This window comes from Sarcophilus harrisii, chromosome 6 (genome assembly GCF_902635505.1).
Source record: "Sarcophilus harrisii chromosome 6, mSarHar1.11, whole genome shotgun sequence".
In the NCBI taxonomy this organism is placed as follows: Eukaryota; Metazoa; Chordata; class Mammalia; order Dasyuromorphia; family Dasyuridae; genus Sarcophilus; species Sarcophilus harrisii.
In genome coordinates this window covers 230,447,911-230,736,268 of record NC_045431.1, presented here as the reverse complement: position 1 = coordinate 230,736,268, position 288,358 = coordinate 230,447,911, and the positions used below count along the sequence as shown (strand labels likewise).

At 43.7% G+C, this 288,358-nt stretch overlaps 2 protein-coding genes across 5 annotated transcripts; one reads left to right on the top strand and one right to left on the bottom strand.

The window, feature by feature from the left end:
• The first annotated feature begins 20,221 nt into the window (after positions 1–20,221).
• Positions 20,222–44,814, top strand: TP53I11 (tumor protein p53 inducible protein 11). 2 transcript variants are annotated; one of them, XM_031944258.1, is made up of 7 exons: positions 20,222–20,433; positions 35,178–35,343; positions 37,966–38,024; positions 38,409–38,457; positions 39,106–39,202; positions 41,109–41,210; positions 42,730–44,814. In XM_031944258.1, the coding sequence occupies exons 1-7, from the start codon at positions 20,393–20,395 to the stop codon at positions 42,861–42,863; spliced, it is 648 nt and encodes a 215-aa protein (XP_031800118.1). In that variant the 5' UTR covers positions 20,222–20,392; the 3' UTR covers positions 42,864–44,814. The 2 variants fall into 2 exon arrangements, with proteins under 2 accessions (XP_031800118.1, XP_012408061.2); XM_012552607.3 differs by lacking the exon at positions 20,222–20,433 and adding an exon at positions 21,007–21,597.
• A 2,817-nt stretch (positions 44,815–47,631) lies between these two features.
• TSPAN18 (tetraspanin 18) lies at positions 47,632–269,371 on the bottom strand. Of its 3 annotated transcripts, none has more exons than XM_031942007.1 (11): positions 269,295–269,371; positions 222,080–222,192; positions 124,577–124,696; positions 79,828–79,907; positions 72,835–72,910; positions 69,617–69,811; positions 65,153–65,227; positions 60,071–60,169; positions 58,512–58,694; positions 52,997–53,080; positions 47,632–49,939 (listed from the first exon to the last, which is right to left on the bottom strand). In XM_031942007.1, exons 5-11 carry the CDS (start codon positions 72,895–72,897, stop codon positions 49,892–49,894), a joined length of 747 nt encoding a protein of 248 aa, XP_031797867.1. In that variant the 5' UTR covers positions 72,898–72,910; positions 79,828–79,907; positions 124,577–124,696; positions 222,080–222,192; positions 269,295–269,371; the 3' UTR covers positions 47,632–49,891. The 3 variants fall into 3 exon arrangements, with proteins under 3 accessions (XP_031797867.1, XP_031797868.1, XP_031797870.1); XM_031942008.1 differs by having other exon boundaries at positions 222,080–222,195; positions 269,295–269,353; XM_031942010.1 differs by lacking the exons at positions 222,080–222,192; positions 269,295–269,371 and adding an exon at positions 131,605–131,725.
• Positions 269,372–288,358: the final 18,987 nt, after the last annotated feature.

Genomic DNA, 288,358 nt, shown 5'->3' with positions numbered 1-288,358 from the left:
AGGGCATAGTTATTCCTATAGCTAGCATAGATATAGCATTTGAAGATATCATCACAACAACACTGGGAGGTGGATGCTACTATTATCTCCATCTTACAGATGGGAAAAACTGAGGTAAGAAAAACTGAGGACATGGTCCTATTCCAAATCTAGCACTTCATTCATATACCTTGGTGAATCTCCCACAACTCCCTACATTTGTAAGGCTCAAGTAATTCTAGTTGATTTACTCTGCCCACTGTTTTGGTTAGAAGGCTGGGTTCAGAGCTTGCCTCTGATATCACTTATTTGATCTCATTAATTAGTTTTACTCTACTTTATGTTGTGTGGTTGCCATCAGAATCTTGCTCAGAAGAAGAAGAACTGGAGGTCGGTCATGAAATTTGGTGTGCAATCTTGGCCAAGGAGCCAGTGGGACAGAGGGACCATTCTCGCTCTAAATTAGTATCCCTGCTAATGGTAATGGTATTGTGGGAATTGTGGTAGATCTAGGCCATCCATATGGCCTGAGGTCCCATTCAGCTCAAAAATTTTATGCTTTATGATCCAGAGTCTCTAAGCTCTAAAATTCTATATTCTGAGGTCCCTTTTCAACTAAAATAGTCAATCAGTCAACAAGCATTTATTAAACACTTGTTGTTATATGCAAGCACTAAGGCTTGGGACTGGAAACACCAGACAATAACAATGAATCCTCACAGGAAACAATCCCTCCTCACAGGAACATAGTCTTTATTTATGTGTTCCTTCCAGCTCAGACTATTTATGTTCTACTCTTCCAGCTCTGACATTCTAAGTCCTAAATTTCCTCCTCAATCTTTGACATTTCATATTCTAAGGGCCCCTTCCAACTCTCTCATTCTAGGTTCTAAAGTCACTTCCAGCTCTGACATTCTATGTTCTTATGCCCCTTCCAGCTTTGGCATTCTGTTCTAAGGACTCTCTCAGCTCTGACATTCTAGGTTCTAAAATAATTTCCAACCCTGAGATTCTGTGTTCTAAAGTTCCTCTCATCTTTGACATTCTATATTCTAACATTCCTGCCAATTCTGATATTCTATGTTCTAAAGTCTCTCCTGGCTCTGGTATTCCATGTTCTAAGGACCCTTCCATTTCTAAGACTGTATATATTCAAAGGTCCTAGAAGGGACTCTGAGCTAGAAAGCTCTGATATTTTATATTCTAAAGCCTTTCGAACTTGAACAGCCTATCTTCTAAGATCCATTCTAACTACCAGTCTATGTTCTTAGGTTCTAAGGTCTCTTCCATCCTTGATATTCTAAGATTCTTGGTCCCTTCAATCTTTGAACTTCTGTGTTTTAAAAATATCTTCTAGTTCTGGCATTCAGTGATTTTTGTAATCAGTCCCAGTTGGATAAAAGATACTACCATTGGCAAGTCAGCCTTCTCAGGTGTACCATCTGGACCTTCTGTGATCAGAAACTGTTGTCTGCTATCTGTGGGCCAGTCTGGAGAGATGTATACTTTCCACCTTGAGTTGAAGGGAGATACTGTCTGAGCTCCCCAAGATATTAGAGGCCAGACAGAGTTGGTCCTCTGTTTATCAAGGAGGGAACAGAAACAAGTTGTCAACAATTGGCAAAAAACCCAAACCAAAAAACCCACAAAACCTACCCCGAAGCTAGAATGCAGCATGTTAAATTGGCTCATATGGTTGGTGCCCTTTTTCTTAATATAAGCATATCAAATGCAGTTTTATTTATAAATATGGAAGAAAATGAGAACAATCCCTTCTGCCCAGACTGCTGGGCCCTTCTTCTGTGGAGCAAAGTATTCTTCCTCCCCCCCTTCTGCTCTCTAGTGGCTATAGAGTCAAAAATACCATACAGAAATAAAAGAGTTACACTCAGAAGTGGGAGGGAATTCAAGTTTATTTAGTTCAGCTCTCTCCTGGGAGTAGGTGAAGACAAGGATTCCCAGAGAGGGTAAGTTACTTGTAAGTAACAGGGCCAAAATTTGGAACAAAGTTCTTGCGTGAGGCAGCTGAGTGCTTCGGTGAAGAGGGCGCTGGACCCAAAGACAGGAAGATCCGAATCCAGATCTAGATCCAGATTCTTATTAGCTAAATGACCTTGGTAAGCAAGTCACCTAACCTCAGTTTCCTCACTGGCAAAATTCAGACAATTTTAAAAGCACTTAGTGCTCTGAAGTGTTGCGAAAATTAAATGAGATAGCATTTGCAAAGTGTTTCATGAGCTTTACATTGCTATATCAATTCATCTTCCCCCTGTTCTTTTTCCTTCTGTTCCTCCTCTTCCCTTTCCTCCTGCTCTTTTTCCTTTTCCTCCTTCTTTTCTTCCTTTATTCTCTCCCTTTTTTCTTCTTTTGACACCATACTTCTAAAGACAATAAGGGGCAAGTAGATGGTGCAGTGGATAGAGTGCTGAGCCTGGAGTCAGGAAGACTCATCATCCTGAGTTCAAATCTAGCTTCAGATTCACTAGCTATGTGACTCTGAGCAAGTTACTTAACTTTGCTTGCCTCAGTTTCCTCATCTGTAAACTGAGCCACAGAAAGAAACAGCAAGCCACTCTAACATCTTTGCCAAGAAAACCCCAAATGGGATCTAAAAGAGTCCAAAATGACCGAACAAGGAGAAATAATGCAGAAATGAATGTATTTGGGAGTGAGGAGGGAAGCTTCCTTTTCAGAGAAAGCTGCTTATTGTCCATTGTCATAATTTTTGACTGCCTTGAAGGTCAGCTGTGACTATTTTAAAAGTCATTTATGTTTGTGATGGGATTCTCCATGCACAAAGCATCAACGTTAGCTGGAACATTCTATAAGATACCAATGGATAGTGTGGGATGCTGGATTCAGGAGTGGGACTTTAAATCCACCTGACACTTCTTAGCTGAGTAATTCTGGGTAAGTCACTAACTTCTCTGGACTTTCTTCTCATCTGTAAACAGAATTGATAATATCTGTGGTATCTTTATCTTCCTATGGTTATAAAGAATCTCAAATGAGATAATGTTCTTAAAAGTCAGATTACATATTTAAATTACTTTAAACTAGTGATTGTTTTTATTAAAAATGTTTTTTTTTTATTAAAGTTAGGGCATATTCCAAAGGAAAGATGTCTGCTTTTATCAAAGTATTGACAATACACCAGACTATTCTCCCACTACTCATCTTTTGCCCAAGTTACACTCAAATAAAGTCCCTTTGCTTCCTACTTTCCTGTTGATTCATCCTGTAGATTTTCTGCTACAGTTTCTTTGTCCAGACTGCATGATGCCTTTTCAGATCTAGAACCTCCTCTTAGAATCATCCTTTGAGAACTCTGTGTAGTCTCCCTCTCTCTGGAGTCAAATGTCTCTTTATCTCCAAGCAATAACTACAATTCTGTTATTTTTTTCCTAGGTTCTCTTCTCCTGATTCTTCTTTGAACTTTCTTTTCACTAGGTCAGTATATCCTGGCCCCAAGTAACTCATAATCCCTGTAATGTTTACCATATTCCCCACCAAGCAAAGAGTGAGGAGAAAATGGAAGGAGGTATTATATTCTTATTTTGAGTTTCTCTTCTGTACACTGGACATCTCCTGCATATTGTACCACCTCTCCAGTCCTGTACGCTGGACATCTCCTGCACATTGTACCACATCTCTGGTTCTATACACTGGACATTGACATCTGAATTGCTCTGAAGGCATTTCAAATTCAGCATATCTCAAATAGGACTTGCTAATTTCTTCCCAAATTCACCTTTTTCCTATTAAAGACATCTTCACAGACCTGGAATCATTCTTGACCCTTCTCTCTCTTGCTCCTCATCCAGGTCCTGCTGATCCTGCCTTTTTAATAACTTTTACCATCCATTCACATCTCTTTACTTACTCAACCTTTGTCCTGGTTCAAGCCCTCCTTACCTTTCTTCAACTATTACAATAATCTCTTAGTGACCTTGTTCCCATTCTCTTTCCACTCCAATTCATCTTCTGCAAGATTGCCAGATTGATTGCCTTAAAATAGATATTATATATACATACATATTTATGCATGTATATATATATATATATATATATATATCATCCTTCTTGTCTCCAAGAAAAAACAAAAATACAAAATCCTGTGCTCTGAACAAATTGGTTTCCATCTATCTCATCAGTTATATTTCCTATTGCTTCCCCTCGTGCTCCATAGTGACATTCCATCTTTTAACTTTGAAGTCTTTGCACAGATGGGCCTCATGTCTATAATGTACATATTTCTTTCCTCCTCCTCATAGATTTCCTAGTTTTCATCAACATGTTAACATCTCATTCGTGAGGTCTTTCTGGATTTCCTTCCATTCATTATTATCTTTTCCCTCTTGAAGTCAGTCAACAATTATTTTAATCACCTATTTTGTGTCAGATGTGGGAGTAGGCATTAGCCATAAAAAGACAAAAATTAAATAATTCCTTCCCTCAGGGACTATCAAAGACTATTATATACTATCAAGGGTAACTTAAATTTTTATAACTCTATATAGGCTTTATGTTTACTTTTCTGGATCCATGTGAATTTATAGATCTACCCCCATTAGAATGTAAACTCTTTGAAAGTAAGGACTCATTTCTGTCCTTATATCTTTCATATCTAGGCCAGTGCCTGACCAGTATTTAATAAATCTTCCTTAAATTGCATTGAATCAGATGTTATATCCTGGGCGATGAGCTAGTTCTTGCTCAGACCTACTTTATTCATCAAACCAATTTAACTCCTTGGCCACCATAAGACACTATGAAATAATATATTCAACTCTCTGGGTTCTCCTCTGGGTCCATGGCCTGAGTTTTAGCTCTCTTGCTTATTAGTTCAATTCAATAGGCATTTAGTAAACACTTACTCTGTGTCAGACACTGTTCTGAGAATATAGAAACAAAAGCAAAACCAATTTAGAACTGATATTTGAAGAAGCAGAAGAAAGCTCATTCTGGCTAAATTTCTGAGAAAGACTCATTTGGGAGTGAGAAGGAGCAGAATCCTTGGCCCTCTGGGGTATTTCTTTTTCCTGTTCTCAAGGATTTTACATTCTCTTGAGAAAAGTAAGAACAACATGTACCTAAAAATTAAATACATACTCACATTAATTACTAGGAAGGAGGAGAAAAAAAGGCCCAGGTTTAACAGGAAGGGCTCTATAAGGCATCACCCCCAGTTTCCTCAGCCAATATGACATTCTTCCTATGTAACACCATCCAATCAAGGGCTTTTATACTAAAAAACCTGAGAATTGATTGGTTGATTGAGAAATGTTTTCACCTGAGTACAACATGGGGAATGAGATTTTATCAGTTACTTTAAGTAGGCTAGGAGTACTTGGTTGATGTATTAGGTCAACTCCTACTCAACACAATAAAGTGACCACACTGTTTCTACAATTTGACCTAGAAATTTCATTGTTAGGGTTAGACCCAAGAACCCAATGGCAAAAAGAAAGGTCCCATATAAGCCAAAACGATTACGAAAATACGTTGTTTCTGGGTTCTTGCTACTATTAAAAAATGAATGTAGCTGAACAAACTGTGGAACCAAAATGTAACAGAATATCAACTGTGTTCTAATAAATAATGACGATAAATAATACAGAAAAGCATGGAAAGACATATGTAACTGAAGCAGAGTGAAGGGGCTGAATCCGGAAAAATAAAAAATGACTACAATATTGTAAAAGGAAACAATAACAAAAAATCATTAAAACCGAATTATAATGACCAAGTCTGGTGCTGAAGAAGTTAGATGAGAAGGCAGTTCCTCTTTTTTGCAAAGACAGGAGACTAGAATAGGAGACACAGCAGGTAATATCCATCTTTTATGATATATTGGTTAGTTTTGCTAATTTTCCATATCCTTTGTTATAAAGAATAGCTCCCTGAGAAGGGAAAGGAATCCTTTGAGAAATAAAGCCAATCTAAAAAGAAAAGATATCAATAAAAATGTATTTTTTTTTAAAAAAAGATTGCTTGCATGTCAGGATTGATTGGTAGAAGTTCCAAGGCTCTAAGAAATAGGTCTCAAGCTTTAGTTTCTTAGTCTATACAATGGGGATAATAATCCTGGTACTTCTTTCACTGGGCTTAGATAAAGATGAAAGGAAATAATGTATGTAAAGCACTTCATAAACCTTAATGCTCTATTTGCACATTAGTTAATATCACCATCATCATCCCTGTCATATTGAATTCAGGTCAATCATGAATTAAATGGACTTGAAGGGACCCTAATATCCCTTGGCACTGGAAAGTCTATTGGGAAATATCCGCTCCAGGAGGATGATTCTTCTCCACTTGGGCTTCCTCTATCACTCTCTAGGAATCATTATCTGAAATCCTACAGTTCCTGGGCTCAGGGAAGAATTCATCAGCGAGAGCTACAGGGCCTCCCTCCTTCGTCATCTCTTCCTCCATCCTGGGTGTGCTGTTGCTGTCTGCGTTTGACAGGTACCATCTCCCCTGCCTAGTTCTTTGAGCAATTATATAATGATGCATCTTGCAATCACCCCCAGCAGATTGCTTTTGTTATTCTAATATGGCATTGCAATGGTGTATACCCCTATTAATAAATCTATCACTGTAAATGCCAGGCTCGGTTTTATTTATTGATATCTGGGATATGCTGCCACCCTGGGTAAAATCAACACATCCCCTTACTAGTACATAAGAGAGGAGGGGGAGGGTGACTTCTTCATTCAGCAGTTTCATCATGGAGCTTGGCTTATGTGGGGACCCAGAAACAGAGCTGGATAGTGCCCACATGTCCAGGATCAGAAAGAGGACAGAATTTGGAGTGGGGGAAGGAGAGCGGGAACAAGCACTTATTTAGCAGCAGCTTAATATGTCCCTGGTATTGTGCTATATACTTTACAAATATTGTCTCTTTTGGGGACTTGGATTTGAATCCAGAATTAGCAATTCCTTTGGTCTTCCTGAATATCAAATTTCTGTAAATAGGATTTGGACTGGATTGGTGTTTGTTAGTGAAACTCTTGAAAAGGAAGCAATTATTATAAAGATTCTGCACGAATCATAGATTTAGGTCAAGAAGTGACCTCCTTACTGACTATGGAGTTGAACCCCCTCATTTTTAAAGAAGAGGAACTGGGAGTAAGAGAGGTTAATCACTTGGCCAAAGTCACACAGGTGGTAAGTGACAGAAGGTAGAAAAGTAGCAGATGTGGACTCCTGTACTATCCTGCCCTGGTTAGTCTGGGATGATTGTTCTTGAGAGACTAGAATCCAGGTCTTCTGGTGGCAAATCCAATGCTCTCTCTGCTTTAGTGTTTTGCTATCCAAATCTCAGTTTCTTTGACTGTGAAATGGGAATGATAATCCCTGACCAGTTCAGCCTCCCATGTGGTTCTGTCACAAGTGGCACCCGAGATAATATATTTGGGGCTTTTATGGTTAACCTAGGATTTCCAACTCCCAGCCCAGGATCCCTACTCCCAGGGCCTAGCAGTGAAGGCCCAGGGTGGTTACCCTCTTTGAGACAATTGGAGACAGAGATTCTAGGATTATTCCCTCACCGGGGAACATGCAAAAGGGACAGATGTTCCCTTCAAAGGGAATCCTTTATATTGTGAGTCAGGTTTGGAGGCTAGAGTAAAATTCCTTCTGTGCTTTTCTCCTCCTTCTCTCCCTCCCCAGGGCCAGTGACTTTCATGTCTGAGGTGTGAGATTTTGCTCACTTAGGGATTAGGCTTTGATAGAAACATTATCTCCCTTTGGTAGGAGCTGAGTTCTTTAGAACAGCTATTGACCTCCTAGGATTGTCAGAGAGAGGCCCCTGGGTGCCCCCTCCCCCTTAGCCATTCAGAAGCTCATTTCCTGAAGTCTGTTTACTCATCTCCCTGCACTCATTTGCACATGGAGAGATCTGGGGGGTGGGGAAGCCAGCAGATACAGTGATTTAAATGAGAAGGGAAGAGGAAGTTCACCAGAGATACTCACAGTTGGCTGGCAGGATGTGCCAGAGATGGAGAGAAGGGAGGCAAAGAAGTGGGCTCTTGGAAGATCCTGATGGGGTGGTATGGGACAGGGATACTAGGATCTGCATTCCACATCTGATGTTGATCCTCCATAGCTAGGCCATTTCAATGCTCCAAATTCTCTAAACTGTCACATATTTAGAGGAAGAAACCTTAGAGATCATTGAGAGGGAGCTTGGGGGTGCAATGGACAGAGTCTTGAATTTGTAATCATAAAATTGTGAGGTCAAATCCAGCCCTAGACATTTCTTAGTTGTGTGATCCTGGGCAAGTCACTTACCTGCTTCAGATCTCAGTTCTCTCATCTATAAAACTAGGATCATAACACTTACCTCCCAAGGCTGCTGTGAGGATGTGCTATATAAATAATAGCTATTATTATCGCAGATGAAGAAACCAAGACTCTTTTCAGATCCTCTGAAATTGATATTTCTGATTCCTCTTTAAAATAAGCAACTGAAACTCCAAGGAGGAAAATGACTTGTCCAAAATCATACAGGTAATAAGCAGAAGAGACCAGATTGGAACTTAAATCTGACTCTGAATCGAATGGTTTTTTTTTTTCCATTATAGACATCCCAATTTTCAATTTCTCAAATCTTCAGTTTCCTCATGTGTTACAAGGTCGTTGTGAGTAAACAACCACTTTTATTGATTTTTTTTTTTAACATTACAAATATTACTTTCAGTTTTCCTCTCGTGCTCTCTCCAAGATATATATCCTGAATAGTAAATAAAATATTTTTAAAGATTAAAAAAGTGGGGGAAAGACCTTGAATGACAGGGAAAAAATCAACAAAGCAGATCAATATATTAAAAAAAATAGAAACTACATGCAGAATATCACAGCCATGGAACATGGAAAAATCTTTATCTCTTCTTGGGTGGCCAGGCTTATTCTTTGTGATTTTGCTACATTTATTTTGGAATGTCTCATAGTTATTCTTCCCATTTACATTGTTATAGTCACTGCCTACTTTTTGGATTTGCTTACTTCCCTCTGAATTTTCCTATTATGAAGCTCCATTTCCTCACCTATAAACTGGGGTACTTGAAGAAGACTGTCTGTAAGATCTAATTATCCCTAAATGTGGGGCAAGAAATGCATAGACGTGCGAGTACTGTAAGGTACCCACAAAATGCACAGAGCCCCAGAGAAAGGCCTTTATTATGTTGAATAGATCACTTGAAGAGGAGCTGTGGGAGGATATGGTTAAGAATCATATAAGAAGAAAAATGGGCAGACATTGTTCTGCACACACGGAGGGAAAGTGCACTTAAGGAAATCATGAATCCATAAGAGGTAAATGAAAAGAAAGAATTTTCATCATCTTCTTTTGTATTCCTTTGGGCAAATGTTGATGTCTCTTTCTGGGAATAATTTCCTAGTGCTGGGTGAAGCACGAAGAGGGGACCATGCGTCCAAAGGCCTGGGACAGCATCTTCCAAATCACTTGGGGTGTGGTCCTCCCCTCTCATATAGGGCCACTCTCACTTCCAAGTTGGAAGTCTCAGTTGACAGGTCATTGACCCACTACAGAGGACGTGAGACATTAATGGTCAGACATCAAAGATGCCGAGGTTATCTACTGCATCCCAGGCCACTGCCAGTTGTCCCGGTCTTTGCCTTGCTACTGGACTTTGATGACTCTGGAGGAGAAAATGAGGCTGAAGACTTTGTGCTACTCTGTCTAACTTAAATTCAGTTCACACACAAGTCAAGATGTCACCTGGTCATGTCATTGGTCCTCTTCAAAAACAAAAGACAAATAACAAGAACAAGAGTGTTTAGAGTTGACATCCCTTTCTCCAAAAACCCATAGTTAAACCTCCAATGATTTGGGAGGCAAATTGGGGGCTAGCTGGATATGGCCAGAAAGAAGAAAAAAAAAAAAAGAGAGATTTCTTTTGAGTTTGGTTCAGTAATCATGCATTATGTCCTTACTGTATTTAAGACTTCCTAGGATGATATTCTCCCCCCCCACCACCACCATAACCACATCCATTTTCCTTTTCTTTTTTCACCTATCTGGGAAACTGAGATACAGAGTAACAAATTATTCAAGAGTAACAGATCAAGAAGCAACATGATACAGTGAGTATATAATATATTGGACTTAGACTTCAAGAAGATTTGACTTTAAATCTTACTTCTAACACTTAGTACTTCTGCAACAACCATGAGTAAATCACAATCTTCCAGAACCTCTGTTTCCTTATCTGTTAAATGAGGGGAGTGGACTCAGCGAGCTCCAGGAGCTCCTCCAGCTATAACTTGGGTTCAAATTTGCCTCTGATGCTTATTATCTTTTTGGCTCTAAGCAAGTTGTTCCTGAGACTCATTTTTCCCCCTTTAAAATGAAGGTATGGAACTAAATGGTTTTGCCATCCCTTTCAACTCTTGATCTATCGTTAGGACTCAAAATTTGGTTCTATTCCTACTCCCTTAAATAAGTCATTTAACCAGAATTTTCAGTAGGAAAAGGGCTGGATTTGGAGGCAGTCGATGCTGTCCTTCCCCTCTCTCACCTCCCTGACTAGCTGTGTGGTGCTGGCCAGGGCTTTCACCTCCTAAGTTATACTTCTTCCTCTCTAAGATGAAGGTGAGTGTGCCACGGATCCTATTAGTGGCATTTTGGTGAAATTTCTGGACCTGTCTTGAGAATAAGGTTTTTAAATGCCTTAAATCAAATGCAAAGGATTACAAAGAAAGCAAGTTGTCTTGAACTAAAAATGTAATAGTTTCCCTCTACAAATTCATGGATCTGGTGGGTCTCTGTTGACCCTAGATTAAGAACCCTTCCCTTGGGGATCTCTCTGAAAGTTTCCAGTGCTGAACCCATGGTCCTCTGATGGCCAAGGTTCTCTGCAATTCTAAATCTTTCCTGGAGTTCTCAGGAAGCTGGTGCTCAGGCTGACAGAGGAAGCTCAGCACTTCCCCTCCCCCTTCCCCCACCATCTCCCCGCTAGAGCTAGTGAGAGTTATGCTGAATTCCCCTCTCTCACACACTCACATACACTTTCTCCCTTAACCTCTCCCCCCAGGCCAGAGCTTCCTCCCTTCTTTGCAGACAGCTCTGGGAGCTCAAATCTAAAACAGTAAGAAGGGGAGGAGGCAGCAGTGGGGGCTCCCGCTTCTCTCCTTTCTCTGAACTTTCCTCCAGTTAGTTTTTAAGAGGGAAATGCCCGGCTTGGGGCTCCCTGACCTGCAGGATTCCCTTTTCTTTTCCAGCTGCTTTCTAAAGGTTTATAGGACAGGAGTTACGGAAAGGGGGAAAGGACTTCTATTGACACTACAAAGAGGGAGTGTCTGTGGGAGGTTACGTCTGGACTCTCTCCGATGCCCAGGGATTTGGAGGGAAGGGGACAGGAACTCAGGTCAAATGTCTCTCCTTCAAGGTCAACTGTGACTCACCTGGACCAACAACAAACAGGAGTGCTCCCTGGCTTGGAGAAAGAGGCAGCCTCGGAGAGCTTTAAGGTTGGGAAAGCAAAGGGATGATAAGTGAAGATGGTAAACATGGAGTCTGGGAAGAGAAAGGAACTTTGAGTCCTAGGTTTCTGGAAGGAGGAGTTAACAGACTAGAGGGGGAAAGGAGGATGGTAGGCCATGGAAGAGGATAAAACATAATCAGAGAACCAGGGGTCTAGGCACATATCTGGGAAATTGGAAGGGGGTTGGAAGAGGATAGAATGCAGACAAAGGATCTAAGGTCTGCCAGCGTGGGAGGAGGTGGGGAGACAGACTGGCAGAGACAAAAAAAAAAAAAAAAAAAAAGACAGACAGAGAATCAGAGAAACAAGAGTCAAAGATAGAGACAGAGAGGCAGGGACAAAGAGAGACAGAGAGATAGAGACATAGAAAGAGAGATGGAAAGAGGGGGAGAGAGAGAGAGAGAGAGAGAGAGAATAAGAAGCCTGTGCATACACACATAGCTCTGAGAATGACCCTGGGGGGATCTTGGAAACAATAGCTGGGAAGAAGAAGGAGAAGGAGGGGGAGGAGGAGGAGAGGAGGGCTTTGGGAGGGAAGGAGGGAAGGGGAGGGGAAGGAAGAGGAGGACAAGATCTAGCCCTGTGTCTTGGAGACTGATCTCTGTAAAGGGAAATGGAAATGAAGCAAGGACGTGTGAATAAATATATATATGAATCAGTTGCATCCCTAAAATCAGCAGCTCGATTCCCTTTGTCTGCCATATTTATCAGTATAATATCAATTGTGCTGGACCCTATCTGCTTGAGGTAGCAGTGAAAAAGCTGCATTCAGTTCTAGGAAGAGCTGGGCTAATAACACGTCCACTCATGTTTGAAATAAGAGGGTTGGATCAGATTCTTTAGGTTTCCTCTACTTTTGAGGTTCAAGGATTGGAGCAGTTTTACATATAGGTGGAATCAGTTCAAAGGGCATTTACTGAATACCGAAGGGCATGGCACTCAGGAGCAGGTACACAGGCACAAAATAAATGCATATCAGCCCTTGCTTTCAAGGAACTGACTTTCTATTGGAAATCACCAAATAAACAGAAAATATTATAAGAAAATTTATTAGAATTACAAGGAAAAAATATTAGAAGAAAGCTGGGTAAGGAGATCAGAAAATGCTTCCCAGAATAAGCTGCACCTTGAAGGAAACTAGAGATTCTAAGAGGCAGAGGGGAGCCAGCAGCAGCCCAGATGTGGAGGACTGAGCGTACAAAGCTGACACGTTCAATAGTGACTTTTTGTTAGAACTAAGAGGCCAACTCAGCTGAAAAACTGCAGGAAGGGGAATAGTAGGAAAGATAGATTGAACTCAGTGATGAGAATTCAACCCCAGGCTACGAAATGGGTATTTAACCTAGAAGCTGTAGGGAGACATTGGAGCTTCTCGAACCAGGGAGTTATGTGGGCAGACCTGTGGGTTAGGAATATTATTTTTGCAGCTGTGAGGAGGAATGGGTGACAGGGGAGAGAATGAGAGATGGGAGGGGGATCTCGATGTCCAATTGGAAGGCAGTTGTTGCAATAAACGTGGAGAGGCAATGAGGGCCCTAAATTGGCTCCATGGAACCACAACACTGAAGGGCACCTAGGTTACCCAATCCAATTCAGACCTGACTACAAATCTCCTTCATGACTGAGCTCTGCTTAAGGAACCTCAGTGAAGGGGAGCGCATTTCCCCACCTCCTTCATGAAGTATCTCATCTTACCCTCTCACTGCCCAGAAAAGCCAAAGAGTAATGAGGAAGAGAGATTTGGAAGCATCCGGTCCTTTGACACAGGACTCGATTTCCCTCCTGGACACTGGGGAAATGAAGTTTGTTTTCTACTTCAACTGGATAAATGAGCTAATCCTTACTTGCAGCCTCCCTCTGTCCCCACCCCCCAGGTGAGTGAGCTCTGTGACATTTCATTAACTTCCCTAGCAGCTCACTAAGGATGATTCACAGGCTAGACATAGCCAGCAAGTGGAGGAATGTGTGGGGGGGAGGTGGGGGGGTTGGGGGACAGGGAGTGGAAGGAAGCAATAAGGAGAGATACAGCTCCCTCTCCATCATGGCATCTCGCAGATGCTGGGGAACAGGTGCAAGCTGGGAAGGGGGAGCTGTTTCTAGAAAGAAGCACCAGATGCAGTTAGGGAACAGAATGAATAGAGCCCTGAGTTCCAATCTGACCCCAGACACTTAACTAGCTGTGATTTGGGGCAAGTCACTTAATTGCTGTTTACCTCAGTTTCCCCAACTTTAAAATGGGAGTAATAATAGCACTCACTTCGAGGGGTTGTTATGAGATCAAATGGCACACAGTAGGTGCTTATTCCAATGCTCATTCCCACCCCTATCCCCTAAAGAGTCCTCCTTGGTTCACTTGGCACAGTAGATATTGCTTTTTTCAAAGTGGGCCGGGGAGGAAAGCTGGGTGCTTACTATATAACTCTTCTTAAATCAAAAGACAGCCTGATGGAGTTGCTGTGAGGAAGAAGAGCCGCCTTTGCCAACATCGGTTTAATATTTAAAACAAGTTTTAGAGGGTTTTATTGCTTTTTATTACAGCTGAGGAAATACCCCAAGAGCAGCTAAGTGGTTTTCTCAGAGTCACACTGCTAGTAAAGTATCTGAGATGGGATTCAAATCCAGGTCTTCCTGACCTGTCTGTCTACAACACCAAAATGCCTGCTAAAAGGCAGGCTAGGGAATGGTTGACATGTATTGGGGACAGTCTGGAGGAGTCAGGGATGTCAGAAGAAATGACGACAGGATTATTTCTCCTAAACATCCCCAGGAGGACCAGGATGCTGGGAGAAAGCATCTTTGGGTCCAGCCAAAGAAGTGCTATCTTCTATTGGGCTTCCTCATACAGAGATCAGAGGCGGAAGTTCCTCCTTTCACTGTCAGTCAATTTGAATACACTGAGCTTGGAGCCAGAAACTACCAGTTTAGGTTCCAGCCAGTTTCTCTCCACCTCCATGATCCTGGACTTTTAAGTTTTCCCCCACCTCTAACGTTCTATGCGTTAAGGTCCCTCCTAGCTTTAATGTTCCAAATTTCAGCCATCAAGGTGTCCCAGTGGACAATGTTGCACTTAGAGACTAATGTTTAATAGTTGCTTAATAGTTGAATAACCCTAGGTAAGTCATTTAACAACTCTCAGCCTCAGTTTTCTCACATGAAAAATGGAGATAATAAGATCTACCTCACAGGTAGATATAGAGAATACAAGACCCCTTTAATGTTACTACCCCTTAATAAGAAATGTAAACATTATTAAATATCTCCAATATCTGATTTAATAAATTCATTAACTGAGATCCCACTTGATTTTTCTTGCACAGCATGATGAATATGGAAATATGTTTAGAAGAATTGTACATGTTTAAACTATATAGCGTTGTTTTGTATGTTGCAATGGGGACAGGGAGAATAATTTGAAACAAAAAGCTTTACAAAGGTGAATGTTGAAAACTGTATTTGTATGTATTTGAAAAAATAAAATGCCATTAATTTAAATTTTTTTTAAATGAATGTTGGAAATGACCTGTACAGATAATTGGAAAAACAAAATACTATTGAAATTTTTAAAAATAAAAAAAGTTTGAGCTGAAAAAAAATTGACATCCTGTAGCCTCGGGATATGAAAAGTGACATGATCATTTTGCTTTGGGTATCACAGAAATTGAGGACCTCAAGAGCATCTTCTCCAATTTATGGACAAAAGACATCCCTATCAGTGCTTGTACAGCCTGTGGTTGAAGACCTGGAGGGGATGGGATGCCCACCACCTCTTGAGACAGCTTTTGCCACTTTGGGAGAGCCCCATAGGGAAGATGTTTCTGCTGCTGTAATCTACTTTTTTGTTCCTCCTATCCATTGCTCCTGGTTTTGCTCATGATATGCCAGTTAAATGAGCACTAGCATCACTCCTATTGAAAAGACCACAGTCCTCCCTTGCTGTCCACAATTAGTCTGGGAGAAGACAAGACTCAGGATTTGTGATATCATCACTCCAACAATACAAATCACAATTCATATCTGCCAGCTCAACTTATTTGACTCCCCAATCGTCAAATTATCCTGACATCGGTAGACAATTAGTGAAACAAATAGGAGGTTCGCCTATCATCCCTCATCCTCAACAGTCACAATAACTCAATAGACCAGCTCCCCTTCTCTTTTCAACATACATTTCCTCGATGACAAGTCTTACTTTCTTTTGAGAAGGAACTCTAAAGAATGAGAGAACTTGGAGTGGGAGAGCATGTATATACATGTATCAGAACATGATTACTGGCTTAGGAGAGGTCTAAGAGAGAGGCCTGAGGGAGGGAGGAGGCTTCCCTTCTATTAGACAAAGGTGCTTGGAGTAGATAGAATCCATAAACTCCTCAATGATAATCATATCTATCTTGTTTATTTTCATTTATATTTACATATTTATAAATATATTTAGATATTGAATATTTTATATTTATATTGTATTTCATTTTATCATTCATCATTAATTTATAAATATTTATATTTCGTACTTGTTTATTATAAATATACAAATATGTCTATGTGCTTATAAATATGTACATAAATATTGTAATGTACTCAGGAATGTTATTTTATATATACACTTGTTATAAATATTTATATTTTATCTACTTTGATTTTCTCTTATGAACCTAGGAATGGGAGAGAGAGCTTGCTGTCATGCAAAGTATGCTGGATTTATCAGCAAGAGATTTGAGTTGAAATCCTGCCTCAGACATTAATCTAGCTGTGTGATGCTGGGCAAGTCACAACTGTCCCATCTTCAGAATCTCCAAGACTTTATAGAAAAGTACCACTGTAGAATTCATAGCTCCTCACAAGATTGTTCCAATAATCATCACTTTAAAAACGAGTTTTTCCTCAGCTGAATAAAGGGAAGAAGAGTTCTGTTCTCATTTTGATCAGGAGAGGAAAAGCAGCACCTAAGAGACCAGCGACTGGTAGCTGCTAAAGACAATAGGGGTCACTGCACCAGGGGGCTCTGCTCTGCTAGGAGAGGGCAAAGCCTCATGGGAGATGAGCTTGATTTCTCATTCTCCCTTCACTGTGGGGGTATTTCCTTGTGAGATCCATAATCAAGCCCAGAACAGATATAGGAAATGAGAAAGAAGAGCATCAGATTATTACATTAGGGGAGCTGGGAAGAGTGGGCTGGAGTAATTACAAGTATCCCTTCCACAATCCACTTTTCTCATTGCAGTTCTGACACATCGCCAGTTGGCATGAGACATTAAATGGGAATTTTGGGGGAGTTTTGCAGAAGCTTCAAAGGACATACAATGGCCAGCAGATAACACAGGAAAAGTTTAGAAACTCAGAAATGCATTATATATATATATATATATAGAGAGAGAGAGAGAGAGAGAGAGAGAGAGAGAAAGAGAGAGAGAGACAGAGAGAGAGAGACAGAGAGAGAGACAGAGAGAGAGACAGAGAGAGAGACAGAGAGAGAAAGAGAGAGAGAGACAGAGAGAGAGACAGAGAGAGAGAGAGAGAGAGAGAGAGAGTATTTTATCATGTCAATCCAAATTTTACAGTAAGATACTGTAAACATCCCATAAAAGGAAAATCAGATTTCTTTTCTGTATGAAGGGAGGGTCAAAAAATTTGTTCAGATTTTCCAGATTGCTGGGTCACCTAACCCCTCAATGTGGAAGTCTAGCTTTGACCATTTGATACCAGATTTCAGACAGTTTTTCTCTCCACTGACCCCTACCAGCCCAACATCTTTACCAGGTGAGCTGCTGAATAGAGATATCAGATAAACACGCTGACTTGTAAATAGGGCTCTAGTGGAAGAATGGGGGTGGAGGTGGGGTGAGAGGGGAGGAATTATATAGTATGTGGGGAAATCCCCCATCAGGTATGCAGGCATACCTTCCAAGCAGATCTGGGGGCAGAGTGGAGGGGCAGGAAGAAATGTTCTTGACCTCAGGCCAAAGGTACAGTGAGAAAGGAGGGATTGCTAGAGGCCAGGCTGATTTGCTGCACTTAAGAGCTGCCGGGTACCGGGACGATATCAGTTAAGTTGTCATTTACATGATCTAACTCAATGTAAAGGACATTCATTAATCCTTCCCTGAGGGAAGGCATAAACCCTAGAGTCAGACAAGGTCCCTACCCACTGGAGTCCTCACATCCAATAAATGACATCCTGCTGGACTTCCTTTACAACTTCCCTGGGGGTCCCATTGCTCCTCTCTCCCACTCACTTTCTGGGAAGGGATTCCTGGCTCTCCCCTGAGGCAACCCATTCCTTCACTGAGCAGTTTTCATTACGGGCAAGTTCCTCACTCTTCTAAGCCTAACTCTACCTCTAGTTGCACCTTCAGGGCCCAAGCAGATTTGGAAGAAAAAGCCATGCTATGGTCTTACCAGCTATGGTCTTGTCTTCTCCAACCATCCTAAGTAGGGCAGCCCCTGTTCCCCCAACAGAAACCCCAACATGATTTTCTGCCTCCCCCCTCACTCCCATCCTTGTTATCCTTCTCTGGGCACGCTGGGAGTTTGCCTGCAATACTCAGACTGACCAGATATCCAGAAATGAACATAATACACAGATATAGGCGGAACAGGGTTGAGGACATGGTACTTTGGGCTGAATGATAATGTCCTCTAATGTAGACCTTGGAGCAGCGAGGTGGCCTCAGAGGGCATAGAGTGCCCGGACTCATCTTCCTCAGTTCAAATATGGTTTCAGACACTGACTGAACAAGTCACTCCATCCTGTTTGCCTCAGTTTCTTCATCTGGAAAATGAACTGCGGAAGGAAATGGCAAACCATTCCAGTATCTTTGTTAAGAAAACCTCAAATGGGGTTAGGGAGAGTAGGATATGGCAGAAATAAGTGAACAACTATAATGTGGATGTATTGGACAGAGGCAGGACTCCCTGAGAGTCAGATAAGTCTCGGATTCAGGATGCTCAGCATATCGAGCACCTCATCTGGAAAAGAAGGAAATGGTAAACCTTTCCAGTCTCTTTGTTAAGAAAACCTCAAAGATGACTCAATGGATAGAGCACCAGCCCTGAAGTCAGGAGGACCTGAGTTCAAATCCTACCTCAGACAGTTAACACTTCCTAGCTGTGTGACCGTGGGCAGGTCAATTGTCTCAGAAAAAAAGAAAAGAAAAGAAAACCCTCAAATGGGGTTAGGGACAGTAAGATATGACAGAAACAAGTGAACAACCATAATGTGGATGTATTGGACAGAGGCAGGTGGAGAAGGAACCTTCCCCGAGAGTCAAATAAGTCTTCAATTCAAGATGCTCGATGTGCTGAGCTTCATTGGTGAAGGGAATTTCCACACTTAAGAGTCCCCCTCTACCCACGAATCTGTTCGGGGCAGAGGGACTTGTGGTTTGTTTTGTAAAACGGAGTGCTACAAAGCTGGACTCCGTCCCTTTACTTATATAATCCTTCCACTTCGCAAATGAGGTTTAGTGATAAAGGGGGGGGAGGGGGTAGGAGAGAGACTAAGAATCCCAGAATACCTAGAAATGAGCCTTCCTAGCGCCGGCAGGGTCTAAACCCACGAACCCCCCTCCTCCTCCAGGTGAAATCCGGTCAAATCTGATGAAAAAGAACACAAGCTGGGAAGGGCGTGCGGGAGGCAGCGGAGGGGGTCCCTCCTCGGCTCTGCTGTGGCTGATGGGGAGAAGATGTAGTGACAGTGTCTGTAGATGAACTTCTGTCTTCCCCCGTACACACACCCACACGTACTGTGTGGAGTCACCCAAAGCATCCTCCCACTCCCAGCTATGGTCGCCGGGACTCCTGCCAATATCCAGCAATCTTAGCTGCGCAGAAACACCTGGGGATGGGGTGGGGGGTAGAGAGATAGGGCTCGGGGACCACCGGAGCCAACTTTTATTTAGCGTGTCCAGCTCTCAGCACACAGTAGGTCAGCAAGAAATGTGGTGACTGACCTGCTTTAACCTACACCTTTCCAGCATTTGCGCTTTAAAGTTGTGTCTGGAGTGAATTGGAGGGTGGAGTGTGTGTGTGTGTGTGTGAATGTATGATTTAGCCCAGAGGAACCCGCCTGAGAACCGGGGGGGCCGGGGACACAGAAGTGAAGGTGGCAGGTAGGGAAGCTGAGGAAGGGGGGGCGAAAGGAAGGGCAAGCCAGCTTGGACCGACACGCCTCCGTTCGTCAGTCCCAGTGCCTGGGGAGCGCTTGAAGGTGCTACTGCTGACTGGGGGGAGGGGAGGCCACCGGACTGTCCCAGAACTCTCCCGAGACCAGACACGGTTTTTGTACGCCCTGGCGTACGTCCCTGCGATTCCCCTCCCCCATGTTTGAAAGTAAGGGATACCCGAGTCCGCTCTTTCTCTTTCTAGGTTTTCCCCAGGCGCCTCGTCGCCAGCTTCGCTAGGAGGTGGTGAGTGGCCCAGAAAGCTGGGAGAGCTCAGGAAGACGGCCCGGGGGACCCGGAGGCAGGTCAGCGCCCCGGGGAGATGGGGCGGGAGGGAGGAGGACAGCGAGAGAGCGGGGAGCCTCCGGGCCCCGGGCTCGGACCTGCTCCCTCGCGCTCCCTCCCTCCCTGGCCGAGCCCTGGCTCCCTAGTTCCCTCGCTAGCTCGCTCCCTTAGCGCCTGCAGACGCCTCCCGAGCCAGGCAGCCCAGCGCGTGGGAGGTGACATCTCTTAGGGAGCGCGATTGGTTTAATATGGTAATGGAGAGGAGGGACCAGCTCTGGCCGCTGGCTGGCGGCTCAGCTCCGTCACGCAGGGCTCTGCGCTCGCCGGACTCAGTTTGTTGTGCCCCGACTCCTCGGGTCCCGGCCCCGGAGCCGGCCCCGCCATGTGAGGCGGCCCCGCGCCCGCGCCCGCTCCCGCTCCCCGCTCCAGCGGCCCGCGCCGCCGCCCGCCGGAAGCCCCATGCAGCCTCTGCTCGGCCCCGCCGACGATGCCCCAGCGGGGTAAGGAGCCGCTTCTTCCGCCTCTTCTCCTTCCTCCCCGGGCTGGCCACGAACTCGGCACCCCCGGCCCATCCCCGCGTCCCCTTCCTCCTCCTCCTCCTCCTCCTCCTCCGCCCGGACAGCTGCTTCTCCGGACCCGGCTGTCTGCGTGCGGCAGCAACTCCTGCGGAAAGTACCGGGGCGCTCCAGGAGGGGGGCAGAAGGGGAGGGGGGTGGCTGCGTCTCTGCTCTCTGCCTCTGCCGCTGGAGGGGCGGGGGATGGGGATGCGAGCTGCCAGCCGGGAAGAGGAGTTCGGGACCTTCTCCCCTCCCCCTCCGTATCTAGCTCTAAGGGGTTCCGTCTCTTAAAAAGCCCTCGCTGTCAGTGGTTTCTTGTGAGATGTAACAGACTCTGGGGTCTGCTCTTTGTGCCTTCCCCGTTTCTCTTTCTGTCTCTCCCTAGTTCTTGTCTCTTTCTTGTTTTGTCTCTGCAAGTGAGTCTCTCTCTCTCTCTCTCTCTCTCTCTCTCTCTCTCTCTCTCTCTCTCTCTCCTGTCTGTCTCTTTGTCTCTGAGTCACTCTGTTTCTGTCTCTCTGTCTCCCCCTGTCTGTCTGTCTCTATCCTCCCTCCCCCTTTCGCCTCGAAACCTCAGTTTCCCCATCCATCAAACGAGGGGGCTGGACCAGAGCTCTAAGGTCCCCTCCAGCTCTGCCTCCTATGCCTTGTAGTCAGGGGACGTGATCTGGGATTAGAGTTCCAGCTCTGTCACTGACGAGCTGTGGGACTTCTGGTCTATTCCTTCTCCTCTCTCACCCCGAGCATCCTCATCTGTCAGATCAGGGGCCGGAGGAAGAGCGCTCTGGGGTCCCTCGCAGCTGCATACGCTGGGACCTTCAAGGCTGCTGAGAAAGAAGTTCTGAGGTTGGGGTTCCTCCCTTCCTTCATCCCTTCCTTCCTCCGGGTCTCACCGCTAGCTCGGGGTTGGTGGAGGAAGGGGGCCGGCTGAGGGAGTCTCTGCTGCCTACATAATTGTCCGAACCCGAGAGCCACGCAGTTTCGGGGAGGGTGATTTGGAGATTTAGTCAGGCCGGGGATGCAAGAAAATGGTCCAGACGACCCAAGAAGACCCGAGCCAGCCCTGGAGCCGGTGATTTCCCCCGAGCCTTGCGGCCCCGGGGTTCCACGGTAAGTGTCCCGGGAAGGAGACACCGGGGAGCCCTGGGGAGCCAGGAGCACTCCGACGGGCAGGCAGACGTGCGGGCCTGGAGCCCTGATAGCCGGCGACGCCGAGCGACGCTCCGGTGGGTCAGTCCGCCGTGGGCAGAGGCGGGAGCGCAGCAGCCCCCGGGAGCCGGCGGGGGCCGGCGTCCGGCTTGCCCGGGGCTCGTGCGCGGGGGCCGACGTCTGGCTTGCCCCGGGCTCGTGCGCGGGGGCGGGCGGGCAGGGGCGCTTCTGGGAGACTCCGGATCCGAGCAAGCTCGGCCTTGCTTCGGCCGCCAGCGCCGCGGTCTGCGCCTCCTCGGAGCTCCGGGAATCCCTCTGTCGGTTGTAGCAGTGGAGTAGTTGCGCAGGCAGCTTTTTGGCTGACGGGAAGAACCCACGGAGGGAGGCGGGCTTTGGTGTGTGCGCCAGGGAGCCGGGAAAGAGGGGGACCGGGGAGCACAGAGACGGAAGCGGGAGACTTGGCCAAGTGCCCCTAGCGCAGAGATGCGATCCGGGGCTCTGTCCAGCCCCAGAGCTCGGGCCCAGAGCCCCAAAGCTTCCCCCAGAGCAAACTTTTCCCGTTTCCCCCAGCCTCCTTTGGCCATCCTTTCTTTTTGTGGGGGGTCCCCGAGGAAGCGTCCAGAGAAGAGTGGCGATCTCCCCCCCCCCCGCCAGATCCTAAAATTAGGGGACCATCACCTGTCTCCCCACCTCCCCCGAGACTCTCCATCCAAGGAGTGGGGGCGGGGGGGGAGGTAGAGGGACAATGCCTCAGATGACAACAACTTGTGAGGCCGCGAACTTGGCCATTTTCTCCTTGGCCCCGAGGGGTGTCCCTGTGGCACTGAGAGGGTGGGGATGGGGGTCTCCTCTGGGGCGCCGGGAGCCCCTTTGGGAGTCGGGGGAAACCTGTGGACCCTTGTTCAAATGGCTATTTTTAAATGCACCAAATAAATTATATGGGAAGGAAAAAAGGAAACAAATTCTATTGGGAAAGTTATTTAAAAACATTTATTTTAACATGTTCATGGACATGTTAAGAACCCCTGAGGACATTCATGGTAGAGATGGTCAGCTCCCCCCTCAGGGGATCAGGATGTGTTACAGGATAAGACTTAGACCTTCCTAGGATCCGACAGTGTGGAAAAAGTAGGTGTTTAATCAGTGTTTATTGATTGACTGACTGACTGCATTTCTAGGGAGAAGGAGCATGGCATTTGCCCAGTGAACTCCTAGGGCTTTCAATGAAGGATTTATGACCGGCCAAGAAGCACCTTCCCTGTCATCCCTTTCTTTTGTCTCCATCCCATCCATCCAATCCTATTCGAAATTTACTAAGAGATAAACATTATGGTCGGTTCTGTGGATACAGACACCCTCCCCCCCCCAAAAAAAAAACAAAAAACTGTAGCCCCTGTCCTCAGGGAGCTTGTCTCTTACTAGGGAAAATACAGACTCGGAAAGAGAAAAGATATACAAACTCTTGGCAGTGTAATTGGGGGAGAAGCCATTAGCCAGGGGGCAAATCAGGTAAGGTTTCCAGCTGGAGACAGCACTTAAGTTGAACCTTAACTTCTTGGCATTTTCTCCCACTTTGTAAATAATAGCTCGGAGTCCCTGGAATATTGGAAATGGGAGCCCCACCTTCCAGGGAGCTCAGGAAGTGTCAGAGCTGAGATTTATCCCTTGTCTTCCTGACTCAGAGCCTAGCATGATTTCTGCCCTACCATATTGTCTCCAGGGTCCAGAGGCAAACTCTTCCTGGGAAATTAACCCTCCAACTCCCCCCAGTGACTCCTCAGACTTTTGGTCGGTGACGTGTCCATTAAACTAGCAGCTCTCCTTTAAAATGATGGCATTCCTGATTGTCTTGTAAAATGGAGAGAGTGAGGCAAGGAAACAGATCGCCTGCCCCAAAAGGGCTGCAGCGGGCACTTGGGGAGTGAGAACTTATCAATGACAGTCTTGAGACTAGCCCTGGGGAAAGACAAAACTTGTCATTGTAGATGGAATCCAGAGCCCTGATATACTGCCTGCGTGGGCTGGGACAAGCCTCGCCTCGCTGGGATTCCATTTCCTCATCATTCTGGGCATGGATGCCCATTTTACTCCCTACTACCCCCTTTCTCTCTCTCTCTCTCTCTCTCTCTCTCTCTCTCTCTCTCTTTCTCTCTCTCCATTTATGTCTTTCTGCATATTTCTCATTGTCTAAAGGTCCTAAGACTTTCCTGGATGCTTCTCTCTCTAGCCCCTTCCTTTCCTCTCAAAGTCCCAGGAGAGAGATGCACTTGGAAATTCCAAGGGACTTCTTTCCCTTCCCTCTCTCAAAGCAGGCAGCTCCATTCTGATGGCATCAGCTGCCCTCTAGGGGCTCGAGACTGGAATGCTCTGATTTGGGGACTGAGTGGTTGGGAGACAGTCCATTGAAAAGTAAGAATTATGAATCAGATTCAGTTCTCTTGACTCTAAAAGGAGATTGGGAGAGGGTGTTGTGGGAGTGGGAAGATAGCCTTTCCTGAAATAGTCTTGGTCAACCAGCAGTTTCATGGGAAGGCTGTATATTTAATTTCTCTCTCTCTCTCTCTCTCTCTCTCTCTCTCTCTCTCTCTCTCTCTCTCTCTCCCCACTTTCTCTCTCTGTCTCCACCTTTCTGGAGGAAAGTGATTTACCCAGGGTCATGAGGCTAGCGATTGCCCATTTTAAATAGACATCTCCTGCTCACTCTGGCTCCCTTTTCCAACCCAGAGCATTCCCATTCTAGAACTAAAGGGAACATCATAGACCAACTAGTCCAGCCTCTTTATTTTATAGATCAGGAAATTGAGTCCCACGTAGGAGAAGTGATTACCCAGAGTTATCTGGGAATAGACAGAGGCAGAATTCCAAACTAGACTTTTTGTTTCCTAAGCTAGTTTTCTTGGGATTACAGAGTTGGAGGGGGACCTCAGAAGCCTCTAGTCTGATTCAAGACCCTTAATTTTACAAATGAGAAGATTGAGGCACTATGTCTAAGGTCACAGAGGAAGTAAGTGACACAGAGGTGGGATTTGAATCCAGATTCTTGGATTCCAAAGCCAGTGACCATGACACTGTGCCATTGTCCCACTGTTTCCCTCCACAATACCTTTCTAATTCATGATCCTCTTTGTGGGGACCTAAGAGACAATCTCATTCAAACCATTAGTTTTCCAAATATAGAAACTGAGATCCAGAAAGTTTAACATCCAAACCTTTTGCTTTTCCCTCTTTATTCTCCCCTTTTGGCTCCTTTGGAGAGAGAAAGAAAACAGAAAAAGCTGACATTTAAGTCAGCTAGTTTGTCTTCTAAAAAGGACACGTATTTTTCTGGAAGAGGATTCTCCAGTGGAAGATGGATAATAGCTAGCATTTCACAGCATTTTAAATTGTGTGAAGTACTTTACAAAAAAAAGTCTCTTTTTATCCTTATGACAACTCGGAATATCCGTTTTACAGAACAGAAAGCTGACTTACCCATAGTCATACAACTATTCAGTACAAGACTATTCAATATGAGACTGGATTTGAACTCAGGTTTTCCTAACTCAGTTCTCTCTCCAACGTACTAACATATCTGTAGAATTTATCAGCCAGAAGTGAACTGGACTAGATCAGAGGGTCCTACCCTCTTTTGTGTCCTGGATCTTTTGGCACTTTGGCAAAACCTATGGATTTTTCCTCATAATCATGTTTCTAAATCATCAAATAAAATACAAAGGAGTACAGTACAAGGGACATTGATTATATTGAAATACAAATCTCTCTCTCTCTCTCTGTATGTATATATATATATACATATGCATATATCTTTAGAAGCTCACAGATCCCAAGTTAAGAATTTCTGGACTGGAGGAAAAGGGGTTCCCCAGCCCAGTCCCTCTCCTGTGTTCCCTCCTGTTTTATGGACAAGTTCCCCAGCTCAGCAAGGACTCTGCCTCTTTTCCTCTGGCCCTTTCCATTTCAGACAAGGCTTATTTATCTTGTGTATTTGGCTCAATTCCAACAACAGAGACCTTGGTAGCCTAGGGAAGGGGGAAAAGGAAAGACAGGGAATGTTTTGTTTACAGTAATTTAGACTTAACTGCCCTCAAACATAGCCCCATGGAAACTCAGTCTTGGGTTGGAGAAGGGACAGTAGTTTGTACTGCCTTGTAGTAGAAACCAGCTTCCGGGCATTTTCTCTTTGGAGTCTCATGGCAGGCAGTGCAGTGAAATGGGACCCACAGGGTTACATATCCTAGTGTGCTGCTGAAGAAACTGAGCTCTAGAGAGCCTTTCTAGAAAAATGCCAAAGGGATCTTTGGTCATCCCCTCCTACTCCATAAACTGCAGTGGTTCCCTATTACCTCGAGGGTTAAATAGATCATCCTTTCCCTGGCACTCAATGTCCCTCATTACTTGACCCTTTTCTCCCTTTCTAGTCTGCTTACATTTATCTCTTCTCTATGAACTCTGTTCTGGTAACACTGGATCCTTTGCTGTTTTTCCCATAACTCTTCATCTCTCAGCTCCATTAGTTGTCAATGATTGCCCTCCATTCCCTCTCCTCATCTGTAGAAAGGAATATATGGTTCCATGATCCTAAGTATGACCCAGTCCAGAGGGGAAAGATGAGATTTACATACAGAAAGCAATTACAGAATCATTATGACTGCATAGGAGGAGAGATCCTCATGGTACCAAGGCTAATATTTTGCTTAAGTGGAAAGGACCCTGGTTAAATGAGCCATTGTGAGAGGCAGAAATACTTAAGCTTGACTTGGAGTCATCAGTGAAAATCCTGACTCAAATACTGACTCTTAATGCAAAGTACCAAGCCTCAGTTTCCCTAAATGTTAAATGGAGTTATATCACCAAGCTGTTGTGAGGAGTGAGTGAGATAATGGACATGAAATTAACCATTCTTATCAATTACTAGATGGTCCATTTCTTAGGAACCTAAGTTCAGAGTTGGCTATTGAGTCCAAAGTCTTCATTTGAATAGAATCAAGGCAGAGAGCAGGAATCCTCAGGATTTATGCAGATGAGGCTAAATTTGAATCCAGGGCTTCTAGATTCCAAGTTCCATATCCAGTCTACTCTGTTATGCTGCCCCTCTAGCTAATAATAGTAATCTGTATAGTAATAGCTAATAATAATAATCTGATATTTAAATGGCACTTTGACATTTGCAAAGCAAATATTTCATTCTTAGAAAAGCCTGTGAGATCTCATGGATGAAAAAATGAATCTTAGAGTTTTGATTTATTCAGGTCACCCAACTAAAAAGTGTCAGAAATAGCTTTGAACCCGAGTTTTTCTTGAGTTGACTCCCTCAGCCTATCAATTCCAGGGCTCTGATCTGGGCTATTGTGATAAAGGCTGATAGTATATTGGTGTATCGGGGATCCCTCCTGGAGACAAACCTTTTAGCCCTGAGCAACAGAAGAGATTTTGGCTGGGCCGGGGTGAGGGTCGGGGTGCCCGGGAAGGATGCACTGAAATCATTGAACAGAAATGGCTGCTGCTGAGTATAGGACCTGGGTTTTTGTTACTGTCGGGTATGGGACTGATGAGTTTGGAGTTTGAGGAAATGAATATTAAAGTATCTCAATTTGGGGATTTTGGGGAGGGGGGTGTATCCCCCTATACAAACACATCCTTCAAAGCAGCTTTTTAACATATATGATGAGAAGAATCAGAGCGGTCCCCTTCCCCAAACGCACCTTCCAGCTTCTAACATCAAGAGTCTTTGGGGGAAAACACAGATCCTTTTCAGGAATTTGCCTGTTTTGGAAGGTGGGGGGAAATCCTTCTTAAATCCCTGGAAGGTGGGGAAAAATCCACCCCAAAACACCTAGACAGACAAAGGCAGTCCTGTCAGAAGCTTAGCCCTTTCCCTTGGACTACCCCCCTCCTTTTTCCTCCTTCCCTCTCTCTTTTCCTCTCTCCTTTCACTTCCCTTTCCTTCTTCCTCATTTAACTCCTGCGTTCTCCCATTTTGCCCAGCGAGGGAAGCAGAAATATGACTTGGTCGGTTACTGTGGAAACAAAGCTGGTGTCACTCAGAAGGGAAGAGATTTCTCATTGGGCAAGGGGGGAGGGAGAAAAGGGATGGGGGAGGGGAGGTGGAGACAGAAGGACTTGTGGCTTGGACACCCGGGTGTGTGTTTTCTTTTGGTATATTGTGGTAGCAAGGCTGGGATTCTTTACCTGCACTTTCCACCCTCTCATCCCCAGCTCAAAGTTATCTCCCTTCCCCAAATTCTAGACTTTTTCTTCTTAGGTTGCTAGTTGTGTGATCTTAGGCAAATCATTTTACTGCCTTTCCCCCCTCTCTCCCATACAAAGAGAGGAACAGATTTGATCACAAATTCTGAGAGTTGGAAGGGACCCAGTGGGGATCCAGTAAGAATCATTAGCTAAGGTCCATGAACTTGACTTTTGACATTTTTGGATAGCTATTTTGTTGTTCAGTCGTGTCCAACTCTTTGTGATCCCATGTAAGGTTTTCTTGACAGAGATATTGGAGTGGTCAGACACTGACTCCTCCAGCTCGTTTTGTAGATGAGAAAACCGAGGCAAAAGGAGTGAAGTGACTTGCCCAGCTAGAAAGTGTCTGAGGTCGGATTTGAACTCAGGAAGATGAGTCTTCCTGGCTACCGACTTGGTACTTTGTGTACTATGGCATCCCCTAGTGGCCCTTGGATAGCATTATTTCAATATAATTTGTTTCCTTTTGAATCTGTCTCTTTTATAGTCATTTGAAGTTATTATTCTTGGAAAGGGTCCATAGCCCACACCTCAAAAGGGGTCTGGGACACACAAAAAAGGGTAGGAACCCCTGGATAGGTCGAACATGAAAATAATCCCTATTATAAACTGCCTGATAAGTGATCTCCAACCATGTTTTCCCGGTTTATAAAAGGAGAGAATCGGAATAGATGAGCTCTAAATCCAGCTACAGATCTTTGCAAATATTTATAGTTGTGATCAGGGAGGAAGTGGGATCTATAGATAGAATGCTAACCCTAGGATCAGGAAATAAAAAAAAAAACTAGGTTCAAATACCATCTGACACACTTACTAAGATCCTATCCATCTCTAACCCTGCTGAGTCTCAGGAAACTCTTCGTGGGGGAGTCTGGACACTAAGGAGATCTGTAGGTGTTGCCTGCTTGGGGATGGGGTGGGAGCTCGGTGCAAGAAAATAAAAACAAAAATCGGTGAATGCTCCAGATGCACTCTCAATTCTGAAAGTCCCAGAGGCCGCCATTGCTCATTTCACCAGTCTTCTACCCAATGGACACTTCAGCATTCTTGGTTTATTGCTTTCCCTGTAATCTAGTCTACTTTTCCTGCTGGATTGTAAACCTGAAGGCTATGGACCCTGATTTACTCATCTTTATTTATATCCTCGAGTTTAAGACTAGAAGAGACTTTAGAGATCACCTCGTTTATTTCTCTCCATTTTTACAGGTTGGGACAATGGAGTTTAGAAAGAGTGAGATGATTTGCCCAGAGGTTGTTTTGTTTGGAAGTTGTGTGTGATCTGGACCTGAAATTTCATCACCGACATCCTCATGAGGCTAAAATGAGATAATATTTGTAAAGTACTCTGCAAATCTTAAAGATAACGACTGCTATTTCCTCTCCTCTCTTCTTTCCTTTTTTCTCCCCTCCTCTCTTCCCTCCTCCCCTTCCTTCCTTTCTCCTTCCCTCCCTCCTCTCTCTTCTCCTCTCCTCTCCTTTTCTCTCTTCCCCTCCCTACTCCCTTTCTCTCCTCTCTCCCTTTTTCATTTAACACAGGAGCAGACTTACAGTTAAGTGACCTGCCCAGGCTCAGGGCAAGTCCTTGACTCCAAATTCAGCCCTCACTCTACTTAGCCACTTTTCTTTAGAGTCCATCTAAATGAGGCTTTGATCCATTACAAGTTCAAGGTTATAGCAAGTGGCAGAGCCTGGTTTAAATCCAGAAGTGTCACGTACAGAGAGTCACTAGAGGGTGTCATAGTGCACAGGGTAAGTTCGAGTCCAGCCTCAAATGCTTCCTAGCTGTGTGATCCTGGACAAGTCACTGCAGCCTGTTTGCCTTAGTTTCCTCATCTGTAAAATGACCTGGAGAAGGAAATGGTCAACCACTCCAGTGTCTTTGCCAAATGAGGTCAAGAAGAACTGAACTGAACAACAACATCCCATCTCTAGATTTAGAAAGGACCTCTGAGGGTCTGGTCTCCCCCCATGATGCTTCCCTTCCCTAGGACAGACAGCGGGTTCCTTCAGTTGCCCCTCATAAGCCATGATCTTCCCAGTCTGAAGTCACCGGCCAGTGGCAGTCTCTAAAGCACATCTCTTCATCTTTTCTGAAGGAATACCGTGGGAGATGGTGCCAGAGGCTCTGCCCCTGTTGAATATCAGAGGTGGTAAAGGCCTTAGAAAGTAGAAGGGCAGAGCTGGAAGGGACCTAGTACATGGACTAACAGAGCTGGGGAGGACCTGGAGATACCCAATGTCAAAACAGCATGGAAAGGGATGGCAAAGACTGGGGCCAGTCCTCATCTACACTCTGCATTCTCCCACAGGCCTTAGGATGGCCACTAGTCTCTCTGCTGTCTCAGGAGCAGTCGAGGCTTTTGGGATGGAAGGGAAAACCCTTTCTGACGGCAGTTACTCCGCCATTAGGCAGAGCCAGGGCCGTGCCCTGGAGGGGTCCAAATGCTCACCAATGGCACGTGGGTCTGAATCTCAGAGGTGGGACCCCCCGCTAACAGCAGCCCACCCACCACCCAGTCACCCTGATTTATTGTGATCACTCAATCAACCAGCACTGCTGGTTCTCTGTCTCTCTGTCCCTGTGTGTGTCTCTCTCTCTGTCCCTGTCTATCTGTCTCTCTGTCTCTGTCTCTCTCTCTGTCTCTGTCTCTCTCTCTGTCTCTGTCTCTCTCTCTCTGTCCCTATCCCTGTCTGTCTGTCTGTCTCTCTCTGTCTCTCTCTATGTCTGTCTGTCTCTCTCTCTGTCCCTGTCTGTCTGTCTGTCTGTCTCTATCTCTGTCTCTGTCTCTCTCTATGTCTGTCTTTGTCTCTCTCTCTGTCCCTGTCTGTCTGTCTGTCTCTGTCTCTCTCTGACTCTGTCTCTCTCTGTCTCTGTCTCTCTCTCTGTCCCTGTCTCTCTCTCTGTCCCTGTCCCTGTCTGTCTGTCTGTCTGTCTCTGTCTCTCTCTGTCTCTGTCTCTCTCTCTGTCCCTGTCCCTGTCTGTCTGTCTGTCTGTCTCTGTCTCTCTCTGTGTCTGTCTGTCTCTCTCTCTGTCCCTGTCTATCTGTCTCTGTCTCTGTCTCTCTCTGACTCTCTCTGGCTCTCTGGTTCCTTCTGTGTCTGTCTCTCTCTCTGTCTCTCACCCCTCTCTCTCCACAACCTCAGGGTAGGGGGAAGGCTGTGAGGGAGGTGAGCCAGCTCTCGGGCCCCAGCCCTCCCTCCCCGGTGCCAGGGAGAGGACCTGTGGCTCTGGGCAGGCAGGAAATCTCCCTGCAGCTAGGCCCGCCAGCCACATTTCCACCGAGATGATGTTCCACAGACTTCCTGTGCTCTGACTCTTGAAAAGCAGAACGTGAGTCCCGGGGGAGCCTGGGCAGATCTGCTGCCCCTCCCCCGCTGCACACCTCAATGCCTCGGCTCCCGTCTCTCCCCCCTCCTCCCAGCTGATGGAGAGCTGCAGTTCTCCCCCCCAACTGGGAGTTCTCTATGTAAACATGGCTCTAGAGAGAAGGGCTGGCTCCTCCTCCGGGCCTTTCCTGCTTTCAGGAAGAGTCTTGAATCACCGGCAGGGAGAAGGGAGCACCCAGGGATTCTCTGGCCCAGGGAGGGGGCCACAAGTACATGGAGCCACAGAGAGTCAGGAGCGCCTCAGAATCCCAGAGAGTGGGAGCTGAACGTGAAGCCTGGAACGTCAGAGAGGAGAGAGAGGGGCTAGAACGTCGGAGCTGGGAGGAAGCTTGGACCACAGCTTATCAGAACTGAGAGAGAAACACCTTAGAACATAGGATGTCAGGGACCTTAGAATATGAATATAAAACCAAGAGAGATCTTAGACCTTAGAACATAGAACGTCAGAACTAAAGGGATCTTAGAATGTGGAATGTCGGTGCTGCAAAGGGCTGTTGGAGATAATCTAGCTCATCCTTTTTCTTTTCCAAACCGAGGCTCGGAGAAAAGTGAGGGACTGAATCAGGGCACTGGTTCAGCTTTGTGTGTGTGGAGAGGGAAGGGGAAGGGGACAATCACTGTAGGGGCCCAGGTGTGTTTCAGTGACAAAATGCTTCTAAATGGAGAGATTGGCTCTCTGGGCAGGACTGGAACTCGGACTCTTTGCTCTGTAGTTAGGGCTGGAGAAGAGCTTGGCAAGGCCAGTTCTGGGCCTGGGGCTGGACCACAGCTTGGCAAGGCCAGTTCTGGGCCTGGGGCTGGACCACAGCTTGGCAAGGCCAGTTCTGGGCCTGGGGCTGGGGAAGAACTTGGCAAGGCCAGTTCTGGGCCTGGGGCTCTCTTACGAAGTTCCTCCTTTCTCCCATAGCCCACTGACTTGTGGGATTAGAGTTGGGACACCCCAAAAGCCCCAAAGCCCGAGCAGAAGGAAGCGGTTGCACTCTGCAGAACACAGGAGGAGGAGGAGGAGGGGTAGAAGCTTGGATGAGGTTTCACAAAAGCCTTCCCAGACAGCATGGGCGCCTCTCCTCTCTGCTGGATCATCAGCCCCCCCCCCCAACCCCCCGTGGGCAGCTGCCATCGGGAACACCAGCAGTGGGTGGCAGGTTTAATTATAGCGTATATTTAGACCAACAGAGAAAATGAGGGTGGGTTGGTTGAAATGCTGTGACCACGTGCCCCACTGAAGGGGAGCAGGGAAGAATTTTGCTTTAAACACAGTCTCCTGGGCACGAAAGACGCCCAGGAAACCTCAAAACTAGAGAATTGGGAGCTGAGAGCGCAGCTAGCCCAGCCTCTTCTTCTCCCACAAGAAAACAGGAGCTCTGAGAAGTTAAGCCTTTTGCTTACGGTCACACAGCCAATCCATAGTAAGGTGAAGGTTCAAGCCCAGGTTTCCTACCTTCCAACCCATGAATCTTTCTACAACATCACTCCACTTTCTATGCAGGGAATAAGCTTTTTATGAGGAGGATTAAAGAACACAGGTCTAGATCTGAAAGGAAACCCAGGGGGCCAACTAGTCCAGTCCCCTTATTTTTAACACATGAGGAAACTGAGGCACAGGAAGGTTAAGTCACTTGTCCAAAGTCTACATAGAAAAGAGAGGATTTGAATACAGGTCCTCTGACCCCATATTCTCACTATGTACTCCTGGGCTCCCTACCTGAGAAGGCTTTTGGAGGTGTAGAGAAACTCACCTCTCTAGTTCTTGGACTGGGGAGTGATGCTCCACATGCCCATATCACCTGAAGTATAGTGAGGAGTTAGTTTTAGAGCTGCCCTGTAGATTTAGCCCCCTGTACCTGAAAAAAAAAACTGCTGTCTCAGTCTATATGTATTTCTATGCCAACTGAGTGATGCAGTGAGTAGAGCACGAGACTCCAAGCCAGAAAGATCTGAATTCAAATCTGGCCTCAGTAACCTCCTAGCAAATCCCGGGCAAGTAATTGCCTCAGTTTCCCTAAGTGCAAAACTAGATTAATACTAACCTCTACCTCATAGGATTGTGAGGATCAAATCGGATAGTATTTGTACCCTTCTCAGTTTCCCTAAGTGCAAAATTGGGTTAATAATAACTACTTCATAATGTTAGAGGATCAAATGAGATCGTATTTGTACCTGCCTCAGTTTCCCTAACTGCCAAATTGAATTAATAATAAAAACTACTCCATGGGGTTGTGAAGATCAAATGGGATAGTATTTGTACCTACCTCAGTTTCCCTAAGTGCAAAACTGGGTTAATGATAACTACTTCATAATGTTATGAGGATCAAATGAGACAGTATTTGTTAAGCTTAAGGCACATAGTAGGTACTTAATAAACACTTGTCCCTCTTCCCTTCTCATCTACTACGTATCTATCTTAAATGTATCTAGTTAAGCTCTCATGTTAGAGCATTAGAACAGAAGATCTTTCTTCGAATGTGAAGCATAATAAGAGTTCTTTGATAGATGCTTGTCGATAGACTTTGTGACCCTGGTCAGGGTTACTTACCCCCTTGAGTCTCAGTTTCCTCATTTCTAAGATGAGGAGGCTGAAGTAGATGGTTTCTGAATTTCCTCCTGGCAATAAATCCATGATCCTTAGTCCTCGACTGTGGAAGAAAACTGTAGAAAAAGAACTAGGAAAGAGGAGATAACTGGAAACTGGTAGACAGGAATGACTTCACCGAGGAACAGGACTTGATTGAAACCTGAGAAATGGGTGGGATTTAGCATAGACCAAAAGGAGAAGGGCGGGATGCATTTAGAAGGGGACATGAATGAACCTGGGCTTGGTTTCTCAATCCACACCAGATTCTGTTGCTCTGTTTTGGGCCTCAGTTTCTCCATTCGAACAAGGGTACCAACATCCCTGATTCTTGTAGGAGAGCTTTAGGTAGGGGTGTAAAGTAGGAATAGTGCTTGAACTCCGAGACAGAATTGAGATGAGTCAAACAGAAAGGCACGTACTTTAAATCTCTCTCCTATAAAGTGGGCATAGTGATGCTTCCAGCATGTAGCCCCCCATAGGTTGACAGGAGAAAAGTGCTTTTTTTAAACTCTCGGGTTTTACGTGGATGTGAATTTTGCTCATAGGAAGCTTACACAAATATTTATAGACTGGAATTGACTGAGACCGAATTGAATTTGTTCATGTTGTCTCTGTGGATTTGGAACGAGGGATCTTGGCTAACAGAGCCCTCACATCAGGGTGACAGAAGCTGGCTCAGCCCAGGGGAGGAGAAGCTTCTGCCAGGTGACAATCAAGCTTATTATCCCTGATCCTCCCCCCTGATCCCTGCCAGAGAGGCAGTGTGGGAGATTTCCTGGGGATGCAAGTGGGGTTTGGACTCCAAGGTGTCTGAAGTGCTTTGGGATTTTGAGATTCTGACCCCGGGAGCTCTGATTTTGTAGACAAAAGACCTGGATCCCCTCCTGGATGGTCCTTTCTTTCTGTGAGGTGTTGAGCAAAGCTCTTTATAGATCCAGGGCTCTGTTTCCTTATCCTGAAATGGCATTAAAATTACTTGCAAATGACTCTCCTTACCCCACAGTGTGGCAGTGGGAAGAGTGCTTTGGGAACTGGATGGCACTGGGAGAATGAATGTGAACTATTAATATGGTTTGGCTTCTATTCAAACTCATCTCTCCTTGGTCACCAAAGCCCTTCCCCTAAGTGTTGGCGGTGGGTGGGAACCTTGTTATTCTTGACCTTGTAGGGCAGCCAATGGGAGACGTTGCCCCGTGGCCTATGAGCTCATTGTCCAACGCCGTGGGCTGTCCTGGGAACAGTACCACTATGGGTTATGGGTCAGGTCCCGGGACAGGACCTGGGACCATCCCAGCAGGCTCGAGCTAAAGGGACCTCTCTCTCTTTACAGCTCTTCTGAAGTCAGTCCTCAGGTCCCAGTGACCAAGATGGCGGCCAAACAACCTCCACCCCTCATGAAAAAGCATAGCCAGACGGACCTGGTGAGCCGCCTGAAGACCCGAAAGATCCTTGGAGTGGGAGGAGAGGATGATGATGGAGAAGTGCACCGTTCCAAGGTGAGGAGCCTTCTTCGAGGAGCACAGGGTTTCTCTGGAACAGTCAGATTGATTGGTGGATACAAAGGAAAAGGAAAGCAAGAAGGGCAAAGAAAAAGGGAGGGAGAGGGGACCCAGTTCCAAGATTCCTTCTTATGTAGGGATTCAAGGAGACAGCTCCTCTCCATCACAGTCCCAGGGGATTGTGATCAAGGGGTCTTGATAACTGGCTGATCTTTCCCAAAGGAGAAAAAGAATTCCTCACGATGACACTCTCTCCAAATGTCACAAAGAAGTGGACATGACTGGAAAACAACTAAACATCAACCTAAATCACATGGGTGAACAGGTTGGACTGTCTAGAAAGTCACCGATAGCTTATGGTTTCCATCCTTGGAAAGAACTTCCGAATAGATGAGATTATTTGAGTATTCCACTGTTAACTTGAGTTTGAAGTCTACTAAAATCCCTGCATGGTTTTTCCAATGATCTCTTCCTCCATCTTCTATTTGTGAGGTCAATATTTTGGAAATGAAGTATAAGACTTTACCTTTATCTCTACAAAATTTCATCATATTGGTTCTGCCCATTGAGTTAGCCCATCCAGATATTTTTGGATTGGGGGCAGCCAGATGGGGCAGTGGATAGAGTGGATAAAGATAAATGTGGGTTCCCCTCTGCCAGCAAAGCTCGCTCTCCATGAGCTGTGGAGATCCATTTTATGAAACAGAATAATTGAGAGGTAACAGAGTACTGAGCACATGGCAAATAGCACTGGACCCTGGCTTACATTCCAGTTCTGCTACCATCTAGATAACATGGGGGGAAATTCCCTCTCTGGACCTCAGTTTCCTCACTGGTAAAATGGGGGACTTGGATTGGACGATCCCTTCTAGGTCCGAGTGCAGTTAGGTACGATGACTTTCTGAACAGGTTACAGGAAGCTTCAGTAGGCTCCCCATGAGGATGGAGGAAAAGGCTCATCCTCCAATTTTGTCTTCTCCAGCCTATGCTAAGGGAAAGGACGTGGGGCTCTCCCCTTTCCCCCTTTTATTATCCTCTTAAGGGACTTCATCTTGTTTGTGTTAGCTCAGTTACCCTCCATTTCCCCTCTGCTTGGATCCCCAGGAGGCCTCTGGAGAGCCTGGGATGGAGAATGGTGGGAGGAGAAGATCAGGGCGGGAGGAAAGCTGCAGGAAAGAAGATTTTTCTCTCCACAGGCTTACTGGTGGTAAAAGCTCTCCATAAAGCTTAGAGCACAATGGACACATTTGTATATTATAAGAAGGAAAGGGAATGGCGGGGGAGCTCAGCAGAGCTCGGAGAGACTTGGGGAGAATCCTGTGGCCAAGAGAGGCTCCCTTGGCAGCCAGTCCCATGGCTTAGATAGAAGCACTGTTTAAGTGAAACAGGGCAAAAGGAGGCTCTCAGACCGCCCAGGGCAGGTGACCTTGCACAGCCCCCCGATTCACTTCGGCAAACACAACAACAATCAGAAGGGCCGCTGGGGAGCCATCCAGTGCGACCCCCTGGCTTTTAGCCGGAGACCCGGGTAAGGAAACGGGATCTGCCGGAGGTCACCCAGGTGAGGCTGGCCAAGTCAGGACTGAAGCCGGGTCCCTTGGCTTCAGATCCAATGATGCCTCTCCAGAGAGAAAGCAGGGCCATAAAAGTGGGGGAGTCTCCCTGAGCCTGAGTGTCAGGGTGGGGCGCTGGGGACTGCGTCTCCCTACTCCGCCATTCCCTATTCCAATCCATTCTGCCCCGGTGGCCCCTAAGGCCCAGGCCTGCCTGTGTCTGCCTGGCACTCCAAGCCCTTCTCCCCCAGGCTTCCTGCTTCTCCAGTCCTGTTACACATCCCTGGCCTTCAAGGGCGATCCCACTGGGACCCTACGGTCCTCCCGGAGTACTCCATCCCTTGCTCTGTGCTGGCCCTTCCCCCGGCCCAGAATCATCGCTGCTTCTTGGAGTTCCTCATTTCCTTCAAGACACAGCAAAAAGTTCCATCTCCTCTCGCCTTCCCCCCAAACTGCACCCTGCCTTCTCTCTCTCTCCATATCTATGTATCTATATATACACACATATACAAACACATATATACACAAACATATATGTATACACATATGCGTGTATTTGTGTAGATATACAAAAAAGTGTGTGTATATATGTGACTCCGTGTGTCTGTGTGTAAAGAGACAGAAATAGAGAGACAGAGACAGAGACAGAGAGAAGGGGGGAAATAGAGACAGATAGAGAGACAGACAGATAGAGAGGCAGAGAGGCAGAGAGAGAGAGAGAGAGAGAGAGAGAGAGAGAGAGAGAGAGAGACAGAGAGAGAGCACACATATATCTGTGAATATATTTGCAGCTCCTGATAAAATATAAGCCTTTGAGGGCAGGAGCTATTTTATATTTGTATGATACCCAGGGTTCGGCACAGTGCCTGACACATAACAGGTACTTAATAAATGCTGGCTGATTAATGGTTTGGCTGTTCATGTGTATGGGGAGTTGGGTAGGGGGGGAGCTGCTAGTTCCTACTGGAGAGGACTAGAGCCCTCCCTACCTTGAGGGTCTCGATGGACTTTAGGGGCCCTGCATCTTCCCCCTCCCCCATTTTCACCTTCTCTTTCTCAATGGCAGATCAGCCAAGTGCTGGGAAACGAAATCAAGTTTGCTGTCCGGGAGCCTTTGGGGCTCAGGTGAGTGGAGTGGAAAGTGTCTCCTCCCTTCCCATTTCCCTGCCGATGTCCCCCAGCATGTGGAAAGAGAAAGAGAAGGGTGGGGGAGAAGGAGGAGAGCAGAGGAGGCCCCAGCCAGACAATGTCTACCCGTTCCAGCCTTGGTTTCCCTGATCTGGCCAGAGCTGGATCTTCCCCTCTGACCGCTAGTCAGACATTCTTTGACCCTTAGCTCTGTTGTTCTCTCCCATACCCTTGATTTCTCCCTCTCGGGCCTGCAGAGGAATCTTGGTGGGGAGTGGGGGATGGGGTGCTCCCTTTGCCCCTGGGGAAGAAGGACAGAGGGAGGGAGGGCAGAGGTCCAGAGGGGGCTATTCCGGGCTATAATCGACGTTTTCTCTCCAGGGTCTGGCAGTTTGTGTCAGCTGTGCTCTTTTCTGGGGTTGCCATCATGGTAAGGAAGACCACAGCTCATCCTCCCCTTCCTTGCCCTGCTCTGCCTCCCTCGGTTCTGCCAATTTGCCCAAGAGGGTTTGCTCAGCTCTCCCCCAGACCCACTCGGGGCACTCCGTGGTCTCTGCCTCACCCTACTTATAATAAACCCAGAATGGCTCCGTCAGCTGTACCTGACCACACAGAGAGGGACCCTGTTCCTACCCTCAGGGAACTTACAGAGGGCGCCCAAGGGGCCAGACCATTCTTTGCCCCATTGGGCCCCACACCCTGTTTCCTGAGTGGCAGATGGCCGTCCCTTCCCCCTCTCCCTTCATAAAACCCACCATCTCCCACTTCCCACTCGCTCCTGATGGGGAGTAGGATAAAAAATGATGAGAAACCACTGGCTCTGAAGTCAGAGGATTTAGGCTTCGGTCCTGCTTCTGACACTGTCCGATCTTGGCTGATGGCTTCCGATCCCTGCGCCTCAGTTTCCTCATCTGTAAAGTGAGGGAGCCAGCTTTAAAGATCTTCCGGCTCTGAATCCATGGTCCTTTAACGCCTTCAGCCCAGTCGCTGCTGCCTGGGTTTTGCCCTGGGAGGTCGGGTTTCTTCAGGGGGCTCTCCTAGCCTTCCCTTCGCCCAGGCCCCCCACCTCTCCTTTCAGGCCCTCGCCTTTCCCGATCAGTTGTTCGACGCTGTCTTTGATGGAGCCGAGGTGAACAGCAAAACTCCAATCCGTCTCTATGGAGGAGCGCTCCTCAGTGAGTAGGGAGAGGGCGGTTGGGGTCACCTTTTCAGGCAGGAAATAGAGGGGGAGCTCAGGGAGAAGGAATTAGAACTCCAGAGCTGGGGCAGCCCAGAGGCCGGCTCCATCCACAAGCAAAAGCCTCTCAACATAGCCAAGTTCCCGCCCTTCTGCTCGGGCTCCAGGAGAGGGGAGCTCAGTCTGGGACGGAGAGGGGACCTTCCCTTCCTGAGGGGTCACTGATCCCACCAGGGTGGGAAAGCCTCTGGATATTCCTGAGTAACAAAGGGAAGCGCCGCTGCCTGGACTGGTGCGGGTCTGCCCTGCCCCTTTGTCCTCGCTTCTTCCGGACTCGGGGCAAGTCCATCTGTGGGCACTTGGGAAGTCCCTTCCCATCTCCAGGTCTCAGTTATCCCACCTGTGGGGTGGGAGGGCGGGAACCCCAGGAAGCGGCCTGGGGCAATGGAGAAAAGGTGTTGGTTCCAGAATCAAAACACCCCAGAACATCCAGGGGACGTCACTTTCCGACTCGGTTTCCCCATCTGTAAAATAAAGGGGCTGCAGTAAATGGTCTCTAGCTGTGGATGCTGAACATAGTGGGCAAGCCCTTGAGTGGCTCCCTTGAAGCTGGGGTGCCACCTTGTGGCAAAACTGAAGATAGCAGCCCATCCTGGCATTGACCTAAATAGTATCCTCTTCTTCCTCTTCCTCCTCCTCCTTCTCCTCTTCCTCCTCCTCCTCCTCCTCTTCCTCCTCCTTTTCCTCTTCCTCCTCCTTCTCCTCTTCCTCTTCCTTCTCCTCCTCCTCCTCCTCCTCCTCTTCCTCCTCCTCTTCCTCTTCCTCCTCCTGCTCCTCTTCATCTTCCTCCTCCTCCTCCTCATCTTCATCATCTTCATCCTCATCCTCATCAGAGTCATTATTTTCCTCATTATCATCATCATTTAATGAAACTCATTTAATTTCTTGGAGTATGTTGGGGTTTACAAAGCCCTTTATAAACAGCATTCTCGTGACGTAGGGGCTGTGAGCATTCATTCATTTTACAAATGGGGAAACCGAGGCTTGCAAAAGGGAAGTGAGATGCTTTAGAAAGTCTCTGAATCTTGACCCTCCGCTATGGCTGTGGCGTCTCAGAGCCGGGGAGGCTGTGAGCTCTACATGGGGTCAAGACGACCTTATTTCCCCTTAGTTCAGACACTTATTGGATGCATGAATCTTTGCGAGTGGCTTGACATCTGTCTGCCTCAGTTTCCTCATCTAGAAAATAGAAACTCCCAAGCTTGTTGTGAGAGAATATTTCAAATCTTAAAGGACTCTACTTGACTAATTACTTTGATATACACATAAATAAATAGTCAACTATATATATATTTAATATAAATAAACTCAGTAAGTTTAAGGACCACTGAGTCCAACTCTTCATTTTAAATAAATCTGGAGTGATTTATTGCCGTCTTTCAGGAGCTTACAGCTGGTAAAGGGAAGGACCTGGAGATCATGTTCTCAGAGGAGAAAACTGAGGAATACAGAGAGGAAGAGATGTGTTTAATTAAGGTCACAAGGAAGCATTTAGAACCACTTGAGTCGGGAAGAACAGATTTGCCACCGGAGAGCAGAACCCTGGGAAAAACCCTAACAGGGAGGGTTTCAGAGCCGGGAAAGCTGGAGGACTCTGGAGGTCCCTCCCAGCTCTTAGGGACTCGGGGGCCCTGGCTCTGGGATGGATGGGGACGGGCGAGGTCCTCGGTCCCTGCAGGCTCCCCTTTATCTCCACCCTGATTATTCTTCTCATAAGTAGCTTGTGCCCGGGATGCGAGGAGGCTTAAAAGAGTTTGCGCTTTGGGGAGGACGGAGGGAAGGACAGGTTCCTGGGGAATCTGGGGTCCTCCCGGCCCACAACCTGCTCTCTCCCTGCACCTCAGGCATCTCTCTCATCATGTGGAATGCCCTCTACACGGCCGAGAAGGTCATCATCCGCTGGACCCTGCTCACCGAGGCCTGCTATTTTGGGGTGCAGTTCTTAGGTGAGTTGCTAGAGGGGAGGCCTTAGAAGACCTTTTAATCCAATATTCCCATTTGGCAGATGAGAAAGCTGAGGTCCAGAGAAGCGGTTAGTAAGGGAAAGAGGACTTGAATGCGGGGTTTTTCACTCCAAATCCAGTTTTCTCACTGACTTGATGATGGATTGTGTCCTTCTCACCCAGAACACGTGGATGGGGCGTTCCCACCATCGCTCATCCCCTCAGAACCTCTGGGGCTGGATGAGGATTCGGGGTAGAATCTTGTTTGTCCGGTCTTTATTCTCATTTGGTTAGACTTAGAGGGGGTACTTTGAGAAAGGGAGTAGGGGTATGGGTGGACCCCAATCCCTGGGTCTCTTTGGTATCAGAGGCTGGTGTCCCCAAGCCAGTCTTCACATCCCACAGATGACCCCGGGACTCCCTGATTTTTCTAACAACTCCTTGCATCCCTCTCCCATGGCCATTGGTCCTCTTCTCTCTTCATTCTTAGGGACAACTGGGTGCCAAAGTAGTTAGAACCCCAGATTTGGCATGAGGGAGACCCAATTTAAGCTTGCCCCTAATTTATACTGCCTGTGTTACCCTGGATGAGTCACTTAACTTCTCAACCTCAGTCTTCTCATCTATAAAATGGGGAAAATAATAACACAACTCATGGGGTGGTTGTGAGGATCAAATGAAATCACTTTTTTTTAATGGACAAAAATGTCTTCTTTCTTGCTCCCATTTTCCTAACCCTTCCCCTACTGTTGGGAAAAAAAGAAATAAAAACAAATCTGTAACACATAGGCAGTCAGAAAAACAGATGCTTCATTGGCCATAGCCAAAAAATAGGTCTCATTCTGCTCCTGAGTTCGAGGCGAGTAGCATTATATATAATTATCCCATTCAAGATACGCGCATATATATATAGTGTTTTATAAACAAATTTATTCACATAAATGCTGGCTATTGGTATTAATCAACAAGCATTTATTAAGCACCTGTTGTATACTGGCCACTATATTATTCACTGGGGATACAAGGACAAAAACTTAAGGACTCCAGCCTTCTATGGGGCCAAAACAGCACACGATCTGATAGACAAATATGGCAAGGAGTGATCTGAGCAGAAAGGGCAAGGAGAGCTGGGGAGGCTGAGGAAGGGCTGTATAAGGGATTGGGCTGAAAGTATTAGGGATTCCAAGGGATATGGTGGGGATGGGGCGAAGAGGATGGAAATGGGGCCAGCTGGTGAAGGGGAACAGGGCGCAAGAAGCTCTGGGAGAAGCCGGGTTGGGGGGTATTTTCTGCCAGAGGCAGATCGCTGCTGGCAGGAGTCACCAGAGCTTCTGGAAAGGACGCAGTTAGTCCTGAGCTTTAGGAAAATCTCCTCACTGTTGAGGGGCTGAGAGAGGCTCGAGGTGAGGCAGGGAAGAGGGGATGAGGGTGGGTTCGTGAGGGAGAGAAGGGGGAGCTCGGGTGCTCTGGAGGGGGGGAGCATGCCCAAGTCTCAGCCTCTTCTTCCCATTGTTTCTTTCAGTCACCACCGCCACCCTGGCAGAGAATGGGCACGTCTCCCCAGGGGCCCTGTTCCTCCTTGCCAGCCGCCTCATCTTCATCCTCGTCAGCATTTACTACTATTACCAAGTGGGCCGGAGAGCCAAGAAGGCCTAGGAGCCCCGCCGCCCCTGGGCGGAGGATGTCAGGGCTGGGGAGACCTGCCTGGGCTGCCCTGGCACAGGGGCCCATTGGGAGATTTTACTTTTTGGTTTGTCTTTTTCGTCTACTAGATGGGGAGCCCTCTCCCCGTCCCCAGAGGGCTCACTCCTGGCTCTGGCTCAGTGAGTTTTCACGTCCCAACCAGCCCCTGGCCCTAGAATCGGAGCCACCCTTGACCCCGACAGCTGGGACCACCGTGTAGCCGCCGGCTTTCCCCCTGAGAGATCTCTCTGGACACAAGTAGGTACCCGAGACTTCCCAAGAAAGGAAAGGAGCTGGTCTAGACTTTGAGGACTCAGGAGCAACAGTGATAGTGTGGGAAGAACCCTGGATTTCGAGGCAGGAGACTCTAGAGGTCAAAGCCTGGTTTTTGTCCTTACTCGTGTGACCTTGGCTCAGTCACTTGATAACCCTCAGTGTTTTTCTCATGTATAAAATGAGGAGGTTGTTCTTGATGATCTCCGAGGGCTCTCTCTGGCTCCAAATCCCATGACCCGTGTCTAGATCAGACAACTGAAGGTCCCTGGGGGTAAACAAAAGCATCTCTTCTCTTTCTACTGGGACAGACTGGACATAGGGGCGGGATGACAGGCCCACCTTCGCCCACTGGGCACCTCCAGCCTTGGGGCTTCTGCTGGTCACTGCTGCCGAATCCCCAAATCTCAGAGTCGGCTCTCCCATTCCAAGCTACACGAGGGTTGGAGACCAGCGGAGGGAGAAGGGAACAGCCCCATCCGTGGGCTCGGCAGAGATCTGGGGGCTACTCCCACATCCTTTGGAAGGAAGGATTTCCAGGGACCCAAAAGCTGCCCCGGGGATGTTCTCCCGAGCCCTCCAGAAACCTCGACCTGGGTTCAGAGCTGAGGGTTTCTCCTTGTCCTTCCATGGCCGACTATTCCAGGTCATCCAGCATCCAAGTTACCCTTAGTTTTGGGGGACACTCCATATTAGAACTCTTGTGTAGAAATCCCCTTTGCTCATGACCGTCCCTCCCCTGAAGCTGAGCTCTGGTCTCACCCAAAATGGCTTCTCAGCTACTGCCAGCCTACGGACGGGGCTTGGAGGGGGTATTCACTGACCAGTGACTGTAAACACAATACAAAAGGCAGGGCTGGGTAGTTCTATGGGTAGGAAATGTCCCTTTGGGGGTTTGCCATCCCTTCTGAAGATGGGTTGTTTCTGGGCATGAGTTAAAGACGGGAAAAGAGATATATTACCCCATTACCCCAGTGCAGAGATTCTAGGGTTTCATCCGGACCCCCAAAGGTAAATGAGACCGTGATTGGGAGAAGACAACACACCCTGTGGGGGATTCCACTTTAACAATAGCCCTCCACGCTGAGACTGCCATGTGAACATTGGGCCAAGGGCTCTCCCGGCCCCCAATCCCTGCCATTCTGAAGACCACCTCATCCTCACCCCGCCCCCCCAATAAACCTTCCTTAACTTCCCTTATCCCTGTTCCACTCCCTGGATAGGGACACTGGCGAACTCCCCCCGACTCCAGCTGTCATTGACGGGCTCCCTGGATCAGAGTTTTGTAAATAGTAGAATTAGAATATGCAAAAAAGAGGAAGACCCCCCCATCCTTTCTGCAAATTGCACCGGTCCCCTGTGTTTGCCCCCTGTGAAAGCCCCTTCCTCCTCGGCCCTCCGGCCCAGCAGGCAGTGGGGCCCAGCCTCCTGCCTCCCCTCTTGTCTCCTTTTCCAGCCTCTTTCCTCATTTTGGTTTTCATGCTTCAAAGGTGCCTTTAGAGCAGGAAATTCAGCGACTTGCGTTCTATTCCAGAAGGACTCAAATGTTGCCTGTGTATCTGTCTTTTTTTCCCCTTTGGGTGTTGCAAGACTTTGTTCTCCAAACCTGATACCTCAGTAGCAGAAATAAACAAAATCCGTTTGGTCAAAAGCCTGGCCCCTTCTTGCCCAGATTCTTCCCCAGTTAGAAGCAGCCTGGACCAGAGTGGCTCCGGCTCCTTCCCCCAAGACTCCTCCAGGGCTCTTGGCCTCTAAAGTTGAAGGCCCTGGAGGAGCAGGGGTCTCTTCTGCCGGCAGCTTTGGCTGCTGAGGTGGGTGAGGGGTTGGACATGCCACAGTCTCATTGCCTTAGTCGGCATTCCCTGGCTTTGGGAGGGGCCGGGAGGGGGGAGGCAGGAAAAGTCTGTTTTGTGGAAAGGGAAAGGGAAAAACTATGACTCTGCTTTCCCTCCAGAAGGGGAAGGGGAGGATGGTGGGCTGATGATGGAGTGGAGGAGACCTGATTTCTACCCAATACCAGGTGATCCCAGAAACATCTGTAAGAGACCTGAAGCTCTCCAACAAACTGCCACTTTATACTTTACACACACTTTCTCTCCCTCTCTCCCCTGTTTCCTTCTCTCCCTCTCTCCTTCCCTCTTTCTCCCTCTCCGTTTATTCTTCCTCCCTATCTCACCTCTTTCTCTTCCTTCCTTCCTTCCTTCCTTCCTTCCTTCCTTCCTTCCTTCCTTCCTTCCTTCCTTCCTTCCTTCCTTCTTTCTCTGTTTTTCTCTGTGTGTCTGTCTCTGTCTCTCTGTTCCCCCCTATTTCTCTCTCTCTCTCTCTCTGTTACCCAAACACACATACGCATATAACAAAGCATAGGAGTAATACCTTATCATGGAACATACATTGTCAGAGCTGAAAAGGACTTTAGAACCCAAAAAAAGTCAGAATTAAGGGCTTGTAACATCGAAGGGCAATTAGAAAAAATCTTAGAAGATAAAACATCAGAACTGGGACCTTGGAACATTAAATGAACATCAGAATTGAAAAGAAGCCTAGAACATAGAATGTTAGGCCTGGGACAGACTTTAAAACATTGAATATTATACCTGCAAGGGATCTTAATAAAGTTAATGTAGAATGACAGAGCTGAAACTTTAAGAGAGAGTGTACCAGAGCTGGAAAAAACCTCACAACACTGAATGTCTGAACTGGAAGGAACTTTAGAACCCAGAAGGTCAGAACATAGAATGTCAGACCTAGAGCAAACTTTAGTATACAGAATGTTATACCTGGACTGGGAGCTTAGAAACACAGAACATAGAATGTCTGAACTGGGACAGCTCTTAGAGAAACTAGAAGAAACCTAAAAATATGAGGAGGAAACTGAGGGACAAGAAATAAATATCAGAATCAGAGTATGAACATCACCATTACACATTTGGCTTAACTAGTTTCCAGCCCACCCCCACCTCCATTGCTTCTGCCTGGGATGTGCTGCCATTACTGCAGCCAAGGAAAAGAAGGTGGGGATCTTCAATTTCCCCATGAAACTTGGGAGATAATCTCGTCCAATGCCTTCTGTGGGAAGTGGTCTTCCCATGGCTTTGAGGGCAGTTAATTTTCTGCCCCTAACTACCTTAACCTTGGGAAAGCCAAAGTCAAGGTTTCCATGTCTCTCAAGGCAGTTTCTCGGGCCCCAGATTACTCTGCAAAATGAGGCAGTTGAACCATATTACTTTAGGGCCTTTCTATTTCTCTATGACCTTATATCATCTGCCTTAAAACACAGAACATTTTTCCAGGAAATTGAGCTACTTTGTTATGAACATTTGTGGGAACTTTTGGATGGGATCATGAGCATCTTCTGGCTTCACAGGAACTAGATGGATGACAACAATCTCAAGTGATGAGTAGAGGAAGAGGCAAATATTCCCACAGATGGATCCCTTTGCTTTCCAAACAACAAGCCTGTCCTGACCTGAAATTCTATCTTCCAATATTCCTTAAATGGATATTGGAAGATAGAGTTTCCAGGTTCCTTAAATGGTACATGTTACCTGGGACAGTAAAATTAAACTTTCTCCTTGTCCCCCCTCATTCCCAATATCATGGAATCAATTGATCACAATAGTTTCCTTCTTCCCTCAGAGCATCAAGGGAACGGGACACAGCAGCTTGAAATAAGAACATTGAAAAAAGAACGTAGGCAAGAGTCTGAGTTAATGGGACTTAGGGCAAGTCAGGTCATTTCACCATTTTTCAATTTCAATTCTCAATTTACTGAGGGCAAAATTAGGGGTTAGACTGGATGGATTTAAAAGTCTCTTCTAGGCTTTAATATTTTCTTTTCTCAAGTCCTTTCCAGCTCTACCAAAGTAGGTTCTAGGACATCCTATGTTCCATATTCCAAAGTCCTTTCCAGATCTGACATCTCATCTTGTAAAGTCTCTTTTGGTCCCAGCATTTCCATTTTCTAAGATATCACTCTAACGTTCTATGTTCTATTGTTATAAAATCCCTTACAAATTTGCACCTGCTGACTCTAACATTCTGTCTTCTAAGGTCCCTTCTAGTCGTCACATTTTGTATTCTAAGGACCATTTCAGCTTGGACATTTTATGTTCTAAGCTCCCACTCAGAAGTAACATTCATGTTCTAACCCTCTCCAATTTAGCATTCTGTGTTCTAAGGTCCCTTTCAGTTCTGACATTTTGTTCTAAAGATATTTTCCAGCTCTGGGGTGGGCTTCTAGGAAGGGGTCTCCCAGACCATTTGCCTCATTTGGCAGATGGAGAAACTGAGGCCCAGGGGGATTAAGTCTCTTGCTGGAGGAACCACAGGTTACAAGTGAGCATTAGAGTTGACATTCAGGCCCTCACCCTCACACCTTCTGTTTCTAACTTGTAGGAAACTCCCTCCCCCAACTCTATTTTCCACCACCCTCCCCCAGACTCCAAATCAAAAGCAGCCTGATTCCCAGTCACCATTTATATACGCAGTTATTTATTTATTCATTTTTTAAGAAACAGACACAAAGACCGGTGCAGAACATTCAACGCGTGTTCTGTTTTATATTACAAAAAAACTCCCCAATATAAAAAAAGCCTGATGGGAGGGAATACATGATAAATTAGCTCTGCTATCTACTCCAAGGAACATTTACAATTTTCAAAATAGACTTTAAACGTATTTCACATGGCAGGAGATTGGGCTGGGGGAGGGAAGCTGGGAGTGCCCTGGGGAGTTCAATCTCCCCCAGGGCCTCCAGTTAGATAATGACAGAGAAGGGGAAAAGGAGCAAGTGAGGGGTGGGGGGAGTGGGCCAGGGGGATGATTACAAAAAACAAGCAGCAGCAGCAACAGCAGCTCCGGGCCCTGGGTCTGGTGGGGACCCCAGAGCCCGCCCCTACCCTTCCTGCCAAACTTTTCTTCCTTTCTCCAAAGAGTCAGTAGCTTCTGAAAGGGGCACTGGTTCCTAACAAAACTGGCAGCGTAGGTTGGGATTAAGTCTCCCACCCCCCTTTTGACAGGACTGGATGATTGGGGAAAGCTGGGTGGAGAGAAGAGCCATTTGGACTGCTCCTGATTTGATCTAGATATTCTTCACCCTGTGCCCCCGAGGGAGGAGCTGTCCTGGCTCATTCTGGGGGGGTCTCTCTCCCCGTTTCCTCAAAAAAAAAGCTTTCAGTTATTCCTTTTTTTCTGGGGGAACCCTTCTGGGGGAAGAAAGGCCAGAAAGCTGAGTGAGAAGGGATTTATTTTCATTTCTGGGCCTGGATGACGAGCCTACGGGACCTTGGGTACTTCTTGTGGGCACGACCTTTTTCCCTAGCCTTAGCGGGAGGAGGGCAGGAGAATGAGCAGTCCATGAGAAAGAGGGAAACCACAGGAGGCAGGCAGAGCCCCAGTGGACATATTCACCCACAGCAGGAGGGGCGATGGACATGCTGGGCGCTGCTGTTGCTGCTAGGCCAGAGCTGAGCATGTGCTGGAGGTGAGACCCCTGCCACCACGGGAGGGATGGGCAGATCAGCGTCTGCCCCCAGGAAGGTGACGGGGTGCTTCTAAACTCCCCACTCTGACCCAAGTTTTAGCTCTGGAGGGAGGAGGTGAGAAGGGGAAGAACATCACTGATTTCCCCTCCTTTCCAAGGGCAAGGTTGATGTGGGAAGGGTGGGATGTGGGGGACTGACCAGTGGAAGGAGAACTGAAGGAGAACTTATGTCTGTAAAGGGTTCCTCAGGGACCCTGGTTGGCCAGCTATTCTGGTTTATAGTCCCCGAGAAGGGAGATGGGGGATACAGTCAGAACGGTGTGAGACAGAGCAGTCGGAGGGCATCTTGAGCAAAGCACACAGTGGTCCAGAGCATCATCAGCACAAGTTGGTCTCCAGCTCCAGACCCGTGAGCCTCTCAATTGCACTTCCCCCAGTATGTGAGAGAAGTGGGGGTGGCCAGAGGGAAGGTGGTGATTATTAACCCGGGCACTTCTTAGAGGGAATGGAGAGTGACTCCAATTCTCTTCATCCAAACATCGTCAAAAATCTTCCCTTAGGACATACCCCTCCCCCTCCATCCCTCCCCTCAGCTCCCCACTCAAGCTCTCTTCCCCAGGGGAGTTGCAAATGGAACCCAAGTTTTCCGCAGTGACAGAATATTTCCAAAACTGCCTATTTTTGTTTTTTAGTCCTCTCCCCAGAAGGGCGGACTTTTTGCTGGGCTGCTCAGTTTCCCTTGCTTTCATCGCCCCTTCCTCTTGCTGTCTCCTGGGTCCCGAAGCTTTCCTGCAGTCTCTTGGTCTGGTCAAACATGGTGGCTGAGGGGTGGTTGTGGGGTTGAGCTGCACAAGGAGAGGGAACGCTGGGACTCGCCTCCCCATCGCTCCACTGCCAATGCTCCTTTGGTCTTTAGTGCAATCCGCGCCTGGCAGGCTTCTGGGTCCGGTCCCTGGGCAGGTGCCCGCAGGGAGAAGCCCGGCGCTCACGTCCAGTGCACGGCACCTCCGATTCTGGGCTTTCTCCTTGGCCAAGTATATGTTACAACAATCTTTTTTTCCCCTTTCTTCATTTCTTCTTGTTAAAAAAAATAGTTATTTACTGCCCTCTTCCTTCTCACCTTCCCCGCCACCCGCCCCCTGCCAGCTTTGCTCAGTCCGGATCAGGCAGGCAGGTGGGGCAGAGTCTGCAAGGAGGGGAGGAGGCCGGGGTAGCAATCACCTGGAATGGGAGGGCAGGACCCTCTTTACTGGATCCCTCGGAAGAGGCACATGGCAAAGATCATGGCAAACAGCTGCAGAAAGAAAGCGGGAGACGAATCAGGCTTTGGCGGCTAAGCTGGAGCCGGAGCCCCCTCGAATCACAGCGTTGGACGACCTTTCGGATTCTCCCCTTTGTCTCCCTCACGCCTTATATTGTACTGTATGGGAACGACCCCCAGGCCCGGCCCCAGCAGACTGCAAACCTCCTTTGTGTCCCCACACTTGCCCCAAGGCTCGCACAGAAAGGTCCCTAATAAATGTCTGTGAAAGTGGATTGAGTGGGACAGACTGGAAGGAGAGAACTTCTTAAAAGTGAATTTCTCAACTGCCATACTTTGCTAGGGGCCAAGCTGCTCTCTGGGAGAGGAAGTGGTTCAAATCCTGCCTCTGATTCACTGTCTGTGTGACCTTGTACAAGTCACTGGAGGCCCCTGAATTTCAGTTTCCTCATCTGTAAAATGAGGGCATCGGACCAGATGGTTCTAGCTGTGTGATCCCATGATTCTGTGCTGCTCTCGCCTCTGGGCACTGCGCTGACCAAGAGATCTCAGGAGTGGAATAGGGGAGCTGCTACAGTTCTCCAGCATCCTTGAGCCTTAGTTGTGCTCAGGGATGAAGGGAGCTTTGGGGCAGTGGGAGCTGGCTGATTGCCTTGTTAAGGCCAGATTTTGGGGAACCTTGTCAAGTCACAACTTGGAAATGTGGGCTGGACATTGTCCCGGTACTGCCCACTAAATCTGACAGCTTTGGAGATTGGGCACCCTCTGTCCTAAAAATCCTGGAAGATATTTCTTGATTACAAAGAAATCGAGAGCAGCAGCCCTGAAGCCAGGAGGACCTGAGTCCAAATCTGGTCTCAGACACTTAACACTTCTGGCTGTGTGACCCTAGGCAAGTCACTTAACCTCAATTGCCTCAGGAAAAAAATTAAAAAGAAATTGTAATAAATTGACACAAATATTCCCATGCTTTGAGGATTTTACACTATTTCCTGAAAACACCAAAAATCCAAAGGGAGTGACCAGCAGAAGGTTGGATATCAGGGCTTTTGTTATTTGTTCTGCCTGGCTGTGGCTCTCCTGGGCCTTTGGACCTAACAAGACAATAGCTTTGCAGTGACCTGGGATTCTTTCCCTTGCCTTCCAGGCTAACAAGTTGAGAGAGAAGGAAAAGGGAGAGGGAAGGAACTCCAGATCTTTGGTATACCAACACAATAGCTCTGCAGTGATTTGTGGCTCCTTCTCTTATCTTCACGACAAGAAAGTGAGGGAGGTAGTTCCACTGATAGAGACGTCAGCCAACAGATGACATTACACACAGGCCAGATTCCCTGGGCCCTTTTGAGAGGGATATTTGACTCTGTGGCCGGGGCTTCCCTAGCTAGTCAAGAGCAAGGGCAGAGAAGTCGAGTTTTGATTGAGTGTAGAACTAGTTAACAGAATAACTTTTCCTATGGAGGAACAATATATTTAATGTCCTAATAATCCGAGCATCAAAATGGGGTAAGAATGAGAAGAAAATGTTCAGGGCAAGAGTCACAGAAACCTCCTGGAAACAGATTCAATAGGAGCGATGGCAAGCCAATGTCGGCTGGCCCAAGTCTGAGGGAGAATCTGAGTCTCAAGTACAGGCAGCGGGAAACACACCGGAATTGGGGATAAAGATCCCGGCTCTGACAGTAACTGACACATAACCTCTGAAACTTGATTAATTTATCTGTGAAATGGGGATAATGATATCATTCTACTTTGTCCGGCTATGGTAAGCACTTTGTAAACCTTAAAGTCTACATTAAAGACCATTATCCTGGGTAGAAAAAAGAAATGGTAATAAGGGCTGGGGTGATTTGAGTCAGCCACGTCTGTCAATTGATGAAGCCAAATTATAATTACAAGGAAATAGTTTCCTGTTCTGCAGCCCTGTCAGTTCTACACAGCAACCTCTCTCAGGGGCGTTAGAAAGTGCTTTTGTAAGTCTTAAGGCTCTGTAGAAATGTGAGTTGATAATATGATTAATAATGATTATTATATCAAAAACAACCATTATTAACTATCAGAAAGATGAGAAGAGGGAGATAATGTCACCCTTCAGGCTCTGTAGAAATGTGAGTTGATAATATGATTAATAATGATTATTATATCAATAACAACCATTATTAACTCCATCAGAAAAAGGGGAAGCATGAGATAATAATGCGGTGACGGCCTCAATCTGCCTCCCTTTCTACAAAAACCCTGAGAGATATTTTAGGATGGAAGAATTCTGGAGCTAAAACTGAAAGGGATCTTAGAGGTTTGGACCATCCTCTTATTGTACAGATAAAGGAACCGAGGCTTGGAGGAGGAAGGATTTGCCTAGAATTATACGGGGGACAAGTAGCAGAGTCGCTGGACTCTTATAAACTTCAAATTGAGAGCTGTTTCCACCATACTGGGAACTGAGCTCCAGAGAAGTGATGAGTTTGTAGTGAATAAAGGGAAGAAAGCTTTTGCTATCTCTAGGTCAGGAGGGTCTGGAGGAATCCCCCAGGCCAACTGAGGGCTGGTGGTAGCCGCTATCCCAGAGGACACTGGGGTCCTGGGGACCTAGAGAGAGGAGTGTCTCAGGGGCTCAACCTGAGAGTAACTGGTTCTTTTTCTATGGCATAATCTGTTTTTTTTTTTTTTTTGATGGCCCTCTCTACCAGTCAGGCCATCGAAGCTTAGGTGAGGGGAGTCAGCAATGTCCTATGACTTTGGGTCACGCCCCATATGGACCATTCTCCTTCCCAGAGGGCAATGCTGTATTTCTTGGACACAGGCTGCAACGCTCAGTCCGGGAAGCTACCTTTCCAATGTGTCCTTGATAATAAATGGTGGCTGGGCAATGGAGGGAGATGGATTAGCACTTAGCCCTTTCACCTTGCCCTGGGAGGGAGGGATGGGGCTATACCAGTTAAGTGCCACTTAGCCCTTCCATCTTGTCCCTGGTGGGAAGCACAGGATGGATGCAACAGGGTCTTGGGGAAGGAAATTATGAGGGGAAGAAGGATAAAGTTCCTATTGAGGGCCACTTGGATAGAAGGGCAAGTTGGGACTGATATCACTTACCTCAATAGCCAATACTCCAATGGCAAGTGCTCCAGCAAGATATACATACGTCTCAAAGGAATTGAGGATCACAGTGTAACAGCCCTGGAAGAAAAAGACAGCAGAGTGAGGTCGACCACAGTCCCAGAAGCCTCTGTTTTTCACGAAGAACACGACCCCAGACCAAGAAACTCTATAGACTGGAGAGACGCACTAAAGACAGATGTCCAGTCACCAGCCAATGTTGCCCATAAAGCTGCTTGTCTTTGGGAAGTTGATTTTTTGGGCCCAACTACAAGACTTTACATTGATTCCTAGCAGAATTCATGTGATTCCCTGCAGATGTGCACATACACACAAACATCTTTAGAAAAGCGGTTTATTCTTTCATTCCCATTTTCTGGGCCTTTTTTGCCAAGTGGCCCAGGTAATCGTGCATTTCCCATCCATGGAATTAACTGTAGTGTCAGCTTGTGAGCCGAGGGACACTTAAAACAAACAAAGAAGGAGCACCCTTTTCCCCCTTGTCTCCTTATCAGCAAAACCACCTGGAGTTCTGGGGCCACACACAGACAGGAGGAGCACTGAGCCTGCCTTTATTGGTGATCGCCAACTGTCGTTAGATGGGCAGAGATGGGCCCTGGGGCTGCCAGTCCCTGGGGTTCTCAAATTTCTAGAACTGGTGTGTTATGCAGTGCAGACAAGACTAAGCTGGGCTTTAGCAACATCTGGGTGTGGGGTTGCCCCCATCTATATGGCCAGCTGCTTTCCCACTGTCCTGTTCTATTCCTGAGTTCCCACCCACGTTCGTGGCTCCTGTCCAGCTCTGGGTGGTAAGCTAGAGCCACACATGGCGAACTCTTTCTTCCCCATCTTTTGCTGAAAAGGCTTTCCCCCTCTGCTAGCCGCCCAGCTCATGTGCTCTCTGTGGGCACTGGAAGGTCCAAGGCTGCTGTAGTAACTATAGTTTCCACTTCTAGAATGATCTAAAATTGTTAAACTCTTTCCTTGCAAGGACTCCCAAAATAATCCTCGTTTTACAATGACTTGGAGTAAAGTGCCTTGCACAAGTTCACACAGCCAGCAACTAGCTCCTGCTTCTAGGGTCCAGAGCTATTGAGCCCATCTAGGGTCTTTTCTACCATGCTCCGTTTGCTTCTGGCTACACAGATGGTGCCTCAGTATGGCATGGTGGAAAGAAGACTAGTTTGGGTGTCAGAATTACTGGGTTTGGGTCCCAGCTTTGTCACTTACTAGCTGTGCTACCCTGGGCAAGCCATTTGTAAAAAATGGGATTCATACTTGTACTAAAGAAAATTACTGTTATTTGTGGGGTGAGAGAGAGAGAGAGACATAGAAAGACAGAGAGAGAGAGAGAGAGAGAGAGAGAGAGAAAGAGAGAGGGCTGGAGAGGGAGGGGGAAAAGGGGAAAAAAGGGAGAGAGAGAGAGAAGGAGGGAGGGAAAGAGAGAAAAAGGGAGGGGGGACAGAGAGGGAGAGGGAGAGAGGGAAAAAGAGAGAGAGGGAGAGAGAGAGAGAGAGAGAGACAGACAGACAGACATAAATTTAGAGCTGGAAGAGATCTTGGAGGTGATTTACTTGAACTCTTTAATTTTACAGATGAAAAAATTGAGTCTCTTGCAGTCAGCAAAACCTGATACCCAGGATAAGATTGGGAAGGAAGGCAACAATAATAAGCGCCTGCTATATAATAGACCAGGCACGTCACTGTGTAAAATGCTTTACAAATATCTCATCTGATCTTTATAATATTTTACAGATGGGGAAACTGAGGCAGAGTAAGTGACTTGCCAGCGTCACACAGTTAGGAAGTATGTGAGGCCATATTTGAACTCTGATCTTTGGGTTCTCTGGGCTCCATCCATTGGGTTACGTAGCTGTCAGTGTGGCTTGATGGGTGGGGTCCTGAACTGGTTTAAAATCCCACCTCAAACACCGAGCATCTATGCAACCCTGGGCAAATTATTCCATCTCACCTTACTTCAGCTGCAAAATGAGGGGACTGGCTCCAACCCCTCTGCTGTTCCTTCAAGTTTTTAGAGTTATGGTCTAATGGTACCAGACCTGCCATGACCACAGCCTCAGACCTTCCATTCAGAGTCTCTACATTAGAGCGCATGGAGCTGGGCCCACACTGCCAGGACTAGAGGGATGAGGGGCAGGGCTAAGAAGGGCACGTGACAGCGGGCCAGCTACTGGGGCACCAAGAAGCCTCCTCTGTCTCGGCTCTTTGGATGAAAATGGCCTTCTGACGTCCAAAACAGCCGCCTTTCTACCGGAAGGGCCAGGCTTGTTAAAGAAGCCAATGAACAGCAGGCGTTGATGAGGAGAGCCGGCTGCCCTCCTCTGAAGGCCGGCAGTACCCGCTGCCTCCTCACTCCAGAGATCCACTATCTGGTCTCCTTGCTTGGCAAGAGCATCTCCCTGCCATCTCGACTCTGTTCTCGACTTCCCTTCCCAGTCTCTGCATCCTAGCGCCTTCCCTCCGAGAACTTTCCCAGTCCCTCCTGCACATAGCTTATTTGTGTGTGGCTGTTGGCCTTTGTCTCTTCTGCTAAATCTTAAGTTCCTTGAGGGCAGGGACCAAGCTTTGCCCTTTTATTTGCATCCCTGGGCCTGGCACAAAGTAGCTGCTTAATTAATAAAAGCTCATTGATTGAGTGAGACGCGACCCCCTAACCAAGGCAGCCGGGGAGAGTGACATAAGGGGTCCCCAAAGCTCTTGACGGTGGCGCAGTCTAATGGGCAGGGAAAGCTACACCAGATACTCAGGCCCCCCAACAAGACCTGGGCTAGCTGGGCCCTCTGCAGGCAAGACCGAGCTGGGCTTTAGCCACAGTTGGCTGCGGGTGACCCTGGCCAGTAGGGAGCGGGTAGACCAGCTGTTCTCCAGCTGCCGAGTTCCCACCCCCAGCTTTGTCTTCTCTCCAAGATCCCTCCCCCAACTCCCAAATCTTTTCCAATACATCTGGTTAGAAGGGTGTGGCCCTTTTTAGTGCTTTGGCAATCTAACCCCCAGTGACTGAAAAAGAAAAACAATAATCTTTTATTTTTTCTGGAGGAACACAGAGGGGCTGGGAATTTCTGGGCTACAGCTAAATGGAGAAGCTGGAGCTAGGTTGGGGGTGGGGAGAGGAGGAAAAGGAGGGGAGGATGGAAAGGGGGGAACAGGCTCAGAGCCCCCTCTTTGGGGTCTTAAGTTCTAGATTTTGAAGAGACATTAGAGCTTTCTATGGAAAGAGCTCTGGATCTGGGTGTCCAAAGACTTGGATTCAGATTCAGTGAGAGTCAAGGTGACGTTGAACAAGTCCCTTCCTCTCTGGCTGTCTGCTTTCCTCAACTGTAAAATGAACAGTTGGATTCTGGGGGGGGGGGGAGTTCTATGGGGACTTCTTTAACTGTGCTTTATAGAGCTCATCAAGGGCTGCAAAGGGTTTCCCAGCATTAACCCAATTGAGGAAGAGGACGGGGAAGAGAGAAAAGCAGAGAGACAGACATACAGAGAGAGGGAGAGAGAAAGAGAGAGAGACATACACAGAGACTCAGAGAGACAGACAAACAGAGAGACTCAGAGAGAGAGAAGGAGGGAGGGAGGGAGAGAGAGAGAGAGACAGAAAGAGACTCAGAGAGACACAGAGAGATTCAGAGAGAGAAAGAGAAGAGAGAGAGACAGGAGAGAAAGGAAGAAAGAGACAGGAGAGAGAGAGAGAGAGAGAGAGAGAGAGAGAGAGAGAGAGAGAGAGGAGACAGGAGAGAGAGAGAGAAAGAAAGGAGGGATAAAAGGAAGGAGGGAGGGAGGGAGAAAGAAAGAGAGGGGGAAGGGGGGAAGGAGGGAGAGAGATATGGGGGGAAGGAGAAAGAGATAATGAAGGAGGGAGAAAGAAAGAGAGAGAAAGAGGAAGGGGTGGAGAGAGGGAAGGAGAGGCTGACAGACAGACAGAGACAGAGAGAAACATCACAACAATTAAAACCAAAACAAGCTGGAGGGGTAGCATTGATGTGGGTGGTGAGGAGGAAAACATCACATAGAGCCTGTTTTTAAATGAAGACTAGAAATCCCCTGGTTTTTTGTTTTGTTTAGAAATGCCCAGCTGGTCCGGCCTCAGTGCCAGGTCCTGGAGCAATGCAGTTTGTCCCACAGAGCTCAGGGCTCAGCTGTCAGAAGGGTTGGGCAGGCTGGGAAGAAATGGCCACAGCTGCATTGGCTTTGAACCCAGAAGCCCTGGGTTTGAATCCTGACCGCCCTTTCTTCCCTGTGACCTTTTCCTCCCTTGGTTTTTGTTTCCTATCAGCAAATGAGAAGGGTTCAGGCGAGCTGGAGTTTTTAGCCCTTTCTTGAGTCACGAACCCCCTTCAGTCTGGGGTAGCCTGTGGACCCTTTCTCAAAACAAAGCTTTTAAATAATTGAAGTAAATACTTTCATTAGGAGATTAATGAAAATAAAGATGCTTTGTTTGTGAATCCCTTAAAATCTGTCCAGAGACCACTGTTTAAGCCCCTAAGCTAGAAGGCCTCGATGGTCCCTTCCAGTTCCCACGGTCCCTGTCAGCTCCACTATTCTGTTAGATGATCCCAAAATGGAATGGGCTTTCCTGAGAGCTGATGGTTCCCCTTTTTTGGAACCTTCAAAAAGGCTGGACGACCGCTTTCTTTTAAGAAAGAATTTCTTTTCACATATGAGTTGAACTAGATTGCTAACAAGAGTCAGACATGTCTCAACCTTCCCATTTAATTCCTAATTAATTAATCCTATTCCTAATTAATCCTAATTAATCCATGAGCTATTTTTTAATCCCCATAAAGAAACAGAGGCTGGAAGAATTAAACTGTCCTGAGAGATAAGTCACAACGCTACCAAGATTCAAAGATTCAAACTCAGGTGTTCCTGAGGGCAAGATCAGGAGTCCAAAAGGTCCTTGTTCAGGTCGGGAGTTTCCAGAATCTCTTCCAACTCTAAGGTTCTGATTTTTTGAAAATTTAAATTTTCAAGGATATTGTTTAAATCCACTGTTTCTTATGTGCAAGAACGTTTACCCCTGGGGACAACTCTTCATTTGCTCTGTGGAGAACCAGGGAATCAGCCATGATCCTCCAAGTCTGAGGTGAAAAACTTTGTTCCTTATCTAATTATTGTTTATTCAGTTCCAGGTTAGGCAAGATGGCCCCCAACGTTGGAGGTTTCAGTTACCTCTGAAATTCTGGGTGCTGTGATCAAGTAGGTGTGATTTCCCTAAGAGAAATTTCTTGTTCATTATAGATCTCATGCACCCCAGAATCTCCAGTCTCCCTCCTTTCACCCCTTTATAAACTGGAGCCCCTGCAGCCAATCAGCATCTATACTGGATGGATGCCTGTATGCACGCTTCTACATTGGGACCAATAGCTCGTTAGTCTTACCTGGTCATCGCTTCAAAATTCTTTGTCATTTAAACTTAAAGAAATCCGGTCCTGCCCCTCTTGGCCAGTCCCTCCCCAGCCTCCCATTACTCCCAGCTGTGAGAACCCATCTCCTCTACCTGTTTGTTCAAGGAGCGATCTCTTCCCAAGAGGCACTCCTCCCTGTTGACCAGAACGCCATCCCGACTTTGGGGTTCTCTTCGGCAGCATGCCTCCGGAACCTCATCCCCATTGAAGTTCAGGAAGCGGTAAACTGGGGCAGACTTAAAATCTTCGGGTCCATTGACCCCACAGCAGCCAAACTAAAAATACAGAGAACAAGGAGATAGCTCACTTAATGGAGGCTCAAGAATGGGAACAACAAAGCACCCAACATTTATTAAATGGTAACTGTCGTCAAACTCTTCCAACTATCAAGGGAGAGAGTAATAAGTCATGGAAAAGATTGGAGTTTTAAGACCTTAGTTCAAATTCTGGCCTGACTATTTATTTATACTACCTGTGTGACTTTGAGTAAAACTTTTCTCTTCTTTGTGCCTCAGTTTCCTTCTCTGTAAAATGAAAGGACTAAATGAGACAATTTCTGAGAATCCAACCGACTCTCAAGTTCACGATTTTTTTTTCTGATTTAGGGAATAAATTGAAGGATTAAAACACAAAAATTGGCATTTCTCAGGTTGTCATTTAAGCACTAAACTCCGAGAGAATGCCCATGATCTTACATGTCTGAGATCAGAGGCTTTGTTCCTTATCTCATTGTTCAGGTTGCATTTCACATAATTTCTTTGGACTTTAATTTCTTCATTTGGAAACTGAAGGTATTATACTTGGAGACCTCTTAGGTCCTTTCCAGCTCAGCTAATAATAATAGTTTGAATTTAGATAGTGCTTGAAGGTTTGCAAAGCTCTATACAAATATTACTTCATTTGATCCTCGCCATAACCCTGAGGGCCAGGTGATATTATTACCCCATTTTAAAGATAAGGAAACTGAGACATAAATGCCTTATCCAGACTCTAATGTGAGCAATTATGGAAGAAGTTAGGAAAAAACAGCATGGGTGATGGACATGGGTAGGGTGGAGTGAAGCCCTACAACAATTACCCCCAGGGAAGAGACTGGGGAAATGATGAAACAGGAATAAAATAAAGACACACTATGGATTAAGAGGACCCCAAAAGGAAATTCTAGGAGATGAAAATAATTCCATGCTAATTACAATTATAGACTAAGAAAAAAGAAGGAATCAACCCCAAGACACCCAGATGGAGTGCCAACTAGTAGAAATAAATAATTTAAAAAGGAGATTAAAAATGAAATTGGAGCTTATGAGGAAAAGCTAGGAAGACAAATCCATGGTTTAGCACAGAGGTATCAAACTCATCGGCCACAAGCCCAGCAAACTGTCCAGTGAAGGCCAACCAGATTACAGTGAAAATGGGAAATGTTTAACAAAATAAGTAAAAATAGAATGCAACATAGGTGATGTTTGGTATGTGGCTTTCTAAGTCAATATTCAGCATCCAGGGAACTATTTCTATTTGAGATTGATACCATCGGCTTGAAGGACAATCCGCAAAATTTTATTAGGAGTAGGAGATGCCCAGAGAAATCCAGTGAGATGCCCCACCGGTGCACTTCACTGTGGATGCACCCGTATCTTTCTAGGAGACTCACAGTGATCATGACTGAATTCCAGGTCACAGAGAAGACGTCTGTCTCGTTGCTTCCTTGATAATGCTTTGTCAGCTCCTTGGTGAAGAACTCTCTTGTTAGCTGAGAAACACAAGAAGGAAAACAGGACATGAAGACCCCAGACCCATAATCAACATCCTCATTGTGCCTTAGAGATATGATTTTTTTCCTGTCTTTTTCCTCGCTTCATCTCAAGCACAGGTGGACACTAAGACAGGAAATTTCTGCTCCTCTGGGCAACAGGACCGATCAATTCAATAGTCCAATATGCATTATTAAGCACCTACTGCTTGCCAGTCACTCTGCTAGGCACTGGGGATATGGAAACAAAAATGTCTGCTCTTAAAAATTTTATATTCAAGAGAATCTGAGAGACTGGGGTAAGGCTTTTTGGATCTCTTTCTAAGATGAACATTTTGGATGTTGCTACTCCAGTCCTCATAAGATCACTGTTTTAAATATGGAAGACTTAAGAGGTCATGCAGCACAACTGTCTTATTTTATAGATAAGGAAACTGAGGCCTGATTGGGTTAAACGACTGACCCAAGATCACATAACCAGGAAATATCAAAGGTGTGCTAAAAGGTATCAGGGTTCCTCTCCTGCAGAGTCAAGCCCATCTCCAGGATCCCCCAGGTCTGAAAGGAGCCAGGATGCAGAAGAGCTTGGGACCAAACCTCTCCTCAGGGATCTCACAGGGCACAGTGTCTATATGTGATCTGTACTTTCCTCACTAATGTACTTGTCACATAAAGCTGCTGTCTTTCTCTACAAGACTCCAATTCTGGTGCTTCATCATGATATTGAGGTGATCCTAGAGTACTGGAGGCTTGGCTGGGGGACACAAGATTTGGCAGGGGCTAGCAAGCCAGAAAGACTTAAAGGATATGCTAAGTTAGGGACGCTAAATCTGTATCTCCCTCCTTCCTTCCCTCCTTCTCTCCCTTCTTCCTTCCTTCTTTCCTCCCTCCCTCTCTTCCTTCCTTCCTTCCTTCCTTCCTTCCTTCCTTCCTTCCTTCCTTCCTTCCTTCCTTCCTTCCTTCCACAGGCATACAAGTGTTTGAGAATGTCTTTCAATCAATATAAACCTTAGAACTTGTGGCTTTGTCCTAGACTTTGGGTCCCATGGAGCATAAGCTCCTTGATGATCAGATACTGATTTTCCCTTGTATTTGTGTCCCCAGCATCTGGCACATTTGAGATAATAAATCAATTATTTGAAGTCTGTCACATGAAAGAGGGATTAGATTTATTCTATTTGGCCTTGGGGGACAGAAGCAGGAGTGAGCTCCAGAAATGTGAATTATACAGAACCAGGGATTGTAGTTCAACAGAACAATAGGGAGAATTACTGCTTGTGTGAAGCAGCTAATATAGGGAACTCCCAAATAAGGACACTCACTCCACCAATATATGTTTCCCACTGCTTTGCAGCATACACTTGTAGGGAGATGCCCTGTATTTAGAGGTTGTGATCTTCCTAGTGACAATGTCATTCTGTGACAGAAACAAGGCTTGAACTTGGGTTTTCTAAGCTCTGAGGATGGCTCATTGTCTCCTATAATATACACTCTCTCAAAAGCAGGAAAAACCTCCTAATAATTCACAGTCACCTTAAAGTAGATTGAGCTGCCTAGGAAAGTGGGGAGTTTCCTCTTGAAGGAAGTCTTGGAAGGAAAAAATGTGATCACTTATTATGGACATTGAAAAATTGATTTCTGTTCAGTTACAGGACTAGAGAAGAAGGAAGGGAACCTCATTTTTAAAGGGCTTACTATGTGCCAGGCACTGTCTTGGGGAATGGAAATCTTCCCAGGTCCTTCCACATCTGAAATCTTGTGGATTCTTAAAATGCTGCAGAAACCCGAGTCACTATTGCTTGGAATAACCATGGTGAGAGAAGATGATGGCTAGAGAGCCAGCTGGGCAGTTGCAAAGAAGAGGGGTCAAATGCTGGAACCTGCTGGTTAAGTGGCCACAGGTTGTCCCTTGGCCTCTTAGTGTTTCTGAGTGTCTCTTTAAGAGTAAAGTCAGAGAGGAGCTGCAATTCTACAACGGTGGGGAGTTTCTTTGCTGGGAGTTCCAGCAAAAGTTATACAGATCCAGACTCTTAAGAATTTATTCTCATTTTCTTTCTTTCTTTCTTTCTTTCTTTCTTTCTTTCTTTCTTTCTTTCTTTCTTTCTTTCTTTCTTTCTTTATCTCTTTCTTTATCTCTTTCTTTCTCTCTCTGTCTTCCTTCCTTCCTTCCTTCCTTCTCTCTCTCTTTCCTTTCTCTCTCTCTCTCTCTCTCTCTCTCTCTCTCTCTCTCTGTATATATATATATATATATATAGTATATAAAAATATGAGAGAGAGGATTTGAACTCAGGTTCCCACCTGAAAGCCCAGAATTTTTCCTACAAGAGACTGGAAGAAATGACTGCTTTGGAGGCACCGATCAGCCATGTTCACAAACATGAGGGGAAGCATAGGCTCACATTTAGAGCTTGGAAGGGACCACTAAGCTCTAATCCCCCTCATTTTGCAGATGAGGAAACTGAGGCTCAGGGAGACTGAGTGCCTTGTCCAAAGTTAGCCAAAGCAGAAGTGTTAGAGGCAGGATTTGAACCTTGCTCCCCATCGTGGACCAATATTCTTTCCATGGGGCCACACTGTACTGGGCCAAGCATTCAGTACAGAGAACTAGGGGCAAAACTTCAGGGCTCCAGACTCTCCTCTAGTCTAGAGTTCTTAATTTGGGGTCTGTGAACTCTAAAAAAAAATTATAAAAATTTCAAACTAATTTGTTCTCTGAAATGCTATGCCTTGTATACACTTAAGAATCGGCAGAAATCTAAGCAGAAATCCATAGCTTTTAACAAACTGCCAAAGGGGTCTATGGCCCCCAACCCTTTGCTGGCTCATTTTTCAGGTCCCCCACCTTTTTTCCAGCCTTCCCATTTCCCCAGCTCTACACAGAGTCGGCCTCAGGCACTGGTCCCTGAATTAGGCAGCAGGTGGCACTGCCTGAGCACGGCAGCTCCATGGAGCCCTGGGAAAGGGTCCATCTCAGGGGGCAGGGGCAAGACTCAGGGGCCATTCCCTTCAGTCGCCAACCTCCCCCCGGTTTCAAGAGGCGCCTTACTCCTGGTATTCATTCACCCAGGCACAAGGGACAGAGAAAGGGCCCCCTGCCCAACCCTCGGCTTTCGTGTCTGCTACCCTCACTGCCCACTAGATGGCCACCCATAGCTGTCAGATGGGGACGTTGCTCAGCCTTCAGAGACTGAAATACTTCGGTCAGAAGGAGGAAGAGGGAATCTTCCCACTGCCTGGACCTTCCTCCCTCCCTCCTTCCCTTCCATCCATCCTTCCTTCCTTTCCTCCCTTCTTTCCTTCCTCTTTCTCTTTCCTACCTCTTTTCCTTCCTTTGTCCTCACCCTCTCTTCTTTCCCTCCCTCTCTCCTTTCTTTCCCTCCCTTCTTTCCTTCTCTCTCTCTCTCTCTCTCTCTCTCTCTCTCTCTCTCTCTCTCTCTTCCTTTCTCTCTTTCTCTTCTTTCTTTCTCTCTTTCTTTCTTCCTTCCAACCCCCCACCTTCCCTCCCTTCTTCTTTCCTTCCTTCCTTCCACCCCCCACCTTCCCTCCCTTCCTTCCTTCCTTCCTTCCTTCCTTCCTTCCTTCCTTCCTTCCTTCCTTCCTTCCTTCCTTCCTTGTCTTTCTTTATTTCCTTCCTTCCTTCCTTCCTTCCTTTTATTCTTTTTTTTTTTTTTCTTGTCTGGCTCTTAGATGCCCTAACTCTTCAGAATCTGCTTTTAGAAGAAGCTGATAGAAGATGACAGGCAGCCTGGGATAGTGACTACAGAGCTGACCTAGAAATCAGGAAGGTCTGAGTTCCTGTCCCATCTCTGACACACATTGCCTAGGTGACCCTAGGAAAATGACAACTCGTCCGTGCTCTGGACAGTTCTTTAGCTTAAAGACTGCAGAATAACTGCTGTTCTTCATCAGTAGAGGGCAGGGCATTTCCTTATAGGGAATTCCTCACACTAATGAAATCATAGATCTGGACCAAAAATAATGGGATAAATTTATTTTGTTGCTATAATAAAACCCTCATATTTCTAGAGAACCTTAAGGTTTACAAAGTAGGTTGGTGAGTTTTTTCTACATAATAATCCAGTGAGGTAAATAGTTCACAGATGAGTGAACAAATTTCTGGACTGAATAGGAAGGCTTGGGTTCAAATTCTGTGTCTGATACTAAGTGAGCGAGTCACTTAACCTGAGTTTAATTTTCCTCATCTGTAAAAGTGGGATAATAATATCTGTAGTAAAGGTATTTTTAGGGTTCTTAATCTTTTTTTTTTGGTCATGACCATATTAATGTTCTTTGCCAATTGTTTCTCTGTGTGTGTGTGTGTCTCTGTCTCTGTGTCTCTCTCTATTCTCTTTCTTTTTGTCTTCCTTATTCTCTCTTTGTCTTTCTTCTCTCTCTGACTGTCTCTCTCCTCTTTCTCTCTGACTTTGTCTCGGTTCTCCTCTGTCTGTCTGTCTGTCTCTCACATACATATGAGACTTCAGATATGACTTCTACAAAATCTACATCATCTTCCCCTCTGAGAAGCACTTAAAAATAGCTGATGGGGCAGCTAAGTGACAGAGTGGAAAGCACACCGGCCCTGGAGTCGGTTTCAAATCCTGTCTCAGATACTTGACACTTATTAGGTGTGTGATTCTGGACAAGTCACTTAACCCTGATCACCTCCTTCCTCAAAAAGAAAGAAAGAAATAGCTAATTCCCAGAGTAGTTATAAGACTTAAATGCGATCGTGTGTGTGGCGCGGAACGTGCTTTACAAACTTTAAGGAGCTCAATGAATGTGAGTTATTCCCATTACATAGAGTAGGAGTTTGAGGTTCAGACAGGTTAACTTGCCAAAGGTCACACAGCTAAGAAGACCCAGAGTAGAAACTCCAAACCAGGTCTCCTTACTCCATGATGCCCTGAATGTTCAGCCAATGTCTCCGGGGACAGAAGAGGCGGAGGGTGGAGGGGTGGATGGAGGGAACTGCACGGTACTTACATTTTCTCTGAAGATGAAGGCCAGGATGGCTGCTGAGAGCTCTGCCAGGAATATTAACAAGATGAACAGGAAAAACTGGAAAGACAAGAGAAAGAAATCCAGGTGAGCTGCCCCAGGAAGGCTGCAGTCTGAGCAAGGAGACACTGAGGCACACAAACCTAGCCCCTTTCCCCTTGCCTGAAAGGCGCTCCCTCCTCCCCTTTGTGTCTCAGAGAAACTCCCATCTTTAAAAGACCTTGCTCTCCCTCCTTCATCTTAGTGCCTTCCCCCTGTGATCCTCTCCCACTTACCCGCCCTCTGAGCACAGTTGTTTGGACTTGGGACTTGAGCTCTTGCAGATACCCCCAGTGTTTAGCACAGCAGCTGGCACAGACTGGGCACCTACACAGGGAGCTGACTGCTTAGCTAATATAGAGAGAGGGAAGGGACGTTCTTGAATGCGACCTCAGCCGATTTTACAGGTGAGGAAACTGAGGTCCAGAAATGTTACAAAACTGGCAATTCAGGCTCATGCAAATCCTCTGGCTTTGAGTGCTCATTCTGCTACACCTTGTTTTGTGAACTTTGGGCCAGCAGAGACCGACCAAAAAATGATGAATGGAAGCTGAAATCCAGGATAAGTAAAGAGACAATAGGAAAACACCTGCCATCTTAATGGGAACCTACTGCCCCTGAGCCAAAGCACTCTATTCTACTTTAAATTATTAGGCGTTCCAGCCATCAAGCTCAGAATGCTGACAGAGATGGCAGGTGTGATGAATGACCCAACATTAGTGATCTTTGAAGGACTGTTGAGAATAGAAGCTATGTAAGACTGGAGAAAGGCAAATGTCTTTATTTTCTCCAAAATTAAAAAAGTGCATTATAACACAGTAGGCTTGACTTTGAATCCATCTAAACTTCTATTGGATATTATAAAAGGAAAGGTTAATAAAAATATCTAGAAAAGGGAAAAGAGTTCAAGTCCATTTAAGGAACAACTTCCTGACAATTAGAAATATCCCAAAGTAGAAAGGCAAATATCTTTATTTTCCCAAAAATTAAAAAAAGAATACATTATAGGATAGTAGACTTGACTTTGAATCTGTCTAAGTTTCTACAAGATATTATAATAGGAAAGGGAGAAGAGTTCAAGTCCACGTAAGGAACAATTTCCTGACAATTAGAAATATCCCAAAGTAGAAAGGCAAATATCTTTATTTTCTCCCAAGTTAAAAAGGAGTACATTATAGGACAGCAGACTTGACTTTGAATCCATCTAAATTTCTACAGGATTATAAAAGGAGTGATTTAAGTCTACATAAGGAACAACTTCCTGACAATTAGAAATATCCCAAAGTAGAACGGTTTGCCTTGGGGGACCCGTTTCTCTCCCCCCACCCACTGGGAGACATCTCTCTGGGGAAGCTAAATGATCATTCATCAGACATATTTTGGAGGGGGTTTTCAGGTCCTTCTGGATATGATATTTTGGAAGAATTGTTTCAGAAGCAGCCGGAGTCAGGGGGGTTGCACGATCTGGTTCCTCGAAGGTTTCAGATTGATGTCATTCTGTTCTGGCGTCCAGAATAATCACTTCCAGCTTTGGTCTCTGCACCTCTGGTGTGACCAGAGTGTCTAGACCCTGAAAATTTGGCTGTGAGGTCTAACAGCTGTTGAGCTGTCCAAGTCCAGCTGTTCTCAGCACTGTCAACAGCTGGATCAACATATGTCGCACCTAAACTCTGGGGTCCTTAGGAAGCAGCAGAATGGCGTGGTAGAGAGAGTCAGTCATCTCTCTCCATCAATTTTCTCGTTGTCTTTTGATACCTTCCTTCTTCCCCCTCCCATCAGGTATATGTGTCTCACACTGGTATAGTATGACTTCCCTAAGACACCGAGGTTGCCCCTAGCAACCAGCAGTTTTTTCTCCCTTCATTTTGGATACAAGCTGCATTAGGAATAAAGTGCCCTCAAAATTTACTTTTTAACAAGCTCATGCCCCTGTTGCAGCAAGGCAACATTTTAAGGCAAGATTAAATATACAAATTCAGATGCTTTTAGAACAGATTTCTGAAGGCTGCACTCAGAGCCTTTTTTCAAGAAATGGGAGAAAAAGCCTCAAAATACAAATTTATCTACTGTCTTTCCACAGCTCATGAAGCTCACTGAGTCTTCAGCCATGACATCCGATGGCTTAAGTCACTGGGTCTTGGTTGCACGCTCTGGTTCCTCGAGGGTTTCAGGTTGATGTCATTCTGCTCTGGCGTCCAGAATAATCACTTCCAGCTTTGGTCCCTGTACCTCTGGTCTGATCACAGTGTCTAACCCTGAAAATTTGGCTGTGAGGTCTAACAGCTGCTGAACTGGCCAAGTCCAGCTGTTCTCAGCGCTGTCCACAGCTGGATCAACATACGTCACACCTTATACGCCGATGTCCTAAGACAGAAGCAGTGTGATATGGGGGAAAGAACCTTCACATGGAGTCCAGAAGATACACCAAATCCTACCTCAGACAGTTGGGTCAACTTGGAGAAGTGATTTAATTTCTCTTTCTCGACTTCCCCAACTATAAAATGGGGATAACAACAGGACCCCTTTCACAGGACTGTTCTAAAATCAAATGAAATAATGCATGAGCACTAGTGTGGGAGTTTGGTATATTTGGTACTGTGTTCAAATTCTAGTTCTGCCACTTGTATGACAAATTTAGACAAATTGTACTAGAAAAACTCTATCTAATACTTTGATCCTTTGTTAAGTACTTCGGATACATTATAGAGTTATATAAACATGAGCTTTTATTATTATTCAGGATCAGTGGTGAAATTTTTAGACATTGCTTATTCTACTCTAGGTAAGCTGCTTAGGTTTTTTATCTATGACCCAGAGGCAATATGCTGTAGTAGAAAGACTGGAAGTTAAGGGATCTGGGTTTTAAGTTCCAGATTAGCTAGCTGGATCACTCTGGGCAAGCCACCTCTCTGTTTTCAGCCTCAGTTTCTTCATCTGTAATATAAGGAGGTCTGGCTAGATGCTTCCTGAGGTCCCTAGAGTTCTGTCATTCTATGATTCTGGTACTTTTCCAGGGATGTCCTAGTGATGAATCCACTTAAGAGCGAGGATAAGGGTACCTCTGATAGCTTTGTGATTCAGGGCTGGACAAAATGAAGGAGAGCTGCCTCCTGACATTCCTGAGTTTACCGTTATCCTGTAATGATGCTTTTTCTCTCACTTGCACCGGCCCAGACGTCTTCCTCCTTCCAAAGTACTGGCCTTGCTCTTTGGTTGGAACCAAGGGAGGAGTTCTCCTGAACCTTCTCCTCTGCTGCCACTGACTGAACATCCCAGGAGGCTCTCGTGGCTCTTTCCCATCAGTTTTGATGGATCACTGCTCTGATTTCACCCAGCTTGGGGAGGGCATGCCCTGGATTGTTCTAGGTTCACTCCGCTCAGATGTTGGCAAATGTTCTAAGGACATCGGCCAAGAGAGGTTTTATGAGCTCTTAGCCTCTAAAATGACTTTCTCTTCCCCAATGGTTCAAAGACCAAGGCTAAGAACAACATCCATCAAAGGGCTGCGGAAGTGGCACCTGATCAAATTCATCTGAGACTCTCTCTCCCCAGATTTCTCTGCTTCCAAGCTGGGTGAGTCAGCTTTCTTTGTTGCAGGGTCCTTGTTGATCAAGAAATTGGAGGAATATAGTGGAAAGAGTATCCAGGAGTTGGAAGATGCAGGGGCTGAGTCCCCATTCTAACGGTGATCATGGGAAAATCACTATACTTACAACATGGGGACAATAATTTGTTTTCCTTAAGAGGCAATGGTTCTGGTGGGCAGAGAGCTAAAAGTTGAGTCAAGAAATCACAGGTTCCTTCTTTTGCTACATATAGGGCTTTGTGACTCTGGACAAGTCACTCAATGTTCTAGGTAACTCTAAGCCTATAAATTGCAAAGGCAGTGCCTATCTGCATTGGTAGAGGGAGTTTTTTTTAAGAACTAGAAGGGACTTTATTCCAATCCCTTCATTTTATAGACAAAGCAAGGAGAGGGTGAGACCCGTTCTAGGACCAGTGGGACATAGAACCAGACTCCCAGGCCATGGTTGCAGATCGAAGCTCCAGCTGGCCCAGTTAGCTCAGCTCAGGGCCAGGATCACCCAGACAATGGTCAAAAGCTGGTTCATCTTTGCACCCCAGACTTAAAAGCAAATGGCACATGATCTGAAGGATGGAAGGGGGAGAGCAGGGCTCATCCTCTTCCTGGCCTCTCCATGGGGCCCAGTAGCATCCATGGCCATCCAGCCTCTACAAACGAAGGACAAAATCTCTTCCCTGAAGTCACCTAGATCGTGGGTCTCTGACCGCAGATGCAGCGTGCTTCCCACTACACTGTGACTTTCTTTTGGCCCCCAAGCACCTGGACGTGAAGGGGAGGATCCAGGATGGGCAGAGGGGATGGGTGTCAGAGGGGCTTGTACTTACGAAGAGCAGCAAACATTTGTTTTCCCGGATGGCTCCACAGCAGCCCAGGAAACCGAGTAGGAAAAGCAGGGCCCCCATGGCCAGCAGGATGTAGGCGCCCGTGAAGAGGAGGGGGTTAGCGGCCACGATCTCTCGAAACCCGGTGGGGTCCACCATGACCCAGATTCCGACGCCGAGAAGGCAGGCCCCCCCAAGCTGCTCCAGGGTCCAGGAAGAGGAGGATGGGGCGGCAGAAGGGTGGAGGTAGAAAAGGGGAGGGGGAAGAAAAGGATGAAGAGTTTATACATTCTGAGCGTGACTCCCAGGCCCGGGCTTTCCTGCTGGGGAGCCAGATGGGTTAGTTAGCAAGAGGGGCCCACATCCTGAGAGGCAGATAAATTAGGAACATGGTTTATTAGGCAGAAATTCAATTTTCACCGTGAGTCTATTTCCCCAAGGTGTTCTCTGTTACTTTCTTCTCTTTCTTGTTCTTTTTGTAAATAGCTACCATAATTTGGGGCTTTTAACACCTACCTTAGATGAAGCACCTGCCCTTGAAATATAAGTGGTGAGCTGTGACTTCCTCCCTCAATCCCTCCAGGAGGAACTCTGTTCTCCTTTACATGGCCTGGCCCCTTCCTTCTACTGTGGTGATTATGAGTCTTTATCATCAAATGAAAGTACTAGGGAGAAACGGATTGTTGCTCTCTTCTTTTGGAACAGTGGAATGATGTAATTGTCTTGAAAACAGATTACCCATGAGCTGGAATCCCAGAAAGCTTCTTGAGGGCCTCGAGGAGTGGGAGCTGGGCCAGAGGCACACAGCAAGTGTCTGTTAAAGGCAGGACTCGAACGCAGAGATATTTCCAATTAAGGGCATGGAGAGTGTGCCAGATTTCCCAAGTTCAAGCCAACCTCAGACACTCACTAGCTGTGTCGTCCTGGGCAAATCACTGTTTGTTTCAGTTTTCTCAGCTGCAAAATGGGGGAAAAATGGCAAACCACCTTGGTGTCTTTGTCAAGAAAACCCCCAAATGGGGTCATGGACACTGGATGCAACTGAATGGAATCTATTTCTATTTCTTTTTTTAAATTGTTTTTTTAATTTTATTTTTTTACTTTGGGGAAAATTTGGAACAAAAGGTTTTGCAGTGGAACGGTATTTCCAACAGAAACCAACCATCGAGTCACTGATGGCTCCTGGTCCTTTTTAATTCAATTCATTATTGGCAAAACATCTGCTGGATGTGAGTCCCTGTTATGTGTCAAGATAAAAGACTTAGTTCCTGTCCTTGAAGAGCTTCCATTTTATTAGGATCAAGAGCAGGTAGAGAGGCCGGTGAATTACAAGGAGGGAGGGATGTGGGAAGGGAGAGGTTCAAAGTCCTGGAGCATCCTTTGGGAAGGGAGAGGTCCCACGTAGCTAGAAATGGAGGGGATTCCTGAGAGTGGAGAGGATGACAGATGCAGTTTCACACACACAACAGACATGCCATCTCTCCTTTCCATGCTTTTGCATTGACTGTTCCCAGTGACTGGGAACTCCTGCTCACTTCTGCGTCCCATTATCCCTAATTTTCCTCAAAGCCCAGCTCATACATAAAGGCTTCCTTGTTCTTCCCAGGGTTTAAATACCAGATGAAGATATATATATATATATATATATATATATATATATATATATGTATATATATATATACATACACACACACATATATATGTGTGTATATGCATGTATATTTTACCCAAGAGGCAATAAGGGAATAACATAGAAAGTGTCAGAGCAGGGGCATAATAGGGTCAGATCTGTGCCTTAAGAAAAAAACTTTGGCAAAAGTGTGCTGTAAATATTTAACAACTGGCTCTTTTGAAAATGTAGCAGGATTTCCTTTGAAGTTTAGTGTGCAATATGAACATTTTCTCCCCTGCTTTCTTCAGTCTAAACAATTAAGAGATCATTAAAGCTAATCCTGATTGGTAACTTTGCTGATTTCTGAAAGGTACCTGCTCACAGAGAAAATTTAACATCCAGCTCTCCTGAACCTCTATGAGCTGGTTCCAGGCTGGATTTTCCAGGGATGCTTGGAGATCTATCTCCTCAACTGGACTTTAAGCTCTCTGAGAGCAGGGACTGTAACCTAGTCATCTTTGCTTCTCCCATTACACCCCAGTATGGGGCACGTTGCAAGCTCTCTGTATGTGTCTGTTTAAAATAATTGTAATGATTTGCATTTTTAAAAATAGTTCTCTTCTTTTCCATAGCATCTCCTCCCACTCCCCAAAGCCCAGGCACCTCAACTGGGGCCAAATCTGGGGCACATTGTATCTCCTCCTGGGAGAAAAGGGATATGGGCAGGAAGTTTGACTGATCAAAGGCCCAGTTGCTGTATCCATTCTGTGATGATTGATCATTGAATGTAGAATTTGAAGGGACCTTAGAATATGGCACACAGAAGGAGAAAGCTTGGAGGAGATCGTGGAGTCCAGCCTCTCGTGGTACAGATGAAGAAAATGCAGGGAAAGCAATGGGAAAGGAGGAAGTGAGAAGGGGAAGGGAAAAGGGAGAGGGAGGTCGGGGAGGGAAGGGAAGGGAAGGGAAAAGAAAAGAAGGCAAGGGAAGGCTCTCACCAAGGTACACAACTAGAATTTAGCTAGATCTTTACTCTCTTGAATGTTCTTTACAACTAAAATATAGTAACTGTTGAGTATCACTCCCTTAGGGAAGTTCCTTCTCAAGGATGGCCCTGAATCTCTATCCTGAGGGCTTGAAAATCTCTATTTGTCATCTGTTCTTGGATAAGGAAGGTCGAATCCCAACTCTGCTGCTTAGGATGGTAGAATCCCAGATCTGGGAAGAGACCTCATTTAGTTCCACTTTAGTTCAACTCTCATTTTACAGATGTGGAACCTGAGGTCAAGGGAAATGAGGAGATGGAATTAAAGTTGTTTGTGTGACTCTGGCAAATTATATGACTTCCTTGGGCCTCAGTTTCCTCACTTGTAAAATGGAGGTGTCGGACTAGATGAATTTGGGGGCCCTCTTCAAGTCTCAATCTAGGATCCTATTATCCGGTTCTAACATGGAGGCCCTTGTTTCTTGGGCCCACTGGCTCCCACCAGTGGAGGAAAAAAGAAGCCCAATTTCTGCAAACATGAATATTTTAAGAGAATCAGTTGTTTTGAAAGCTTGGCAGAGATCGAGAGAAACCAATAGAGGGGAGAGTTCCCGGAATACTTACAAATATGAAGAAATTGAAAACAAACATCAGATACTTCATGCAGCTCAGACAGTCGCCCTCCATGGTGCTCCTCAGCCTGCAAAACATCAAGGCAGCCCCTATGGCTCTGTGCATCTGGCTCCCCTCCAGCTCCCACTCCCCTCCAGCTCCCACTCCCCTCCCTCTTCCCTGATGCCCTCAAAGGAGAGAGAATGAGGCCTCGTTAGCCCTTGGCCTGGAAACTGAAAGGCAGGGTCAGGCCCAGGGAAGGGACTGAGAGCCAGAAGGGACCATACAAAGAACAGAACATGGCAAGTTCTACCTGAGAGGGACCTTAAGAAGAACAGAACATGGCACGTTCTAGCTGGAAGGGATCATACAAAGAACAGAACATGAAACATTCTAGCTGGAAAGGATCATAAAAAGAACAGAATATGGCAAGTTCTAGGTGGAAGGGACCATACAAAGAATAGAACATGGCAAATTCTACCTGGGAGGGACCTTAAGAACAGAACATGGCAAGTTCTAGATGGAAAGGATCATAAAAAGAACAGAATATGGCAAGTTCTAGGTGGAAGGGACCATACAAAGAATAGAACATGGCAAATTCTACCTGGGAGGGACCTTAAGAACAGAACATGGCAAGTTCTAGATTGGATCATAAGGATCATAAAAAGAACAGAATATGGCACGTTCTAGGTGGAAGGGACCATACAAAGAACAGAACATGGCAAGTTCTGCCTGGGAGGGACCTTAAGAAGAACAGAATATGGCAAGTTCTAGGTGGAAGAGTGCTGAGAATGCCCCACTATCACCAACCACTTTAAGATTTGCATAACACTTTCCATACATTATTTCATTTGCAAAATGAACCTCTGGGGCAATGCTTTTATTATTTCCATTTTACAAATGAAGAAACTGAGGCCCTACAGAGATTAAGTGACTTGCCTTGTCAAACCTAGCTCTTCCTGCCTGAGTCCAGTTATTTTAAAGCTGAGAGGGGCCTTGCAAATCACCAGCTCCATTGCCCCTCACCCCTGTTTTTACAAATGAGGAACTCATTGACATTCTTCCCAGGACCCAGCTTTATTCTTCTTAGCCCTATCAATGGGTCCCCTCTAAACACCCAGAGGAGCTCTTTAAACTCTTTAAGTCAAGCGGCAGGTCCCAAGCCTTGCACGTGCAAACGTACACACATGTACTCACACACACAGAGACACACACGTGCTCACACATGTGCTCACACAGACACTCATGTACTCACATACACGTATTTTGGCTGCACATTCCTAATGAAAAAGCAGCCTGGGGGGCCACCCTTCTCCTCCCTCTCCCCTCCCTCCAGCAGCCTTTCCCACCCCAGGCTGCATCCAATTACATGCTAAATTAAGGGGGGGGGGGTCTGCACTGATTCTAGCCAAGCCCCAGCTCTGGGCAGCAGCGTCCCAGCGACTGCTTCCCAGGCCGGGGCCTGCTCCTCTCTGAGCCTCCTCTTTATTGTTCCTCCTGGCGCTCTGGGTGCCTGTCCAGCCGTCCTCGGGGGCTGCCCGTGGCCATGGCAACTGGTCGGTTTTCAAGACGCTGCCAGGCTGCCGAGCCCTTCAGAAGCCCACTTGGGGGGAGCGGCTGATCAGGTGAATGCCCCGTGCTCTAATTTGGGGGTTGGTCCGTTGCACGGCAACCCTGGCCTGGATGCCGAGTGCATCGCCTTTATTTTTCCTCTCTGAAAGGAAGGCTGATGGAGAAGGGAGGAGAGAGGAGGGGAGGAGCACAAGGGCTGCGCTTCCAGCCTTGGCTGTGGGGCTCAGAGAGGAGGGGGAGCACTGGAGCAGAGGATCTGACTCCAGGCCTGATGTTCTTTTCCTTCTATTGCAGCAACTGTGCGAAAATGGAGCTGATTAAATGCCCGGGTCTGATCTCCCCTTGTAGGCCCATTTCTGCACTCACTTTGGCTACTGATCTTCCCTCCCTTAAGCCACTTCCTGCCCAGAGTGTGTGACTCACCCTTGGGCATAATCCACTCTACCCCCTTGCCTTAGACCCCATGTCTGTAAGGCCAGAGTGGGGACCCTGTTTCCCAGTTCTAAAATCCCGCAGCCATGGTACCCACGTTGGGAGCCCTTAGTGTGGAGGACTAGGCCAGGGGATCCTCCAGGAGCCGTGAGGGTGTTTGTAGAGACTGCTTCTGGAAGGAGGAGTGGATGAAGAACGGAGGGACCAGCTCTTCCCTGTGGCCATTCTGTGGTGAACCTTTGGCTTGTTGGCTGAGCCAGAGATCAGAGTAGGTACCAAAGGTCTTGGAAACCCAACGTCCGCCCTTCCTTCCTAATGACCCTAAACTAGCCCAGGAATAGACCTCTGTACCTGGTGAAGGAAGGGCAGAGTAAGTGGGAGAGTGCCCAGAGAGGGATAACCAGGGCGGTTAACGAGCTGAGATCACGTCACGGGAGGATCAGCCGAAGGAACTGGTTAAGAGAAGACCTAAGGGAGACACAATAGTTGCCATCGAGTCTCTAAAGGGCTGTCCAAGGAAGAGGATGGCTTGATCTGCCTGACCTCAGAGGGAAGAAAGAATGGAAGTAGGAGAGGGACAATTCAGGATCGATGTAAAGAAAAGCTAGCACAAAGGAGAGGGAGAGGAGGTTCCTCTGAGCAAAGATTAGAAGACCACTTTCCCAGGCTGCTATTGAGGGGATTTTTATTCAGGAGTAGCTTGAATTCAAGGGCAACATTTTATTCTCAGATTCTGAGGTTCTGTGATTTTTATCCAAGTACCCAGGACACAACCTAGCAGTTCTTCCATCCATCCATCCATCCCCTTCCATCTATCCATCCATCCACCCTAGTTTAAGCGCTTATCACTTCTTCTCATAACTGTTTTAATCATTTTCTAATTGTTCTCCCCTGGGCAGCTAAATGACTCATTGGATAGAAGGCCTGGCTTGGAATCAGGAAGATTCTCTTAGTTCAAATCTGACCTGAAATACTTATTAGTGATGTGGGCAAGTCCCTTAACTCTGTTTGCCTCAGTTTCCTCATCTGTAAAGTGAGCAGGAGAAGCCCATGGCAAACCACTCCAATATCTTTGCCAAGAAAACCCCAAAAGGGGTCATAAAGAGTCATGCTTGACTGAAAATGACTAAATAACAACTATTCTCTCTGCATCCAGTCTTTTCCTATTCCAATCCATCCCTCACACAACTGCCAGAGATAATTCCTAAAAAAAGAAATCCAACCATATTCTTCCCCTGTTCAAGCAGTTTCATTGGCTCGGCCATGGTCTCCAGGATTAAATACAATCACATCAAATAAAACCATCTAAAACCCTTCCGGTCACGTTTCCGGGATTATGGCAGATCACTCCCTTCCAGACAAATGTCGGTTCAGCCTTCTTGCTATTCTTCATACGGAAAATTCTATCTCCCTTCACCATGTCTAAGCAGAGTCCACCACGTCTAGAGTCCACTCACTCTTTTTCTCTGCCCCTTAGAATGCCTCCTAAATATAATATAAATGCCTCCTCCTATCAGATGCCTTTCCTGACCCTCTTTCTTCTTCCCACAGTCGCCAATGTCTCCTCCCCAACTGACCTTCCATTTACTTTGCACATGTTGTCTTTCCTTACAGAAGATAAATTCCTTGAGGGGAAGGTCTGTTTTCCTTTTATGGTTGAATTTCTAGAACCCAGCATGATATATGGCACATAGTAGGTATTTAATAAATACTTATTGATTGATTGAACTACCATTTAAATCATATTATATGCAATATGGGCATACGACATGCAATCTATTCCACAAAGGTCAGGGGGAGAGAATGAATAAGGTATAGTTCCTGCCTTCATGGAGCTTACCTTCAATGAGAGATACAAGCTATGGGCACAGACAAAATATGTGTTGTGATCAAAGTGCATTGAAAAATGCATTATCATCAGACTCAGGAAAGATATCCTGGAAGATCGCTGCTTTGTCTGGTTCCCTTATTTTTGTCCATTATGGACACGAGCTGTTTCTTTCCTGGGAGTAGGGGGATGATAGGGGGATTGATTTATCACTTAGCAAGTAGTTTAAAAGCATCTAGGTTCTGTGCTTGCCACTGGAGACACAAAGACAAGGATCTCTTAACCCTCTCTCCCCCCATGCAGCTTATATTCTATTAGGACAAATGATAACTTTTTAGTAGGGATGAAGAGAGTAAGAGTTATTGGATTATTGGCTTTAAGCCTGGGTGGGATTATGCTGAAGAAACCCAAGAATACTGGGTATCCAGGGTTGGAGGGAATGGGAGGAGGAGGGACATCGGGAAGTATTATATATGAGGTCCAAAATTAGTTTGCTAGAGCACCAGACTTTGCCCACAGGGGTCATCTCACCCCTCAATCCATAACTAAGTAGGCGAAAATGGGGTAGCTCTTCCTGGCATTTCTCTTCTTATTTATTAATTTATCCCTAAAGAAAGAGGTTTTGCATATTTAACATGTATCCAGCTAGGGGAGGGGGTGGGGGGAAGAAGGGGAAAATTTGGAACAGAAGGTTTTGCAAGGGTCAGTGTTGAAAAATTACCCATGAATATTTTTGTAAAGAAAAGCATTAATAAAAAAAATTTAAAAAGAAAGAGGTTTTGTTTTATAAAAGGCTGTGTGTGTGTGTGTGTGTGTATGTATGTGTTTGTGTGTTTGTGTATTTAGCTTTGGGTTTTAGCTCAGTTTAAAGTGAGGAGCCCAGAGCTTTGTCCTCCTTGGTGGGAATTACAAGTTTCCTCCTTTCCCGTCCCTTCCCTTAGTTTTAAGTAACCCTGGACCCTTGGAGCTCTTGCCAGAGAATTAAAGACCATTTAATGCTCCCTCTTTAAATAAACCCTGGCAGCTTTTATTTTTTCCCTCTTCTAAAAATAAAAGAATATGAGTCCAGTGGGGAGAGGAGGGAAAGAAGGAGAGGGGCTCAGATACACAAGAAAGTCAGAGCTTGAAGAAGGAGGCCAAAAGACTTAAAAGGAGGAAGGACATCCTAACGTCCTCTCGCCCATCGAAACCATGTTATACCCAGATAGAATGGATCCAAGAGGAGTGTGAGTGACCAGAGTTGGCATTTTAAGCCACCTGGGCAGGAAGGATGGGTTGGTTGGTCGTGCCCCTGTCCATTCAGGATAGCAGGAAGCCCTGTCTCCCATGAGTCCCTTTCCTTCAGCACCAGGGTCAAACTGTTAGCATTTTAGAGTTTCTCCTTCTGGAAAGGGGTATGAATTGGGAGGTGGTGGTCTTGTGTTTGAATCCCAGCTTGGGTAACCCTGAGTTTCCCCATCTATAAAAGGAGGAGATGACAGGATGATTTCTAAGTCTGCCTCTTTCCAGCTCTGTAATCCTGTCCTTCACACAGCCACCAAACAGATATTCCCTTTTGCAATTACAATAAATACAAAGCCTCTGTGGCGTTTTAAAAGCCCTTTACAACCTGGCTCCAGACTCTCTTTCACAGTCCTTGCTTCCTCATCCCTGCCTCATACATTCTCAGCTTTAGTCAAATGGATCTGCTGGCTCTTTCCCTCCACCTGTCATCTCCTCACCCATGGCTTCCCTTTGGATCTCAGTTAAAAGGGTCCTCTTCCGATCTTCTGGGAGCTGGGGCCTCCTTCCCCAAATCACCTCGCCTTTATATCCTATTTCCTCCTGGACACACCTTGGCTCCTTAAGTGGAATGGAAGCCCCAGGGAGCCAAGAACCCGCGTCTTCTGCTCTTTGTGGTCTCAGTGTCAGGAGCAGAGAAAGGAGATGCTGACGTAAAGGCTCACTGATTTTAAGTGGATTAAATGTTTTCCAAATGCTGGACAACCACCACCAGGAGGGGATTCTCACTGAGGTCCAGACCTCTCATCTCCAGGGTGAATGAGCTGTTCCGCAGCAGGCTTGACTGAGCAAATAACCTTCCTTTTTAGCATCTGGGCTCACTGACAGGGGCAATAAAAGATCTCACGTAGGAGATCTTACATATCAGGGAAGGTGGGGTGGACGGGTGGCCCAGTGGGCAGGGTGGAAGTGAGAATGCCTTTATAGGACCTTCTCCTTTCAGGGTCTTAGTTTTTCAATCTGAAAATGGGTCTGTGGTTATTCTTACCTCCTGATCCTCTAAGGCTAGGAGGAGACTGCAAGGAAACCCTCCTTAATATCAGAACTGAAGGGACCTTAATATCTGAACTGGAAGGGGTGAAAGAAGACAGGACACACAATGTCAGAGCTGTGAGGGGCCTTCAACCATAGAACATCAGAATATGAAACATAGGATGTCAGACTCTAACAGCACAGACTGAGCCAGAAAAGGAAGCTAGAACAGAGCCCGTCAGAACCACAGAAGACAGACTCTCAGAGTAGGGACAAACTTAGAACATAAATATTAAGACTGTTGGAACTGAATAGGACTTTAGAATATAAGAATAATATATTCTTATTGATATTGATATCGCCCCAAGGCGACCAGAAGGGTTTTAGATGTTTTTATTTGATGTGATGATAAGAATAAGAATATATAGAATATAGATTGTGAGTCTTTAGGGAATAGAATGAAAGGGTTGGGACAGAATTTCAGGGCTGGGGAGCCCCTTAGATCATAGAACATGGAGGGACAGACTTTGGAAAATAGGACATTTTATAGGTGGGACAGATTTTAGAACATAAAATATAGACGCTTAGATCATCAGGGTGACCTTAGGTCATAGTTGGTCAGAGGGGGGAGCTCCTTAGAACACAGGGACTAGGACAGATTTTAGAACATAGTACATAGAATATCAGAGTTAGGACAGACTTCAAAACAAACTGTATGTACTGTTAGAAGTGAGTCCAGCTCTACAGGATGTAGAATGTCAGGGCTGGAAAGAATTTTAGAACATAGTGGGACCATCAGAGCTGGAAATCGAAGCCAGTATGCTAGAGCTTTAGGTCAGCTTATTTCCCACTAGGCAGAGCTGTCATGTTAAGGAAAGGGCCACGGTAAGTAAAATAAGGTAAAAAATCAGGAGACCCACCTTTTGCGACGTCAATGAGACAGCTGACTTCAAAGGGTCCGAAGGATTCTGGTCCAGTTATAATATTGGCCAACCTCGACCTAGGAGAGAAAATATTCAATTATGAGAGTAAGTCAATAAATGGTCACTGCATTCAACACACTATTTATGAAAACCTCCCTTAACACTAAAAAAGCTTTCAGCACCTGAGGTAATTTCAGTGATCCAGAGTTGATACTCTAAGCCAGGGAATGAATGAATCACCCCTCACATTATCTTATGAAAACTTGGATATCACTGCAAAACTGTAACCTACAATGACATAATTATACAAAGCAGACAAGAGAGGAAGAAGAAAGAAGACTGCAGGTGGGGAGGGCCTGGGGTTTCAGAAACACAAGCCTGAGAATCTGTATGTCCCCGGGGCCAGTGACCAAGAGGGTCTCTTGCTTATTAGTGCAATGAAAACAGGACTCGTATTTTTAGTTTTTAGCAAGCCTCTGTCTGAAGCTAGGTGGCGCTGCAGTGGATCAAACCCTGGGTCCAGTTGGAATCAGAAAGACTCATCTTCCTGAGTTCAAATCCGACCTCAGACAGTTATTAGCTGGATGACCATTTAACCCTGTTTGCTCATTGGTAAAACGAGCTGCAGAAGGGAATGGCAAACCGCTCCAGTATTTTTGCCAAGAAATGCCCGGATGAACAACTGGAAAAACTGAAGTGATTCAACAATCAAACCAAAAGAAAAACCTCTGTAATCAGGTAAACTTCCTCTTACTTATCATCGAAGCCACAGCCTGGGTGTTCGAGCTGCTATTTATTTTTTCTAGGAGCCCATAGACACTTCATGTATTCATGCATTGCTACCATTGTGTTATTTTATAAACAGCTACAGTGTAGTGGAAGGAACACTGTGGGGACACAATAACCCTTCTTTGGGGGAGTAATATTGATCCTTGCACGTCTGACTTCAGGTATTGTTAGGATCAAATGAGATAAGGGATGTGAAATGCTTTGTAAACCATTAAAGGACTATTTAAATGCATGGGTTCCCATGATTGTGGAGAGCCTTTCTCTAGGCTTCCTGAGAGGCTTCTATTCTTCCTTCATTTCCTGCTCTGAGCACAGCTTGTGCCCTCCAGAAGTCTCTGCTTTTGTTCACTCCACTCATCTTCTGAATTGACATCTTGTTTTTGTCCCTGCCCTTGCAGTAACAGTCCCAGTCCAGATGCCTGGATTCTCTTTATTTGCCGCGTAAGGGAGGCAGTGATATCTAGTTCTCTTCAGAGCGAGGAAGAGAACTTCTTGTCCTATTTACCCAAGTCACAAACTCCCTTAGAAATGGCAGAGAAGCTTCCCATGTCCAATCTCTGAACCAAGGGGCCAAGGCAGTGACCCCGGAGGAAGGAACTCTGGGTAAGCTTGGGAGACCCTGAGTTTGACCACCATATTCTTTCTCAGGCTCATCCCAAACAAACCCCAGGTCTAACAAACATTGCTCGGTACAATCTCTGTAAAGAATCCTGTGTCAGACACTGGGGGAGATAAAAAAAACCCAGAAAGGATATTCCAGTTGCTCTCATCGCTTCATCATCATTATAATGAAGCGCTTTATATGTGTTTTCTCATGTGACCCTCACAACCACCTGGTGAGATAAGTGCTATTATTATCTCCATTTTACAGACAAAGAAACTGAGGTGAAGGAGATGGAGTAACTTCCTTGCCTGGGAAAGAGTTAGGGAGAGCCTGAGACCACACTTGAACTTAGGACTTTCTGAGTACAAGTCCTGTGCTCTCCACTGAGCTGTCCACTATCAAGCAGAGGCACAGGACAAGATTATAAATGACTTTAATGAACATTAGCAATGATAATGGTATTATCGATGGACAGAAGCATCGGGCTTGGAACCAGCAACTCAGCTTGATGATTTCAAATTTATCCTCAGATACATCCTAGTTATGTGACCCTGGGCAAGTCACTTCACTGTTTTCTCATCTATAAACAAGTTAGAGAAGGAAATGGAAAACTATACCGTGTCTTTGTCAAGAAAACTCCAAATGGGGTCATGAAGAATTGGATACAACTCAATCACCTCCATGACTGGCACCTTTCTTCAAGTCTCAGCTAAAGTCGCCCCTTCTCCTAGGAGCCTTTTCTGAGTCTCCCAATGTCTGTGCCTTCTCTCTGGGCTCTTCTCTGTCTCTGTCAGCTCTCTACCTTTATTATCCATATGGATGAATGGATGAATGTGAAACAGCACACTGCTGTCGGGATGTTGTCTCCCTCATCAGAGTGTGAAGCCTCTGAGAGCGAGAACTGGTTTTCTGCCTTTCTTTTTGTACCTGGTGCTCAGGGCAGCGTCTGGTGTCCATTATTATTACCATAATTATTAGGAGGCAATGGCGGGGTGACAGATGGAAAGCTGGGCTCAGAACCACGAAGACTGTGTGCCTTGGACACATAATGGCAGTCTGACCTGCGTAAGCCACTTAGCTTCTCACTGCTCTTGGCAGCTCTCTAAGACCACAAATTGGGAAGAAATAGCAACTTGCTTTGGTAGAGGAAATCCCTCACCTGGAAGTTCCCTTTTCCAGGGAAGTCACTTTGCTACGACTGTGAGCTTTACGTGAAGTCTGAGGGGAAGCTCCTTTCTGCCTGTTACTTTACAAGTGAGGGACTGTGTGGGATGGCAACACAGAGAAGTCAGCAGTTTTGATTATCGCCTCCAGAGGAGGCTGAAAGGACATTGGGAGGAATGGCTGATCCAATACCTGCATCCAGATCGCAGTCACTGGGAGGAGGAAGCTCTTCTAGCCTAGGAGACATGACCAACAACTTTTTGCCAGTCACATCGAATATCCCACCATCTACATCTGACATAAATAATGTCAGAATCCCTTCTGGCCTGGGATCTTAAAACAGACCATCAAAGCCGAGAGGAGCCTTAGATCACTGAATATCTGAGCTGGAAGGGAATTTAGAACATGGAATATCAGAATTGGAAGGACATTTAGGATATAGAATATCAAAGTTAGCAGAGAGTTTAGATCACAGAATATCTGAGTTGGAAGGGAATTTAGATAATGGAATATCAGAATTAGAAGAAAATTTAGAACATAGAATATCTGATTTGGAAGGGAATTTAGAACATGGAATATCAAGGTTGGAAGGGAATTTAGAATAAAGAGCTGGAAGGGAGTTTAGGACATAGAATATAAGAATTGGAAGGGAAGTTAGGACATAAAATATCAGAGTTAGAAGAAAGTTTAGAACACAGAATATCAGGATTGGAAAGGAATTTAGAACACAAAATATCAAGGTTGGAAGGGAATTTAGAATATGGAATACCAGAGCTGGAAGGGAGTTTAGGACATAGAATATAAGAATGGTAAGGGAAGTTAGGACATAGAATATCAGAGTTAGAAGAAAGTTTAGAACACAGAATATCTGAGTTGGAAGAGAATTTAGAACATGAAATATCAAGGTTGGAAGGGAATTTAAAACATGGAATATCAAGATTAGAAGGGAATTTAAAACATGGAATATCAAAATTGGAAGGGAATTTAGATCATAGAATATCAGAGCTAGCAAGGACTTTAGGACATGAAATATCAGAGCTGGAAGGGAAAACAGGATATTAAAGCAGCGAGGAGATCAGAAATCTTCCGATCCAATTGCCACAGATTCCAATTTGGGTTCTGTTTGGCCTAGCTGTGCTGCTTTTTCAAGTCACTCAAATTCTTGCACCCTCAGTTGCTCCATCTGTCAAATGAGGGGCTTGAGCTCCATCTCTCTCTAAGAGCCTGCCAGCTCCATCCCAGGCCCCAGAGGTGCAAGGCCATGCCTAGGTCACATGAAGAGTTCCCAGCAGGAGCTTCTGACAGTTTTATTTATCTCACCTCCTCCCTTCTTACCCAGCCTCATCTGCAGCGAGCTGGGGAAAGGAGGGAAGCACAGGAGGGGTTCTTTGATTAAGATGCCACAGCTAAGCTCATAAATCACCTCCCTTTATTTTTCTTTCCCCTCCCAGGTCCCCTGCAGGACCCTTTTTTTCCCTTTTTTTTTTTTTTTTTTTTTTTTTTTTTTTTTTTTTTTTTTTTTTTGCAAAGAGTCAAAGAAAAAGAGGCAGGTGGAGCTGGAACCGGGGAAGAGATGGGGAAGAATATGTTAGGAGGGGCTACAATGAAAGGCAGGCAGCTTTTAGAAAGACTTGGGGTGCTTGAAGCATCCATCAGAGAAAAGCAAAAATCTGGAAAAATAAGGTCTGAGAAGATAGTTGCAGCTGGTCGGCTTGAGGCCCCACGCTACGTGGCGAGTGGTAAAGAGCAGGATGCGAGCGGGAGAGGGATGGCATTCTCCCCAAGCAGGGAGCCTTGCCACGCAGGAGCCCGTGCATTATCTTACAAGAGGCAGGCACATAAACAGACAATTCCTCTCCCCTTCCCCACCCCCAATCCAACCGTGTAGACACGGTGACATGGACACATTTCTGCACGGTAGAAAAACCCCAATTAGGCTCCTGAGGAGTCGGCATCCGGAGGGGCAGGCACGGCAAAGCTGAGCCAAAGGGGCTCCACTAGTGTGTGTAATAGGATCCAAAATTACATCTTCATTCCCTCCTGGTCTCATGGAAACGGTAATACCGCGGGAGGACCAGCTGTCTGCCTGAAGTTTCCCAGGGAGGGCTGCGTCTCGTGGGGTGGACGCCCACCTGGGCTGGGAGAGAGTCAGCTTCCCAGGCCGGGGGCTTCCAAGAGACTGTGGCTGTCTGCCTCCTCAGACTTAGGCAGGTGAGCCTTTGTGGGGATGTCACAGAGGAGGAAGGGAGATTGAGAGTCAAGGACAGGCTGGACCAGAGCGGACCTTCTTGAACTTTTCCCAGTCATGACCCATTTTTGAGAAATTTTTACATGATCCCATCTGGAATCTGAGCCAAGATGCTTCTGGCAGCATCCATGCATGTGCAGTGCAAAGTGTTGTGGATTCAGAACCAAGACCGGAATAAAACATGGGAAAGCACTGCCAGAAACACCTCGGATTCATTCCGCGTTGATTTTGAATTAAGTTTTGGTTGTGTCCAGAACCCTTTTACCATTGCCAGATTTTTTTTCATGACCTCCCCACATTGGAGTCGTGACTTTCTCTTTAAGAAGCTTTAGACTAGAGGGCCACTGAAGCTCCTTTCCACTCTAAGATTCTGTGGGCAAGAATCCTTCCCTCCCCTCTTTGTCTAAAAGCACCCTGCATGAGGCTCCTTCAGACGGCATCCTTTCATAATAATAAATTCTTTATAGATATTAATTTATTTGATCCTCACAATAAACCCTTAGGAGGTATGTGCTATCATTACACCCATTTACAAATGAGAAAAAAAAGTCATCAACAAGGGTTTATCAATCAAGAGAGCTTAACGGGATTTGTTTTGGGGCATCCAGGTACTAAGTAGCAGTGGTGAGATTTGAACTGAAGTCTTCTTATTTTTTACTGAAGCTTTTTATTTTCAAAACCCTGTGTTGCAATTTTCCTTCCATTTCCTCCCACTCCCTCCCCTAGATGGCAGGTAATCCAATATATGTTAAAATGATAAAAAATATATGTAAATCCAATATAGGAATGCATATTTATACAATTAATGTGCTGCACAGGAAAAATCAGATCAAAAAGGAAAAAAAATGAGAAAGAAAACAAAATTCAAGCAAACAACAACAAAAGAAGTGAAAATGCTATGTTGCGGTCCACCCTCAGTTCCCACAGTCCTCTCTGGGTGTAGATGGCTCTCTCCATCACCAGATCATTGGAACTGAATCATCTCATTGTTGAGAAGAGCCACGTCCATTAGAACCGATCATCGTATAATCTTGCCATTGCCCGGTACGATGATCTCCTGGTTTGAACTGCGGTCTCCTTAACTCCATCCCTCTCTGTGCTCTGTCTGGCTATCTCTACAATATTTCACTTGGCGTTGTATTTGTAAAGCCAATTAAGTCTTCTTGAGTGTTCCAGTTTGGACTCAAGCTGGGAACAAAAATGTAAGCAACTTTGGGGAAGGTCTTTGGGGAAATTTGGCTGTGCCATTAACTTGCTATGCGACCTAAGGAAAATGATTTCCTTCCCCTGTAAAGGGGGGAGTGGGCAAAAAAGTTTGGACTTTCTAGATTCTAGAATTTCTTCTCCTGACTTTCTAGATTCTCTATTTTAAGTCTCTTTCTAGTGCTGATCTTCTATGTTTTAATTTTCAATGAACTCTGTTCTGTGTTCTAAAGTCCCTCCAATAGTGACCTTCTATGAGCAGTGATCAGGAGTAAATGTCTGACAAGTGGCTCTCAAAAAAAAATTATAAGCACGATATCCTTTTAAATTTAATTTGTGTCATTAAACATTTTCTCTATCACTTTCTCAATTCTACTCTTAGACATCAATACAATAAACACAGCCCTGATTTATAGTGTTTGCCAATATCTGATATTCACACCAAAAATTTAACAATCAGCTCTTGCAAAACTGGTCAGAGCTGGTCCTATGTTCCCTGTCTATGTTGTAAAGCCTTGTTTGGCCTTATCCTATATTCTACATCCTAAATCCCTTTATAGTTTGCCTCTTCTATGCTCTCAGAACCTTTACAATTCTAATATTCTAAGACCCACGCTTTAAATCCTTTCTAACCTGGACCTTTGGTCTGTGTTCTAAGATCCCTCCTAATTCTAGCATTCTCTGATTTTCTTCTCCTTAGTAAAAATTATTTGAACAGTGGTAGCTTCTGCCTTCTACCCTCACATGCTGATAATCCATCCCCCTCTTGACCTAGAACAACCGTCGGAGCCCCTAAGCTGCCGCTTCTGAGACTGACTGAAAGGTACAATAATCCATCCTAAAATATGTTGGGCTGTTGCCATGACAACCTTGCTCACCGTAGACCATGGATTTAAATATTTAATGACTTTATGGATATTAGCCGGGGTCTGGAAAGGGGATGGGGAGTGGAAGGCAGGGGGAAGGACACTTATCTTTTTGGCAGAAGGCTCCGAGGTATGTCATAATGCCTGCCCATGGAGCTCTGCGGGCCTCCTAGGTGGAAAGAGCTCTCGGCCTGACAGGGCTGGGATTAAGAAGCCTCCTTGCCTTATACAGGCCTGCTCTCGGGAAGGAAGAATTAGCACGGAAGAAGGTGATTTGGGAATGGAACTCAGGGCAGTGAGAGCATCCAGGAGTTTGTGTCCATCTTAAATATTTTACTTGGGGTCACAGGGGGATCTTGGAGAGAAAGGTCGCAGATTTAAAGCTAAAAGGGACCCCCTCCATTTTATTTTACACATTTTGAATTTTGTATTGATTTGCTTTCTTTTAATATCACCTTCATTTTTAAAACACAATCCTCCTTGATTTTTAATGCAGAAAATCAGCCCTAAAAGCAGTTCTGCAAAACCAACCAGTGCATGAATTGTGCTCCACAGTACATACAACATACCGTACCCATAGCTACTCCCGCTCACCCTTCTCCTGCCATGAAAAAGAAGGCCTTAGCTCTGTAGAACTTGGGCTGGAAAGGGGCTCAGTCTGAGCTTCTCACAAGAAAGATGAGAAAACAAGGAGAGTGGGAGAAGAGACCAAGGAGATGGCTCAAGCTCGCAATTCAGTGGCTTTCAGGGGCAGCATTTGTATATAGATCCCTCTTTAACTTAGGAAACCATTCTTTTCCCATTGGACCTTACTAATGCTAACTAACCTCTTATAACAAAGAAAGAAAAAAAAGAAAAAATAACAGTTCAGCTAAACTCCCCAACAACAGCCCCAGAGAGCCTGGCTGTGTATATGCTACTCCGCCTAATACATACATGTATATGTGTGTATGTACACATGTATATGTATGTATACCTACATATGTGTGTGCACACATATACACATACACATATATTAGAGAATTTTTGATTCTTTATTAATTTTTAATTAATTCTGATTAATTAATTATTAATTAAATATTCTTTACAATTTCTACTCACTGTTCTAAGGCTTTGGAGCCAAACCCAAGTCTTCTTCCACATCTCAGGATCCTAAATTCTGGAAACTATCCCTCATCTTCTCTTCTTTAAGTCTTCTTTCCTATCACTGATCTTCCTCTAACTTCCTTACTAATACACACAGACACATACATAGTAAGGGGACCTCATTTCTCTCTTTTGCCTCATTTGGAGTCCATGCTTACTAGTGGAATCACTGCATCAAAGGACAAGCCAACTCACTGATTTTACAGTTGAAGCGATTAAGGTCCAGAGAAACGAGATTGTGGCTAATGGGGTTTAAAGCCAGAAGGGACCAGAGATATTACTGAAGCCAATGTTTCATTTAACAAAGGAGGAAACTGAGGCCCCCTGTTTTTATTTGTCTCTGTGCAGTCTGGCGGAACAGAAAATCACAGTAACCTGAGTAACACAGAATCATGAGTAACCCATGTCACTTCTGATGCACGCTGGGTGATGCTGGACAGGTCACGTAAGCTCTGAAGCTGTGGGGAAGGAGCCAACTTGTGATGAAGAGGGCAGAGTTTCTCTACCAATAAAATCATCAATATCTAGTACATATTCAGGACTTATTAGGCTCTTTACAGATGCCCTTTGATTGGGATTGATGTATTCCAGAGCCAGGATTGGAACTCATATTTTGTGATTACAAAAATAGTACTCTTTCTAATAGTCATGATTGATGTAATAGAATTCTCTATCCAAAGAAAAAGAAAGAGAGAAAGAGAGGAAGGAAGAAAGGAAGGAAGGAAGGAAGGAAGGAAGGAAGGAAGGAAGGAAGGAAGGAAGGAAAGAAGGAAGGAAGGAAGAAAAAAAAGAAAGAAAGAGGGAGAGAAGAGGAAGGAGGGAGGGAAGAGGGAAGAAGGAAGAAGGAAGGAAGGAGGGAAAGGAAAGGAAAATTAACTCTACAAGACTCAGCTGGTGAGATTCCCACAGCATCCTCCCAGAGGGGACATTTCCTTACTGGATTCCTCCAACTTTTAGAATTTATTCCTATCCCCAAAGGAGACAGTAATAATTCTTAAGCCTGGAAATTCATTCAAGTCCCATGGAGGTGTCCAGAAATGTAGGGGCCATTTTTTCCCAGGGACTGATTGATGATGAATAAACCCAAGATTTGGGCTCAGGATTCCCCAGTGGAGATGTGGCTGGTCTGGAGTCTACTGTTCCCATAAGAAGGAACCTGGATTTGACTCCCTGATCCAGATGCTCACATTCACCTGGACTCTTTCTTGCTTAGCCATTCTCCACTATAACCTCTGACAGGTGAGTGACCTTGCCAGTCCTTGAGAGGATTTTTTTGCTCCCAGCTCCTCATCACACTCCCACAAATGCTTCTGATTACATCCTGGCATGATACTTGGATGACAATGATGCTCCCTCACCTATTCACAGATCGTCAGAGCTGGAAGAGACATTTAGAATGTCAGGGCGGGGAGGAACTTAGAGCCCAGAATGTGTTCTAGAAGAATTTAGAAAATTAATCCAAACAGGAAAGCCTTTAAAAGCTCATAGAATGTCAGAGGTAAAAGAGATCTTAGGACCTATGATGTTAAGAGATGGGAGGAAATTTGACCACAGAAGATCAGAGTTGGGAAAGACCTTACTTGGAACACAGAAAATCAAAGCCAGAACAGAGGATGTCAAATCTGGAAGAAAATCAGAATGTGGAATGTCAGAGGTGGGAGGATTTTAGAACACAGGAAGCCAGAACTGGGAAGGACCTAGAACACAGGATATCAGAGGAAGTTAGAGCACAGGATGTCAGAACTGGCAGAGATGTTAGAACAGAGTTTATCAGAATTCAAAATGACTTTGAAGATCCCCCAATTTTTAATAGTATTTTTATTATTCCCAATTATATGTCATGACCACTTTTAACATTCATTTTTACAAGATTTTGTGCTCCAAATTGAAGATCCCCAGTTTCAAGCCCCTTGTTTTTTTTTTTTTTTTTTCCACAGAGCTGGACATGCAGACCCAGAGATGGCACCTTGCCCTCACTGGCTGCAGAGCTGGGACCCCTCACTCCTAATTTAGGGTTATTGTAATGTCACCACCCTGGCTCTGGGTTGACCCAGAGGCCTTCTCCAGCAAACTCCTCAGCAGGACATGGCCCATGGGGGCAGACTGAAGCCGGCTCTGCAGGACTCTGTCGCAATCAGTGTTTCTATAATGAGCTCCAAGTGCATCATTGAGGAAGAAATGGCTGCTTAGGATGAAGTGGCTAAATCTCCATGTTTAATCACCCCCTGGTCTGGAGAGTGCCGGTGAATGTCAAGAGCCAGGCAGATGGAGGCTGAGCACAGAGACTGTAGTGGAAGCAGGGAGCCAAGTGAAGATGCCACATGTCTAAAAAAGGCACTTCTGTCAATCATTCGATCAAGAGACACTTAATAAGGGCCTACTGTGTGCCGGGCACTGTGCAAAGCCTAGAGTAGGGCAAAAAGCACTGGTTCCAGAAAGGATCTGAGCTCTTCAAAATACAGTGTTTCTTGGGAGTACCACTTCCCCAGTAGGGGCCTCCTCCTAAAAAAGGGGGGATTAGGTAAAATAACTTCAAGGTCTCTCCCTCACCCATATCTCAATCAAAGATCCTATGATTTTAGCTAGTGGAACTTCAGAGATTATCTAGTCAAACACCTTCATTTTACAGATGAGGAAACCGAGTCCTACAGAGGGAGGTTCTCTGATTCTAGACCCAGTGTTTTTTCTTGTACACTCAATGAACCAAAAGCATCTGAGATCTCTCTAGAGAAGTAACTAGGGTGAAGCCATCTGGGATTTGCTTCAGGGCACTGATTTTAGAAGGTCCTTATACTCCTTCAACAGGTTGGAATGATGGAGATAGGGGATTAATTAGCAATAATCTCAGGGAAAGGGGGTAGGGGGCAGAAACTAGCTCTTTGATTCCATATCTCCACCTATCACCTACACTGAGGGTACTCCCAGGGAGGAAGCTCCCTTCACCGATACTAATTGACATCTGCTCTCCAATGCACCTTAGAGCATTTCCTTGGAGGGAGAGAAGTTAAAGATTCTTCATTAAGGTAGGGATGCCAGTGAGCACTCTAGTCTGCTCCCATCTCGTCCCTCCATCCGATGGGTTGCTGGGGTAGCCGAGATGGCTTTGTGGGTTCCCCTTCTCATGGACCGCACGAAACACCAGCTGTTTTGCTTTAAAAAGTTGATTTGCTGCCTGCCCTGGGCTTGGCCCTGCGGCCCCAGTGACTGCGTACAGCCCTGTTTTCCTGGAGAGAGGAGAAAGCAAAACCACATCCATCTGGCATTTCCGAAGCACCCTCAGTAACGCTAATTCCTCGGCTGTCGGGCCTGAAACTGCCCAGTCAGAGGTCACCAGAGCTGTGGCTTCCAGGCCCCTGCCTGGGATGGGTGGGGGGCGTTCATAATGAGCACCCCCGGCTGTAGACTGATAGACCTAAAGGTCTTAGGAAGGAGGATGCTCTTGACACCTCCCTGATTCCTCTGGCTTTGAATACTCAGCATCCATCCATTCTTGTAGCCACTCAAGGATCCAGGAAGCAAAGCGCTCTCCCAGGGACAAGGAGGAGCAGGTCATTGGTTTTCTCTAATTTCTTTAATTTAATTATCTTCCTTTTTCCTTCTGCTCTTTAGGGTCTATCCTTGAGAAGGTAGGAGGAGATGTAGCAAGTGTTTTTGAATCTTTCCTAGTCCCATCTTTATGAAGATCCCATCTGAATAAGGACATATGGAGTCCCCCATCGGATCTCAGAGGATCTAGAACGAGGAGCTAGCACTTGGAAGTGGCTCTCTAGGCTCCCATAACCAGAAAACTGCCCACGTCAATCAGCCTTGTGGACCACCAGGCTGGAGAAATTGAGTTAGGCAAGATTCAGAAGCTCTCCCAGGGCAGGGACTGGTCACCGCCTTTCTTTGTATTCCTAGAACTTCATACAGTGCCCGGCACACAGCAAGTGCTTAATAAATGCTTACAAACTCCCACTTTGTAGGGCTCTCTATACCTCCCCTGTCTGGTACCCAAAACCTACAGACACAGTCTTGTAGAGGAGCCTGATAGTCTCATCAGCTCCTGGAAGCTAAGGAGGACCGACCGTGTTTGGGAATCCTGATGCTCTATATTTTGAGAGGCAGTGGATAGAGTGTTGGACTAGGGAATTCAGAAAGACATGAGTGTCCCACATGAGTGAACTGCTTCTTTAGGTCTCAGTTTCCTCATCTGTAAAATGGGAGGAGCAGATCTGATGACATCAAAGATCCATTCCAGGTCTAAATCTATTGTCCCTTGATGACCGAGTCTCAAACATAAATCAGCCACGAAATAGACAAGGGGAGCTTGCCTTCCTCCCCCTTCCCTTCCCTACCCCCAATTCTGCTATGCTTTTCCTTTAAATTTGCTCGGTAATAAATACTGGAGACAAAAGGTTTTGAGGGGTAACTGCAATTGATTCTTGTCACCTGGGCTGAATTAGCCAAGGCCACAACCCTGTCCCAGAAGAGGATTTATTCAAAGTATCTCCCGCTCATGTCAGACAAGATAAATAAGAAGAGAGATAACCATTACCGGAGTCCCCAGCACAACCCTGGAAAATGCTTCAAGGCGAACGATTGGAGGAAGAAGGCAGAGCCCGGACCGATGGATGGATGGGGAGGAGAGGGCCCAGACTCCCCCCCACTCTTATCTCCCCTTAAAGGAGCCATCTTCTCTGCCCAGAAAAACAGCTCACCAGACCCCCAGCCCTTGGGGCTCCAAAGGGTGGCAGGCAGCCCACTGAAGGGGGGCCCCACAATGCATCGGCTGTGAAGCCTGTTGGATTCTTGGGATTGTGGCCCCTGGAAGAGAATTCTGGGTCAGGAAGGAAGACTGTAGTCTTCCAGTGACCCCTTTGCAGGTTGGGCAAGACACCTTCTGCCTCTGATTATCAGCCCCTTTTTCTGGGTAATGAATGAGGAGGAGGAGGAGGAGGAGGAGAAAATGAGAAGGAGGAGGAAGAGAAGGAGGAGGTTTCTCCCTCCTCCCAAGATCAGATAGTCTATAAAATCTGCATGGTTCTGACATTCTATATTCAAAGTTTTCTTCTAATTCTCACATGCGACAATGAACATTTATTTTTTATTATTTTATTTATTTGAATAAGAACTATGATACTTGTATAATACTTAAAGGTTTGCAAAGTACCTTACAAATATTATCTCATTTTATTCTCACAATAATTTTGAGAGGTTAGGGCCAGTACTAATATCCCCATATTACAGTATCTCCATATTATAGCTGAGGAAACTGAGGCTGATAGAAAATGCCCAAGGCCCCGAGAAGAGGAAGGGTACAATGGATAGCTCGAGGGACCAAGAGTCAGAATCTCCTTAGATACTTGCCAGATGGGAAGGCAGCATTCAGCAGAAAGAGACTCTGGAGTCCAAAGATCTGGGTTCAAATCCCACCTCTGATTTTTACTGCCTGTTAATCACTTAACCTCTTGAGGCCTCAGTTTCCTTATGTGTAATCTGAGAAGGATGGAATATATGGCCTCTGGAGCCAGATTTAATCTATGATGTGAGGACCCTTAACTTATGATCTTGAGGTCATTGAACATCCTTTAGAAATTGGGGCTAACAGCACCCCTATTCCAGGACTGCTGTGAGCATCAAATGAGAGAAGATTTGTGGGTAAAACTGAACTTTTCCCTTAAGTTGTAATTTAGGGCTGGCTGGTAAATACGGTAAACCCATGGTAAGTGATTTATCCAAAAAATCATTTCAATCTTAAAAAGGAAAAGAAAAAAAAAGAAAATGCTTTGCCAAACATAAAGCACCAAATACATATTAGCTATTAGATATTACTATTGCTAGTAGTAATTATTATTGTTGTTGTTGCTAGTAGTGGTTATTATTATTGTTATTAGTAGTTATTGTTATTAATTAATACTGGTGTTAGTTCTTATTGTTATTAGTGGTTATTATTGTTAGTAGTAGTAGTTATTATTGATACTAATAGTAATAGTTGTTATTATTGTTAGTAGTTATTATTGTTGTAATAGTTGTTAATATTGTAGTAGCTTTTCTTATTAGTTATTCCTAGCAGTAGTTGTTATTGGTGTTAGTAGTTATTATTGTTGTTGTTGGTAGTAGTAGTAGTAGTAGTAGTAGTAGTAGTAGTAGTAGTAGTAGTAGTAGTAATAGTAGTGTGAGTAGTATAGTTCTAAACTATTAAAATATTAAATTGTATGATTAAATCATTAATTATTAATTAAAATTAATATTAAAACACACGAGCAGTTCTTCTGGTAGCATGAGACTGACGAATCATGGAGCTTCTCACAGAAACTTAGAGGAAAATGCCAGGAAAATGGAGGCACTTCCTGCCTGAGGAGGATTATGTGGAGAGCAGGGGGTGGACTTTTTTTCTCAAAATTAATCCCTACAAAGAAACCAAGGGAGCCTTTGAACCCGAATAAGCTCGGGAGAGCCAGCATGGCGAGCAATGAAGCAGCCACTGGTCTCCACAGTCAGGGGATTGGGTTTTGAATAGCAACTCTAGAGCTTTGTAGTTATGAGACCCTGAGCAAGACATTTAGCCATTCTGGCCCTCATTTTCCCCATTTACAAGAGGAGGAGGAAGAGGAAGAGGAGGAGAGGAGGAAGAGAACAGAGATCTAGAACTGAATCCGGAGTACTTGAGAAACAGATTCTTGTTCAGTTATCTTTATTCCTGATATGAAGAGCAGTCCCCCAATAGCAGTGAACAGAGATCATGGCCTGGAGGAAGACTTGTCTGAGTTTAAAACTGGCTCAGATAGTTACTAGTTGTGTGACTTGTTTGCCTCAGTTTCCTTATCTCTAAAATGAGCTGAAGAAGGGAATGGCGAGCTACTGCAGTAGCTCCACCAAGAAAAGTCCAAATGGGGTCTCTAAGAGCTGGCCACTATCGAAAAAACAACCAAACAACTATTCCTACTCACCACTTGCTTATATAATAAGGTGGGACCAAATGATTATAAAAATTATCGGGAATTAGGAAGTGTCTAAGGCAAGATTTGAATTCAGAACTTCCTAGTTGCAATTATAGCAAAAGATAAAAATCTCAAGCACCATGAATTTATTTATTATTATTATTATTGTTATCATAATCATCTTTTGACTGAGTCTATTTCATTTCCAGATATAAGCTCTCCCATTTTAGCCAGACTTGACCCAGAAAGGATGCCATTAGAACATTGACATTTGTCAGTCCCACCGTACCTCGGACAGAGATTAGACAATGTGAGAATATGAGTTTTAGTGCATCCATTTCTGATAGGAAGGGCTCGGGGACCGTATTTCCGAAAGCTCCATGTAACTAGACAGTCTAAAGAGTTAACAAAAAGATCTCCATTTTTTTTAGTTGTTTTTTTCCCCCTCAAAAACAGTGTGAAGGAAATCTAACACCCTAGAGCACGGAATAGAAAGGTCATAGTGAAATGAAAGGGTCAGCACCTAAGGGCTCTCCAATGAATCGCAAATTCCAGGTGAAGCAGGAGCAGGGCTTCTTCCTTACCCTGGTGAATGCCAAATCACAGGTATTGTCAGATTCTAATAACGGAGGGAGGTTTGCTGTCACTGCTGTGAATGGCAATTAAGGTAACACACACATACACACACACACACACACACAGTCTGCCGAGTTCTGTTTTAAAAAGACACGATGGAGGGGGTCTCCAAGGAATCTTTTGGCTCTAAGGCTCAGGATCCTACATAATATAATAATAATGCTTCTTGTCAGCCCAGATTGATAGCTGTGAGTCAAGGAAGACTGTGATCTCTATAGAACTTAATCTAAAGCTCACCCCAGGGGCCAGAGAGAGGTGCATGGTGGGTGTGTACAAGGCTACAGAACATTATAAACATGGAATCATGAGGGAGCAGCTGAGCAAAGGATGTCATTAAATAAATATCCGAGTGAAAAAGACATTGGATTGACCACAAGGGAGACATGAGGGATAGAGCATTTAAAATTTTTTCTTTTTTTTTTTAGTGAAAAGTATTTGCCCAAACCCTTTTTCTGGATCCAATTATTAATCCTGCAACAAACATTCTCTGGAATCCAAATAGGATCCTAATTAAGAGGCCCAGCCTCATGATGGAGAGCAGGGAAGGGTCTTTGGAAGCCATCTAGTGCCATCCTCAGAGGAGGAAAACAGAGGGCATGGATCAGAGCTCAGCTGGTCCAATACACCTTTTCTGGAACAGCCGGAATAAGGGGAAGCTCCTACCCGGGGGAGACTAGTCATGGGCAAACTAAAGTCCCTGGAGAGAGTGTCAAAGGTCATGGATCCCAGGATGAGAGACACAGAGCCCCCTTAGTCAAAACCCCTCTTTTTACAGATGAGGAGCCCGTGGCCTAAAGAAGGGAGACACATGGGTAGTAAATGGCAGAGGCTGGATTGTGAGGAAGGAGAGGAAAGGGATTGGAAAACAGCATTATAACAAAAGACAACGTGGGATCGAGATTCAAAAGATCCAGATGCAAATCCTATCTTTGACATCTATTTTGTGAAAGTGAAGTTGTTTCCTCAATTAAGGAACTTAGGGTTTTTGTTAGGATCACGTGAAATCATGTTTGTAAAACACATAGTAGGTTCTTCATAAATGCTTGTTCTCTTGCCTTCCCCAGGTGGTCTTCCAGCCACAGAAGTAACTGTCTTTTGAAGTCCTGGTTTGGAATTCTGAACTCTGTCACTCATTAGTGTCCTTGGATAAGTCAGGGTGACCTACCTCTAGGAAGCTACTATTAAATATCCCTTCATTGTGAGTGGGGTGGGAATAAGTCCCTTGGATGAGAGACCCAGACCTGTCGTGGGCCTCTGAGGCTCACTCTTGCCGTGGTTCCCATGGCCCCCTTGTACCTGCACCCTGGGCCAGACATTCTGGACCAACAGGCTTATGGAGAGAGCTGGTTTTTGTCAAGACTCCTATTCTTCATCCAATGCTTGGCAACCAGAGGCTTTAAAAACTTGGGAGGAGAAAAAAAGCTGGGAGCTCCTTCCATTCCAAATCTTCCTGCCAAAGATAAAGGATGTTTATCTAGAGCCCGTTAGAGAGAGTCCTGTTTCTTTCTCCAACACGGGGTTCAGAAACAATTTCCCAAACTTTATCCATGGGACAGAATGAAATCCGGTCCGACTGTGCCCCCAATGGCCTGTGACTAGAGGTATGCCTCAGACAGGGACTGCAGACCCTCAGTAGCCCCCAGGGGAGTCGGAAGAAGCAGAAGCCAAGGGGAGGCTGCTCAGACACAGAAAATGGGATGCTGGAAATCACCTACTTGTGGTTCTTGGATTTCCTGTGAGTTTGGGCAAACTGCTGACAGTTTTCTTCCCTGTGAAAGGAAGGCGCTCAACCGAACGAGCTCCAAAGTTCCATCTAGCCCTTCATCAGCAGCAATTAATGAGGAGAAAATGAGAGATCTGTAGAAGCTGGTCCCTACCTGCCTCTGTTCTGTGTTCCCAAGCCCTTCCCACTTTTGACTTCTAATTCTGAGATCCCTTTCAGCTCTGAGATCCTCTATGTTCTCTGTTCCAAGACCTCTTCTAGCTCTGACATACTACATTCTAAGACTCTTCCCAGCTAACAGTCTATGTCCCGAGATTCTCTCCGAGTCCACATTTTGCATTCTCTGTTCCAAACTAGCTCTAACTTTCTATAACTCTGTTCCTATTCTTTGAGGCCTGCCCCCTTCCAGATCGAACCTGCTTTTTTGTCTCTGCTTACAGCCCTTTGAAGGTGGGTTATGTGAGGGCTCTGGGACTCTCTAGGACCCATTCAGTGGCCTTGGGTCATTAGCAGGGATTTCCATGCCTCGAACAGCAGGCTTCTGCTTTGTTGGCAATTACCCAACTGGACAAATCCACTCCATAGGGACTTTGGCTCTAATAAACGTGGGGCTGGGATTGTTCACCTTCTTATTATTCCGAGAGAATTACTTTATAAACATTTGAGTTCATTTAAAGACCACAGGGGTGGGATTGGGGTTTATGAAGCTCAGTTTGAGTTATTCCTTCCCCAAGGGCATATTACCCATAAGTACATTGTGGGAAAAGTTAGACAGAGTCTACTGGATTCAAACACACACACTAACAATAACAATAATGCAAGACCAAGAACAGCAATGGAAACTGGGAAATTAGAAATGACTTATTGTTTACATGGGATTCGGGAGAGGTTATAAAGAAGGAGTGAATAGCAGGGAGCTATGGGAGGTGGGGAGGAGCAGGGGACAGAATCTCCCAGGAATCATCATCTTGTCCCACTCCCCAGTTATGGAATCTCCTTTCCCTAGTGCACCCCCAAAGGCAGATTCTGCCAGCGACACCATCATGGCGCTAAGATCCAGTCTAACATGAAAGGGATCCTCCAGTGGTCCAATCCCATTTCACTCTCCGAGAGGTCGGTCTTTTACTCTCAGAATGGGTGACCAATAAGGGGCCAAAGTGTTCTGTGGCAGCTTCAAGACAGGGCCCTTCCTGAGCACTTTCAGAGAGCCGAAGTTCCTTGGACATTTAAGGAGCGCTTGAGGATTTACAAAGCACAGTGTCTGACACTTAGTAGGCACTTAACAAAGGCCTGCTGTCTTGATCACAAACCCTATGAGACAGGCAGTAGAAGCATCCCCATTAGGTAGATCAGGAAACTGAGGTATAGAAAGTTAAGTGACTGGCTCAGCGTCACAGAGCTAGGAAGCAAATGTTCAGACTTAAGTCTTTGGAGTCTAAGATGAGTGCCTATAATACAGACTGTGAAAGGACCCGAAACTATTCTAAGATTCTAACTCTGATGATTCTATAAGCCATGTTCTAAGGTTCTATGCTCTATTGTTCCAGTTCCAACCTTCTAAGTTCTAAGGCTCCTCCCACCACCATTTGTCCCACGATCTTTCCCAGCTCTGACAGTCGAGATTTTATTTTCTGTGGTTCATTTCACGTGAATACTGAGAATCTGTGGTGTTCCAGCTTCTCTGTGCTATAATTCTGTTCCATTCCCACATCCTATAATAGGAATATTCTGAGGGGTCTCCTGGGACCACTTGGGTCAGGGCTCCCAAAGCAGGCGGCGTGATCGTGTCCCCAGTTCAGCTCGTGGGACCACTGCGTCCCCATATCGCATCCATGCACCACGTCCCCACGACCCCACACCGCGTCCCCACGACCCCATACTGCATCCTCGCACCGCGCCGCACCGAGTCCCCATACTGCGTCCCCAGAACAGCCTCCCCGGGAAGTGGAGCAGCCTTGCTGGGGCCTCCCCAGGTTCCGGCTCTCCAGATGGCCCCGCTGCCAGGTAACCTCACCGAGCTCTCAGGATGCCCGGCCTCGTTACCATAACACTCCTCCTCCGCCTGGAGCCCAGTGGTTCCTGCATGGCCCCTCCCGGAGGAAGGAGACCAACTCTATTAGCAGGAATAAAAGGTGCATTATTACAAGTGCTCAGATGCAGCTCTCGTTCGAACACTTAATGGCTTGTTAATAAAGTCTAATTTGGGGAGCCTGGCGCGGAGCCTCTGGGGGAGGGCAGGCTCTGGCGATATTAATCAGGGGAGCTGGAGTCACCGCCTTAAGCCTGCCCGGCCTTTGGTGCCTTCATGGAAAAATGACAACTTAATCCAGAACAGAAAAGGCAGAGGGCGCGGGGTGGAGCTGGAGTCAGTGAATAACCGGGGGCACGTGTGGGATGTTAGTGCTGGCCCCTGTGTGAAGAGAGAGAGAGAGAGAGAGAGAGGGAGGAGAGAGAGAGAGAGGAGAAAGGGAAAAAGAGACAGAAGAGAAAGGGAAAGAGAAAGAGAGAGGGGAAAGAGAAAGAGAGGAGAAAGAGAAGAGAGAGAGACAGAGAGAAAGAGACAGAGACAGAGAGAGACATACAGAGAGAGAGAGACAGAGAAAGAGAGAGACAGAGAGACAGAGAGACAGAGAGAGAGAGACAGAGAAAGAGAGAGACAGAGAGACAGAGAGAGAGAGAGACAGAGAGAGAGAGAGAGAGAGAGAGAGAGAGAGAGAGAGAGAGAGAGAGGAAGGGAGAGACTGAGAGAAAAATTATTCAGAGTAGAATCATAAAATTTGAAGCAAGAGAGGACCTTAAAACACAGGCTAGAATGACAGATATGAGAGAGATCAGAGAACGGAGAGGGTCAGCGTTCATTGGCACGGACCTTAGAATGGAGGATGTCAGCGCTGGGAGTGACCTTAGAACATAGAAAAATTGCTCAAGGTACTAAAGAATTAATTATCCAGGGTCATATAGACACTGGATATTCCAAGAAGTCCTGTATTTTACACATATAAACACATTTATACATATAAAGAAACAGAGCTATGATTGACTATATGGTCACATAAAATATTCTAAAATAATACATTAGTATTACACAAAAATCAATATAATATACAGTAATATAATAATTTAAATGTAGTAGGAAGGAAAGATCGACACAACCATTTTAAGGCCCTACTATTGCTGTGTTAACTATTTTACAAATATCTCCTTTGCTCCTTACAATAATCCCGAGGGGGTAAGTGCCACTAATATTCCCATTTTACAGGTGAGTAAACTGAGGCAGATAGCTATTAAGTGACTCCCACAGTCATACTGCTAGTAAGAGATGGGGGCTAGACTGGAATTCAGATGTGGATTCTAGGCTGCTTCAGTGGGAACTTCCTACCATGAAACCATCAGGCTGATCAGGGAAAAAAATCCGCCCCCCGTATACAGTATCTCAAGGCAACGTCAGGGTTTCAGGGGTCTCCTTGAGCTATGGCTTGGATGGGTTTTGGAAAAAGATTTTCTGTCCTTATGGGAGGCTGGAGAGGGGGTTTTTAGGAGGAAGGGCAAAGAATGATGTGGACAAGAACTTCCATTTCCAGAAGCCTTTCAAGTTGACTCAACGCTTTCCCCAAACTTTTCCTTAGATCTCTGGATCCTAGATCCAGAGCTGGAAGTGACTTCGGAGAGCAGCAGGTTACAACTTTTGCTTTACAGAAGAGGAAACTGAGGCACGAGGTGGGGTCAGATATGAAGTAATTTCCCAAAGTCCCAGAGTTAGGAAGCAGATGAGCTGAGTTTCAAACCCAAGCCTGATACTTGTATTTTTATCTTTATTTTACAAATGAAAATGCTGAGACTCAGAGTTGAAGTGACTTGGCTCGGATCACCTTGCCAGGGGAATCAGAATCAGGATTTGAACTCAGATTTCCCGACTTTAGCCTTTTTGCCTTTACACCACACAGGACCACAGATTTAGACCTGGAAGAGACCTCAGGGACCCTCTAGTTTAACTCCTGTGTGTTACAGATAAAGAAACTGAGGCTTAGAAAGGAATCTGCCCATGGGCAGTTATAATGGCAGACTCAGGATCTGAGCCCCACACAGCTCTTTCTGTACTTGAGTAGAAAATCTCTTTCTCTGGAAATGGGGTTTGGGAGCTTCCCTTAGTCCTCTCTGAAGTGAGGAGGAAGTGGTCGCTCCAAATTTCTCCACCTGATGCTGGACCCTCGTTCTCCTCCCAGAACACCCCTCTCTGATGCCCAGACCAGGGGCTCAGCATCACATCGCCATTACGCTGATGCTGACGGGGCTTCTCAGACTCATACCGGCCCCCAACCCCCAATAAATGTCAGCTCCCCTCCCGAGCCAGGGGGTACTGATGGCCCCACAATTCCTCCCGAGCCCCCATTAAGAGGAATCATTTTTCAATTACCACACTGAGGAATAAATGAGATTACAGTGCTGACTTCAATTACCCTTATTAATGCTATTAGCCCCCTCCCCCAGCATGGATAGCTGTGCCATATTCCCAAACTGGACTGATTAAGAAACCACTACACCTTTAAATCAGAACAGCATAATTACCCTGCGCTGACTGAGCAGGAGTCCTGGCTCAGCTTGGGGGCTGAAAGGTGGGGTCTTGAAGGCACCAGCAGACCCCTTCCCAGCAGAGGGCTGCTGGAAGAAGCAGAGTATGGCTCTTCTCTCATGCTCTCCCTATTCTCTCTAGTTCTAATCCTTTCTTCCTCCCTGTCTTTCCCCCTCTTTCTTTCCTTCTTCTGTCTTCTTTCCCCTCCTATCTTTCTCTTCCCTCTCTCCTCCTTTCTTTTCCCTTCTTTCCCCTCTAATCTTCTCCCTCTTCTCCCTTTTCCTCCCCTTCTCTCCTCTCTCCCTTATTTTTCTTCTCTCTTCTTCTTTTCCTTCTATCTTTCCTCTCCTCCCTTCTTTTCTTTTTCCTAGTTATCTTTTATTTCTCCTTCCTCTTTCTCTCCCCTTTCCCTCCTTTCTTTTCTTTCTCCCTTCCTTTCTTCCTTTCCCTTCCCTATTTATCTTCCCTTCCCTTTCTATCTTATCTTCTTTCTCTCCCTTCCCCCCATTCTTTTCTTCTCCTCTCTCTGTCCTCCCTTCCCCCCTATATCTCCTTTTATTTCCTTTCTAAACCTCACCATTTCTGTTTTTCTCTTATTGTCCTTTCTTCTTTCTCTCCCTGCCTCTCTCTCTTCCTTCCTCCAAGTCAGGTATCTTTCTTTCTTTCTTTTTTGGAACTCACAATTTTATTTTTTAAATAGCTTTTTATTTACAAATTATATGCATGGGTAATTTTACAGCATTGACAATTGCCAAACCTTTTGTTCAGGTATCTTTCTTACACAATTCTGGGACTGAAAGGGTTGATGAATGACCTGGAATTAAACAGGATTTATGGGGCCTCAGGGTCCCAGGCCAATAACCCACCATTTCCCCCGTGTTGATCTTGGGACTCTGGGGATTCGGTGCTGTGAGAGCCTGGCCAGATGCAAGGTTAAGGTGAACCCCAGAGCTGAGTTACAGGAAGGCAGATGTGGGCTCAGCGGCAATCAGGAAGGACTTCCTAACCATCAGAGCTTTCCAAAAATGGAGTGGGCCGCCTTGGGAGGAAGTGAGCGCCCCATAAGTGGAACTCTCCAAGCAGCTTGTCAAGGGATATTACAGAAGGGCCTCCCTGCTCCTGGCAAGGGCCTTCCAGAATCATAGAGTCCTGGAAGAGACTACAGAGCTCCCCAATCTTCCCCCTAAGTGCCCCTCTGTGGCTTCTCCAACAGGCAGGCCCTGCTTTCTTTTAAAAACACCCCCTAAGGGGGACTCACAGAGTCCCAAAGCTGCCCTTTTTGACAGCTCTTTGATTGGAATTGGGGGGGGGGGGGCTGTGCAAAATCCCCAGCCTCACTTTCTCCTCCAGAGCCATCTGGATCCAGTGGTCAGATATAGATCAGGACGGCTTGGAGATGGTCCTCAGAAGGAAAATACAGGGATCTGAGAGGGTCCTTTGGACCATAGGATATCAGAGCAAAGAAATAATCTACAACTTCCCCTCAAAGAACACCCCATATAAATACATCATTTTACAGATGGAGAAACTGAGGTCTCCAAGAGATGAAGTCATTTGCCCAGGGTCAGCAAAGTGGGAGCAGTAGAAACAAGATTCCCACAGTTTTCCCACTATACACATTTTGGTCTGAATAGGGTAGTTCTAAGCTGGAACCCTTCCCGACTGGCCCTTCCCCAGGCCCAGTGTTTAAGCTGGTCAATAAAGTCCGGACCTCCTTCTCTTCCTCACTGGGACATTTTCCCATCCTTCCACCAAGGGGTTAATTTGCTTAGTAAGGGAGGGGGTGGGATGATCTGTCATACCATAAAAAGGGTATAAGGGCTGGAGGAGAAGGGGGCTCTCCTTGGCCAAGGGCTCTGAGTGCATCTAAAGGTTTAACCATGACTCCCTGCCAGATGGCGGGTGCTAATTCTACCTGTATTCCAGCCCTGCCTTTGCCCTCATTCTAGGTAGGCGGATATAGTGGGAAAAGAGCTCAATTTGATGTTAGGAGATCTAGATTTAAATGACAACTTGGTCAATTATAGAACCTGTGGAATTTGGGGCAAATTACCGCTGGCCCTTAGTTTTCTCGTCAATAAAACGAGAGCTAAGATGACAGACATTATTAAGAGCTCTACACCAACTTACAGCCATGAAATGTGGGTTGTCAAGTTGACTGGTATTTTATGAAGCGTCTACTATGTGCCAGTCACTGGGCTAAGTTCCAGGGATACAAAAAGAGGCAAAAAACTGACCTGTCCTTTCAGACCCCATCATCCATTGAATCAACATGCGAACAACTAAGTACAAACATGGAACAAGGTTAGGATTTAGGAGGACAGGAAAGACTTTTCACAGAAGGTAGGATTTGGCTGAGGCAGCTAGAGGGATGCCATAGAGCACAGAGTTCTGAGCTGGAGTCGGGAAGACTAATCTTCCTGAGTTCAAATATGGCCTCAGACACTACACAAGTCATATAACTCTTTGCCTCAGTTTCCTCATCTGTAAAATGAGCTAGAGAAGAAATCACTCCAGCACCTTTGCCAAGAAATCCACAAATGGGGTCACAAAAAAGTAGGGCACAATGGAAATGATTGAACTACAAAAATATAGAATTAATATATTCCATATTATAATTAATCATTATAGAATATTATTGTATTATGCATGAGTATGATCTTGGATTGGGTTGTGATAATATTGGGTTTATTGTAATAAATAATCATTATTATTCCTATTGTACAGATGAGACAGAGAGATAAAGGGGCTTATTGAGCATCTCACAGTGTCAGAAGAATTAAATCATAGGTTTACAGATGGAATTGACTTTAGAGGTTGGCCATCAAGCTCACTTATCTAATTTTACAGATAAAGAAACTGAGGCAAATACTTGCCCAGAGTCAGACAGCTTGTCTATCTAAGATGAAACTTAAAAGTTTTTTTGCCTCCAAATCCAGCACCCTTTGTATCAAATTTTGTCCCCTCTTAGGGGAATTTTCTTGAAACTTCCCTCAACCCCCCTCATTTCCCCTGTCCTGCCCCCACACCGTTTAGACCCAAGTCCCTTGTCTGGATAAAAGGCAGCCCAGAGCATGGAACAATGGCCCCTCCATCCAGCCCCCTCCCCAGTCCACCCTCCTTTCCACACTGGCTCTGGAGCAGCCTTTTCCTTGGTGGCCCTTCCAGGGCGCTGCTGGAGACCAGAGGCTTCCTATGGGAGGCAGGCACAAAGCCTGGCTTTGTCAGCGGCCAGAAAGCCTTCTCCCAAACCAGAGCTCTCCAGCGGCGGTCTGGTCTGGCTGGCGACCTCCCTGACATCTTAGTTAGAGAGATAGAGGGGAAAGAGGATGGGGTATAGAAATGGGGATGGGGGTGGGGGCGGAAAATTGCCTTGTATAATGGTGACCTTCCTCTCTTCCTTAAAAGCGTCTGTAGAGCTTTTCTTGGGGCTCAGGGTGCTGGGAGATGCCTCCCTCCCCTCACCAGGGGTTTGGGAAGCTGAGCAGGACTGGTAACCAGGCAACAGGTTTGGAAAATGGATCTCAAAACCCACTCAATTCGCATTAATACAAGTTAGGGCAGATCTCCCGGCAGACCCCAGGAAGGTGGTTAATTTTCAGTTTTCCAGCATGAAATAAAAATAAATAAAATAAAAGAAGGCACTATTAGTCTCTTTTCTCCACAGGGATATGGGGGTGGGGAAATTATTTTCTTTCTATCCTCTTCTTTTCATAAGGGCTTCTTTTGATCCCCTTTAAGCCCCATCAAAATCACATCTATTACAGTGAAGCTTCTTTTAATATTAGTTTTTCCCTATCAAACACGTTCCCTCTGGATGGACTGTTTTTTCCTCGCACAGTTAGTATTGGTTGTGAAATCACACATGTTTACTGAGCACTTTACTCATTTACAAAACGCTTCTTGAATAGGAATCCTTTGAGGGGGAAGAGGAAAAGGATCATTCTCCCCATTTTATAGATGGAGAAATGAAACCTTCTAGAGGAAAAGGGAATGCTCTAAGATCACACAGCTGATCGTTGGTAAGAGTTGGCCAGTCTTATTGGCTTCATGTCTAGGAGAGTTATTGCTCTACAGATATAACCTCTATTGGGATGAGTTACCATGTGGGCAAGGTCAGTGTCCAGGGTCTGGTACATAACACGTGCTCAATATTTATTGATAGATTGAGGCAGCCCAGGGGTGAGAGTGGATACAAGTGCCAGATTCGAGGTACTGAAGACTTGAGTAGAAGTCCCATTGCAGACATTTACTAATTGTGTATCTTTGTATAAGTCATTTAATCACTCTTAACCTCAGTTTTCTCATCTGTGAGATGAAGAGATGAATAATGATGTCCTTTTCCAGCTCTAAATCTATAATATTAGGTCACTGGACCAACCAGCAGGAATTATTATCATCATCGTCATCATCATCATCATTTTAAAGTATTAACAGTGTTCTCAGTGCTGTGAAATAGACAAAAGACTGTCATTCTTCCCATTCCTTGGGGACCAATTTCAAATTTGGGGGAAGATTGTTGGGTTGCCGTTATTTGAAAAACCACTGAAAGGATGCCACCCCCAAATCTGAGCACAGATTCTCTCCTGAAAATCTTGCCATTAGATATTTGCTAAGTGTGTGGCCCACCCTACACAGGTCCCTACTCCTTTGGAGACTTAGAATTGATCATCTAAATCCAACCACATCTTTTACAGAGGCAGGATTCAGATCCAGTTTCATTGCATCTTTCCATTTTAGCTTTTGTTTTTTAATCATACCTGTGATTTCATTGATATGGTTAGCTCTGAGGGAGGATTTTTTTTCTATCAAAGTAGACCAATAACTGCTAGGAAACAACTGTAGAGTCTTTTTGAGTTACCTAATAACATGGGGAAATTAAATGGTTGTTCAGAATCACACCGTCAGTCTATGTCAGAAGTGGGGATTTGAATCCACATCTTTGGTTCTTCAAAGTCATCTCTCTATCTGCCATATCTCTCATATGAGGAAATGATTTTTGTACTCCCTACTTCCCAGAAATGTTATAAAGTACTCAAAGTGTGGTCTTAGAGACCAGCTTCTTAAATTATAGTTACAGCCTCATACAGGATTACATAACTGAATGTGGGAGTCACAAAATTATGACTTATCATCAGTGTTTGATTTGTATACCTATTTTATATTCCTATATACCTAGGACTGTATAAAAATTTCTCAGGTGAAAAGGGTTCATGAGTGGAAAAAGTTTTAGAAATCTTGCTCTAGTAATTTTGAGGGCTATTATTGTGGATCTGCCCCTCAAAGGGAATACAGATTAAAAATGATTATTATTTCTAGTATGGTAAATATCTATAAATATAAGCCACGTAAACAAAAACTTTTTGGACAGATCCACAATAATTTTTAAATTTAATAGTATTAATTTAATTTAATGGTATTAAGACACTAAGAACAAACGTTTGAGAACCATAGTTGGAAAGAATGGACCTAGGCGCAGCTGGGTGGTACAGGAGATAAAGAATCAGCCCTGAAGTCAGGAGGACCTAAGTTCAAATCTGGCCTCAGACACTTAACATTTCCTGGCAAGGAAGAAAGAAAGGGAAAGAAAAGGAAGGAAGGGAAAGAGAGAGAGAAAGAGAGAAAAAAGAAAAAGGAAGGAAGGCCTCCCATTGCTGCTTATTATTAGTAATGTTGGCAGTGACTTTTTCCACAAACAGATCTCTGAGGGAGAGAAAGCAACTCTTCTGTTCATTTTACAGCTAAGGAAACAGAGGCTTGCCCAGGCTCCCAGGGTTAACAAACAGCAGGGCTCCCATTTCCCGACTCCAAACCCAGCGCTTTTTCCTTTGCCCTATGTGGTCTGGCTCAGAACTCTGAGTTATGTCTTCCGTGCTTGGGCCGGGTGTGATCTCATCTTCACGGGCTCATTATTCACCAAGTCCCTCCTTATCTGGGCCTTCTTTTTCCCTTTTGGCGAATGGGAGCATCATGATCTTGAGATGGAACTATCCAACTCTTGTACCCTCTCATTGAAATGTAAACATTTCTGGAGGGTGCAGATGATGCTATCGTCAGCGGTTAATGCTATAGCTTGAATTAACTGTCCTATAAACCGGTCATATTGGACCGTCATGAGGGGACAGAAAAAAGCCTGTAAGTTTGGATTTGTGGGGACCAAGGAGATGGTGGCTGGTGAACGTGTGACCTTTGGGAGACAGACCGGGAAAGGACAGGTGTGGGGACATTTTCCTAAGGACAGCTCCAGGGAGCTAGAAGGGGGCACCTGGGGCGGAGGAATGGGCAGCTGCCACTTCCTCGGTTTATCTCTGGCCAGCCCCTGGGGAGAAATGGCAGTCAAATAAGGGAAGTCAGATCCGATTCACCTCAACAAGGCCATGAATACAGATGTCCAAATGGATTCCAGAAAGGCCCAGGAACAGAGAGAATTTGTCACATCAGCAAATGCCCTGAAAGAGCGGCCTGGAAGAAAGGGGGAGCGGGGGCAGCCTGCCGCCATCATTCCATTTCTCATTCCTCGGGTCCTGCGGCTGGAGCTCTGGCTTTTTTGTTCCTTTTCCCTTTCTTCCCCTTCTGACTGTGAGCAAATTAAATGAGCCAGCCTGCTGACATTATTTAAACACTGAGGTTACAAATCCAAACTCCCAGCTCTGTTGGGGCGGGGGCCGGCAGTCAGGGGAAGGGAGGAGGAAGACAAAGTGGTTTAGGGAGTGAGAGTGAATCACTGATGCTGCCCAGATGCTGGGCTGGCTCCAGGCCACTCTTCCGAGGATTGCTTTATGTCCAGTTGGGGGGCGGGGAAGGCCCCGGATGGATGCTCCCAATTCCTAGGAGACCCGCAGACAGAGTCAAAGTGAAGGAGGGTCCGTCTTCTGGGAGCTGTGACCATAGAGAGCTCTGGGAATGAGTCCCCAGAGAGAACCTTGGGAGTATAAGAAAGCTGTGGAAGGACAGAAATTGAGACTGAGTTTTGTTTTCCAAGTGGGAGATCACAAGATGTGAAGCTAGGAGGGATATTAAGGCACAGACTGGAAGGGGGATCGAGCCCCCAGAACATCAGAGGCAGGAGGGCCTGGGAGCATGGCTTGTCATAGCTGAGAGGGATCTGAAAACACAGAAGCTTAGATAATAGGACATCATAAACAGAATGCCCTCATCTTCCCTCCCCTGTCTCAACTCCTTCTCTCTACTAACTCTTTCCTATTTATCCCATATAAAGCCTGTTTTGTATATATGGCCAAGGATTGTCTTTTTACCTTTTTTGTATTGTCAGTGCTTGGCTTAGTTCCTGGCATGAAGTATGTACTTAACCAGTATCATCTACTGATTGGAAGAAACTTCAGAGATTATCCAGAACAAAGGTTCTTTTATTTATTTTGCTCCATCTATCTATCTATCTAGCTATGTAACTATCTATACTTCTATTTATATTTCCACCCACCCATCCATCTATCTATCTATCTATTTGTCTATCTATTCTGCTGAGACTATTGGGGTTAAGCGACTTGCCCAGGGTCACACAGGTAGGAAGTGTTATGTGTCTGAGATCAGATTTGAACTCAGGTCCTCCTGACTCCAGAGCTGGTGCTCTATCCCTGGGCCACCTAGTTGCCCCAACAAGTTTTCTTTCTTTCAAAACAGTATTTTATTTTTCCAAATACATGTAAAGATAGTTTTCAACATTCATTTTTGTAAAACTTTGTGTCCTAAAAGTTTTCTCCTTCCCTCCCCAAGACAGAAAGCAATCTGATATACATTAATGTGTGCAGTCCTTTTAAACCGATTTCATATTTGTCATCCAAAACAAGGGTTCTTAACCTGGGCTCCATGAACTTGTTTTATTAATATTTTAGCAACTGTATTTCAAAGCAATTGCTTTCCTTTATAACCCTCTATATTTTACTTGATGTATTTAAAAATATGAGTCTGAGAAGGCTTCCTTAGATAGCCCAAGGGATTCCAGACATACATAAAGATCCTTGATACAGAACAATATTCTCATTCCGTAGGCTAGCAAGCTAAGGTTCAGAGAGAGGTGAAGTGATTCGCCTAAAGTCACACAGCTATTAAGAGCAAGGTCAGGGCCTGAATCTGGATCCACTGAAGCCAGGGCCTTCTTCCACCCCAAGAGGCTGCTTATGAAAAGACTCATTGGTCAATATAAGGAACCCAAGGGAATTAGGCTTGGGGGCCAAGAAGACCAGGATCCTCTTTGGATCCTAACTTAGCTATTTGACTTTGTGCCAGTCTCTCTGAGACTCAGCTTCCCCATCTATAAAATGGAGATGATAATAAAAACCTACTTCCAGGGCTGTTGTGAGGCTCAAGCAAGTTTGTGTATGTGAATTGCTTTGCAAACTTTTAAGGGGTAAATAAGCATGAATTTTGGTTGTTATTACCCAACACAGGCGTAGCGCATTATCTGGAGTCCTACAAAAGTTCTTGTGACTTCAAGGAGAGTCTGTCAATAGAGCTAGTCACTTCTTGAAGATTGTTTAAAAAATAAAATGGAATATTTCATTGTCTTATATTCAATTCTTGCATCAATTTTCTAACAGGAAATAAACATAGGCAATGCTAACCAGTCCTTGGTCTTGGTTCCAACCAGCAGATAAACAAGAAATAGATGAATGGGAAGGGAAAGGGAGATGGTAAGAACCTTTTTTTTCTTTTTAATGGAAGTCACCTAATGTGACTTAGGACTGGACCTGGAGTTGGGAAGATGTGGATTTGAATTTCATCACTCACACTTAATTGCTGAGGTGTCATAAATATGTTTTGGAATTAGCCTCCGTTTCCTCTTCTGTGAAAGAGGGATCCTCGGAGGCTTTTGCTCACCGAGTTATTGTGAGGCTCAAGAGAAATAACATATGGAATCCTCTGTAAACCTTAAAATTCCCACTAGACTCAATTTCTTATTTTAACCAGATTACCAAAGTTCAAAGATAGAGGGAGATTCGGATGTCCCAATTGTAAGGAGGACTCCCTTGTCCACATCTCCAACAATAGCTATTCGAGGAACACCTACAGGGACAGGGAACCCACCTCAACAGGTAATTCTTTTAACTTGCCGAGCTTTTGTTCAGACTTTCTCCCTTATATTAAGCTCCACTTGGCCAGTCATCTTCACCCTTACCCTAATTGGGAGGGTATATGGGAAGATGAAAGATCGTGGGAGAAATAGTGCTGGTGGTCTTAGGGTCAGACCTTTGCTGATATTAACTGTGGCTACAAAGCTGCTTCACACTTCTGGACCTCCGTTCCCTAACCTGTAGAATAAGGGGGGGTGTGGGCAAGTGGATTCCTAAGGGCCCTCTCAGCTCTGCCATTCTGTATTCCAAGGCCCCTCCAAGTTATGACGTGTTCTAAGGTCCCTCCAATGTCTGGCATTCTATGTTCTAAGATCCCTTGAAGCTCTGATGTTCTATGTTCTAAGAGTCCAAGTTCTAACATGTTCTAAGGGTCCTTCTAGTTCTGGTATTCTGTGCTCTAAGGAATCACCCAGCTCTGACATTCTTTGTTCTAAGGTCCTCCAATCTCTGATGTTCTATGTTCTAAGTTCCCTCTAATCTCTGACATTCTATGTTCTAAGGTCCCTCCATGTTCTGACGTGTTCTAAGGTCCCTTCTATATCTGACACTGTGCTCTAAGGAATCACCCAGCTCTGATATTCTTTGTTCTGAGGTCCCTCCAATCTCTGGCTTTCTATGTTCTAAGGTCCCTTCAATCTCTGACGTTCTATGTTCTAAGGTCCCTCCAATCTCTGACGTTCTATGTTCTAAGGTCCCTCCAATCTTTGATGTTCTGTGTTCTGAGGTTCCTTCTGGTTCTGACAGTCCCTCCCAGCTTTGACAGGGAGCTTTGACAGCTTTTCATTTTCCACAGCTCCTAGTTCAGGGCACAGCATGGTGTATACAGTTAGTGCTTAAGAAATCCTTACCAATTAACAGGAAGCCATTATAGTGATGCAGCAGGATGTAGTGATGTCCAAGGGCGATCCCTGCTCTTCTTGCCCCCTACCTATACCAGCAGCAAAGGAAAGAGCAGAATGCAGAGGGGACTCCAAGCCACGGGGTCTGGGTTTCAGTTCAGGCCCTGCTCCTGTACTGGTGTGACTTTAAACAAATGACTTTGGGTCTCAGTTTACTCATCTGAAGAAGAAGGGGCTGGAGCAGCTGGACCTCTGCAGCCTTCGAGGCTCTGGACCTCGGGCCCCTGATCTTTGAAGTCCCAGCCAGCTTCTGGTGCCCGGCTCCTGCGGCCTTTGCTCCATCTGGAGGGGCTGCCATAGCAAGGATGGGCCACACTCAGCACGGCGGCTGGCTCGGAGCCCCTTCTGCATTCCCTCTGCTAACCACAAACCACTTCTGATCACTGGTTACAGCTAAACCTGATACTTTAATACCCACTGTGCGAGGGGCGGACTGCGTCGGGAAGCCTGGCGTTCTGAGAGGCTGGGAAGCCCTCACTCCACTCTGAGTCAGCGCTGCAGACGACAGCTCCCACTGTCCGGGCCACAGGGCCTCTGGAACCACAGGACAGGAGCTGAAAGCGGCCTCGGGATCGAGGGTCCAGACCCAGAGTGGGAGAGATGTGAAGTGAACCCTCTGGATCTCAGAACTTGGGCTTCCGCCCCATTCTTCCCCAACGTTCCCATGCTTTGGCCAGCAGGTGTCTGGGCTCCCATCTGGTCGTCAATGCCCATCCAGTATATGGTACATACAAGAGAGTTAGGGGAAAGCATGGCCAGAGCGTTGGACCCGGGGTCAAGAAGACTTGACTTCAAGCCCACTTTGAGACACTTAGGAACCATGGGGATGTAGGAATCATGTGCAGAGTGGGAATAATATCAGCACCCACCTCCCAGGGTTCTTGTGAGGAGGAAAGATCGCTTTTGCAAAGCATTTAGCACAATCCTTGGCACACTTGTTGCCTTCCCTTTCCAAGCCTTCCTAGCTGGTCTCTGCTTGAAGACCACTGTGTAGCAGAGAAGATAGAAAGCCTCAGACACGATGACTATGTGATCCTGAGCAAGTCACTTAACTCTGCCTCAGTTTACTCGCTTGTAAAATTAGCTGGAGAAAAAGAACGGCAAGTCACCGCAAGGCTTTGTCATTGTTATTGCTGTTGCTCAGTTGTGTCCAGCTCTCTGGGAGATTTTCTTGCCAAGTGGGATCACCAAGAGTTAGACACGACTTAAAACAGCTGACAGACCAGAAGACCATAGATTTTGAGCTGGAGGTATTTGGCTTGTGATTTAGCTCTGTTTTACAGAGGAGGAAATTGAGGCACAGAGAGATTTAGTGGGTTTCCCAGAGTCATGTAGCCAGGTCTCAATGACTCCACGTATAGTTCTATATCCACTATCCCACACTGCCTCTCACAGGTATGATAATGGCTTGCCTGCCCTCTGCATCATCTCACTATTACTGTGGTTCCCCGGACCCAAACACTCTGCTCCCACTACCCCTTTTTTCTGTTATTTCTCCCTAGAAGGAGATAAGTTCCTTGAGGACAGACACTCCCCCCCTTTTGTCTCTGTGTACTCCATGCTTAGCTCACAGACTGGCACACAGTCAGTGCTTAATAAGTGTTTTGTTTCCTTTCCTTAATTGATTAATTTATTCAAATGTTTCTCCCTCTGCTATCAGAGGGAGGGAGGGAGGGAGGGAGGGAGGGAGGGAGGGGAGAGAGAGAGAGAGAGAGAGAGAGAGAGAGAGAGAGAGAGAGAAAGAAAAGAAGAAGAGACAGGAGAGAGAAAAGAAGAAGAAAGAGACAAGAGAGAGAAGAAAGAGAGAGAGAGAGAAACAAGAGAGAGAGAGAGAAAAAAAGAAGAGACAGAAGAGAGAGAGAAAAGAAGAAGAAAGAGACAAGAGAGAGAAGAAAGAGAGAGAGAGAGAAACAAGAGAGAGAGAGAGAGAGAGAGAGAGAGAGAGAGAGAGAGAGAGAGAGAGAACGCGCCTCCAGTCTATCTGGCTCCAGTCCATACTATACATGGCTTCTGGACCGGCCTTCTGAAAATTGTCTCATCGCTTAAAAGCTCCAAATGACTACTTCCCAGATCCAAGCATGATTCACTTACTGCAATGACATCAATTCAATTTAATTCTCCAAGTATTTGTCACATACCTGCCCCCCGCCACTGGAAAGTACTGCGAGCTCTTGCCCAGAGCTCCTGGAGGAGCATGTCCCCACCTCCTGAATCAGGCTCTGCAGTAGAACTGAGACAGATCACTCTGCAGAAGGTCAGGGCTCGCGCTAGGTCGGCAGCTCCTCTCAAGGTGCCTTCCTCCCCCAAGGCAGCTGGGACAAGAGGAGATCAGACAGCCAGGGGGGTAAGAAAATCTCCCAAGCTCAAGCTGGGGGAGCCTCTCAGGAGCGGAGAAGACCACCTGGGTATGCAAGCTGCTACTTCCCAAGACCACCCCTTCCCATTTGGGCCAGTTCTAGCTCTCAGGGCCGAGCGGCTGGGTGGAGCAGGGGATAGAGTTCTGGGCCTAAAGTCAGAAAGCCCTGAGTTCAAATCTGGTCTCAGATACTTATTAGCTGTGTGACCCTGGGCAAATCCTTAACTCAGTTTGCCTCAGTTTTCTCATCTGTAAAATGAGCTGGAGAGGGAAATGGCAAAGCACTCTGGTACCTTTATCATTGTTATGGCTGTTATTGCCCAGTTTTTTTTAATTTTGTCCCCCTCTTTATGAGATTTCTTGCCAAACAGGGTCACAAAGAGCTGGACACGACTGAAATGATTGAACAGCCATTGTTCTTAGAACCGTTCTCACTGGGCCGAGTCCAATCTCTCTCTGATTTTCTAGCTCCATCTTCTTTATTCTGCCTTCGGGGCCAATCAGAACTGAGCTGGCTCCCACACTAAGACCCTTCAGACTTTCTAGGAAAGTAGTACAGGTGTGGAGCCTCCAGCAAAGAGAGGATGCTGGGCCTGGGCTGGAATCCCTGCCCCAGAACCAGACACATCACTCAGTCACTCTAGAATCAATTTCCCTTATCTATAAAACAGGGGGTCGTAATCAAAAGCCCAAATCTGGGACCCCGTGATCCTGAGTCAGGAACCCTGAGTTAGGGACGGCTCGGTGGGGGCAGTGGATAGAACAGTGAGCTTGGAGTCAAGAGGAGCTGAGCTTAAAACCAGGCTCAGACATTTGACACTTAACTGTGTGGGTCAGGGCAAGTCACTTAGCCCCAATTGTGAAGGAGGAGGAGGAGGAGAAAAAAAGAGGAGGAAGAGGAGGATAAAGAAGAGAAGGAGGAGGACAAGAGAGGACCTGGAGTAAGAAAGATCTATGTTCAAAAAGGGTTTTGCAATTGTCAATGCTGAAAAATTACCCAGCATATATCTTGTAAATAAAAAGCTATAAAAAAAGATCTATGTTCAAAAATACCTCTGATGCTAGCTCTGTGATTCTGGGTAAGTCACTTAACTTTGCCTCAGTTTCCTCATCTGCAAAATGGGACAATAACTATTTTGTACAGTGACTACCTGTGATTAGCATCATTGATTTCAAATAGCAAAGGATCTTCCAGACCACAGAGTTTGAACCCCTCATTTTTCAGGTGAGAAACCTAAAGCCCCCAAAGATTTTGTTTTGCCTCTGGTCATAGAGATAGTGAGCTTCAGGAGTGCAACTTGAACCCAGAGCTTCTAACCCCAAAGACAGGTTTTTTGAGTTTTTTTTTATTTACTTGTTTTGGTAGCAATTGGGGTTAAGTGACTTGCTTAGAGATACACAGCTAATAAGTATCTGAAGTTGGTTTTGAATTCAGATCCCTTTGATTCCAGGGCCAGTGTTCTACCCACTGAGCCACCTAGCTGCCCATAGAGCCTTAGCTTAAGAAAACAACCAATCCCTCCCTCACCCCCCCCCCCACCCCGGCAAATAACATACACAAAAATCCACACACACCAAACCAAAACCCTTCTTGCCTACATACTAGGAGAAAAGTTCTGTTCACACCAAGGTGTCTGGAACATTAATTCTCACTGAGGTTGAAGACGGCCCCAAAAGGCCATTAATTCCACTCCAGCGCCTAGATATTCCACTGGCTCATAGGCTGGGTACATAAACCGAGCAAACCAGACCCCTCCCAGAAGGACACCCACTCTGTTCATCCTCTCCCTCTCTCTGTCTCTGTTCTCTGTCTCTCTTTCTTTGTCTCTGTCTCTATCTCTCTCTTCTCCCCCTTTTCTTCCCCTTCTCACTATCTATCTCCCTCCCTCCTTGACTTTCTCTTTCCCTCCTTCATCCCTCTCTCTGCCTCTGCCTGTCTTTCTCTGGCTCTCTCTCTCTCTCCCTTTATCTTTCTGTCTCTATCTCTGATTGTCTCTCTCTGTCCCTTCCTGTATCTCTCTCCCCCTTGCTTCCCTCCGCATTCTTCCTCTCCCTCCTTCCTCCTCTCCCTCTGTCTCTTCCTCCCTCCCTCTCTCTTTCATTCTTTCTCTCTGTCTCTGTCTCTCTTTGTCTCTCCTCTCTCTTTCTCTTTCCCCTCCTCTCCCCTCCTCATTCTTTCTCCCTCCTTTCCTTTCTTTCTCTATCTCTCTCTCCCTCCCTGTTTCTGATTATCTCTGTTTCTGTGTCTGTCTGTCTGTCTGTCTGTCTCTCTCTCTCTCTCTCACACACACACACACACAAACACACACACACACACACACACACACACACACACACACACACACACATCCCACATCCCTACACATTTCCATCAGCTCTGACTCACTCCCGGGATCCAGCACAGGGTGACCCACAAGAATTCTAGTATAAACTAATCATGGAAATCATTATTTACACTTCGAATGATGGATCCCCATGTCATTAGTCAACCACTGGGGACCTTGGCAGAAGTATTCATGTCACAGACCCCATCAAGAGCCTTCGGAGGCTGCAAATTCTCCCAAACACCTGACCACCAGCAATTAGCGGACCGGCCCCTGGCCAGGGCTGGCCCGGGCAGACATCCCGGCTGACAGCAGAGGACTTGAATCCTCATCTGGGCAGCTTTCTTGGGGTGTGAGCAGACTGCAAATGCCACTCTGCCTTTGGAGACGCTCAGAGAATCACTCTCTGGATTCTGGTATGGAGCCAGGTCACCATAAAGCAAGGACAGAATCCAATAATCCTTGTCTCATTTGTGTGAGACTGAGCTCCTTGTGAAGGGGACAGGCAGGGTCATAGTGAAGGGGAGAGGTAGGGTCATGGTGAAGGGGAGAGGTAGGGTCATGGTGAAAGGGACAGGTAGGGTCATTGTGAAGGGAATAGGTAGGACAACACATGAACTTCTGACTTGTTCCCCTAGTGGGGCGAGTTTCCCAGAGGTGCATTTTATGAGCAAGTATTGGCTCTAAATGCACTTAGAGGTTGGTTAATATGCAAGGGTCTTCCCTAGAGCACACGAGCAACTGAGCCAAGGGGAGGCAGCCGCCTTCCAGTAGACAACAATCTTTCATTCCAGTAGCAATAACTCTCCAAAGCTCGCTCCCTCCTGTTCCAAGCTAACCGAACCCTGCCATCTCTGGTTCAACCTGCCAGAAGCTTGTCCATCAGGGTTTACAGTCCCTTCCCGTGTCTCCTACCCAGGGAACCTTCAAAACACTCGGTAGGATGTGGCTTCCAGCCTCACTTTCACGTACAATTCTAGCAGGACTGACTAGCCTGGGCTCACAGAGTAAAAGGAAATGGACCTAGAACAAGACAATCAACTCAGAATGGAGCACAAGGAAAAAAATCCTTAGAACAAAGAACGACAGGTAGGGAAAGGACCATTAAACATAAAATACAGAAATGACTAAGAGAACTTCAGAGTTGGAAGAGAGCTCAAAAAGCCACCTAATCCAAACCATCTCCAAAAGAAACTCCCAATGGATCAGCCTCTACTTGAGGACCTTTGAGGAAGGGGAGCCCTGGACCATCCAGGCCGCCCATTTACCTTTTGGCCGGCTCAGAACGTGAGGAAGTTTCACCCTGACATAAAACCTCAATTTTGCAACTTTACAAATCCTGTGATCTTTGTACCCATTGCACCTTGTGCCCATGGCTTCTGGCTCTGTGCTCTGAACACCCTGAACAAGCCAATCACGTTTTTCACTTGCCAGCTCTTCCTCTAGCTGAAGGTAGCCATCTTTCTCTTCCTGCCTCCTTTTTTCCCTCCAAGTTCCTCAAAAGTCCCTGATGTGAGTCCACCTTTCCCATCCTGGCTGCCCCTTCCTGGTTATTCTCCAGCTTGCCAGCTTTTCTCCCAACGCTGAACATAATACCCCAGATAGGAACAGTCGGACGTGGAAGGGACCTTGGAACAGAGAATGTCAAAGCTAAAAAGAACTTAGAACACAGCATGGCAGAAAGAGAAATATCTTTGAAGAAAGATAGACAGCATGGTATAATGGATATGACACTGGACTTGGTCTCAAAAAGTCCGGGTCCAAATCCTAAGTCCGACACTTATTTGCAAATTACTGCATCTTTAATTGTCTCAGTTTCCTCATCTGTAAGTTGAAGAAATTGCACTAGGTGGTTTCTGGAACAGTTCTAGATAAGGCCTGGAATGTTAGAACTGGGAAGGTCTTTAGAACATAGAATATCAGAATGGAAAAACTGAGGACTGTAGAGATCCACAGAAATCCCCATACTGCCTTTTACTTTGTGGGCAGAGGCTCGCAGAAAGGACCTCGAACTTAGAAGTAGAAGCTGCAGCTGGAGCCTCATCTGGATGATGTGGGCTCAGTCCCTTCACTTGTCTAAGAATCAGTTTCCTCATCAGTAAAACGGTGATCACAATCTTTAACCTCCACAGGACTCTTTTGAGGGAAGTTCTTCATCAAGCCCAGAGCACTAGAGAAATGGGAGTTTCTATGATGAATTCTGTTTCCCAAGGGTGCCGGTTCGGCTTCCTGTTCCAGCTTGGCCACTACTGGCTGGGCAAACCGAATCCCTCTGTTTCCCTATCTGTGAAACAAGATGCTCGTTTAAGGCTTCTTTCTGAATCTGGGGCCACTCAGCAGTCTGGAAGCATTTTGCACTCGGGAGGCAGCGTTTCCCCAGCCCTGACTCACCCCCAATTCCCCCCTTCCCCAGCGTGGGTAAACCCCCAGAGCAGCCGCTCTGCTGATGTCAACGTTTTTACGAGCGGGGAAATGAAGGGAGCATGAACATTGCAGGGGAAACAGTGATGCATGTGATTACACCCAGAGATCTTATTGGAAACATTTGCGGCGGATCCCACCGCTGCCGGCCCCAGTCTTTCTTCTGGCAGATCGTTCAGATGCTGAACTCAGGGAATCTCCCACAGAGCCCTTTGTCCGGATGCTAGGACAACGATCTGCCCATTGCCTGCTTCGGCTCACTCTCACCCCTGCCTCTGGCCACGGAGAAGACAGCTTTAGAGGATAAGACAAAACCCTGCACCTGGAACGGGGAGTCCTGGCTTCTGGCCCACGTTCCCCCATTTTCTAGCTACGAGGCACTGGACAAGTTGAGCCTCACTGTAAAATGGGTACAAGGTTTGGGCTGCCAGATGAGAAAAAGGGCTTCGTAAGTCCCCAGATCCCATCTCTTAGAATCCCTTCTGTCTTTCCAAGGCTCATTTCAAGTGTCAACTTACACGAGCAGTCCGTCCTCATCTTCCAACGACATTGTAGTTCCACAACATAATTCAGATTGTGCTTGTACTACAGACATTTCATTACATTGTATTGTACAACACAGACACAATGCGCAATTCGGTTATGTATTGTATATATATTATACATTGGATTTGTGCGATACAAATATAAATACTTGGCATTTTGGGGGGTGATATTGCATATATCTATCTATGTTCCTGCAGTCTCTCCCTGATATAATAATGATGAGTAGCATTTATGTATAATATTAATATATCAATTAATTAATTTATATTGTATTAATATAACATATATAATAAAAATAAAATAATATAATATCTATAATAACTTTTGCTGTTGTCGCATCCAACTCTTGGTAACCTCATTTGGGGTTTCCTTGGCAAAGACAGTGGAGGGATTTGCCATTCCCTTCTCTGGTTCATTTTACAGATGAAAAGATTTCGGTAAATAGGGTGAAGTGACTTATCCAGAGTCACACAACAACTAAATGTTTGAGGGCAGATTTGAACTCAGAGCTTCCGGACTCTCAGCCCAGTGCTTTCTCCACAAAGTCAGCTTCCCTCATATATAATATGATATAATATATATATATATAGCTTCCCTCATATATAATATGATATAATATAATACATATATAATAATATAATAAGTTTAATACCAGCACATTAAGGTCTGCAAAACACTTTATACATGTGATTAGCTTCCTTTGTATATAATGATAATACAGTTTAATACTAGCCCAGCACATTAAGGTCTGCAAAACACTTTATACATGTGATTAGCTTCCTTTGTATATAATGATAATACAGTTTAATACTAGCCCAGCACATTAAGGTCTGCAAAGCACTTTTCATGTGTGATCTCATTTGAGATTATAAAGAGAATCAAGCTCCCGAGGGCAGGGGCTGTTTTATTTTGGTCTGGGTAGCTCCAGCACCTGGCAAATAGTAAGTGCTTAGTAAATGCTTACCAATGAATTGATGTGGAGTCAGAAAACTGCAGCTCCTCCCCTGCCCCTCTGTAAGTATGATGTCATTTAATTTAATCTCAGTTACCTTCTCTGAACATGAGACTAGACGGCCTCTGAAGTCCCTTCCAGCAATAGATCGCTGAGCTCCCACGGGCCTCAGATTCCCACAGGCCTCAGATTGCCACATGTCAATTGAAGGGCTGGACTAGAACGGGACGCTAAAGACCTTTTCAGTGGAAAGAGAACCAAGTCTGGAGGCTCCAGGCTTGAGCAGGGGTCTCGGCTGTCATTTGCTAGCTACATGGTTTAGGTAAGTCTCTTTTGGGTCCCAGCTGCCTCAGATTTAAAGTGAGGGGCTGCAAGAGAGCAGAATTACAAAGGTCCTTCCAGCGAAAAGAATAGCGGACTTCTCACAGGACTCTATCACCTCTTGGCTGCTAATATAAGCTTGGCTATGTCCTTGGGCCTCAGTTTCCTCATCTGTCAAATAAGGGAGTTGATCTGGATGGCCCCTGAGGTAACTTGCAGTTCTAGATTTAGATCCTGTGCAATGGAGGCAGAGGCAAAACTCTGGCTTGGGAAGTTCTGGTTCAAGAGCTGGCTTTGAGGATGGGATGCTCGCAGAGCCGGGTGAATCTGGCCTTCTGCAGGGCTGGCAGCAGCTGGCTTCTGCCTGCTGCCACGGGGCCCTACCGTGCCTTCATTATCCAGGAAGGGTGTTGGAAACTAGGGGTGGGGGGGTTCTGGTGTGAGAAGGGAGGAAGTCACGGGGGCAGATGTTGCCAGATCAGCAGATGTTACCTCTCGGCTCTACCATCTTTCCAAAAATAAAAAATCAAAATCCCCAGACTCCTTTCAGGACACAAATCAGTCAGGCAGTGAAACAGGGCCTTGAACTAAGAAGGAAATGGGACTCCAGAGCCCTCCTGGCCGGGGTAAAAATCCGGCCAAAAAGGAAAGCCAGGTTTCCTCTACAAACTTTGTATAATTCCCAAGCTCCAGATCCGGTGCTGACCCACTCACAAGTGCTGATGTGAAGAGTGGTTTTATGGGCCAGAGTAACTCATCTGGACCACACCCCTTGGTGGACTGCACGGTGCCGGGCCCCAGATCACATGTCCAGGACGGGCAGGCACAAAAGGGAGGCTTTTAAGCACGGCGGAGGCAATCTCATACAGAGGAGAAACTGCCAGGTTAGAGGTCAAAGGGGCTGAGTTCAAATCTAGGCTCTGTCACTTGTCCCCCATGTGATTCCTTGGGCCGCAGGTTCCATATGTGTAAAATGAAGTAGTGGGACTAGCTAATCTCAGGGGTCCTCCTAGCTGGGAGTTTAGGGATCCTACAGTGGCCTGGAATGAATGAGTCTGGGAAGAGGGATGAGGAACAAAGGGGAGAAGGGGGCCAAGTTCTCCTCATAGCTCCAGCTGGCACCCGTGAGCCCCTCCCGATGGATGCCTCCTGTCGCAGCCCAATGGCGGCGAGTGCCAGAGGATCTCAGCCGACAAACAGAGGCTGGCCCCTAAATGGCATATGGGTGGGCACGAGAGCTTCTCTATTAATGCCAGGAGGATGAATGGCTGCTCTATGCCTACTGGGGGAGGAGCTGAGGTAATGGGGATGCAGGATGTGTGATACCCCCCCGGGGGTCTGGGACCCAGCCAGCCTTCCCTGCTGTCTAAGATGAATCCCAATGACCTCCTATTTGGGACTTTCCTGTGGATTTCAGACCTGGGATAGAATCGGATTTTTAAAGGTAACCAGGATCTTGGAGATCACTTAATTCAGCTCTTCCTTTCATGTCTCACATGTAGCCTGGACTTGCTATTTCTTTGCATGTTATCTTCCCCCTCAGATTGGGAGTTCCTTAACAATTGGGACCGTCTTTTGCCTTCTTCGTATCCCCAGCACTAAGCTTCAAGCTGGGCACATTCAGGCATTTCAGCCGTGTCCAATTCTTCATGTCCCATCTGGAGTTTTCTTGGCAAAGATCCTCAAGTGTTTGCCATTTTCTTCTCCGGCTCATTTGACAGACGAGGAAACTGAGGCACACAGGGTAAAGTGAGGTGCCCAGGATCACACGGCTAATAAGTGTCTGAGGCCAGATTTGAACTCAAGAATATGAGTCTTCCTGACTCCAGACCTGGGACTATGAACTTAGGGCGCTGCCCTAACTGCCCTGACTGGAATATAGTAGGTGCTTAATAAGTGCTGATTGACTGACTGACAAAAGAAGGAACCAAAGATTTAGAATGCTTAACTGACTTGCCACAGCTGGTAAAATGCTGAAATGGGATCCCAGGACTGGGAACTCAAAGTGGCCTTGGTAATCCAAATTCTCTAAGGTACTTTCCAGCTCTAAATCTTTGATCCTATAAGAGGATCCTTTGATCCTTTGAACCTGTAACATTGTGAATCTTCACAACCCTCACGATACTGAGGGAACCAATAGCCAGAACCCATCCCACACAGTATCTCCCTAAATGGGGAGAAGTTCCACACTGTTTAGAGACAGATCAAAATTGACTCACAGGTGGAAACATTGCAGGTAGGGAAACTGAGGCCCAAAGAGACGAAACAACTTGTTAAAAGTTTCCAGAAGAAGTAAGGAGCAAGGATGGGATGTTAGCCCAAGGCTCCTTACTCCAGATCAAGCTTCCTTTCATTCACACAAGCTGGTTGCTCCTCCTTGCAGGGCACTTGAGAAAGATGGGCTGTGCCAGGTCCCATAATATGCCATTCCCACCCCTGGGCACATAGGACATCAAGCATTAGATTTAGAGGACCTGGGTCCACATCTTGACTTTGCTACTTAATACTTGTGTCACCTTGGCCAAATCACCTCCCTCTGCCTCAGTTTCTTTATCTGCAATATGAGAGAGTTGGACCAGATGGCCTCTAAGGTACTTTCCAGCTTCAAATCTCTGATCCTGTAAAAATCTTCATAATCCGCACAATATTGAGGGAACCAATAGCTAGACCCCATCCCACACAGTATTTCCCTAAAGAGAGAGAAAAGCCCACACTGTTTAGAGACGGAACAAAGTGACCCACAACTGGAAACATGGAGTGGATGTCTATGGCTTTTAACACAACAGATACTATGTGCTTCTTTTTTTAACTGAAGTTTTTGTTTGTTTTCAAAACATATGCAAGGATAATTTTTCAACATTGACCCTTGAAAAACCTTGTGTTCCAATTTTTCTTCCCTTCCCCTCACTCCCTCCCCTACATGGCATGTAATCCAAGATATATTAAACATGGTAAGAAAATATACAATACTATGTATTTCTAAAAAGTAACACTTAACTTTTGTAAAGTAAATACTATTTCAAAGATCTATCTCATCTAAGCCGCTAGGAGGCACAGGGGATAGAACATTGGATCTAGAGTCTGAAAGATTCATCTTCATGAGTTCAAATCCAGCCTCAGACACTTAGTAGTTGTGTGAATCTGGGTAAGTCATTTAACCCTGTTAGCCTTGGTCTCATCTATCCAATGAGCTGGAGAAGAAAATGGCAAACGAATCTAGTATCTCTGCCAAGAAAAGCCCAAGGGAGACTGCAAAGAGTCAGACACAACTTAAACCACCACTCAATAACAACACACCATTTAAAGCAATCCAAAGCATTATCGCATTGCAAGAACAATTCGGAGAAACTTGGGAAGGTTTCTATGAACTGACGCAGAACCAACTTGGCAAACATTATAATATAATATAATATTATATATTAATAATATAAAGAAAAACCAGCCCCAAAGACTTCCGATCCCTGAACAATATTGTATTTAACCATAACTTCAGTGTCCTGATAAGAAGGATGCCTCCCACCTTTTAGCAGAGACATGGTGGTCTTATGGGAACAGAATAAGGCATATGAGGTTAGTGTGGTAACTTATTTTTCTTCCTTGTACTTTCTTGTTCCAAAAGAGGTTTCAATAGGGTGGAAGGGAGTGTCTGAGTAGGAACAGTGATATAAGAAAAAGAACAATTACAAACACTGATTCAATGGGATCCCTTTCTGGAGGCCTCAGGTTCCTTATGTGTAAAATGAAGTAGTGGGATTGGGCCAAGTCCAGGGTCCTTCCAGCCTTGAGTCTGGGGATCCTATGAAGGCCGAGTGTGCATCTCAGTGAGTGTGTAGCTCTCTTCATGTGCAGTATCCCTGGGGGATGGCGCCAGATTTGCGGATCTGGTACATGACCTCTGGACAAAACTTGAGCACTTTTACCAGTCAAGTCATACAAGAGTCAGACTGAATCTCTCCTTCTTACCTCCACAGCCAATGAAGGACTCCGGGTCACCGAGTTACTTCCCAGAAGTTCAGTTCCAGGGCTCTGTTTGTATCAATCAGGACCTCCGACTACACCGATTCCCATCCAAAGCAATGTCACCTGTTGAGCACAAGCAGAGCCATTAATAATCCCTCTAGATTGTAAATAGGACTCCCAAACAACCTCGGGTGTTTCCCAGTTCTTTCCACTGACCCTGAAGTCCATGCCAGACTAGGATAATTCGTGATGTTGGATGTAAAGACAAGAAAGCAGTGGGAGGGAACCTTGTAGCTGTAAATATCGGAACGTCACCCCCCCCCCCAAAGATTAGCTGTGTTCAGCTTGGCTCCAGAGAAAAGACCCAGAAGCCCTGGCTTGAGGGAGACAAAAACATCATAATTAGGGCAATCTCAAAGCGGATGGGCCGTCTCTGCTAGGGGTGAATCCACCTTCCTTCAAGGTGTTCAGCCAAAGGTCTAGGATGAATTAGATGACTTCTAACTTGGGTTCTGGAACAGAAACACTTGGTGGATCTCTGACTCTTGCTCATTTCACTGGCTCACAGTCCACTTCAGCTGCCCCACTTCTCCCCACATCCTGGTTCTCGGTCCAATTCAGTTCCTTTCCCCTTTATCCTCAATATCCCATCTCAGCAGGGGGAGAAGCTGGTATCCGAGCCAACCACTAACCCAGCGGCACGGGGTCAAAAAGACAAGGCTCAGCTTCCCACTGACCCCCCAAGAAGCTGGGCACCGGGGGCCTGGAACTTCTCCTTTTCCTCCCTTCTCCCTCCTGGGCTCCGCTCCCTGCAGGGAAGGAGCCAGCCCCAGTCAGGCGAGTACTTGTTCTACTAGCCAGCAAAATGCAAATGTGATCAGCATGCCCGAGCTGGCGGGCGCTAATGTCACGCCAGACGGCACGGAACGAGGATCCTGTTGGGCAGATTGGGGAAGTGTCTCTTCCAGCTCCCAGCTCATCCCCCCAAGAAGTGTGATTTCAGGCTTTTTCTCCCAAAGAGCAAAATAAATAAATAAATAAATGACTACACAGAGTTAAGTAATAAACGCTAAGGCTGTGTTAACACCACCATGACTTACAGCTGTCACAGCCCTCTCAGTGCTAGTGCTTTCTCTGCTCTGCCTCTGTCTCCGTCTTTAAGTCTCTCTTCCTTCCCTCCCTTTCTCTCCCAATGTCTCTTCCTCATTGTCTCTCTGTCTCTGTATCTTGTCTGTCTCTGTCTGTTTCTCTGTCTCTCCATGTCTCTGTCTTTCTGTGTCTCTCCTCTTTCTATCTCCATCTCTGTCTCTCTCTTTTCTCCCTCTCCATCTTTATCTCTCTGTCTCTGTATCTTGTCTGTCTGTTTCTCTGTCTCTCCATGTCTCTGTCTCTGTCTTTCTCTGTGTGTCTCTCTCTTCTCTTTCTGTCTCTGTCTCTGTCTCTCCTCTCCCTCTCCATCTCTGTCTCTGTCTGTCTCTATTTCTCTGTCAGCACCTTAGAGAACTCCTTGGGTTATTGAGCAGTTAAGTGATTTGACCAAGTCAGTCCATATCTGAGGTTAGTTGAACTCCATCTTCCTGATTTTGAGAGAAGCCAGCCTTCTATCTGTCATGTTCAACCACATCAATATTACACACACATAAAGTAATCTTCTATCAGGATATATATATATATAAATATTCATGCTCCCCATATAGCCAATGTAAATCCTGACAGGATGGGAGAGTTTCGTTTTTGTTTTCCCCTCCCTGGCACCTAGCACGATGCCCGCACAGAGCAGAGCCTGATAAATGCTGAATGAATCTCTAGTCACTGAAATTGCCAGGCAGGATTTTGTGGGCACCGGTTATACTAACTGGCCACATTTCCCTCCCCAAAGGGGAAAGGGAAGTTGGGCGTCCCGCCAAGAAGCAGGACAGTTGGGATGAGGAATATTTCAGTGTCACAGCCCAAGAGCCCAGACCCGACTAGCCGGTCGTGGCCCAAGTCAAGGCTCGGCCCAGGCACCCCGTGGTCATAAAGGCCTGGGAGCTCTCATAAGGAATCTCCTCCTCGGCCTCAGCTTCAAGCCCTGCTGCTCCGTAACCTGGCATTGTCCCCTGACATTCTGCCCGTGTTTTCCTTGGCACTCTTTCATCTCATTATGCCTTTTGGCTCTGAATGAACTCAAGAAGTCACTCCCACCCCCAGACACCGAGAGAGAGGGAAGTGGGGGAGGTCTTGTGGCTATATCCATACTGGAAAGGAGCTGGCCTTTAAAAAAAAAAAAAAAAACTCTTCCTCCAAAAACAAACTTTAGGTGCTTCAGCTAAGGCCTTGAGGAAGAAATGATCTGCCTAAAAAATGACTTCGATTCCTGGAGAGATTTAACTGTACAAAGTGCTTTCTCCTCAGAATTCTCTGTGGTAAGCAGTATACAGATTATTCTCCCATTTTAAGAAGGGGGAAACTGAGGAAGCACTAAGGTTGAGTGACTTGCCAGGGGTCACACAGAATCACACACAGAAGTGTCAGAATGAAATCCTGTTTTTCTTGTTCCAACCTAGGACTCAGTGACTTCCTCCCCATCTTTTTCTGTGTGGGGAATGGGAGCAAGGGCTGGGCTGGACCAATCCTATCATTTCATAGCTGTGGACAGCCTGCAGGAAGGCTCTTCTCTCAGTCTAGACTGGCCCTTGCAAACTCACAGTGGACCAAATGCTGCCCTCACAGCTAGGGAGATCCAAGTTCAAATCCCGCTTCAGGTTCTTATGAGCCATGTAGTCCTGGGCAAGTCATATATTTAGGTTTTAGCTTTATAAAACGAGGTATTAACCACGGCTACCTGCCAGGCTTGTTGCAAGGCTCACCTGAGATAATCTCTATAAGTTTCTTTGCAAGCCTGAAACCCTTGTCCAAATGCTAGTTTTAGTTTCTTGGGGCACTGAGAGGAAACGGGACTTGTCCGAGGTCATACAGTCCAGTATGAGACAGAGGTGAGACTTGAATCCCAGGTCTTCTGACTGGCCACGCACACCTCTCATGCTGCATTGTAAGGCCGAGGAATTAGTGCTGGAAGAGATCTCGGAAGAGGCAGTGTGGTATATTGGAGAGAATCAATGGATTTGGAGTCAAAACTTAACTCTGACACTTTGTAACTGCATAACCACTGTCCGGTCACCTCAGAGCTCTCAGTGATAATTTTTACATCTGTAAAATGGGAATCATGATACTTGTACTATCTCTATTAGAGGATTTTTATGCAAAGACTAGAATGGTGCTAGAAAAAGGCCATTTAAAAAAATCTAGTCCGGCTCTATCAATCAATCAATTAGCATTTATTAAACACCTACTAAGTGCCAGGTGGATCGTTATAGATGGTAGAAAGTACATTATTTTACAAATAACAGAGATACAATTTGCATTTAGATCCTCTACCACAAATTAATTATTTGAGGAACTCTGCACTGCTGACTATTGCCTGAGTGGGCAAAGGCAAGCTCCATCAACCAGGAGATGGACAGAGAAACTTAGGTTAGTCAACAGCCCGGAGTTTGTCAAGGAGCAAGAATGAGCAATTGAGCACAATTGAGCACAATCTTATAGGGGAAAGATGTGCAGTCAATAAAATAAGGAAATTTCAATCATTTCTGAGGAAAATACCAGAATTAGAATAGAACATTCATCTTCAAATAAAAGACTCAAGACAAACAGAAAAAGGTAAACATGAAGTAAATAAAAACAGGTTATTATCAGATTAAAATGTTTTCATACAAAGGAAGATGCTTTGAACTCTTGAGAATTGTATTCCCTTGAAACTCTTGACCTTGTTCTTCCAGATGAACTTTGTTACTAGTTTTTTCTAGATCTGTAAAATAATTTCTTGGAAGTTTGATGGGTATGGCACTAAATACATAGATTAACAAAAATGAGGGGCTTTTTCAGAGACGTCCTGGCCAAGGCCTCCCCCATTCCCTAAAAACAAACCCCAAACCTTCCCATAGGACTGCCGTCCTTCCTGGAATCCCTTCTCTTCCGTATGAGAGATCCATGAGAAAATAACTCACATTTATATAATGTTTAACAGTCCATTTGTCTTCCTTATGCCTGCCATGGCCTTAAACTCTTAGGACAGCTAAGAAGTCACTGCTGCAGTCAAGAGTAAAAAGCGGCAGAGTGGACCTTAAACAATATTAGGCTGGTTTTTAGAAGACCTAAGTTCTAAACCCAAGCATCCCCTGTCCTTCTCTCCCCCTGCCCCCGCCCCTTCCCCCAAACCTCAAACCCCTCTGCTCCCGGCTTTCTTTAAGACAGTGGTCCTCAAACTTTTGTTCTCAATTATCTTTATCCTATTAAAAATGATTGAGGATCTGTCCAAAGAGTTTTTGTTTATGTGGTTTATAGTTATAAATATTGATCACATTAAAGATAAAAACTAATTATGAATTTATAGACTTTCTGAAAAGATTTCAGAGATTCCTAGGATGCTCTGGACCAGACTTTGAGAACCACTACAGTTTAAGACTTGGCTAAAATGCTTCCTTCCACAGCTGATCTTTGCTGGATTCTCTACTCCCACAGCTGAGCTCTTCTTCCTTGTTAAGTGACTCTGCTTCCGCTTCCTATGTCTCTTGGATCTCTTTATCTAGAGCACAGGGGATGACTAACCTGGCACCAAAGTTTCTCTGTTCCGTCTCCTGGATGCTTGCCTTTGCCCACTCGGGCAATAACATGAAGTTCTTCAAATGCTTAATTTGAGGTAAATGAGCTAAATTCAAGTCGTCTCTTATTTTCCACTTGCAAAATAATGTTATTTTATATATTTAGATAGAATATATATTATTTATATATAATATTTATATATTAATAATGCTTAGCACAGAGAAGGGAACCTCCAAGCTTGAAGAAACCTTAGAACATATATCACAACTAGGTGGAACCTTAGAACACATGCCAGCACTGGGAAGGAACTTAGAACCCATAATATCAGAACTTGAATATTAATGCTAGAAAGGACCTTAGAACAAAAAATATGTTGAAATTGGAAGAGAACTCAGAACACTGAAACGTGAATCACGTAGATGAAAGAGACCTTGGAAAAGAGAATGGTGGAGGTAGAAGGAACCTAGAACATAGACTGCCAGAGCTGGGAAGGGACCTTGGGTATCTCTCAGCCCATCTCCTGCAGAATTCCAGTGAAGGGAAAGGAAGATTCCAGGTCACATAAGCATTAGGTAGCAAGTCAGGATTCAAACACATAACCTCTACAGTGAATATAGCATCAAAGGACCTCAAATTTCAGATACTTGACACTAGCTGTGTGACCCTGGGCAAGTCACTTAGCCCTGATTGCCTTGCAAATAATAAATAGATAAACTAAAACAAAACAACACTACAACAAATACAACCAAACTCTGCCTATAACACCACTTTTGATTTTTTCAATTTATTTATTTGCTGAGGCAATTGGGGTTAAGTGACATGCCCAGGGTCACACAGCCAGGAAGTATTATGTGTCTGAGGTTGATGCTTTATCCACTACATCAACTAGCTGCCCCCTTCTATTCCATTTATAACACAGAACTTACTCCTGCAGCCCCAGTGAAGCTAGAACCTACAAAACATCTCTCTCCTGAGTTTTCTGGCCCTCTTATTCCCACAGGGGCTCCCCCTTTATACCTTGGACTCAGACTCGAGAGCCCCTTCCTGAGCCTCAGTTTCTTACTTGCTACAGCACATCTTGCAGAGCTCTTGTGATTGCCAGGCTGGAGAAGCATGGGATAGTACTTTATTTTCATTATTCTTGGGATCTTATAAGGGAAAGAATGGAGTTTCACAAATCCAAGTCAAACCAAGGCCAAGAGCAGATTTTCTTTGTAAGAAATGCCAGTGATTAAGCGGCAAAACAACAACAAAAAGGAATCAAACTCCCAGGAAAGCAGCTCTTAGCTGGATATGCAGCGGGGCCCAGAAGTTGGTTTTGGACAGCGTTCAGAAGGGAGAGAGTGGGAGGAGAAAAGGGAGAGGAGGAAAAGGAGGAATGGAAGGCAGGGGAGGAGGAAAAAGAGGAGGGAGATGAGGGAAAAGAGAAAGAGAGGCAGGAGGACAGAAAAGAGATGGAACAGGGAAAAGAAGAGAAGAGAGAGGGAGGAGGAGGAAGAGGGAGAAAGTCAAAATGGGAAAAGATGGAGGAAAGAGTAGGAAAAGGGAGAAGAGAGAGAGGGAGAAGAAGAAAAAGGAGAGGAGAAGAAGAGGAAAGGAGGGAGAGCAGGAGGGAAGGGGAGAATAGAGGTGGAGCAGGGGGAAAAAGAGGAAGAGAAGGAAGTCAAAAGAAGAGAAGGAATAAAAAGGAAGAGGAAGGGGAGAAGGAGGAGGAGGACAGGAAAGGTAAAAGCAAAAGGAGACCATGGAAGGAAGAGCACTAAACCCCCGGTGACAAAGTGGGACTCGGGCGGGACCTTAGGGCTCCCACGCCTGGCTCCAGGGCCAGATGCCCATATACACTCCCTTAGCACTGATACGCTGCCAGCCGCCACGGCAGGGAGCTGAAGGAGAGAGGCTTGGGCAGCTTCTGAGCTCAGACCACAAGGGACTTGTTGCTGACCCAGGAGTCCAGAGCTCGGGTAGCTGGGTGGCTGAGCCAGGCTACTTCAGTTGAGTGCTGGGGGAGCCCGTGGAGGGGTCAGGCAGCTCCTGGCTGGGCTGTACCCAAGCTGTGGGCTTGGAAAAGCATGGCTTATCCTTCCAAGGGCACAAGGGCAGAGCCGGGACCTTCTTCCTCCTGCCTGGGCCTACTAAAATGTCAGCCACAAGTCAGCAAAGTCCCAAAGCCCGGAAGGGGAATCCCTGTATTTGCCCCCAGTACACCTAAGCCCAAATCTCTTGGTCATACACCCTCTGAGATAAGTCATTTCCCCTCCCTCTAGCCCTTGCTTTTCTCATCTATTCAAAGAAAGGTTGAGCTAGAGACGATCCTGAGACACCTTCTGATTCTAAATCCAACGATTCTATTTCCATTCATTATTATCTGGGGCAAGGAAATAAATACTTACTTATTACTGAAAACTTGACCCTCTCACCACATGGCCTGGATGCAAGCAGTGCTAGAGGCAGATTAGCAGCTGCCGGCAGCCCCAGCTGCCCACTGGCCACCCCCTCACCGAGGACTAGCCCAAGCCCGTTGGGTCCCTTCCAACCTCACTCCAAGACTGTGCTGAATCACCAACTTTTGGTCCTCACAGACAGACAGGGTCAGACACAGTCAAGGTCAAGGAACAGGAAGTTCTAAATAAAAGTAACCTTCCTGTCCCATCATCCTCCACAGGATTCTTGCACATCCAGTCTCAGAAACACTTGGAGTGAATAAAATTCCTGGAATAGGACAAGTTTGACTCTTCAAACTGGCTCGTCTGTGTAAACCATCCTAAGATGTATACAGGCTGAGTGAAATTCAGAATCACGGCCCCTGAGTTCAAATCCCACATTTTCTGTGACATCGGAGGTCACTTAATTTCTCTTTCAAATGAAAATCTTTACCTAGCTCTAATTTATGCTCCAATGAGTCCATGGCTAGCACTCTACCCAGCATTCCAAAGGGCATCCCAGAATGACTACCCGGTGGCAATAACCATAACTCTTAGGACCCTCCAGATTTTCTACATCTCCCCATTTCAAGGATGCCTGAGGAAGCAAAAAAAAAAAAAAAAAAAAAAAAAGACATGGATATCAGCCAAAAGCCTTTTCTGAGGTAGAGAAGAAACATAACCTACAGATACAGGGTCCTGGTTTACTGCTGTACACAGGTCAACTCACTGGATTGCCCTCTCCCTAAACAGACACATGGAAATTAACTCTCTTTACGGGTTGGTGCGAGTCTATGTCGGAGCCTCTGGACTCACTTCTCACTTGTTCACCCAAGCAGATGCTTAATTATAACCTGGGCATTATTAATCAACACGATTAATACACATACCATACCAGGTAATTAGTTTGCAATTACACTGAAGCAAAAGATTTTATTGCCAAGTGTTTGCTAATTAGCCAGGCTTTCCAGAGAACAGGTAAAATTGAAGGCAATTTTTCTTTCTTTCAAAACAAAATACCCAAACCCTCTTCCCCCATCTCCTCATTAATCTCTGGGGTCCACTTTTCCAGTTGGGGGAGATTCCCAGCAGTAGCTCAAGGAGGTATTTCCCGAGGTCCATCTTCTCCTTGCCCCCAGTCCCCCAGATGGGCTTTCTAATATGAATTCTAGCTGGCTCGGGCTCCCGTTGGGTGCTTTATGGTATAAATTTGCATTGTAGCTCCTTCCTCTCCTCTCGTTTCCTTGTAGGGGAGGTGTTCATTCTTGGCAGAGACAAAGACACCCACATCCTCCTCCAACTTAGGAAGTCCTTTTGGTTCCATGTTGGAATGGTGTATTGGAAACAGCTCGGCAGTGAAGGGTCAGAGGACCTGAATTCAAATCCTAGACTCCGCCACTGCCTTTGTGATCTTGAGCAAGTGCCTCAAACTCCCTTGGCCTCCGATGGCTCAGATGTCAAATGAAAAGGTCGTCCTGACATCCCTTATCATTCTAGTTACATGACGTCTCCCTTACATGGCAGCGCTATGCTAAGGGGGCTATATTATCTCATTCCTCATGACAACTTTGAGAGCTGGGGGCTAATATTATCCCCATTTTCCAGATGATGAATGAAGCCCCAGACACATAAAGGGACTTATTCAATATCAAGAGCTAGTAAGTGCTCTTCTTCATGACTCCATCTTAATTCTTTCCTTTCCTTCTTTGAGCTCTGAGACCTGGCAGCTGTCAATTTTCTTGCTGACCTGATGGTTCCTAGACCTTCTTTTCACTTTCAACCATGGTCAATAGCTGGACACCTTGACCTTGCCTCGGTCTCCTGGTCCCTTGGGTGCTGCTGGGCCTTGGTCCTGCTGCTGCGGCCAACCGTGATGTCCCACTGTGGCAGGCCCCATATAGCTGGGACTGACATCCCCTCTTCGGCCAGAGCTCCGAGGAGCCGAGGTGAGTTAGAAGGCTTCGGGACCAATGCAGCAGCCTGCGATCCTTCACATCTTCACGGCTCTCCCGGAAGGTGTAGCTTCATCCTCATTCTATTTCTTGCAAGTCCTTTAGAGCCCCTCCTAGGCATATGCTAGCCTTCACTAAACATTATCTCCTTCGGAATCATAACATATTTTTGGATACGATATGTTCTTATTGTACAGATTAGTTATGTTATACACAGATTTATGAAAAAGTCAGCTTGCTGACTGGGTGAGTGCCAAGAGAAATGGTCTTAGAAATATTCCCTGGGCTGTAAAAGTTGGAGAGAGATCCCATATGCGCATCTCTACCAACCCAACTCGGGTTTAAACCAGCAAGGGCCTCGACATGTAGCCGCGAAAGAGACCAAAAGAACAAAAGAAAAAAAAAATCATCAAGGAATTATATGATAGCTCAATTAGTCACATGACTTGTCGAAGCTCACATCGTCAGTGTGGAATCTGAGCCCAGGCTGGAAAAAATAAGCTCCTACTTGGTCTCGCGGCCTCCCAATAAATGCTTATTGGATGGAATTGAATTGAAAAGCAAGATGGTAGTAGACTGAGCACAAGGTTTGGAGTTAGGAAGTGTTGGATTTGAATCCTGCCCCAGACATGTACTGACTTTGTGACATTGCATAAATCAATGTACTTTTCTATGCCTCAGCTTCTTCATCTATAAAATGAGCCTCAATTTCCTCCTCTGTAAAACAAAGGGATCTGTTGACTCCAAAAGTCTCTCCCAGCTGTAGGTCAATGATCTTATGAAAGGTTAAGTAAAAGCTTTGCTGTTATGAGGTACATTGCACTTATCAGCTTAGTAAAGCCAAATTAGGAAGTAAAAATATGAATCTCCCCACTGTACAGATGAGGAAACTGAGACTTGGAAGGAAGAAGTTACTTAGACAAGGTTACACAACTGCTAAGTGGTAGAACTCAGGTTTTTTGTCTCCCCCCTCACCTGTTGTTTACATTAAGCTGTGCTCCCAAACCGAGCCTTCCATCCGACATGACCAAGCCTCCCTTTGCAGCCTTTTCCTCTAGATCATTCCCATTGTCACATCCTGTCCCAGCAAGTCAGCCTTCCTGCCGGTGCTCGAGCACAGTGCTCCCTCCATCTGTCTTCACACAGACCGTCCCCCAAGCCGGCTCCCAGCTCACCGCTGGCTCTCGTTCCTTTCAAAGCTCAACTCCAATCCCACCTTCTCCACAAGTTCCCCCAGCAAATGGGGATACAAAGTCAAAAATAAAAGCATCCCACCCCTTGAGAAGCTCGTGCTGGGGAGGAGAAGGCACACCGCGGCATCCATACAAAATAAGTATGAGGCGTTTTGGTGGGAGCGGATGCAGGGGTGAGAGGGGAGTGCTAGCAACTGGGGCAATCAGGAGAGATTTGGGGAGGGCCTGCCTCTGAGCTGAGCCTAGAAAGGGGCCAGAGTTTCCAGCAATTCCCCTTCTGGGGAGCCTGAAAGACAAAAGCCCTTTTTAAAATGTCTGCTGGACCCTCTCGGGAGCACCTTACACATCTGGTGGGATCCTGCTTGGGATGTGAAAAATAATCACTTTCCAGAACTCGTGCAAACACTTTCCAGATGAGAGGTCACCCCAGCCGAGGTAGGCAGGTCAAGAACAAATGTCATTACCCATCCTGCCTAACCCCTACAAATCCTACCTGTTGTCCCAAGGGGGGGATGGGAGGGTTGGAGAAGAGCCATGTGTGAGCCTGAAGCAATCCATCCTGCACCTGGCAGCTTCTATCCATCTTCCTGAAGCATGGTTTTCAGCACGTTCTGTCTCTCCTCAAGAGCCTTCAGTGGCTCCCCGCTGTCAGCAGGACAAAATCTAAACTCCTCTACCTAGGACCCTATGAAAGCTTTCCCAAACTTGGGGCCATTATCCCTAAACTGAGATCAAGTCGGCTCCTATGCCCCGCCCTGAGAAGAAGCCAAGCCACTCCTGTTTCTGCTCACGTCGAGTCATTTCTTGGCAGTCATCAGAGCTGACACTTATTTTGCATTTCAAGCTTTAAAAAATGAACAAAAATTCATATAACACCTCAAATGATCCTCACAGGACTCCTGTGAGGTAGGTACCAGGGGAATTCCCATAGCCCCATTTTATAGATGAGCAAATTGAGACACAGAAATATTAGTCAGGTATCCCTATAGATATCTGCGTGACATATCCCAAATAAACAACAGATGCTCTTCTGTGATGTGGAGGCGATAACTGTGTTTATATAGAAGTACACAATGTATACATTTATATAGGCATGTACGCGCACATGGGTACACAATATATATATATATATATATATATATATATATATATATATTATATAGGCATATATTTACATATAGGCATACAAGGCCTATGGGTATATATTTATACATAGGTACATAATGCATACATGTATAGAGGTAGACAATGTATACATTTATATAAGTATATTTGTTTATATATAAATAATAAATATCATATACATATTATATAATGTATATAACATATACATTATATAGGTACGTATTTACTCATAGGTATACAACGCATACATTTATACGGGTGTATATTTATACACAGGTACACAATGCATACATTTATATAGGTATACAATGTATATATTTATATAAATATATCTGTTCATGGGTATACATTGTATACATTTACATAGGCATGTATTTACATGTAGACATACAATGTATACAGTTATATAAATATATCTGCCCATGGGTATACAATGTATACATTTACATAAGCATATATTTACATGTAAACATACAATGTATACATTTATATAAATATACCTGTTCATGGGTATACAATGTATACATTTACATAGGCATATATTTACATGACATACAATGTATACATTTATGTAAATGCCTATTTGTACATGGGCATACAATGTATATATTACATATTACAAAATACTACATATATTACATGGGAATACAATGTATTCGTTGTATACCCATATGTAAATGGTGTATATTTACATATGGGTATACAATGAATACATTTATGTAAGTGTCTATTTGTACACAGGTACACAATGTATACATTATATAGATATACTTACACATAGGCATAAAATGCATATATTTAGATGGATATAAAATGCCTACATCTACATGAATATATGTTTAGACATAATTATACAATGTATAGAATTGTATAGCTAAATAGCTGAGCATGAATACACAATGTATACATTACAGGTATATGTTTATGCCCAGGTATTTGGCATAAACATTTATACACAAAACATACAAGGCAGCCTTGGCAGGGAGGGCTGGTACAGGAATGACCCTTGGCTCTGGGTGGATGGGGAGGGAAGTCCTTTGGCAGAAGCTGAAGTCGGAGGTAAGTGTCCAAGGAAAACCTGGATTCCTAGAGGGGGAGATCTGGAAGCTGCCCCCCATCCCCACCCCCCCACCCCCGGGGAACACAGAGGAATCTTTTACGGCAGAAAGCTCTCACTCCTTACGGTGTTTTCATCCGCTGAAGCCTGTGGCTCGGCGCCAACCCCAAGGTTTCACAGCTTCAGACTGAAGCCTTTTGTGGTCGGCGGACCGAGGGGGCTTGCCAAGTACTCAGCACAGGGGAAGAGCATTCCTCAAGGTGGGCAAGGGAAGGGAAGAGCGGCCACGCCTGGGTTTATTTTGGATTTGTTTCCACTCGGCCTGGCTGGGGCCTTCCTCTGGTGGATCCGCTCTAAGACTATATATGGTGAAGGGACAGAGGAGATAAACTCCCCTCCTCCCCTTCCTACTTCTCCTCCCCTCCCCCTAAACACGTGCATAAGCTCATACACAGGCACACAGAGCACATCCTGGTCTTCTGAGGACACAGCCTCACAGAAACCTGAGTTCTAATCTTGGCTTTCCCAGTGACCCTCAGCATGAGTCTGGGCAAGACGGTTTCCTCTCTCTAGCTCTCAAGCCTCCATAAAATGATCGAATGGGACAAGAATAAATGAAATACTTTGTAAACCCTAAAGCACAATAGCAATGCTATTAGTTAACAACAATTACCGAATTATTATCATCATAACAATTTATTAGGATTGCCAGAGTCCTGAACAGCTTGAGATGTCAGATCCTATGGCTTTTCATTCTCTACCACGGTGACCTTATTGTAAGCAAGTTGTGTGCGTACAACAACAAAGCGTGTTCACCTTGTATGCCTCAGTTTCCCTATCTGTCAAATAAAATATCATGGTACATTAGAAAGAGGGGCAAGATTTGGAGTCAGAAGACTTTAATTCGAATCCAAACTCTTTTACTTACTTGCCATCTGTGAGACTCTGGGCAAGTCAGTTCACCTTGGGGGTCCTCAGTTTCCATGTCTATAAAATGAGTAGGTGGGAGTCAATAATTTGATGCAGTGGACACGGATGGCCGCCAGGTACGGTACAAATCATGGGCCGATAAGATCTGATCACACTCTGGACTGTGTAAAGGGGAGTGTAATGTATATATCCCAAAGGGCTCTCTACGCCATGGGAACAGAATCAGCCTCTCCTTCCCTGTGACTGTTCCCACAAAGGGACCATGCTCCTCTGTGAGAGCTGTTTTTTTTCCCTAGCTCCTCATTTATGGGGGAGCTTTGAGGCCGACTTGGCCCAGGAGCACCTTCCATAGTTGAGCAGTGAGCTTGCTCTTCGTTCGCCTATAACACGAGCAAGCTCAGCTTTAAAAGGAAATGTTTCAGGGCCCACTCCACCCAGAGGCAGAAAATTACTTCAGTGAGCGTATCCAATTCCCCAAGAAAGCCACAGGGCTGAGCTGACCCTGCCAGGTTCTTGAAGAGGCCAGCGGGGTAGCTGGTCGTGTTTTTAATCCCAAGGAGGGAGATGGTTGGAAATGAGAGGATCGCCAAACACTTGGACTGTTAATTGGGACTCTCAGAAGTCCCTGCTGCTCCCAGAGAGGAGCTTACTTAAACCAACTGAAGCTGGCACAGATTTTCCCTGCTCACAGGATACTGTAGAGGTAGAACTGTGAGATCCCAGAGGCCTGGGAGGCTAACCCTCTCATCTCATAGATGAGGAAACTGAGGTCCAGGAGACTGAATTACTTAATAAGCTCACACAGGGAGTAAGTATCAGAGATAAGATTAGAATCAAGGTTCTCTGACTCTAGAGCCAATATTACTTCCACTATATGATATTTCCAAGGATGGGGAAGGGAGGGAGAGAGGGAGGGGGAGAGAGAGAAAGAAAGAGAGAGAGAAAAAGAAAGAGAGGGAGGAAGAAGAAAAGGAGGAAGAAGAAGGAGGAGGAGGAAGAGGAAGGGGAGGAGAGAGAGAAAGAGAGAGAGAGAGAGAGAGAGAGAGAGAGAGAGAGAGAGAGAGATGGACAGACGATAGAGATAAGTAAGATAAATGATAGAAAACTAGAGATATAGGTGAGAGGCAGAGACAGACAGAGGAGACAGCAGGAGAGCCATGCTCTTAAGCATTTACTCAGTGCCAAGCCCTGTGGTTGCAGGAACTGGGAGGGCCCCCAGAAAGCAGAATGGAATCACATTCACCATCTCTGTTGCTTTAGGGTTTACAAGAAGCTACCTTCCAAAGTACTCTCAACTAAGTAGTAGCACCATTCCACCCATAAGGAAATTCAGGCTCAGGGAGGCTGGGCATTTTCTGAGTGACTTTCCTGGGCATTTGCCGGCTGGCAGACCTCATAAACGAAAGACACTCAAGTTGCTTTAGTGAGATAGTTTCCTGAGTTATTTGCCCCTAGCCACAAAATCAACATTTGACCCCACATCTGCTGTCACCAAATCAATGGTCTTTCTTGTGGGTCATCCACAGAACACAGAACCAAGACTCTAGGCCCGAGGGGTGCTGGTGATGAGAACCCTCTGGAGAAGTGCTCACATAATTTAGAAATGTACGTGAATTGAAATTTAGAACATGGAATGCCAGAGTTGTAAAAGGGTCATAGGATATAAAGCACAGGTTGGTAGAACTAAGCTGAGTCTCAGAACATAAAATGTCAGAGCTTCCAGGAGCTTAGAACACAGAATGTCAGAGTTGGGAGGTACCTTAGAATATAGAACGCCGGATCTGGGAGCTGAGGGGGACTTTCCAGAGAAGGAAGAACTGGGAGGGGCCTTAGAACATCAGAACTGGGAGAATCCTTAGAACATAGGATGCCAGAGCTGGGAGGGACCTTAGAACAGACCCAGGACTGGATGGGACCTTAGTGCTTATCTTGTTTGATGCTTTTAACTCACAGATGAGAAAATTAAGATCAAAGAACACTCAGTATTTGCTCAGGTTCCCCCAGGCTAAACATAGTAGAATCCGAATTTGAATCCATACTTTTAGCCAGATCAGGGAAATGACTTTAGCAAAGATCAGGGCCATCCACGGCTGGAAGTGGCACCAGACGCTGGGGCTGCTGCCTCCTGGGCCAGTGCTCTTTCCAGCAGCGGAACATAACCTTGCTGTGGGATGGCAAATCAGAAGGCCACCTAATCCAAGCTCATTCTACAGACCAAGGAAACTGAAACAGAGTTGGGGCAGGAGGACGGATGTGTGAGTGACGTGGCCCAAATCAATAGCACTCTCAGTAGCACCCAGCAGGCTTAGCAGCACTAACTAGGGCTGTCGCTCCCACCATTGCTCCCCATCTGACATCCCAGAACAGCTGAGAGACAAGGGAGCAGCAAAGAGAACAGGCCAGGAGGAAGGAGTTGGAAAATCTCCCATTGATACCATCCCCCCCAGTCCTACTCTCTGTCCCTTCCCATAGAGAATCCTTGTACATCTTTCCTCAAATGGTTTTCATTACTGTTGTTCGCCCACCTGAATCCCAGCTCCCCCAATTCTCTGCTCTTCAGTTGCAGAGTTTGCAGCTTGGACTCACGTGAAGAACGGCAAGTAAGACATTTTTTACCTGTTAATTTGGTTTCCGACCCCCTGCTGTATGCCCAGCCAGAACCGACTGCTTGCAGGAGAGGTAGGATGGGAGAGAGAAACAGACGGGATGGGGGGAAGGAAGGGGGGAGGGAGGGAGGGAGAGAGGGGAGGAGGGAAGGAGGAAGGAGGGAGGAAGAGAGGGGGGAGGGAGAGAAGGAAGGAAGGAGAGAAACAGAGAAAGAGAAAGAAACAGAGAAAGAGAGAGAGAGAGAGAAGGAGGAAGAGGAGGAAAGGAGGGAGGGAGAAAGATGATGGAAAGCAAGACGCCAGCAGCCAGCTCCCATTCATTGGCACTAGAATGGAACGCCCAGGCTATCTGTTGTGGGTATTGCACAGGGACCGGGGTGCTGGAGGCATTCAGCATTGATGGAAAGGAACATGCCCGGCACTGGCAAAAATCCATCAACCCTCACCACCTTCACTTCCTCTCCCCCATTCTCTTCCTTAGCCTGGGCTGTCTGCCTTCCCATCTCATCATTCAACTCAAACTGCTCTCCCCAAAGTCACTGGTGATCTCTTAATTGCCAAATCAAATGACCTTTCCCCCATCCTTCTCTTTCTTCACCTTTCTGTAGCATTTGGCCCTGCTGATCACTCTATTCTCACTGATACACTCTTTCCTTTCCCTCTTTTTTGCAACATTGGTTTCTTTTGGTGCTCCTTTTTGTCTGATTGCTCCTGCTCAGTCTCATTTGTTGGATCTCAATTCACATATTGAACGTGAGTCAAGTCAAGTCAAGAAGCATTTGTAAAGCACCTACTATGTGCCAGGCACTGGGCTAACCTGAACAAAAGCAACCCAGAGACTGTTGCATTAAGGAGACGTCTCTCAAGGCTCTCCCCTGTTCTTCCTCTCCTCTCCTTCTTTACCATCTCACTTAGAGATCTCTTTAACTCCCATGGCTGTGATTATCACCTCTGTGCAAGTGATTCCCAGGTCAATATACCGGCACACCTCATTTTATTGCTTTTTGAAGATATTGCATTTTATTTTCTTAAACTGAAGGTTTGAGGCAACCCTGCATCGAACAAGACTACGGGTACCATTTTCCCAATAGCATGTTCTCACATTATGTCTCTGTCATGTTTTGGTAATTCTTCCAGCATTTGAAAGTTTTTCATTATTATCACTTGTTATCTTGATCATTGATCAGAAATCTTTGAGGATACAAATTTGTTCTTCTTTCCGTCTCTCTGTCTCTCTCCCTTCCTTGGTTCCTCTCTTCTTCTCCTCTCCTTCTCCTTCTTCTTGTCTTCTTCAATTTCTTCTTCTTTGTGTTTCTTTCCTTCTCTATCTTCTCTTCTTTCTGTCTCTCTCCATCCTATTTCTTTCATCTTTTTTTTCCTTTTCTGTCTCCTCTCTTCTCTCCCTCCTTTCTTCTTTCTCTTATATTTTCTTTCTTCTTCCTTCTCTCTCTTCTATCTCTCTTTTCCCTTCTCTATATCCTTCCTTCTCTTCTCTCTCTTACACACATGCATACACACTCATACCACCCAACCCAATTCAGTGAGCTCTAATATCTCCTTCTTACCATCTGGATCCGACTCCTCTCCTCTATTTGCTATCTAAAGTTCTAGTCTTCTTATACTTTAATCCCCTCCAAGCACTCTCCCATCTAACCACTCTGGCTCATTATCATGTCTCTACGCAGATGATTCCCAGATCAATATATCCAACTCCAGTATCTCCCCCCAGCTTCAGTCCCAACTTACTGACTGCATATTGACGTTTCATACTTCATGTCACAAAGACAACCCAAACATGTCTAAAACTGGACTCATTATTTTTTCCCATAATCCTTCTTTAAGATTTTATCTAGCTCAGAAAATTTATGAGTCCACGAGTTTAAGAAAAAACATCATAATAACACTCAGTACTTGGTAATCAGTTAGAAATATGGCACTTAACAGGATAACTGTCTAATATCTATATAAATATTATATTTAACATATACTTTAACATGTTTGACATGTATGGGACTGAAGGGGGTGGAGGGAAGAAGGGGAAAAGTTGGAACAGAAGTTTTTGCAAGGGTCAACATTGAAAAATTAACCATGCATATCTTCTGTCAATAAAAAGTTATAATAATAGATACATAATATATATTTATGTATTATATATAGTTATATAATATATAACAATTATAATATATAATTAAATATAATATGTTATATATAAATATATATTTATAAATAATAAATATAATAATAAAAAGGGAAAAAAAGAAATAATGGCACTTGGTTCTCAAACAGTGAAAAAAAGATAGGCAGAGACATATTTTATCAAAAAGTGGAGTGACCTGGGGCCTGGTCCACTGTCTTGGGAGTTTTCCTCCTTCTGAACAGCTTTGGTCAGGAGAGATGACTTTGGAAGGAAGGCAGAGGCTGGGGTCCCAAACAAGATCCAGATTTCTAAAATCAGGGTTCATGCTGATTCATATGTGTTCTTAGCCAATGTGAAGGCAACATGGCACAATAGGAAAGACACTCCATTCTAATTTGAGGACCTGAGCTCAGATTCTGTACTTGTGCTGACCCCAGGCAAATTCCCTTGTTGTACCCCATTTCCTTCTCCACAAAAATGAAGGGGCTGGATTGGACAGTCTCTAAGGGTCCATCCCATTATAAATTCTGATAGCCTACATGGGCAAGTCCTTCCCAGCTGGAGAAGAGGAATGCTCATTTTATAGCTGAATCCTTGACTAAAAAAGACCAGGCGTCTGGCCCAGCAGGCCACAGGAGCAGACATGGCTGCTATGGCGGCAGTAACTATTACTCCAAGTTCTCCTCTGAGGACACACAAGATCAAATGTAGCCGGTTTTGGCAGAGGAGTTCTGCAGGCTGGACATGTTCTGATTTCACAGGGATGTCATGGTATCTGGAGCTTCTGGGGGGAGAGGCAGTTTGGTTGGGAAGCTGGGAGTTGAGGAAGCTGTCCTTGGTGCTGAGGGGAGGGAGGGCTCAAAGGTAGTTCACCTGTGCTCCAAAATCAAAGCTACCCTTCTAGAAGCTTAACTCATGCTTTCGAGATCGCCTTGACCACCTGCAAATTAATAATAATCACTGATTGCCATTTCTATCATATTTTAAGGGCCAAGAAGTATCCTTATTGAGCTCCTGTTGTGTGCCTGGCTCTGTGCTTAGCACTGGGAATGCAAAGGGGAACAGATCTTGTCCACAAGGAGCTGACGTTCCAGTGGGAAAGCAAGAGTGCTGGATTTGAAGTCAGGAAGGGTTTGTCTTTGTCTTATATTCATAGCTCGGTGATATTGGCCAAGGCATTCAGCCTCAGTTTTCTCATCTATAAAATACAAAGTGAGACTTGATGGCTTCTAGGATTTCCAAATCCTACATCCAAGGGTCTGTGTTAGTGTGGTGTGTGTGTGTGTCCTGGGGGTAGGATGATGGGGGCAGTGGTGGAAATCAGAATGGATTGTGTTACAGGATCCAACAGAACAGGAGCATCCCTTCACGTAGCAATGTTTTATGTACCTTGTCTGATTCTTATAACTACCCTCTGAGGCAGGAATTCTGATTCTTTGAATTTAATAGTTGAGGGAAACCAAGGCTCAGAGAAAGGCCCAAAACAACCCAAAGTATAAGAGATGGGATCTGAACCTGAAAGCAATTCGAGCGGTTTATTGTCTACGCCAGGAAGTCAGAGCTTGCTTCCCAGTGGGAGGGAAACTCCACTAGCAAGAGGCTTCCCTTGGGACAAAGTAATGGGCTAGTCTTCCTGCTTGATTCTGAGATTCTGTGTTGTTTATGAATTACTTTCTTGGGTTGTTTTTATTAAAAACGGGGGAAAAACTCAGGCAGGCAGCAGGGTGAGTGATTAACATCTATTGATTTCACTCATAAGGCCCCAGGGTCCCACAACCTGTCTGGAATAGTAGCTGGGCTCTGCCTGGCTGAGTACATAATGTTCCCGTCTACCGGCAGGGTAACTTTTACAGAACACACAGGGGAGAAAGGCCTCTGGGATGGTCAAGGTCAAGATCTTTCCCCCCTCCCTGGCCTGAAACTCTGGGAATCGTGCATCTATTTTGAGACTGCGCAGCTTATTGACCAAAGCCATCCACTCTGACAGCTGTCCCTTTGAAATGATAGCATTTGAAGGTTAAGAAAAGACTTGGAAGGTCACTTTTCTAGTCCCTCAGCCATTTGGAAGGCTAGCTTGTGAAAGATGAATTAGCCTTGGCCCCAGGGGGAGCAATGAGTGGACATGACAAAAAACAGAGAGGGGCTTGACTAAGCGTGTGGGTGAGAATATCCTTCCAATTAGGGCGGTTCAAAAGGAAAATGGGTTTCCCTGGGAGGGGGGGGGTAGATCTTGGGGCCAAGGCCAGATGATCTCCTATCATTTACAGTATACAGGAGAGACCATGGCTCCAGTCCATCAACTGGAACTCATGGCGTTTCAAGGCAAGTCAAATCAAAAAAGTATGACAATGAATGGGCAGAGGAGAAGAGAATAAGCATTTATTAAGCATTTATACCACGCACAGGGCACTGGGCTTTATAAACACTTTATAAACATTCTCTCATTTGAACCTCAAAATATCCTTATGTTTATTAAACAAGGCTTGTCCTTGTTTCAGAGACAAGGAATCCAAAGCTTAAGCAGAAAAGGAAGTCACACAGCTAGTGACTGAGTTTTGAGGGCTTTTCACTGTATCTGCTCCCATTAGGCACAATACTTAGCAGATAATCGACATTTAATAAATGTTTTGGGGTTGATTTGATTTGAGATTCCATCAAATAAAATCTATACTTGAATAAGTATCCTCTCAGCAACATGACAAGTGATTAGGATTCCCATTTTACAGTTGAGGAAACTGAGGCAGGTAGAGGCCAAGTGATTTGCCCAGGATCACAAAGCTAGTAAGCATCTGAGACTGGATTTGAACTCAGGTCTTCCTGACTCTAGATCCACTCTATTTAGAGTACGACATAGCTGCCTCAATCTAAAATACAACTTTTAAAAAATAAAATCCTAGAATACATAAATGTCAGCTGTTAGAAAAACTTCCAGCAGCATCTTGTTGCCTGCCAACTTAAAGAATTAACTCTTTTGCCTGACATTCAAGCTCTCTCACAATTTTGTATCTCTGCCTTTAAATCATTTGTTCACTCATTCACTCTTTCATTCATGCTCGTTTCCTATTCTCCATTCACTGAAATTGGACAGCGTTCTAGTCACCCTCCCTCAATCTGATCTGCATTCTCTTGCTGTGCTAACCCGGGGCCCATCCTCCCATCATCTGATAAAATCATAATCATCCCAAAGATTGCACCGAAAATGCTGTTTCCAGGAAGCTCAGTGGTAACAACCATTGACCGTTCTTACATCACAGACTTTTCTACACTTCTCTAATATACCTTCCAGATAATGTTGTCTCTAATAGTAGTATTTGCATCCCCCAATTCACCCCTCTTCCATCCTCTATCCTAAATGGTGAAGCCCCGGAGCGTAGGGACCGGATCCTATCTAAACTTTGTTTGTGCCTTAGCAGAGACCAGAGTATTCAGCAGAGATCTCATTTGTCGAATGAATATTATTGTGTCAAAACACATTCTGGAACCACCTCCAAGGAAATAGTTTCAATCATATTCTTAGGAAGTTGCCTTTGGAACACTCAAATGCCTTTGCCATGCAATACTGTGGCTTTTTCATTTCTATTTTGAGGCAAGACAGAGTAAGTGATCAGCCCAAGGTCACACAATTAGTGTCTAAAACTGGATTTGAACTCGTGTCAATGTTCTATCCCTTGAACCATCTAGCTGCCTCAACACTGTGTTTTTTAATAAAGTTTTTTTTTAATTTTCAAAACATATGCCCAGATAATTTGAAAACAATGACCTTTGCATAACCTTGTGTTTCAGATCCCCCCTTCCTCCCACCTCTTCCTCTAGATGGCAAATGATCCAATATATGTTAAACATGTTAAAATATATGTTAAATCCAAAATGTATAAATATATTCATACAATTCTCTTGCTGCACAAGAAAAAACATTAAAAAAAGAAAGTAAATGAGTAAGAAAACAAAATGCAAGTGAACAACAACAAAAAGAGTGAAAATGCTATGTTGTGAGCCACACTCGGTTCCCACAGTCCCCTCTCTGGGTGTAGATGACTCTCTCCATCACAAGACCATTGGGACTGACCTCAATCATCTCATTGCTCCACACTGTGCTTTAAAAGTATTTCCATTTGTGTTTTGTCTGCTTTGTCTAGACCAGAGCTCCACGATGGGAGGAATTGGATAAAATCTGTAGCTTCCCCCACTGAAGGCAGCAGAACAATTTCACTGAAGGAATGAAATCGTGCAAGTTTTTACCCCCAATTTGCAGATGAAGAAATTGAGGTTCAGAGAGGGACATTCATCTTGAAGATTCTAAATCTGGTGCTCTTCTGGCTGCCTTTGATGACATGGAGGGGGGGATCTGTCCTCGGGGGCAGTGGCTCTGGGAGAGCTGCACAAGCTTCAGGAGACTTACTGAGGCAGCATTAAGAGACAGCAGCCCCATTGCTCACACCAGCAGGCAAGGCAATTGATTCACATCATAGAATCAAAGTAGGATGACCTTAGACCGTGGGAAGATATATACAGGGTGAGGTGCTTCGCTCGGAAATCACCAATTGTTGGAACCTGAACTGGACTAGAACTGATGTGGAAGGAGCCCAATGGAGGCAGGCAGGCAGGAGCATCAGCAAGACCTAATGAAGCATGCAACAAGACTAATGCCTCTGGAAGGAGGGAGGAGGAGGAGGAGGAGAAAAGTCATTGAAAAGGATGGAAGAACAAGGGCTGAGCACTTGGGTACAGGATAAATAAAAAGATGTACACACACACACAACCTAGCCATGTAAAACTACATTTGTGTGTGTGTGTGTGTGTGTGTGTGTGTGTGTGCGCACGCGCACAAACTGCCTGGCTAAATATAATTAAATTACATGAAATCTTGGCCAGGTTCCGGCAAGAGAGCACACACTTACAATTCATACCCCCAGACATTTCCCACGGGGTCACCGATCAAAGGCTCCTCCAATGGCCAAGTGGTCCCCCCGCTCCTTCTCCTGTTTAATTTTAAAGCAAATGGACAAAGCTCTTTGGAAACTACCCACCCATATTTCATGCTCTCTTCCAAGCTCCCAGGGAGTCGAGCCAAGCTCCAGGAAGGGATTCAAAGAGATGAGCAGCAGAGAATGGGAATGAGGGAGAGAGATGGGGAGATTCATTCACAGACTCACAGAATCCTTCAGAGTTGGAATGAACAGCTTCTCCAGGATCAAAGCATCAAAAGATAATCGATTTGAGCTGGAAAAGACCTTAAAGGTTCAACTCCCTCATTTATACAAATGAGTAAACTCAGTGAGGTTAAGTCATGAGCCTAAGGTCAGAAATAAAAGGTAAGTAGAAGAGATCAGATTTGAACTCACGGCCTCAGCTCCATGGAATGAAAGTGTAGGGTCTGAGGTCCCCGGGAAGTTATATACAGGATGAGTGCTCTGCTTGGAAATCATTAGTTCTTGGAACCTGACTGCACTAGAACTGATGTGTTTTGTACCACCCCTAATCCATCACTGAAAAATAAGAGCAATCGTCTGCAACCTTCCTAACAGGGAACCCTTGAAGATTCCAGGTGATGGGAAGCTCATTACCTCTAGAGACAATTCATTCTGCCTCTGGGTAGTTCAAATGTTAAGAATGTGTTCCCTGGACATCTTCATCCTATATTGCCGGGGTAATATAGAATAATATAGAATGGGCATTACCGAAACTTGCTATTCCACAGCTGTCTTATGTCGCTCCAAATTCTGCCACCACCAATAATATTTATTATTATCCCCTCTTTCCTGATAAGAAAACTTAAGGCTACAATATAACTTACAATACAAATTAAGGCTACAGTAGACTTGCCCAGAGCCCTTTACTTAGTATCAGAGTCAGCATTTGAACTGACTGTCTAGCTGACTTGTCTAGCACTCTAGATACTGCAACAGTATTCAACAGGAATCCATAGAACAATATTCCCAACAATCGACTTAACAACCCTTTCTTGAAGCCGTCTAGCACAGTGGTCTCCAGACTTTTGAGATCTTGAACTCTTTTCAATAAAAAAGCATGAACATGAACCCTCGTATACCTAGACTTATTTATTAATAAATTATACACAAATACTGTTGTACTGATAATCATATACATTATAAAATGTCAAAGATGTGATAAAGTATTTTAAAAATAATACATTATTAACATAATTTTCCTTCTTGTTAAATTTATTAACAATGCTATTTTAAGTAAGAACAACATGATAGAAAATGCTTCATTTTTAAAAATATGGATTAAATATGTTTGTGATACCGCAATTCCGAGGTCTGGTTCTGAGCTCAGTCTATTTTGATCCTTGATGTTAACACCTGTCAAAACTGAAAAGGATTCCTCACAAAGATTTCTAGATGCAAGAACAAGCCCACCATCGGCTGAACTTGCTAAATCATAGCGCTCATTTTATTTTTCAATCTCTTCCACCAATTATGCAAAGAGTTTTGCTAAAATTCAGCTAGGAAATTTCCATTTCCCCCAATGTCAATCAGTTGCTCTTGCCAACTAATTGGAAGGTGTTGCATTTTTATATTTTTAACAAACTGGTTCAAAAGCCACTGAAATTCTTTGTTTGGAAGATTTTTAAACAGGTTAGAAAATTCCATTTCCAAGACTATAAAGTAGACAGATATGATCGTTTTTTAATAGGTGTCATATATTTATTTTCAAGAACCCAGAGAGAAGCGTCAGCCAGGGACTTGAATCTATTGCCTCTTCTGTCTTCCAGGCCAATGTCAGGCCAGGATCAGTAAAATCATGTCAAGGCCATGTGCTAGTGCTTGGTCCATATATTCAGCCCACACATGCTCAGTCTCTTTTAATGACTGTGGCTCAACCTGAAGGTCAAATCAGGAGAAAACCAAAAAATTCAGGATTCAGCTCTGGAGACTGTCCTAGGGCTGAAAGGCAACATCAAAAGTTCAGATACCAGTGTGAATGAATGAATGAAAAGTCATTTATTGAGTACATAGTCTGTTCTAAGTATTTGCTAAATTCTGGAGATATCAATACCAAAAAAAAAGCAAGATGGCCCCTATCTTGTCTGTTTGATAACACATATAGAGGAAAAAGTGGGAGAAAGATTGAGGAGGGAAGTTAATCTGGGAAATCACAGGAATCTGGGAAATCACTAAAGCCATAAGATCATTGGCCAGTGTGGCTAATTTGGATTAGTGCTAATTTGATCATTACTTTGAAATAGAAAACGAGAAGGCAATTCAAGAGGCAATATAGGATGAAAATGTCCAGGGAACACAAGCTGGGGAGGGGAGGGATTCTGGGTAAGATAGAGTGGATGCTCATCAATCAGAAGACCCTAGGAAGGGAGCTGGAGGCAGAAGTACCAAAAAATGGAGGGATGAGGATAGCTGAAAAAGAAGCATGCTGGGTTTGGGTAAGGGCTGGATATGGTGATTACACTGATGAAATATGTGTCCTTGGGCTAATTGTGACCAAGTTCAAAGGACTTTAGAGCCAGACATCAGACATCCTGGGTCCTAATCCTACCAGAGACACAGACTCCTTATGTAGTTTTAGGCTATGTGACCCTAAGAAAGACAATTAACCTCTCTGGGATTGAATTTATTTTTTAAAAAAGGAGGAGGGGGAAAAGGAGTTGAATTTCTAAGGTCCTCCAGTTCTGAATCTACAATTCTATGATAAGTCATTTAAAGTAAAGTCAAATGGGCACGGATTGTGAGCTCAAGTTTTATCTTTCATGCTCAATAACAATTATCAAGTCACAATTATCCTGGACCCTCGTTTCCTCTTCTGTTCCATGAGGGGTCAGTGAAGATAAACCAGAGCAGTGTTTTCAAACTTAAAAATGGGCCCATGAAACCATACAGAGAAATCCCTTTGAGCCATATATTGATGAAGAAACCACAGGTTAACATTATCTCTATTCATCATTAATTAACTAATTAATTTCTTTAAGTATTTCCCAATTATATTTTAATCTGGTTCTGGCTGAATTGTAGAGGAACACCATATTGGACTTCTCTGGATAAAAGAATCTTGAAAGAATAGAACATCTTTCTGTGAAGAAAATAGATTGATATTCAAAATCAAATGGTGGTGTGTGTGTGTGTGTGTGTGTGTGTGTGTGTGTGTGTCTGAAATAGAGAGATAGAAAGAGACAGAGAATTATATTCAAAGAAACAAACAAAACCCCAGAAAATTAGAGAGATTAGTTAGACCAGCCCTGGCTCTTGAACTAAAGGAATGGGACCCAGTCTTCCTTGGAGACTGAATGCACACCTAGTAGTTTCAGGCAAGTTCCTAGCATCTCAACCAGTCTAATTCTAGAAGGGAAACTGAGACTTAGAGATCTGTCCTTGTGGAAGGCCATATAGATGTCACACAGACATAGAGCTGGGAAGCTCCTCAGAGACTCTACACCTCTCAGTGAGGCTCAAGAAGGTTGAGACTTGCCTGATGGCACATAGTTTTTAAACATGAAAGGTGAGATTTGAACTCAGATGCTATGCTCTCCCTCCCTCCTTCCCTCCTTCCTTCCTTCCTTCTCTCCTTTCTTCCTTCCTTCCCTCCTTCCTTCCTTCCCTCCTTCCTTCCTTCTCTCCTTCCTTCCTTCCTTCCTTTTCTTCCCCTATCCTTCCCATCCAAAATGTCTGGGTGGTTCTGTCTGCTTGGAGCCCATCCTTCCTTACTCCACTGGCTCCATTGACCTCACAGTCAGTGCTCTTTTGATTGCACCTTAAATGACATCATGTAAATCTATGGTTTAGAACTGAAAAGGACTTAAGAAGTTTAATTCCCTTACTCTCCCTCCCCTACTTTTAAAAATAAATTCAGTCCCAGAGAGATTAATTACCTTGCTCAAAATCACACAGCCAGTATCTGAGGTAGAATTTGAATGCAAGTCTTGCTGACTCTAAATTCAACATTCTACCTGTGCCTTGTTGAGCAATTTCTAGAAAATATTATAGCCAAGATTTGGACCCAGGCCTTGGAAGTTGAGCTAAAAATGACCTTGGAGATCAACTAATCTAAATCCCTCCAAACTACCATTTTGCAGAAGAGAATCATTTAGTTGGCAACTATTTGTATTGATGATCTGTGCAGACATGTTGCCTCTAGCAGAATGTAAGTTCCCTAACAGGGCAACTATCCCCTCCCTCTGAAAGCTCAGTACTTAGACAAAGTACCTGATCCCTAGCTGTTGGTGCCTTCCAAGGTTGCTATCTACTCTGGGTATATTTATTTAAATATTGCCTCCCTTTTTAGACTGTTAGCCTATGGAGGACACAAGCTACTTGTTCCTGGTATTCAGTGAAGCACTTAATATATGCTTGTTCATTAACTGGCTCATAGTAGGTATTTAATAATTGCTCATTGAAAAAAAATTATGTATCTTCCTATTTTTGATGAGCAATCAGTGAAGGGAGGCTTGAATCCTTTAGTGCAATTATGTTCTTCCACATGAAATGAAGGATTTTTCAAGTTAAAAATAAATAAATAAAATTAATCATTGCTTGTTGAGCTGAGCTGGAATGGAGCTAGGGGATCATAGATTTAGACCTCAGAGATCAAAGACATTTTCTAGATATGGAAAATAAGTTGCAGAGGACCCAGGCTACTTGCCCAGCATCACCCAAGGGGCCTCAGTAACAAAGCCAAGGCCCAAATTCAGACCCATTGACTCCAAGTGCAGAACTCGTCTCCGTTCTGTCTGCTTCTCACAAGGGGTGAGCAAAGTCCAGCACATCCGAGAAGCTAGGAGGGGCTGAGGGGAGGGTGGAGTGGTTTTGGGAAGGAAAGTAGGATTTTAATAGAGGCAAGGCTGAGTGAACACACCCCAGGGGCCCTGTGGCTTCCTGAAAGCTAAGAAAAGCAAGACTCATCATTTGCCAAAACCACCCCACAGAGATCTAACCTGTTAGGTTTTCCCCTGAAGCAAAGATTCCTTTCCTTTTATTATTCTCTTCTATTTTTTTCTCTTTTCTCTCTCCTCCCTTTCTTTTCTCCTTTTTCTCTCTCCTTTCCTTTCTTTTTTTGTTCCCTCCTTCTCTCTGTCCTTCCTCTATTCTTTCCCTCTTTCCTTTCCTTCTTCCTCCCCTCATTCCTATCTTTTATTCCGTCTTTCTTCCCTCCCTTCCTTTCCTCCTCCCTCCCACCATCTCTTTTCCCTACCTCCCTCCTTTCTTTCTTCCTCACTCCCTCCCTCCTTCCTTCCTTACTCTCTCCCTTCCTTCCTCCCTTCCCTCCCTCCTTCCTTCCTCCCTCCCTCTTTCCCTTCCTTTCTTCCTCCTCCTTTCCTTCCTTTCTTCCTCCCACCTTTCCTCCCTTCCTTCCTTCCTTCCTTTCTCCCTCTTTCCCTTCCTTCCTTCCTCCCTCCTCCCTCCTTTCCTTCCTTCTTCCTTTCCTTTCTCCTTTCCTTCCTTCCTTCCTTTCTTCCTCCCTCCCTCCCTCCTTTCCTTCCTTCCCTCCTCCTTCCTCCCTCCCTCCCTTCCTTCCTTTTCTACCCCTATCCTTCCCATCCAAAATGTCTGGGTAGTCTGCTTGGAGCCCATCCTTCCTTTCTCCACTGGCTCTTGGGCTGTGGTTTATTCCCCACGGGAGGGAGGACCCCAGAGGACTAAAAAGAAGCAGGCTTTTCTCTTCTTCCAGAGGGCCTGGCAGTACATATTGGAAAGATGCTAATAACTTACTTCTCCCTGCCCTCCCCACCTCCTTCTTCTCCCAGCTCCCTGTGGGTCTATTTAAGACACAAAAGAAAATGAATAATAAAAACACACCCGGCTTCTTTCATTAATGTCTCTGAAAACTCACATCCTGCCTGGTCTTTAAAGCATCAAAAAAACAAGCCCAGCTCCTGCCCTCCTGGAGGCCGATCAATGTGTCGCTGCACGGCTTTGGGGATGCGAAAGGGGCATCTAATTAATTAATTATTTCACAGTCTCCATTAGGAATTCCTTTTCAAATGGGATCACCGCACACACATGATATTTAGCTTCTCAGTGGGCCCCCTTTCAGGCAGGTTAATCGGCTCCACGTTATACAGATATGAAAAGACGGCACCAGAGTAGCCCACCTAATCCCCCCTGCTTGTAAGGAATTTGTTCCTCTGCCTGGCTGCCTCTTTGTTCTCAGACACAGCCCAATATCCCGGGGCTCCAGGGAGCTGCTTTGGAAAGGAAAGGAAAATCACGGCCTCCTCGTGCCCAGGAACTAAATGCAAGAAGGAGACAAGCCAGACAGTCTCTCTAGACTGAAAGATCTGGGGTTGGAGGCCAAGAATTGGGATGAATCACCACCTCTGGGCCGCTTCTCTGGGAGGCTCAGTGGGATACTTAGAACATCTCCAAATGGGGAGTTGGGGATCTGGGCTCTATCCACTTTGCACCTTCTGTGTTCTCAATTCAATCTATGGAAGATTAAGCTCCTACTATGTGCTAAGCAATGTGCTAGGACCTAACAATATCAAGACTAAAATGAAGCTTACCTGCCCTCAGGGAACTTCCATTCTATGTTTCAAGATGCTTCTTAGTACTGACATTCTATGTTCTAAGGCCCCTCCTAGCTCTGACATTCTATGTTCTAAGCTCATCCCAGCTCTGACATTCTAGGTTCTAAGCTCCTTCCCAGCTCTGACATTCTATGTTCTAAGCTCATCCCAGTTCTGACATTCTGTGTTCTGACATTCAAGCCTTGAGTTTTAATCCAAAACTGTCCTCTACTTCCTATATCACTTTGGGAAGTCCCTTAACCTCTATATGACTCATTTTCTTCATCCAAAAAATGGAGAGGATAACTTATGCATTAATTACCTCACCAGGATATTGTGAAAAACAAATGCCGTAATAAATTTGAGAGAATTCTATCCATAAAAAACACACATGAGCTATTGTTGCAATGGCCAGTTCCCTGTACTCTGGAGAGTGTTCTTCACTCTTCTTCACGGGAAAATGGGAAGAGTCACTCTTGCTCACTCATAGGGGCATTGTAACAAAAGTGCTTGGAAAAACCTCCCAAAAGCATATTCCCATGACCTACTATACAGGAGCACTTGAATCCAGATCTTCCCAACTGCAAGGCCAGCCCTCCTACTTTGGGTACTGTATGGAAATGCATAAGAACAATGATGAAGATGAAGAGAAAAAGAAAGAGAGGAAAGAGGAAGGGATGAAGAAGAGGGAGACAAGAAACAAAGAATTCACAGAAGACCTGACAGCCAGTCTGCTGTATTCCTTTAGAAAACAAATGCCCTTGAGCGCAGCTGTGCCCACCAGCAGCTCCTTGTGTTGGCCAGGCTGAGGATGGTGGACTGCTTGAGTTGCATCAGTATTCCCTAGTGTTCCCTCAGTAGAAGGTGAGCTTCTTGAGGGTAGGACAGTTTTATTTATTTATATTTGTATCCCAGTACTCAGCACAATATACATAGTATTTAATGAATGTTGTCTCACTTTCTCTCATCTATCCATCCATTTGTCAGTCATCTACTGTCTATTTATCCATCATGTATCCACCTACCTAATTATTGATCATCAGTCTATCATGTATCCATCCATTCATTATCTATCCATCCATTTATCCATTTATCCCAGAACTCAGCACATTATATGTAGTAGTTAATGAATATTGTCTCACCTCTCTCATTTATCTATCCATTTGTCAGTCATCTACTATCTATTTATCCATCATGCATCCACTTACCTAATTATTGATCATCTATCAGTCCATCATCTAGATAGATCCATCCATTGATTATCTATCCATCCATTTATGCATCTATCATCAGTCTGTTTCTTCTTACTCCCATCCCTTTAAACCTCTAGCTCCATTTAAAGTTTGTTTCAAATATAGCCTTTCTCACAATGTCGTCCCCTGATCACAACATGATCCCCACAATCGCTAGCATTTGCCTCATCCTATATTTCCTTGGATATATTTTGATTGACCCCATCCAGAATCTAAACCTTGAGGGCAGGGTCTGCTTGTTTCACTCTAGTCTTGAAATCTTTGGTGTCTAAATGAGTCTACTCACACAGAGTAAGGAAGGGGATGGGGATTGAATTAGCAATTTTACTGATTTGGGAACTCCTGCAGGAGGAAACTCTCTACCAATGCAAGTTGACACTCTCTCTCTTCAATTCACAATCTTAGAAAATGGTAAAGACTTGCCCCAATCACAGAGCCAGTAGTTATAGAGGCAGAACTTGAAGCCAGATCTTCTTGGTTCCAAGGATAGTTCTTTATTCAGGTATTAAATAAACAGGCTTGAATTGAACTGAATAGTCTTTATTAGTAGACTAAGGAACCGGAAGTAAAATTGGGAATTGGAAAGAGGCAAGGCCCTTCCCACATTAGCAGGGAAAAGAGGGTCTGAGAAGCAAATGATATTCAGGTAAGTGAAAGATTGAGGGTCCTAAACAAAACAGTTTCCTCAGAGGGACTGGAGGCCTGAAAGAGAAAGAAAAAAAGAAAATGGGGGAAATAGGAAGGGAAAGGGAAAGGAAAGAGGTAGAGGAAGAGACAGAATGATAGAAATAGTCAGGAAAAGAAAAAAAGAGAAAGAAAGAAAAAAGGAGAAAAGAAAGGAAAGATGAGGTGAAAAGGAAGAAGAAAGAGAAAGGAAGAAGGGAAGCAAGGGAGAGTAAAAGAATGAAAGGAAGGAAGAAAAAAGAAGAAATATAGGAAGGAAGGAGAAGAAAGAGAGAGAGACAGGAGGGGAGAGAGAGAGAGAGAGAAAGAAACATACAAAGAAAAAAGAAAGAGGGAAGGAAGGAGGGAAGGAAGGAAGCTGGCCCTTTGCCATCCGGGAGATTTGGGAGGACTGGTGCAGCCCCGTGGGATGATGGGGACAGGACAGAATGTGTCTACGCCTGCCAGGAAGGATTAATTGGGCCTCTGGCTGGTTGTTGGAGGAGACTCAGGAATGAACCCTCCTGGGAACCTCCCACAAAGGGGGACAGAGGACAAGCCGTCTTTCTTCTGAAGGCAGGAGAAGCCTCTGGCTCCACCGAGCCCCTCCAGCGTACACTCCAAAGGGGTGGGGGGAGAGATTATGCAGGAGGATCTAATTTATGCAAAAGGAATGTAAAATTATGCACACACTCCAGCAGCTCCCCTGACCACACTGACATCAGCCTTGTTCCCGGGCTGCGCATGCGCGTGTTAATTTGCATGGCACACATATGGCCCATATGCATAGCCTCCTACACACATGTGCCCAGATACAATGTAAATATGGGGAACCAAATGTACAGCATATGTTTACGGGTCAGCGTCCCAATGTGCATAAATCTGCTAACAGGAAACAAACACACACTAGCGGGGGAACCCCCAGAAGCCTCCGGGAGCAAAGGAGGCGGGAAAAGCCCCCAGAAATCCGCAAAAAGGAGCCTGACATCGAGGAAGGCAGCGCCCCAATGGCGGGGTCAGACTTCTGGCACTGGGGGGGATGCCCCAAGTTCCCTCCCTCTCAGGCAAGAGGGTCTGGAACAAGACACACGTTGTCGGACACCGGCCGGAGGTTTGTTTTACTGACCTGTAATACTTGGGAATGCATTAAAAGGGATGTTGAGAGAGTCTAAAGGAAGATACTTGTATAAGAAAACCCGGGACAAATACAGGGTCCAAGGGCCAGGGAGAAGAGAAGGTTTGGGGGGAGCCGATCTTTGTATTCCAATTCTCCATCACAAAGCCAGATTCCATATAGGTTACCGGGGGTTGGTTGAATCCTGGGAAGTGACAATGATTTAGTTTTTTTAATGCGCATCAATAAATCTTGGAGAACAAAAAGGGAAAGTCTGAGAATTAATAAGAAATTAATTCTTTTAAACGAGAGGTAAAGTATCTTGGAACCAGATCCTTCCTTTCAGTGCGTTTCTTGTCAGGAGTCTAACTCTGGTCGCGCAGCAGCCCGAAGCCCTTAATGAGACATGTCGGTGGCCCTGATGCCAAACTGGCCAACGTCCGGCAGGATTGTTCTCACTCCTCAAGCTGATGGTTCCAGAGCTTCCCCCGCCCAGCCGGGAGGCAAACACGGCTCTCCCGAGTCCCATCTGGACTAACTCACCAGGCCCGGCTCGGTTGTGGAAGAGCCCGAATCCAATCAAATCCACTAACATCTATGAGTGAGACCCACTGCGAAGCCCTGGGTGCTGGGGATTCAAAGACAGAATGAAAAGCAGCTCCTGCCCTCAAGAAGTTTACCTTCTATCCCGGGCTGGACAAGATTTACTGAAGAAGAAAAAGCCCATGGGATGATCTGATGGGGGGCCGGTAACTTCCCCAACTAGCAGCACAGAGCCGGAAGCCGCCATTACAGACTTGTTCTTTGTTGTTCAGTTATTTTTCAGTTTTGTGCATCTTTGGGAGCCTCCTTTGGGGTTTTCTCAGCAAAGATGCTGGAGGAGTTTGCCATTTTCTTCTCTAACTTAGTTTACAGATGGGGAAACTGAGGTATAAGAAGTTAAAGTGACTTGGCTATGGTCACTCAGTTAGTCAGTGTCTGAGGTCAGATTTGGAGTTGGGAAGTTAAGTCTTCCTGACTTTGTCTTAGACCGTATTCACTGTGCCATCTCATTCTTCAGGGTTAAGAAATGTCCTGCTGGGATGAATACAGAGAGGCTTGGAGAGACTTACATGAACTGATGCTGAGTGAAATGAGCAGAACCAAGAGATCATTATATACATCAACAACAATACTGTATGAAGATGTAATCTGGTGGAAGTGGATTTCTTCGACAAAGAGACCTAATTCAGTTTCAATTGATCAATGATGGACAGAAGCAGCTACACCCAAAGAAAGTACACTGGGAAATGAATGTAAACTGCTTGCATTTTTGTTTTTCTTCCCGGGTTATTTCTACCTTCTGAATCCAATTCTCCCTGTGCAACAAGAGAACTGTTTGGATCTGCACACATACATTGTGTCTAGGATATACTATGACATATTCAACATATGTAGGACTGCTTGCCATCTAGGGGAGGGGGTGGAGGGTGGGAGGGAAAAAATCGGAACAGAAGTGAGTGCAAGGGATAATGTTGTAAAAAACATTACCCTGGCATGGGTTCTGTCAATAAAAAGTTATTATAATAATAATAAAAAAGAAATGTTCTTCTGGTTATGCAGACACTATGGGAAGAGGTAACATGCAATCACTAGTACTTACAGAGAAGGGGATCTAACTTGGGAAAGAAATTAATTATTTTTCCAGTCCACATCCCTTCGGTAGCAAAATGTCATCATTCCAGCACTGAAAGACACCTGAGAGGAGCTCTGATCCAATCCCTCCCCTTTTTGCTGGCCAAACAGGATGAGAACAAGTAAAATAACTCATCCAAGAGCACACAAATAGAAAATCATGGATGTCTTCCGACTCCAGAGCCCAAGTGCTGTTTTTGCTATAACATCCTGTGTCTTCTCTTTATACACCCTCAGCTTGTCTTTGAATATCTCTAAGGATGGGGACCTCATTATTTCAAAAGTAGCTCATTCCATTGTTTGACAACTCCAATCGTGAGGAAATCGTTCCTTCTATTGAGATGAATTTTCTTCACGTTATTTTCAAAGACAAATTCTAATTCTGCCTTCTGGACCAAACAGAAGAAGACCTATCCCTTTTGCATGGGGCCTTCTCTTCCAGTTTTTGAAGATAATGATAATGCTATAATCCTCTGATTCAAAGATTGCCAAACTGAACAAGATTAGATTGTCTAGTCTCATCATTATTATTATTGTTACTATTATTGTTATTAAACTGCGGGAAAAGAAATTTATAGAGGAGAAGGATTTAGCACCAAAGCCCTACTTAAAAATTCTTAAGCCCAGACAAGGGTAAAGCAAGAGAGGGAACAACATGAGCTCTAGGGAGTCCAGTCCTCCCCCTTTGTGGGGGAGAGGAGGGAAGTGACCAAGGGAGGACTACAATGATAAGACCCAGGGCTGGGGATATCCCAAAAGCAGTTTGCCGATATACATGAGATGGAATTAGGTGGCACTTTGGGGAGAAAAAATCATTTTTCACCTGAAATCAACCCTAGGACAAAGCTTTGGTCACCCCGTGATAGTTACCATGCAGGTCATGCAGGGCAGACCCAAAATTTGAGTGGGGAGAGGAGAAGGGGAGGCTGCCAACAAATAAGAGAAGAAAAAGTCTATCCTCAGAGCTTCCAATTGAATAGGGACAGGGAAGACTCCAACTTGTATAAAAGAAACCCAGAAGGGGAAACCAAATGCAGGAACTCAGGAAGCCTCACTAAGCAGTGGGGGCCTCCACAAGAGATGAAGGAGAAGGAAGAGATGGGCAAGTGGAATTTCTCCAAATGGAATCATCTTTGAGTCGGGCAGCCTCTTAAGGCAAACTCTCACTTAGAGTGGGTTTTTCTGCCAATTTCTCTGTGGTTAAAGGTGGTCTTGCTCCTTGGGTAGACCCCTAGAATACATGGAACTACTTTCTTAGAGCCACGAGATGACCCAAGGAGTCTGATCCCCAGAAGGAGGTAGGTTGGAAGAGTCAGAAATAGTGCCAGAGGCTCACAGGAGTCACCAGAATGGGGGATTCAGGAGTCTCGCTGAGATGCTCCTGCCCTGTTCTGCCAGATTTGGAGCCACCCATCAAAAAGCTGAAGCACTTGGAATAATAAAAGCAACAATCAAAATAATACGAGGAGTCTGTCCAGCTGCCTTCCAGGAAATCCTCCAACTGTTTGCACCAGAGATCCCCTATCACTGCAGTGTAAAAAGCTGACGCGCAACCAGGTCCAGGCTTTATCTCGCCCCTTCCTCCTTCCTCTGATTGTTGCTCTCTCGCTTCCTTCAAATTCCAGCCAAGGGCCTGGCTTTGTTTTCTCGGTAGGAGAGGCCAAGTGAACGCACTCAGACATACAAGGGAGCAAAGGAACCGCTCTTTGCACCTTGGGAAATGAAACAGCCCTTTCTGCTTTTACCAGTGGAACATCTCCCATGATCCCCTAAGACTGGGGGGCTCTCTCCATCAACTATTCCCTTTATTCCCATGCAGGGCTTTCTGACCAAAGAGTAGTGAGAATTCTCCCAAAGAAGCCCACCTGCTGAACAAATGGACTTTAACATTGTGAAACTTCTTGGGGAAAAAACCAGAAAGCAAGAGACAGGACGATCTACCAATAATGGAGCCAATTGCATGGGAAAGTTGAGTCATTTAAGTTAAAAGAGGACAAAATCACCCCAAACCATGTAATCTATCAATTTATGAACTGAAAGAATTAAATAATTTGGAATGAACATAGAAATCCAGAGAGAGATGAAAGAGATCTCCTTAAAAAAAAGAACGTCAGCTCTGAAAGGGGTTTTAGAGCAAAGCCATGGAACCCCAGAACTTAGAACACAGGATGTCAGAACTAGAACATGGGATTAAAAAAGTCAGTGTTCCGAGGAAGGCTTACAGTTTAAAGTGTCACATATACTCTTAGAATATAAAACATAAAATATCAAAGAATGTCATAAATAGAAGACACCTTAGAGCGTAGAACATCAGAAATAAAAGAGATATAAGTCACACAAAAGGATGGAAGTAGAAAGAACCTTAGAAATCAATTAGTCCACAGCTCTTATCTTTACAAGGGAGGAAACTGAGGCTCTGAGGGAAAGAATAAATGACCCAAGCTCACACCGTAGCGTGATGACTTTAGAAACCAGATGACTCCCAAAGCAGTTCTACTCTGTATAAGCCAAAATTGTGCTGTAGCTGCTTAATAAAAAGCGAATTTACCCCATTCTTGTGCTGATCACTCCAGAGTAGCAGTTCTGTTCTCTGTGTCAAATTTTCAAAGATATTTCTCTAGCACATCTGGGTGGGGTGGTATAGTAGCTACAGAGTTTCCCTCAGAGCCAAGGAGATTTGAGTTAGAGTTTCTAACATATTCTGGCTACGTGACCCTAGGCAAGTCAGTAGTGACTCTCTAAATACCTTGGGAAGTCTACAAGACTGTTAAGTCAAAGAAAAGATGCTTGTCTGCCCAGAGAGAGGGCATCTCTTCACCTGGAACTCTCCAGCACAGAGAAATCACAGACCTGGTCCTTCTCTTTTTTCTTAATGATAAATGCATGAGAAAAAGTGGGAAAGAGCAGGTGAGGCTACATGAGAAAAGGTAGAAAAGAGCAGGTGAGGATACTATAAAGATTAGAAGCCATTTCATATAAGAATAATTGGACTCGTCAGGGTTAGCTTCAAGAAGAATCTGAGGGAGCATGACCTTTGCAGTAAAATATCATCTGGAAGGAAAAAACAGCCAAGAGTACAAGTTAGAGAGGGCAAGTTTCAGCTCAGGAGGAAAGAACATAATTTAAATGGAAATGGCAGTTAGCATGGTGAATTGCATGTAGTAGACACTTAATAAATGTTTATGGACATGAATGAGTTTCCTTGTTAGGTAATGAGTTTCTTATCAAGAAAAATCAGGATTCAGAGACAGAAGGAGCCCAAAGGGGCATTTTTGCAGAGCGAGAAGGAACCCAAAGGTCCACAGAACCTTGGAAGCTGTGAGATCTTGGGCCCATCATTTACTTTCTTTGGGTTTATTTCTCATCTGTAAAAGGGAAGGATTGGACTGAATGACCCCTAATGTCCCCTTCCATCTCGAAATCAAAAATCCTATAATAATAATGGTAAAAGCAATAGCTAACATTTACATGGCACTCACTAGGTGCCCAATAGCAATATCTTCATGTGTAAAATGAGATTACTGAAGTGTCTCCTTCTTTCAGAGTCATACAGGGATTAAGGGAGAAATAAAATAAAGATAGAAAGATTTTTTAATTAAACAGAGCAGTAATTTTAAGAAAGCAACAGGGTCAGACTTTCTCTAAGAAGTAGGTGGTATATATATGTATATGTATACACACATAAACACACAAATGCATAATATATGTACATGTGTATAGATATGCACATATGAACATGTATATGCAATATAAAATAGTGCTCTGCACACGTTTGTAAATGCACACAATATACATGTGTGTGATGTGCACATATATGTATAATGTGCACATTGAAGTACATATCTGCATTATGTATGTGATGTGTATATATGTGAGTGTGAAAATATATATATATATATATATATATGTGTATATATATATATATATAAATATGTAGATAGACAATATAGTAGATAAAGTACTAGTCAGGAAGACTCATCTTTCTGAGTTCAAATCCAGCCATAGACTCTTATTAACCCTCTTTGCCTCAGTTTCCTCATCTGTAAAATGAGCTGGAAAAGGAAACGGCCAACCACTCCAGTATCTCTGCCAAGAAAATGATAAATGGGGTTATCAAGAATCAGATACGACTGAAAACTGACTGAACAACAACAAATGAACACTACAGTGCCAGGCACTGGGCTAAGAGCTTTATGATCTTTATCTCATTTGATGCTCACAATGATCCTGTGAGTTAGGTGCTATTTTTATTCTAATTTTACAGAAGAGGAAATTGAGGTGAGTAGGCTAATAAGTGACTTGCTCAGGGTCACCTAGCTAAATATGCTGATTCTAAACTCAGTGTTCTATCCATTGTACCACCTCGCTGCCCTATGATCCCTTGTTTTATGGAGAAGGAAATTGAGACCAAGGGAGTAGTGGGTTGCTCGTGGTCACATAGGTAGAGTGGATTCGAACTCAGGTGCTCTTGATGCTAAAAGCAACACAGTCGTGCAAAGGTTGTCTAGGATTTCGTGTTGGGGATTCCCACAGGGTTGAGTGGTTGTGCTGGTGGCCCCTGAGGTCCCGAGCTACTCTGGGACTAGAAGGGATTCCCTTTATCACTATTCTAAGTATCCATTGCTGTAAGACAGAATCAAGGGGTCCCCACCTCCCTTTAAATTGATTCTAATAAAAGCATCTAAAAACCAAATGTGGGATCACGGGGGTTTGGGAGGGAACTAACACTCTCAAGTTTTCACCAGATTCCTAAAACTACAGATTGGGAAAGAAACTAAAAACACGCTCCCTTTCTCCCCGCTGAGAGATGGCACAAGTCAAGCAATCACTCTGGAGATAACAAATCTCAGGGAGGCCGTCAGTCACTCAGGCTTTGATGTCGGGCTGGTGGTTGCAATAACAAACTCAGAGTCTGCCCACCCCTTCCCCACCTCCCCACAGGGTCCCATCCTCCCCCTTGCCCTCCTCAACCCAGAATAAACCGGCTTCTTTTATTCTCTCTCCTTGCCCAAAGTAGCCTTCATCAATCACTGAGACTTGGCAGTTTAATCCTGTTCAGGGTCTCTGGTCTTAATCGCTGCAAAAGGTGTCTGTTGGCTGATCCCGAGCACTGGGCAGACGTGGGGTGTGGAGGGGAATGGGGGGCAGCAAGCAGAAGGAAGCTGGAGGCTGGGGGACCGCTATCCCAGAAGCAGGGACACGTGACTTCCCGTGCCCGATGTGACCCAACGGGGCCCTTTGTAACTGGCCAAGCTGTTCGGTTGGGATCTTGTTTATTTATTTGTCACTTCTCTGGGCCTCTGTTTTCCTATCTGTAACCAGACACGGCTGGGCTCACATTCTCCCAGATCCCCAATCCTCGCCCTGAGTCCTGAGATTTTCTTTCTATTTTCAGCATTCTTAGCACCTTCTTTCTCACGCTCCGGGATCAGTGTGCTCGGACCCCATCCAGCTCGAACTGTCCACTCTCCGGCCCGAGGTCCCTTCCTTCGTCGGGGCCTTTCCAGCTTGACCGTGCTGGGTCTCCTCTTATCCCCTCCCCATTTCCACTCCCCCCCCTCGCAGCTCTGAGATATGACAGACTGGCACAAGAGATTAAGTGGGAATTTTACAGAAGCTGCAGACACCACAGGAAGGCCGCAGACGACCCGAGCTTATACCAAATACTTCAGCCAAATTTTACTCTAAGCCATTGTAAACACCCCATAAAGAAAAAGGGGAAAATCTGACTTCTCTGGCACCAAAGGAGGGCCAACGTTTTAGGCTGATTTTCCAGATCTCAGGGCACTGGGCCCCTGACCTCGGGGGAGCCAAGGGAACCTCACTTTGTTCCCTTCTACGTCTGACATTCTAGGTTCTGTGTTCTAAGGACCCTGGGAATCATGAGATTGGTTTACAGCCATTGCAAAGCCGTGTCGGGATTCTTCCTTACAGCTCACTGGAAAGGCGCACGTCAGACACACTCGCCATAAGTGGGCCTGCGCCAGGGCAGGGAAGATTTTTTTAGCAGAATGGCTTTTCACCATTGCGCCATTTACCACAACAGGGTTTGTCTGGTATTGGGGAGCTGTAAACCTAGAAAGGGAAATTTTCCCATCTGTCAGCATGGCCCCAGCTTCCCATTGAGGTAAAAGGAAAAGTGCCAAGCAAGGGTGGGGAGGGAGGGAGGAACAAGTCAATTAGAGCATTCCAATTACTTCAGTCGCAGTGCCCCGAGGGCGGCGAGAACGCGGCTTAATTAGGAGCTCCATGTTGATGGTGGCCCTTTGACTACTGCCAAGCTGCAAGGCTTTTCAGTAGCAATATTTTCCCAGAGAGCAAACCTGTGAAAATATTTTCACCCAGACAATTAGCAATTTTAAAACATTTTTCCTTTCTGTCACTTTTTCCTTCTTTCCTTCCTTCCTTTCTTTTTTTCCTTCCTTCCTTCCTTCTTTCCTTCCTTCCTTCCTTCTTCCCTCCCTGCCTTCTTTCCTCCTTTCCTTCTCCTTCGTCCCTTCCTTCCTTCCTTCCTTCTTTCCTTCTTCCCTCCCTCCCCTTCCTTCCTTCCTTCCTCTCTCCCTTCCTTCCTCCCTTCCTTCTCCTTCCTTCTTCCTTCCTTCCTTCCTTCCCTCCTTCTTTCCTTCCCTCTCTTCCTTCCCTTCCTTCTTTCTTTCCTTCTTTCTTTCCTCCCTTCCTCCCTTCCTCCTTCCTTCCTTCCTCCCTTCTTTCCTTTTCTCTCTGTGTCTGTCTCTGTCTCTCTCTGTGCCTCTGTCTCTGTGTGTGTATGTGTATCTCCCTCTCTCTGTCTGTTTCTGCCTCTCTCCCCCATCTATTTTTCCCATTTTTCTTTTGAAAGCCCCCTCACCTGACTCCCTAGCCTCCCTAATGCAGAGGTTAGCACAGAAGATGAGACTTTTTTATTTTTACCAACATTCTCATCATGCCGTATATTCACTGGATCTTCAGACACGCACTCAACAATTTCAGAATCATTCAAATCATTCATTAACACTAATTGATGTCTGCAAAGCCCAGAACAAAGAGCCATTAGAGGAAGGCCTTGGCAAAGGCTCCTGTGCAGAATCCTATAATTGTGGAGCTGACAGGGGCTTCCCCAAGAAAAACTGTCAAGTTCTCCTGGACTGAATGACTTTCAATGGCTCCCTGTCACTTTATTTGTGGAAGGTAGAAAGTGGAAAGTACAAGGAGGTGCAAGAGGAGTCAGGGTTAAGTGACTTGCCTGGGGTCAAACAGCTAGTAAGTGAGACTGAATTTGAACTCAGATCCTTTTGACTCCAGAACCCATGTTCTACCTATTGTGACACCCCACTGCCTCAGGGTTCCCTTACTTATAGAATATAGTCTAAATCTTTTTAATTAACAGTCAGGCTGTGACTCTGGGTATATTAATATACAAATCAAACATTTGCTGATAGTAAATCATAATTTCACAACCCCCATATTTAATTACACAACTTTATATTGGGTTGGGATCCATAGTTTGAGAAACTTTGACTTAGAGAACTACAAATTAATATTATCAACATCAGATTGTATTTTTATTTATTTTGCAAAGCATTTTCCCAATAATATCTTAATCATTTAATAATTTAATAAAAGGAAATAATTTAATGATAATTTAATCCCAATGACAGACAATGGGGTACGCAGTAGAAAAGGCGCAGCATGACAGGAACCATAAAATGAGTCACTCTCCTGTTGATTGGGATTCGGAGATCCAGAGTGAGAATTCTAGGGAGTAAAAGAATTCATTTCTTCAGGACATGGCTGTTGGTCTGCTTGTCAAGTAGGGCGGGATAAATATGGCAGAGGGAGGAAAATGAAAGATGGCCAGAACCAGGTCTTGATGTAGTAACAACAAGTTGATCCCAGAACTGAACAGAAGAATGGGATTGCTACGAGGAAATTGTTAAGTTATTTTTACCCTGCCTCTTCCTAAATGAAAAGCCTAATTTTTTAGTATGTGCATGGTTTCTGTCATAGAACATCATCAAAACTTTAGCTCCAATGAACCCTTACATGACCTTAGCCAGTGTGGAGCTGTTCTCTCGAAACCAAGACCAGAACTGACCTTTCTATCTTAGCAACGCCAACAATAAAGGGACTCGGAGAACGAGTCCTGTTTTAGAACCCAAACCAAGCCCTGAAACATGCCTGCAAAGCATTATAATGTTGCCCAGATCCAGGGGCCAGGAGCCAGGAAATCCTAAACACTAATTTCAGGTTGGATAATATATGACGTAGCAGCCATGGAGAGGAATTATTGCCCAGAACATGAGGCTCAGGATAAGGAGGCTGGTTTCCTGGAGGATATATAGAAATAGGCCTTGTCTCTTAAGGGAATGTATCATGTGTCCTAGCCTAGTGAGGGAAATGATGTTTTCCTGCCTTTAGCTTAATTCAAGAACTCTCCAGGTGCTGGGGTTTTTTGTGTGCAATCCTTAAGCATTGTTCTTCTTGGAAGGGACGTTTGAATAAAGACGGCCAAAGCTGATAGAGGCATGGGAACATGGAGCGATAGATTTAGAACTGGAAGAGACACAAGTTTCTCGTTTTATGGAGGAGAAATCTGAGACTAAGTGATGAAGCTGGAAGTTACTCAGGTCTCTTGTCACCAAACTTAGCCCCCACTCTAGTCGCATCCTGTTGCCCAACCTAGACGTCTGAGTGGAAGGACCTTAGAATATTGACTAAAGATGGAAGGGCTCTCAGAATGGGATATGTAGAACATCACAGTTGGAAAAGAACTTAGAAATATATAAAATATGTATAGAATATTGAATATGTAAATATCAAAGTAAAAAGAGAACTCGGGACAGAGAAGGTCAGAGATGGAAGGAAGAAAATCAGAGTTGGAAGGGTCTTAGGACATAAGATATTCAAGCTAGAAGATAACTCAGTACAAAGGATTTAAAATAACAAACCAGAAGGTGCCTTAGAACACAAAACATAGAATGTAGTAAAATATTTAAACTAAAAAGTAATTTAGAATACACAATATAGAATTTCAAAGTTAGAAGGAAGCTTGGAACATAGAATATAGGTCATCAGAAGTAGAAGGGCCTGAGAACATGAAATATTTAAGCTAGAAAATAACTTAGAATACAGAATGTCAAATTTGGAAGGAACTTTAGAACATAGAGTATAGAATATCAAAGCTCTTAGAACATAAAATATCCAAGTTAAGAGGAACCATATAACATAGAATATTTATAGAATATCAAAGGCCTTAGAACATGAAATGTCCAAGTTGGGAGGAACCATCTAATGCAAAATATAGTATATCAAAGGCTTAGAACATAAAATGTCCAACTTGGGAGGAACCATCTAATGCAGAATATAGTATATCAAAGACCTTAGAACATAAAATGTCCAAGTTGGAAGGAACCATATAATACAGAATATAGACTATGAAAGGCCTTAGAACATTAAATGTTCAAGCTAGAAAGGGTCTTAGCACTTGTCAAAAGTGGAAAGGCTTTTAGGAGACAATATGGAACATAGAGCAGAGCATGTCAGCACTACTAGGAAATCTTGGAAGGTAGAACCCAAGGATGTTATGAGCTAGTTGGGGTCTTAATATAGAAAATGTGCTAAACCACATTGGATCTTAGAACCCAGACCATAGAGAGTCAGAGAAGAAACAGTCCTGAAAACCCAGATCACTGAATGTTAGAGCTTGATGTACATTTACAGATGCCCAGGCCATTCCATTATTTGACAGACAGAGCTACTAAAGCTCTGAGGTTACCTGGCATTTCCCCCCACACATTCAGATCCAGCGGCCAAAGCTAACTAGAACTTGATTCCCATCCAGGGCTGACACTACCAGGCAGCAGCTGATACTTGTCCTTCCCTTTCAAAGAGAGGCAGCTCCCCAGGTGATGTCCTGACTCGTGTGCCTGAGTCCAAGCCCCAAAGGGTGGAGAAAAGAAAATGAGTCAGTGAGACGCTCACCATGGCTCCCAGTGAAAGGCCACTGATTAAGGCACAGACACCTGCTCCTCCAGTCTTTAATTTCTCCATAATTAAACTTGTATTTGATCAACCTTTTCAGATCATACACTCCCTGGAAAATGTTGCTAATTATGGATCTAAGGCAAAGGTTTCCCTGGTTGAGAAGCTGCTGATGCTCATGGTACCCAAATGCAGGGCTCGTGCTTACCTGGGCCAGCGAGCCTGCCACGGGGAGCTCGTTCCTGTTTCATCTTCTCCTTGGATAATTAATTACAACAAAGATATATGGGAGCAGACTGACAAAATCTCAGAACAGAAAGAGAACAAACAGCCTCTTGCTGGCCGAGCCGTGTTTGTTGTTGTTGCTGTCGCTGAGGTTTCCCAGAGGGAGCCACCATGGCTGCAGCCAGTTGGGCCATTCCAGTAAGTTAAGATTAACTTGTTTTTTGAGGCAAAAGAACTGGCGATGGAGGGGCTTAAGGAGATTATAAGGAAACCCAGGGAGGCAAGCAATCAGAAATTGATTTCTTTGCTTGATTCTTTCCCAAAACGGTCTTACAAGAAGGCACAATGTCCAAACATGTTGAAAATCAAATGGAGTAGAAAGCCAGAGCTGGAAAGGACCACTAAACAGAAATGATAAAAGGGGGAGAACCTTGGGAATGCTGGCCGTTGGAGAGTCCTTAGAACAGAGTGCTTGGAAATATAAATTTCAACTTTTTCTTCTTGTCTTCATTTTTAGCCCAAATTCTCCTTTTGTTCCCAACTTCCCTCACTGAAGTCCCACAATCCATCCTCCCAGTCAGTCAATTAACTTTATAGCCTAAGAGTTATCCTGGAATCCTCACTCACATTCACAGTCTGTCATCAAACTTTCTTATTCCTATTTCACATCTCCTCTAGTTGCCCCCTTCTGTCCACTCTCCTCTTCCCATCAGTTGCTAAAGTGATACTCCTAAAATACAGATCTCTCCATGTCATTATCTACTCCATCATCTCCACTGGTTCCTTATTTCCAAACTTAAATATAAAACCATCAGTTTACCATTTAAAGTCCTTCAGACTGAACCCCTATTTACCTTTCCAGGATCCTTGTACTTTATTTTCCCTCTCTACTTGACAATCCTATATGAGTACCTACATCTTTTCCACTCTTTCAGCCTGTTTACAGCTCTCCAATATGTTTTATCTTCCTCTACTGGAATATAAGTTCTCTGAGAGTAGGAACAATCTGGTTTTCTTATCCCCAGAAATTTACACAGTACTTAAAACATTAAAAATGTAATAAGTATTTTCTCTCTCTCTCTGTTTCTCTATCCTGTCTCCTTCTCTAGCTCTCTTTCCACCTAGTCCTCCTAGATGGACTTGCCCACTTAGTCCATTTATTTATCTACCTACTTATCTATCAATCTATCTCTCATCTACTTACTACTGATCTGTCATCTCTCTATGTCTCTTTCTTTTTCTTTCCCTTCCTTCCTTTCTTTCTTTCTTTCTTTCTTTCTTTCTTTCTTCTTTCCTTCCTTCCTTCCTTCCTACCTGCCTACCAACCTATTATCTATCAGTCTATAATCTATCATTTACCTATCTATCATCTATGAATCTGCCTAACCACTTATCTATCAATATATCATCTGTCTATTGTTTATCAATCTATTATCTATCTATCATGTATCTATTATCTGTCTATCTGCCTACCTACCTATCATCTATCAGTCTATTATCTATCTGAATATCATATATCTATTATCTATCATGTATCTACTATCTATCTATCGGTTGATCAATCTATCTGCCCATCTCCCTATCATCTCTCAATCTATCATCTACTTATCAGTCTATCATCTATCATTTATCTACCTATCATCTGTCTCTCTGTATATCTATCTCCATACCTATTATCTATCAGCCTATCATTTATCTGTCTATCATCTATGTTATCTATGTTTCCATCTTTCTACTTATCTACCTAAAACCAAAGAACATGTAATATTAGAGCTAAAAGAGACTAGAATTGTTGACTTCAACTCCTGCATTTTGAGGACAAAGGATCTAAGCTTAGAGATAGAAAGTGAGTTTGTAGAAGGTAATCCAACTACTTGAGACTATAGTTTAAGTCTCCTGACTCCCCATCCAGGGCCCTCATAACTTTCGTCTTTAATCTAAAGCAGATGCCCCAAACTGTTAGTATCCATCAATAAAACTTTGGTAAAATAATTTCAAAGATATACAGTTGAATAACAGAGAATTATCATTCTGCCTGATGGTGGTACCATGAGTATGACTTCTTAAATGAAAACTTCATATAGGATTTTATAGCTACCATCATTCTCTTTCTTCTGTATAATTCTGGCATAATCTGGTACCTAGATCTCTGTTCCATAGCTAGTCAGTGGGCAGTATATGAGTGGTGACTGACTGATTTGGGGGAGAGGGGACAGTGTATACACATTTTCAGGACTGTCTCATTTTGTCTGTGTGTCTGGCAGCCAAGCACAGCATCTTGCAAACAGGGACCCTCAAAGTCATTTACTCCAAGTGGTTGAGATAAAGCTTCCAGGAAAGCCTCTGGGATACAAGGTAAATACCCCCTTTCCCTTTCCCCATGCCCCATGTGCCCATTGACTCTCACAACTGTCTTTAATGAAATTCTCTCTCTCAGGTTTCAGAAGGCACTTTTTTTAACCCTATGATATAATTATCATGTTCTAATGAGAATTCAAGTTATTTGCACTTGTGATTTACTCCCCAAGTAGATGATAAGCTTTTGAGGACAAGAACTGCCTTCTCTAAGGCATGATCTAGAGAGCTCTACATACAGGAGGCATCAATAGATAGCACACAGAAATTCTGCAATTCTTTGCTTTCCTCCAGCCCCAATCTTGGACAATAGACAACGAGTAAAGCTCATTTCCCAAGATGGGGCTGACCCGTGGCTTCTGACTCAGTGGTCTTTCCCTCCAATAAGCAGCCCTTTCCTAACAAGGAAACAGACTGATGGATAATTTGCGGCACTTCAGAATCTGGAATTCCCCTTTCACTCATCCCCAAGGATCTTTTCGGAGAAAGGACAGATTTCTTTGGGAGAAAGCCATCACTTTTTTGGAGTCCTTTTCCATCTTGCCATTTCCCACAAGTTGCAGCCCCTTATTTTAAATCCTGAGGGAGAGTACTTTAATGACCCAGGGTCATCCAGAATTATGAGAAGAATCTCAGCTGCTAGTTTTTGTTCCTCATGTGATACAGCTTGCATAGACCCAAGAAAGCATTAGGGAATGGGGGTGGGAGTGGAGCAAGATCTGTTCTTGTTCAGAACTCAACATTGATGGTTTACAAGACCCTGGTGATTACAATAAACTATATTTCCATTTTCTTCTACCTAACTGAGGCAGCTAAGTGACTCAGTGGAAAGAGCACTAGTCTGGAACCAGGATAAATATATATTAAGTGCCTACTATGTGTCAGGCACTGCACTAAGTGCCGTGGATACAAAAAGATGGCAGTTCTCTAGGAGCTTACAATCTAATGGAGAAACTTACAGCTTCAGACAACTACTAGCTGTCTGACCCTGAGTTTGCCGCTTAACCTTTGTTTTCCACAGTTTCCTCATCTGTAAAATCAGAATAACAATAGCACTTTCCTTGTAGAATAGCTTTGAAGATCCAATCAGATAATATTTGTTAAACACTTAATACCAGCACATAGTAGGTTCTGTATAAGTACTTATTCTCATTCCCTAATATCACACAAACAGATGATGCTATTTCTACCACCAGTTTTATTGGATGATTGTAAGGCTTTAGGGACATTATGGGCAAATACTTTGCAAAAGGAGTACTTGGAGGGCTAGGAGCCAAGAACTTGGGTTCTATGACCATTTTGAAGTGTAATCACAGGTAAATCACATCTCACATCTAGCTCTAGGCTTAGCACCTATGAGTTCCAACATTCTAAGACTCCAACATGGTTATATGAGCTGTTAATAAGCCTGATTCCTACTACATACATCTAAAGCTGGAAGTGATCTTAGAGGTCCCAAGTGCAATCCCTGACCTTCATAGATAAGGAAACCGAGGTCCAGAGAGAGAAGACAACTTCCTGTAAATGAAAAAAATTCTGTATTTATAAGAATTACAATATAGAATTGGCTCAGTTATTGATTACCTATGTGAAAGTGACTTGACTATACATTGAGGGAGAGGAACTGGAATAGATCGTCTCAAAGGTATCTTCCTGCTCTGAATTTATTGAGCATGTGTTCTACTTTCAGTCAGTCAGTACCTATTTATTAAGAGCCTACTATGTGCCGGGCACCACGCTAAGTGCAACAAATAAAAGAATAGACACAAAATCCCAACTCTTAAAAAGCTTATATTCTGGGATTGGGAACAAGGATGCACAAGCAAGACTACACAAGATAAATTCTCTGTGGCAGTGAGTAGCCCATATTCCCACATTAATACATAGCAAAGTCAGAATTTGAACCCAGATAGATCCAAATTGAGAGTGCTCTCTCCTCAAGTAAGTTGTGTGTCTGTCTTTTGGTTGGGCATGCCCTTTTTAATCCCTGGGAACCTTGGTTCTGCCAAAGAGTAAGTCCTAAAGGTGTAAAGGTGGATGCTCCAACCCACAGGTCATCCATCAGCCACGGAAGAGATGGCTGAAATCTGGATGACTTTCCCTAAGTCCACATGATCCTGGTAGTATGGATGCGGTTTCTCCTAATTTCCCAAATGTTTCCCAAATTACATTCCACAGTAGTTACTAAGCCTGGGGGAGCAATTGCCATTTCTGAACTCTTGTTTCAGGATCCTTTCAGATGGTATCACGTCGTCCCCAGGGCACTGAATTCTGGTGGATCTAATCCATCCTTAGGATGTTGTAGAACCAAATGAGTAATGCAACCAGGTGATAATCCTCAGGCCGATTTCTCCGGGAAGACAGATGGCCCAAAGCTTCTGAGCCAGAGAGGGATTCCTTCAGGAAAAAAATGAAGCAAGCTAGTTTAAGGTTTCTCCTTTCTCTGGAATGTGGTATTCCCTGGTGTGTTTCCAATCAATCCTTCCTTCTCCTTGTTCCAATCTTTCATCAGCAGGTCCAGCAGACTTTGTCTCCTCCCAGGGATAATCCCCAGTGATGAGGGGTGTGTCCTAGGATGTGTCCCAGACACCGAAATACTACTTGGATTACTACCCTGGAAATTTCACTCTTCGACGCTTTCCCAAAGCTCCGAGTTTGGTAGAAGGCTCCATGTTGGACTCCGTCCAAACATCACCATAACAGTTGGCATTTATATAGGGCTTTATGGTTACCAAGTGCTTGACAAACAAGAGCTCATTTGATGCTTGTAACCGTCCTGGGTAGGAGGCAGCTCAAATACGATCAGCTCTATTTCCTAGATGAGTCAAATGAAGCTCAGAGAGAAGAGAGAAGTCCTCTAAGATCACACAGCTAGGAACTGAAAGAATTAGGAAGAAAACCTAGGATTTCAGGCTCCTCCTGGCCTCTCATGTCCTTCCTCCCCAAATTCCCTTGTATTTCTTTTGCATATATTCTGCAACTGATTTATGGCCACGTTGTTTTCTAAAATACTTTTATGCTCCCATGCCTGACACATAGTAGGTACTTAATAAATGCTTGTTGACTGATCCTGACTCTGTAGCCAAGAATCCTATAGTAGGTACTTAATAAATGCTTGTTGTTGATCTTGACTCTTTAGCCAAGGATACCATTGTAGGTGCTTAATAAATGCTTGTTGACTGATCCTGACTCTGTAGCCAAGGATCCCAAGAATTTAGCTTCTCAGTTAATAATAAGGATATATCATTTGGGGATTTTTCCAGTCACAAGGGATCCCAAGAACGATATTAATAGTTAGCCTTCAAATTATAAAGAAAACTCATATTTCCTTAGGAAAATCCCCAAATTTGAAAGATTCATTCATTCCTAAGTGCACAGTTCTATTCAAAATTAAATAAATATTTCCTAATATGCTTACTATTGCCCTATCCCAGCTTCTTGAGTTGCCCTAGAGACTATCTAGTCTGTCTCATTTTACATGCTTAGACACCAAGGTCACAGAAGTAGAAAGGGACAGAGCTAGAATTATTACTCGGACCCTGTGACTGAGTTCTGCATTCCTCCCACTAGATTATACTATCTCACTTGCTCTGGGTCCCAGCTCTCATCAGTGACAGCTGGGACTGTTTCCATGTCCAAGGTTCTTTTTAGCACAAGGACAACTAGAGAGCCCAGTGGGTAGAACATCAGCCCTGGAGTCAAGAGGACCAGTTAAAATCTGGCCTCAGACACTTACTACTTCCTAACTGTGTGACCCTGGGCAAGTCAATCCCAATTACCTTTCAAAAAAACCCCAAACAAACAAACTAAAGTTCTTTCAGCACCATCCTAGAATTTCTTTCCCAGAAATGATTGCACAGTAAGAACTAGGGGAGATTCTCTTCTCAGCTCGGCTAAAACCATGGGATGGGACATTGGGAAGGTCCTTGGTACCTTCCTTGTCTTGCCCCCTCCCCATTTTCCCATCTGCTAATTGTATCTCTTAAACCTCTGTGCCCATGGAAGGGGAAGGAGAGAATGGGCAAGGCGTACAGTGGGGGAGTGCTCTGTGGAATGAGCTGGCCAAGCTGGATGTTTTCCAGATGGAGATCTTCATCCCACCCCACATCTTCACGGGGAGCCCTCCACTGGGGTTCGGGGGCCCCTGGAGCCTCGCAGGCACATGGATCAGCCTCCCTTTATGAACAGTCCTAACAAGGGAGCTGCTTTTTCTGGGTGCCGTCCAACCCCGAGTTGCGATGTTCCCGTCTGTGGTTATGGGGATCCGGTATCTACTAATAACAAGGTGGCAGACTTCAGCTGTGCCAGACAGACACTCTTAACCCTCCCCCTAGGGCCACGGCGGTTTCATTGTTAAATGGACTGGGCCGGGAGAAAGTCTATTATTTCTGTGTAAACTGATTTCTTCCCCTCCCATTTCCCAAGGAACTCCCTCTGGGTCTGCCTCATTGCATGCCCCCATTTAAACAACACTCTCTGTTTTTATAGCTCCAACCTCGATTATAGAAATCATTAGAGTGGGATGGCTTCAATAGCACCCAGCCTCCATGGCTGAGACGCAGCGCTCTTTGGGGCTGTGATCAAGATGCTTTTTAACTTGAAAGCAAAATTTAGCCCTAAACCCCAACAATTAAGAAGGCCACGGCAAGTGCTTCAACAACAAGAAGCGCCATCGGAGAACCTCGGGAGCCTGCAAAGGAACGATAAGTCATCCTCGTCCTCTCACCTCTCTGGTAACCAACACGTGAGGAACATGAAAAGGGAAGCCATGAGCAATGGGGCACACTAAGTAGTGTGTCTGTATGGCCTGCTAACGCGTTAATCGAATTTTCAAGACTTCCTTAACAGGAATGGGACAGAGCAGGGAAGGCAGGGGCAAAAAGGAGGTAAGGATGAAAGAATGGATGAATGTGAGTAAGAAAGGGAAGGAGGAAAGAAAGAAAAATAGATAGGAAGGAAGGAGAAAAGAAGAGAGGAGACAGAGAAGAGAGAGAGAGAGAGAGAGAGAGAGAGAGAGAGAGAGAGAGAGAGAGAGAGAGAAAGGAAGGAAGGAAGGAAGGAAGGAAGGAGAGGGAAGGAAAAAAGTGTGAGTGCATTTATCTCTAGTCACCTTCAGAGAAAATGTTTCTGGGACACAGAATATAGAATACAGGCTATCAAAATTGGAAGGGTCCTTAGAACCTACAATGTCAAAGCTCTGAGGGCCTTAGCAGATAGGACAACAAATACTCAGTACTAGAAGATACCTAAAAGATCATCTTGTTCAATCTTTCCATTTTACTGATGGCAAAACTGAAACTAGAAGGAAATGACTTATCCAAGATGAGAAGACTATTTTATAGCAGAGCAAGGATTGGAAGCCAGGGTTTAAGATTCCCAGCCTAGGTCTTATTCCATTATATTACCCTGACTAGGATAAAGAAAAAAGGAAACACAAAGCTGAGACAGAAATACCAATCTAGCATACAGCCTGCTCAGGCTGAGAGTCAGAGGATGTGAGTTTGAATCTTTTTTTTTAATTTAAACTAGCCTTTTATTTACAGGTTATATGTATGGGTAACTTTATAGCATTGACAATTGCCAAACCTCTTGTTCCAATTTTTCCCCTCCTTCCCCCCACCCCCTCCCCTAGAGGGCAGGATGACCAGTAGATGTTAAATATATTAAAGTATAAATTAGATACACAATAAGTATACATGGCCAAACCTTTATTTTGTGTACAAAAAAGAATCGGACTCTGAAATATTGTACAATTAACCTGTGAAGGAAACCAAAAATGCAGGCAGGCAAAAAGATAGGGATTGGGAATTCAATGTAATGGTTCTTAGTCATCTCCCAGAGTTCTTTTGCTGGGCATAGCTGGTTCAGTTCATTACTGCTCCATTGGAACTGATTTGGTTGATCTCATTGCTGAGGATGGCCAGAGCCATTAGAACTGGTCATCATATAGTGTTGTTGTTGAAGTATATAATGATCTCCTGGCCGTGCTCATTTCTGTGAGTTTGAATCTTGATTTTTGCCCCTCACCTGGCAGTGTGAACGAAGGCAAATCCCTTAGAATTGCTGAGCCACATTGATGCATTGTTGGTGGAGTTGTGAACGAATCCAACCATTTTGGAGAGTAGTTTGGAACTATGCTCAAAAAGTGATCAAACTGTGCATACCCTTTGACCCAGCAGTGTTACTACTGGGATTATATCCCAAAGAGATTATAAAGAAGGGAAAGGGACCTGTATGTGCACAAATGTTTGTGGCAGCCCTTTTTGTAGTGGCTAAAAACTGGAAACTGAATGGATGTCCATCAGTTGGAGAATGGCTGAATAAATTGTGGTATATGAAAATTATGGAATATTACTGTTCTGTAAGAAATGACCAACAGGATGATTTCAGAAAGGCCTGGAGAGACTTACACGAACTGATGCTGAGTGAAATGAGCAGGACCAGGAGATCATTATATACTTCAACAACAATACTAGATGATGACCAGTTCTGATCGATCAGGCCATCCTCAGCAACGAGATCAACCAAATCATTTCCAAAGGAGCAGTAATGAACTGAACCAGCTATGCCCAGAAAAAGAACTCTGGGAGATGACTAAAACTATTCATTGAATTCTAATCCCTATATTTATGCACACCTGCATTTTTGATTTCCTTCACAAGCTAATTGTACAATATTTCAGAGTCTGATTCTTTTTGTACAGCAAAATAACGTTTTGGTCATGTATACTTATTGTGTATCTAATTTATATTTTAATATATTTACCATCTACTGGTCATCCTGCCATCTAGGGGAGGGGGTGGGGGGGTAAGAGGTGGAAAATTGGAACAAGAGGTTTGGCAATTGTTAATGCTGTAAAGTTACCCATGCATATATCCTGTAAATAAAAGGCTATTAAAAAAAATATTGGTTGGATTGGATTAAATAGGATCATAGTAGATGATTCTTGAGGTGCCTTTTAGCTCCACCACTCAAAAAAAAAAAATAGAATTGCTGAGCCTCTGTTTCTTCCCAGGTAATATAGGACACTCTCTATTGCACCATAAAGTTGTAGTGAAGACTAAAGAAGACTATTTATACAAAGCACTTTCTGATTAAAAAGCTATAAATGCAACTTAGTAATTTTCATCTTTCCTCCATGATTCTTCACTCATCTAAGCTTCAAACTCCCTACTACAAAGAGCTACTGGTATTGTTGGGTGGGTGTGCATTTCTTTCTTTCTTTCTTTCTTTCTTTCTTTCTTTCTTTCTTTCTTTCTTTCTTTCTTTCTCTCTCTCTCTCCTCTCTCTCTCTCTCTCTCTCTCTCTCTCTCTCTCTCTCTCTCTGTCTCTGCCTCTCTCTCTCTCTCTCTCTCCTCTCCTCTCCTCTCCTCTCCCTCTCTTCTTTACTATCTAGTTTTCTTTCCTCCTTCCCTTTTTTATTTACGTTCATCTATTCTTTCATCCTTACCTCCTTTTTCCCCTGTGTACAAGTGTGCTAATGTCTGTGATCCATACAAGACCACTTGAGTGTGCATACTGTTAATCATAAAGGGCAACTAATAAGCATTTATTAAGCATTTACTATGCTCAGGCACTGTGCTAAGTGCTAGAAATCACATTTAAAAGGAAAAAGGAAAGTAGTTAGGGCAGGTGAGTAGATGCGGGGAAAACCTCACTCATTTCCATTTACCATTCACAAAATGTAGCCCAGAGTAGAACAGGCTGGTTTGAGAAGGGGTTCTACCATACTGCGGGTCTCCCAGTGAAGACTAATAAGTGACCTGTGGGGTATGTTGTAAATGGTCTCTTGTTCACGTATAGGATGAACTAGAGAGCCTCTAAGATCCCTTTCAGCTGCCAGAATTTATTTGCATGATTCTCTCTCATTCCTCGTTGTTCCAGCCATTTTCCTCAGAAGGGCAGGAGAGAAAGAATACTAGATGTAGAAGTCAAAATTGCACCTGATTCTGGACAGTTCTGGACAAATCACTTAATGTCTCTGAACCTTAGTTTTCCTGTCTGTAAAAAAGGGGAAAGTAGCCTCTTAGGCTGTAATGTTATGAAGCCCTACAAAGTCTGGGATAGTTTTGTGTTCTGATTTCCAAAGAGAAAAATTTTCCTTCTTCCTCTTTCAGCTCATCTCAATAGTCTATCCTAGCTACTTTAAAGAGAAGAGATTGTCTCCCACCCAACACCCATAGGCAAGCACTCCCGGCAAAGATCCTCCTCTTTCCTCTTCTAAGCAATCAGGGCGTTAGAGAGGGGATATTTCTGTTTATGGTTATAAACTTTGCCCCCAAGAAACTGCCATCTTCATGGGCCAGAAAAACTTAAATAATTAGGTACATAAAAAGGCATGTAGAGAAGAGATAAAAGGCAATGTGCCCTGTGAAGGCACTAGCATCTGGGGAGCCTAGAAATAGCTAGATATTCTGCATATAATTTATTATATATATATATATATATATATATATATATATATATATATGTATATATATAATACATAGTATATATACACATATATTTATGTATACATGTGTGTATATGTACATATAGAGAGCATGAAGATTTTCATCTTGTACATTTCATATAGATAAATTTTGCATAAGGAACTTCCACTGGGACATGGTCCCCCCACAAGTGCTGATCAGTACCCAGTTTGCCATTAAGAGGTTAAGTGACTGACCTGGGCTCACCCAGCCAGTGTCAGAGGCAGAACCAAACCCATCAATCAACCGAGCTTTATTATATCTCTCACTCCAAGGCCAGCCCTGGATACACTAATCCCCCTGCCTCTCACTCCATTATCTCTATCTAAATATGTGGCTTGGCTCCTTCAATATCGACTTGGGGCTAAGGGCAAGACTCACTCTTCTACCAAAAGCCAACTGAGGCAGAGAAGGGTTCTAATGAAGATCCAGCTTCTCCCCTGAGACATAGAGGGTCTGCCATGTGCTCCTGGGCACTTGGGGCTTTGGGGGCATATTCCTTCCCTCCTGGAGTCAGGGAGGTATTGTACCACTTTAATGGAAGTTAATCTAAGGAGATTAACTGGGATTTATGGCTCCAGTTGAATGTTTTTCCTAAAAGGAGCCATGCAGCCTTGAGCTAATTTCAGTCCCCCAGATGATGGCCAGGAAATGAGACCATCGCCACCCACCCACCCAGCTCAGGAGTTCTCTGAATAAGAGACCTTGAAAGTGTGTACTGAGGCAATGTCTGCCCCCAGATACAGAGAGGCAACTTCCTGAAAATCCCTGTTGCCTCTAGGTCCAAATAAACAAGCAAAGACAGAAAGAATTTTGAAGGATAAAAAAATCAAAGGAAAAAAAAAAGAATGCTACACTGAAAAACATTTTTAGAATAACTGTGCAAGGATAAGAAATCATTAGTCATTCAAACAGAAATAAAAATCACCTTGTTCATTTATAGACAGACCTTCGGGGAACCAGTTATCACAAAAAAATTAAAAGGACCTTCGAGTTCATCTACTTCAAGCCCCAAATATTACATTTAGGGGAAACTGAGGCCCAGAGAGGGGAGAAGGAATTTGCCTATGGTCACATAGCTTAATAGTGGCAGAATCAGAACTTGGTCCTTCTGAAGCTTTTGACATTGCCTCAGTACCTCATCTGTAAAATGAAAGGGAAGGACTCGATTTTGTATAAAGTCACTTCTGACTGAATCAATACCGCTGTGATCTTAGAAAGTACAATGGTCTTTCCACTACCATATGCCTGACAGGGCCTGATTTACAACATCACAATTACTGGTGCCCCAGATGTACAAAGAGTTATCCCTACCTGTTTTTGTCTTTTTCCCACTGGAGCCACTAATTAGATATATGTGTATACATACATAAACACACAGAGAGGGAGAGACAGGGGTGGGGGGAGAAGGAGGGAGACAGAGACAGAGACAGAAAGGAAGAGAGAGAGATAGTGTATATTCTTGCCCTCCAGGAGATTCCAGTCTTGCAAGAGGGTGAGACTTATCCACAAGTGAAAATACTTATAATTCTGAAAAGTACACAGTACATATAAGGAGTCAAACATTCACCCAAGAAACTTGAGGAGGGGGTCAGGGGAGCATTATAGGCAGGGAAATCAAGACAGGCTTCAAAAGAGAGCTAGACTCTAAGCTGGGCTTTAAAGAAATAGAAATATTTAAGTAAAAGCATGTTAGAAATAGATTTGACATCACAAGAGTTAGTTTTGAATCCTAGGCTCTCTGGTCCTTACTATTTATGTAACCTTGGACAAGTTTGCGTTTTGGCGGTTTATATTTTTTGCTATTGAACTGGAAGACCCTAAAGGTTTTCAATTCAAATTCCGCCCAAAATTTGAAGTTCTAGATTTGAGGTTCCTTCCAAGTCTGATGGTCTAAGTTCTAAGTCACGTCGCAAGATTCCATTCAGCTCCAGCAATCTAATCTTCTAAGGTCACATGAAATCTCTGTTGAGTTCTGTGCTTCAGTAATTCTCTGTATTCACAGTGAGAGAGCAGCCAGGCCCGGCCATGGGCTTCCACAGAGGTCAGCTGTAGGTGATGGTGGACCCCTCTCATTCTCAGCTTTCTAGAGTGCTGAGGGTTAAGATGGCAAGCTGAGAGAAAGCAATGCAGGACAGGGAAGGGCCCAAGAGGTCCATTGTATCCTTAACAGCAGGCCCTTCAATGGGGGCCATTAATATTGACTGGAAGCTTATCTCTGAGGGCCCCTCTTAAACTGGGGGGAAGGGGATCTAGGGAGTAAAGGGAGGTAGCAGAGGAAAGGCAAGAAAATAGATTTAAGCACTCAAGCCCCTAAAGTCAAAAAGGAAGAAGCCGAGGCACATTTGACAGTGATAATAGGGTTGGTTGTTCCCTTCAATCAAAGCAAATGGAAGTGCCAAGAGAGAGTCAAAGCAAATCCCATCAGGGGCCGGAGAGTGCCGGACAAAACTCCTTTTATGTCTGTCCTTGTCCCTTGGACACCCAAACACGAAACCTAAAACCTCTCTTATTTCTTCTGGACTCACCCCTGCCTGAACTACTGACCAAAACTCGACTCGTTTCCTGCTGAAGATCCACACGAGCCCAAAGTTCCCATGGCCTGTGTCCCGGCAGCCTTCCAAATCATCATCTGAAGGTGAACCCCTATCACCAAGCTGTTTTCTGAGGGGGACCCTCTATGGGCTCTGTTTCCAAATCTCAAGACTGGAAGGGACTACCCTGAGTCTGAGTGGTGACTTAGTTACTGTTGTTTAGTCATGTTGTTCATGTCCAACTCTCTGTGAGCCCGTTTGGGATTTTCTTGGCAAAGATGCTGAAGTGTATTCCCTATTCCTGAATGAAGTTCCATTCCCTTTTCCAGATCATTTGACACTTGAGGAAACTGAGGCAAATGGGTGAAGTGACTTGCCCTGAAGGGAGATTAAAGCTGAAGTCAGGAAAGAGTCTTCCTGATTTCAAGCCTAGGGGCTCATAAGTACTATTCCATCTAACTGTCCCAGGCCCATTTATTGAGCACCAATTTTTTTTGTTTTATTTTTTCTGAGGCAATTGGGGTTAAGTGACTTGCCTAGGGTCATACAGCTATATTGAGGACCACTTTTTAAAAAATGGTTAACCTTAGAGTTAAGCAACCAGGGCTGGATTCTTGTCTCTGCCCTTTAGGGTAACCACAGGTAAGGCACTGCACCCCAGAAAAAGCCCTGGTTTTGTGATCTAGAGCAAATCACTTAACTTCTTTTGAGACTCAGTTTCCCTCTCTGTATAGACAAGAGGGTTGGACTGGGTGATCTCTCAGGTCCTTTCCATTCTAAAGCTATCATTCCATATCTTCTCTACCTATATCTTTTCCTAATTAACAGTTCATAAGCACCTCAGATCAAGGGCTAGGTTTTCTCTTTTTATCCCCAGCTCCTGGAGTAGTATTTTGTACGTAGAAGTATAGTTTTAAATTATAATTTGGAAGAGAAAAGAGAATGTAATACATAGACTTCTCAGGCTAAGAGGGACCTTGGAGTCCATACAGTCCAAATCTTTTATTTTACAGATGGGGAAACTGAGGCTGAGACATTAAATGAGTTATCGAAGTCCACACTGAAAATTACGGCAAGCTATTGGACTAGAACTCAAGGAGACTGATAAAATGCACTTGCACTGATAACATGTTACCTTTGTCTTGGTAGTTTTTCCAGGACATGAAGTACTTGTTTTCAGAGGGTCGGGGGTAGAATAAGGGAGGATCCAAGCATTTCATTCCTTGTCTCAGCAAAAAATGTACCAGCAGGAGGTCGTCACAGAGTATCATATTACAGAGACATTATTTTCTTTTATTTTATTTTTTTTACAAAACATACCTCAGGACATTAGCTGGAATACTATGACGCATTATCATAAATAATTAAAATTAAATTACACTTGTCAAAATACATTAGCAAAGTTCATTCTCTTAGGCTGGAAACTTTACTCTCCCATACCATACCGGCCCTGCCCCTAGTCCTTTAAATATCCAGTTTGCCCTCGACTTATTCTTCTGAAAAACCTGGTGATCGACAACAGATCCCTCCCATCAGAAGCGTAAATTAGGGGGAGCCCAATGGATACTTTGTGAGATGCCTCCTTCAGTGGGAGTGAAAAAGGAGGTAGAACTCCCAAAACAACTACAGTTCCAATGATATCGTCCATTAAATATTGAGCCAGACACCGACACGGCTTAATGGGAGAGGGGAGCCCGTTAATGGCTGGCCACAGGCTGTCTCGAGACTAACACCAGTTCTGGCTTGTGGTTGGATACTCTAATGAAACTTTAAAGGCCTCTCGTCAAATAGCAAAATCATCCGGGCAGAGGCTGGCTCAGTGGGAGACACTTACGAGTTCTGAGTCAATCAATAAGCATTTATTAAGCACCTACTATGTGCCAGGCACTGGGGATCCAAGTTCACTGAATGAAGCAATCCTTCTGCCCAAAGAGTTTACATCCTAATGGAAGGAGTAAAAAGCACCTATAAAAATACACAGCCAAGTGTTTGGCGGAGCCAGCTTGAACCAGCTCTCAAAAGGAAACTGTTAAATGTTCATTGTGAGCACGTACATCTCAGAAATCGGCAAATGCCATAAATCAGTAATTGATTTATTATTTTGTTGAGTGGAGAGATTTAAGAACGGGATGGAGAAAATGTTTACATTGCACATTAAATTTGAAAGTGGGTCATGGAGTTTTTAGAGAGCTGCTTGTTAAACATTTACCAGAATGCCCCTGTTAACAACCTGAGTCTAAAGTGTGTCCAAACGTGGACAAAGTACTCTGGGAGGCAGGGTGCTAACAGTTGGGGGCTCAGGGTTTCTCCTTAGAACAGGGGTGTCAAACTCAATTAGAAACAGATCCCTGCTGACAACATAATGACTTAAAAACCCACAAATGAGCATTGATTCTATTGTATTGTATTTTAATTTATTTTGTCAAACATTTCCCAATGACATTTTCATCTTGGGCACTGAGGGGTGAAGGGATTTGAGGTCTTAATGAGGGTTAAGAACAGGTGTGTGTGTGTGTGTGTGTGTGTGTGTGTGTGTGTGTAATTTTTGGACATGGTCAATGTGAGAATTTGTTATGCTTTTTTATGCCCATTTGTCCCAAGAGTTTTGTTTTTTTTTCTTTCCTTCTTTTTTTCCAGTTGGGGGAGCAGGAGGCCGGAGGGGAAAAACAATAGATTTTTGTTCATTAAAAGGAATCAAATACTTAAAAACAAACAAATAGAGTATGGCTGGAAGCCCAAGAAAAGATGGAAAATGGTGATCCAAGCAGTATGGCAAGAAGTGGTGTGGGACCAACCTTTTGTGTAGCTAAGGTGGAGAGAGAACTAGGTCATAGACTTCAAGAGGCAGAGGAAATAGGACATGAGGGAGTTTGAAGGAGCAACTGTGTGGAAATGAAAGTCTGATAGAAAGGCAGGTCAGCGGTGCAGTGGCTAGAGCACCAAGCCTAGAGACAGGAAAACCTGAATTCAAATCTGGTCCCAGACATTTGCTAGCTGGGTGACCCTGTCTCTCTCAGTTCCCTCATCTGTAAAATGGGCTGGAGAAAGAAATGACAGACCACTTCAGTGTCTTTGCCAAGAAAATCCTAAATAGGGTCATGAAGAGTCAAATGATTAAGCAACAACCAATGGAGGCAGGGGCAGAGAAGAGAGGAGAGTGGTGAACATGAGAAACAAGGAGGAACGACCGGGGATTTAGTGGCTTATGGCTATCTTAATTTGGGGTGAATAGACTTCAATACAAGAAAAGTTACTGAGTAAAAGAAAGACTGCAAATATCAGTAGGGAGCCAGGAGCATCCCAGTGTCATGGAGGAGGTTGTGTGGAGGTTGGGAGTGTGTGGGAGAGAAGGCACAGGCAGTGCCGGACATTGAGACTCAGATTCAATATTATCAAAAGGAAACTGGCTCTCAGGGAGGGCTAATCAATGGAAAAATGCATAGCAGACCTGGGTTCAATTTCTGCCTCAAACACTTAGTAGCTGTGACTATAGGAAAGTCACTTAACCTCTCTTGCTACCTCAGTTTCCTCATCTGTAAAATGAGAATAACAATAGTTCTTACTTCACAGGATTGTTGTGACAATCAAGTAAGATAATCTGTAAAATACCTTACAGACCTTAAATACTATATGAATATTTATTGGGCATAAATACATGAATGGGTAATCAAGAATACCATCAAACCCAGCTAAGCTGAGCATTTTCTTCCAGGGAAGAAGATGGACATTTAATGAAACAAATGAATTCCATTTGTTTCTGAAGAAAAAACCAGAACTAAACAAAAAATTTGATCTCCAAGAATAGAACTCAAGAGATGCAGAAAAAGGTAAAATAACTCTTGAGAATTGTATTTCTGTTGTGGATATACAAAAAAATACATGTAAAATTTGATAGTACTGATATAACATAAAAAAGGGAAGTAGATATGGAAAAGGGATGATGGCAGAATAAGGTGGGAAGGAGGGATAAAAAGAGGGAAACCACATCCCACAAAGAGGCTAAGGAAACTTATCATATCTGAGGGAATTTAGAGAGGGGGAGGAACATTGTGTGAATCTTACTCTCATCAGAGTTGGCTCAAAGGAAAAATAATTGACATTTGTTTTAGAGAAAATTCTCTCTCGCCTCATTAAAACGGGGAGAGGAAAAGGGAAAAGAAAAGAGTAATAAGGGAAGGAAGGGGAAAGACCAAAGGGGAGGGAGGGATTATAAAGAGGATAAGTATCGTGATACAAGAGGGGTACATAAGTTTAAAAGGGGGAAAGAGGGTTGGGGGAGGCAAGAATAAGTAAAGCACAATCTGGGGTTATTAGGATGGCAGGAAATACAGATTTAGTAATTCTAACCGTAAATGTGAATGGGATGAACTCCCCCATAAAGAGGAGGCAGATAGCAGACTGGATCAAAAGTCAGAACCCTACAATATGTTGTTTACAAGAAACACATTTAAAGCAGGGGATACATATAGAGTAAAGGTAAAAGGCTGAGCAAAATCTATTATGCTTCAGGTGAAGTCAAAAAAGCAGGGGTAGCCATCCTTATCTCAGATCAAGCAAAAGTAAAAATTGATCTAATTAAAAGAGATAAGGAAGGAAACTACATCCTGCTAAAGGGTAGCATAAACAACGAAGCAATATCAATATTAAACATATATGCACCAAGTGGTATGGCACTCAGCTTCCTAAAGGAGAAGTTAAGAGGTTGCAAGAAGAAATAGACAACAAAACTGTAATAGTAGGAGATCTCAACCTTGCACTCAGAATTAGACAAATCAAACCACAAAACAAATAAGAAAGAAATTAAAGAAGTAAACAGAATATTAGAAAAATTAGGTATGTTGGATCTTTGGAGAAAATTGAATGGAGATAGAAGGGAATATACTTTCTTCCTCAGCAGTTCATGGAACCTATTCAAAATTGACCATATATTAGGACATAAAGACTCAAAATTAAATGCAAGAAAGCAGAAATAGTAAATGCTTTCTTTCAGATCATGATGCAATAAAACTACATTCAACAAAAAATTAGGGGAAATAGACCAAAAGTAATTGGAAACTAAACAATCTCATCTTAAAGAATGATTGGGTGAAGCAGCAAATTATAGATACAATTAATAATTTCACTCAAGATAATGACAATGATGAGACATCATACCAAAATTTGTGGGATGCAGCCAAAGCGGTAATAAGAGGGAATTTTATATCCTTAGAGGCTTACTTGAATAAAACAGAGAAAGAAAAGATTAATGAATTGGGCTTGCAACTAAAAAAACTAAAAAAAGACCAAATTAAAAACCCCCAATCAAATACTAAATTGGAAATTCTAAAATTAAAAGGAGAAATTAAAAATATTGAAAGTAAAAAATCTATTGAACTAATTAATAAAACTAAGAGTTGGTTCTATGAAAAAGCCAATAAAATAGATAAGACTTTGGTAAATCTGATTAGAAAAAGGAGGGAGGAAAATGAAATTAGTAGTCTTAAAAATGAAAAGGGAGAACTTTCCACCAAGGAAGAGGAAATTAGAGAAATAATGAGTTATTTTGCTCAACTTTATGCCAATAAATTTGATAACCTAAGTGAAATGGATGACTACCTCCAAAATATAGACTTCCTAGATTAACAGAGGAGGAAGAAATTGTTTGAATAGTCCCATTTCAGAAAAAGAAATAGAACAGGCAATTAAACAACTCCCTAAGAAAAACCCAGGACCAGATGGATTTAATGTGAATTTTACCAAACATTTAAAGAGCAATTGGCCCCAATGCTATATAAATTATTTGATAAAATAGGGAAATGAAGGAGTCCTACCAAATTCCTTCTATGACACAGACATGGTACTGATACCTAAACCAGGTAGGCTGAAACAGAGAAAGAAAAATTATAGACCAATCTCCCTAATGAATTGATGCTAAAATCTTAAATAAGATATTAGCAAAAGACTACAGAAAATCATCTCCAAGATAATACACTATGATCAAGTAGGATTTATACCAGGAATGCAGGGCTGTTCAATATTAGGAAAACTATCAATATAATTGGCCATGTTAATAACCAAATTAACAAAACCATATGATCATCTCAATAGATGCAGAAAAGCATTTGATAAAATCCAACATCCATTCCTATTAAAAACACTTGAGAGTATAGGAATAAATGGACTTTTCCTTAAAATAATCAGCAGCATCTATTTAAAACCATCAGTAAGCATCATATGTAATGGAGACAAACTGCAACCATTCCCAATAAGATCTGGAGGAAACAAGTTGCCCACTATCACCGTTACTATTTAATATTGTATTAGAAACGCTACTATAGCAATAAGAGCTGAGAAAGAGATTAAAGGAATAAGAATAGGCAATGAGGAAGCCAAATTATCACTTTGCTGATGACATGATGGTATACTTAGAGAACCCCAGAGATTCTGCTAAAAGTTATTAGAAATAATCCACAACTTTAGCAAAGTTGCTGGTTATAAAATAAACCCACATAAGTCATCAGCATTCTTATATATCACTAAAAATCCAACAGTCAGAGTTACAAAGAGAAATTCCATTTAAAGTAACTACTGATAATATAAAATATTTAGGAATCTATCTGCCAAGGAAAATCAGAAACTTTATGAGCAAAATTACAGACCACTTGTCACACAAATTAAGTCTGATCTAACCAATTGAAAATATTAAATGCTCTTGGATAGGGCGAGCAAATATAATAAAGATGACAATATTACCTAAACTAATCTATTTATTTAGCGCTATACCAATCAGACTCCCAAAAACTATTTTAATGACCTAGAAAAATAACAACAAAGTTCATATGGAAAACAAAAGGTCAAGAATTTCAAGGAATTAATGAAAAAAAATCAAATGATGGTGGCTTAGCTGTACCAGATCTAAAATTATATTATAGAGCAGCAGTTACCAAAACTATTTGGTATTGGCTAAGGAATAGATTAGTTGATCAGTGGAATAGAGTAGGTTCAAGGGATAAAACAGTCAACAAATATAGCAACCTAGTCTTTGACAAACCCAAAGATCCCAGCTTTTGGGATAAGAACTTACTGTTTGATAAAAATTGCTGGGAAAATTGGAAACTAATATGGCAGAAACTAGGCATTGATCCATACTTAACGCGACACCAAGATAAGGTCAAAATGGGTTCATGACCTAGGCATAAAGAATGAAATCATTAATAAATTAGAGGAACATAGGATAGTTTACATCTCAGACCTGTGGAAGGGGAAGGTCTTTATGACCAAAGCAGAACTAGAGATCATTACTGATCACAAAATAGAAAATTTTGATTATACCTAACTGAAAAGTTTTTGTACAAACAAAACTAATGCAGACAAGATTAGAAGGGAAGCAATAAACTGGGAAAATATTTTTACAGTCAAAGGTTCTGATAAAGGCCTCATTTCCAAAATATATAGAGAATTAACTCTAATTTATAAAAAATCAGCTTCATTCTCCAATTGAAAATGGTCAAAGGATATGAACAGACAATTCTCAGATGAAGAAATTGAAACTATTTCTAGTCATATGAAAAGATGCTCCAAGTCATTATTAATCAGAGAAATGCAAATTAAGACAACTCTAAGATACCACTACACACCTGTCAGATTGGCTAAGATGACAGGAAAAATAATGATGATTGTTGGAGGGGATGTGGGAAAACTGGGACATTGATTCATTGTTGGTGGAGTTGTGAACGAATCCAACCATTTTGGAGAGTAGTTTGAACTATGCTCAAAAGTTATCAAACTGTGCATACCCTTTGATCCAGCAGTGTTACTACTGGGATTATATCCCAAAGAGATTATAAAGAAGGGAAAGGGACCTGTATGTGCACGAATGTTTGTGGCAGCCCTTTTTGTAGTGGCTAGAAACTGGAAACTGAATGGATGTCCATCATTTGGAGAATGGCTGAATAAATTGTGGTATATGAAAATTATGGAATATTACTGTTCTGTAAGAAATGACCAACAGGAGGAATACAGAGAGGCCTGGAGAGACTTACACGAACTGATGCTGAGTGAAATGAGCAGGACCAGGAGATCATTATATACTTCAACAACAATACTAGATGATGACCAGTTCTGATGGATCAGGCCATCCTCAGCAACAAGATCAACCAAATCATTTCTAATGGAGCAGTAATGAACTGAACCAGCTATACCCAGAAAAAGAACTCTGGGAGATGACCAAAACCATTACATTGAATTCCCAATCCCTATATTTATGCACACCTGCATTTTTGATTTCCTTCACAAGCTAATTGTACAATAATTCAGAGTCTGATTCTTTTTGTACAGCAAAATAATGTTTTGGTCATGTATACTTATTATGTATCTAAGTTATATTTTAATATATTTAACATCTACTGGTCATCCTGCCATTTAGGGAGGGGGGGGGTAAGAGGTGAAAAATTGGAACAAGAGGTTTGGCAATTGTTAATGCTGTAAAGTTACCCATGTATATATCCTGTAAATAAAAGGCTATTAAATAAAAAAAAAAAAAAGAATACCATCAAAATATATCCAGGAGCTATAAAATACAGGAGTTTGAAATTAGATCCCTGGCTTGGAATATCAGTCCTGCTGCTTCTATGGTGATTGAACAGATAATTTCCCTTTTCTAGATGCTATACCTCCCTTCCTCCCCTAATTAGGAAAACAACTTCTCAGAATCCTTCCAGATCAAGGTTCTGTGAACCCATAACTGAATCTTGCTTCTGGAAGGGACAGAAGGTTCAGCCATTTATAGTCTGCATGACCCTGGCTGGTCAAATCCCCAACTTCTTCTGTAAAATCAGTTAACTCTTCCATTCTGGGAAGATGATTCTATGATCTCCATTTTACAAATCAAGAAACAGATTCAAAGCTGTTAAGTCTCAGCTAGTAAATGAAAAAAAAAAAAAGAAAGGATTTGAATACAGATCTTCTGGGCCCTGTTGTGCACAATAACAAAGAACTGTAGGGAAGGGCTTAGCATGAGAGCACTAGAAAGGACTTCAGAAATCATCCTTGTTCAGTGGAGAGAGACCAAGATCTAAAAGGTGCTATTTGGTCAAGTGGAAACTGAGCAGAAACTACAGTATCACCTTCTTATAGCCAAAGCACAGAAGCCGGGCAAGAAATCAGATTCAGCCACAGATCATCCCTCTCATGCCTGTTTGACCCTTATAGTGATTCTATAACTTGGTGAATGGTTAAAATTTAATTAGGACCTTTAACCTGTCAGGTTAAAATTTAATTAAGATCTTAGATACTTTTTAGATGTGTGACTGTTGGATTTTTGCCTCAGTTTCTTCATTTGTAAAGTGGGGGTGTTAATAGTGTTTACTTGGAAGCAAGGTTGGATTTTTGCCTCTTTCTTCATCAGTGAAATGGGGATGTTAATTGAATCTACCTAGCAGCTGTTGTGAGGATCAACGATGAGATTTGTACAGTATTTGACACAATGCCTGGAAAATAGTAGGTGCTCTAGAAATGTTAAATGATAATGATGAAAATTATAGTGTCTCTGTGCCCTTGAACAAACCATCATAAACTGTAGTAAAGACAAATGATGAAGAATAAGCCAAGCAGCTCCTAGAATTAGTGGAAAACATTCTGAGTCTTAGTTTCCCCATCTGTCCAATTAAGGAGTTGAATTGGCTAACCCCTGGGATTCCTGTCAGCCTTAAATCTTTGATCCTATAGCTCCATTTTCTAAATCAAGGAAGCAAGACTCTGCTATCTCCCCTTCGCATCTTGCCCCTGAACACAGTTAGATTAATATTTCTTTTTAAAAAATGTTTTATGGATGATCTTTTTTTAATATGTCATTTCCCAGATACTCCCTCCCTCCTTTGCAACAAACAAGTCAACACATTGCTAATGTCTAGGGCCCATTCCAAAACCGTGTTTCCCCATGTCTTTAACGAGAGGCAGAAGGCGGGTTTCAGTATCTGTCCTCAGAGGCAGAAATTTGGCTGGCCAAATAGGATCTTGTTTCTCTTTCCTTAGACTTGCTGTGTGATAAGAGATGGACTTTTCACATTAAACATGCTAGCAAAAAAAACCCTCCACAAAACCTTGAAAGTGAAAAGAACTGGAAGGAAGGGAGCGGGAGTGAATGGGGAGAAGCAACTTCTTCCCTCTGTAGTGTTTGCTGGCTGTGATTTCCCTGCAGTAGGAACCCCACCCTCAGAATTCATCCCGCCATTGCATTCTGGGCAATTCTTGTCCAGGTCTACCAATTCATTTTTTCCACACAGTCTCAACATGCTAGAAGCTTTTCTTTAGGTCTTTTAAAATCATTTCATGGCTTTCCTTTAATGGTGTATTTCTCTTCAAATATCAGTCAATCACTATCCTGGGAGGAATGGACATGGCTTTTTCATTTAAGTCTTACCCACTGACAGAAAGCCTAATTCCACACTCCACCTCCTGCCCCCCTCCCCAGCACTGAACCTTAAAAAAAAAGTCAGCTTGCTTATCTTAGTGTGGGGTTGCCGTGGAAACTGCATCCCTTGTGAGATGCACTGTCATAACATTTCAGTACCATACAGAACAGTTAAAGACATAGCATCGCCTTCTTGAGGGTCTTAGAGCTGTCCAAAGCTTGGGCTCGTGTAGGGTACTGTTGGATCCGGGGGTTGAAAAGGTGATGGGAAAAACGATGGGCAAGGAACCCCATGCAGGTTCAAAGCTACCGTGGGCTCCCTGACAGCTCTGCTGCTCTTGACCACAAGCATGTTCTCTACTGATCCTACCCTAAACGTCCTTTTCTCCCCCCAAAAGGTGATTGGCTCTTCCCTGTGAACAGGAGTAGAATCTGCCAATTCCACAGAGAGAAGTAGGTGGAGGGCCCAGGGGAAAGGCCTGCTATGTCGGCCCCTAAGAAAGAAAAGGGGAAAAGGAGCGAATGTATCAAGTACCATAATTACTCATAATGGAAACAGGCCTCCTACAGTATGCTCCTTAATTACTGTGATGGCTTCCAGCCTCTAATCACTAGGGGTCCAGATGGAAGCTTTCCAGGCTCTTCAAGGGACAGAATGTGTCAGTTATTAATTAAACATATGAAGCAATTAGCCTCAAAACTTTGTTGGAAAATTGCTACAGCTGTGTCTCAGTCACCCCCCCAAAAACAAGAGAAACGGAGGCCAAATGGGATGAGTGCACTTCAATGACCTTCAGCAGGTCTGTTTTTTCAGGGTCACCAATGTGACAGCCATGATGTCTTAGGGGACGGGGATGGGGAGAATAGTCCTTGGCCCCTCTTCAAGTTGAACAAGCAGTGAGGGCTGTGGAGTGGAGGAGAAGGCTTCCCCCCACCCCATACCAAGTTATACTGGAGTCATCCAGGATACCATTGACTCAGCCTGAGCCTTAGATCTCTCTAAGGGGCCTGGGAGATTGCCTTGGGTCTCCACCCATGCCCTAAGATGGAAAGTTAGGGAGAATAGAAGCAGCCTTTAACAATTAAGAGCCTTCTGATCAGATCAGAAGGGCCTAGAGATGTTGAGTGTGGAGGAGAATTTAGTACCTTCAAGCAGGGCTGGACTTGATCCACATGGAGCCAGATGAGAGAACACAAGGAGCGACTGAGGACACTTGGAGGGAGGCAGATTTCAGTCCCTGCCTTTCCCACCCACCCCCAAATGTTTTTGTTTTTTACTTTATATTACATTGGATCTATTTTGTATTTCATACACATGAAAGACAAGGTAGCACAGTGGCTAGAGAGCTGTCCTTGGAGCCAGGAATCCCTGAATTTAAATCCGGTCTGAAACATATACTGGCTGTGTGACCATTATTCAAGTCACAGAGCTCTAGACAACTCTCTAAGACTATAAGAGGACTGGTGCTGACCACATTAGGAGAGGGCATTTCCTCAGCTGGGAACTCCCCATGTCTTGAAACTACAAGTTTAGTCTCAATCCCCCAAAATATTCCTATATGCTGTCTCCCCCAGAATGCAAGGTTCTTGGGGGCAGGGATCGTACCTGGTATGTAGCTCATGTATGCTTGTTGAGTGAATCTGTGGGGAAAAATCCCCCACAACAACAAACCCTTCTAACAGTCATAGATGTCCAAAAATTGGATGGATTTTCTTGGGAAGGTAGCGAGCTTCCCTTCCTTTGAAGCTTTCAAAAACAGACTGGATGACTATGGAGGGAACCTTAGCTAGTACTAGTTTGGAAGAAGGAGCTTCTAAAATCTGCTTCTGTGATACCTTATACCAAGAAATTCCCACAGCAAAGTAGGAGGGAATAAAAAAGCTCAGAGCATAGGAGTGGATCGAGTGGAAATCTGGAGGGAATCATCTTCCCTTGAAGGCAAATAGTTTCACTGGTTTAGAGTAAGAAATCACTTCAAAGGCTGTCTAGTCTGATTTCTTCATTTTTTCAACAAGGAAAGCCTGCTAGAACTTCCTCTTGAGCTGAGCTATACCCAAGTGGAATGAGTTCTCCTTCATGAAGTCCTCAAGGAATAATTGGACACTGATCTTCAGGTGTCTGCTAGAACTTCCTCTTGAGCTGAGCTATACCCAAGTGGAATGAGTTCTCCCTCATGAAGTCCTTAAGGAATAATTGGGTGCTGATCTTCAGGTATCGCTAAAACTTCCTCTCTAGCTGGGCTATATACCCAAGTGGAATGGGTTCTCCCTAAAGATGTCTTCAAGGAATAATTGGGCACTGATCTTCAGGTGTCTGATAGAACTTCTCCCCAGCTGGCTTATACCCAAGTGGAATGGGATTCTGCAGGCGCAACAGGTTCTCCCTCATGATATCTTCAAGGAATAGTTGCGCACTGATCTTCAGGTATCTGCTAGAACTTCCTCTCAAGCTGGGCTATACCCAAGTGGAATGGGTTCTCCCTAAAGATGTCTTCAAGGAATAATTGGACACTGATCTTCAGTGCTAGTGTCTGCTAGAACTTCCTCTCCAGCTGGGCTATCCCAAAGTGGAATGGGCTGCTGTAGGATGCTGTAGGATTCTCCCTTGTGATGTCTTCAAGGAATTATTGGGCACTGATCTTCAGGTGTCTGCTAGAGAGGACACGTTCACCTATGTATTGGATGTTATAGATACTGACGGCTCTCTCAGCTTTCACATTCTATGATTCTTGATAGAATGAGAAGCATTTCTTTCTATGTGATACTTTCTTCTATAATGTGATATATCATAGCTGAATTCTAATCTCCAAGAGATCCCAGGAAATACATTTGGACAGTTTGTACCTTTTTTCTGCTCCAAAGGTCACAACATCAATCTTCCTGACAGCAAAAATAGTCATTTCACATTCATCTGGGATTTCTTTTTTCCCATTTGGGAAATAAAACAACTATGCATTTACTGTGCACAATCCAATGAAAGAATAGAAGGTTTTTAAGGGGATAGGGAGAGGAGGAATTCTCTGCCCTGCCTTTGTAACCTAACACTACACATGGCACATAGTGGCTTCTACATGATTACAGACTCACGGGATCATGGCTGAAGAAAGAAAGGGACTTCAGGAACTTCCCATTCTAACTCCCTCATTGGAAAGATGAGGAAACTGAGACCAAAGAAATGGGGATAAGAAGTTAAGTTGAACCTGAACTCTAAACCAACAATATTTAAGGGAGCAAAGAGTTAAAATTCTAGCCTGCTCCTGCCTCTCTGAGGAGGGCAGAATGGACTAAAGACACCCAAGAGCACAAGATTCTTAAGAACAAGAGCCAGGTCCCATGCCTCCAAAATCAATTATTTTGGCCATTTCTTGGGATCTCTTGTGACACATATAATGGAATAAAATCAATTCATCAATAAATATTTATTAAGTGTCTACTTTATGCCGGCACTGTGCTAATCACTAAGGACAAAAAAAGAGGCAAAATGTAGTCCCCATCCTCAAGGAGCTTACAGTCTAATGGGAGAGACGATCTATAAAAAGAAATATACTAAAGAAGCCATATACAAGATAAAGAGGAGCAAATTTACAGAGGGAAGGCATTGGAATTAAAAGGCTTAGAGAAGGCTTCCTATAGGATTTGGGATTTTAGGTGGAGACTTAAAGGAAGCCAGAGAGTTTAAAAGATGGAACTGAAGAAGGAGAGCATTCCAGGTATGGGTGATAGCCGGGGAGAATGTCTAAAGTCAAAAAATGAAGTATCTTGTTCTTGAAACAACCAAGTGGGCCAGTGTCTTTGGATCCTAAATGGTGGGAAATAAATTAATTCTAAGGAGACAGGAAAGGCAGCAAGGGTCTAGGTTAGGAGCAGCTTTGGATGTTAAACAGAGGATTTTGTATTTGATCCTGGAAAAGACAGGGAGCCTTTTGAGTTAATTGAATAGAGGAGGAGGGAAACATGATTGGAACTGCGCTCTTGGAAAATCACCTCAGTGGCTGAATGCAGGACTGGACGGGGATAGAGTCATGGCAAGCAGACTTCTCTCCAGTTGGCTGGGGGGGGAGGATCAGCACCAGAGTACTGGAAATGGCATAGGTGGGAGACGTCGCAAAGGTGATATTGAGAGGCCTTGGTATTGGTTTGGATACAGGGAACTGGGGGGAGAGAGAATGAGGAATTTGGCTAGCTCAAAGGTTGAATCTGGGGGCCTGGGAGAATGATGTTGCTCTCAAAAATAATAAGCAAGGGCAGGAGAATTAGGGGGAAAGATAAAGTATATCAAGTTCCAGATGTGTACTGAATATCCAGTTCAAGATGTTTTAAAAGGCAGTTAGACAGGACATCAGCAGAAAGAGTGAGGAAGGATTGATTGATGAATCATCAGCATAGAGATACAATATACAACCAATTAATCAATAAGCATTTAAGCACCTACTGTGTGCCAGAAAGTGTGCTGAGGTATCTTGGAGATAAAGAGAGAAAAATTAAACTCAATCCTTCCTTAGAGAGTTCACATTCTACAGGAAGTGTGGAAGGATCCTCTCTGAAGGCATAAAATCCCTAGATGCATCTACAAAGAATGTTGGAGTTCAAACCGGGAAGAATAAGTTCAAATCTTGCCTGAGACACTTACTAGCTGTGGAATCCTAGGCAAATTCCTTAAACTCTCCTAGATTCAGCTTCCTCATCTGTAAAATGGGGGATAATATTTAATTCACAGAGTTGTCATGAGGATTTAATAAGATGATATATGTGAAATGTATTGCAAAGCTTAAAATGCTATTTGCTAGCTCTCATCACCATAATGCCATTGTTGTTGGGTTTTTTCTCCAAACACCATAGGTGTAAGATATCTTAGCAGCATATAAAGCTGGACAGGGGCCTGGAAGATTTTCAATTTTTTTTTTACCATTTTCCTTTCCTAGGCTCAAATTTATTTGGAAGAAGGTGCTTCTGATCACAGCTCTGCCAACTCTAAACATTTGTAAGCTGTGAAAAGAACTCATTGACGAATTTCAAAAAGGAGTTTCTTTTCCGCTTACCTGTTCATGGAATAAAAATGAGGCATTGACACAGGGTTGAGGTTAGCACAATATCAAATCTCTCTGGCTCTTTCATTTGCCACCTAATAACTACTTCTCCATTCCGGACAAGACATCCGTCCAGCTTTGATAGAAACCTCAGGAGGTAGGTGCTCCGGGAAATGTTATTTAGTGATGGCCAGTGATTCCAGTGTCATGGCAGAGTGAATCATGGGAACCCCTGCCTAGAAGCTGTTTGTCAGAAGACAAAGGGGGAAAAACAGGAACAAAATGCAAACATATGAATTCTCTCTCTGGTATTTCTGCTGGCAAGATTCCAACTGCCCCTTCTATTCCATGAACAGTTGAAGAGGGACTCCCCTTGAAAATCAACTCTGACATCCATCTGAATGTCTGTTATGTCGGGCTTCATCAAGCACAGGAGTCAAGTCAACAGACCCAGCCTGGAGGCTGCTTGGTAATTGTTCCAGAAGAAGAGCGATTCCTCCTCTCGCTCACACCTCCTCACACTTCAAGGTACTTGGCAGGTTGTTTTGATCATCCCTTTCAGAAAAACCAGGGCTAAAGTTCCAGGGCATCAGCTGGCCAACTACGCTTTGAGATCTTGTGTCAGAGAGATAATTAGAGGGTGCTTCCAGATGTTCAGATGATCTAGGCTGAAATGTGCCCCGTGACAACTCCCTACTCTTTTTTGTCTGGTCTTGCAGAGGGAAACTTTTGGATGGACCTCTCAAGTTTGAATAAGATAGAATGCAAATGGGCTCCCCAAGCTTTTCATCTTCCACCCAATTCTGTAAAGGCCTATTCCCATATGCTATTAAAAAACAAATACAGCAATTCTGATTACTACACAAAAGAAAATCTTTATGCAAATAGGAAGGAGTTCCAAATATATGAGCGTTTTTTTAGAATAAGGAACAGGAGTTCTTAATCTAAGGTCCACAAGCAATTTCAGGGGATCCATGAACATGGATGGGGAAAAATTACTTCTTCATTTCTTAGCTTTTAACTCAAATTTAACATTACTTTCCATCATGAATTTAAGCAACAAACCCAATAGTATTAGCAGGACTTATAACTGTCATAAATACAAATCTCAGATTTTTTACATCATAATATTTTTACAGATAGCTCAAAATATCATTTACACACATCACTCCTTTGAAATCACTGTAGTTATTAGGCTTACAGCTAGATAGCACATGATTGCAGTTTTCCTATCCAAAGGTTGTAACTCAACTGTTTCCTTTATCATTTTGTATATTTTATTTTATGGATTTTCAAAGAATTATTCTGAGAAAGGGTCCATAAGCTTTATATGAGAGTATTCAAGGGTTTCATGACCATGACATAAAAAGGGGTATCAATCCCTGGTAAGAGAATTAATCAGGAGAGATTCCTGATCAAGTTTTATGAGGTAAAGCTATTTTTAAAAAATTTGATTCTATTTCTGTACAAAACCAGATGTGTTAGGGGGAGGAATGAGCCCATCTCCTTGGATCTTGTTTTGGAGGGATTACAGAGAATTATGGATTTAGAGGTAGCAAGGACCTTAGAAGTGACCTAGTCTAACCTCCTCATTTCACAGAAGAGAGAAATGAGACCTAGAGAAATTAACAAATTACCTAATAATGCACAAGTAATGATCCAGAATTTTAGATCAGTCTTCTGACTAGACATCCTGCCTTCTTTCCCCTGTAAAATATTAACTAATTGATTGGCTTGACTTATTGTAGGTCAAAACCACCTCTTTATGATGGTCCAATAAAAAACAACAGCAGCAGCAACAACAGCTCAATCTCTTGGCAAGGTTTTTGGGGAGTTGCCTCCCCTTTTTCAGAGATTCTGAGATACTAATGCATAGAATAGAAGGACATTTCCTATGATCTCACCTAAGAAAAGAGAAAAAATGACGATGTAAATGAACCTCTTTTTTAAAGGGCCAACACAGAGATCAAAGATCAATCCTTTATTCAGTTTCACATCCCATTTAACCATCTTCTTGCTCCATGTGTTTATCCCATCTGCCCTTTCCTCCATCATCATCCTCTTTCACTTCCTCAGTACAAAGCTTCCTTCCCTGATACAACTCACCTGATATGTTGTCTTTCCTTATTAAAAGTCCTTAAGAGCAGGAAGTCTCTTTTAAAATCTTTGTATACCCCAAATTTGGTTCCCGATACATAGTAAGTTTTTAATAATTTTTATTAGCTCATCCATCCATCCATCCATCCATTCATCCATTCATTCCTGTCTGTGAGGAATCAAAGGGTATGTTCATTAGAAGCCAAAGCATGAGTTAAAATCCTCCATAGTGTATGATTAGGCTCAAGCTCAGTAACCTCTTCACAATGATCAAAAAATTCAGTTGACTTAATCCCCTACTTACAGATGTGACATGCAGGTAACATTTGGGAGAGAGGGGGATCATCTAATAAAAATGAAGGATAAAAGTTAAATAGTCTTAGTGGAGCAAATTCTTCATTGGCTGTTGATGAGACTTGTAGAAGGCGGGCTCCTTCAGTACACTAGAGAACCATCTATAGAATACTCATGGAAGACATGGGTGAGAGTCTCTAAGAGAAACAGGCATAGGTAGGTTGGGATGTGCATCTTTGAAAAGAGTAGTTATGTTGGGGAGACCATGAATCCATGGAACTCCTGAATTAGTAGCAAGTTCAACTTTCTAATCAGACTATTTTGAATAACCAAAAAAATTATTCTGCTTCCCCATAAGACATGTCATGTGCCAGGAAGAATCACTTAAGATAAAAAAGCATCACAGATCACCCTCAAAGTGGGGCGATAATCCACACAGAGATAGATAGGGGGCTACATCCTTGATACTCAACATTAATAACTTAGAGAATTCCCAAAGGATTTGGGGAAGGGCCTCAAGTTCTTGTTATATGAGGATTGGCTAAGGGAACTTAGAATGAGTCTGGAGTTTGGAGAATGGGATTGGCCAATATATAAATGTAATGGAATATGCTGTGCTACAGAATTGAGAATCAGAGCATTTCGGTTTCAATCTTGCCCCTGCACTTAGCACATTGGGTAAATTACTAGTAGCAGAAAGGCAGAACTTGGTTTTCCCATCAGTAAAATGAAGGTGTTGATGGGATTCTTCTCTGAAAATCCAATTCTATGTTCCTTGATTCTAAGGCGAATATGATGGATTTAGAGAAACCCAGGAAGACCTATCAACTGATACAAAATGAAGGAAGCAGAAGCAGGAAAAACACAATGCACAATATTACAACAGTGGAAGCACAGAAAAATAATCAAAATGGAATGGTGTGAAATTATAATGACTAACCTGGACCCAAAAAAGAGATAGGAAAGGACACCTCTCCTGACTCTGCAAAAGTGAGGGACTATGGGTATAGAACACTGCATAAAATGTCTGAGTTTTTCAGTATGTTAATATTGCTAATTCCCCTTCCCCCTTTCTTTTCAATTCCTTTTTATGAGAGATGGCTCTCTGGTGCTATAGGAGGAAGAATACCTTGGGAAATAAAGATAGTAAATGAATTTTTTAAAAAAAAGAGATGCAGAAGAGTGATAAGGGAGATAGAAGGAGAGAAAGATAATAGTCTTCAAGTGTCTGAATGTTTGGCCCCAGAGGCCTGAACAGAGAGTAATGGGTAGAAAATGCAAAGGGGTATATATAGGCTGAAGAATAGCCCTCTCTCCCTTTTCAATTCTCCTATTGTTGCCTTCTTCCTTTAGAATGCATGTCCCTTGAAGGCAGAGACTCTCTCTGTTTGGCTTCACACAGAACTGGGCACATACAAGTATTTAACGCACACTTGCTGACTGACTGATGGCTATTTAAATTTGAGCCATCGTCATTATTGCACTAGATGGTCATCAGTCTCTCTTTCAACCATGAAATCTGGTAATCCAGTTCCCTATTCTGAGTTTGTGCAACTGAAATCCTTGTAATAAAGATTGTTTATGTTCACTGTTCACTCTTGGTGGTGGAGTCTTGAAAGCCTGAGGGGACAGTAAGTTGGTAATATTAATGAATTTAGATATAGCTAGCTCTCTGCCAAATTCAAGATACTCAACTACTCCAGTATCCCTGGATTTTAATCGAGAAAGATTCCCAATAGCAGAGTATATAAGATTTACAGGGAAACTAAAAGGATTGCATTAAATGACATCTAAGTTCATTTAGTTCTCTTTTCAACTCTTTTATCCCATGTTCCCATCTCTATTCTCCGCCTCCCACTCACAGAGCTCTGTGCAATCTAGGAAAAGTTTTGAAAATCACTCCCTTTCTCTATTACCCTACCCAGAGGTTTGGCCCATCGACTGCAATATGTGCAACTTGACTTGTCACAAAATCAATCCCCATGAGCCACAAGGAGAAAGGATTCCAGATGTTGAAAATATGTGCGTTTATAAAAATGCGACTTGAAAGAAGTATTGCTCATGGTGGCCCCTGTAAGCTGTGTTCTACATGGCTGTCTAGCTTGCCTCCTTCCAATTATGGCTCTGCTTCCATCTTACCTTCAGCTACGAACTTTCCTTTGGGATTGACTTATCTCTAAAATGATACTGCTCTTATTAGTTCCAGGAGACAGATGATGAAATAGACCTTTTGGTTATGGACGCTGAAGAGGGGATATGCTGTGTCCAGACCTGGCATTCTATCGGTGAGCATTCGTGCTTCTGAAAGCTTTGGTCTCAACACCAGTTTACACTTTTAAAAATTACTGAGAGCTTCAAAGACCTTTTTTTGGCATGTTGCATTTATCAGTATTTGCCATATTAAAAATTAAGATAGGAACATTTAAAATATTTATTAATTCATTAAAATAATAATAAATCCATTCTTTGTTAATATAAACATTTTAAAATAAGAGCATTTTTCTAAACATTTTAAAATAAGAGTCTCTCATGTCAATTGTTTAGCACAGTGTCTGGTACACAGTCGATGGCCCTCCAGATTACTTCTCTACCTTGCCTCCATTTCTCCTTCCCATCCTCCCTTCAGATCCCTTTTTGCTCTTTTCCCCCCAAAAGACCAAGGTCTTCCACTGCATCCAGGGCCATCTTCAGGCATCCTGATCTATATCCTGCCACTGGGTCAGATGGCTCTGGAGGAGAAAGCGGGACTGGTGACTTTGCCCGACCCTCCCTCACCTAAATCCAATTCACTTGCATGTCTCAGCATCGCCTCCCTGATGTCATGATCCTCGCTGAGAACTTAGGACAGACATCAACAACAACAACTAGGATACAGTCTTCTTGAGGGCAGAAACTGTAGTTTTTTGCTTGCATTTTAATTCTCAAAACTTAGCACAGTGACTGGTAAATAGTCAGATCTTTAAAAATGCTCTGACATTCTATGTTCTAAGATCCCTTCCCAGCTCTAACATTCTGTGTAATACCAAGATATCTCTTTGTTAAATACTCTTTCCTTTTCCAAGTATGTATTTGTGTGGGGTCGGATTTTCTTCACATTTGTCAACACATATATAGGTGTGTATATATATATATATATATATATATTATTTATATATACGTATATATGTATATACATATATTACAACAGGCTGAATGCAGAAGCAGATATGTGAATCTAGCTGATTTCAGTCATTTAAAAAGATTTTTTAAAAATATGTTAAAATGCCATTTTCAGTTTTTTGTTTAGAAAAATACTCTTATTTTAAAATGTTTATTTATATTAACAAGTCATGGATTTATTATTATTTTAATGAATTAATAAATATTGTAAATGTACTCATCTTAATTTTTAATATGGCAAATATTGATCACTGTACCATGCCAAAAAAAGGTCTTTGAAGTTCTCTGTAATTTTTTTTTTTTTGGCTTAGGCAATTGGGGTTAAGTGACTTGCCCAGGGTCACACAGCTAGAAAGTGTTAAGTGTCTGAGGCTGGATTTGAACTCAGGTCCTCCTGACTTTAGGGCTGAAGCTCTACCCACTGCACCACCCAGCTGCCCCTTTCTCAGTAATTTTTAGAAGTGCAGACTTTCAGAAGCATGAATGCTCAACAATAGAATACACATGCACATGTACAAAGGATTTTTCTTGACTCCTCCTAATCCCACAAGTCAGAACTTGGCTGCCTGAAATGGGAGCTGGCTCTGAGCAGGGCTGGCTGGAAGTTGAATTGTGCTCCAGGGATAAAGAAAGAGAGAAAAACAGTCATGAAATAAATCTACATTGGGAACATCTCTCAGGTAATAGTGGACATTAAAACAGTGCATTAGCATCATTATCTTATTCTCACAGAGTAGGGAAAGGACTTGCCTACAGCCATATACTCAACTGAGCTAGGATGAGGGCTTTAGTCTCTCGGCCTCCAGGGGAACTTCTAGGAGAAAAAATGATTATATTTGATAAATATGTTTCCCTTCCTCCTAATCTCTTAAAGGGACAGGAAAGAAGGACCGACCAGTTATAGGCAGCCATCAGCTGCTCAGTTTGCAAATAGACATCGTCAGAAAGACTGCCTTTGGAGGAAGGCTGAATCCTCAGCTCTTCGTAACCCTCCCCAGGCTTCTTGTCCCTTACTTATGTACTCTTGGATCAGTGATACTGGCCTCCTGGCTGTTCTATGAGCAAGAGCCTCCATCTCTGGGCTCAGTCCTAGGCTCCGCTGAGTATATGGCTATAGACATCTCTGGCTGTTCCTCAGAACCAGAGTGTTCTTGCTGCTCTGTTCTGACCACTGCCCTCCCTGGCTTCCTTTACATCCTAACTAAAATCCCATCACCCACAGGGCTCTGTGGTTCCTTTATCTGTAAATAATATATACCTGTAAATAAGTATCTTAGGGAATAATATATCTATCTCACAGGAAAGAGCTTATCTATAAACTAATAAATAAATAATTAAACTTATTTATGATAATAAATAATATTCATATAATATAATTATATAATAATATTATATAATAATATACTATATTATATATTTTATATAATAATAAAATATAACAATAGGTAAATCCACTTGATTAAATAAATAGTAAAGGGTAAATAAATAAATAAATGAATAAAGAGCCTTATAACAACATCAGCTATTGTTTTATGAGTATATAAATTAAAAATATTATCAGTGTTGCTCATTGGGGTTTTAGGATGTCAAAATAATTAGCAAGCACCTGACACACTCTTTCCATAAGCTTGAATGCTGAGGGATAGCCAGGCTTTCCTGGCTGGGTCATGACCCAGAAAGCCATCATTTGGTCCCTTAGAGGCTTGGACACCATCAAAAGGTTAGGACTTTGAGATCCAAAAGGAAAGTTCCAAGTTAGACTCTCAGAACCAAAGAATGTCAGAATGGCAAGGCCCCTTAGAACACAGAATGTAGAATTAAAGGGAATTCGGAGATTGGTTTGTCGATATAGAGCTGGGAAAGCCCTGAGAAAACATCTAGTCCAAACTCCTCCATCTTATAGAAAAAGAAACAGGACCAGAGAAGGTAAAGAACCCAAAAAGTCACCCTCAGGGCCTGCGATCCCATATTTAGAATATTTTCCTACTATACCATTATTGATTTAATTGAGCCCTTATTTGGTTGGGGCGGGACAACTAGAGAGGGGAATTATTTTCCCCAATTCATCCTGGTTAATGAGTGGCAGAAGTGGTATTAGTCCCCTGGGTTTCTTGTTTGGAAACATTCAGGGATGGGGGTAAGCAATGTTAGATAGTAGGGGCAGGCTGCAGTGAATCCTATTTATTCCCATACTGTTTGTACTGTAGGAGGGGCTGTACAGCGGTCCAACCAGCCTAGAAAGCAATTGAGAATTACAGTTTTAAGTGACTAAAATGTGCCCGCTAGCTCCCCATGCTAGGCATTTATTAAGTCCTACTATGTGCCAGGAGCTGGACTGAGCTCTTAAAAAATATGATCTCACTTGACTAAGAAGAAGGCTGACTCCCCATGCATTAGCACAGATACAGTTGTTCTTTTTGCAGAAGCAATGATCTGATAACAAAGGGGCTACTCATTAATCAAAGGATATGACTCAGTAGGTTGTGGTACTTGAATGTAAAGGAATATTCCTGCACTGTGAGAAATAATCACTAGGAAGGAATCCGAGAATCAGGGGGAATTATAAGGACTGATACAAAGTGGAGAAAGCAAGACCAGGAAAACTTATAAAGAGTGATGATGGCAATGTAACTGGAAGAACAAGCAAGAAAGGGAACATTGTATAAAGGTTAAGCTTGGTCCCCAGAAAAGATTTTAAAATTTATCTTCACCCATTTGCAGAAGTGGAGGATGATGGGTAAGGAATATAATATATACCATCAGACTGGGATGAAGTGAGGGATAATTTTGCTAAACTGGTTTTTTCTCTCTCCTTTCTTTTTTCTTATAAGGAATACTTGTATATCTGGGCTTACTACATTCTGTTAACTTTTTATTTCTTCTGGCGTGATTATGATTTCTATTTTCCTATTTCTTATTAAAAAAATTAATGTATGAGCTTCTATGATTATTTTTATTATTGATTTTGCCTTAGTGATAAATAAATGACTATTTTTAAAATCTAAAAAAAATGAGGAATGCTTGAGGGATAGGGGTAAGGGAGAGTTATAACAAAGTTATTGGAAAACACCAAATTTTTTCAAGGAATATAAAATGTCAGAGCTAAAATGGACCTCGGATATGATCTAATCCAACTCTTTAATTTGATAAAGAGATTATGTCCAAGTGACTTGCCCAAAGTTATGTATAGCTAATGACTAGCACAACTAGGGGTAAAGTCCTGGATTTTCATATTGAGAATATATAAATTCTACCTGAATGGGAATGGTCTGGGAAGAGGCAAGTTATACACAAGAAAAAAGATACAAATGGGCATTCAGGTAGCAATGAATGGTTCTATCCATATATACCTGCTCCCCATAAAACTTGGGACAACTCGTTCCCTTCTCTGGGATGTAATATCCTCCTTTAAAAAGGGGGATTTGGTCTAAGTGATTTTAAAACATCTACTCTGGCTCTACATGAAATGGGACCAGAGAATAGGATAGGATGGGAAGGGATAAAATGGGATGAATTGGGGTGAGATGAAATGGGATGGGATAGAATGAGAAGAAATGGGATGGAATGAGGTGAGATAGGATGAGATGGAATAGAATAGGATGGGATAAGATGGGGTGAAGTGGGATGGAATCAGAGAATGGAATAGACTAGAATAGGATGGATGGAATGGATGAAATAATGTGGAATAGGAACCAAGCCAGGACAGGTTCTACTTTATTTTTGTCTTCATATTATCAGCTCAGGCCAGTGCCTAGCACAAAATAAATGTTTAACAAAGGTTTATTGGCTACGAGTGTATGAATGAAGTGGAACAGTAATAGTTTATCAATAATGATGATGATGATAGTAACGTATCATGTTCCTTAACATTCCCAAGGTTATTTAAAATTCCCAAGTGACATGAGTGTATCTGAGACAGGGAAAACAGAGAACTCTAAATCCACTCTAAAAGCTAACTGAAAGCTCAAATAGAGTCATTCTCCCAACCTCAGGAACTATTCAGAGGTCAATTTGTTGTCAAAGCTCTCAGGGCTTTCAAAGGCCCGGACTGCCAGAAGCACAATTGCTCATAGCTGGGACGGCCAGCAAGTGTTACTGCTTTTATCCAGTCCTTTCAACGTGGTGTTAGAACTCTTATTCTCTGGCAGTCAGGTGGGTCGGCTGCTCTGACCCAATCACGCTTCAGTCTCGGGCCCTGATAAAATCTGACAGGTCCCAAAGGTGACGTAGCTTGGCAACAGAATCCAGGACCCGTGAAAGCCACTTGTAAGCCTCCCTACCCTCAGTGCTTCCCTGACAGGCCAGCCATGTCAAGTTCAATCTATCTACGCCATTTGCTCCTTAGAAACTCCATTGGACTCAGCTTGCAGCAGCAGCATCTCCAGCCATGTTCTAGGAGAGAGAAATCCTTGTTGCAGAGCTGCTGACCCATGTGGCTTCACAAAAAGCCTTGGACCCAGGTTTGAATGAGACAATCTGATAATCTTTTTTTTGCCTGGATAAGTTTCCTGCTGAGTATCTGCCTGCTACCCATGCAGGATTATTCATAAACTCAGGCACGTAGAGCTAGAAAGAATCTATGGAAGTCATCTATGTCAACCCTTCTCATCTTGTAGAGAGGAACCTGAAGGGGTAAGTGACTTGCCCAGAGTCACACAGTTAGCAAGGATCTGAGATTGGGTTCTTTACTCAGGTCTTCCAGACGCCTGGCCCAGCTCTCCATCCACTGCCCCTAAACTTTTAAATTTTTAAGAATATTAAAACATATCTGAACTAAATTCAAAATAATATTGGTAGGGAGAAGGACCAAGGACTTTTAAGTCTTAGAGAAAGTGGATATTTTTCTTTAGGGCTTTATCAACCTTAGAGTTTAAAAAACAAGTCCCCTCTTCCCATTATTTTGGGTTTGGGGTTTTGGAAGGTGGGAGTGCAGCATGTGAAAATCTCTCTCAAAAAAAGGAGGGATGCTTCTATGGACAGTCATTTATTTAAAAATCACCACCTAGACTTCCCAGTGGAATTACTGTATGACTGTGTGAAGTGTTTGGTCTCAGTTTCCTTATTTGCATAATGCAGGGGTATATAGGAATATAGATTAGGAGTTTGAAAAGGCCTGGGAATCTAATCCAATCCCTTTACTTTACAGATAAGGAAACTGAGGCTTGGTTTATACATAGTTCACACATAACAAAGCTGGGATTCAAACCCTAAACTCCAGAGTCAGCTCTTTCCATGGTATTGTATCATCTCTTCTATGACCTTCAAAGCGTCTTTCAGATCTTTCCAAATATGGGCTTGAGCTGACCTCAGGCACTGGACTCCTGACTTATGGTGTGATTTTGGACGAGTGACTTTTACCTTTCTAAAGTCTTCATGCCCTACCCAGGGATATCGCCGTCAGCTCCCTAAATGAAAGAGCTGAGTCTTGCCTCCCTCCTTCCTGGACGAGGCACGAAGACAAAAAGAATCAGTAAAGTAGTGGGAGCTCCCCTGAAGACAGACATCAGATAAACATTCAGTGTGATATATTAATAGGGGAAGATAGAAAGAGAATGAATTCACTTCCTCACTATAGTAATTTGCCTGTAAATATTCACACACACCATGCAATTTTCCCTTCCTTTTCCCATTAAGGCTAAATGCATAAACAAACAAGCTGCTGAAGGGATTTCTTTCTCCTGGGCTAAGCACTTCCCTCCCAGAATATCAGGGCAGGAGCCTGCTTAGTTGTATTTTAATTTTGCAGAGATGTGGGATTTCATCCGCCAGGGTAGAGCTCACCCCCTCTACCTGAGGAGGTCACAACAGAACTCCAACTGAGTTATAGACAGAGCTGTGGCCACACTGAAGCCATCACCTGCTTCCAACGTGGGGATAATAAGCTTTCTTATAATTAGCTGGGCTGGTCCTTGGACGACCAAGCAACTGAGAGTGAGCGAGAGCGAGAGCAAGAGCGAGCGAGAGAGAGATCTGGAAGAATCCCTAAAAATAAACTACGGAGTGGAGAAAGTCATTGATTTTGAATTGGGAGAGATCCTAAAATCACCTGGTCCCATTTTATAGAACTGAGGTTAACAGAGGATCACAGATATAGAGGTGAAGTGAGCGACCCCCTAAGGTCAACTCATCCAATCTCCTCCCTTCCTTTACAGGACAGGAATTGAGGGCCGGAGAAGAGATGGAGGTCTCAAGATCACATCAGTAGTAAGTGGCAGCCCCTGGATCTGAACCCAAGTGCTCTGCCATCCAATCCATTGTACCTTCCATGTTCCATTTTTAAATATTCATCATCCGTTAAACTTGTTTGTAAATGATCTTAAAATGGGAGGAGTCTGATTATCCAAAGAGATATAGACACATGATGGGCATAAATTAACTGGAGCACATTATCAATGATATCTTGGGGGGGAAAAGGGGAGAGAAAAAACATGAGGAAAGGCAAGTATGACGGCTAAAGAACAGAAGAAAAGAGATGGCCAACTTAAGGGTTTTACACTAGTATCCTCTAAATATCAAAAGATCCAAAAGAAGCCTCCCATCTTACTGGATGGAACCTTTTTATGTAGGAATAATAGTAGTAGTAGTAGTTATAGCAATTTAACAGTAACAATGACAGCTAACATATAATGCTTTAAAGTTTGCTTTACAAATATAATCTTGCCCAAGAGGTAGGTGTTTATTATTAGTGCCCATTATCCAGATGAAACGAGACAGACATGTTAAGTGACTTGCCCAGCTACTCAACGTCTGAAGCAGAATTTGTATTAGGGTTTTCCTGGCTCACAGTCCACTGTGCCCTTCTCTATCTAGCAGGACATGTCAGAAATGGCCCGGGGTGAAAAGGGATGAGTAAATCTATACCAAAATCAAGAGATCCCACTGACCAACTATAAGAGAGAGGAGCTGAGGGAATGAATGAATCCATCAGTGGCCCAATGGATCAGTGGCCTGATCTCGAAAAGGTCTAAAGGAAATGGCCGTAGAAGAGAAAGTTACATAGATCCCCGTGTAATTTGTTTGTCCATCAGCCCAAAGTCCGCTGGAACCTCCCTATGTTTGTTCCTTCCATCAGAGAGGGTCCAGAGGTCACCCAAAGATAAGCCTGCATCTCTGAGTGGAAAAACAAATGCCTCCTTGGAAACGCGATCAGTCTGGAGGATGACCTCTGCTTCGGGATGAGACAAGAGGATGGAAAGGAAAGCATGAGAGCCTTCCAAAACCAGAATTCTCAAGAGGGTGAGGCAGAAAGCACGGAAGATGGAGGAGTTAGCCACAGAAAGAAAGACCTGAAGCTTCTGGAGGTCGAGTTCCTTGGGGAAGGATCATATACGGCATGAAGTTTTCCACAGTTCTGACCCCTGTGGGTTGCCCCATAAAGACAAAACTTTCACAGTCCGTAACATAACAGGGAATGTCACTGAAGGAGAGAGGGTCATCCCCTAGGGAGCAATCATTCACAGTGGACCCCTGGTTTGAGTCCTGGCTTCATCAGTCAATTGTCATCCTTCATCCCCAAAAAGAACCAAAATGATATCACTTTCACTCACTTGAATAACATTATTGTTATTGCTATAACTTGTATTGTTTGTGGCAAAATTTATTTGTCCAAAACCTTCATTTTACAGATAAGGAAACCAGGACCTATATAAAGGGGAAGGGATCCTTGTCTAGGATCATTGCACTAATGTCCTCTAAATATAAGAAGAGCCAGAAGAAACCCTCCATCCCATTAGGTGGATTCTTTTTCATGGAAGAATAATAATAGTTGTAATAGTTCTGGTCCTGAAGTCAGAAGACCCAGACATTTTCTACCATATGCCATTTAACTTCCCTCAGTTTCCTCATCTGTAAAATGAGGGATTAGACTGGATGACCTCTGAGTTCCCTAAGATCTTGCCTTGATACCCATTAACTGTGATGCCCTATCTGAGCAGCTTGACCTTCCGGGACTCAGTTTCCTCATCATGAAATGATGGATTGGATCACATGGTTTCTAAGCCCCTTCCAGGTCTAGAGCTACGACCCTATGGTAGAAAAACAATTAACAGGCAAATGTTGGAATTTTAATAAGGTGCTGCAATAAAAGGCAAGTTGGAGCACTGCCATGGAGAGAATTCTTTCTCGGCTACGGCTTGCACTAAATTCAGTCCCTGCCTTAGGAATAGGACATAGCCTAAGGGAAAGTCCCCTGGCTACCGAGTCAGACCTGGAGACCTCATCCTGTTTGGTGGCTTACTAACGAGGTACCCAATCTTTCTGGATCTGTTTCCTCTTCTGGATATTAAGGATATCAGACCAGATGAATTTCTAACCTCTGAACCTTTCATCCTATGACATTCATACAGAACGTCAGAATTTTGCAGTTGGAAGGGACCTCTCTGTCTTTCTGTGTCTGTCCAACTGTCTGCCTCTCCCTTTTTCTCCCTCCCTCCTCCCTCCCTCCATATCCTCTCTAAACACATTGCATTGGACTAATTGGGGAACAAATCTGATTTTCATCTTTCCCAAGCTGCAGAAGGGCCCACTGTGGAGATGTCATCTCAGTAGGCTTGAAAGGGAAGTCTGGTTCGCACCTCATTCACCCCCAGCAGGACCAATCAAAACAAACGTTCATTTGAGATCTACCAAAACCAGGGAAACAGTAGTAAGACACAGGATTAGGACTTTGGGGGCAAGACATCAATTAGAGAAGGACTAAACAAACTGCTGCAGGCGAATATCACGGAACCTTCCTGCGCCACAAGAAACAACGAATATGACGTATCCAGAGAAGCATGGGAAGAATTACCTGAATTGATGCAAAGTAAGCAGCACCAGGAAAATATTATGTATAATAATTACAATATAATTTGAGAGAAAAAAGGGCAGAGAAAACCTGAATGCTGTGTAATTACCAATGAACATAATTGAGTGTCTCTATATACCGAGCACTGTGCTAAACACTAATGATCAAATTTAATCCAAGAAATGAGATGAGACAATGAACCTTTGCCAAAATGGAGAATATGGGTGTGGATTGTTGAAGGTACTGTCTGTCTTCCTTTCCTTCTCCCTCCCTCCCCAAGGGATGGTTCTCTGGATAAGAGAGGGGAAGGGATTCATCTGAAAATTTAGGAGTTGTAAAGATAAATGATACCACTAAAATTTACTTTAAAAGAGCCAGGGGCAGTGTTCAATCAGAATTGATGGCAAGGGTGGGAGTGGACACGCAGAGCATCCAGGGATACATAAAGATGTCCAAGAAGCTGTCATACATCATAAAAAGAATATGGAGTCACAAGCAATTGCTGATGCTTTATCTGTCCCAAGAACCTCTTACACAGGAAGGCAGATGGCCTCTAAGGTTCTTAGATCTGTGTTCCACCTCCTAGGAGAGCAACTTTAAAAACTTGTGAGTAGTGGAGGGGAACCAAGCCCGGCCCCAAGAGAGAGCTTCACCGAGCAGCCCGGAGGTGTCCCTAGTTCCAACTTGGCTGCCTGACAACCTGGAGTCACTCACACAAGACATCAGGGGTTATGGGAAGGCTTTTTCATTTGATAGTTTAAAGGCAAAAAATATTAGAGCGTGTCCAAGCCGATTAAAGGAATGATACTTAGTCTGTCCCCTTGCTTGTTTAAATCCAGGGCTTCTGGCTAATACGGGGGTCTTCCAAAATGGGAGCCACTCGGAGCCTGCCTCTGGGAGGACTTGAGGATGCTGGTCTTGGGTCCAAAGAGAAAGAGGAGGAGTAGAAAGGTTTAGGCTCTGTTCCTATTCCCTCCCATCCCCCCAGCCTAACTGCCTGGTTTTTCAAAGTTTAGCTTAAACAGATGTGGCATTCCTCAGAAGCCCCCCGGCGGCCCGCGTTTGAAGTCTGGGGGAAAATCTCAGCTTTGCGAGCTCCATTTCCTACCTAAAAGAATCTCCAGGGAGTCTCTGTAGAAGTAAAAAACAAAACCTTAGGATCCTTATCTCAGGCTATTTATGAGATTTTTAATTAGAATGGTGGCGGCGGCCCCAGACACTCCATCACTGAAAGGAAGGGGAGAAGAGATGGAGAGAGCAAAGAAGGGAGGGAGGGAAGGAAGACGGGAGGGGGGAACGCAGAGATGATGATAGAGCTGAAGTGATATAGAGAGTCACAAGGCAGGAAGGAGCCTTATCTAGGAGTGACTGAGGGCAAGAGACACAGCAGCCTCCTCAGAGGCACTAGTGTTGGCAATGTGGTGTCATGGGAAGAGCTCTGGACCTGGAATCAGGAAGACCCGTTAAATCTAACCTGAGACACTTCCTAGCCGTGTGGTCCTGGACAAGTCAATTAATCTGCCTCAGTTTGCTCAGATGCAAAATGGGATAATAACAGCACCTACCTCCTTGGGGTGTCATGAAGATCAAGTGTAAAATGCTTATGACAATGCCCGGTAAGCACTTAAATCCTTCCTTCCTTCTTTTTTCCCTCGGGGTGACTCTGTATTACAGAATCACATACTAGTGGTCGAAAGTCATTTAGATCTTGGATGCCACATAATCCAACCCTCTCATTTTTGCACTTGAAGAAACAGAAATCAGAGAGAAGTGACTTGTCCAGAGTTCAAATCCAGCTCCTCCACCTTCACATCTGCGGCCCTTAACATGGTACCCCACTGGATCCAAAAGTAGCCAGCTCATCCTTTGTGTGGGACATATTCCAGCTTGCAACACTCTGTTCCATCCACGCTGCCTCAGTTTCCCCGGCTTCCTTCAAAGCTCAGCTCAAATCCCACCCTTGGCAGGAAGCCTTCCCCAGGCTCCCTGGCCACTCGTTTGCCCTTCAGACTCCCTTCTTCTATGCTGCATGTATCTCATTTTATTCCTATTTATAAATAAACAGATTTATTCTATATCTAGAAATATATATTTCTATGTCACGGCTCCCCCATTGAAATGTACGCTCATTGAGGTCTGTTTTTTTTCTGTCTTTCTTTGTATCCCTGGTGCCCAGCACAGTACCCGGTTCACAATAAATACTTAATTAATGTTTGTTGATTGACTGGTTGACTAAGACCACAAGATCAGCTTTAGGACAAATGCTATTTGACGGTTGACACAGTGATCTAATCTAGCAATGTGGGTCTAGATTAGCCTAGAAGGGGATCCGGACATTGAAATGTTCTCTCGATAGTATAAATACAAGTCATGAGCTGGGAACATACAGCCAACCCAGTCCAAAGAGCATCTAGTGCAATATTTGCTACATATTGTGCTGGAGTCCAAGGACACACAAAAAATAGGAGTTTATATCCTATTGAAAAGAACCAACAATTACAAATACACACACACACATAATATATATATATCTTGTGTAAATATATTCATATATATGTATGTATTATGTGACAATTTGAGGAGGACTAGGAGAAAACCAGCAGCTAATAAAAATGGTAACACTTTCCATATGAGGTGACACGTAAGCTGAACCTTGAAGAAAGCAGAAATTCTAAGAGAAGTGTGAAAGGTAGGTATATCAGGCATGAGGGACAGCCCAGGCAAAGGCATAGAGGTGGGAAATAGAACGAACAAACAACCATAATTAAACTGATGTAACCTCAAAGAATACCTCCTTTCAAGGATTATGATACAATGGGAAGAATGGTAGATTTTAGAGGTAAGAGGATTATAGTGTGAATCCTTGCTTTGAAATTTATAACCTCTGTGACCTTGGTCAAATCTACTGACCAAGTGCTCCAGACTCAGTTGGCTCATCTGTAAAATAAGGCGTCTGGATCAGATGACCTTCAGCTTCAGACCTAGGATATTATTATTTATCATCACCATTCTCCTATGACAGAGCCTGATGATTGATGCTCGCGGAGGAGAAACTTTTTATTTCAAGGACACAGAAGGGTATTGGCTTCTACTTTCTCACCAAATAATGAAAGACGGATGGAGCATTTCTAGGGGGGAAAAATCCCATCCGCTCACATTCTTATCATGTACAGCTGGAATCTGGCTGTGGGACTGAGCTCTCAGAGTGATTTATTCTTAACGGCATCTTGTACAAATTTAAAGCCTAAGTTGGAGGAGGAAAAAAAAAGATAGCTAGGATGGAAAATGTTCAGGAAAGGGCAATAAAGAGGATTAGGTTGATGGTAGGACTTACAAATGAGCCAGGGGCCCAGACCAGGGTGAGTCAGGCAGGAGATTTGGCTGAATTATGGAGCAGCATAACAGGTGCCCTATTTTTTTAAAAAAAAAAAATCTTTAAACCTCATACTCCCTGACTGGCTTTGTGACATTGTACCAAGAGCAAGCATGGGAGGCCATAACAAGGGACAGGAAATCTGTTTTGTCTTTCCCTGCTCTCCAAGGAGGGTATTCCAGGACTACATAGTGCTGTGTTTAGGAGATTCATCAGGACCGCTGACCTTTGGACAACGTATCTGGAAAGGGAGTAGGGGAAGGAGAGCCACAAGGATAGGGTGCCTTTAGGAGCAATTGTTTCCTGGAATATTTGTGATGCAGTTTCACTATCACAGACTTGTGTTAGCGGAGGCAGGGAGAGCTTAAAACTTAGAACTTGGAATGTTAGAGCTGGACCTGGAAACATAAAATTCTAGATCTAGAAGGGACCTTAAAACTTAACATATAAGAATTAGAAGGGACCTTGGAATTTAAACAGGGAATTTTAGAGTTGGAAAAGACTTGAGAACATAAAATTCTATGGTGAGAAACCTTACAACCTAGAACAGAACATGAGAATTGGAAGGGACCTTAGAATTGAGAATGTCAACATTGAAAAGAAACTATCCCTGAATTTCTGTGTCATATGGGCTAGCTTCTTTGAGTCTGGGTTCTGATTCCTCTCAGGTATCAGGGTCTGGGTTTCATCTACTCCGTTTCCTGACTAGAGGTTCTTTCTCATCTTTCTACCCAGAACTCTGTTATCTATGTATTTGTCCCAGCCTTGGCTGATGTCCCACATGCTTATCTGTAAGCGAGATTACTGAATTTTAGATTCTTAGGATGATAGGATCCTAAGATTATCAAGTCCAGTCCTCCTACTTTATGGTACTCTGGTTCCAATTCTCTAGGTTGTAAGGTTTTCTCACTGTAGAATTTTATGTTCTCAAATTTTTTCCAACTCTAAAATTCCATGTTTAAATTTTAAGGTCCCTTCCAATTCTCATATTCTGTTCTAGGTTGTAAGGTTTTCTCACTCTAGAATTTTATATTCACAAATCTTTTCTAACTAAAATTCCATGTTTAAATTCTAAGGTCCTTTCCAATTCTCATATTCTGTTCTAGGTTCTAAGGTCCCTTTTAGACCTAGAATTTTGTGTTTCCAGATCCAGTTCTAACATTCCAAGTTCTAAATTCCAAGATCCCTTCTGGTTCCAAAATTCCATTTTCTATACTCTAAGATCCTTTTTGGTTCTAATACTCCCCTTTCTATGTTTTAAAGGTCTCTTCCAGCTCTGACATTATGTGTTCTAAGGTCCTTTCTAGCTCTCATCTTTTACACTTTAGGGTCTCTTCCAGCAGCAATACTAGACATTCTAAGGACCCTTATAGCTCTAACATTCTATGTTCTGTGGTCTCTTTCAGCCCAGATATTTTGTGACTTTATGTTTAAATTCTACTAGCTTGGGAATATAACTAGCTATAAAGTCCCAACCTCAGTTGCTGCTTTTCACAAAGGTACGTTGGGATCTGGCTATAACTGGGAAGACTGGACAGTGACGGAGTCTCATACTGTCCTCTCCCTCGGCCCCATTCTCTTCCCTTCAGCTGGATCAGCCAACACCTTGCCTGTGAATATTAATAGCTCTCAGACTCCCTGCAGGACAGGACTCCCTGCTTTATCTGTCTGTCCTCCTCTGCAGCCTCCCAAAGCCAGTCTTGGAACTGTCAGATCTCAAAAGGAGTGAGATAGGCAAATACTCTGCCAGCAGCTAAAGGCTGGAGGAAGATGATAAAAAAAAATAGGCAGCTTAACTTCCTAACTGTCTTTAAACTACTTTTCAGGGAAATAATCAGACTTGGGCACTGCAGGGCTTGGGTTACCTGAATGGTTTCAAAAATGAACTCTTTGTTTAGATCTCCAAAGAAGCACAGGAACAAAAAGACAAAGATGGGCTAAACAGAACGCAGAAGTGCTTCTGGAAAGAGTTGAGACATTGGGAAGAAAACACCACTTAATAAATATGTATTTTGGGGTGCTTATTAATTACCAGGCATTGTATCAGGCACCGAGAGGGGAAGAGGAGGGGATGTACGAAAATAAAAAGATTAGGCCCTGCCCTCAAGAGGTTCACAGTAATGAGTTGATAAATAGTATGTATACAAGGAAGCAAATACAAAATATCTTCAAGGGAGAGAACTACTGGCCTATTCCCCAATGAGATCAAAGAAAGGAGAAAAGGGACATTCACAACAGCTCTTTGTTGTCATGGCAAAGAGCTGGAAACTGAAGACCTTCCCATCTACTGCAGGGATGGGCGAGCAAGGTATGAAACAGGAATATAATGGAACACATAAGAAAGGATGAAAGGATTGGTTTGGAGAAAATCAGGAAGATTGATATGAACTGATATAGAATCAAGTTAAAAAAAAAAAAGCCCAGAGAACAATTTATATTATTATATCAACATTGTACAAAAAACTTTGAGAGATTTAAGTGATCAATGTAATGATCCCAGAGCACCAATGAGGAAGGATGTTCCCTCCCCAATCCCCCCAAACTAAGAGGTAATAGACTTAAGATCATAAATGAGACATAGATTTTTTGACATGGGTGATGAAGGAATGTTTTTTTTTACTTGAATATGCATATTTGTTGCAAGGGTTTTTTTTCCAATGAAGAGAAGGAATGAGAGGTGAAGAGGAAAATATTTTTTGTTAAATTAAAAAAAAGAAAGATGAAGGGAATTTTAAGAGTGGAAAAAGTACCAGTGAATAGGAAGATCAAGAAAGACCTCAAGAAGTAAGGAAGGGATAGAGGAAGAAAAGAAGAGAAGGAAGGAAGGAAGGAAGGAAGGAAAGAAGGAAGGAAGGAAGGAAGGAAGGAAGGAAGGAAGGAAGGAAGGAAGGAAGAATGGAAAGAGGGAGGAAGAAAGGACCTATTACTATGTGTCAGACACTGTGCCAAGCATTGGGCAAAAACAATCAAAACAAAAAAGATTACAAGCTAGTCTTTGTCCTCAAGGAACTAACATTTTAATGGGAAGAAGACAACACTCAAAAAGGAAGGGAAAGGTGGTAGTGGTGGGGGAGGAAGAATAAAAGTACCAGCCTGAGTACCTGTGACTGTCTTTAGAAGCAATACACACATACACATTCCTTTACAACTCAGTCCATGTTTTCTTGTGTAAATCTGGAGTATTTAACCATTTTGGGGGGTTATTGCAGAGTACTCAGTTTCTCTGCAAGCTTCAAGGAACTGCTTCCTAAAGAAACAGCTGAATACTCTTATTCCTTCTGATTTTCTTCATTTCAAGGTTTTTTTTTTCCCTCTAAGATACTTTGACTTTCAATGTAGGTTCTGGAGAAAGATCCCTTGAAGAAAGGTCCAAGGGTCAGTCAATCAAGCATTTATTAAGCACTTACTACGTACCAGCATTATGGGTAAAGTGCTGAGGATACGTGTCCCCTGCCTTGAATGGATGAGATCATTAGAAAACTGTCCACGCACAATATACAATATTTTAATTGTGTCGGAGCAGGGAGGGGGGCCTGAGGAAGAAGACCAGAACAAACCCTCTGGCAAAGGGAAGCTCTCCTGGCTCCCTTTAGCTCCTTTCCCAGAGTAGGGCATCTCCACGCAGGGACACCTTGGCTGCTTGGCTGCTTATAGCAAATGCTATAAAGGGTATTGTGACTCCAGGACTGGAAACCCTGCATTTGCCAGGGGATGCAGACAGTTATCTTGGGGCAGAAGCAGAGCAGGGCCCTGCACACCCCCTCCTGTCTCTTGTCTGCTCTGGTCTCGTCAGCCTTATCTAAGGCCCAGAGAGCACTGTGGGAAACAGCAGGTGTCCTGTGCAAGCCCAGCATGTCTCCCCGTGCTCCCGGCCGCCTTCCACTGGCCCCCAAATCACTGACCGGAGCCCAGAGGCACATCCGAGAGCTCGGAGATGAGCATGTCGGCCGGCCGAGCACAGCTTCCATTGACCCAGCCACAGCTGCAGGGCACCCGCTCACAGGAGATGGCGAGATGCTGCTTTATTTTCTGCCTCTTATTAGGGAGAACACAGATTTCCGAGTCAGATGGGCTGGCCTGGGTTTGAACCTCACTTCTGACACTTAATACATCTGTGACTTTAAGCTAGCCCCTTCTCTCTATGAATAAATGAATGGTCAAAATAAATAAATCAACCACAACCAACGAATGAATGAATAAATTAATAGAGTAAAAGAATAAGTAAGGGAATAAATGGATTAATAAAAAATATGCTTATTATGTGCACTAAGCACTGCAGCTAAAAATTTAAAATCAACCACTAACCCTTCCCTCGAGGGAGACAATAAATAAAACAGGGCAGGGAGGGTGTTCTAGTCTGGCAAGTTACAGGATAGAGAACAGACTGACCTACCCTTTAAGCAGGGCTTCTTAATCTGGGATCCACAATTTTTTAAATATATATTGTGGTAATTGTATTTTAACATGTCATTGGTTTCCTTCATAAGTCTATGAAGGGTTCTAAATGATACAGTGGACAGAGCATTAGATTTGGAATCAGAGGGACCTGAGTCCTAATGCTAACATAGATGTTTATTAGTTTGGTGGTTCTAGGCAAGCCATTTAGCTTTTCTGTGCCTTAGTTTCCTCATCTATAAAACAGGGCTATTAAGAGCATGTACCCCCATAAGGTCATTTTGAGTATTAAAATTAGCTAATATCTATAAAGTGCTTCACAAACTTTGAAGTCCTAGGTAAATGATAGTTATTATTATAATTATTATCACTGTCATTATTATTAGCTATAAATATTTTAAGACATTATTCTGAGAGGGGATCCCTCTATAGCCTTGACTGCTAATGGGATCCATGATACATTAAAAGGTTGAGAACCCTTCTCAGGAACTGGGAAAGAGAGAGGATTTTGGAACTCAAAATTTAAAAAGAAGTAAATAATATTTTTTAAAGTTGAAACCTGGAGCAGCTAGGTGGTGCAGTGGATAGAACACCAGCCCTGAAGTCAGGAGGACCTGAGTTCAAATTTGGTCTCAGACACTTAACACTTTCTAACTGTGGGACCCTGGGCAAGTCACTGTAACCCCAACTGCCTCAGCAAAAAAATAAATAAATAAATAAAAATTTAAAAAATAAAATAAAATAAAAAGTTGAAACCCTTTATTTTAAGGAATAATGACAGAATTTGGAAGGGGGAAGGACATAAGATATGATGTGGAAAACCAAGGCACCTGGTGAGATGGTGATGGAAGGAAGGAAATCACAGCTGGAGATAGTTCTATAGGTCCTGGCAGACCAAAACAACTGTCAGTCAGCAATCACTGGTCAGGTTGGGCTTTCTGGATACCAAATCACAGTTTCTCATCTCTAAATGAGGAGGTTGGACTGGTTGGCCCCTGAGATACAGCTTTAATTCTGGGATCCTATGATCCTGGGGAACAACAGCTACGAGACCCATTTTGCAATAAGGAAACTGAGGCAAACAGGGTTAAGTGATGTCACCAGGATCTGAGGCTGGATTTGAATTCGGGTCTTCCTGTCTCCATGTCCAATGCTATATCCACTGCAAAGCCTTTTCTGTCATCTCTACACAAGGTCTTTTCTGATCCTTTCCAGTCATTAATGCCCTCAAGCCCACAAGTTCCTATCCTCTATTCCTCCATATTTAGTCTCTGTTTTTGGTGTTCACTTATCTGTGTGCAAGCCATTTCTCCCTGGTAAAATATGTCTGACACATTTCTGATTTATTATTAATTTTTTTTGTCGAGTCTGAGATGTCAAGAGCATAGGAAACTCCTGCCAATTCAGAGCGACTTGTGGTGTTACAGAATCACCAACAACGAGGGGCTCCCTGCGTGCTGCCAGGATGGACCCACAGACCAGAACTACGAGCGGGGGGTTCAGTTACCAAGGTCGAGAGGAAGAGGGAAAAGGACTCATCACACGAGTCACATCTGGGGTGAACCAAACTCCCCCATCCTCCCTGATGGGAGCTCAAGGGAGAGAATATCCTCCCACTGCGAATAGCAAGTGGCTTTTATAGGGCATTTAAAAATTGGCACTTAATCCTTGCCAGTCATTACTTCATTTGAGGGAGGTTCTGCAAGGATTATCATTATCCCCATTTTGAAAATGAGGAAAAAGAAGTTCACAGCGGTTAAAGGTTTTGCCAAGGTCACTACTAAGGGGGAAGGGTAGGATCTAAATCCAAGTTACTCTGACTCAAAGTACATCAATCTATTATTTACTATATACGCTGCTTTTCTAATAGAAAATAGAAAAATATCATCCCCCCCCTTCCCCAACTGTCCCCTGAGTCTTTGTTCACTGGAAATGGAAGTCTCCTGAGAGGAGTCAGTCTTTTTGAGAGTCCTAAAACTAATCAATCACATACTGTAAGGCCCATCGAGAGGTCAGTTCTCAAAAGAGGGAACTTCCTCCAATTGGGTCCCAACAAAAGACCAAGGAATCAAATCCTCAGCCTGTTTTGGGGGGCACCGTGTCAAGGACACAGGGAAGTCACAGCAGAGACTGCCATCTCTCCCTCGTGGCCTCCAGGCAAGAAATGAGATTCAACCAAATAAACTTGTCTCCAACCAACCTTGTTCAGCTCCAGGAACGCTTCTGCTAGACTTGGCTCCTAGGATGCTGGATTCTCAACTCCTCCTCCAAAGATCCCTGATCCTTTCTTTATCTCTGGCTCCAAGATAAGCTCTGCTGGGGAAAATGACCAGAGAGGGGAACAAAAGAAAATAAAGATTAGAGGTGAATTCGCATTCCTGCAGGGGCTTAAGTGGGGAGGCAGTGAACCCAGGAGACTTCAAAGGGCACTGGATTTGGCCCAGAAGACTTGGGTATGATACCTGCTATTTCTGTGAACCTTAGTGGGTCTGGAACTCGATTTCCTCACCTCCCACCCCATCACAAATTTCATTAAGGCAAGGGTGGAAATAATAATAATAATAATAATAATATTCAGTGCTGATCAGCATTTTAGAAATAGTCTTAGAGAGTTGCCAAAACATTAAGGGGCTAAACAATTTGCCCATAGTCACACAACCAATATGTGTCAAAGGCAGAAATGCTCCTGTCTTTGAAGTTAGCTCTCTCTTCTTTAAGCTTTACTGCTTCTCAAGACAATAATTATAATTATTTTATATTTAATTATATTTATATATTTAATTTTATAACATATTGTATAATTATATTTGATTATGTACATTTTATAATTACAGTTAATAAATGTATTACAATATAATTATATAATTTTACATAGCATCACAATAATCCAATGAGTTCAGTTGTTATGACTATTTCCACTTTACAAGGAAGGAAACTGAGGAAGATGAAGTGGAAGACAAGTGGTAAAACCAAGTAAAAAAAAATTGACTCCAAATCCAAAGCATATTCTCAGCAAACCTCTCTCCTCCTATCCAACCCCACTGGAGTCCAAATACCATCGACATTTAATAAACATTTCTTGGAAACTGTCAAATGAACAAATGATCTCTGAGGATCCTTTGGTTCTAACCTGCAGGTTCCCATGATGCTTTTTCCTTACCCTGTCCATAAACCCAAAGGCAACAGTGAAAGAGAGTCTCTATCGCCCAGTTATAAAACCGAGAAAAGTTGACAAATAAAAGACCGAAAACCAGAATCGGCGGCTCCAACTCATCCATCGCAAGAACGCAGAACTCAGAGCCCAAGCTGTGCGTGTCTCCCACTCCCATCCTCCCCCACTCCTTTACCTCCTCCTCAGGTTGACAGACCTAAGCAAAGTAAACACAAGTCTGTCAGAGCCAGTCCAGCCTCCAAAAAGGGCTGCGATCCAGGCTGCCGAGAAAGCGAAACACTCTCTGCTCCCATCCTCTGTGAACGAATTCTGCTGAAACCCAATTCCTGAGGAGAAAATGCATGCAGAAACCACCAGAGCCAGCCAAAGACCCCTATTTACAGGGATGTCTCCCTTCTCCCAACTCTGACAGCAACTGGAGTTTGTCCCGTGTGACTGTGAATAACAGAATAAGAGGATCCTATTATTCCATGGGATTTAGACCTCTTTCCTAAGAATGTAAGCTCCATGAGAGCAAGGAACCACAGAATGGTCTGTTGCTTTGACATTCCCTCCCCATAGTCTTAGCCTAGGGCACACAATGAGCGCTCAGGTGATTTATCTAGCTTTGGATTTTTTCTTTCCACTTTGGAGGAGAGCATGAAATTTAACTGGCGGAATACTGGTAAATGTTTACAACCAGTTCTTCCAGAGAAAAATGCAGGACAGACATGCTTTTAAATTTATTGACATTTCATGTATACTTATTGTGTATTTAATTTATATTTTAATATATTTAACATCTACTGGTCATCCTGCCATCTAGGGGAGGGGGTGGGGAGGTAAGAGGCAAAAAATTGGAACAAGAGGTTTGGCAATTGTTAATGCTGTAAAGTTACCCATGCATATATCCTGTAAATAAAAGGCTATTAAATAAAAAAATAATAAAAAAAATTTATTGACATTTTCTCCATTACTTTCTTAAGTCTAGACTATTAACCAAACAATAACTCAAGCCTTGATTTGTAATCATTGACATTTAGAAGGTGAAATTTAAAGTCAGCTAACTGGTTACCCTGGTTTTACTCAATACTCCAGTGAAAAGAAGTCTAATTCTGGAGGCAGTGGCCCTGGGTTCAAATACTGATTCTGATACTAGCTGTGAGACCTGGGTCAGGCATTTTCCTTCTTAGAATCTCAGTTCTTTCTTATATCGCACTAGATGGGCACTCAAGTGTCTTGCATTTCTAAGTCCATGGTTCTAGGACATCTCTTCTCTAATGTTTCATGGGAGTTGTGGGAGCTCTGTTGACAGACCACAAACTATAACAGATATTCCCAAGCTGGAAAGGCCTTGGCTCTGGGTCTAGTGAGGAACTAGAAGATGGATGGACTCCGTGTCTCTTGTGTAGCCCAGTTTAGTTCAGTGAGATTCGCCACTAGGCTAGCTCTATTAGGTTATAGAAACCCTTAATCTCCATCATAGAATCACAGGTCAACTGATTTTTTGGGCAGCAATCAGGATTAAGTGATTTGCCCAGAGTCACACAGTTAGGAAGTTCAGGTATCTGAGCTCACATTTAATTCAGATCCTCCTGACTCCATGGCTGGTGCTCTATCCATCCTACCACTTAGCTTCCCCAGGATTACAGATTTAGAATTAGAGGAGACCTTAAAAGTCACCTAGACCTTCATTTTACAGACAAGGAAACTACTTGGGGGGGACTGACTTCTTGAGGTCACCGTAAGAATCTGAACTCAGGTCCTCCAAATGAATGTTTATCCCCTGAACCATGCTTCCCGGTCAATTATTTATAGAGAGTAGACTCTCTTTAAATGTGTAATTTGTAAAGAGCTTTGGAGACCTTAAAACACTATATAAATGTCAGTTACCATTATTATGATTCTCAGTCCTCTCCGGGCTGCACTCGGCATTTTCCCTCCCACGTCCCAGAAACCTCTTTATCCCTAAAACTCCTCTAACCATTGGAAGGACATTCCACCCTGTGGTCTCTCCCTCTGACTAGATGTCTCTTCCCAGAACCTCCATTTAAGGAGGGTCCCCAGGTCTTTATTATTATGGTTCAGTCACTTTTCATCAGTGTCTGATTTGGGGATTTTCTTGGCAGAGATACTGGAGGGGTGGTTTGCCATTTCCTTCTCCAGCTCATTTTACAGATGAGGAAACTGAGGCAAATTAGGTTAAGTGACTTCCCAGAGTCACACAGCTAGTAAGTTTCTGAGGCTGGATTTGAATTCAGTTCTTCCTGACTCCAGTCTCGGTATTCCACCTCGCTGCCTTGTCTCTATTATAACACCAGACAAAGGGACCAGCCAGAACCATCCCCACCCAGAGCTGAATTCAGTGACTTCATCGGGGGAACATCCCTGAATGTCATCTGGCCCCCATTCTAGAGGATAAAGTCCTCCCGGGCAGACGACAGAATTTGTTCCCTCTCCAGGTTCTCGCTTCGCTGCCCTGGGCAAATGTTTCATTCTCCCCTGAGTTTTCCCCTCACCTCCTGCGGGCACGCCTCAGGTGTCTGATTCACCTGCTCCCCAAGCATGTTCTGTCACTTGGAACTGAGAAGGTTTTATAAGCCCAGGAAGGACACAGGATGAGTATTAATGGCAGCTGTGCCCATCAGACCTCGGAGCCTGAAGTGTCCTGTATTAGAGCTGTGGCAAGGAAGTGGGGGGGCTGGGAAATGGAGGGAAAAGCCCACAGGGATTCCGGGCAGGACCCGCCGGAGCCTTGTTGGGAACCCAATGACTTTCCTTTGATGGTTTTCCTGAGCTTTCGCCCTTGTGGGTCGCAAGCTGCTTTGTGCCTTGGGAAGAATGATCCTGTCCCACTGTCACACAAGAGGAGATTAAGTTATTACCAAGCAGCGAGGAGTGCCAGGATACAGCGCGAGACCTAATTCCCATTTAGTCACATCTGAGTGACGTGAGGAAGGACAGCTGGGTCAGAACTGCCCTTGGCTCTGTAGGAAGGGTCACATCACTGATGTCCAAACATTAAGCATGGATCGGGTATGAAACGGCCAGGGGAGAGAGACCCTTGGGCTTCAGAGGGGGGAGAATTAAGGAAAGCTAAATTGGGGAAGAGGGCAGATGGCCAGAGATAAAGTCTGAGGTTTGGTTGGGCGAGGGGCAGCCAGCTGCAGTCTCTGAGTGGGCAAGGTGAGATTCCCAAGCAATCAGACAAACCCGGTAGGGACGGTTGGCAAAGGTGTCAGTAACATGGCACAGAATCCAAAGCATTGCCACTGTGAGAGAAGGATCGGATCTAGCATAATCTTCAGGTAAATGTCTCCATGGTCCCAGCACGGGCCCTGTGAGCTAATACCTCAATGAGCTAACATTCTGTTATTGGGATCCTTACATTTCCAAACTTGCCATCTACAGACATGGAGAAACATGGATGAGAAAACAAGGAGGAGATGTGTTCCTCTCTATCAAAGGGAAGACCCCCTCATTGAGCTCCCAGATCGACCCAAAGGCAAATGGGCTGGGCTGGCCTAGGCTGCTGCAGCACGGACAGGTGGGAGAAGAGTTTATAGCCATTCGACAGTCCCCTAGGAAGCCATCCTCCGATGATTAGTACAAGCGCCATATGCAAAAAAAGGCAATGGCAGCAGTTGGTTCTGCCTTCTAAAAGACAAGAAATCCCTTGGGCAGAAGCAAATGAAGAGCTAAACAGAGAGCAAATGGGCCTTTAAATGGAAAGAGCCACGTTCGAGACAGGGGAGACACATGAGCTATATACAGCGGTTCAGAGGGATGCAGAGGCTTTCAAAACAATGGTTCCCATCCTGATAGTCACCACTGTTGGGGAATCCTGGAGCCCTAAGAGGCAGAGAGTAATAGTGGAAAGAGAACCGGGTTCAAATCCCAGCTTGGACACTCATTAGTCATATGAACCTGGGAAAACCACTCAACATCTGTGGACCTCAGTTTCCTCAATTTTAAAATGAAGAGGATTATGCTAGAAGATCCCTAAGGTCCCTTCCAGCTGTAATATTACACTATTTTTTGTCCTAGAGTTCTTTCCATCGCCGATGTCTTATGTGCTAAAATAATTCTAATCAATTCAATAAATAAATACATGTATATTATAACACATATATAGATACACCTATTTTATATATACATACATATAGGACAAAATTATGTATATGTGCATATGTGTATCTCTATAGAACAAACTAGTTATAGATATGAAAATGGATATAGATAATGTATAGACGGATGCATAAATATATAGAGCTATATACATAAATATAGATAAATATATAAGGATGGATATAGGCAGATGATAGATACAGATATAGACAGTGATACAGTTATAGATATTCTTGTTGAGTGGTTACAGTAGTGTCTGACCCTTAATGATCCCATTTGAAGTTTTCTTTGCAAAGATGCTAGGGTAGTTTGCCATTTCCTTCTCCAGTTCATTTTACTGATGAGGAAATTAGGCAATCAAGGTTAAGTGACTTGCCCAGAGTCACACAGCTAGTAAGGGTCTGAGGCTGGATTTGAACTAAACAGTTTGTTTATTAAGATTTCTAAGAGATCTTAGAAAAGATTTTCTTCGTGCCTCATGGCTCATTTTGTTCTCCACCTCCCTGTTGACTTCCCCAGCTCCTCCTTCAGTGATTTCCCTCCGAGCCATCAATCTGAGGCCCTCAGTTGGGGATGATTCCTCAGGGAGATGGCAAAGAACCGGAAAGCCTCTGAGTCCTCTGGGGCACTGGGTCACTGTGCCCTTCCCAGTGGGCACCAGAAGGTGCTCCGACACCGAGCAGGGGGAGGGATGGAACGCTCTGCATTCTGAGCCCGGAAAAGAAGGCTGTACCTGGCGTTTTGTTCATGTGTTTTGTTTTTAATTATTCATGCAGGAGGAGAGCAGGGGGAGGGAAAGAGCCAGGGCAGGGTCCCTGCCACATTCTGCAGCTCAAACAATGCCAGGGGCCTCGTTTTCTGGAGTTGCCTCGGCAGCTTTCCCTTCCATCCCCACACCTGCACTTGTCTCACAGAGGGAATCAGCCTTCCCACAGGCCCGCTGTCAATCAGCCCCTCTACTGAACTCTGTTACCATAACAAGCCTGGAAATCCACTGCTCTCTGATCAGCCTGGTAATTATGCCTCCCAGGGTCACGGAAGAGTCTGCGCCAGGGAGATGTGATTTCCTCAGAAATGTTTTGATTTATTTTAACTTTAGTGTTTTTAATGTCTAATTGGTGTGCGGTACTGCCCGGTCAGTGAGTAGTGGAAATGGGGGATCCAGACAGAGAGAACCTAGCTGTGTCCCCTTCAAACAAGTGGAAATGGGAATTCTGGGCAGAGAGCACCTAGCTGTGTCCCCCTCAAACAGATGGAAATGGGAGATGCGGATGGAGAGCACCTAGCTGTGTCCCCCTCAAACAAGTAGAAATGGGGGATTCGGGCAGAGAACACCTAGCTGTGTCCCCTTCAAACAAGTGGAAATGGGAGATCCGGGCGGAGAGCACCTAGCTGTGTCCCCGTCAAACAAGTAGAAATGGGAGATCCAGGCAGAGAGCACCTAACTGTCCCCCTCGAGCAGGTGGAAATGGAAGATCCTGGCAGAGAGCACTTAGCTGTGTCCCCCCTGGAGCAGGTATGTGCTGTGGACAAGGTTGTCCTGGAGAGAAAGCCTGCAAAGGCTGGTCCACATCACCAGGACAGAGGCGGGTAGAGGGGAGAAAGTATCCAGACACAGGAAAGAAAGACAAAGTCATTTACCTCCATTGCAACGAGTTTAATGGAGAGAGAGTCTGAGAAGGCCCCCTGACTCTTGTCAGGAGTTTGGGGATCATATTAGTACAGTCATGGCCTTGCGATGCCCCAAATGCTGCAACTCTCAGATCCTCAGATTCACCACCTTACAAAGGGCACAATATTATTATCCAAGAGACAGAGTGTTAGATTTCACAGCCCAAAGTTCTGAATTTAAGTCCTGCCTTTGATATCTATATTAATTGTATGACCAAAGTCCAATTACTGTATCTTACTCAGACTCAGTTTCCTCACCTGTAAAATTAAGGGACAGAAGGTCAAGCTCAGTGAACTCTAAGTCAATGATCCCATGACCCAAAAGCTTTAAGAATGTAAAAAATACACATATAATCATATGAAGGGAAGGAAATAAGCATTTATTATGTGCCTACTATATGCCAAGTATTATGCTAAGACTTAAAAATATCATATTTGATCTCCACCTGAGAGGTACATACTATCATGGTCCTCACTTTACAATTGAGAAAAGTGAGATAGGTAAGCGTTACTACATGACTTGCCCAGGGTCACCCAGCTAATAAGTGTCTGAGACCAAAATGATCTTAAGCCCAGCACTCTATCCCTTGCACTTCCTAGGCACCTTTAACTAATAAGTTAGGAAATAACACAAAAAGAGCACTAAACTTGGAATCAGGAAGAAGGAAGACTTGGATTCACATTCTAATTTTTTACACTTATTAGCTGTGTGATTATAGGCAAATTTCTTCCTCTCTCTGGACCATTCAATGTTTCAATAACCAAAAATAAGGGAGTTGGATGAGACGGCCTCTACAATCCTATGAACCAGTGCCCCTGAGTGGGATGCACAGTAGAAAAAGCTCTGGGCCTGAGTTCAAATCCTAACTCCACAACGCCAGCTTTAACACAATGGACAAGCCAATGACTCTCTTCGAACCTTAGTTCCCTCATATGTAAAATAATGGTAATCATACATACTTTCAACATCCATCTCACAGGACTGTGGTGGGGAAAGTTGACTTCAAATCTGCAAAAGACCCAAAGCCCAAGAGACTGCTAATACACTGGAGGACCGAGTCAAGATGCTGATAGATTAGGGCAATGGGCTGAATTCAATAATAATCCATTTAATGGGAATAAGTGTAAAGTTTTTCCCTTGGATTCAACAAATAAACTCAAAAATACAAGATGGAGGCAGGGGGAAGAGGAGATATGCATACAACTAAACTGTTTGATAGCCCTATCTATTGGCTGATATGTATATAGGTATGTATATATTATTTATTTAAAATTTATTATTATAATTACTGGACCCAGGAGCCCAAACTAGAACTACAACAATTGCAAAGAGACAGATGTAGACTTGACTCTCAACCAATGCAAGTCTTCCCAAAGTGGATCAGACGGCCTAAGGTGATCGTGAGTGCTCCTGGGGCAGAAGCAAGATCATCAGTGGCCAGGTCTGGAGGAAAGGACATTTTAAAGCACGGGTTGGGTGTGGGAGTGGGAAGGGGGTCCTTAGATGGTCCCTGGATCCTCTTGCCACTAAGATTTAGGGAAAACACTTTCGCAAACCTTTAAGGATGACTCAAGTCCCCCTAGTATCCCAGTACTTGCCCAATCTGCCTTGATCTTAGTTTTCAGAAACACGAATTCTGTCCCTAAAAGAAGGCCAGGTTTTGAGCCCTGACCTTGAGGGCCAGAGTTAGTCTGATTACCCATAGAAGGTGCTGTATCCTCTGAGTAATGACGCTACATGGTAAGAGACTCACCTGCCTGATCTCTCTCTCGTACCTTCCCTCCAGGAAAGAAGTCAAGTCCACCTGGAGCTTCATGAGAAGCTGGCTTTTTCCACCCTCAAAGAATCTGGCCCATAAAGTTCAGTGTAAGCCTTAAATAGCACCGTGGCTGCGAGCCTAGCTCTTCCACCAGGCCATGTGGGATTCCTGTTGAAACCTGAAATTGCCCATGATTACAGATAAGTGCAATAATGTCTGGATCCCAGGCTACTATGCAGGGAGGGTTAATGAAGGAAGATAACCAGGCTTTGAGTGGTATATTAGAAGGTGGATGCACCTTGCTCTTTCTCCAAGAAGAAAAAAATCCCCTAAACAGTCAATTTGAAGGTTCTCCGCTTTACTGATGAATGCAGCAAAATAGGGGGATGAGACCGAGCCAGAATTTCTTGTTTTATTCGGTTTCTTCCACCCCCTGGCATCTATACAGAACAGGGCCATATAATGTATAAGATATTGTACTGGTGGAAGTGCACTCCTTGGCAAGTAAATGGCCCTTCCTTTCACTTCTCTCTAAAACAGAGAAATGGCTTCCTTCACCCCCAGCTCATGGGGCCCCAAAGAGAAGGACTCAGTCAGTCAAGTCCTAGAAGGATAATGTGATGCTGGATTTAGAGGCTGAGGACATGGGTTCAAATCAGAACTTTCTACACTTACTATATAGATATGTATATATATATATATATATACATATATATATTAAGTGCAGAGATATATGTGTGTATACATATATATTTATATTTATATATAGTACATGCAGAAATATATGTGTGTATATATATTTATATATATAGTAAGTGCAGAGATATGTGTGTATACATATATATTTATATATATAGTAAGCGCAGAGTCCTCACATATATATATATATATATATATATACACACATATGTACACACACACACACATTCACATGTGTATAATCTTGAGCATATAACGGAACCTTTCTGAGAATGTTTTGTCGACTCTTAAATGAGAAGGGCCTGGGTTCTCATTCTCATGACTGTTTCTCAGTAAAAGCTTAATACATGTCTGTTGAATGAAATAAAATGAAGCAGAAATCAGTCTGGAGGCTGAAAAGCTGAGCAATGATATACAAGCAAAGGAATAAACTGTTATAAAGATGAAATCAGATAACATGAAATGCACTTTGTAAGACTCAGAGTGCTGTTATTATTATCCTTATCATCATAATCATTATCTATCTGCTCTTCCTTTAATAGAGATGCCTTCTAGGTATTTTAAATAGAATATGAGGCATTAGGAGTTAGACAGGGGAAATAAATAAATATAGGTCACATGGTGTTTGTCCTTAAGGGGCTTGCAATCAACTTGAAAAGACAAAACACAAGAAAAAAATAAAGCAGAAGTAGCTGTAAATTAAGTTAATTGTGGATGTCCATCAACTGGAGGATGACTGAATGAGCTGTGGTATATGATTGTGGTTGAATACCATCACGCCATAAGAAACGAGGAGCAAATGTCACATTTGAACATGAACCCGGCAGGGCAGATGCTATGTGGAAACTGTGTCTCTTCAAAGACTTAAGGTGTGAGTGGAACAATGAGTTGGAAGTGGGCAATGTTTAGACTTCTGCTTTTGAAATATCTTCAAAATAAATGTTCCTTTGTAAAAGCTAAAAAAGAAAAGAAAAGAGAAGAAAAGAAAGAGAAATGAGGAGCAAGATGTTCTCAGAAAAACCTGGGAAGATTTTTATGCAGAGTGAAGTGAACGGAAGCAGGAGAACACTGTACACAGTAACGGCAATATTGTAAGGATCATCAATTGTGAACCATGAGATCAATACAATGATCCAAAACAGTCCCCAAATGCTAATGATGAAAAGGCAGCACAGAGAATTAAATTAAATTACATTAATACATAGAATTCAGGTTTTCACAAAGAAGAAAAGAGAAGCTGGAGAATTAGATCTGGCTTTTTACAATCCTTTTCAATGTGCTATATATGAATGATAAATCTATTTTATATTGAATCATCACATTAAACAACAGCCTGGAGTCAGGAATACCTGAATTCAAATCCAGTCTCAGACACTTCCTAACTGTATGACCCTGGGCAAGTCACTTCCACCATTTGCCTCAGTTCCTCATTTGTAAAATGAGCCGGAGAAGGAAGTGGAAAACCATTGTGTCCAAAGTTTTTGCCAAGAAAATCTACAAATGCAGTCGTGAAGAGTGGGACATAATTACTAAATGACAACAATGGTGAAAAATGCTATCCACCTTCAGAGAAGGAACCAATTGATTCTGAGGACATATTGAAGCATCCTTTTTTAAACTTTCTTATTGTTTTTTGTTTTTATTTTTTGCAAGATGGCTAAAATGAAAGTATATTTTGACTGATCTCACATGTATAATTGATATCATATTGTTTGGCTTCTCCCCCCTCTCAGTGGATGAAGGATTGGGTAGGAGGGAGGAAGAGAATTTGGAACTCAAAAGTTTGTTTTCTTTTAATTGATATTAGAAATAAATGTATTTTAAAAGTGTTAATCATGTGATACAGACAGAATTAAATAAAGTATAATGGGAGGAACATTGGAATTGAGCCTGGATTTCATTTCTGACTCTGCTGTTTACAACCCAAGTGATCTCAAGAATATAACTTTTCTCTCGCCTCTATTTCCCATCTAGAAAATGAGAGGGTTGGATTAAATAGCATTTGAGATCCACATGCCTTTGCCTCATTTATAAAATGTCTAATCCCTCTTCCGGGTGACAGCTTGTCAAAAATTTGAATGTAGCTATCTTGGCTCTCCAGAGTGTTCCCTTCTCAGGGCTTAATGCCCCCAGTTCCTTAAATAAATTCTATGACATGTTCTTCACTTTCCTTCATTATCCTAATTGTCCTCCTTTGGATTCTGTACAATTTGGACTCAATACTCCATATATGGTCAAACCAGGATAGAACTGTCTCTTAATACTTCTACGATCTGGGGGAGGTCATTCAAGCTCCCTGTGCCTTAGTTTCCTCCTCTGTAAAAGAAGAGATTTGGCCTACAACAGGGGTTCTTAAACTGCTTCCACTTATGATCCCTTTTTGCCTAAGAAATTTTTGCATGACTCTGGGTATATAGGCATATAAAATAAATATACAAATTTTTATTGATAATAAATTTACATTTACTGATAATAAATCATAATTTCGTGACCCCCCACATTCAGTTACAAGACCTCATATGGAGTTACCACCCATAGTTTAAGAAACTGGGAATCTCTTCATTTTACAGATAAAGAAACAAAGACATGTGATCCCCTACCTAAGAATTTAAGTTCCTTGAAGACAGATTTTTTCTTTCTTTTTATTGTCAGCACATAACCCAGCGTCTGCCACACAGGAAGCACTTAACAAAGGTGCACTGAGTGACCAGATGATTAGACTCATCCTCCATTCTTTCCTCTCTCTCACATCTCAGTCACCAAATCTTAGTTCTACATGCAAAGCTTCTCTCATCTCTATCACCCCATCATCATTCACAGGTCTCCTATTCAAGTTCCAGTTCTCATCTGTCACTGAGCATATATTGACCACCTATAATGTGTCTACTATGTGCTACCAGGGATACAAAGAAAGGGGAAAAGGGAAAAAAGAGAGTTCCTGCTCATCAGGAATCCACAGTCTATGGGAGTATGGGGGTGGGGAGAACATGCAAACCATCATGGACAAACAAAAAATATATAGAATTAGCTGGAGAAAATCAACAGAGGGGAATCACAGCACAAGCATTAAGGGGCATCAAGAAAGGCTGCTTGCAGAAGGTAAGAGTTTAATGGAGACTTAAAGCAATCCAGGGAAGCTAGGAGAAGGACGAGGGTTCCAGTGGAAAAGCTCAGAATCAGAAGATGGGTGAGTTGACCAAAGAACAGCCAGAAAAGGAGGCCAGAATGCCTGGATCAGAACATACAGGGATGAGTAAGGTATACAAAGGTAGGAAGGGGAAAGTTTGTAAAGGGCTTAAATTATTTTGAATATATTCTCAATTTTCCATCTTGTCTCCCTTAGGTTTACTCCTAAAGTGCAGGGATTATTGTATTCAACCGCCTGGCACAATGGCGGTGTTTAATAAATGCTTGTTGATAAACTCTCCATAATATAATTAGATTATAATTCAGCAAAGATGAAAGATTTTGTTCTAGGAAAAGGCCAGAGAGAGGGATGTTGGTTCCTCAACGTTCCGGAGCTTAGAGACAAAGCCTTTCAGGGAATCCAACACATACTATGTGAGTGGACGAGACTGAGAAACAAGCAAAATATGTACAGAGGATATTATGCCTTGAGGGGTAACTTTATTAAAAAACCATGTGATGGCAAATGGAACTGTTTTCAAAAAGACCACCCTGAAGCTAGTACAAAAGTCCCTGGCAGGAAAATCCGAGACAGAAACTTATCAAAGTACCACTTTCCCCAAGAAGTCAGAAGGCTCCAACTAGTTCACGGCTTTAGTCCAAGTTTTCCAAAGCTCCCCTAGCTCCCCTTAAAGCCCAGCTCAGGTATTTACTCCCAGAAGTCTTTCCGATCCCTCTAAAAATCATCCTTTTTTTCTCAAAATAATTTGTGTAACTTGTTATACACTTTATATTATAAACAAACACACACATATATTTCTCTTGATAGAATAGAACTTCTTTGAGGACAGGGAAATGTTTCTTTTTCTTCTTCTTTGAATTCTGAGTGTCGGGACAGTGTTTAGTTAATAGAATAAACTGAATTTTCAAGGCTCCTAATCTGGACTCTAAAACCCACCGTCTGGAGGAGTACCCCACAATTAGCTATAATTCTTCCTCTCTGCCCCCACATCATATATTTCTAATTCCAGGAAAAAAGATCTGTTGGAGGTAAGACAGCAGAAGCATTAGCATTTTGATAGGTTTCTACAACCTAGCTTATAAGAAGTCTTTAAAATTCATAGTGCCAAGATTAATCCTTCAAACACAGTACTTCCTAACTCAGCTTGAGACAGCTCAGAAGTTTCCCATTTTTTAAAGAATTGGATTTTTTAAAAAAAAGAAAAAGAAAAAGTTGCCAAGAATTCGAAAACTCCCCTCTACGGTCCTATAGAAATAGAGCCTTCACACCAGTCATTCACTATTAACATCTGGATTGATCAGATGTTTGGGAATAGGTCTTCTGGGATTGTCGAGGAAAAGAGTCAGCTGCTGTAATCTGGAGAACTTTTTCAAAGGGACTAAGATGGATCAGTAATAGGATCAAAACTACCTGGGGAGGAGCAGTTAGATGGTGTGGTGGATAGAGCATCAGCCCTGAAGTCAGGAGTTCAAATCTGGCTTCAGACACTTAACACTTTCTAGCTGTGTGACCCTAAAATGCCTGGGAACTCAGGAGAGCACGGCAATGTGGCTAGGAGGCAGGAGTTCTCTGCCTTTAAGGAGATGGGTAAATAACTGCTTCTCTCTGAGCCTCAGTTCTATATGGATAAAAGCAGTAGTAGGTGATCTATAAGGGCTAAGACTCCATGACTGGGTGATACTTTGGCCATCACAATGGTCCCACCCTGGGCACAGGACAGAGGCATTTTGGCCTTGGAAAAGAGTGCTATGTTAGGAATCAGAGGACCTGTGTTCAAATCTAGCTCCTCCACCTACTATTGTGTGATGTTGGGTAAATCTCTTAACCTCTTAGAACAGTTTTCTTATCTTTAAAAAAGGGGGGACATTGAGCTAAGTGTATCCAGGTACAGTAGAAAGAGTATCAGCTTGGGAATCAGAAGACTTGGGTTCAAATTCAAATTCTCTTTGCCAGGTGAGAGAGAGCAGGATTTTATATTTGATTCTGGAGGTAAGAGGGAGCCACAGGAGTTTTTTGAGTCGTAAGACCAATACTCTGAGGAAGATCACTTTGGCAGTGGATTGGATTGGACTGCAGAGAGTGGAAGCAGACAAGTCCACAACAAAGGGGAGGAGGGTCTCTACTAGGACTGTGCTAGTGTCAGAGCAGAGATGGGGGATGCAATCCCTTCACTTTAAAAATGGCGAAACTGGAGCCCAAGAGAATGAGCACTGAACAAGCCCTCTTAGATTCACTCTCCCTGTCCTGGGCAGAAAGATGATGCAGTGGATAAAGAGGGTCAAGCTTGGAGGGAGATCTGAGTTCAAATGTGCCTTCAAACACTTCCTGGCTGAGTGACTAATCCCTAAATCCTGGATACCTTAGCTCCTTTATCCGTATCTATCCAGGAAAAGAAAATGGCAAAGTGATCCAGTATCTCTGCCAACAAACGGAGTTGGACACGACCGAACAAAACTCCCTATTTAACAGCAACAGCCCCAAGTCCAAAGCAACTGCCACATTGCCACCTACTCACTTCGAATGAATGAACAGCACATTAATGTTTCTCATTCGCACATTGCACCCGTGCGCAGACTAGGTCATCGAGGAAGAAATAAAAAACCGGGCACTGGGACTACGGGGACTCATCTGGCTGCTTCTTTCTTGGCCCTGTGGAGGGGCCTGTGCCAGCAGGGATGCTTGCTCTGGGGGAGCCAATCTCTCAGTTTTCAATAAAGCTCTTCGTTTGGGGGTCGCTGCTTGCTAAGCCACTGTGGAAATGAGATTTTTGCGGGCAGCACGGCTCTTGGGTTGGTAATCAGGATGCAGCGAGGCTGTCCTAAGAGGAGGAATGATTCCTTAGGTTACAGGCCTAGAATCTTGCAGGAATTAAAGAAGCAGCCATGGGATAGAAGAAGGAACGCTGGCCTAATGAAAACTGGGAGGGTCCAGGTAAAAACAGGATCTGGTCACTCAGGGGTAGTATGACCACGTTTGGCCAAGTCACCGACCTTTTATGGTCCTTAACTTCTTCCCAACCCCATCAGTAAAGGGATGGAGTGGGACTGGATTAATCAACCAATAAGCATTTATTAAGTGCCCACTAGGTTCCAAGCACTGTGGATGAGCTCCAAGGTCTATTTCAAAGATAAAATTGAAAGCAGATGCAAAAGTTTCTGGAATACAGATAAAGGGATGGAAGCAATAGGAGTTCCCCCTGAAGCTCCATTCTACCTGGGGGGGGGGGGGTAAGTCTAGAACGGCAAAGCTAGAAGGGACTTTCAAATACAGAGAATAGAACATCTCAGTTGGAAGGAACCCAATGATGCAGTGTTAAAGCTAGAAGGGACTTTCCAATACAGAGAATAGAACATCTCAGCTGGAAGGAACCCAACGATGCAGTGTTAAAGTTAGAACATACACAGTATATAGAATGTTAGACCCGAGAAGGGAAATAGAATAGAATATCACTGCTAGAAAGAACTTAGGATCGAGGTCAGAAAGCTTTAGAACACAGGACACAGAATGTCAGCATTAGGAGCCACCAAAGAACATAGAATGTCAGAACTGATTAGGTCCTTATAAAATACCACAGAGATTGTTTATCATAGAACCTGGCACATAAGAGATGCTTAGTAAATGCATTCTGACTAATTGATTGTCAAATACAAACACCTTACTTTAGTCCAGATAAAGAAACTGAGATCTTAACAAAGGAAGTGGCTTATCTAAGATCCAGTTAGCTGCAGGCCAAGGATGGATCCCAGTTGTCTGGATACCCACTCTTGTGTTCTTTCTGCACTGGATTTGGAGGCTTTAGTGGGTTGAGTCTCATTTACTTTGAGTACTCAAGAAATCTTGGGCTATATTACAAAAGGAGTGAAACCCCACTCTCATATTTACTAGCTGTGTGACTCTGAGCTAGTTGGTTAATCTCCCTACCTCTCCCCACAGCCATTACCCCTCTTTCAAATTTTCTCGGTATAGATGTACTCACAGCTAGAAATGGATGTATCAAGGAGAAGCCCTTTCTAATTCAATTAGCACAATAGCCAATTAAATGATAATCATCAGTGATCTTACTTGGGATCTGAAATGCTAAAAGTTCCTCAAAAGCAGAAGCAATACTTGTGAAAATCACAGGGCTAGTAAAAAGAAAATTTTAAAAATAGCCAAAGTATATATGTATGTGTAATATTTATGGAGATATATATATATACACACACACACACATGCATGAATTGTGCATGCACATGTATGTATACATCAATACAATCATTACTAGTGTATATATCTGTGTCAATATGTACATGTCATATATAGAGAAATATATAATATGTGTATATATAGATTTGTACAAATATGTGTAGTATACATGCATATATACATACATATATACACATGCAGATTCCCTCTTTAAGTTTATAAAGCACTATATTGTATTTGAACGTCATACAACTCTATAAGATATTATTATCTTCATCTTATAAGTGAAGAAATGAGGTGTTAAGAGGTTAATCAACTTGCCCAGAATCACACAGCTAGTAAATATTAGAGTGGGATTTCACAGAAGGCACTCCTGTTGCAATGAAGCTCAAGATTTCTTGAGTACTCAAAGTAAATGAGATTCAATCCACTAAAACCTCCAAAGCTTTTTTCATACAAACTAGGGTTGATTTTTTTGAACGTCCACTTAAAACTCTACAGTCATTTCCATTCATTTGTTTCTTACTAGATTCAGCTCAATGCTTTAATCTGCCAAGATCATTCTTGATCCTGAGTATCTCATCCATAGTAGCTCTTATCCCTTAACTTTGGAGATTCTGCAGATCTAATAAGGCTGTCATATATATCTTTACGAAAGTCTTATTTTAAAATGTCAAACAAAGCGGATTGTAGAACCAGGAAACATTCCACTGGAGACCTTTGGTCAAACTGACATTGAACCACTAATTATTCTTTGAGCCAACCAGCTCTGAAACTATTTGATTGCATTCAATATCAATCTGTCCTGTTTCTCCCCACTCTTTCACAGAAATATCATGAGATCTTTTATCAAATATTTTGCTAAAATCTAGGGATAACTATAGCTACAACATTCCCCTAATTTAGCATTTTAGTAATGAGAGAGGAAAAAAGAAGGAGGAAGGAAGGGAGGGGGGAAAGACGGAGGGAGGGAGAGAAAAAGGAAGAAAAGGGAGGGAAGGAAGGAAGGAAGGAAGGAAGGAAGGAAGGAAGGAAGGAAGGAAGGAAGGAAGGAAGGAAGGAAGGAAGGAAGGAAGGAAGAAAGGAAGGGAGTATAGCATGATTTGAAGCTATGTGGATTGCTTTGATTACCACTTCTTTTTCTAAATGTTTTTAACCATCTCTTAAACAAGTTTTGACATGAACCAAAGTTCACTGACCTATACCTTACAGATTATATTCCCTTTCCATTTTGGTATTCTTAAAAAACAATTCAATTTAATCTGCAAGTTCGAGTATCCCTGACAGCCACACAACTGCCAGTTTTTTTCTGTATCCACCCCCATAGGTCTTCTGCCAGGTGACAGTCCCACCAAGGGCAGCCAAATACTTTTGTTCCTTTATCACTTTATCTTTCTTGGGTGTCAGTTCCTTGTCAGCCATTTTTATTCTGACTTTGCTAGCCCAAAAGCCTTCTTGGAAGAGAAAATGAGCAGGATTGAGCAGCTCCACACTCTCTCCTATCAGTGATTGTCTCAGTCCCAGTGGTGATCTCATCCCTCCTTTAATCCTCCACATCCTTGTATCATTGTAAAGAAAGCCTTTGATTATCCTTAGTTTTGCTTTTTACCTTCTAGAGGAGGTCTTTCTCTACCCCTCAAAGCTGCTGGTGCCTTAAATGAGATAGTTATTCTATCATTTTAGTTGTGTCCAACTCCTAGTGACCCCTTTTGGAGTTTCCTTTACAAAGATACTGGGAATGGTTTGTCGCTTCATTCTCTAGCTCATTTTACGAATGAGAACACTAAGGCAAACAAGGTTAAGTGATTTGTCCAGGGTCTCACAGCTAGTCAGTGTCTGAGGCCGGATTTGAATTTAGGTCTTCCTTATTCCAGGACTGGTATTCTATCCACTGTGTCACCTAACTGCCCAAAGGGGTCTCATTAGCTGGGAAACAACCTGGCTCTCCCACATGAGAGGCAAGAACTTTTCAACTGAACCACCAATGCTCCGAAGATTATCTTCCATTTATATTGTGTCTATAGTTCATTATTGTACACACTCCTAATGAATATACATTAGGACAACTTCTAAGTCTATACTGCAAAAAAGATTTTTTAAAGGGGGAAAGGAGTCACCTGAACAAAAATAATAATCGCAGCCGTTTTTCGGGGGGGGGGGAGGAGGCAAAGAATTGGAAGTAAAAGCAGCTCTCCTCAATTGGGGAATGACAAACAAGTTGTAGCAGATGAACATGGTAGAATGCTATTGTGCTATAAAAAATGAGAAAGGAGGTTTCAGAGAAACCTAGAAAGATTTGTATGAACTGATGTATTGTGAAGTGAGAAGGATCAGGAAAGTAATTTATACAATATACATCACATTATGAAGATAATAACTTTGAAAGTTTAAACATATATTTTAATATATCTGTGGAACACACTGATAAACATGACTGTCCACAATCCCAGAAGACTCATGATGAAACCGGTTGCCCGTCTCCTGAGAGAGATGACAAACTCCAAGTATAGATCAAAACACACATGTGTGTGTATATGTTTCATATATATAATATATATATAAGCCTTGTATGTATAATATTATATGAACATATACATATGGATCAATACATTTATTCGTGTACATATGTATGTATACTCTATGGAAGTGTGGACTCAACCAATGTGGGAATTTGTTTTGCTTGACTATACATGTTTGTTACAGAAATTTTTGCTTTTTTTGCTTTTCCCTCAGGGGAAGGGAGATGGGAGGGAAAGAATTTGACTCATCAATTGAAAAAAATTTTAATTAAAAGCAAAAACAAAAAAAGTTGGGTAGTGGAAAGACTATTTTTGTCTTTGTTTGTTAACCTAGTGCTGAGCACAGAGTCTAGCATATAGTAAATGCTTCTCAGCCTCTACTCATACTGACTCCAGCTTCTAAAGCTCATTTCTCTAGACAATGTTGTCTAGAGACAAAAGTTGTAGGGGCAAAAACAAAATCTCCAGTCCTGGTTTAAACCTTGCTATAAGCGTGGATGGTAACCCTCCAAAGAGGAAACTTTTCTCTTGCATCACTTGGAATATTCCCCTTAAAAACATTTTCTTTTCAGTGGGAAATAATGGGAGACTGCTGCCATTCCAAAAATGAGAGAATTTTTTTAATCTAAAACTCTGGAAATTGAAGTTAAATGTGTTCTCCTCACTTCTTTTCTGGGAGCATATTGTGTTGTGACTTGCAGACTTGAGCAGCAGACAGTGATTTCTTCCCTACACATGCTAGAGGTACAACAGGAAGCTAAGCTCTAGTATTACTGGAGAAAGATCAAAGATACAAAAACTTTCAGACCTGGAAGAGACTTTGGAACATTAAGTCAGAGCTGAAAGAGATCTTAGAACCTAGAATGTCAGAGCTAGGAGAGACTATGAAACACAGAAGGTAAGAGCTAAGAGGAAACAGTGGTTCTCAAAGTATGGTCTAGAGAATCCTGGGGATTTCTGAAACCCCTTTAGAGGGTCTACAAATTCAAAAATAGTTTTTATTTCCAATATGGTAAATGTCTATAAATATAATCCAGATAAACAAAAACGCTTTGGAGAGATCCTCAATCATTTTTAATAAGATAAAGATACTGAAAACAAAAGTTTGAGAACCACTGAAGTTAAGAACATTACATGCCAGGGCTGGGAGAGAATTTGGAGCACAGAATTTCAGAACTGGAAGGGGTCATAGAACCTAGAATGTCAGAACTGGAAGGGATTTCAAAACATTGGATGACAGAGCTGGAAAGGGTCTTTAGAATGTTAGATCTGGGAGGGAACTTAGAACACGTCAAAGTAGGAGAGAACTTTACAAATGGAATGTCAAAGCTGAGGAGATTCTCAGAACATAGAATTTGGAGCTAGAAGGAACTTTAAGGCATAGAATTCTAGACCTAGAAGGGAACATAGAGCATAAAATATCATAAACAAGAAGGAAGTTAAAATAGAATGTTAAACCTGACACAATTTCCAAAGATGGAAGGTGCTTTACAGCATAAAACATATAATATCAGAATTGGAATGTTATAGCTGGAAGGATCACAGAATATAGAATTTTAAAGCTGGAAAGGATCTCAGAATATTTTTTTTAAAGTAGAATGCCAGTATAAATGGCTTTCCAACTTAGAATGTCAGGGCTACATGACAGAAAGAAATGCTCTTTACAATTAGAATACAAGTCAGCAAAAGACTTCACATCATCCATGATTCCAAGTCAAGGTAGGAAGAAGCATCATTTGGCATAAAGTGAAAGAGGACTTGACATTCAGAAAACACATGGTCTTGCTGGTTCAAAATAAATCTGTTCTTGGCTATGAGGGGGCTGAGCCAAGGTAAGCGCTAAAGTTTAGCTTTTGGTTGTCTTTCTCTAATTGGGGGGGAAAGGAAGCAAAACAAGGATTAGAGGTGACTTCCCATTATTATTATTAAAATGGAAGTTTATTCTTAAATGATGCTAATTATATACCAAAAAAAAGAAAAAGGAAAATAAGTACCATTTCTCTCTGTCCCCGCAACTAGAACAGACCTTAAAGATGCATGTATCCGAATTTTTAAGTTCTGGAATTGTGAATTTTTTTTAATGTATCTTGATTAATATATTAACCTTAATATATTAATATATGTGTACATATATTGGATTTAACCTATATTTTAACATATTTAACATGCATTGGACTATCTGCCATCTAGGGAAGGGGGTGGGGAAAAGGAGGGGAAAATTTGGAACAGAAAATTTTGCAATGGTCAATGCTGAAAATTTACCCATGCACATGTCTTGTAAATAAAAAGCTTTAATGAAAAAATGTATCTTGATAATGTTATTTCAGTATAATTGGTTATTATAGCTGTCCCTACAGCTAGAACAGACCTTAAAGATCCATGATCTGAATTTTTAAGTCCTAGAGAGTCTGTGAATTTTTTTTAAATGTATCTTGATAATGTTATTTCAATATAATTGGCTATTACAGCTGTCCCCACAGCTAGAGCAGACCTTAAAAATCCATGAATCCGAATTTTTAAGTCCTAGGATCTGTGAATTTTTAAAATGGATCTAGATAATGTTATTTCAATATAATTGGTTATTACAGCTGTCCCCACAGCTAGGACAGACCTTAAAAATCCATGAATCCGAATTTTTAAGTCCTGAGGTCTGTGGTTTTTAAAAAATGTCTCTTTATCAAGTTACATTTCAATATTATTTGAATAATATTTCAATGTTATTTCAATACAGTGGTTTCCTTTGTCATTCTAAGTGTTTTATTTTATGAATTTAAAAACACGATTCTGAAGAAGGGTTCATAGATTTCACCAGACTGCCATGAGTCAGAAAAGACTGAGAACCCCCGAACTAATCCAACCCCATCATCCTACAGTTCAGGAAGCTAAAGTTCTGAGAAGCGAAGATTTGCCCAGGATCATGTGGTTAGCGAATGCCAGAGTCTATATTTGAACCTTTATCTCTCAACTTGCATCCAGGGCTTGGCTTTTTTGTCTCTGAACACTAACCACAACACCTCTCTCTCTCTGTAATTCCCACAGCACAGGGCACACAGCCCTAACCTTTCCAGTGTCCGGGGGTGTTATCTGCTTTAGGAAGGGTCCCAGGTCTGTCCAGGGAGACCCCCCCCCAGACCACCCTCCAAGCTCGAGGCTGATCCCACCGAGACTAAAACTCAGCAAAGAAATCGAAAACTCTCCTGGATACATTAGGAGGAGCTGGAACAAGCAGAAAGTTACTGTAACTTTGCTCATCTCAAAGAGACTGCATCTGTTTCACTTCTTTCTTACAAGTCAGTAAACAGTCTAGACAGATCCCTCTGCTACAAGTTGGGAATCTCAGCCAGGAGGGCAAGCAAAGCAGGGAGAGCTGGGAACTGGGAAATTGGGGGGGGGAGGAGAGCTGGGGAGTGGGAGGTGGCAAGGAGTGTTCTTCCAGATGATTCCCAGCCCCGTGAGAAACAGCTCCTCGATAATGCAGCTGAGATTGGGGCCTTGACACCTTTGAAAATTGCCCTTTTCCAAAGAGCCAGATAATAAGCCAGCCAATCTGCAGAGAAAAACTCAAGTTTCAAGGTGTTTCCAGAGGTAGCCCTGGAGACTTGTCTTCCCTTCTTGTTCGGGTTTATTTTATGAGCACTCAAGAGAAAACTCAAAGGGTATTTTTTACAGCAAATGAAAGGCAAGAAGTATCATCGTCTCCCTAAGACAGACAAGAACAATCCTCTCGATCTTTTTTTTCCTCAAAAAACAAGCTCAAAAAAAAAAAAGTTCTTCAGTATTTGAAGGCTGGCCTGATTAAAAATAGTTTTAGTGAAATGAGCCAAGGGTCAGTCCGGATGTGTTGACACATTGACACAGTGACTCCTGCCCAAGCCCAGATTTATTTTAGTATTTCCAAGTCCTTTCTCTCTGCAAAAATCTTTCGGATTTCTGCTAAACAAGCGAAAGAAGGCCATTGACTGCTATAACCAGGATTACTAGAGCAGCTTCTGGTTTTGAATGGCCAGAGAACCATCCCTGATCATGGTCAGGGACGTTTGAATTAGGAGAATAAAGGATGGGACCTAAGAAAATGACACAGAAGGTACTGAGACCCTGACTGCAAAGAGTCATAATTTCATAGCAGATGAGAAGTCATCTTGGAGTCTGTGTTTTATTGATTGGGAAACTGAGACTCAGGGAAATTAAGTGTATTGCCCCAAGGCTACAAAGGCAGTATTAGAGGTAGGCTCTAAACCTAAATCCTCTTCAAAGGAGTTTCACAGGAACTCAGTTTATCTAGTCCAAGGAGTCTTCATCTGAGGTTCAGAAACTATAAAATGTGTATTTAATTTTATTAATTTATTATAAAATTTATTTTATTATATATGTTATGTGTAAGTATTATAATTGTTTTATACCATATATTATATACAATATGTATTATATTATAATAATTATATATAATATATTGCACATTTATTATAATTATTTTATTATATAAAATATAATAATATAAAATATAAAATCTCTATGTATACATATATATATATATATATATTTCGATAACTGTTCCAGTGTAATTGGTTCCCTTCTTGTGTATTTTATTTATGAACTTAAAACCAGGTTCAGAGAAAGGTTCCATAGGCTTAATCAGATTGCCATGTGACTTCATAACGTTAAAAGACTTTAAAAAAAAAAAAAGCCATACCTAATCCGACGCTGTCATTTTTAAAGAAGGAAACTGAGGCCTGCTGATAGAAAGGGACTTGCCTGTGTCTTTTTGCTCCAGGATTCTTTCCACTACACCATGCTGACTTTCTATGCATTCGAAAACATGGTTCAGAAACAATGTGAGCCATTTTCTAAATTTTCTGACCACTTATCATTTCACTTCTCGGGGAGTTTTCTCATCTACACAGGGAAGGGTTTGGATGAAAGGGATTTTTAAGGTTCCTTCATGAGCTACCATTCTATACTCTACGTTCTATATTTATCTCTGGAACCTCCTTGCTTGCAAACCCCTGCCTACTCTTCTCCTCTAACTTGCAGAATCCTTAGCTTCCTTAGAAGGTTGGCTCAATGTTTCTTCTCAAAAGAGACCTTTATTTATTCCCCACTTACTAGTCTCGCTTCCCCTCCCCTCTTAGGATTAGTTCATTTTTAGTTGGCATAAGTTTGTACCTAATTATATGCGACTATAATGTTCCTCTTATGGATTGTAAACTTCTGAAAATCAGGAACTGTTTAGTTTGTCTATATACTCCCAAAGTCTAATACAGTAAATGGCACATGGCAGGAGCTTAAAAAATTCTCCCCAACAGATTGCTTAAGCTTCCTTCTAGCTCTGCCATTCTATGTTCTAAGTTCCTTCCCGGTCTGACAGTCTACATTCTAAGCTCTCTTCCATATTCTATATGCTAAGGTCCCTTCAGTCCTGCCATTTCCTGTTCTAAGATCCCTCCCAGATCTGACTGTCTAGCTTCGAAGCTCTCTTCCAGCTCCAACATCCCATGTTCTACAGTCTAAGGTTCCTTCAGTTCTGACATCCTGTATTCTATAATCCCTCCCAGCTCTGACACTGTGTTCTAAGATCTCTCCATTCTGACATTTTATGTTCTAAGTTCTCTTCCGGTTCAGATACTCCATGTTCTAAGGTCCCTCAGACTCTGACATTCCCTGTTCTATGTCCCTCCCAGCTCTGACATTCCCAGTTCTAAGATTCCCCCCAACTCACACATTCTACATTCTAAAGTATTTCAGGCTCTGATGTTGCGTGATGTGTCCTAAAGTCCCTGCCAGACCTGCCATTTTATTCCAAGGTCCTTTCATGCTCTGAAGTTCAGTGATTTGCTCTCCATTAGCACCTGAGATTGGTTTTGTGAGACTTTCACCTGCTCCTAAGCAGCTCCCACCCCCAAGAGAAGCCAGCTCCTCTGACTGTGATATCATCCTCATTCTTGGCAGCTGGGAAGCCACAGTCAGAGGGTTCTATGTCTGACTGGAACATAAGCATTATAGACCAGTGAATTCCCCTGGTTGGAAGAAAGCGCTATTTCTGTTCAAATGAACCTGTTAAGAAAAATAAGAGAGAAGTCCAGGTGTGGATAAGGGAGAAAAATACCGGTGTGGATAAGGGAGCAAAATTAAGCCTCTCTGGAAAAAAAAAAAAAGTTTTATTTAAAAAAAGTTGTTTTTCCTGATCTCAAAGGCCTGAAAAACTAGAACAGTGGATTTCTAAAATAAAGCTAACAAGTGGCCCCAATCCTAAATCCTAGATGAGAACTTGGCTTAAAGCAACAGGGGAAAGAAATGAAGTAAAGAGCAATAATCTAAGAGGTGATGTGGTTATATGGGAGCCCTGGATGGTCACAGAAAGTGCTTGTGAGAAAGGACCTCGGGACCCAACTTCTGGGAGAGCAATGAATAAGCATCATCTCTGCAACATCCTCAGAAAGTGGTCCCTTAGTCTTGCAACCTAAGAGTCATCCTGTATTCCTCACTGTCTCTCACTGCCCCCCTCATCCCCATGCCCAAGCTGCTGCCGAGGCTTGCCCATTTCCCCTCCGAAGCATCTCACAAACACGGCCCCTTGTCTCCTCTGACAATGTCCCTGGGCTCTAGCCATTGTGCTACCTGGCTTCCCCAAGGACTTTACAGATTTAAGGGGAAGGCAAAAGAAATAAGGGTGAAGAGTGCTCAGATTATCTTAAATACAGTACAAATAAGCCAAGTGCTGGGAGCCCAGAGGAAAAGGAGTAGGTTCCACCTTGAATAGATTAGGAGAAAAGAGAGCTTTTTACCCAACCTGGAGGAGAGAGTGGATGTCAGACTTGAGACCTTTGGAGCAAACAACATTTGGTCACTTTTATATTTAAAAAATAAAATCAAAGCAAAGCAGGAAGAGTTCCAGCAGGAAGTGACCCAGAAGGGTCCATTTATGTCATCCCTCTGTCTCTGGACAAGTCATTCTGGGCTAGGTGGTAATTATTCTGCTCCCCGGCCCTGGGGAGAAGCACCCTAAGTAGCATCCATCCTTGTAGCCAGGAAATCCTTCCCTGCATGTCACTCGTTCTACTTCCTCCCATGGCCGTTTTCATCCATTTCCTTAAAGGAGATGGCAGGAGGTTAGTTGGCTTCCTCCATCCCCCTTTCATCTTTCTAATGCGGGAAGACGTTAGCCCTCATTTTTACTTCTCCAAACCAAAGCTTTCCAGGTCTGGAGACTTCCTCTTGCCCAGGACTCTCCTCGGCTTCTTCGTCCGCCTTTGAACTCCCTCCAAAGTCACCCCACTCTGCCAGCGTTTCAGCCAACATCTGGCCCGGAGTGGAGGATCATGGGCGCAGTCACTGATGGGTTTAAGCACCGGCTCCTGCCGGCTGCCAGGCTGAATATGGGGGTCCTCAGATTAGGATTTTTCCCAGTTCCAGGGATATGGTAACAGGGCTGGGAACATGGTATGGGGAAGCCCAGGACGGGAATATTGCCTCAGATATGAAAGTCATTTAACCTTTCTGAGCCTCAGGTCCCTCATCATGAGGGAATTAGCCTTGATGACCTTCTAGCTTGGTCACCATGAACTTGTGATCTTAGATCCTGAGTTTGAATCCCCACTTCTACTTATTACCTGCGTGACCTTAGGCTATTTTTGTATACTTTGTCTCTCTGGATCTCAGCTAAAGGAAGCAAAAGAGGGTGGCTGGGTTCAAGGGACATTAAAATCCTTCCAGACAAAAGTCAAGGCATTAAGGAGCAGCACCCTGCTTTACCTCTCCTCAAGAAAGCACTCCCCCTCTTCTCTTCTCCAAAGGACTGAGACCAACTTCCTTATTCCACAAATTAAAATGCTGCACACACCCCCCCTCCCCTTCCTTTCTCCTCTCTCTCTCTAGCTTGTTACAGTCTAATTCTGTCCTGGGGTGGATACATGGCCACGCTTTCTTGGATGTGCACAGGCACAGGCATGATGCTTTTAGGCAAAGGATTCTAATCAGCAGAGGCTTTTTCTTAAGATTCTCCTCCCTCCCTCCCTCTCTCTCTCTCCACCTACCTACCTTCCTTCCTTCCTTCTCTCTCTCTCTCTCTCTCTCTCTCTCTCTCTCTCTCTCTCTCTCTCTCTCTCTCTCTCTCTCTCTCTCCCCTTCCTCCCTCCCTCTCCCTCTCTCCCCCTTCTCTCTCCCTCTCTCCCCCCTCTCTCTCTTCCCTCCCTCCCTCCCTGTCTGTCTCTCTCTGTCTTTCTATCCCACCTGTCTTTCTTCTCTATCACTCTTTTTTCTCTCTTCTCTCTCCATGTTCTCCCTTTTTCCTTTCTCTCTCCTCTGTCTGTCTTTCTGACTCTCCCTCTCCCTCCCTCCCTTTTTTTCTTTCCCTCCCTTCCTCCCCTCTGTCTCTTCCCCCTTTTCCTCTTTCCTCTCCCTTTCTCCCTTCTTTTATCTCTCTCTCCATCTTCTTCCTTTTATCCTCTCTCTCTCTTCCTTCTCTCTCTCTTCTCTCTCTTCCTTTCTCTCTCTCTTCTCTATCACTTTCTTTCAATCTTCTCCCTTTTCCCTTTCTCTCCTCTCTCTCTCTCTTTCTGCCTCTCTCCCTCCCTCCCTCCCTCCCCTCTGCCCCTTCCCCTTTTCCTTTCTCTTTCCTCTCTCTCTCTCCTTCCCTCCTTTTATCTCTCTCTCTTTTTCCTTTTTTTCCTTTCTCTCTCCTCTTTCTCTCTGTCTCTGTCTTTCTGTTTCCCCCTCTTCTCCTTTCCTCTGTCTCTCTTTCTCTCTATCTCTGTCTCTCTCTCTCTCTCTCTCTCTCTCTCTCTCTCTCTCTCTCTCTCTGCCCCTCCCACTTTCTCTCTCTCTTCCCAAACAGGTTTGAATAGACCATTGTGAGCACATTGGGCTACTTGGAAACAAAATAAAAAATTCCTATTATTTAAATGAGATTACATAGCAACAGCCTGGGGTATTTTGTCTTTAAAAGGAGTGTTTTTGTTTTAGCTCCCTTGAGGGGCTGCTCACAATGATCAGGCTCACTTTCTTCAGCAGACTGATGAAAAGGAATAGGGAAATGGGGCTCCCATCACCATGGCTGGAGGAAGCTTCCCTGAATGGCTCTCTCTCTCTCTCTCTCTCTCTCTCTCTCTCTCTCTCTCTCTCTCTCTCTCTCTCTCACACAGCTCTATTCTTTTCATAGCAAACCAATAATAACAACAACAACAAGAACAATAAATTAAAGTGAAAACAAGGCAATTGTAATAAGAACCACGCTTATTTATGTAGTTCTTAAAGCCTTTCAATACCCTTTTGATAAATTATTTCATTTGGCACTCTCAAAAGTCCTATGAATTAGGTACTATTAATTAATCCCCATTTAGAGATAAGGAAACCGAGGACCAGCTTTTATATGATTTTAGATCAAAACATCATAGATTTGGACCTTAAGAAGATCCCCCTCATCTTACAGATGAGAAAACCAAAGCCTGGCAAAGGTAAGTCTCTTTTCCAGGATCACAAAGGTAACAAATATCTAAGGCTTAATTTGAACTCAAGTTCAGTGTTCTATGTAATACACCTTCCTTCCTTCCTTCCTTCCTTCCTTCCTTCATTCATTCATTCATTCACTAAACACCTTAGGGTTCCAAAGTCATATCCCAACATTCTTCCCTGTCTAGTCCAAAGTTCAGGGCCCTCCGATTTAACATCTGGGACCAAGGGCAGCTATGCTTTGGATTTCAGGATTCAGGGAGACCCATCAAACTTGGAGCTACAAATCTAACCAAGAAAAACAGCCATTTCTGGTTTTTTTTTTTTTTGTTTGTTTGTTTGTTTGTTTTTTTACTGGAAGAAAGATAAATCATGAGGCTCCATGAATCTCCACAGTAGAGGCTTCCTGTTGCTAGAAAGAGGCTGGCCCAGGTCATCACAACTAACAATTTCTGTGGCCAGGGCCACAGCACGAAGTAGGTCTAGAAAAAAAATCATCTTGACTCAATTCTAAGACAAATGGTATGAAGACTTAAGTGAGTTGAAGGTTGTAACTAGCACATTACAACAAAAAGAGAACTTGTTTCTGAATCAGAAGTCCTGGATTAAAATCCTATCTCTAACATTCACTGCCGGTATGACTTTGGGCAAGGCATTTCATCCCTCTCAGTCTCAGTTTTATCTTATCTGTAAGATAAGAAGCTTGGACTAGATGGCTTCTGAGGATCTGTCCACCTCTAAGTTGATAAGCCACAAATTACTTGCTTGTTTTTAAAAGGGTAGGTACTATGGGGGTCATTGTTGAGAGGCAATTGTATTAGAATAATATTACTCAGTTAAATATTTTTATTTCTCTCTAGGATGGCTAAGGGTGCACTAGACAAAAACTCATCTCCCTAAGTTCAAATCTGTCCTCAGACACTTCCTAGCTGTTTGATCCTGGACAAGTCACAGCCTGCCTTAGTTTCCTCATCTGTAAAATAAGCTGGAGAAGGAAATGGCAGACCACTTCAGTGTCTAGGCCAAGAAAACCCCAAATGGGGCCACAAAGAGTCAAACATGATGGAAAAACTCAATAACCACAACAATATTTGCTTCCTATTTTAGAGGAGTAATGGGCAGAGATCTGTATTCAAAACTAGGAGAAGCTGATTCAAGTAGCACCTCTGACACACACTGGCTGTGAGATCCTGAGCAAGGTTCTTAAACTTACAGAGTCAGGGAACTCTCAAAAAATCTGTCTGGCAGAGAAAGTGACAGCTTGCACGGGGAGAAGTTTTCTCCACTGGGAATTCTCTTATACCAATGACTAAGCCCAATTATTACGCTCAGTCTCCAGCCTGTCTTATTGGTCCTGTTGTCATTTCACATTCCAAACCTTAGTCATATAGATGACAACATGGACTGTTTAGCTGGTAAGGGTATAAGGAAAGTGGGTATAAGGAAAGTAAACTTGGAGAGTGATAATATGAGAAGAAAGGAAGAAAGGAAGAAAAGGAAGAAAAGGAAGAGAAGGAAGAGAAGGAAGGAAGAGAAGGAAGAGAAGGAAGAGAAGGAAGGAAGGAAGGAAGGAAGGAAGGAAGGAAGGAAGGAAGGAAGGAAGGAAGGAAGGAAGGAAAGAGAAAGAGAGAAAGAGAGAGAGAGAGAGTGAGAAAGAAAGAGAAAGAAAAAAGAGAGAAAGAAAGAAAGAAGGAAAGAAGGAAAGAAAACTGAATTAAAGGCTGTTGGATAGTCAGCCATCACTCCTGCACACAACACTTTGGACCGCTGATTTATTCCTGAGTTCTGACCCTTCTAGCTTTAAAGGTCCTTGCTCAAGGCCCTCTCTGGGTCCCCCTTTTCTCAAGGTCACAAGCCATCTGGATGGCTCCGGCCCTAATGGGATGAAAGAGTCCAGCAGACATTTGCAGAAGCCCAGGAAGGATGGAGGAAGGGAGAGAAAGGTCAAGGGAGCGTCGCCCAGCTCCAGGGCCAGAGACAGAGGCGCTGTGTTCACGGGGCAGCCAGTGGGTCATTAGTGATCCTTTTTGCTCATGTGGAATTTGAGGTCAGAGAGAATAATATCCATTTCTGATGCGCCGAGCCGATTCCCTCGGAGAAGCCCCCGAGGGAGAGCCCTGGCCCTGGCACTCAGCCAAAGACACTTTTGTCCCTGCCGAGCACAAAAGGGCTCCTGTGGTCCTGCACTTAAGTGTCTCCACCGGGCAGCAGCTGTGGGGAGGAGCACAAGGAGAATGGAGCCAGTTCTGTACAAGAGACCAGGTGACAAGATCCAGGAGACCTGACTCTGACCCTTGCAGGCTCCATGGAGCATCATGGAATACAGCAAAAAGAGTAATAGATCTGAAGGAGAAGAGCCCGAGTTCAAATGCATTCACTCCCACTTACTCCTGGTGGAAACTTGAGCAAATCTGAGTCTGGGTTTTCTCCTTTGTAAAACGAGGGGATTTGCCTTCATCAGTCTTAAAGTCCCCTCCCAGTCCATGATCCTCTCTGCATTTCCATTTCCTCATCTGTAAAATGGGTTGATAATACTTGAAACACTTTCTCTCCAAGCAATGCTAGGGAAACACACTTTTTTGTGTGTGTTTTAAGAATATGACACATGATAATTATCAGACAGACAGCATGTAACTGGGGGCAAGAGCATCGGATTTTTGAGTCATATGACTTGTTAGCTGAATAGAAAAATCACTTACACTTTTGGGCTTCAGTTTCCTGATCTGTAATATTAGGGTGTTAGATTTGCTGACCCACCAAGGACCTTTCTAAGTCAAAAAGCAATGATTTTCTATCTCAAGAGAAGTAATAAAGCTCAGGGAGTCCTGCACAGACTGAACAAGAGTCCTCTCTCTGATGGATTCCAGTCCAGCAAGCATCCCCAACATTCCCAGCTTCTATTTAAAGCTTCCAGTCAGGGGTCAAGGCCTCAGGCAGTTGTGCTTGGAATGGATGAGTCAGGAAGACCTGAATTTGTGTCCCACAAAGACTCTTACCAGCCAGCAGACCCCGGGAGAGTCAAGGGGCTAGACTCAAGGTTTAAGGCGCCTTCCAGCTCTGACATTCGCAGCTTCCAGGGGTGGGGGAGGATATTTGTTTTCTCAGCTGTCATATCACAGTCTGTTGTGGGGGAAGCCCCACTATCAAAGTTTTGGACTTTTGCTAGTTTTTCCTTAGCTGAGATGTATGACTGAATATCTTTTCAAAAGCCAAAAGCTTTACTCCCAGAACCCCTGGTAATTAAAAAAAAGAGAGAGCAGATTGAGGGAACTAGGAGGGAAAGACAATCTATTTAACCTTTCTCAGCCTTGGTTTTATCATCTCTGATATGGGTATAATACGAGCACCAACCTCACAGGTTTGTTATACAGATCAAATGGGGTATTGAATAGTCTTGTTTGTGTTATTGTCATTGTTCAGTTGTGTCCAACTCTTTGGGACTTTCTTGGCAAATACTGCAGTAGTTTGCCATTTCCTTTTCCAGATCATTTGCCAGATGGGGAAACTGAGGTACACAGGGTTAAGTGATTTGTCCAGGGCCACACAGCCAGTAAGTGTCTGAGGCAGGATTTGAACTCAGGAGGATGAGATTTCCTGATTCCAGGCTCACATTATCCTCAGCACCACCTCGCTGACTAAAATCCTAAGCAAGCCACAAAAAATGAAATCAAGTTAGCCATTGTTATTGTTACCACATCTCAAGGCAGGACGTTCCACTTTGAGACTGTTCCAATTGTTAGGAGGTTTTGTTTTGTTTTCCTTAATGACATCTCCTCCGTTACTATTAAAAGGAAAAAGAATAAAGACAGGGCAAAGCCTGAGAAAGGAAAAGAAAACTGAAGCCCATCCCTGGGAGTTGTTGCCTTCCTTTTCTGAGACTAACTCCAGGAAAATCATTTTTCCCAGGGGCCCTGAGACAGGGCCATGGCTGTCCCGGCTGCCAGGATGCAAGTCCGCCTGGGAAGGAGTCCTAGAACCTGAGAAGGCATCCGTAGGGAAAGGAAGGAGCCTCTTGTGACCTCCACGAATGGATCTCTGCCTGGAGAGAGGAGATCTCTGGGGAGATCTCTCAGAGCATGATCGGGGTCCCAAGCGGCCTCCTGCTTTCTAGGCTTGGGACCCAGCAGGGAAAAGGGGATCTTATTTGAACCCATCATACGCCCCAGTCTCTCTATAGGAGAGAAGGAGGAAGAAGATACACAAAAACAAAAGGTTTTAAAATATCTTACTGTTTTTTAAGGAGTTGCTGACACTTCACGGAAAACTCCCAAAAACAATCATAAGGAAGCAAAAACAAGCCGCCTAGTTCCTTCTGGCGAACAGGGTTTCAGTTCCTGAATCGCTCCTCCACGTTAGCAATTTCCCTCCCAGAGTCCTACGGGCCAATGGTTCTTAAAGTGTGGTCCAGAGAATCCTGGGGGTCTCTGAAACCCTTCCTGAACAAATTTAAAATGAATTCTTATTTCTAATACGGCAAATATCTATCATTAGGTCACAGAAACAAAAACTCTTTGGCCAGATCCTCAATAATTTTTAAATAGTATAAAAAAGATAGCAAGAAGGAAAGTTTGAGAACCAGGGCTCTAGGCAACACGTGCAAGATGAGCCCACTGAGGCTACAGTTGAGAGCCAGCTATCCTGTTGTTTCCTTGTGAGGGCACGACAAGGGCCCTCTCCGGACTTCCTTTTCTCACCAGTAAAACTGAGGCATTTAGTTCACTGAGCTCTAAGGTCCCTTCGAGTTCTGAGCTTCCAGGCTTTTTCTTGGAGGAAGAAGAGGGCACACATCTCCCCGGCTGCCACATCTGTGGTCTGTGGTTGAGGAAGCCCTGCCACCCACTTTGGGAGTTCTGCTGGTTTTTCATTAGCAAAGGAGGAGGAGGAATGGCTAGTAAAAGCTAAAAGGCTCCTGCTTTATTCCCCAAATCCCAGGGGACAGGAAAGGACTTGACATTGGAAAGAAATAAATGGGAACATTTTCACCTGGGACAAAAGAGCAGAGACAGAATCTGGACAGGCCCGGGAGAAGGGCAGCATGGTGAGAGGACCCTGGTGAGATAGCTGAGGGGGACACACTGGTGGTCTGGCAGAGGAGCATGAGGCATGGGGGAGGGACAGATGTCACAGAATGTCATAGACCTCCACTCAGCTGCCAGGGTGAGCATAAAAGGGGCTGGGCATTTCTTTCTCCAGCTCATTTTACAGATGAGGAAACTGAGGCAAGTGGGGTTAAGTGACTTGCCCAGGATAACACAGCTAGTCTCTGAGGCTAACTGGAATTCAGGTTTTCTAATTCCAGGTTCCACGCTCTGGTCATGACTGTTCCCCCTAGATCGGCACACAAGAAATCCTAATAAATGTTTGTTCGCTGACTAGGGCACATCATCATTCACTCTATGCTAATTATGGCTCTGGAGATAGTTCATTAGGAGATCACCTAATTAACAAATATACCCCCAAGTCACTTGGGGAAAAAATGGATCCTAAGATCATCTAATTAACAAATATATCCTCAAGTCACTTGGAAAAAATGGATCAAAGTCGGAAGAAAGCACTGGGGCCCTAAGCCCGAGAGGGAAGGAGAAGAGAGATGGATCTGGGAATTGTGCAGGGAGAGAATCCACTGCAGCCTGAGGAGATCAGTCAGGAGGGAGAGAAGAGGGCCCAGGGAGGAGCCCTAGAAAGCCTCTATGGATGGTGCAGGGAGGAGCCCTAGAAAGCCTCTATGGATGGTGCAGTGGGGAGTTCAAATCCAGCCTCAGACACTTACTCTGTGAGTAGTTTACACTGTTTGCCTCAGTTTCTTCAGCTGTAAAATGACAATAGCACCCACCTCCCAGGGGTGTCATAAGGATCAAATGAGTCCATATTTGTAACCTGCTTAGCACAGTGTCTGGCATACAGCAGGTATCACGTAAATGCTAGCTCTATTGAGTTTAAGCTGTGTATTAAGCTGTTAAGTTCACTCAAGGTAGGCCTTCCAGGAGCTAGTTTCCACCCCAAAACAAACTGCTTGCTCTTTTAAGGAGCAGAAGCCTCAGAGAGAGCTTCTTCTCCAGCTCGTGAGATTTATTTGAACCATTAGTCACGAGCAGACCCCAACAGATGTCCCTCGGCTTCTCGCAGGAACAAGCCTCGGAGTGCTGGGAAGGAAGAGGACAAGCAGAACTCGAGATTGCTAATAATTGCCTTTCCCTCTGGATCCAGCCCTGTTTGGGCAGTCCCGTGCCATCCAGGGCCTTCTTCCCCAGTGTTTGTGGCCCTCCCCATCCCTTTGAGATTTCTTTGGATGTGACTGAACCCAAAAAAAAAACCCTTAAAGAGATTTATTCTAAGGGCAGAAGACAATACATGTCTACAGACACTGATGTGGACAATAAGAAAGCTAGCCAGAAGGGGAAGGAAGCAGGGCTGGCTGGGGCCCATCGCCAAAGAGAAGCCTCCAGGAGGACACGTCCATGGAGGAAGGAGATGTGGGCAGCCGGGCCTATCCCCAGAAAGAGGCAGCAGTGGGATGCGGCCACAGGAAAAGCTCATGCAACCTCGGGCTGCCTTCGCCGAAGCCCAGAGTCCAGGAGCCAAGCAGCAGTCACCTCCGGGCCCTGGGCCAACCACATCCAAAGCACCGGGGGTTAGTTGGGCCCATCCAGAACTGCAGAAGGGCCTTGAGAATCCACATCCCAGGGAGGTCAGCTGAAGGAACTGGGGAGCCTTGGCTGGAGAAGGGGGAGAGAGCATGGCCATGACTGCCGTCTTCAGGACCTGAAGAGCTTTCTCTGGGAGGAGGAGAAAGAGTTGGCCAGAAGGCAGAACCCATAACAGCGGGTGGAAATTGCAGAGGTCCTTCCTGCCAAATCAAGACCTGGCACAGCCCCCCTCACTTAAATCCAATTCTCTGGCACGTCATGGATCACCTGATGTCATGGGGCTCTCTGAGAAGGAAGGACAAACAGCAATGCACCGGATCTTCCTAACCACTGGAGCCGTCCCACTTGGAATGGGCATCCTCAGGATCATGGGGTTGCAGTCAGTATAGTCATTCCACAAACATTTATTAAGTGTCTACTGTATACCAGGCCCCAAGGACATAAAGACAAAAGGAAACCCTAGATACAACATTGCTCTGGATCTAATAGATTCCTCCCTATCCAAGGTCCTTAAGCAGAGGCCAAGAGATCCCTTGTGGAGCTGATGGGGTCCAACCTCTAGGGACTCAATAAGGCCGTCTCTCCCTCCCTCCCTCCCTTCCTCCTCCCCTCTTTCTCTCTTCCTTCCTCTCTGGTTTGGGCACAATTCTGCATTCCCTCAATTTCCCAGGAGAGTGTAACAGTTCTGCTGTTTTCAACAGTACAGGGGATGAGATCCTTCCCACTCAGAACTGGGATGCTGCAAAATCCCACCTCTGATCCACGTTATATAAGCTGTTTGAGCTCGCTTGTTGGGGGTCAGGAGGATTAGGAAGAACAAGTCCCTTGTTAACCCTAAAATCAGGGAAACCTCTCTGAGTCCTGGTTTTCTTCACCTGTACAAAATGGGGGTGACATCTACAGTACTTAATTCATCAGGCGGTAGGAAATCTCAAATGAGATAATGTCTATAAAACACTATCAACTTGCGAGCGCTCTAGCAACCTCAGCTGTTATTATTCTCATCAGCCTGTCTGGATCAGAGCTTGGATGTGCCTGGCCAAACATCCCCAAGGGACAGCCAAAGATTTTTCAGATTCATATTCATTCTCATTCTCTCTCTCTCTCTCTCTCTCTCTCTCTCTCTCTCTCTCTCTCTCTCTCTCTCTCTCTCTTTCTCTCTCTCTCTGTCTCTCTCATTCTCTTTGTCTCTTTCTGTCTGTCTCTCATTCTCTCTGATTCACTCTGTCTCATTTTCTCTATCTCGTCTCTCATTCTTTCTCTTTCTCTCTCTCTCATTCTCTGTCTCTGTGTCTCTCATTCTGTCTCTCTGATTCTCTCTCTCTCTATCCCTTCCTCCCTTCCTCTGTCGCTCTCTGTCTGATTCACTCTCTTCTCTCTCTCTTCCTCCCTCCCTCCCTCTCATTCTCTCTCTCTGATTCACTCTCTCTGTCTCTCATTCTCTCTGAGTCTTTTTTTTTCTCTCTCTCTCCTCTTCCTTTCTCTCTCTTCCCCTCTCTGGCTTGGGCACAATTATGCCTGGAGACTTCATCTCTCAATTTCCCAGGGGAGTGTTATAATGCTGCTGTTTTCAATCCAACAAGGAACAAATAATGGGTGACTTCATAGCTGGAAGGATGGGTCCGTCACACAGAACTGGGTAGGGTTGAGATAAATGCATCCCCACCTGGAAGGTTTATGCTTCCTTCATCTCCAGCCTCAGGGAGGAAGACAATAAGCTCTGCTCCCCTGCTCTCTCTGCCCCAGAACGGGGTCAGCCGTGTAGCCCTCCCTATGGCCCACTGGGCCCGGCTTTCCCCTCAGTCCCAACTTCTTCCCTTTCAGGAAGCTCCTCTCTTCTGAGCCTTCTGGGATTTATTTTGACAAACATTTGCTTAGTCTCTGTTTTGATGTTAGAGCCTCCCCCTACAAGCAGCCTCAAGAACTGTGGTCACAGCAGCTCAATAATGCATTTTCAGCATGGCTGACGTCTCCGTCTGGTGCCACGGGAGGACTGAAGATTAATGTCAGAAACCAGGAGGTGGGAATTTGCTCCATCAGGCGGGCCGCCTTAGCCAGTTGGCCAGAGAGTGTTTGCCAGTGGGCCCTCTCCTTATCAACCTGGAGTCTAGGAGAGAAGGAAAAAGGGAGAGACAAGGGAGGGACCAGGGGCACAAGGAGCTCTCCTCACCAACCAGAAGGAGTAATTAGACAATTAAGACTCTGGGACCCCGGGTTCTAAATTCCTCTCATTTCAAATGGAAACCGCAAGGGCTTATTATAGAACCATAACCCAAGGGCAACTTGGAAAAGGAGAACCCAGGCAGTTACATCCTAGATGGAGTCATCCAGCAGGTGGGAGAGGGACTTTTCAGAACCAGATTTCCATTGTTCCCTTGCCAAGCAGAGGCACTTGATTCCCTGGGGAGTCCCACCTGGGGAAACCTCAGATACTACAATCATAGATTCAGAGCTAGAAGGGAGAAACCAAAGCTGGGGAAATGGAAAGGACTTGCCCAAGATCACACAGGCAGTGAATGTCTCAGCCATGATTTGAACCTGTGGGCAGACTCCAAACCCAAGATTCATTTTAGTTGAACCACACTGACTCTCCAAATACCCTCGGTTGTAGGCCAGTGTTCCCTCGCCTAATTAAGTGCCTGGTTTCCCTGACCCTCAGGTTCCTCCTCTATAAAATAAGGGGTCAGACAAGGACTCTTTGGTGCTTTCCAGTTCTAAAGACTCTAAAAACCGAGTGGGACATTGATGCAAAATTGTCAAGACGAAACTTGGACCCAAAGAAAGGTTATGAGGGAGACACCTCCCAAACCTCCTTTTCAGGGGACAGGTGTGGAATATTCCATATAATGTTGGATTTCTTTTTTTAATTTGTTAATTGGTTTAGCTGAATTTTCTTTTTCTCTTCTTATTCTTCTTTCTCCTCCTCTTTGTTCTTCTCTCCTCTCTCTCTCTCTGTTTCTTTCTTTCTCTCTCTCTCACTGACTCTCTCTCACTGACAACTCTCTCTCTCTCTCTCTCTCTCTCTCTCTCTCTCTCTCTCTCTCTCTCTCTCATTTTTTATAAGGGATAGCTCTCTGGAAAAGAAAGAGGATGTATAAAGAAATATAAGCAATATAAAAACAAGTGATATCAATAAAGAGCTATTTTTAAAGATCTGAGACATGAGGATGTAGATAATTCATGTCTAAATCCAACAGAACTGAATTCAAGAGCTAAGAGCATTTAAACTGAGTCAAATCACAGGTAACTATACGCTCAGCCTGAGTATCATTAGAATGACGCCATATTAATAACAATATTTTTGAAAGGAAGCACAGTGTAACGGATTGAGGGCTCACCTCCGAGGTCAAGTCCTGGGGTCTGGGATCAGATCCTGCCTTCATCCCAGGATGACTGGGAGCGCCTGACCAGGTGTCTGAACCTTTTTGTCCTCAGGAAATTTTCCAAGACTGAAAGTTTCATAGCTTTGGGCTGATCATCTTTATGGGGAATTCCTGATACCAATAAAACCCGGGCTCTCTAGCTCCACCCTCAAATTAATATTTTATTAATAATAATAAATGTTTATACAACGCTTTCATAAACATTATCGCCTTGGATCCAGGGGGCTTGGGAAAGGCTCATTGGTCAGCTGACCCTCTCTAACTCTATGGCTCATGTATTTCAGGTATGATTCCCTCCATCTTCTAGACAGAGAGGTTGAGGAGCTTGCCTACAGTTACACAGCTAGTGTCAGTCATCGGCTTCAAATTAAGTTCTCCCCAACTCCAGACCCAGCGTTCTTTATTCTGCCACGTTGGGCAAAAAGCTCCGGCCAACGACAGGCTTTTCCGATTTCAGAATTCCCTTAGTAAAGGAGAATTCAGACTTGTAATTTTCAACATGTGTAGTGCTGGGTTGGGGAGCGAGGGGATACCAAAAAATCAGAATGAACGGCACTTCCCAAACAATTTCTTTTTGGCTCGACTTCCTAGAGCTTTCAGCATGAGTGCCTAAAACTATGTCCCTCCTAACATCCATCCCCGCCCCTCATTCTGAAAGCATTAGGGGCCTGAAGTTCCTTCTCCCACTTGGAAACGCAGCCAGAATGCTGAGGCAGAGCTAGAGACTTGGGAAAGAAGGCGGGAGGAGGTGCGGGAGATGGGGAACCGACACATGGGATTCTAGATCTGGGAAGATTTCTCTTAACAGTCAACTTCAATAAACTAGTGGTTCCTTGGGAGATGACCCTCTCCTGGCAACCAGCCCTGAACGGAGAGATGGAATGTCCTCCCCTGTCCTGAAGAGTGAAAAGAGAAAACAGACCCCCTTCTTAACACGGCTAAGGAGTCAACAAGAGACTTGGAAAAACTGGGACGTTAGAAGAACAACAACAAAAAAAAAAAAAAAACAGGAGACATTCAGTAATAAATCTCAGGGGTAACTTGCTGGGAGTCAACTGGATCGTGTGCAAATCACCCCAGCCCTGACACTTAATAATTATGTGACCTCACGATTAAGTCTCAGTTTCCTCACCCATAAAATGGGAATGATGATGTTCTCTCTGATAGTATGCTGTAGGAAGAAGAGATGATTCAAGATCTGCTTCTGAAACACATTAGTTGAGTGACTCTGGGATTGTAACTATCCAGTCCCTCCCTGTGGCTCTCCAAGATGGAGAAGCAAGTGTCACTGTGTTAGGACAGGTCCCCGTGCCCATGAAACCCCAGAGATGTGGAGGGTAGTGAAGTAGTTAAATCGGAAGAATCCCAGCTGGGTCAGAACTTCCTGTGGCAAGGATCAGTGGCTTCCCTTTGCCTCAGTGTCCCCACCTGTAAAACTGAAGAGCTCTAAATCAACAAGCAAAGTGCCAATTGATACTGGATCTACTCTGAATGTGCCTTTTAACATTTTCGCCAGTGGAAAGTAGCCCTGTGAAGTCAGTGGCTGGCACCCGAGGGGCATTTGCAAAATGTTGATCAATTATGAAACTTAGAGAGCTTTGTTATAAGCAAGACAGATGGAGTTTAATAGCCCCAACTATCCTTAGTCCAGCTTCAAACTGAACTCATATAAAGGGAGGATCTTTAGGGTCAGAAAGGTCCTTGCTGTGGCTAGGGAGCCCTCTGGGCTGCCCGTGACTCTCAGGCTACAATAGCTTCAAAATCTTACTGAATCTACTTCAGAGGGTTACAGGCAGTGTAGTAGAGTGGGAAGCATTTTTGGATTGGGAGCTGGAAGCCCTGAGTTCAGATCCTGACTCTGTTTTCTGTGTGATCACAGGTCACTCCCAGACCCCCTCTAGGTCTTCATTCCTCACCTGAGAAAAGAAAGGGATGGACCAGAGGACCTTTGCATTCTAAGTCTGTGATTGTATGATTTAGACATGATATTGTAAGGCCGGAAGAAACTTTAGAGAGCATCTCTTTGAAGTCCACCGCTTTAAAAAGGAGGAAATAAGTTGGGAGAGACAGGGACTGGCTCAGTCCCAAAGCAGGTAAGTTTAACTCTCCAATAGGCTGGGGAAAGGGCCCAAAAGTGGGGCCGGAGGGAGCACCATCGCCAGGGAAATCAGACAAATACTTTTCAAGTTGCCTGTGGCTTCTAGGAAGAAAGGTCTTTATTTGGGCAAATCTGTGAGTTGTTTATCAGCTTAAACTCATTATCTGCACATATGGTCTTTGCACTATGGTTTGGGAAAATAAGAGGGGGAAGGAAAGGGCCTACACTGGTTGATGAAATGTCATCCGCCAAGTGCCAGAAATGAGGGCTCTTTGTCAATGACGTCAAATTAGGCTCCCTGCCACAAGCGAAGGGGCTACCAGAAGGAGAGTCATAATATTTTAACTCGGCAGGAATCCTGCGAGGAGGCCCGAGGGGGAGGGGGAAGGGGAGGAAAAACAAAGGGAAAGGGATTCATCTCTCTCCTCTCCCCCAAAAGAAGCCAATCCATTCTCTTAACGTTCAAGAGCTGCTTACTGACCAATCCCTGGTGTTCTAGGTGCCCTGACCAAAGTGTTCTAGGTGCCCTGACCAAGAACACACACCCTCTGCTCTCAGGGACTTTACGACCTGGCAGATTACTAAGATGACATGAAGGAAGACAGCAGGAAAGGGCTGGGGGTGGGCGGCCAAGGAGAGGTTCACGCCTGTGATTTCATCATGTCGGGGTTAAAGTACTGAACTTGGAGGTAGAAGCTCTAGAACCAAGTCCTTTCTTGCTCTAAGCCTATGGTTAACATTTATGATTTATTTTTACTCAATTTCCTGAGGATGCAAAGGAAACTCAAATCCTATGGAATATTTTGTTTGTAGAGTATACATACATATATTCACATATGTGGCATACGTACACACATAAAATAACAATTACAATAACGTGCATTTATATAAATACTTAAAGTGCTCTTCAAATATTATCTAATTTCATCCCTGTAACCAGGATAGGAGGTAAGTGCTGTTATTATTCCCATTTTACAATTAAGAAAACTGAGGCAGATTAAGTAACTTTGCCTAGGATCTCACAAAGAAATTATATTTGAACTCGGGTCTTCCTGCCTCCGGGCCCAGTGTTGTATCCATTATACAACCTAACTTCCTCTAAAGCTAGACATTTACACGGATCTACTCATTCTTTAGGGTAGGTTACCCTGGTCTCTGTGGCAGAACGCATACTTAGATTTCCATACATTATATCCACGATCTCCTGAGAGGCAGCTGGTGGTTCCCTAGATAGAGCACTGGGCCTAGAATCAAGAAAACACGAGTTCAAAGACATCCTGACATACTTTCTAGCTGTATGACTCTGGGAAAGTCAATTAATCTCTGTCTGCCTCCATTTCCTTCTCTGTAAAATGAGAATAATAATAGCACCTCCCCCCAGAGTTATTATAAGGATCAAATGAGATAACAATTATAAAGTACTTGGTATAGAGTTTAGCACATAGTATATACTATATAAACATTATTATTCCCATACGTACGGGGACATCCAGTGGAACCCAGCATCCTCTGTGCCTCTTGTCACACGCATGGTCTTGCATATATCCTGGGTATTAGTAAATCACTCATTGAATATCTGCCATCCATCCTTGCTACAACGTGTATATAAGATTTTTCTCAGGGTACTCACAGTGCATGATAGCACTGAGAGTGGAGAGAGAGCTAGACTCCATCTGAGTTCAAATCCTGCAAGGACTTGTCAAATCCTACTCAGTTTATCTGGAACATCCCAGCTCTCTCCATCTATATATAATATAGATATAGATAATAGAATATATAAAGATCTCAACTCTATTTAAAGTGTGACATTATATTTTATTGTATTTTATTTATTTTGTTAAATATTTCCTCATTACATTTTAATCTGGTTCTGGTGCATGGGAGTAATATGGATCATGCGTTTAAAAAGGATAGATCCTCCACCACCATCTATTTCCTGGAGTAAGTAGGGCTACTATTATTATACACATTATACAAATGGGGAAACTGAGGCTTAGACTCAGAAACTGAGAATTTGACCTTGATTTCTCATCTCAGCATCCAGCCTTGTTTCCATTGCCTCTCACCCTAAGGTGAGAGGTAGTACAGAGCAAAGATATCAAACTCTTGGCCCTAGAATTCTGAACCAAATTAAATTATAATTGAGAAATACTTAAAAAAATAAATCAAAATGCAATATATATATAATGATAATTTGTAGATTTCTAAGTCAATATATGGCCCTCAGGGATTCATTTTTATTTGAATAAAAATATATTATATTTTAATATAGTCCTCTGGCTATAAAAACAGAGGACCTTAATTCAAATCCTGTCTTGACAGTTTCTTTGTGTATGACCTTAGACAAGTCATTTTTACTCTTTAAGCATCTATTTTCTCAACTCTGAGAGAAAGAGAGAGGGAGAATATATGAGAAAGAGAATATATATATATATATATATATATATATATATATACATATGAGAGAGAGAGAATATATATATATGAGACAGAGAGACAGACAGACAGACACTGGACTTTAGGCTCTTGAGATCCTTTACAGCTCTAGATGTAGGATCCCTCCAATTCTGAGACTATGGAAATCAGAAAACTTACAAGTAAAATCTCTCTTCTCTTTTCTCTCCTGCTTTCATTTCTCTTCCCTCATCACTCCTTTTCTATTCTCTTCTGACTCTTTTTCTCTGTCTTTCTCTGTTCTGTCTCCTTCTCCTTATTCCTTTCCCTTCTTCCTCTTTCCCCTCCTCTCAAGCCCCATTCTCTCTCTTCTTCTCTCCAGGGTCTCTTATGTAAGTCTCCATTCCTCTTGAGAGCTGATGTTCCAGAAACTAATGAGCTGCCTCCCTTCTCCCTCTCCAGATTAACCTCAGGTTCTGCAAATTAACCAGGGTTTTTCAATCATCCATTGCCATCTTAACTTCACATCAGGTAAAGAATATTAAAAAACAAAAAAACTCCAGTCATTTTAATCAGGAAGGAAAGCTGGATTTGGAGAAAGGCTGGGAAAGAATGGGAGGAGAGTTGAAATTTCCCAGGATCCTCTTGGGGTTTGCCTGGAAGGAAATGTACTAAAAAGAACTTTAGCTATGGAGTCAAGGAGAAGGACCTAACCCTGGCTCAGCCCCCATCTTGTTTGATTTCAGGTATCATGACATTAGAAGTAGATCTGGCAGGAACGTTACTGTTCATTTTGTCAAGCCCCTTATTTTAGAGAGAAGGAAAATGAGACCCAGAGAGGGGGAGAAAAGGCCCAAAGGAAATTTCCAAAAGGAAAATGGGGAAATAGTTAACAAAACAGACACATGTAAGGAGCAGCAGCTAGCTTCTAACCCAAGTCCTTTGACCCGTGCTATATAAAAAGCTCTTTCCACTAACTTTAGTTTCTTCATTTTCAAAAGAGAGAGTTGGGCTCAATTCTTTCTTCCTTCAATCAATTAACAAGCATTAAAATATCTACTATGTGCTAAGCCTTGGAGATAAAGGACAAAGAATGAAATCACTGATTCATTTAAGCCCTTTTTGGAGTCAGAACACTGAGCTAGGCACTTAGGGGAAAGACATAGGGAAGCCCTCTGGAGAATGATGGATTTGCCCAGGGTCACCCAACTAATAAGTGTGTGGAGCAGAATCGGAGTCCAGTTCTTTGTGATGCCGAGTCTATTTTCTAAATCAGCTGACGGACTGTACTAGACCATGTCCAAGGTCACTTCCAGCCTGAAATCTATGGTCCTCTAATCCCAAGACACAAATACAGATGACTGTAATCTGAACGAGCACGAGAACCACATTAAAGAAGTTATCATAGCTGATCTCGAAGGACTTTCCAGCTCTTATATTCCCTGCTACTCAATCATGCTCTCGAGTTCAAACACAGACAGCAGAAACCTCTCGTGGGAGCCTCCCTTTCTCCTCCACTTTTACCACGCTTCCTTGAAAGCCAAAATTGGAGGGAGAAGGAAGCCGGGTGACTTCCCCAAACTACTTCTCCCTCTGTGGGACCCAGTTTCCTCATGTGCAAAATGTGGAGGTTTAACCAAGTGATCTCCAAGGCCCTTTTTACCTCTAAAAGTTTAAGGCAACAGCTGATTGCAATCACCTTTCTCACAGCTCTCTAGCTGCAGCCTTTCAGCCCATCACCCTTCTATAATATTGCTTTCCCTTCTTCACGGAAGAGAAACAAGAAAAACTCCGTGAAAACCACATTATTTTTCTGGTACAGTGGAATGTCTTGAGTATATAAAAAAAAAATCTCCCCCTCCTCTGTCTCTGTCTCTTTTCCTCTCCTTCCCTCTCTCTCCCCCTTTCTCTCCCTCCTTCCTCCTCCTCTCTTCAAAATAATCTTTTTTATAGTAACTTTTGTTGTAGAGTATTTTGGTGGCATCCAAGGAAAACATGAAGCTGGCTGCAACCAAGAGCAGGAATATTAACCATCTTTTAGGGACTGTTTCACATTTCCTCCCTTTCTGAAGAGCGTTCTAAGGGCAGAGGAAGACAATCTGGATCCAAATCCAGAAAAGAGAAAGCAGAAAACATCCTTCTGGAACCAGGAACATCATGCTGCCTTGGACCTGTTCTCTGGCAAAGCACAGGGGTTTGGGAAGTGAGAGAAATTGGACAATCTGGGGAAAATAATCTTTTAAAATGTTAAACAGTCCTTTAAATGACAAAGATGACAAGATATGTGATTTAGGAGCTCGTTGGGACTAGTAAAATGTTTTCATTTGGGTAGATGATTCTAAAGGGAAAAGTTGATGTGAACAATCCCATGTGTTTCGAGTTGCTGGGGTGAGCGACCACCAAACTGTCCTGTAACCTGTCCGTCCTCCTCCCCCCCGAAGTGCACGGGATGGAGGACCCCAGCAGACACACAGTAGGACAATTAGGTTTTTTTAAAGGACTTACTGTGTGCCGGGCAGTCGGCTAAGTCCTGAATCAACAGAAAACTGGCCCTCCGTTATCAGACTGAGCCAGAAAAGGAAATCCCCACCCTTCTCAGCCCCTCCCCCCAATCCTGAGCGGACTCCGCTGGCCACTTAACCCAAAAGGGCCAGGGGGAAACGGGGGGGGGGGGGAGGCCAGACCCCAAGACACCCCACTGACAAAAGACTGAGCAGACCCAGGAAGGACGCCTGGCGCCTGGGCCAAATGGGACTCTGATTGCTGGGTCCGGGAGATTTGGGGTGGGGGGGGAGGGGGGCAGATCCAACCCGAAGCAACCCTGCGAGGTTCATTCAGCATCTCCCAGCCCGCAAAGCAAGTGGTGGTTTCCGAGGGGTTTAATGATCACTACGATTTTCTCGCGCGCTCACCCCCCCGCCCCCCACCAGCCTTCTCCTGAATAACCTTCTGGCGAGCTGGAAACGCTTCCAGAGGACGGAGATCTCCGAGCCGCTGGCATTAAGTGGAAATCTCGTCCAAGTCCCAATCCGTCCCCTTCCTTCCTCTCCCCCTACTTTTCCCCGGGCTCTGGCAGAGAGGGCGCCGCCGAGCTCATCAGCCCGGAGCCCGGCCTCTCCGAGTCTGCCTGATTTTCAGAGGATCCTAGGGTCTCGGGGAGCTTACAGGAAATCCGCGGGAGTTCTTTCCCCCCACGTGGGGAGGCTGGAGACTGATAAGGGCTCGCAAGCCAGAGGTTTGACCGTGGGCTTTTCCTACCCCAGATTCAGGGACGGTTCCCAAGAGAAGATCTGGAAGCTTTCCTACCTCCTCTTGCCCCTTCCTAAAAAAAGGAACCTCGTTCTGGGCTTTCTTCTCTGTCAATAACAGTCACTTACAGCTCCGACCCCCGCGCCCCCCCGTCCCCCCCCTCCCCGCACACTCTGGAGGAGTCTCCATCTCCTGCCTTCAACCCCAAATAAATTCTGCCCAGCTCCGACGGCCAAAGGGAGGTTTTCTGTCTTCTCCTCCTCGGGTTTATTTCCCAGACCTCCAACAAAGTTGGAGCTCCTACCCCTAAGCGCCCCCCCCTTAGCTAAGATGGGCACCCTCCACTGGACCAGGGCTGCCCTGACTCCTTCCCCTGCACGCATTCTTTCTCCTGTCAGAGATCCTCAGTTCCTCTCTGCCATGAGTACCGATGCTTGCCGCCCCCCCTTCCCAGCTAGGGCCGTGGCCACCGAACCCCGAAAAATGCACCTGCCCTTCCACTCCGCTCCTCCGCGTCCCCCTCAGCTCCCCTCCCTCCCCCTCTCGGCGCACCTGTCCCCCGCAAGGCTGTCCGATACTCAGCCTCGGTTCGCGGCAAAGACCTCGAGGTGGGAGAATGGGGGCGGGGACCCGGGACAGTCCCGGGCGATCCAATTTGGGATGAACTTGCTTCCCTGTCCCTGGAGGCCGGGGCAAAGCCCAGGCTGCGCTTTGAAGGGGAGAGGAGCGTAGGAAGTCCCCTCCGTCAACCTCACCCCCCCAGCACCCCTCTTCTCCCTCCGGGCTCCCCAACCTTGCCACCCGCCCCAGCCCAGAACGCGCACCCCGAAGTGTCCGAGAACGGTCGCTGGAGTGGGTGGGGATGGCCCCAGGCTCGGGGCAGCTCGGGGCAGCCCGGTGCCGCCCTCCCGCCCGCCCTCCTGCCTGCCATCTCCCTACCTTCCAGCAGAGTCCTGGGAGCAGCCCCGGGGGCTGCCAGCAGCGCCCGAACTGGACCGGACCGGAGTCGCCGCGCGCTGCCTTCCTCGGGACCCTCGGGCGGCAGCAGCCGCAGCAGGAGCCGGAGCCGGAGCCGGAGCTCGAGCCGCCGCTGCCGCCGGGGAAACTTTCCCAGAGACGGGCCCCAGAGCCAGCCGGGGCCGCCGCCGAACTTGCCGGGAGCTCGGAGCGGGTCTCGCCGGCGCCGGGGCTGGAGCCGGAGCTCTCGGCCTCGGTGGGCGCGGGGAAGGCTGGAGAGGGCGGCGGCGAAGGCTGGAGCGCGGGCGCGGCGTCGCGAGGTTCGCTCTCCCGGGCTGGCGCTGCCCGGCCGCCGCCTCCTCCAGCCGCTCTGGCTCACTCGCTCCGCGTCGCGGCGGTTGCTGCTGCTGCTGCTGCCTCTGCCCGGCAGCCCGACGGAGCCCGAGACACCAGCTGCCTGCGGCCAGCGGCGGCAGCGGAGACGGCGGCGGCGGCGGGAGCGGCAGCAGCCAGCCAGCCGGCCCCGAGAGCCGGCTCCACCTCCCAGCCACTGCCCCCTCCCCTCCTCCAGCCAGCCAGCCAGCCAGCCCTCCCCTCCCAGCCTCCTCCCCCCTCCCGAGCCCCCTCCCTCCCCAGCCTCCTCCCCTCTCCCGAACCCCCTCCCTCCTCCAGCCAGCCCTCCCCGCTCCCCTCCTCGCCAGCCTCCTCCCCTCCCCAATCCCCCTCCCCACTGAACATCCATCTCCCAGCTCAGGCAGTGGCCCGGGGTTCTTTCCTGCCTCGCGCTTCATCTTGAGACTTACCGTTCTCCCTCCACAGGGGTTGCTGCTTTTCCCCATCAGAGGTGGACTTCCTGGCCCTTCTCCAGTCTCCAAGCCTCCAAGTTCTCCAACCGGATCTCCCTTTTCTGCGGACTGATGGGAGGAAAACAAGACTCGGGGGGCGAGACAGGATCCGGAGGCTCTATGATCCCGGGTTTTGGTTTTTCTTCCAGAAAAACTTCCCTAGTCCCCTTTATTTGAAATAATATATACACATACACACGTGTCATATATACACATTATCATATACAAACCTTGTGTTGTACACAGGTGTTTCTATGTGCTGTGTGTGTATCAAAACATAGTGTGTCATGCTCATTATTGAATGGAGCTCCCAATAAGCAACTCATATATAAACACAAACCTTGTGTTGTATATATGTGTGTGTGTGTGTTTCTATATGTTGTGTGTGTGTATAAAAACAAACATACTGGGTCATGCTCATTACTGAATGGAGCTCCCAACAAGCGACACATACAAACTTTGTGTTGTACACATATATGTATTTCTATGTGTTGTATGTGTATACAAACATATTGGGTCACGATCATTATTAAATGGAGCTCCCAATAAGCAACTTATATACAAACCCTGTGTTGTATACATGTCTTTCTATGTGTGTATATACAAACATACTGGGTCATGCTCATTATTGAATGGAGCTCCCAATAAGCAACTCCCCAGCAGCGCTGATCCACACTTTCTCGGCAGCCAATCAGGTGTTAAGTGACCTTAGGGTTCCTCAGCAGTTCCCCTGAGCCAGAAGCTTGTCTTCTCCCCTCTGAGGCTAGCTCTCTAGGCACTACACCACACTGCCTCAGCGTTAGCTAATGATCATTCATGATAATGACTCACATTTCTATAGCAATTTAAGATTTAAAAAGCATTTTCCTTATAATGACCTTGTGAAATCGTTGTGCGCTTTTTTTTTTTTATAACATGAAAAAGTAATGTTAGCTCCAAGAGCTTCCTCCAGCTATTTCCCCATTCGTTAGTTCCTCTGGAGAAGGAAGGTTCTGTAACTGAAAGGAGCACTAAATTGGACCTAGAATTAGGAATCGGATTATAGTCCAAGTTATGCAAGCCACAGCCAAGTGTGATGGGGATGTTGCCCTCTCTGATCCTCACCAGCATCTCTCAAACAGAGGAGTTGGACTACATGTTTCTAAGGACCCTGGGCCTCTACTTTCCTGTGGTTACTAAGTCTTAGACTTGCAAAGGGTCCATCAGGTCCAACTCTCTCATTTTATATATGAAGAAACTGAGTTCTGAAGAAATTAAGTGACTTGAAGCTCTTAAACCTGGGTTTGACCCTTGACTTACTGGTGATTCTGATCCTTGGTTTCCTCCTCCTCCTCAGGAGAGGTTCAGTTAATGGATAAATATTTATTGCGCACTTACTATGTGTCAGGCACTGTGCTAAGTTCTAGGGATACAAAAAGTGGCAAAAGAAAATCATCACCCTTAAGGAGTTTGCAAGCTAATGGTGTCAAGCTAGAATTTCCTTCCAGCTTTCACATTTTGTGCTTTTCCTTCAAGAGAAAGTGGGAGCGTTTGAGAGAAACACCTGTTCTTTCTCACACTACTCTAGTTTTTAGAGAATTTTGACCCAATGGTGACTTTCAAGAACCTAAAGAGTCCGATGCCCTGCTTCAGCATAAAAGAGTTCCTTGACCCAAACCCAGAGCACAGACACCTCAAATTCAAGGTCAAGGTTGATGCATATGGTTGGTGTCTCATTGGAGCCAGCCCCAACCAAGGGCATTTCACCTAATCTCTCCCCTCTGGGATACAAACCCTGGACAGGCACGAGTCATAAGCACGAAGCCGAGCTTCAGAACGGAAAGCTAACACAAAAATATACTTGGCAAAAACCAGAGCAGCAAAATCCAGGTTGTTGTCCTGTATGATGGCTGGTATTCATCGGCCTCCTTAAAACTAGTATTGTGTCAGCACAAGGAAGTAAGAAAAATTAGGATTCAAATAAAAAAACTAGAAATGCAACGTGAGCAATCGCTTTATGTGCATGTGTGTGTGTTGTCCATTTGGCTTATGTGTCTCCACATAGGCTCCCAAGGAGGCAAGGACAATTATTTCTGGTCTCCTCCTTCCACCCATCTTCAAGGGGGATTTTGATTCCAATCCAGAGGGGAAACACAAGGAGCCTGAAGCTAGGGCCCCTCTGTTCCCCTCTGAGAGATGGGTTATCGGGCTATATCTATCTGCTCCCTTAAATATAATCAGACTAGAGAAATCATTTTCAAGTTCAAGCTGTGCTTCTGATTTTAATGGATAAGGACGATCCCAACTTATATATCCAAGGCTTGACTCCCTTCCCACCGAATGCCATTTCCACAATGAATACATATAATGAATAATGGATAAGCCCATTTATCCAGGTTGATAGCAAAACAGACATCAGAGAAAGTAGACATAAGAGAATATATTCCCAACAATACACAAGAGAGATGAACTCTCCCACTGGAAAATGAGATTTTCTTAATTCAGCCAAGAGAGTGAGAATCCCAGATTCTACCAAAAGAGAAATTACCTAAAGTTTCTAGTGTAATAAATTGTGGATAAGGACATGATTGAGGTTGCTGATTCCTCTACAAATCAGCTTCTTCCCAGAGTCTCTCTCTCCCTTCAGGGACCTGAAGAGAATCTGCAACGAGGTGTCTTCTCTCAAACTTGGAAGGCAGAACAGTAGGATCTCTCTTCTCTACCAATCTCTCAACAGCTCTGCCTCCTATACAAGAGTGGAACATTGAGTAATCAAGTCTCTATGAATAAAGAGGATCTTATGCAAATGGCCTCAGAGTCATGGGTTACATACACATTGAACAACTAGAAGATAGAAAAGAGCTGAAGGGGAAGCCCCATAGAACACAGAATGTTAAAGCTAGAATACTTTGAATGTTGAGATTTTTTTTTTCTTGTGACTTTCTTGGTGCAAGAAACTCCCAGTTGAGTAAAATCCCTTTATCAATGCAGATTACACTCCTTATATTCTTTGAGAATTGCTGGGGGCACTTAGAAATTAAACTACTTGCCCAGGGTCCTGAAAGCAGTATGTACCAGAGGGAGCAGAAGTTGAACCCAGAAATTCTGACTCTGAGCTTGACTTTCCTCTCACTACACCCATGATTGCCTCTCTCTGAGATCTAAGAACATGAAATGTGAGAGAGTAGAGCATCCAACATCAGAGATGCAGGAGAATAGAGAATGCAATGATCTCAAAAAGAACCTTAGAGAGCATCTAGATCAATGTTCTTACTTTATAAATGAGGACAGAAGTGGCTAGCCTAAGGTCTTAAAGCCAACTGGAGCTAGAACTGGGCCTAGGAGCCTCAAGTCTAGATTCATAACTCCAGGCATTTTCTATTATATCGCATCAATTCTATAAACATTTCCACTGCCTAAAGAAACTGATAATCTTGCTGAAAAGATTATGAGAAAGCAGCAGACCACCCACAATATTGAGCTAAATGGTGATGAAAATTAGAGGTACCAGTGAGAATCTGTAGAAGGAAGTAGTCTGGGAAAGCTTCATGAAAGTATGGGAGTAGGAAACCAGCACTTGCCTGGAGCTATATGTATAAGAGTTATCCCACAGAAGTGAATTTCCCAAAGACTGATAACAGAAAACACTTTAGGATTACAAATGATATGGGTTAGAGCTAGTCCAGTTTAATCCAATACTTTCATTTTGTAGATTGCTATTGCTTAGTCATTATTGAGTCTTCATGACCCCTTTTGGAGTTTTCTTGTGGAGATACCAGAGTTTGCCATTTTCTTCTCCAGCTCATTTTATAAATGAGGAAACTGAGGCAAACTGAGTTAAATGGCTTGTTTAAAAGCAAGGTGATTCAGGCCAGTTCCAATGTACTTGTGATAGAGAGAGCCATCTGCACCAAGAGAAAGGACTATGGGGACAGAGTGTGGATCATAATGTAGTATTTTCACTCCTTTTGTTGTTGTTTGCTTGCTTTTTTTCTTTCTTATATTCTTTCCCTTTTTGATCTGATTTTTCTTGTGCAGCATGGTAAGTGTGGAAATATGTTTAGAAGAATTGCACATGTTTAACATATATTGGATTAACTGTATCTAGATACAGGAGGGGGTGGGAGGAAGGGAGAAAAATTTGGAACACAAGGTTTTGCAAGGCTGAATGTTGAAAACCATCTATGCATAAATTTTGAAAATAAAAAGCTTTTAAAAATGAAATAAATTGATGATAAAATTAGCTTAAAATGACTTGTTCTAGATCACATAGCTAATAAGTGTCTGAGGTCATATTTGAACTGAGATAGATGAGTCTTCTTAACTCCAAGCCTAGGGCTCAGTGCACTAAGGTTCCAATTAATTTTCCCATTTTGTAAATAAGGAAGTCAAAACCCAAGGAAGCAGTATAAGTGAGAGACAAAATACAAACTCAAGTTTTCAGATTCCAAATTAGATCTGAAGTTTCTGATAGAAAATGAGAATTAAGAAACCCTGAAAAGAGATGAGTTGAATTGAGAAAATGTCCTTCTCTCCCTTCTTGGTGGGGATTATGGAGTCTTCAGAGAGGATTAGTACCTCTGATATGAGAGCCTTTTTCAGAGCTGACCACCCACCTTTGGTATCCACCTGTCACCCACCTCTCACCTGTAGCTTCAAGAAGCTATATAGCATGATATAGAATAAAAGAAGATTCAAAAAAGTGAAAAGAAAGTCAACTTTCAATATATCATCAGGGACGCCCTAATTATTCTCCTAGGCTCAATCAAAGGTCCTGAAGGATTAGTGCTAAGAACTCAAAATCAGACTTAACATATATTGGATTACCTGCATCTACAGAGGGAGTTGGGGACGACGGATTTGCAAGGCTGATGATTATCAGGGTTGATTGATTTCTCAGAATAAGGCCAGATAAATTGCCATGAAATGAAGCCCCCTGAGTTATGAAAAATAAAGAATCAGGCTCTCTGTTCTTTCCCTCTCCTCCACTCCCATCATACTGGGAAAAGTGCAAAGAAATGTGGATTATATCAAAGCCACCTTAAAGATGCCTAATTGCCTTCTGGGGGAGGGGAGGCAGTCAATCCCATATAGTCATCATCAGTTGGACACTGCTTAATTTCAATTAAGGCCAAAAGATTTTGGGGCTTTATGGGTAAAGATTATTACAATTAGAAAGAATATTGGATTTGGACTCAGAAGACTTTTATGCAAATCCCAATTTTGCCCTTGACTAATGTGTCATCTCTGAGCCTCCGTTTCCCCATCTGTAAAATAAGGCAAAGTAATGTCTAAGGTCTCCACATTTACTGTTCCCTAATTCTGTAAACACTGACTTTTCACAGAACAGGAAGGAAGGAAGGAAGGAAGGAAGGAAGGAAGGAAGGAAGGAAGGAAGGAAGGAAGGAAGGAAGGAAGGAAGGAAGGAAGGAAGAGAAGGAGGGAGGGAGGGAGGAAGGAAAGAGAAGGAGGGAGGGAAGGAAGGAAGGAAGGGAGGAAGAAAAGCATCAAATACAAAAAGAAGAGTATCTATAAAGAAGGTGTGGTCCACATTTTGTATCACTGGTAACTTTGGATAGAGAAGCTTCAATTGAGTGATGAAGGAGGAAGTCAAATCACAAAGAGGAAAGTGAGTGAGTGGAGAGGAAATGGATACAATTGAGTTTAGACAATTTTTTCCCTGGGAATTTGACTGTGAGAGGAAAGATAAATATAGTTTTTTAGCTTATGGATGTAATAGGGTCAAAAAAAGGTTTTTGGCTGTTGTTTTGTTTTGAAAATTTGTTTTGAAGAGACTTGGGCACATTTACAAACAAAAGGGAAGAAATCAATAGCTAGGAAGAAACTGAAGATGGGAGAGATGGATGTGTGTGTTATTAGGGAGCATTCTGATGGAAGAAATGGGGAGAGGATGCTATCAAGACATAGGTGTACATAGTACATGTGGAATCTCTCTATGCATTGCTATGAATCAAAAGTACTTATTTTAAAAAAGAGAAAGTGAAACATTTCATTAGAAAAACAATTGATCTGGAGAACAGATCAAAGAGAAATAATATAAGAATAACTGGACTATCTGAAAATTATGATAAAAAGGAATTTAGTTACAATATTATAAGAAATTACCTAGGAAAATTGTCTTGAAGTTCTAGAACAAGAAAGCAAAGTAGAAATAGAAAAAAATCCGCTAATCACAACTTGAAAGAGATCCCAGGAGGAAAACTTATAGGAATATCATAATCAAGTTTCAAAGCTCCCAGGGTAAGGAGAAAATATTGAAAGCGCAAGAAAAAAATTTAAATGTCACAGAGCTACAATAAGATTACATAAAACCTAGCAGCTATTATGTTGAAGGACCATAGATCTTAAAACACTATATTCCATAGAGCAAAAGAGCTAAAATTATGACCATGGGCAACTTATGCCCAAAAGTTAAGTAAAATACTGAATAGAAAAAAAATCTATTGAACTCAAAGAATTTTAGGTTTTTGTTGACAAAACCCCTAGAACTTGAGGGAAATTTTTGACATAAACATCTAGAAAATATGTAAGGTAAACCTTAAAGATTAATTAGAAGGGACTCAATAAAATCAAATTGTTTATATAGTGAAAGTCTTAGCAGTACTCTTATGATTGTCATCATTATTTGGGTAATTTAAAAGAATGGCGTGGGCTGAACTGAGTATGCTGCCAGTGATTCTAAAATATAAAACTGTGTAGAGAGAGATAAAAAGGAGTAATTATCTCATACAAATGAGGCATAAAAGGAAAAATTAATACACAACAAGCTAGCAGGGAGAGCACGGGTAGTGCTGAAACCTGACTCTCATTGGGAATGGGTTAAAGAAGGAACAACATATATATATATATATATATATACATATATATATACATATATATATGTATATATATATGTATATATATATGTATATATATATATATGTATATATGTATATATATATGTATATATATATATATATATATATATATATATATATATATATCTAGAAGGGTATAAAAGTCTTCTAAATTCAGAAAGAAATAAGAGAATAACTGGGTAGATTAAGGAATAGAAGGGCAAGGTAATGAATAGAAATAAAGAAAACGAGTGAGGAAAGACAGGGTAAATAAGATGAGAAGAATGGTGAGGAAAAATGGGAAAGAAGAAAATACACTACAAATAATTGTAGCTTAGAATGTGAATGGGACACATTTACCCATAAAAGGAATGGATAACAGGTTAAAAATTTGATGTATTACTTTCAGGAAACATTATAAACATGGGAGATATATACAAAGATAACATACAGGGCAATAGTAGTATTTTATATGTAAAAAGAAACAACAGCAAACAGGAATAGTAATCATAATCTCAAAGTTAAAGTTAAAATTGATTTAATCAAAAATGAAAAAATAGAGAAACTTCACCATGTGTCAACAATATTATTCAATATTGTTTTAGGCCATTTAAAATACCTAGACATTATAAAATACTTGAGTGTATACCTGTCAAAACAGAGACAAGAACTATTTAAAAACAAAGATAAGATACTGTATGCAAATAAGCTCATATCTAAATAATTGAAATTATATTTATTGTTCATAGATGGATAAAGTCAATATAATTTTAGTTTTAGTTTTTTCTGCTAGGCAATTGGGGTTAAGTGACTTACTTGGAGGTTTTCCTGATTCCAGGCAGTGCTGTCCACCACACCACATCCTAATATAATTTTTAAATGACAATTTTTACCTAATTGATCTATTTATTTAATGTCACTCCAATTAAATTACTAAAAATTTATTTTACTGAATTAGAAAAAATAATAACTTCATTTGGAAGAATAAGAAATCACAAACTTCAAAGAAACTGGGAGAGGTGGGGAGACGTAAAAGAAGTAGATCTAGCAGTACCAAACCTTAAACTAGATTACAAGGTAAGAACATTGTGGAAGTAAAAAAGCATAATTTTGATTATTTTAAATTATTTTTGGTATAAATAAAACCTATGTGTCTGAGAACAGAAGGAATGCAGAAAATTGGGGGGAAAACTTTCATAGGACACTTTCAGATAGGTTGTGATTGGGTTAGAATATTGCTATGGAATAGGAAATGATGAGGTGGTTGATTTAGAAAAATATGAAAAGACTTGTGCTTGTGAAGAAAGATGTTATCTATTATCAGAGAAACAGGTGATAGATAGAAATAAGCATGTATTATGTATGTGTGTGTGAGTGTATATATGTATATATGTGTATTTTAATCATGTTTATCTATCTATAGATATAGGTATACTTAATTGTAACCTTCTTTAAAAGGTGGGGGCGGAGAGGAATGGAGAAAAAATAAAGTAAAAAGTGCAAAGCAGAGAACAACAACAACAAAATCAGGAAGTAAAGAAAAGCCAGGAAGTTTTGAAAACAATTTATTATATAGGTTTTCTTGGAAATGTATTGTTTTATACTGAATCCTCTCTCATGGTCTGCTGTGTATAAGGAAATATATCTTTTTTCTTTCCTTATTTTGTATTTAAGTTTAAAATTTTTTAAATTACCAAAAAAAATACACATCCAAAAAAAATGATCTTCATGAGAAGAAAAGCTTTCTCTTTATCAGCGATTGCAATAAAGAAGAGAATGAAGGATGGCATCAAGGAGTTGTAAGATGCAGAGAAGGGGAGAAAGGGGACCTCTATTTTCTCAGTATGGTGTGGAGCAAGGCCCTCAGCTGAGAAGAGGTAACATGGGAAGCATGAAGAGAGAAGGAGTTTAGAAGAGTCTCTGCACAGTGAGAAAGAAAATCAATTAGGGAGTAACAGTATTGCCTTCCTGCAGTGAGGGCCCAGCTTAGATTAGATAAAAAATTTGTCGTTATCTCAGTCTGCAGATTTTTATCACTTCCTCCAGCACTCTTCAGCCTCCCATGAGTAGGAGAGGAAGACAATAATGTTGGGAATAATCCAGTGTTAAGCCTTGGCAAGGCATGATGGATAATAAGTTAAGGGCACAAGTAATTGAAGAGTTGAAAATAGCATAATATTGAATTAGGTGACTGTAAGGATGACTTTGGGAATAGAGGTAAGAGAGAACTGGGAAACCAGAATAGGAATGATAGCCTTGGAAACTACTGAGGGATGGAGAGACTGGAAGTCTTAGTGATGAGGAGGAGCAATTTAGGAGAAGCAAGGCATGAGGAGAAATGAAGTGATGAAGGGTTATGGTCTATGAGGAAATTTTAGAATTCTTGCTTATAAAAGTGAAATCTTGAGGTTGAGGTTGAAATTAAGGGTGTGGCCAATCTTCTGTAGTAAAGTAGAAGGTAAGGTAAGTAGGTAAAGTAGAGTAAAAAGGAGATCATGGGAATTGAAAAGATTGAGGAACTGAGAGGTTGGGGTGTTTGAGGGATGTAAAAATGTAGAGGGACAGAAAATAGGGTAGACAGACTGTGAATCAGGAACTGGACACTTTGGAAAAAGGAAGGCCAATAACCTCAGGGCCGGTAGATAATTGCTTTTGGTATCTGAACTGGGTGATAATTTAACAATTCTAGACCCTGAAAAAAGAAATGATTTTTGGTGATGGAAGAGGGAGCGTTTGGAAGTAACAATGGAGAACAAGGAGTATTTGTCTTCCTTTCCAACTTCAATGTGTCAGGGAATATGAGAGAAAGTTGAAAGAATTGCTAGGAATTCTGGATATGGGGGAAGAGATTAAGTCATTAGAAGTCCTTGGAGATGGACAGAGTATGAAAGGAAGATTTTGACAATAAAGGAAATTTGTTAATGGTAGAACAGGAATTCCAGAGATTACAAGGAAAGAAGAGAGCAGAACTAAATTAGGATTTGGGAAAAGTTGGAGATGAGATAAATGGAAGATGAGAGAATAAGAAATAAGGATTGGGAAGGAAATATTTTATATTCAGGCAGCTGGAATCATTATCACTGGAACTTCTAAATAAGTAAGAAAGAGGTGATGGGAATTTTCTAGTCATTGGGGATGAGACTGGGCATAGTGGAAACATCTTAGCAATTGCTATAGTGACGGGAGCAGATGGGTGTATTGTTTAATTCTACTTTGAAGTGATAATTCTGCTTCTTAAGATCTAACTGATCAGTTGCCAACCCCAGGATCCTTTGACCTAAAATGGTATGCTAGTCTTTCTTTCTGTCAGAGTTGGGTAGGGGAAGACCATCAGCTGTGCTAACCCCTAGGCTAAACTAATTACACCCAGGATGCACAGTTCTCTGTACAAACATTATGCCCCACACACATACACACTGAATTTTCATTTGGACGCAAGAGTTCCCAATTCTTACTTAATATCTTAATTTGGATATTATCTAGTTTCTTAATATCTAGTTTCCACAATCTAATCAGTGTTTAAAACTAACCCAGGAATAAGAAGGGAGGGGAGGAATGGGCTCCATTTTCCACACTGAGAAACATCAGGTTATAGAGCTAGTACAATCTTGTTTTTATAAAAATTCCCTGAGCAGCTCTGAAGGAAAGGCACTAAATGAATTCTAAAAAGACACACGTGGACATATACACTAAACGTGTACATGTACAGCTACAAAGTTGTCCTGACCTGATAGGTAGAAATGGGAGTGTACCAGAGGAAGATGGCAGCAGAGATCTCTTTTGGAGAGACAGATTCTCAAAATATCAAAGCAGAAGAAAGAGAGCAAGATGTAAAAAGGAAAGGGACCATAAGAAACCAGCTCAATGATTTTTCTTGCATAGCATGATGAATATGGAAATATATTTAGAAGAATTGCACATATTTAACCTATATCAGATTGGTTGCTATCTAGGGAGGAGAAAGGGAGGAAAATTTGGAACACAAAGTTTTCCAAAGGTAAATGTTGAAAACTATCTTTGCACATATTTGAAAAAATAAAATACTATTTTTTAAAAAAAGAGAGAAAAAAAATCATATCAAAACGATTCACTCGACTCTTAATTGTGATGACATCCTGAAAGAAACATAATGTCCCAACAATATCAGAGATTTACCAGTGTGGCTTTCAAGTTAGTTATTCGTTTCTCCCTCTGCTATGGAATGACCCACTTCCTTTTTCAACAGAACATCTCCTGGTTTATTTCTTTTGGACCATTTCTTTAGCACAAGTCTCAGATCCTCGAGTAGATATTTGATCTCATCAATTACAGAGTTCTTTTCCAACAATTCATATTACCACCAACTCATTCATGCCCACCCAGACTGGGTGACTTGTTTCTGTTCTCCTAAAAGTTCACTAGAAAGGAATAGACCCAATGTTTTTCCTGACATCCATCTCTCCCAAAATCAGTCAGGTACCAGAAGAGCCCTGTGGCTTTCTACCTGCCATCCCTTACTCTTGGGATCTTCTCTCCTTAATTGTATCCTTGACTACTGCTCCTTAAGTTCACCAGTTAAATTTAAGCACCTGCTCACAGCCAATGTTCACCTTTCCACAGGTAAGTCATCGTTGATAGTATCCTGCTTCCTAGCATAGCATGATGGGGACCTGGTTAGTTAGATGGGAAGTCAAGAGATTGCTAATCTGGCTCCGTCACTTACTTCCTATATTTCTTCAGCAAAATATCCCAAGCCATAGTTTTTCCTCACCTGTAAAACACAAATTTAGATGCTCTCTGTATTCCCTTCCCACCCTAGAAGCTAGATCTGGTGTTATAACTACAACAGCCATTAGTAACATGAGAAGTACTTAGGAGAGGGAGGGAATAGATTAGATGAGGAAGAGATTGGGAGGAGGTAGGATCTGGGCAGGCTTCGTGGAAGGGATGATACATTTAATTGGACATTAGTTGCTTTGAACCCGATTTAGTTGAGGATACTGGAAGGCTCCAATTGGGAGCTGCTAGCCAGGATCACACTTTTGAAGGCACTTATTATCATCCTATTGCAGGTGCTCTCATGATTTCGGGCTCCTGCCAGCAGGCTGTGAAATGAGGGATCTAATTGAAAACCTTAAACTGCAGCTGATGAGTGTGGATCCTACAGGTGAGGCACTTCATTCATTATGCAGAGGATGTGCCGGACAAAAGCTGTGAATCAGCCCATCCTCATTCTGGGGGATGTAAAGCAAAAGCTTCCCTTTCCTCTAGCTCAGGGCAGGTCCTTTCAGCCCCAGGGACTGGATCAGCACAAGAGTACCCACCTCTTTCCCCCAAACTTCTATTTCTTTATCTGGAAAATTGAGATCATAATAACAGACTGAATTACTCCCTAGTTTTGGTGGGAGGATAAAATGAGATCATAGATAGAAAAACACTTCAACAGCTTAAAGTGCTAACAGACCATGTGGTTATTATCACTGGTCTCCTTATTTAATATAGTACCAGGATAAGAATCAGAGAGCCATATAAATATCAGAAGGGGTGAAATCCACTGACAGCTTTTCTTATTTTTCTTACTTCACTGAAATAAAAAAATAATCCTGTGGATGACAGTCCATAGAGCCAAAGGTGGTCCCAATTCTGCCATTAATGTCTGTGTAGTCTTATCTAAGTCACTTTCCTTGTTTTGCCCTCAGTTTCCTCATTTGTAAATGAAGGTGTTGGACTCAACATCTAAAATCCCTTTCAGCTCTTAACATTTCATGTTCTATGTCTCAATGTTTCATCCAGCTGTGACATTTATTTTTCTCTGTTTTCTCCAGATCTAACAGCCTGTGTTTATGCAACCGATAGATATGGATTTATAGACCCTGACTACAGAGAAGAACCAGACTTTCTCATTCCTTTAAGTTAATTTGATAATGCCCAAAAAACATACCAATTAATTGCTTGATTACATCTCTAGCCAAATTCAGATAACTTTTTGGAAGCCTGGATTTCTTTCTTTCTTTCTTTTCAATTTTTATGGGCAAAGGACTTAGCATGGGTAGATTTTTGCCACTCGTGAAATGGTGATCAGATTTAAACAGCTTGAGAAGGTCATCTCTATTACTTACATCTCTGTTTTCAGGATCTAACATTCTATGTTTATTTACATCGTGTTCTAAGGTCCCTCCAGCTCTAGCATTCTATGTTCTAATACCACTTCTGACAGCTCTGACATTCTGTCTCCTAAAAAATCTGTGAACTAACATTTGATGTTCCGAGGTCCCTCTGACCTTTAATATTATAGGTTCTAAAGGACCTTTTTCTCCAACATTCCAGATTCTAGGGTCTTTCTTCTGATTCAAAAAGCCTGACTCCACCCTTAAGCTAAGAATTCTATGTCCTCCAAGACATGTCCATTCTCTCTGCTTGCTAAGGGAACTATTTTCAGTACGAGGTCAGTGGATTAACTAAAGTTTTTTTCCTCCACCTCTAGGAATGCTGACTACTTGTCTGGGAATGGACTGACTGGGATAAGGAAGCTAGAGACAGGATAAGGCTAAATGGGAGGGTCTCAGACCTAAAGTACATTTGGGAAGCATTGCTTAGAAAGTGACTCCCTCAAAGCAGGAATCACACTCAGGAGTTGTGCAAACTTGGCAAGGAGATTGCTTGATTTAAGCCTCAGCTTCCTCACCTTCACAATGAAGGGAATGGACCAGATGTCCTGGTAAGGATCTTTTTGGTCTATCGGTTGATTTAAGGTTTAATTGCTCTGGTGTGGTGTTTTGGCTTACAAAAAGCATGAATTCTTATAGATCTAAAGCCACAAGGCTCTTGAGAGTTCATTCAGTCCAAACCCTTCATTTCCCATGGAAGAAACTGAGGTACAGAAGGGTGATGTTGCTTCTGCAGGATCACACAGCATACACGAGGCAGGATTTGAAATTATCTTCCTGATTCTAAATTCAGCCTCATGCTGTCTACACTCTGGAGCATTATTCTTATCCCCAAGTCAAAAATACATGGGTTTACTTCATATCCTTCCTTTTGTCCAATCATCTCAGCTGGTCCTATTCTTTATGGCCCCTTTGGGGGTTTTCTTAACAAAAATACGGGAATGATGTGCCGTTTCCTTCTCCAGTTCATTTTACAGATGAGGAAACTGAGGCAGATGGAGGTTAAAGTGACTTGCCTGGGCTTTTTCAGCTAAGTAAATGTCTGAGGCAGGTTTGAATTCAGGTCTTCCTGGCTTTAGGTACAGCGATCTATCTACCGAGTCACCCAGCTGGCCCAGATGCTTCCTAGCTGTAAAATGAATAAATCCGAAAGGATTCATTAAGTTTTTATTATGTGCTAAGTACTATGCTAAGTGCTGGGGATAGAAATATACCAACAAAGATAATCTTTGACCTCAAGAAGTCTAGTTCTGATCAAGGTGATAATACCCTTAAAGCCAGGACACTTGGGTACAGAAAATAATAGGAGACTGTTGACACATTCCATACAGGAACAATGATGGAAATGGTTTGGTTGATTTAAGTTCAAGGCTTAAGCCCGACAGCCCTTTCTGGAACAGTTATCTGGGACAAGAAGGCCCCTAACAGGAGCAGTCCCAGGGCTGAAGTTCCTTCAGACCAAAGGCACATTCTCCTGTGAGGCATTTTGGGGCTGTTGAGGAAGCCATGGAGGAGGCAGTCAGAGCTGAGGAGTGAAGGATGAGCAGAATCCTAACCTCGATTTCCTGACATACAAGAGGAGGTGGTTGGACTTGCTGGCCTTCAAGGTCTCTCTTAGCTCCAATCTATGATCTTAAAACAATATGATCTCATTGCAGAAGCAGGACCCTTAGCCAATCCAGCCCGTAACACCCAGCAGACCTCACCCTGACCATTTACTTCCCAAAGAAAATACATTAATCTCAGTGACACACTTGCTTGTCAGAAATTTCATTACCAGAAGTAGCAATAACACAGGAGAAAAGGGGATATATGTACTCCAGACAGAACTACAGATGTTCTGGCAGCTCTGTGATGGGGAGATTGCCTGGGACATGAAGAAGGAAGGGGCTTTGGGCAAAGATTGGTGGGGGAGGGAAGAGCTCTAGTAATTACAGCCACCCAAACTAGATTAGGCTGTCTCTCAAAGTCTCTAAATGAAGGCCAAATGACGCTTTGCCAAGGATGCAGGGAGGGAATCCTTCACTGCAGAGACTGGATAAGATAATGTCCAAGGTCCCTTCCAACTTTCAAATTTTGTGATTCCGTGACTAGTCTCCAGAGCAGCAGCCCGGCTCCCAATGTTACAGGATGAAGAATCCCGAGGACGACAGTCCCTAGACATTGCTGTCTCCCTGATTTTTTGACACAGCAGCGAGATGACAACCAGATGGCCTACTTTCTCCCCATGGCAATGAGAATCATCCTTGTTCAATGATTTATCTCCTAGTGTCAGAAAATCACAGGATAGTCATGAGTAGAGGCAGGGCAAACGTTGCCAGGAAGGGCTGTCCTGCTCAGCTGAGTATCCAAGTCCGTTGCGAGTCCCTCGCTAGCCAGAAGCAGCAGAAGTCTCTTTTCTGTCTCTGGTGTCCCCCTCATTCCTGGCCCCAGTGAATCAGGAATGGAGGAGAAACCCTTCACGGGGTCAATTTGGCAATGAGAGGAAAGGAGAGGGAAAGTGAACTGATGATGATATATTAAGGATGAAGGATCTGGCTGCAGACTCGGGGACCAGTGGGAGCTAGATGAGAACATAAATACACAGAATGTCAAAATGAGGAGGGACTTTGGAGCAGACTATCAAAGCAACTCCCCTAACAACTAAGTACAGAACTCCCCTTCCTGCACTCTGTGAGCCTCATCTAACTGGCCTTTTTGCTACTTTTCCCACCTCCCTATCTTTGCAATGACTGTGCTTAAAATACACTCCCTCTAAATTGTGGTATATGAATGTTATGGAATATTATTGTTCTGTAAGAAATGACCAGCAGGATGAATACAGAGAGGCTTGGAGAGACTGACATGAACTGATGCTGAGTGAAATGAACAGAACCAGGAGATCATTATCTACCTCAACAACGATACTGTATAAGGATGTATTCTGATGGAAGTGGATTTCTTCGACAAAAAGAAGATCTAACTGAGTTTCAATTGATCAAGGATGGACAGAAGCAGCTACACCCAAAGAAACAACACTGGGAAATGAATGTAAACTGTTGGCGTTTTGGGTCTTCTTCCCGGATTATTTTTACTTTCTGAATCCAATTCTCCCTGTGCAAAAAGAGAACTGTTCAGTTCTGCACACAGATATTGTATCTAGGATATATTGTAACCTATTTAACATGTATAGGACTGCTTGCCATCTGGGGGAGGGGGTGGAGGGAGAGAGGGGAAAAGTCGGAACAGAAGTGAGTGCAAGGGATAATGTTGTAAGAAATTGCTCAGGCATGGTCTCTGTCAATAAAAACTTATAATAAAAATTTTAAAAAAATACACTCCCTCATTATATTTTTAAAATCAAAACACTGCTCAGGACCTACGTTCTATGTGGAGCCTTTCTTAATTTACTCACACCACCTTCTATTATCTGTCCCTTAAATTTACATCACAGTTATTCCTTCCACACTATGTCTTTCTCCATTGCGGTTTCGATAAATTATGGGTAAGCATAAGACATTGAATGGGAGTTTGGGGAGAGTTCCGAAGCAGCCAAAGATAACATGTGAAGGCCAATAGATGAGAACCAGCAAACAACATAGAAAAGCCTTAGAAATTCAGAAATTCATAAAACATCCTTATTGCATTGTATAAGATCAACATATTTTGTCTTTTAATACCACAATAATTCAGGCTTCTTCTCTGGTACAAAGGGAGGGCCAAAAAAATTGACACAAAATTTTCCAGATCATGGAGGGATAACTAAATATCAGTTTGTATTTTGGTGCATATATTTGTTTATAAAGAAACTGTAATTTAGCACAGCATTGTGTACATTGCTATTTTTTATTTATTTATTTTTTTTGCTGAGGCAATTGGGGTTAAGTGATTTTTCCAGGTCACACAGCTGGGAAGTGTGAAGTGTCTGAGGTCACATTTGAACTCAAGTCCTCCTGACTTCAGGGCTGATGCTCTGTCCACTGCACCACCTAGCTGCCCCTATATTGCTGTTATTAAGTCATTTTCAGCTGTGTCTCTTTGTGACTCCTTTTGGGTTTTCTTGGCAAAGATACGATTTCCCATTTCCTTCTCTAGCTCATTTTGCAGATAAGGAAACTGAATCAAACAGGGTGAAGTGACTTGTCTAAGATCACACTACTATTAAGTGTCTGAGGCCAGATTTGATTTCAGAAAGATGTCTTCTGACTCCGCTGCGCCACCTAGCTGCTGTGGACACTTAATAAGAGCCCATTGATCAGTTGATTGAAAAGAAAATATAAAACATTACAAGACGATGAAGTCTGAAATCATAAAACATCGAAGGGAAGCTGGAGGGGACATAAGCACTCAGAACATGGGCTATTATCATTGGGAAGGACTTCAGAGATCTTCTTCAACAGCTCTTTTCACAGATGTGTATAATCAAAGACTTTGGATGGGAACAGACTCCTATTTAACATAAAACGTTCTCTGCCTTCATCTGTTTCCCTCTCCCAGTCTAGTATCCTAAGGGTGTACCAAAGTAAGAAAAAAGGAGATTTATTTCCAAAACATTTCTCAGCAATCCACCCCCTCCCCTCGTCGTTCATCCTTCGGAGCAGACACAAGAATCCCGTGGCCCTCAGCCTCCTCATTGAAAGCAGTTCTGTACTTCTGTGCCTCATCTTCCCCATCTGAAAACTCCCACTTGGGAGTTTATCCCCATTGGGATTCTTTGATTAACATCCTAAGGAAAGCTTTTCCAAATGCTCTCAGACACCTGGAGACGAGCCTCTGTTTCCAGCATCCCCCATTGGAATCGTGCCCTCTCCCCTCCTCTCTTGGGAATTTGTTTATCCTTTCCTGCTTCTCCCTGCTGGCTCCTGCCCCTGCCTCTCTTACTTCTAACTCATTCCTTATTCTCTGCTCCAGAAACGAAAACATATAATGAGCCTTATAGAGTTTTCTACTTGATTTATACGTGATTATCAAGGATGCTTTGGGGTCTTCTGTCTGCTGAAATGCATAGCCAATTATAAGGTAGATAAAAAGCCCCAGGTTCAGTTTTTTAAAAAACTGCTTTGGCAGCATAAACATAAAGCTTAACTTAACAAGTGTTCCATAAAGTGTTTACTTAGTTGTTTAAATTCTTGTAGCGTGTGACCTTTGCCCCCGAGTCCTTGGGGGGGCCTTCAGCTGATTGTTAACATTCTCAGTTGCAGGAAACTCCTTTTCAGTCTGATCTATAGATTCACCATTTT

Bases quoted from the DNA above. Each gene is read 5' to 3' on its own strand.
- TP53I11 (XM_012552607.3), top strand. From the start codon at position 21,506: ATGCAAGAAAATGGTCCAGACGACCCAAGAAGACCCGAGCCAGCCCTG. The intron at 35,344-37,965 runs GTGAGGAGCCTT...TCTCAATGGCAG, and splicing joins GAGAAGTGCACCGTTCCAAG to ATCAGCCAAGTGCTGGGAAA. The intron at 41,211-42,729 runs GTGAGTTGCTAG...TGTTTCTTTCAG, and splicing joins TTTTGGGGTGCAGTTCTTAG to TCACCACCGCCACCCTGGCA.
- TSPAN18 (XM_031942007.1), bottom strand. From the start codon at position 72,897: ATGGAGGGCGACTGTCTGAGCTGCATGAAGTATCTGATGTTTGTTTTC. The intron at 69,812-72,834 runs GTAAGTATTCCG...ACCCTGGAGCAG, and splicing joins TTTTCAATTTCTTCATATTT to CTTGGGGGGGCCTGCCTTCT. The intron at 49,940-52,996 runs GTAAGTGATATC...TTCTTTCTGCAG, and splicing joins TTGGAGTATTGGCTATTGAG to CTGTTTGCCATGATCTTTGC.